General features: G+C 44.5%; 2 protein-coding genes and 1 long non-coding RNA gene across 5 annotated transcripts; 1 reads left to right on the forward strand and 2 right to left on the reverse strand.

The window, feature by feature from the left end:
• Positions 1 to 51,858: 51,858 nt before the first annotated feature.
• Positions 51,859 to 150,650, reverse strand: ECT2 (epithelial cell transforming 2). 3 transcript variants are annotated; one of them, XM_044291403.1, is made up of 26 exons: positions 150,543 to 150,650; positions 141,839 to 141,922; positions 141,310 to 141,453; positions 139,500 to 139,579; positions 139,318 to 139,410; positions 128,727 to 128,909; positions 128,404 to 128,493; positions 127,369 to 127,476; positions 117,333 to 117,406; positions 115,180 to 115,310; positions 113,667 to 113,782; positions 113,521 to 113,583; positions 112,994 to 113,219; positions 109,804 to 109,940; positions 109,561 to 109,680; positions 109,354 to 109,422; positions 102,177 to 102,287; positions 87,123 to 87,219; positions 81,685 to 81,766; positions 78,092 to 78,170; positions 76,689 to 76,808; positions 74,145 to 74,283; positions 71,030 to 71,184; positions 57,646 to 57,753; positions 57,245 to 57,391; positions 51,859 to 53,121 (listed from the first exon to the last, which is right to left on the reverse strand). In XM_044291403.1, the coding sequence occupies exons 3-26, from the start codon at positions 141,434 to 141,436 to the stop codon at positions 53,041 to 53,043; spliced, it is 2,736 nt and encodes a 911-aa protein (XP_044147338.1). In that variant the 5' UTR covers positions 141,437 to 141,453; positions 141,839 to 141,922; positions 150,543 to 150,650; the 3' UTR covers positions 51,859 to 53,040. The 3 variants fall into 3 exon arrangements, with proteins under 3 accessions (XP_044147338.1, XP_044147340.1, XP_044147339.1); XM_044291405.1 differs by lacking the exon at positions 139,318 to 139,410; XM_044291404.1 differs by lacking the exon at positions 141,839 to 141,922 and having other exon boundaries at positions 150,543 to 150,646.
• A 10,940-nt stretch (positions 150,651 to 161,590) lies between these two features.
• Positions 161,591 to 196,699, forward strand: NCEH1 (neutral cholesterol ester hydrolase 1). Its single transcript, XM_044290580.1, has 5 exons — positions 161,591 to 161,805; positions 173,531 to 173,759; positions 175,061 to 175,130; positions 184,329 to 184,500; positions 195,153 to 196,699. Exons 1-5 carry the CDS (start codon positions 161,668 to 161,670, stop codon positions 195,768 to 195,770), a joined length of 1,227 nt encoding a protein of 408 aa, XP_044146515.1. The 5' UTR covers positions 161,591 to 161,667; the 3' UTR covers positions 195,771 to 196,699.
• Positions 196,700 to 244,765: 48,066 nt separating this feature from the next.
• LOC122934064 lies at positions 244,766 to 250,228 on the reverse strand. Its single transcript, XR_006388630.1, has 3 exons — positions 249,975 to 250,228; positions 244,995 to 245,166; positions 244,766 to 244,896 (listed from the first exon to the last, which is right to left on the reverse strand). It is a non-coding gene; the product is annotated as an uncharacterized LOC122934064 (long non-coding RNA).
• Positions 250,229 to 273,500: the final 23,272 nt, after the last annotated feature.

Below are 273,500 nucleotides of genomic sequence, written 5' to 3' on the forward strand. Positions count from 1 at the left end.
GCAGTGCCTTAATACTTGCAATTTTGTGTCTCCTACTTACTGTCCCACGACTGTGGAACAGACAGACATACTTGAAAACGGAATTCAGAGGGGAAGACAATCTGTGGAAGACAAAGGAGAACTGGCCAAAACTCTGAACTTAACAGATTTTTGTCTCCGAACAACTTTATCTGCATCTAACATTTTGGAGACATGTCTGGTAGCAGTCCCCACCCCAGTAGATGTATGGACGGGGCTCCTACGTTCCCAATGGAATGACACAGACTTGGAGGATCACAATGTTAAATATGGATATGTAAATCCTTATCATGCTTGCTATAACTGTCATACATATGAGACTCTGCAATGTAATATGATAGAAATAATTACAGGTCTTGTTACAGCGGCAGAAATATGTTATAATTTCACCTGTGATGAGACACTATTGCCCCCCTGCATACAAGCAAAAAATGCAGAATAAGAGTAAGCCAAGTATTCGTGATAGAGATCTAGGTAGTTGTAAAAATATAGTATCAAAAAAATATATGCAATGTAACCATCTCTAGATAAACATGTACCTCTACCAACAGGATGGGTATTGGCCTGTGGAAATTCTAGTTACACGTACATACCGGCCAATATTACAGAGGGACCCTGTACAATAGCTAGGTTGACATTAGCAATGGTACCACTATTCCCAGCAATGCAAACACGACACACGAGAGACATTTCCCTACAGCTACCAGAAAATTGTGATTATAATGTGAATCTCCTCTCTAGATCAGAATGCATGAGTTTAGGGATGTCTTTGATAGGGGTACCAGGGTTGGCCATATATAACCACAGGACAATATCAAAACTTGCCTGTTTTATGGTAAAACAAATAAATGTCACTAGTGCAATTCTGCAAGATATGCTGTTAGATATACAATCATATAAAAAAAGCTATCTTGCAGAATAGGGCAACAAGTGACTATTTATTGCTTCAACATGGTATAGGTTGCTCAGCATTCACAGGGATGTGTTGTTTCAATTTATCAGATCACTCCCGTGGAATAAAAGATAAAATAGGTCAATTAGAAGAAATGATAAAACATATAAAACAAGATGTTGACCAAGGTTGGTGGGTGTGACTGGCTTTTTTGCTGGATACCTGACTTTGGACAAATAAGGTATGTTTTAGGAGTGGTACTCGCTGTGATCGCTGCAATAGTGTTTCTCTGCTGTTGTCTACAGTGTGTGCCCTCCCTTTTTGCCGTATGTAAAAATGTGGCCGAAAGAGGGGTACACTCAACATTCCTTTATACTCCGGTAGAGGTAGAAGAGGTAAACACAACCCCAACAAAGCCTGAAGATTATACTCCTGAAGGGTATATGGAATACCTAAAGGCTTACAAGCAAACCAAGGGAGAACCGAGAAAGAACCATATAGTATAAGATATATATATATAAGGTTCTAAAGAGGGGATTGATGGGAGTAACTCCATTTTGTCTTCTTTAAGAAAACGTGTATTATGATTACATCTGACCAGTACACTGTTTCAAGATCTCCCTTCCCCCTTACCCCCTTTGGAATGTGAGAAAATTCCTGTGCGGTTTCAAGATACCCATACATTCCTTTGTTCTTACCTTATAGGGTCATCATGGCTCAAATGCATAGTAGCCTATGTGTCTATACCTGATTGGTCAAATGCTGTTACTATGAGTCATCTATTATGTTAATGCAGAGCTCATGTGTATTCATGCTATAGGTTAAATAAATAAATAAATAAATAAATAAATAAAAACTGTTCCAAAACAGCCAATTTTTTGGTCACCTTGCCCCATAAAGTGTAATAATGAATGATCAAAAAATCATATGTACCCAAAAATGGTACCAATAAAAACCTCAACTCTTTCTGCAAAAAACGAGCCCCTGCACAAGACGATCGGCAGAAAAATAAAAAAAATATGCTTTATTATGTACAAACCGGATTCCAAAAAAGTTGGGACACTAAACAAATTGTGAATAAAAACTGAATGCAATGATGTGGAGATGGCAAATGTCAATATTTTATTTGTAATAGAACGTAGATGACAGATCAAACGTTTAATTCGAGTAAATGTATAATTTTAAAGGAAAAATATGTTGATTCAAATTTTCACTGTGTCAACAAATCCCCAAAAAGTTGGGACAAGTAGCAATAAGAGTCTGGAAAAAGTACATTTGAGCATAACGGAGAACTGGAAGACCAATTAACACTAATTTGGTCAATTGGCAACATGATTGGGTATAAAAAGAGCTTCTCAGAGTGGCAGTGTCTCTCAGAAGCCAAGATGGGTAGAGGATCACCAATTCCCACAATGTTGCGCAGAAAGATAGTGGAGCAATATCAGAAAGGTGTTACCCAGCGAAAAATTGCAAAGACTTTGCATCTATCATCATCAACTGTGCATAACATCATCCGAAGATTCAGAGAATCTGGAACAATCTCTGTGCGTAAGGGTCAAGGCCGTAAAAAACCATACTGGATGCCCGTGATCTCCGGGCCCTTAAACGACACTGCATCACAAACAGGAATGCTACTGTAAAGGAAATCACAGAATGGGCTCAGGAATACTTCCAGAAACCATTGTCAGTGAACACAATCCACCGTGCCATCCGCCGTTGCCAGCTGAAACTCTACAGTGCAAAGAGAAAGCCATTTCTAAGCAAGATCCACAAGCTCAAGCGTTTTCACTGGGCCAGGGATCATTTAAAATGGAGTGTGGCAAAATGGAAGACTGTTCTGTGGTCAGACGAGTCACGATTCAAAGTTCTTTTTGGAAATGTGGGAAGCCATGTCATCCGGACCAAAGAGGACAAGGACAACCCAAGTTGTTATCAGCGCTCAGTTCAGAAGCCTGCATCTCTGATGGTATGGGGTTGCATGAGTGCGTGTGGCATGGGCAGCTTGCATGTCTGGAAAGGCACCATCAATGCAGAAAAATATATTCAGGTTCTAGAACAATATATGCTCCTATCCAGACGTCATCTCTTTCAGGGAAGACCCTGCATTTTTCAACAAGATAATGCCAGACCACATTCTGCATCAATCACAACATCATGGCTGCGTAGGAGAAGGATCCGGGTACTGAAATGGTCAGTCTGCAGTCCAGATCTTTCACCTATAGAGAACATTTGGCGCATCATAAAGAGGAAGGTGCAACAAAGAAGTCCCAAGACGATTGAACAGTTAGAGGCCTGTATTAGACAACAATGGGAGAGCATTCCAATTTCTAAACTTGAGAAACTGGTCTCCTCGGTCCCCAGACGTCTGTTGAGTGTTGTAAGAAGAAGGGGAGATGCCACACAGTGGTGAAAATGGCCTTGTCCCCACTTTTTGGGGATTAGTTGACACCATGAAATTCTGATTCAACATATTTTACACTTAAAATGGTACATTTTCTCAGTTTAAACTTTTGTTCCGTGTTTTTTGTTCTATTCTGAATAAAATATTAGAAGTTGGCACCTCCACATCATTGCATTCAGTTTTTATTCACGATTTGTATAGTGTCCCAACTTTTTTGGAATCCGGTTTGTAAAACTGAAACAAACAAACAAAGTAGACATATTTGATATCACTGCGTCCGTAACAACCTGCTCTATAAAAATAGCACATGATCTTCCATGTCAGATGAATGTTGTAAAATATTAAAAATAACAAAACGGTGCCAAAACAGCCTTTTTTTGTTACCTTGCCTCACAAAAAACGTAATATAGAGCAATTAAAAATCATATGCACCCCAAAATAGTACCAAAATGGTAGTCACTTTTTGGGAGTTTCTACTGTAAGGGTGCATCAGGGGGGCTTTAAATGGGACATGGCATCTAAAAACCAGTCCAGCAAAATCTGCCTTCCAAAAACCATGCTGCAGTCCTTTTCTTCTGCGCCCGGCCGTGTGCCATTACATCAGTTTACGAGCACATGTGGGGTGTTTCTGTAAACCGCAGAATCAAGGTAATAAATATTGATTTTTGTTTGGCTGTTAACCCTCAATGTGTTAAAGAAAAAAAAATTATAAAATAGAAAATCTGCCCAAAAAGTGAAATTTTGAAATTTCATCTTCATTTTCCTTTAATTCTTGTGGAACACCTAAAGGGTTAACAAAGTTTGTAAAATCAGTTTTGAGTAACTTGAGGGGTGTAGTTTCTACAATGGGGTCATTTATGGGGGGTATCCACTATGTAAGCCACACAAAGTGATTTCAGACCTGAACTGGTCCTTAACCCCATAGGGACACAGCCTTATTTCACCTTAAGGACCAGGCCATTTTTTGCAAATCTGACCAGTGTCACTTTAAGTGCTGATAACTTTAAAACGCTTTGACTTTTCCAGGCCATTCTGAGATTCTACTTCATGCTTGAATTATTTTGGGAATGATATTTTATTTTTTGGGGATGTTACAAGGCTTAGAAGTTTAGAAGCAAATCTTGAATTTTTTCTGAAATTTTCAAAAACCCAATTTTTAGGGACCAGTTCAGGTCTGAAGTCACTTTGCGAGGCTTACATAATAGAAACCACCCAAAAATGACCCCATCTAAGAAACTACACCCCTCAAGGTATTCAAAACTGATTTTACATACGTTGTTAATCCTTTAGGTGTTGCACAAGAGTTATTGGCAAATGGGGATGAAATTTGAGAATTTAATTTTTTTGTCTAATTTTCCATTTTAGCCCATTTTTTCCACTAACAAAGCAAGGGTTAACAGCCAAACAAGACTGTATCTTTATTGCCCTGACTCTTCCGTTTACATTAACACCCAATATGTGGCCGTAAACTACTGTAAGGCCACACAGCAGAGCGTAGAGTGAAAAGTGCGCCGTTTGGTTTTTGGAAGGCAGATTTTGCTGGACTGGTTTATTTACACCATGTCCCATTTGAAGCCCCCTGATGTACCCCTAGAGCAGAAACTCACTAAAAGTGACCCCATCTAAGAAAGTACACCCCTCAAGGTATTCAAAGCTGATTTTACATATGTTGTTAATGCTTTAGGTGTTGCACAAGAGTTATTGGCAAATGGGGATGAAATTAGAAAATTTCATTTTTTTGCCTAATTTTCCATTTTAACCCATTTTTTCCACTAACAAAGCAAGGGTTAACAGCCAAACAAGACTGTATCTTTATTGCCCTGACTCTGCTGTTTACAGAAACACCCAAAATATGGCCGTACACTACTGTACGGCCACACAGCGGTGCGTAGAGTGAAAGGTGCGCCGTTTGGTTTTTGGAGGGCTGATTTTTATGGACCAGTTTATTTACACGGTGTCCTGTTTCAACCCCCCTGATGCACCCCTGGAGTAGAAACTCCCTAAAAGTGACCCCATTTTGGAAACTACGGGATAAGGTGGCATTTTTTGGGGACTATTTTTAGGGTACATATGATTTTTGGTTGCTCTATATTACATTTTTGTGAGGCAAGGTTACCAAAAATTGAAATTCTGAAATTTCATCTCCATTTGCCATAAACTATTGAGGAACACCTAAAGAGTTAATAAAGTTTGTATAATCAGTTTTGAATACCTTGAGGGGTGTAGTTTCTTAGATGGGGTCCCTTTTAGGGAGTTTTTTTTACTGTAGGGGGGCATCAGGGGGGCTTCAAAAGGGACATGGTGTCAATAAAAAAGGCTGTGTTAATCTGGGGGGTTAGGTCATAGGGTATTTTTATAGAGTAGATTATTACCGACGCGGCGATACCTAATATGTCTACTTTTAATAAATTATTTAAAAAATTTTGGGTGTCTCAAGTCTGAGAACCTGTTTTTTTTATCCGATGTCAGTGCTAAATTGGGATATAAATTTAGTACTCCATGGAAGTGTGATACTCCCTGAAGCAACCAATAATGCAGAGGCCCAGATGATCGGGGCACGTGTCACATTGAGTTGTGGTGTCCTTCCGTATCCCCCTCCTGTGACACACTCTGCACCTTTTTTGGGTTCGTCCCTTCTTTCCAGTATGGGGGACCACACCTGGAAAGTGTTGGCCAGGGACGATCCGGGCGCCTACAGTTCCCGAGGTACTCCGGCCTGCTCTTACCCGGTCCAAAAAGATCAGGGCCTTGAGGACTGCCTCATAGAACTGGAGGAATGTGTCTGTGCTGCCAGTGCTTTGGGATAGTACAAAAGAGTTGTACATGGCAACCTGTACCAAATAGACCGGAACTTTTTTGTACCATGCCCGGGTTTTGCGCATGGCGTTATATGGCTTGAGGACTTGATCAGAGAGATCAACTCCTCCCATATACCGATTCTGGTCGACGATACAATCGGGCTTGAGGACCGTTGCCGCGGTACCTCGCACAGGGACAGGGGTGATGCCGTTACCATGAATTGTGGACAGCATAAGGACATCCCTCTTGTCCTTATACCTGACCAGCAACAGGTTTCCAGTGGTAAGGGCACGGGTCTCACCCCTGGGGATAGGTACCTGGAGGGGGAGGGCAGGGAGGTTGCGTTGATTTTTCCGCACGGTCCCACAAGCGGACGTGGATCTGGCGGCAAGGGACTGAAACAAGGGGATACTGGTATAAAAGTTATTCACGTACAGGTGGTAACCCTTATCCAGCAGTGGGTGCATAAGGTCCCACACAAGTCTCCTGGTAACACCCAGAGTGGGGGGACATTCTGGGGGTTGAATCCGGGAATCTCGCTCCTCGTATATATGAAATTTGTAAGTGTACCCTGAGATACTCTCACAAATTTTGTACAGCTTCACGCCATACATCGCCCGCTTGGAGAGCACATACTGGTGGAAAATGAGTCTCCCCTTGAACACAATGAGAGACTCATCAACCGCGACCTCCCTTCCAGGTACATAGGCCTCCATGAATTTGGCCCCAAAGTGATCAATGACCGGCCGTATCTTATACAGACTGTCATGGGCAGGATCACCTCGGGGGGGGGGGGGGGGGGGACATGCTGCATTATCGGAATAATGCAGACATTTCCAGGTGGCCTCAAACCGGGATTGTGTCATGGCCGTACTGTAAAGTGGGGTCTGGTATAGGACGTCCCCACTCCAGTACAGACTGACACTGGGTTTCTTGACCATGTATCCAGCCACTGGGCCTGGCCAAAAAGGAGCCCGGGTGTTGAGCAACGGACTGTTGGGCGTACAGGTTCGTCTGCTCCACCATCAGAATTACCAGTGGGTCACTGAAAAAATGACAAAAAAGTCATATTCAGTGTAGCCCACTGTGGAAATCTGGATTCCTGATTGGCCTACAAAATCAGGAATCACAGGCTCGTATCGCTCTGGGCTACACTAGACTAGTTCACCAGCAGGGTACTCCGGTGGGTTTAACTGGTGGGCCGGGAAACCAGTACGAGCCCCAGAGCTGCTCGTACCAGGCTGGGCCACAGGGTCCCTAACATGGCGATCCCCTTGCTCCGCCGCCTTGGGGGCTCATTATCATCGCTGGATGATGAGGAGGACGCGGATGACAACAGGAATGTGGGGTCATACTCGTCCTCACTGGAACTCTCGGAATCAGAGGCAAGCTGGGCGTATGCCTGCTCGGCCGAGAACGTCCGGCGGGCCATAGGGGAGTGTTTTTCTGCGTGTGTATGTGCGTGTGTGTACATCTTTATTTTGTGTGGGGGCACTAACATAAAAAAGAAAAAAAAGAAAAAGAAAAAAAGGCCCAAAAATGTTTTAAAAAAAAATCAAAACCACTCCGAAGTTGATCAGCGGTGGGGTGTGCGATTCGCTAACAGTGGCCGGACGCTAAGAGTGCCGGCCACAGTCAGCGTACACACAAAAAAAAAAAAAAATTAAAAAAAAGGGGGGGGGGCAGGGGGAGGGGTAAGCGTCAGCACCCCTGGGGGGTCTAGGGTCACACAGCTGTGCTGTGGCCCCGACACCCTAACTTAGGGTGATGCAATCAAAGTTGAACAAACTAACTTTCCCTTTTTTTTCCCTGCCTAACCCAAACTTTCCCTATGCTTTCCCTATGTACCTGAAGTTCAGATGGGGGGTGCTGGGGCACAGATCGGGTCCTAGGGGGCACAGATGGGGTGATGCTGGCACCGATGGACGACACGTGCAGACAGCTCCTCTCTCCTCCGGCTCCGGAACACAAAATGAGGAGGAGAGGAGCGCCTGCATCTTTTGAATCTGCCGCCGTCCCGCCCACAGACCAATCAGAGGCGATCCTGAGAGGTGATGTCACCATCAACACTCAGGATCGCTGGATGGTGATTGGTGGGGTTAAATCACACCACCATCACCATCCTGTTCCGGTTTATCGGGTCTTCAGAGACCCGAATAACCTGGAAATGCAGAAAACCGCAGGTCTGAATTGACCTGCGGTTTTCTGCGATCGCCGACATGGGGGGGTCACAGGACCCCCCGGCGCATTTAGCCTAGGTGCCTGCTCAATGATTTGAGCAGGCACCGGGTTCCGATCACCGCCCGCCGGGCGGCAGTGATCGGAACCATACATGACGTACCAGTACGTTATGTGTCATGACGTACCGGTACGTCATGTGTTCTTAAGTACCGGTACGTCATGTGTCCTTAAGAGGTTAAAAAGTGGGTTTTGGAAATTTTCTTAAAAATTTTAAGAATTGCTTCTAAACTTCTAAGCCTTGTAACGTCCTAAAAAAATAAAATGACATTTCCAAAATGATGCAAACATAAAGTAGACATATAGGGAATGTAAAGTAATAAATATTTTATGAGGTATCACTTTCAGCTTTTTTCAAAAATAAAGGTGAAATATATTGACTCAAATTTATGACTGTCATGAAGTACAATGTGTCACAAGAAAACAATCTCAGAATGGCTTAAATAAATAAAAGTGTTCCAAAGCTATCCATGTCAGATTTGTAAATTTTGACCTGGACACTGGGGCATCAATGACCTTTGGTCATGAAAGGGTTAACTTACCACAATACCACTTGGTTTAGAACCATTAGCTCAAATTGTACTCAGAGGCAAACATTATTGAGCAATAATAGATATAGGACGTGCTTGGAACGTACCAGACCCACTCAGAGGCAGTGAGCAATGAAGTAAGGTGCTGACCACATGGCTAATGATAGTAAGATGCATAAAGTTGTGTAATAAGTGCATAATAAAACATATTGCGGCACCTGTAAAGAATACATACAATAGGCACATTTCTTAAACATTGCTGAAAAGGTAAAACAGTTAGTGCAAATTATAAAAGACACATTTTTAATAATGCAATAAGGCAATAAAGGAATAGTGCAAATAAATCACTTTAGAGTCTCTTAGTTCTGTTCTTGAAGACAAAGTGCATTACACTGTCATTTTAAGTGCAATAAAAAGTCTTTGTCATCCAAGGGAAATAATTGCAATCTATAGGAACAATGTCATTAGTTGTAATCCACAAGGTTTATACTCATTTGTAATCCACATGTGTAGTAGAGTCACTTGTAATCCACATGGGTAGTAACGTCACTTGTAATCCACATGAGTAGTAATGTAGCAGCACAGGTCATGAGAACCACTAGCAACAGGCTCCCAAATAACCTGAAAAGGGGGGAAAAAAGGAAATAAAGGTAGGTGGCGCTGTTGAGCGCAACTTGGAGGTATTTGTAGTTAGGAGGAGTCCTTACTGCATGTGGTCAGAGGATGAGGGCGAAACAGGGCAACCTGAGAGATAAAAACACATAAAACATGCCAACTGGCCCTTACCTCTCAAACGCAGTTCACACCGTGGCTCCCAAAGTCAGTTTTCTATTGAATTGATGAGATGGTCCAGCTCTTTAATTATAGGGATCGGGCGATAATGGTACGTCCGTATCCAGGGGGCTTCCTGACTCCCACTCGTCGGAAGACACCGACAAGCCAGCTGGTCTTCCTATCACCGTGACCGGTTTCTGAGTGCTGGGTTCCTCTTTACCCGTGGAGATCTTTAATTTCTCCAGCTGTCGTTGGACAGCCTTGCAGCCCTACGCCTCCATTTTTGCCTCCCAGGCCTTGAATCCTGGCGTTGGGGTCAGTCACTTCATCTACGGGCACGACCCGTCCTGAGGCAATACCCGGCTAGAGACCATAGTGGGCTGCCAGACAACCACAGGTTCCTGGAAATGGGTGGTGGACTGGTGTCCTACCTGCAACACGGGGGCCGACGGTCTGCGGTCACTTCTCCCAGCCGGAGGTCTGGTAGGAGTAGCTCTTCCAGCCTTGAGCTTCGGGACCTTCTCTCAGCTCTCTGAGGGCAGTGCCACACAGTTGGTAAAGTGGTGTGCAACAACAGTGCCAATTTGCTGAGCGCGCTGAAACAGGGCAAAATTACACAGGTGCTGAACTTAGTCGTGCAGCGATTCGTTGCCAAATACCCCGGGGTCCAGGACGTCTTGCGGTAGGCCAGGAAAATCTCTGGCCATTTTAGATCTTACACGGCCATGGCTTGCCTTGCTGACGTTCAGCGGCGACACCACTTGCCCATGAGACTTCTGATTTGTGACTGCCCGACGTGCTGAACCTCCACCTTGTATATGCTTGATAGGCTGCTCCAGCAGAAACGTGCCATTAACAACTACCTGTACGAACTCTGTGGCAGGACAGATTCTGGGGAGCTTGGTTTATTTTCACCACACCAGTGGCTGCTCATGTGCGACGCATGCAAAATTCTGTGGCCATTTGATGAGATCACCAAACTGGTCAGTCACAGCCAGGGTGCCATCAGTGACATCGTACCTTATGCCTTCTTTCTAGGGGCGTGCATTGCATTGTGTCATTGATCATGGCGTCGAGGAGCAGGAGCTAGAAGATGAGGAAGTCGCAATGCTAAATGAATTCCCAGGGGGGCTTCTCCATCTGAGACAAGTTAGCAGGAGTCTGAAGAGGAGTCAGAGGAGGATGGTGGCTGGGGGGAGGAGGAGGAGGTGCAAGAAGAGCAGGCTTTAAACTTTTCGGGGATACCTGGTGTTATTCGTGGCTGGGGGGAGGAGGCCGAGGACGACATTCTCCTGGGCGATGAGCAGGAGCCAAGGCGCTCCAGCGCTTCCAATTTAGTGAAAATGGGGGCCTTCATGCTCCAGTGTTTGAAGAGGGACCTCGTATAAAAAGCATAAAGGTCAAGGAGCTGTACTGGGTGGCAACGTACTTAGACCCCCGGTATAAACACAAAATGGCGGACATGCTACCAGCATCACAGAGGGATGTCAGAATGCAGAATTTCCTGGCCTTGTTGCGAGAGATGCTGCATTCTGCTGTTGCGGGCACTGGCAGAGAAATTTCCACCCACCGCAAAACAGGTGCAGGTACCAATCCTAACGTGCCTGCAAAAGGAGGGCGGTTTGAAGATGTGTTGGTCACTTTGGATATGAGATCATTCTTGCAACCAACCCATCGACAGCCACCCTCAAGATCCAGCCTCAGGGAACACCTAGACCGACAGGTGTCCGACTACATCGGGTTAACAGTCGATGTGGACGCTCTGAGAAGCGAGGAAACCCTTGACTACTGGGTGTGCAGGCTTGACCTGTGGCCAGAGCTAGCACAATTTTCCATGGAACTCTTGGCTTGCCCCTCATCGAGTGTCCTGTCCGAAAGGACGTTCAGTGCAGCAGAGGGGATCGTGACCGATAAGCGCACTCGCCTAGCTCACGACAGTGTGGACTACCTCACATTTTTAAAAATGAATGAGGCATGGATCTTTGAGGAATTAAACACCTGTGATGACCACGTGTAATTGAATTTTCTCATGCCAGCCCACACATATCCGCCACCACACAAAATAAAGAATGGTCCTTGCCTTATGTATATACAGGGAGTGCAGAATTATTAGGCAAGTTGTATTTTTGAGGATTAACCTTCTGCCGTCACACTAACGCCGAAAGGCATCAATGCTGCGGCGCTGCCAGGTCACACTAACGCCGATTGGCGTCATCTCGCGTGAGCCGAGATTTCCTGTGAACGCGCGCACACAGGCGCGCGCGCTCACAGGAACGGAAGGTAAGCGAGTGGATCTCCAGCCTGCCAGCGGCGATCGCTCGCTGGCAGGCTGGAGATCCGAATTTTTTAACCCCTAACAGGTATATTAGACGCTGTTTTCATAACAGCGTCTAATATACCTCCTACCTGGTCCTCTGGTGGTCCCTTTTGTTAGGATCGACCACCAGAGGACTCAGGTAGGTCAGTACAGTCGCACCAAACACTACACTACACCCCCCCCCCCCGTCACTTATTAACCCCTTATAAACCCCTGATCACCCCATATAAACTCCCTGATCACCCCCCTGTCATTGATCACCGCCCTGTCATTGATCACCCCCCCTGTCAGGCTCCGTTCAGACGTCCGTATGATTTTTACGGATCCACGGATACATGGATCGGATCCGCAAAAAGCATACGGACGTCTGAATGGAGCCTTACAGGGGGGTGATCAATGACAGGCGGGTGATCACCCATATACACTCCCTGATCACCCCCTGTCATTGATCACTTCCCTGTAAGGCTCCATTCAGACGTCCGCATGATTTTTACGGATCCATGGATACATGGATCGGATCCGCAAAACACATGCGGACGTCTGAATGGAGCCTTACAGGGGGTGATCAATGACAGGCGGGTGATCACCCATATACACTCCCTGATCACCCCCCTGTCATTGATAACCCCCCTGTAAGGCTCCATTCAGACGTCCGCATGCGTTTTGTGGATCCGATCCATGGATCCGTAAAAAATCATGCGGACGTCTGAATGGAGCCTTACAGGGGGTGATCAATGACAGGCGGGTGATCACCCATATACACTCCCTGATCACCCCCCTGTCATTGATAACCCCCCTGTAAGGCTCCATTCAGACGTCAGCATGCGTTTTGTGGATCCGATCCATGTATCCATGGATCCGTAAAAAATCATGCGGATGTCTGAATGGAGCCTTACAGGGGGGGTGATCAGTGACAGGGGGGTGATCACCCTGATCACCCCCTGTCATTGATAACCCCCCTGTAAGGCTCCATTCAGACGTCAGCATGCGTTTTGTGCATCCGATCCACGGATCCGTAAAAAATCATGCGGATGTCTGAATGGAGCCTTACAGGGGGGTGATCAATGACAGGCGGGTGATCAATGACAGGCGGGTGATCAATGACAGGCGGGTGATCACCCATATACACTCCCTGATCACCCCCTGTCATTGATCACCCCCCCTGTAAGGCTCCATTCAGACATCCGCATGATTTTTTACGGATCCATGGATACATGGATCGGATCCACAAAACACATGCGGATGTCTGAATGGAGCCTTACAGGGGGGGTGATCAGTGACAGGGGGGTGATTACCCTGATCACCCCCTGTCATTGATAACCCCCCTGTAAGGCTCCATTCAGACGTCCGCATGCGTTCTGTGGATCCGATCCATGTATCCATGGATCCGTAAAAAATCATGCGGATGTCTGAATGGAGCCTTACAGGGGGGGTGATCAGTGACAGGGGGGTGATCACCCTGATTACCCTGATCACCCCCTGTCATTGAAAACCCCCTGTAAGGCTCCATTCAGACGTCCGCATGCGTTCTGTGGATCCGATCCATGGATCCATGGATCCGTAAAAAATCATGCGGATGTCTGAATGGAGCTTTACAGGGGGGGTGATCAGTGACAGGGGGGTGATCACCCTGATTACCCTGATCACCCCCTGTCATTGATAACCCCCCTGTAAGGCTCCATTCAGACGTCTGCATGCGTTCTGTGGATCCGATACATGTATCCATGGATCCGTAAAAAATCATGCGGATGTCTGAATGGAGCCTTACAGGGGGGGTGATCAATGACAGGGGGGTGATCAGGGAGTCTATATGGGTGATCACCCCCCTGTCATTGATCACCCCCCTGTCATTGATCACCCCCCCCCCTGGTAAGGCTCCATTCAGACATTTTTTTTGGCACAAGTTAGCGGAAATTTTTTGTTTGTTTTTGTTTTTTCTTACAAAGTCTCATATTCCACTAACTTGTGTCAAAAAATAAAATCTCACATGGACGCACCATACCCCTCACGGAATCCAAATGCGTAAACATTTTTAGACATTTATATTCCAGACTTCTTCTCACGCTTTAGGGCCCCTAAAAAGCCAGGGCAGTATAAATACCCCACATGTGACCCCATTTCGGAAAGAAGACACCCCAAGGTATTCCGTGAGGGGCATATTGAGTCCATGAAAGATTGAAATTTTTGTCCTAAGTTAGCGGAAAGTGAGACTTTGTGAGGAAAAAAACAAAAAAAAATCAATATCCGCTAACTTATGCAAAAAAAAAAAAAATTCTAGGAACTCGCCAGGCCCCTCATTGAATACCTTGGGGTGTCTTCTTTCCAAAGTGGGGTCACATGTGGGGTATTTATACTGCCCTGGCTTTTTAGGGGCCCGAAAGTGTGAGAAGAAGTCTGGGATCCAAATGTCTAAAAATGCCCTCCTAAAAGGAATTTGGGCCCCTTTGCGCATCTAGGCTGCAAAAAAGTGTCACACATGTGGTATCGCCGTACTCAGGAGAAGTTGGGGAATGTGTTTTGGGGTGTCATTTTACATATACCCATGCTGGGTGAGAGAAATATCTTGGTCAAATGCCAACTTTGTATAAAAAAATGGGAAAAGTTGTCTTTTGCCAAGATATTTCTCTCACCCAGCATGGGTATATGTAAAATGACACCCCAAAACACATTCCCCAACTTCTCCTGAGTACGGCGATACCACATGTGTGACACTTTTTTGCTGCCAAGGTGGGCAAAGGGGCACATATTGCAAAGTGCACCTTTCGGATTTCACCGGCCATTTTTTACAGATTTTGATTGCAAGGTACTTCTTACACATTTGGGCCCCTAAATTGCCAGGGCAGTATAACTACGCCACAAGTGACCCCATTTTGGAAAGAAGACACCCCAAGGTATTCCGTGAGGGGCACGGCGAGTTCCTAGAATTTTTTATTTTTTGTCACAAGTTAGCGGAAAATGATGATTTTTCTTTTTTTTTCTTTTTTCCTTACAAAGTCTCATATTCCACTAACTTGCGACAAAAAATAAAAAATTCTAGGAACTCGCCATGCCCCTCACGGAATAGCTTGGGGTGTCTTCTTTCCAAAATGGGGTCACTTGTGGCGTAGTTATACTGCCCTGGCAATTTAGGGGCCCAAATGTGTGAGAAGAACTTTGCAATCAAAATGTGTAAAAAATGCCCTGCAAAATCCGAAAGGTGCACTTTGGAATATGTGCCCCTTTGCCCACCTTGGCAGCAAAAAAGTGTGACACATCTGGTATCGCCGTACTCAGGAGAAGTTGGGGAATGTGTTTTGGGGTGTCATTTTACATATACCCATGCTGGGTGACAAAAATATCTTGGTCAAATGCCAACTTTGTATAAAAAAATGGGAAAAGTTGTCTTTTGCCAAGATATTTCTCTCACCCAGCATGGGTATATGTAAAATGATACCCCAAAACACATTCCCCAACTTCTCCTGAGTACGGCGATACCAGATGTGTGACACTTTTTTGATGCCAAGGTGGGCAAAGGGGCACATATTCCAAAGTGCACCTTTCGGATTTCACCGGCCATTTTTTACACATTTTGATTGCAAAGTACTTCTCACACATTTGGGCCCCTAAATTGCCAGGGCAGTATAACTACGCCACAGGTGACCCCATTTTGGAAAGAAGACACCCCAAGGTATTCCGTGAGGGGCATGGCGAGTTCCTAGAATTTTTTATTTTTTGTCGCAAGTTAGTGGAATATGAGACTTTGTAAGAAAAAAAAAAAAAAAAAAAATCATCATCATTTTCTGCTAACTTGTGACAAAAAATAAAAAGTTCTATGAACTCACTATGCCCATCAGCGAATACCTTAGGGTGTCTACTTTCCGAAATGGGGTCATTTGTGGGGGTTTTCTACTGTTTGGGCATTGTAGAACCTCAGGAAACATGACAGGTGCTCAGAAAGTCAGAGCTGTTTCAAAAAGCGGAAATTCACATTTTTGTACCATAGTTTGCAAATGCTATAACTTTTACCCAAACCATTTTTTTTTTGCCCAAACATTTTTTTTTTTATCAAAGACATGTAGAACAATAAATTTGGCGAAAAATGTATATATGGATGTCGTTTTTTTTTGCAAAATTTTACAGCTGAAAGTGAAAAATGTCATTTTTTTGCAAAAAAATCGTTAAATTTCGATTAATAACAAAAAAAGTAAAAATGTCAGCGGCAATAAAATACCACCAAATGAAAGCTCCATTAGTGAGAAGAAAAGGAGGTAAAATTCATTTGGGTGGTAAGTTGCATGACCGAGCAATAAACCGCTAAAGTTGTGGAGTGCCGATTTGTAAAAAAGGGCCTGGTCACTAGGGGGGTATAAACCTGTGGTCCTTAAGTGGTTAATTTTATTATTGAACAACAACCATGTTCTCAATGAACCCAAAAAACTCATTAATATCAAAGCTGAATATTTTTGGAAGTAGTTTTTAGTTTTAGCTATTTGAGGGGGATATCTGTGTGTGCAGGTGACTATTACTGTGCACAATTATTAGGCAACTTAACAAAAAACAAATATATACCCATTTCAATTATTTATTTTTACCAGTGAAACCAATATAACATCTCAACATTCACAAATATACATTTCTGACATTCAAAAACAAAACAAAAACAAATCAGTGACCAATATAGCCACCTTTCTTTGCAAGGACACTCAAAAGCCTGCCATCCATGGATTCTGTCAGTGTTTTGATCTGTTCACCATCAACATTGCGTGCAGCAGCAACCACAGCCTCCCAGACACTGTTCAGAGAGGTGTACTGTTTCCCCTCCTTGTAAATCTCACATTTGATGATGGACCACAGGTTCTCAATGGGGTTCAGATCAGGTGAACAAGGAGGCCATGTCATTAGATTTTCTTCTTTTATACCCTTTCTTGCCAGCCACGCTGTGGAGTACTTGGACGCGTGTGATGGAGCATTGTCCTGCATGAAAATCATGTTTTTCTTGAAGGATGCAGACTTCTTCCTGTACCACTGCTTGAAGAAGGTGTCTTCCAGAAACTGGCAGTAGGACTGGGAGTTGAGCTTGACTCCATCCTCAACCCGAAAAGGCCCCACAAGCTCATTTTGATGATACCAGCCCAAACCAGTACTCCACCTCCACCTTGCTGGCGTCTGAGTCGGACTGGAGCTCTCTGCCCTTTACCAATCCAGCCACGGGTCCATCCATCTGGCCCATCAAGACTCACTCTCATTTCATCAGTCCATAAAACCTTAGAAAAATCAGTCTTGAGATATTTCTTGGCCCAGTCTTGACGTTTCAGCTTGTGTGTCTTGTTCAGTGGTGGTCGTCTTTCAGCCTTTCTTACCTTGGCCATGTCTCTGAGTATTGCACACCTTGTGCTTGTGGGCACTCCAGTGATGTTGCAGCTCTGAAATATGGCCAAACTGGTGGCAAGTGGCATCTTGGCAGCTGCACGCTTGACTTTTCTCAGTTCATGGGCAGTTATTTTGCGCCTTGGTTTTTCCACACGCTTCTTGCGACCCTGTTGACTATTTTGAATGAAACGCTTGATTGTTCGATGATCAGGCTTCAGAATCTTTGCAATTTTAAGAGTGCTGCATCCCTCTGCAAGATATCTCACTATTTTTGACTTTTCTGAGCCTGCCAAGTCCTTCTTTTGACCCATTTTGCCAAAGGAAGTTGCCTGATAATTATGCACACCTGATATAGGGTGTTGATGTCATTAGACCACACCCCTTCTCATTACAGAGATGCACATCACCTAATATGCTTAATTGGTAGTAGGCTTTTGAGCCTATACAGCTTGGAGTAAGACAACACGCATAAAGAGGATGATGTGGTCAAAATACTCATTTGCCTAATAATTCTGCACTCCTTGTACAGCGGAATAAAAGGCCTTTTATGTCAGGGGAATTTTTGGGGCCTGTATTGGTTGACAGGTACATTTTTATCCTGTGACCGCCTAATGTACCTCCAGCCACAGAATCCAAAGTTCTTTGCTGTCAGGTGTATATATTTTTAAAAGACTCTCAATAGAGTTGTTTCTTGTTTGTTTTGTACTAAATGTTGGGAAAATTATTCTAATAAATAATAATAAAAGTTATATTTTAAAATTGACCTTAAACAGGAATTATTGGTCTTTCTGACCATTGGATTATAAAAATTGCTGTCAGGTGAATGCCTATTGGCTAATTTTTGGGGCCTGTACTGGTCGACAGTTACATATTTATCCTGTGACCGACTAATGTACCTCCAGCCACAGAATCCAAAGTTCTTTGCTGTCAGGTGAATGTCGGCCAGTACAGGCCCCAGAAATTAGGCAATAGGCAGTTACATATTTATCCTGTGACCGCTTAATGTACCTCCAGCCACAGAATCCAAAGTTTTCTTTGCTGTCAGGTGAATGCCTATTGCCTAATTTTTGGGGCCTTTAATGGCCGACAGTTAAATTTTTAACATAATCACCGCCTGTCTCACTCCTCTGCCTCTCATTATGGTGGCGTATGAACCGCATTCACCATAAGGACCTTCTAATGTCACAGAGTCATGTGACTGTGTCCCCCATCCCTTACTGTGCCCCCTTATACCCTGCATTGTGCTCTCTTACCACACCCTGTACAGTTCCCCTAGTCATTCCCTGTACTGTGCCCTCTTATACCCTTTTATCCGGTCACGGTATGGCGGTGTTATCCGGTCAATGTATGGCGGTGGTATCCAATATCTAGATGACCATAACTTTATCCCTTTCCCTGCCTACGCCATCCTTTTTTAGACCTGGCATGAGCGGGAAAATTATGCAGATTGCAGTACCTTTGCGCCACAATCTGTGCCAGAAATACGCCTAACAGATGTATATATAATAAATGACAACCTAATTGTATTATTATTCGGGGTAGGGCTTATATCTTTATATTATATAGATTCTAGTGTATTATACTGTGACCTGTATTTCCCAGTAGAAAATTATCCTTGGAAAACACAGTCCTCATCCCTGACCACTAGGACCAGGTAGCGCTCTGTCATTACATGTCGGCCTCCCTTCTCCACCACGCTGCTCTGCTGTGTACTGGTGCCTATTCTGACACTAGGGCTGGGTCACAGCCTATTTTTGGCATCCATTTAATGCATACCAAAGGTGTATGAGTTAACAGATGCCTCAGACTGATGCCGTACTGTGGCGTTAACGTATGCATTCTTTTTATGGACTCTGCAGGATACAAAACGTGAAGTGCTGCACATTTGTATACATCAGGCATGTCCAAACTGCGGCCCTCCAGCTGTTGCAAAACTACAACTCCCAGCATGCCCTAATAGCTGTAAGCTATCCAGGCATGCTGGGAGTTGTAGTTTTGCAATAGCTGGAGGGCCACAGTTTGGACATGCCTGGTATACATCAAACCGATAGGAAATAAAAAATTTCTAGGCTCCAGCAGGGCACATTTTTGAGAGTATCCCTTTAAGACACATAAAAATGGCCCCTGATTAAAATACATATTTTTAGTGGGAATTTTTGCCAATGATCCCCCTCTGGTATGTCACTGTCCATGTTGTGGGACTATTTGTGTACTTTTAGTAAGTGTTTGCTGGCTGCAAATATGACCTGAAGGTTTTTCAGGTTCACCTGCCATTAAAGTGAATGGGGTCTGCCACGAACGAGAGGTTCGCGAACATTTGCGACTACATGCACACGACCGTATCTGTTTTGCGGTCGGCAAATTGCGGATCCTGATAAAAAAAACGGATGACGTCCATATGGCATCCTTTTTTTCTGCGGATCCATTGTATATGCCTATGCTTGTCCGCAAAACAGGCAAGAATAGGACATGCTCAATTTTTTTTGCTGAATGGAACCACGGACAATGGATGCGGAAAACAAACTGTTGACTATCTGCATTTTTTAACAGCTCCCTAGAAATTAATTGGTCTGCATCCTATCCGCAAAAAAAACAAAAAAAAAACGGAACGGACGCAGAAACAAAATACATTTGTGTGCGCATGTAGCCTTAAAGGGCCACAGTGCTAGGAAGAGTGCTGAGACATTTGCATCATTTAGATTAAGCCATACTGCACAACTCCATTTTAGTAGCGGTTGGGCTTGATATTGCAATTTTGTCCCATTTGAAGTTCTGCTGAATGCAGTGGTGTCCCTGACTTAAGCCTCATGCACACGGCCGTTGTTTTGGTCCGCGTCCGAATCGCAGTTTTGGCGGCTCGGATGCGGACCCATTCACCTCCATTGGGCCGCAAAAGATGCGGCCAGCACTCCGTGTGCTGTCAGCATCCGTTGCTCCGTTCCGTGGTCCGCAAAAAAAATATAAAATGTCCTATTCTTGTCCGTGCTTTGCGGACAAGAATAGGCAGTTATATTAAAGGCTGTCCGTGCCGTTCCGCAAATTGCGGAACGCACACGGTCGCCATCCGTGTTTTGTGGATCCGCAGTTTGCGGACTGCAAAACACACAATGGTCGTGTGCATAAGGCCTTAGAGACAAACATGGTGTTTGACCTTATAGTAAGAATCAAGAATACTTCAAATTGCACTTGGAGCAATTTAATTCTCAGACCGACTGGAATTAATCTTCTCAGAGCAAGGCTATATTCACACAACTATTTTCAGTCCTTTTACGATCCACATTTTTTGTGGATTACACCTGGACCCATTCGTTTCTAAGGGGCATAAAAAATGTCGACATTACACAGATGTCATCCATGTACAGTCTGCATCCGTGCGGCTATTTTACGGACAAGAATAGGCATTTCTTTAATAGGGTCCGAGGAAAGTGCGGCTTGCAGACAGCCCACAAAACAGATACGGTCGTGTGAGTATAAGGCTGCATTGACACGACCGTATGCGTTTTGTGGTGCGCAAATTGCAGATCCACAAAAAAAAAAATGACATCCGTATGGCATCAATTTTTTTGCGGATCCATTGAAACAATGCCTATCCTTTTCCACAAAACAGACTAGAATAGGACATGTTCTATTTTTTTGTGGGGCTACTGAACGGACATAAGGGTGCAGATAGCACATGGTGTGCTTGATTAGAAGAAAGAACCGGCACTCCTTACGATGTAGTTATTAATCTTTTATTCGCCACTCATGGGTAGAAGTGACGCGCGTTTTGGCACATGCAAGTGCCTTTGTCAAACTCAAGCAAACAGCATGCTTGATTTCTTCTAATCAAGTACTTGGGGGACACCCGCGGACCGTGCACCCACAACAGCAGTGCCGCCCGATATCTATTATCAAGCACATGGTGTGCTGTCCGCATTTTTTGCAGACCAATTGTAATGAATGGGTTCTCATCCAATCCGCAAAAAAAAAATGAATGGACATGGAAACTAAATACGTTTGTGTGAATGTAGGCTAAATGCTATAACTCCACCACTTTAACCATTACAGTTATAAAAGGTAACAGCAACATTTTGACCTTAATGGAGGGAGTGTGTGTGCAGCGAAATCTGGCCATGGGTCAGGTGGTCATCTTCACAAGTTCATGTCAGCTCCTCAGACAAAGATACTTTGGAAACGTCTGATCATTGAGGATGCGCAAAAAAAGCCCATCAAAGAACAAAGTAGATATCCTGCTAGGTATGGAAAATAAAAAAGGAGTAGAGAATTTTGGACAAATTCAGCATAAAACAAAGTTTACAAATGCAGTACCCCAGACCTGGGGTTTCCGTCAGGTTTGGTTTGTTATGTAATGTTTGCAATGCTAATTTAATTTAATGCACCCATTGTTACAGCATAAGCCAGGTATGTCAAGAGATAACCATCCTGGGCCATCCCTCTCTAGAACTTAGGGCGTAGGCTGGCACCACCCCTACTTCAGAAGATTATAGTTTGTTTTTTTGTATTCTAGTTGGACTTTAGTTCCGCATTTAATACAGTTATTCCATCTAAACTTTCTGATAAACTTGGTGAGCTGGAGTTTGGGGCATCACTCTGTAATTGGATTCAGGATTTCTTAAGGGGTTATTAGGATAGGTAACTCTGTTTCAGCACCTATCACTATAAATGTTGGGTTCTGCAGGGTTTTCGTATTGAGTCCACTCCTGTACTCCCTGTATACCCATGATTGTGATGAGATGTGTGATCAGAATACTGTCATTAAGGGCTCATACACACGACCAAATATATATTTTGCGGTCTGCAAAACACAGACCTGCAAAAAATATGGATGATGTCCGCATGCATTCCGTATTTTGCGGAACGGAACAGCTGGCCCCTAATAGAACAGTCCTATCCTTGTCCATTATGCAGACAAAAATAGGACATGTTCTATTTTTTTGCGGACAGACATGCGGACATACAGAAACGGAATACCGGAATAACAGAGTAACGTCTGTTTTTTGCAGACCCATTGAAATGAATGGTTCCGCATACGGTCCACAAAAAAAAAAACGGAGTGGAGATGGAAAGAAAATATGTTCGTGTGCGAGTCCTAAGTTTGCAAATGACACCACAGTAGTAGTATTGATTAAAAGAAATGAAGAGAGGGCATATAGAGGAGGTGCAACAACTGGCAGACTGATGTCTTGTTAATAATCTGACTCTAAATGTTGAGAAAACATAAGAGTTGATTGTGGATTTTAGGAAAGGAAAGGATAGATCTTATTCTCCACTTTATATTGCTGGGGTTGAGGTTAAAAATGTAAGCCGTGTCCCGGGGTGGGGCTCCCCAGGATACAGTGAAGTCACGAACAAGGGATATCAAACACACTCCCAAATGCAGTAAACATAAAATCAGATTACATACACTCAGCCCAGAGGCTGAGACCCCTGTGTCGCACAGCACGGTGCCCTACGATGGTAGCCGGAAAACACTTGCGCTATTTACCTACTGCGAGCAGAGCTAACACTGCCTCTCCATACCTGGTATTACCCTGAAGAACAGGAACAATCGTGTGTGTGTGTGTGAGATACAAGCTAGCCCGCGGTGCGACATAGCAGCTTGCAATCTTACCAGACTATAGAGTAGTATCCCCCTCCCTTTTCCCAAACAGCAATGTGGCACGTGCCTAATATATCTCACTCCGGATAAACACGCTGGGGTAACTGGAGATTATGGTGAAGTGCTCTCTGTTCTCAGGAGCGAACCAGAACTTTAACTGATAAGTCCTTGTGATAAACAAGCAGCAATTCTTGATAGCCTAACACTCAGAAACACTAACTAACTAACTAATTACTGGCAGGTTTGATCTAGTATTTAGGCGCCAATCTTATATTGAGGTGTGTGCACGCTCTGTCTTACCAACCCGGGTCTGCTCTGTCTCCACTGATGTCTGCGAACTGAACAAAGGCTGATCCAACACACATGCGGTACTACAGGGTCCGTTGCTTTGCTCTTCAGCTTTCATCAGCGATACTGGCAGCTGTACTCCCTGGACAGGATCCGGGTCCTTGACACGATCAGCTGCACTTGACTGCAGTCCTGGTCGCAAAAGGGTGATTCCAAGCTTGGATGCTAATGGATTTCTTCTCTCACACACTTTTCCAGTCTGCAACTAAGATGGACGCCAGCTTCCTTCCTCTAGACACACAACTCCACCTCCTATGAATATTTAAATCTGAGCAGAATGTTTAGCTGTGTGGGAAAACAGCGGCCTCTTGTGGCCAAACAGCAAAATAACAGCGATCATGCAATAAGAGCTGTTTCACAATCTCACAAAAGGGTGTCCAGTTTTAAGTTTCTAGACATGCATATAGCAGAACATCTTAAGTGGTCGATTAATTGTTCGTCCATATTTAGGAAGGCACAGCAGAGGTTTTATTTTTTGAGATCTTTGAAGAATATTCTATTATGTAGTGAAATACTGATTGGTTGTATTTGTAATTGGTTCTGAGATCCCATAGCTTTCTACTGGGCGTGCGCGGGATCTCGGAACGTCGGGGACAGCAAAAGCCGGCCAGCGAAGTGAATATTGATGAGCTGGGCGGCGCTTCAAAACGGCAGTTGGGGAGGCTGGCTGGGCGCAAGTGAAGCTGAAACACCGCCCCTTGGGCAGAAAGAAGTTGATTCTATCAGGTTATAAAACATGATTTTACTGTATTTATGAGGTGGACAGGGGTATACTTATATGATTTTAATACACATTAGAAGACCTGTGCAGTCATATATATAGCTAAATATGCTAATTGGGCCTGATAGTGTCCCTTTAAGGCTGCTAAATCTGCACAGCAGATTATTGGCGTGCAATTGCCTTCATATGAAAGCATCTATTTCTCATGTTGTTTGAGTAGGGTGAGAAGAATCTTGGAAGATGATTCTCACCTGGGTCACGTGTTACTTTCTACTTCCATTGTGAAGACAATATAGGAATATGTGTTGCCGTACGACAAGGTTGAGGAAAAGTTTTTTCCAGAATCAGTGGTGATGAATTTTTTTTATGTAATTAAAATTTGTATTTATTTATATATTTATTTGAATACATAATATATTGTATGTTGGTGTAATTGACGCTGTGTTTCATTAGCATTGTACTATAATGTGCGTCTCTCCTTTAATCAGAGTTTCCATCCCTCTCTGCCCAATTATATCTGGAACTGGATCATTAAATGAATGATTATGTGAATGCTTGAGAATCTAGCAGCAATTGATTACTTGTATACCTGGACACCGTAAAGACAATAAACATGTATTCAATAGTATTAAAGGATGGCTTATTTGCTGATAACCAGATTCCACCTTTAATTTTCTAAAGGAACTCTGAAAAACATAAGGTGGAATCTGATCAAGGAGCACTTATGGTGCTAAATTCTTACCATGATTTGCTAGATGGTGCAATTGAGAAAAGCGTTATATTTTTTTAACTTCTAATCCATTTCACTGTAGCATACACTGGTACGAGTGCTACATGGACGACACTCGTCATCTAGATTGGTGATGTAGTGTACATGGCAATGTTTTTGTTGCACATTAATAGCAATGACAATAATCCTGTCCAATGAATGCCACACGTGAACTCTTGTAACCACCATGGTATAATAAAAAAAAAAGACAGATACTCCTGAAGGACAGAAGCCATAAAATAATAAAGTATATATTATGTACCTGATAAATCCCCCACCAGTGCAGCATCACAATGGTCCTCTCGGCTCTATGTTTACTGTGCCAAAAGTCTACCGATGGGACTGCTGTGGCCAATCATTGGCATCAGCTGTTACATAGGTAGACACAAGCATATTATCACAGAGTGGTATGGTCCTCCAAAGTGGTGGCAATGAAATGGTGAGTGATAAGGTGAGTAATGGGTATTTTATGGCTCTCGAGTGGACGGTGAACACCAACTGGAGGACTTTATACAGTAACCGATATCCCAACACCGCTTTTTGTGGTAAACAATATCTTTATTTGCTGATTTCTCCAGAGGTAGACACTTGAAACATTACAGTTTCCAATAAGGAGGTACAAACTTGAAATGTCACAGACTTCACAAGGGAAGTGCATACGTCAAACATCGCTTGAAATGCATAGACAGCCTTTAATGTACTGTGGTGGGTTTCCCTCATCTGTCTCAGTCCTACTCATCTCTACACAATGCAACCTCATCATTTTGACTCTCCATCCGGTTTAGCAGACCAACCAACATCAGGAGCACCTGTCTTAGCTGCCTCTCAGCTCTCACTGGACTCCAGGCTTAGCTGGGCTTTCCACTACCAGCGTTTCTTAAAGGGAACCTGTCACCAGTTTTATGGTGTCCTAACTAAGGGCAACATAAATTAGTGACTGATTCTTTTAGCAAAATGCTGGGTCACTTTCTTTAATTGACCCAGTCAATCTGCCAACATCTTGTATTGAAAAGCTCCAGCTGATAATGATGAGTCCTGAATATTCATGAGCTCCTGACTCTCCCCGCCCACCTGCTGCTGAATGACAGTTTGTTTCCATATGAATCAGCAGCAGGTGGGCAGGGGAGTGGCTATAGCTCTGAATTAAATATACGCTGGACTCAATGACCTCACGCCGGACTCGAATCATCTCATTAGCATGCAGCATCTTTGTGTGTATATTATGAGGTAACCATCTGTCACACCAGTAAGTGAATACATCTAAGGCACTTTTTAGTAGTTAATGATTGTATATAATTAGTTAGATTATAATCAAATATCCACATGACAGGTTCCCTTTAAGGTCCTCAGTTTCTCAGTTCACCATCTCTGTGATTCCCTAGAGTCTCTATTTCAGCTGTGTCACGCATCTACAACCCAGTCAGCAACAGGGAAAAACTCTCAAGTTCCACATCCAACAACTTCTGGCGCCCAAAACTGTCCCCTATTAAAGGGTACTAATCCTGCCCATAGTATGCAAAATCATGGTGTTCCATGAGTGTGTACTAAAATGCCACCAGAATCACAAGACAGACAAGGTTCTAGAAGGCCCTGGCCTATGATGACATGGCATTCAGAGTCAAATCTCCCCACTCCACAACATGGAGGAGTAACATGAGATTCAATAAACCAAATTGACCACTATGAGGAACAGCTACCATATTTTGTCCACGTCTGTATTGTTCACAGTGTACCAAATGCCATAAACTAAAAATAAGGCTCAGTACACAATTTTGGCAATTTAACTTGCTGTAAATTTCCCAGCCACCACATAAGTTAACATGTTTATAATATTTCTATTAAAACAGCCCTGGCAAAATAATGACAGATGCAATACAAATGATAAAAAGGAAGATAATCCTAGTATAATGCATTGCTCTATTTGACTTACATTTATATTGTTCTCACTCTAGTTAGAAATTCCTTAATACAAAACTAAAATGAAAGAGATGCCTCAGAGTTCCTGGTTAAAAATATTTCCCTTCTCCACTCACTGACACTGGTATTGCTAAATTATCTTTATTTGTATTTGGCGAGGCTTTCTATATCTGTAATATTCTCTAGTAGTAGTGCATTATAATAAAAACTAGCTCCGTAATGTGCTATCACATTGCAGTGTATTAGACAGCCTGGAAAGCTTTAGGAAATCACTGGCTACAGAAATGTCAAATCTATTACTTTACAGACTAGAAGAAGGGAGATGAGCACCGTCTGTACACAGCCAAGCAGTGAAGTATTCCTAGATGACGAATAAAAGAACAATACGCTTTAATAGAAGATGCATACAGATGCTGCAATCAAACAGTTTGACCAGCATTATATTAGTGACATCTATAATCTTCAGCTATGTTCTTACGGTATCTTATTTAAAAAAAATATATTTTATTTACCATTTTTTACTTACTTTACATTGAGAAGTAACACGCCTATCCATTCAATATATTAAATATATCATAATATTCTTATATCTCAGAAGACATTACCCTATTATTACCTTTTCTGGTTTGAAGTATGGGTCATTATATCAAAATTCACTTATTTTATTTTAATAACAATGGCTAAGGCTGGCCATACACACTAGAGATAGTTGTCTCTCCCTAACATCCCATATATATTGCATGCTTGGCATGCATAGCTAGCGAATAGGGAGAGGGAATAAGGCCATTGTCAGATTCCTCTAAGCTTTGCAATGCATGGATAGTATCCCAAGTGGTGCAAGGTCATAAACAGGAAGAGCTCAGAGCATCTTGTGGTCAGTTAGTTAGTACCGAGTGTATCACACAGTGCAGCTGAGAGAAATAGAGTCCCTGAGGTCTAACAGAATGGTTACAGACCACCGCCTACACTGTGGACCTGCTCAGAACTGATGTCAGTGACGCTAAAGTGGGCATTTGCTATTAGAGAGGAGACAGCTCTGGATAACACAAGTGGTTCCAGCCTGGAGTCAGTAACATGGGTAGACCTGAGTTTAAAGGTGTTGTGCAGTGCTAAATATAGATAAAATTAAAAGGATTAACTATCTGTATGGCACTGGGAGGGTCTTTAAACATGGCGCATGCAGCAGGCGCCATAGCCGGCGGGTCTCTGCTGTTTGAAAAATCAGAGCCGTGCGACTCATGTCTGCGACCAGCAATAATGATGATCGCAGGCATTTAAGCCTTTAGATGCTGTGGTCAAGCACAACCACGGCATCTAAATGGTAAAAAAAAGAAAAGTGGCGATCAGTCATTAATTCTAATACACTGAGCCTAACTTATTAGAGCTGCAGTGGCAGGCCAACATAGGATAACAGCAATTGGATCTTATACTATAGTTCTATGGAAATAAAGTACGGTATAAGGCTACTTTCACACTAGCGTTCGGGCGGATCCGTTCTGAACGGATCCGCTCATATTAATGCAGACGGAGGCTCCGTTCAGTACGGATCCGTCTGCATTAATAACTTTAAAAAAATTCGCAAGTGCGCAAGTGCGAAAGTAGCCTGCGCGGATCCGTTCAGACTTTCAATGTAAAGTCAATGGGGGACGGATCCGCTTGAAGATTGAGCCACATTGTGGCATCTTCAAACGGATCCGTCCCCATTGACTTACATTGAAAGTCTGGACGGATCCGCACGGATCCGCACGCCTCCGAACGGCCAGGCGGACACCCGAACGCTGCAAGCAGCGTTCAGCTGTCCGCCTGTCCGGGCGGAGGCGAGCGGAGCGGAGGCTGAACGCCGCCAGACTGATGCAGTCTGAGCGGATCCGCCTCCATTCAGACTGCATCAGGGCTGGACGGCTGCGTTCGGGTCCGCTCGTGAGCTCCTTCAAACGGAGCTCACGAACGGAAACCCGAACGCTAGTGTGAAAGTAGCCTAAGCTGTAAGAAATCTGAATACTACATATTGTAGTCTCCTAGAGGGGCTAAAAAAAAAGTAAAAAAAAAGAAAAAGGTTAAATATAAAACTAAATAAAAATTTTAATCATAACCATGTTCAAATATACAAGTATTTATCCCATACGGCGAATGGCATAACGGAAAAAAAATATCGAAATGGTTGATTTTTTTTCTTTGCTTTTCTTACCCCCCCCCCCCCCAAAAAAAAATAGCCCCCACACAGCTCAGTAGAGATAACTATAAACAAAAAGTTATAAGGGGCTCAGAATATGGAAAAACATTTTTTTTCCAGTATTAACCCCTTAAGGACCAGGCTCATTTTCACCTTAAAGAGATTCTCTCACCTGGATTTTGCCTATAGAGCTGCGGACATGCTCTGCTAGATCACCGCTAGCACGTCCGCAATATAAATTCCCCATAGATTTTGCCTATAGAGCTGCGGACATGCTCTGCTAGATCGCCGCTAGCACGTCCGCAATATACATTCCCCATAGCTCTCAGTGTTTTTATTGTGTAAAATATTTTATATATACGTAAATGAGGCAAATAAGGTGCCTAAGGGGCTGTTACTAACGTTTCTGGTGCCCAGCCACGCCCACTGTGAAGGAGCCCAGAAATGCCCACATCCTCCGAATCTCCACAACGTTACAAAGTTAGAGCGCCGTAATCTCTCATATAGCGCATGCGCAGTTCGTTCCCTGAGGCCGATACCAGCACAGGGAAGGAACACTATGTCGGCACTGACATGCGGAGTACTCGCGCATGTGCGAGATTACGGAGCTCTAACTTTGTGATGTCGGGGAGCAAGGAGGAGATTCTGAAGATGGGGGCGGTGCTGGGCTCCTTCACAGAAATGTTAGTAACAGCCCCTTGGGCTCCTTATTTGCCTCATTTACATATATATAAAATAGGTTTTTTTTTACACAATAAAAGCACTGAAAACTATGGGGAATGAATATTGCGGACGTGCTAGCGGCAATCTAGCAGCGCATGTCCGCAGCTCTATAGGCAAAATCCAATTTTTCAGAACCCACTTATTAAGGATCAGTTCAGGTCTGAAGTCACTTTGTGAGGCCTAAATAATAGAAACCACCCAAAAATGACCCCTCAAGGTATTCAAAACAGATTTTACAAACTTTGTTAATCCCTTTAGGTATACCACAAGAATTAATGGCAAATGGAGATAAAATTTCAGAATTTAAATTTTTGGGCAAATTTTCCATTTTAATCCATTTTTTCCAGTAACAAAGCAAGTGCTAACAGCCAAACAAAACTTAAAATTTATTGCTCCGATTCTGTAATTTGCAGAAACACCCCATATGTGGTCGTAAACTGCTGCACGGGCACACGGCAGGGCACAGAAGGAAGGGAAAGCCATATGGTTTTTGGAAGGCAGATTTACACCATGTCCCATTTGAAGCCCCCCTGATGCACCCCTACAGTAGAAACTCCAAAAAAGTGACCCCATTTTGTGGGATGAGATGTCTGTTTGATTGGCACTATCTTGGGGTGCATATGACATTTTGGTCGCTTGCTATTACACTTTTTGTGATGTAAGGTGACAAAAATGGCTTTTGACACCGTATTTATATATACTTTTTTGCTGTGTTCACATGAGGGTTTAGGGCATATTTTATTTTTATAGAGAAGGTTTTTACGGACGCGGCGATACCTAATATGTATACTTTTTTTTATTTAAGTTAAACAATAATATTTTTGAAACAAAAAAAATCATGTTTTAATGTCTCCATAGTCTGAGTCATATTTTTTATTTATTTTTGGGGGTGATTGTCCTATATAGGGGCTCATTTTTTGCGAGATGAGATAATGAAATGATTCGTACTATTTTGGGAGGCATATAATTTTTTTATCGCTTGCTATTACACTTTTTGTGATGTGAGGTGACAAAAAAGGCTTTTTTGACACTTTTTATTAAAAATGTTTACGGTATTTACCTGAGGGGCTAGGTTATGTGATATTTTTATAGAGCAGGTTCTTACGGACGTGTCGATACCTAATATGTATAGTTTTTTTTTTTTTTACTTTAACACAATAACAGCATTTTAGAAAAAAAAATCATGTTTTAGTGTCTCCATAGTCTGAGAGCCATATTTTTTTTTTTTTACTTTTTAGGCGATTGTCTTATGTAGGGGCTCATTTTTTGCAGGATGAGGTGCTGATTTGATTGGTAAAATTTTGGCATTTATATGACTTTTTTGATCACTTTTATTAACTTTTTTGGGAAGTAAGGTGGGCAAAATTTAAATTTAATCATAGTTTTTATTTTTTATGGTGTTCACCTTGCGGGGAAAGTAACATGACCGTTTTCATAGATCAGGTCATTACGGACGTGGTGATATCAAACATGTGTAGTGCGATATTTAAAACATATTAATCAGTGATGTGTTTTTTTTTATTTTCTTGAAGATCCAGTGGGTCTGATGTCTGTATAATACAATACAGTACACTATATAGTGTACTGTATTTTCACTTTACACTTAGTCTGATCAGGCTTCTGCCTTTAGCAGAAGTCTGATCAGACTTAGCCTTACCATGGAAAGCCGGAAGCCTGTGAAGGCGTCCTGTTGCCATGGTAACCATCACCCGCTGCCACAACAGAGCAGCGGGTGATGGGGAGGGAGGGGGGCCCCCCTCCCTCTGTGATACAGTCAAGAATCAGGGGCTGAAACGGCACAGCCCCCGATGGGAGAGGGAGGAAGCTCCCTCCCTGTTAACCCCTTCCAGCACAGATGTCAGCTGTTTCAAGCAGAGTGTCAGCAATGTGCTGACACACTGCTAAAACTGCTCGGCCATCCTGGAAATGAGAGGGGGCGGGCAGTATTATTGCGCGTCTGCTCGCACTGCCAGCAATCTCCTCCCCCCCGCAAAGCCCGCCGGCACATAACATTGAGGGCTTTGGGGGGGGGGGGGGTGTTAAAAATTAAATTCAAATAGCTGTCATTTTGAAGTTTCTGATCCCCGCAGTCACAGACCGCGGGGATCAGAAACTTCAGAAAGTGCTGCAAACCGCATGTCTGAGTTTGACCTGCTGTTTACAGCGATCGGCATTGTAAAAGAGTGCCTGGTGAATGATTTCAGCGGGCACTCTGTTCCGATCACCGCGCGGCAGTGATCGGAGGTACACCCTGTGTCCTTAAGTACCGAGAGGTTAAAACACAAGAAATACTATACATATGTGGTATCACCGGATTCGTACTAATCTTGAGAATGAAGAACACAAGTCAGTGTTACTGCATAAGGAATACCATAAAAAAACTGGCGGAATTGTGTTTTTTTTCCAATTGAATCCCATTTGGATTTTTTTTCCAGCTTCCCACTACACCCTATGCAATATTAAATGGTGGCATTAAGTACAACAGCTATGTGAATGGAAAAGTAAAAAGGTTATGAGTCCAAGACGACAGGGAAGAAAAATGAAAACGCAAAAACCTCCGGTATCCAAGGGGTTAAAATAATAAAATGTATTTAATCTTGAGAAGGGGGAACATGATTAGCTTATATAATGTAGGGATCTGTGTACTTGTGGTGAGGGTCAGCAGTGACAGACTTTCAGACTTAAAAGGGGTTAAAAGTCCAAATGGTGCTTTATTTTTCATCCAGCAGAACACATGGCATCCAAGTTGACTGTCACTTGAGTAAAGCCACAGCACATAAAGCATAACACAAAAAAAAAAAACATGGAATAAACACCTACCCATCTGGCTGCTGACTATACAGAGATCTTTTCTCTCTCACCTATGCCTGCAGCATGTCCCACATGATCAAACAGCCCCCATGATCTAAACCTGACTGAGGCTATGTATTCCCCAGTAATGATCCCAGTAGCCACATCTGGGATCTTCTCAGGCAAGGGGGGATAGCTGTGCTGGAGTAAGGGTGTGGTCTGGTAGATCCTACCAGATCAAAAAAGTCGGAAAAAAGCAGCTCCAGCAAAGCACACTTTGCTGAAGCAAATATAGTCTTCTGGATTCTTTTTATCTCACCCAGCTGAGGACTCTGGGTGAAATATACATCCCTTTGAGCACTTTTCCACACTTTGTTACAATAAATATATAAATACAAAAAATATGGTGAAAAGCTGTTCCATGTAAAACACATCAAAAGAAAGGGGCGCTGCCTCCATTCGTAAAAGAAAAAGTTTAGTCTCCAGAGCCATCAATTCATTTTTACCGTAAAAACTGTAAATCTGTGGAATAGACTACCTAAGGACATGGTCACCCCAGGAACACTGGACAGGGAAAAAAATAAAATAAAAATAACCTGGTTCTCACTCCCCTTTCTTAAAACTCACATCCCCACCTATCTCTTGGTTAAACTTGATAGACTTATGTATTTTTTTAAACCGTACTACATAACAAACTGTAAGATGAAGCTCACCAAGACTGCTCAACGGATGGTCTGACCAAAAGTCCAATCTACCCTTACACCACCTGTGTCAAAATATTGTAATAAAATAGGACACACTCTTTAGGTCCTACCATAAATGGTACCAAAAATTATATTATACCGCCACTTACAGTACAGGTGTGGTGGTATCTATTTACACCCAAAATATACGGATACATTTTGTAAACTGGATTCTTTAAAACATAACCTTTACTTTGTCATTTAAAATATGTTTCACACTGGGTGAGAGACAAAAATAACAAAAAACAACATCCACTATATCACATAAAACCAATGAATACGTGAATAAATGGGTGGATCTCACCTCATCCGAGCAGGATCCACAGTCGCAGAGGGTGGTCCTGGCAGTTGGTGGTGCCTGTGACCGGTGTGACCAGGGTGCTGAGTTTGTGATGGCAGTATTAAGCCTCCTACTTACCCCTATTCTGGCTTTCCTGCCTACCTAGGGGTAGGGGGCTGTTCTTATCACCTGCCTACCACACATGGAGCACCCGCCCCGACAGGGGCGACCCCACACCGAACCTTACCCTCGGTATGGGTCTAGTGTTCTATATAACCCTATTACAATGCCCTACATGCCATGTTTCCATCTTTTATCATAGACATCATCAGGGGACTTCACATGTAATTCAAGGGTGATCAGAGATCAGGGTGGTTTTAGCCTCCAATCAACTACAAATAAAATTACAGACATACACTCAGTATGGGTCACATATACTATTGAGCAATGCATAAGCAATCAATTCTAAGTCAACTCAGTGCACTTACTCAGAGATCAGGGTGGTTTTCGCCTCCAATCAGTAGGATAGTTGGTGACTCTTATCCTCTCTGGAACATGGGAAGTGTCCCATGTCAGAACATGTCTCACCCAAACGAACAATGATCTGGGTGAGCAATGGGTGGTGTTACTTGCCTCCTCTTATCCCTCTCCTCCCGGTCAGTGTCCGCCCCCCTTGATCAGTTATCTCATCTGTCCGATTCTGTTAGGAAGCATGTTGCTCCACGTGGAACGCACGCCGCTCGCGTGCGTTCCACCGGACCGGAAGTTCAAGTCACATGGTACGGGCTGGCCGGAAGCGAGGTCAGGACCTGCGCCTGAGCGTTGCTCGTTGCATAGCAACCTCTAAGCTCAGAGCGCCCGGCCCAGATTTGCTAGAACTCCGGTTCGAGTAAATTCACATTAAGTAAAAAACACACTAATGCCTTGACCTAACTGACGTCAGATAGTGGAGGTTGTTTTTTGTTATTTTTGTCTCTCACCCAGTGTGAAAAATATTTTAAATGACCACGTAAAGGTTATGTTTTAAAGAATCCAGTTTACAAAATGTATCCGTATATATTGGGTGTAAATAGATACCACCACACCTGTACTGTAAGTGGCGGTATAATATAATTTTTGGTACAAATTGATATACATACCGGATATGGCAGGATTTCTTAGCACAGGCTTCGACTCTGATAGCTGGTTGACTGAGGCCAAGGAAGTTTTTTCTGATAGAGCCTTCTGTCAGAAAAAATACATTCCATCATATGGGGTTGCCTTTAAGGAACTAGAAAAAGTGTACAAGGAACAGATAGTTTCTTGGTGGTCCTTTGCACAGGAAACGGATTTTGGGACAAAGGAGAAACAACTTCAGACCTCGCTAGACAAGTTCCAATACCATCTTAAGGAGCGAAAACACAAACAGTTTACACGGGATCTAGCGGACTTTAAAGAAAATAAAGTATATGGCCAAATAACTGAAAGAAGGAGAGTAACTGAAAGGGATACTGACATCTCATCAACTGAGACAGACCTGTCAGGATCAGAAAAATAACAATATATAGGAAATCGTAAAAATCTAACGAAAGGTAGAGGTCGTGGTAGGAAAAACAATCGGGGGGGATATTATAACAAGGCCGGACAAGGTTTTTTAGACCAGGGTTCGACATACCCCCTACGAAACCGAGTACCACAACAACAACCTCAGGGAGCAACAACAGTGCTGGCCCCAAAGTAATAAATTTGTCAGACCATATTCTATCTACGAAATTAAGGTCCTCGAGAAGGGTCTCTCCTTTGTCCCAACACCCAAATATAATCCATTTAAAACTGCTGTAGATTTAAATCTCTTCACACGTAAACTGCGCTGGTACAAACATTTTTGTAATATTGAGAAAAAACAAAGCGTAGAAATGGGAATCCCGAGAGATATGATATCTGACGTAAAATTGCTGGAAAGCTTGACAGCGGCCAATGAACCATCCTTAGGTGAAGGACCATTTACATCTTGTAAAAACAAGAGTAAGAGGGCACCGCCTATAGGAGAAATAAATTGCGTGGACGTATTCCTTAAACTAGTGGGTAAAGACTTGGAGACCACCCACCTGTACTCTGCACCCCAAAATTGTACTAGGGATGAACTGTCTGCACTTGATGACTTGTCTAAAAACAAAAATATCGTCATCAAGCCATCGGACAAAGGTGGAAACACAGTCATCCTTAGTACAAATAACTACGAAGCAATGTGTGAGAGCTTATTAGCTCCACGGGATTGTTACGAAATTCTACAGAGTGACCCGACAGCCGTCTATAAAAAAGAATTAAAAGGCATACTAGATAGGGCAAAACTTGCAAAACTAATTAGTCAAGAAGAATTCGATTTTTTGTACCCAGAACATCCTCAAATTGCTACTTTTTATAGCCTCCCAAAAGTAAACAAAGGCTACGAGCCCCTGAAAGGGCGTCCGATCGTATCCGGCATTGACAGCCTTAGTCAAAATCTAGGTGTATACATAGATAAGATCTTGGCACCTTTTGTTCTTTCCCTGTCATCCCACGTAAAAGACACCGGGGACCTACTCAGACAGATAGATGGCATACAATTAGATGGTGATTGTATACTGGGGAGTGTAGACGTCGAAGCACTATACTCATCCATACCACACAAATGGGGCCTACATGCAGTATCACACTTCCTGTCATCAAGGGGGAGACATTTCCAGGGACATAGTGCCTTTGTACTGGAACTGTTAGAATTCTCATTGACTAGGAACTATTTCTTATTCAATGGGTGCTTTTTCCACCAGCTATGGGGCACTGCATTGGGGAGCCCCATCGTATGCTAACCTGTTCCTGGGCTGGTGGTAAAACACCATAGTATTTAGGGACGAATCCATAGTCGAGCTACAGTGCGTCGAAAAGTGGGCGCGCTTCATTGATGATGTCTTTGTCATCTGGAAGGGAAGTATGGAGACCTTCTCGTCCTGGGTCCGACAGTTGAACCAGAACGAGATAGGCCTCCATTTCACATCTGAATGTGACGCCTCAAAACTTCCCTTTCTCGACATCGAAGTGAATATTAACAATCGGGGTTGCCTAGAGACCTCCATATTTCGTAAGCCTACCTCAACAAATTCCCTCCTGCGATGGGAAAGTAGTCATCCGTATCCCCTCAGGAAGGGAATACCGAGAGGTCAATACTTACGATTAAGGAGGAACTGCTCCAGGCACTCAGAATTCATCAAACAAGCGGGCGACCTAAAAAATCGTTTCCTGGATCGTGGATACCCAGCAGGTGTATTGACACCGGCATATCAGATGGCCCTGAATAAGGATAGAGCGTCTCTATTATCTCCACCAATAGACACCCCCACTTATGGTAGCTCTAGTGAAAGCAGGGAGATCCGCTTCATTAGTACCTACAATGGGTGCTCCTCGGCAATTAGAGACATCATATCCAAACACTGGCATGTGCTCTTAATGGACTCTGACATCTGCAAAGCGGTAAAGGGGCGCCCCAGTATTACGTATAGACGCGGTAGAAGCATCCGAGATATGATTGTGCACAGCCACTATACACCAGTACCCCAGAAAAAAACATGGCTGAAGAGGGGTATTAGTGGCAATTTTGAAATGCGGAAGATGCGTAGCGTGCCCTTTCATGACCAAAGCAAGGTCATTTAGAAGCAATAATACCGGCAAAATATATACAATCAAGGATATCATCAACTTTAGAAGTACAGGACTAGTCTATAAAATCACATGCGAATGTGGAAAATAATATGTGGGGAAGACAGGTAGAGAACTAAGGAGAAGAATTGGAGAGCATCTGAGTGATGTAAGAAATGGCAGAGATACATCGGTGGCACGCCACGTGAACACCGAACACGACGGCAGACTCGACTGCCTTTCTTTTATGGGAATCGAACTAATTAAACCAGGAATGAGAAGGGGGGACTTTGATAAGAGAATCCTACAATGCGAAGCGAAATGGATCTTTTATCTTAAAACAGTTCACCCGTCTGGTTTAAATGAACAACAGAACTTCTGCTGCTTTTTATGATTTAAGTTGCTAGCGAAGGCTATAACATGTCTGTGTCTCCCTCTGGCTTCATGTGCTCCCCTATATATATGCGAGCATGTGTGGTCCGATGGAGGACACAGACAAGGCCCAAATAGTGACTTTGCAGTCCGGCGGGCCTTTCTCCCCTTGAACCTAGTGTGCTCGTAGACAGGGACGGGCAGGATCTGACGGCGAACCCTGTAAGAATAACCAATGGGGCTAATTATATGGAAGTGGGAGATGGTATCTCAGACGATACAGGACGTTTATAAGGTGCCGGTGCCGCCTGATCCGAAAGTGTGTGTGTTGGGATACGTATCTGAACTGGCCACTAGTCGGGTGCATAAAATACCTATAGGTAGAGTGTTATATGTTGCTAGGAAGTTGATCGCTCTGCACTGGATACAGACAGCGCCGCCAACCCTAGGTGAATTCCTAAGTGCTGTTGACACAATGTTAAGCTATGAACGGATGGTATACCAGAAGCGTGGATGCCCAGCAAAATTTGAAAAATTATGGGAACCGTGGCTGTCGTCTCGACGTCTGCATAGGAATATATGTTAGTGCGCCTATGTATTGTGTAGATTAAGAGGGGGCGGGATGGGTGGGATGGGGGGGGTTGGGGAGTTGGGCGGAAATTTGATTTTTACTCATGGATTGGTATCCTGTGTGTTACCAGATTTGCTGAAAAATGTGTCTGTATGTCATATTGGTTGTGACACGCTATAGTGTGCATTTACTTTGTACATTTTTCAATAAAAAAGATCTGATTTAAAAAAAAAAAAATTATATGGAAGTATCTGGCGGGTTCCCCCCCCCCCCCCTGGATCCTGCGTGCCCTTAAAAACGAGCGCACGGGACCCGATGGTGAACCTCGCTAGAAGAACCAATGGGGCTAGCTATATCCAATTTGCTAGAACTCCGGTTCGAGTAAATTCACATTAAGTAAAAAACACACTAATGTCCTTGACCTAACTGACGTCAGATATTCAGAGTAATGCGGCATGTGTTGGGCGGTCCTGCTAATTTGAAATCCGTAAAATGCGATTGAGCATATGTAAAAAGAAGGCAAGCTATTAATTGCTTTGAATCTGGACCGGGCGCTCTGAGCTTAGAGGTTGCTATGCAACGAGCAACGCTCAGGCGCAGGTCCTGACCTCACTTCCGGCCAGCCCGTACCATGTGACTTGAACTTCCGGTCCGGTGGAACGCACGCGAGCGGCGTGCGTTCCACGTGGAGCAACATGCTTCCTAACAGACTCGGACAGGTGAGATAACTGATCAAGGGGGGCGGACACTGACCGGGAGGAGAGGGATAAGAGGAGGCAAGTAACACCACCCATTGCTCACCCAGATCATTGTTAGTTTGGGTGAGACATGTTCTGACATGGGACACTTCCCATGTTCCAGAGAGGATAAGAGTCACCAACTATCCTACTGATTGGAGGCGAAAACCACCCTGATCTCTGAGTAAGTGCACTGAGTTGACTTAGAATTGATTGCTTATGCATTGCTCAATAGTATATGTGACCCATACTGAGTGTATGTCTGTAATTTTATTTGTAGTTGATTGGAGGCTAAAACCACCCTGATCTCTGATCACCCTTGAATACATGTGAAGTCCCCTGATGATGTCTATGATAAAAGATGGAAACATGGCATGTAGGGCATTGTAATAGGGTTATATAGAACACTAGACCCATACCGAGGGTAAGGTTCGGTGTGGGGTCGCCCCTGTCGGGGCGGGTGCTCCATGTGTGGTAGGCAGGTGATAAGAACAGCCCCCTACCCCTAGGTAGGCAGGAAAGCCAGAATAGGGGTAAGTAGGAGGCTTAATACTGCCATCACAAACTCAGCACCCTGGTCACACCGGTCACAGGCACCACCAACTGCCAGGACCACCCTCTGCGACTGTGGATCCTGCTCGGATGAGGTGAGATCCACCCATTTATTCACGTATTCATTGGTTTTATGTGATATAGTGGAGGTTGTTTTTTGTTATTTTTGTCTCTCACCCAGTGTGAAACATATTTTAAATGACCAAGTAAAGGTTATGTTTTAAAGAATCCAGTTTACAAAATTTATCCCTACCATAAATGGGGATACTTATATAATAAAACTATATATCACCATATAACTACTGTATATATCCAAATTTATCCCAATTTAATTACAAGTTCATATAACAAATACAATAAATAGTTAGAAAAATCAATACACAAGACTGGTAGCGCTATAATAGACAAGTGGCCAATTCTACAATAAACCAACCCACCAAAATAAAAAATTATGATAATAATTCAAAGCCGATTTAAATGTCATTTTCTTATTACAAAATGCCTTTAAGAAAACATGCATTTCTTGAATAGTTCCTAAAAATACTGCCTTTGCTGACTATAGCTTGCTTTTAATGACGGTTGCTAACTGTGGAGCTTTAGCCATAAATAACACAAACAAATGCACATTATAACCCATCGCAGCATTGTAAACGGGTAGAGAATATTTTGCTATTCTATCATAAATAATAGATGGTACATTTCCAAAGCATCTGTTCACCATGTAGTAGCAGAGATTAATTTCTTCATCACACATTCCCTTTAAAGTGGCTGTTATTCAATGCCATTCAGGAACAGTGGTGTAATTCCCAATTTCAAGACCTCAAATAAACTATTTTTTTCTGCTCCACAAATGCAAAGTAATTGAATCCCCTGGGGAAACCGTTAGGAATATCAACTTTTTTCATCTAAAGAAGTGTTTTGCTGAGAAGTTTTCATGCTTTCTGTAGCTTCTGTCCTTTCAGTTCTCATTCCTTTTCCCCTTCAGAATAAACAGTTTTGTTTCATACGACAGAGCGCAACTTTCCGTTTATGATCTAGTCTGGTGCTTGCTGTTCTAGTGTAGACTGACCAAATTGAAGCCAGTTAGAAGACAGGTTTATAAAAACATAAAAACAGCTACTAGCTTGAAGGAGTAGGATGAAAATGAAGAGACTTTCAAAGGGCACGCTTCATCAGTCTATTGGGACAGTACCAACGTCCGCAAGACCCTCAGAAGAAAGCGGCAAGGACATTAGCACCACGGATGGATGGCAGCATGGAAAACAAAGGCTTAGCTTCAAATTAATGAGGTGCCCCTTTGCTGCGACTATCTTGTAGCAAGGAGATCGTGCACATCATTTGTCTTAGTTGGCAGAAGCAAATGCTTTTTAGAAGTGCGGCATGACTGGAGGCGGTTTATAGGAATATACCTACAAGGGGCTGACCCTTACTTGGACTGAGTCTTTGTCCGATATTAGAATGAACAGGACTGCTGAGAATAACACACAATACTACAACGTGTAGCTGTTAATCGCTGCCTAATTTGTATAACTCAGCACTGATCATTGATTGACATTGACTTGTTTCCTGACTCTACATCAACACTCTATGCCATATTGCAAGTGTCCCAGTAAGTGGGAAACGGTATGTAGGCAGCATTAGCCAGCAGATACTTGCGCTCTGTATTACGGATTTAATTAGAGATCACACAGAGTGCAACAAATACAATACATATGGTAGCTGTAACGGAGCAAAGGAACAGTGACATGTAACTGTAAATGATGAGATATACAACCCAGTGTGCTGGTGGTGTGCACAGAATATTGCTATCGACTTAGGTTTGGCCTCCCACCATGCTGGTGAATATTTGCCAATATGAACAATATTAGAACCCACAGTTCTCAGCTGGACCTCTGCGCTACACTACATTATAATATTTGACAGACTTTGTAAATCAAAGAATTACTGAATACAAGCAAATTCAAACCATTTGTACTAAAGCAAAATGCAAAGCTAGGAATATGAATGGAATAAACTGAAACGGCTAAAATATAGAGAACAAAGAAAATTGAAAATCATCAATAAAAAAAATTATAATAGCGACTACAACTCAATTATATAACTTCACTAACTACTGTTGAGTGAGCTTTGCCTGCTGCATGCATTCAGATTAGGTACTGTACCATGAAAGCATATTCTTTGAGACAGCCATCCTGCAAGGGAAATGCAGTATGACAAAACGAACTTCCCATGAAATGCCACCTGGCCTGAAGGCATTCACCCCTGTATCCTAAGGGAAATACCGTAAGTAATAAGATGGACCCTAATTTCTAATATTTAAGAACTCTAAAATGACAGGGTCTGTTCTATGGAACTTCGGCAAATGCATGCCAATATTTAAAAAATATGTTAAAACCCGGTTAAAAATTGAGCCTGGCAACTATAGGCCGGTTTGAAGGCTTTCTAAGAAAGGCTATCTTGAAGTTTCTCAATTGAAAAAAGGGTATAACTATCAGCATGAGTTTATGAGGGTTTGGTCCTTTCAAACCTACCTACAGTTGTGTTCGAAATAATAGCAGTGTGCTTAAAAAAGTGAATAAAGCTCAAAATCCTTCTAATAGCTTTTGGTTCCATACACACAAATGCATTGGGAACACTACACATTCTATTCCAAATCAAAACATGAAGATAAATATATCAAATTTGTGTTGTTACTCTAAAATAATTAAAGAAAAGTGAATATTAGACTGTATTCTTCTTTACAAACGCAAACATTCACTATATAAACTGAAAAATGTTTGAAGATTTAGCTTTCCTTTGAATCACTTAATATTTAGTTGTATAACCGCTGTTTCTGAGAACGCTGTACATCTGTGTTGCATGGAGTCAACCAACTTCTGGCCCCTGTGAACAGGTATTCCAACCCAGGATGATTGGACTACATTCCACAGTTCTTCTCTATTTCTTGGTTTTGCCTCAGAAACTGCATTTTTGATGTCACCCCACAAATTAAGATCCAGGGATTGGGCTGACCACTCTATTACGTCAATCTTGTTGGTCTGGAACCAAGATGTTGCACATTTACTGGTGTGTTTAGGGTCGTTGTCTTGTTGAAACACTCATTTCAAGGGCATTTCCTCTTAAGCATAAGGCAGCATGACATTTTCAAGTTTTCTGATGTATTCAAACTGATCCATGATCCCTGGTCTGCGATAAATAGACCCAACACCGTAGTATGAGAGACATCCCCATATCGTGATGCTTGTCCACCCTGTTTCACTGGCTTCACAGTGTACTGTGGCTTGAATTCAGAGTTTGGGGGTCGTCTGACAAACTGTCTCCGGCCACTAGACCCAAAAAGAACAATCTTACTTTCATCAGTCCACAAAATGTCTCTTTAGGCCAGTCAATGTGCTCTTTGGCAAATTGTAACCTCTTCAGCACATGTCTTATTTTTTCAACAGTTGGACTTTGCGGGGGCTTCTTGCAGATAGCTTGGCTTCACATAGGTGTCTTCTAACTGTAACAGTACTCACAGGTAACTTTATGTTTCAAATGCTTTATTGAAGTTTTATAGAATCAGAAGTGTATCATGAGATACCAGTGATAAAGGTATTTGGCACATACATATAGTAGAACAAAGGAACAAAGTAGAATTACTTAAACAAATATCCAAAGGAGATCTGACAGTGGTCAATTACAAGGAAGTGGTATAAAGTGTTACATCCACACATCTTCAAATGACTTATAGACCTTGCGTACTTGAGGTCTCTACAGGGCGTAGTAGACATCATAACGAAACACTTTGTTGTACATTTACAGAGTAGGAGGAGGAGACCCAAGGTTCCCACAATTTTTTAAAAGGTTCATATGTATCCATGCGAATGGCTGACAGTTTTTCATATAGTAGAATCTTATTATTGACTATCTATAACTGCACAAAAACTTAATGCATCAGATTTCCATTTGGACGCAATATGAATTCTAGCAGCTAGCAAAAAAAGTATTCCTCTTGTATATCCCTCTCCCACTCCACCATATACGAGAGTTTGACTCCCTCGGGTGAAGCATCAAGCATTCCATATAATCTAGACAATAATCCCTGCTTACATAGCGAGAAAGTAACAAAACGCTCAAAGGGAGAAAATCTAAGCACATACAGTCAATCTTTAAGGAAGTGAAGGAATGAAAAGACTTGATTGGCTGAGAATAACTCACTAGTAGGGAGCTCAAACCTATCCTTGAAATCAGACAGTGTGATTAATTTCCCCCTAACCAGAAACTTATGTAATGCTACACATTTATTGTTGATCCACCAACTAAAATCGGTTGCCCCTAAGCCCTGGTGGGAAGGCCGGGTTGCCTATTATGTGAAGCAGTGGTATATGTTTAGACTGCAGGCCCAACTTGAACCTGACAGACCTCCACATCAGTATGGCCTGATAGGATAGCGGTGAATTAGAACGAATAACCACCAGGATAGGCAGGGTAGTCCAGAGCAGGGCCCTCCACGACCAAGGTGCAAGGAGTGATTGTTCTATTGATACCCATAAGGGGTAAGTTTCTGGCTTCAGATGTGTCAGGAAAAGTTGAGCTAGTCTAGCTGCTTTATAATATTTTATGAAATCGGGTACTGAAAGACCCCCTTGCGTTTTATGTCGACACATGGTGGCCCGAGCAATACGAGCTCGCTTATTGCCCCAGATAAATTTCATTACATCCTTTTGTAGGTCATGGAGATCCCGACTCGGTACTGGCAATGGTATAGTGCGGAAGATGTATAGTAGTTTAGGTAGAACTACCATTCTTATTATGTGTATCCTGCCTATCCAAGATACTGGCAGCGCGCTCCATGTTTTGAGATCATCTCTAATTGTTCGATATAGGGGAGTATAGTTCAATTTATACATCAAGTGGGGCTGAGTAGGCACAATAGTACCCAGGTATGGGATATGATTGGGCAAATACTGGAACTGGAAGTCTTGCAATAGTGTTGACTTTAGTGATGGGGAAACATTGCATAACATAAGCTCAGATTTTTGGTGATTGATGTGCAGCCCAGAGACTTCTGAAAAGGATTTCAGGGTTTGTAAAAGATTCGGTAGGGAAATGAGAGTGTTTGTCAGGGATAAGAGGAGGTCATCCGGAAACAGACTCAGCTTGTGTTCAGTGTTCCCCACCTGGAGTCCTGTGACGTTCTGGTCATTTCTGATAGAAATGGCGAGGGGTTCCATTGCTAAGGCAAAGAGAGCCGGGGAAAGAGGGCACCCCTGACGCGTACCCCTGAGTATTTGGATGGGAGCAGGGTTCCTGGACGGAAGCTTAAGGTAGGCAACTGAATTGGAGCAAAGGGCCTTGACTGCCTGCACAAATGGTCCCCTAATACCCATGGACAGAAGGACTTGATGTAAGTAGTCCCATGTGACAGAATCAAAAGCTTTTTCTATGTTGAGGGCCAAAACAGCTAACGGAGTGGTCCGTTTATTCGCTACCTGGATCAGATTGAGGATTTTTCAGATATTATCAGGGGCTTCCCTACCAGGTATGAATCCCACCTGATCTTTACCAATGAGACTTGGAAGGAGACTATTTAGTCGCCTGGCCAAGATGGATGTGAGGATTTTCGTATCTAGGTTCAATAATGAAATGGGTCTATAATTGGATGGGGAAAGGTGGTCCTTTTTAGGCTTGGGAATGACCGTGATGTTAGCGGCAAGGAAATCTGGATGAGGGGTATTACCTAGCATTATATGGTTAAAAAATTTGGTGATATGAGGGGTCAGTATGGGAGCTCTTTTTTTATAATAGAGGGCCGACAGCCTATCTGGCCCAGGTGCATTGCCAAACTTCAGGGCCTTAATCGTAAATTCTACTTCTTCATTCACTATCGTTTTGCTAAGGTCTCTTAAAGCCTCAGTGGAAACCTGTGGGAGCCTGATGGACCGCAGAAAATTGCTATCCGATTGTCCCTGCTTAGCACCTGGCTTAGCATATAGTTGCTGGTAGAATTTATGGAAGGTTTGGTATATGGTCTCCGGGTTGGAGGACACCTGTCCTGACCCTGAGTGAATCCGAAACACCTGGTTGATTTTTTTTTGTCTAGCTTTAAGTTGACGGGCCAGCATCTTATCAGGTTTGTTAGCATATGTATAGTGGTAGGATGCGGTCCAACGTAAGGCTTTCTCTGTATGGTTCGTGAGAATCATGTTTATTTGCAGTTTGGTGTTTTTAATTTCTCTAAGTAAATATAGAGAGGGAGCACTTTGATGGGCCCTAACCAATTTACTAATCTTGGTCTCAAGGCTTGACAGAAGGGCATGTCTTTCTTTTTTTTTTAACAGTGATGCTTCCTTAATAATTTGGCCCCTCATAAAAGCTTTGTGGGATAGCCAGATCACAACAGGGTCAATATCTGGATTGGTGTTCTCCATGAAATACTGCTTTAAGTGATCCTGAAGCCGGTCTCGAACGGCCGGCCTGGACAACAGTGACTTATTAAGTCTCCATGCAAAGAGACGACTCGTGGGAGCAGCTGGGGAAATGTCAATGATGACCATATCATGATCCGACCAGGCTGCCACTTGGTGTCGGCAATAGGCCAAAAGGGGTAGCAAAGACGTGGAGATCAGGACCAGGTCGATGCGGGTATAGAGGTGATGGGCTGGTAAATAGTAAGTGTAACTTCTTTGGGTGCTGTTGTGTTCCCTCCAGGAGTCAGCAATAGAAAGGGACTCCATAACAGTTCTGATTTGGGTTCCCTGGGCTGCAGGGCGCGGTGCATTAGGAGGTGAGGAGTGATCCAGTGATGGATTAATCACAAAGTTGAAGTCCCCAGCCCATAATATCTCGTCATATCTTAGTGCTTCAAGTTTGTAAAACATTCGGGTGAAAAAGGCAATCGGATCCTCAGTTGGGGCATATACATTCACTATACACAATATTCTCCCCTCCAATTCCCCCAGCAGGATAACATAACGCCCCTCCTGATCAGTAATGTGGTTAGCCACCTGGAATGGGAAAAAATTCTGCAAAAGGGTGACTACTCCCCTGCTTTTGGAGCGAAATGTAGAGGAAAAAAATCTGGAGTAGCAGGGGTTGAAGAATTTGGGATGGGAGGTAGGCGTAAAGAGTGTCTCCTGTATACATATTATATCTGGGTTATGTCCAAGATAGGATGTAAAGGCAGTTTTGCGTTTCTTCTGGGAATTCAAACCCCATACATTGTGTGACAGCAACTTACACATTATCCCAACAGTAAATAGTGTAGCTTAGCAAATCAAATTGAGTAGACCACATAGCGTAGTGGACAGCATAAGTATGGATCTCCAAAAAGATAAATAAACCTACAAAAAGGACAATAACTCAAACAACGCTGTTAGACACCTTGAATGGCTGAGCCTAATACGGCCAGCATAGATAAGTGGGCCGAATATGAGCATCAGGGGAGCAATATCAATCCCTGCACTCACAAATATGAGCCTAACAATGGAGGACAGCATAGGAATCCGATTCGCTGAGTCCCTATCGGATAACCTGATTGAAACTCATGCAAGAGGTTATAATCAAAATACAACATTACCGGGCTGCAAAGAGAGCCCATTCCTAAAGTAAGTGAACATTAGTAAAAACCGAACATGTTGGATTAGTGTCCCGTTTTTCCCTGGGCAGGAGAGTGTAGGACATAATGGCTCACTCAGTGTCCCGGGGACTTATTTGTTGGCGATGCGGCTGTGGGGACTTAGGTCCAGACTCTGGCCGGGCACTGGGGCCTCGGAGGCGCAGCTGGTCTCTCCAAACGATCCACCTTCAGTCTAGCCTGGTGCAACTTTTCAATCCCCTCTTCAGGGGTATAGACTGTATAGGAGCGAGAGTTCAGTTGGAAAGATAAAGCAAAGGGGAACCCCCATCTATAGCACACTTGCGCTTGTTGGAGCGCCTGTGTAACAGGCCTCATTGCCCTGCGCTTACGAAGCGGGGCCAAATCTGCATAAAGGTGCACCGTAGGTGGAAGATCCGGCAAGGCCGCCATATTTAGTGCGGCATTTAATATCATGTCCCTCACCTCCGGGTGATGAAACTTCAAGATAACATCTCTGGGGGTGTCCGGGATTCGTGATTTCCCTAGGGCCCGATGTACTCTGTCCAACCGCAGCAGATTCGGCTGGGCCTGGGGTAATAAATTGGCGAACAGTGCGCCCATGGTGGTTGGGAGGTCCTGGTAGGACAGGTAAGCCCAGGATCCGCAAGTTACCTCTCCTGGACCTGTTCTCCAAGTCCTCTAGTTTCGCTTCAAGCGCTTGTAAGTGGAGAGAATGCGCATCAATGTCCTTCCTGTCGGCGCCTATGGAGTCAGAAATTTCGTCCGCTTTGGACTCCAGGTCCGAGACTCTGTTCCCCAGATCGTTTATCTGGCAGGAGAACTCTGCAACCGCCTGGGAAAATTCAGTTTTAAAAAGGCTTGCTATGTTAGCATACAGATCAGCCTGACCTGCTTGCGAAGTTGCCGCGTCCGTGTGGGGTTCACTCTCGATAGAGGAGGCTGGGCTTGCTGGGGACGCAGCTTTATCCGCCATGAAGCTGTCGGCGTACCCAGGATTTTAGCTCCACTCTTGCCTCGGGCAGTCTTCTGCGACCCCTGCATGAGTTTTCAGAGCTTGTGGAGCCGTGTAAACTGCGCTGATATAGGGAATTCGTCAGCGGTTGGTGCAGAGCTCACAGAGCCATGTCTTCCCTGCAAGCCGTGTGCATGCACCCCCCCCCCCCCCCCCCCCTTCCCCTCACAGGTAACTTTAGACCTTCTTTGATCTTCCTGGAGCTGATTGTTAGCAGAGAGTCCTTGCCATTTTGGCTATTCTTCTATCCAGTCGAATGGTAGTTTTTCGCTTTCTTCCACGTCTTTCAGGTTTTGGTTGCCATCTTAAAGCATTTGCAATCATTTTAGCTAAGCAGCCTATAATTTTCTGCACTTCTTTATATGTTTTCCCCTCTCCAATCAACTTTTTAATCAAGGTACGCTGTTCTTCTGAACAATGTCTGGAACGACCCAATTTCCTCAGAATTTCAGAGAGAAATTCACTGTAACCAGCATGTACAACATTTGCTGCCTCCCTTCCTTAAATAAGGGCAATAATTGCCACCTGTTTTTCAAAGAATGAATGATTTCACTCATTGAACTCCACACTGCTATTATTTTGAACATGCCCCTTTCAATTAGTGATTGAATTACACAGAATCTGCAGCATGCATGTCATGACTGTTGAGTCTGTTTAATTTCTATTACTCTAATACATCCGCTAGTAAATTATTTGCCTTGTAGAAATATCATTTCTACCAAAACCAGTGATTGATCAGGTTAGTGATGTCTAACTGCTATTATTTTGAACACAACTGTAATCCGCTTCTATCAGGAGGTAGGGTCTAGCAGTGATGGACTGGCCATAGACCCAAACAAGAAACTTCCGGTGAGCCAATGTTCAGGCCACCAAACACCCTCCTCATGGCCAGACACATAATGACTTGACGCTCCCAGAGTTAATTGACACTGAATTGCAAGGAGTTCTGGCTCTGCTGGAAACAGGTCACAGACTCGGATGGGAGCTGGACCACGCGATTCCGATGTTTGTTCCCCACTAGTGTCAGGGAACAAGAGGTGACCTGGGCAGTCTATACCTTGAATCACCAGGGAATAGGGCAAGGACCATGAGAGCCGTCGGCCATAGTGACACATGCATGCTGGCAACAGACTGTGGGTGTGCAAAGAAACTAAGCACCATAGTTTAATAGCTCAGAAGCAGCCACTAGGACAATTGGCCACTGCACCTTTTTTTGACTGGCACTACCTATTGTAATACTTACCCTACTTTCTCCTAGACTCTTCAAACACTGGTATTCACCATACTTGGTTATGATGCCGTGTACCTGGCAGCATTAGGCCCAGCAATCTGCTATTAACAAATAAAGTATCAGAGTTCCATGCATAATCCATTACAAAACATTAAAGAAATGAAACATGCTGTCTACATAATCTATCAAGCGGCAGGACCTCCAGCAATGCAGTTATCACTATCAATCCAAATGTGCACAGATTTTTTTGTTTTGATCATATGCAAATATTACAGGGCCAGGAACGAGCGTTTGTATGAAGCAGTGTTATCAGTGAAGCATACAGCTCGCTGTTCACGATGTGTCGATGGAAAGAGATGGCATGTAATTATACAATTTCTTGTTACACTTTGCTAAAATGTCTGTTTCTAAAGTTTGTATTAAGTGGAAGATGGTAAGACGTGTGAAATCCTCTAACATTCCATTTTCTAATTAGCAATGACTGCCGATTTTACTGACACACCAACTGCAAGACACAAGTTCAGAAAACAGACATTTTGAGAATCAATTATCCTTGTTTTTACATTCACTCCCAGATAAACTGTAACGCACAGTGACAAACCTTGACAGAGCACACAGTAATAGCGAGGCGACGTAGCTTCATACAACTCGTCTAGTGCTCTCCTAAATTACAAAAGACTTTTCACACTTTTTTTTGCTTTAATTAACATGGATTTTTCTCTCAGAATCTATAACCTACAGTCGAAAAACATAGAAACATAATATTTGACTTGGGCCTCATGCACACTGCAAAATCGGTTGCGAGTTCCGCAAACAGCGGATCCACAAAATACAGATACCGACTGAGTGCCATCCATATTATTTTGCAGAGCCATGGACTTCAATGGGTCCTCAGACTGCATTTTGCAGACCACAACATGTTCCATAACCAGGTTGCAGGTTCAGTACAACCCTTCACTTCAAACAGTGAACCTGCAACCTGGATCTGACGAAGTGGAGCGAAACCATGGTCTGGCTACTTTGAAGTGAAGTTTTATATGGTGATGTGAAAGCTGGTATCGGGCTGCTTTAAAGTGGAGTTTTTATACGTGGTTTAAAAGCTGCTATTTTGAGAGTAAATAAATGGCTATTTGGGGCAATCCATATTAGTGGACCTTCACTATTAGTGCTCCAATTTTATATTAGGACCTCGACAGGGAGGATAAGCATCTCCATTGGCTTGTGTTCCGGAGGAGAAAGTGATGGATGGTGTGAAATATGGCGCTAACTAGAACTAAAGCGACATTCCGAAATGAGAATACTTTCCTCGTGTTAGACATTTCGGTTGTTCCAGCAGTGCGGATCCGGCATTATCCTCAAATTTTGAAAGCGGGAATACAGACCTATTCCCTTTTTGTGGATCCAGCAGCAAGAAGATAAGGATGGAACCTTTATAATTTTATTTTCTATCCTCAATCTAGTTAATCAATATCAGAGCCAACTGCCAGCACCCCGCCGATCAGCTGTATGAAGAGAATGCAGTGCTTATAAAAGCGCTGAGTTCTCTACACTTTTTACCTACCAGTTGACATTGCAGGGGTGAGCAGGTATAATTGCATCTGCTCTATCCCACTGAAGTAAAGCTGTTATTACACCTGCTCGCTGCTACAATGTCGACATCAAGTAGGTAAACGGTGAAGAGAACACATTCTCTTCATCTTACCATTTCATACAAGGAAAAAAAAAAAAAAAAAAAAAAAAGCTCCACAACATGTAGTTTTGAACAGCTGGAGAGCAACAACTCCCATAATGTACTGACAGTCTACTGCCATCAGAGCACAAGCGTTGTAGTTTTGAACAGCTGGGGACCACAGTTTAAAGATCAAAAACTTTTTAAACCATATTAAAAATATTTCACTCTGAGAAGATATTGGATCATTGCTTACAAACAGAACTGGGGCAAAATCAGAAGTTATATAGGACTAAATAGCAAGATGTGAGGGTGGTGGTGGACGGGATAGGGGCTGAGTGCTGTTAAATGTAGTACTTTGTTTTTAGCCAATGTCTACTGTTATTTTATTAAAGAGGTATTGCAGCTATATTAGATTATCCCCTAGCCACAGGATAGGTGATAAGTCTTAGATTGGTGGGGTATTACTGCTGGGACAGTGTACCGCATGGAGACCCTCGAAATGAACAGAGCAGCCAGTTGGACATGCGCGTGGCCACTCCACTAATTGCAGAGTACAGAGTTTGGCTCTCTGGAACGCCCATAGAAATGAATCGAGTGGCCATGTGCATGCCCAGCTGCCTTCCCGGTTCATTTCAGGGGGTTCCATGGAGTACAGGGCCGCTGTTCTCTTGATCACCAACAATCATCTCCTTTCCTGTGGATACGGAATAACTTCATATAACTGGAATAACCCTTTAATATATTATTATAGGGGTCAGAGCTCTAGGTGTTAACACAACTCCAAACCTCCAGCTTCTCTTCACAAGCTTATAAAATTAGATGACAAAACTGGCTGCCTAAAGCCACCCCTAGAGGGAGCTCACGGCACCTGGATTTATACAGCTACATTGAACTCCGTGAAAAATCTCTAGGCAGTGATGAGCTCTTCCCAAGTCAGGAAGCGGCAGTTTAGAGCCTTGCCTCTCACCATGGGGTCCCACAGCAACTGCATGGTCAGCCTCAAGGGAAAGTACACCCCTCAAACCCATTGCAGCATTGTGCAATTCACATTCTGCTCAAAACCCCTTTAAAAAGGAAAACATACGACAAGTCAGTCAGTTGAGCAATTTATTTATATACAAGTTACTGTTGCTGTGAACACAAACCGTTTTAAAAGAAAGCGACTTGCTTTTTTTTTTTTTATACATTAAATTGTTATAGGAATTGATGAGCAGCTGATATCTGATATACCAAATTGTCCTGTCCTAAAACAAAATTATAGTAGTGTTAGCACACAACCAGAGACCACAATTTCCCTGCATGAAAAAATTGACTACAAATAAATACATGTGGCTGGTTAAAACAAAATCAACAGGCCTTCCATATTGTCTTAACCCTTCATCTTTAAATATTAAAGTAACACAAATGAATCCATCGCGCTTTCTAGGTACTGCAGGTGTCTCTGGTTACACTAGGAACTGTGATTTGCAAATGATTGACACACATTTTCTAAAGAAAAAACACTTAAAAAGACTATAGCCAACAAAAAAGTGGGGGAAAATATTCTATTTGCTGCAGATATTTGGAAGAATTCCTACATAAAAACAGCTCCTCAGTACATTCATTGGAGAACATATCCTGAGAAAAAAAAACAATTGTATGTAGTGTCTTAAACCTGACATTTCTTTGGTACAGGGACAGAGTTTAAAAATGTCATCTCTTCCATTTCAAGACCCCAGCATGTCCACATTGTACACAGACCGGTATGAAAGTTGAGAGGTCATATGGCTACCCTACATCATGTGAACAGTCCCCCAGTTGCAGCATTCCTGCTTAGGACACCTGAGAAGACCTGCTTATAGCATTTACAGAGGACCGGACCAGGAGGAGCTTACATATATCTTCCAGTAGGTAATCATCCTGTAGAAACTGTGGAATGTTATATACAAAATGGAATAATCGACCATCACAATATCCTCATGATATATAAACTCATCTAAACAGAGATGAAGATGAGCCATGGCAATGTAGATACATGACTAACTAGTAATTCTACATGCATAGACTCTGGCCACACAAACATTTATAATGCACAGACACAACGACAAGCACTGTCCAGCTTTGCCATTTATACAAATCAAGCCTTTGCCTTAAACTTGGGTAGAGCACATTATTTGAAATATTTCAAAATCACGTCTGTCTTCATTTGAAGTGCTACTGTGAAGTACCATATGGGAAGGAACAGTCTTTAAGAACAGCCAGCTGCTTTAGTCTGTTATACCAATACAGATAGTTTTCATTCCTCAGATGAGATGAGTTGTCGAACGACTGAAGGTATGGTACTTCCTTTCAAACAGGTTCACCATGGAAGGAGAATGGACATGCTGCAAGGGCAAAGAAAATACTTAAGATCAGCACAAAACAAGCAGCACAATATGCCAAGAAGTGCACCGATGGGGATAATGAAGCCGTTCTAAAGAAAGACCAGTGAAACCAGACAGAGATCCAATCTGTGCAGATGTGACCGTGGTGGGGATTTAGCTTTCTTTCCAAGTTTTTATTCAAATGATTTATTTTGCTCCAAAACTAATTTTAATCCGGTACCTGTCCTGACTCCGGATCTAAATCTTAGAACAAGATGTCTTATGTCATGAAGGGGTTAGAAAAGTAATAAAAATGTTAAAGTTTTGAGGGCATATGAAGGTCACCACTTTGCTGCGAGACCCCTAAATAAGGTCTGGTCCAATCAAAGTCACATAATTAGGCCGAATGCACACGGCCATTGTTCACGGCCGTGTGCGGTCCGTGGAACCGCGGCCTGGATTCCTGCTGAGTGCAGGAGCGCAGGGTGTCATTGGTTGCTATGAAGCCGTGCGCTCCCTGCTGCCGCCACAGTACAGTAATACACTGGTACAGATCTATACCAGTGTATTACTGTACTGTGGCGGCAGCAGGGAGTGCATGGAGTCATAGCAACCCATGACGCCGTGCGCTCCTGCACTCAGCAGGAATCCAGGCCGCGGTTCCACGGACCGCTCACGGCCGTGAACAACGGCCGTGTGCATTCGGCCTTAGTTGAATAAGGTCCCCGTGTGCAAAGTGTCACATGATCTGAGTAGAAATGCACTGAAAGGCCGCCCCCCCCCCCCCCATCCCCTCCAAGAACACTACTGAGCAAGTAACAAAGTCCAAGGAGCTCTCCAAAGGGGTAAGAAACAAAGTTGTGTAGAAGTATAGATCACGGGTGGGTAAAAAAAAAAAAAAACTTTGAACATCCCACAGAGCATAATTAAACCCATGATCACATGCAAGGGCAAATTTTTTTGTGGGGCAGTCTGTAGTTTTTATCGATACCATTTTGGTGTGTATATGACTTTTTGACCACCGTTGATAAAAAATGTTGGGGAAGTGAACAAAAAGGGACGAAAAACAAATTTTTTATTTTATTTTCCATTACGGGTTCAGTATATATATTAATTCTGCTGATATTATAATAGTTTGAGGATTCTGGGGTGCATAGGATTTATTTTTATTGTTTAATTTTACTATGGTGAAATGGTGGTGATTTGGAGTTAAATGTTTTTTTTTGTTCAATATTTCGAAACTTTATTATTTTTTTTACGTTACAATTCTTTATAGCCCCACAGGAGGACTGGATGTGTGATCAATAGAACTGCTACCTCGTTCTTGGCGAGGGGAGCCGTTCAAGCCCAGGGAGCGCAGTGCTTCCAGGAAAAGAACTCTCGGACACCATGGGATTGGAAGTAGTTAGCACGTACAAGTACCTGGGAGTAGACTTGGATGACAAATTGTACTGGAGTACTAATACCTTTGCTGTGTTCAAGAAAGGTCAGAAGCGGTTGTACTACTTGAGAAAACTAAGATGGTTTGTAAGGTCTACAAAACTCCTCTGGACATGCTATTGGTCTGTCTAGTGTTATTTTTCACACTGCGGTATGCTGGGGCAATAGCATCAACATGAGTGCACTCAACAAACTGATCAAGAAGGCTGTCTCAGTGGTTGGAGTCAAACTGGAGGTCATGTCAGAAAACGGACACTTAATAAGCTGCTGGCCATTACAGATAATACCTCACACCCTGTGTACACTACTGTAGACAAACAAGCACATTCATTGGAAGAGTGTTACAACTTCCATGTACTAAAGAGCGTCATGCAAGGTTGCTTCTTTGAAGAAAAAAAAAAAAAAAAGGAGATTCAGACTCCTTACTGGTAACTGTAAGAAATCCCTTAGCTGTGTTATCAGAGCAGGAAAAAAAATCTCATTATGGAGTTTAAGACAAAAAGATGTGTGTTATTGTGTTTCGCTCTAACAATTTCCCAATTGTGTGAAAATATGACTAGGTTGGGACAGGTTTTCCGTTTAGGAACGTAACAAGGTTCTCATTCACTAACAAACGAAGAAAATACTTTTAGAAAGTGAAACACAAAACATGCCAGTCTAGAATTGTAAGGCCACAAGTAGACTATAATGACTGATGTACACAACTGTGCTTGGTCCAGGAAACACAGTCCATGTGTCGGCCGCATCTCTTGAACCAACCAAGGCTCCCCTGACCCAAACTGAATGCATCATAGTGTTATATGATACAGTTAGTCCCCAACAAATTGCGGGTCCATTGTAATGTACATGACACGAGTACAATACAAAAGAACTGCAATCAGATAGGAACTGATCACATCAAACACTATGATGCAGTCAGTTTAGGTCAGTCGACAGGGGAGTCGCAGTCGGTCCCAGAAATGCAGCAGACAAGGGCCACGTTTTCGACAGAGCATGGTCGTATGAATCAGCCCTAAGCAAGGTGCAGCAAAGTAGCAGTAGAACATATTCAACTAAAAGTTTTTAAAATCCTTGGAAAGAAAGACTAAAAACAAAATTGTGTCTTAAAGTGTCTTCAATCCCCAATGATGGACAGGTTATCCCCAGTTCTCAGATGAAGTGACAATAGTGATAGTTGTGACACGTACAATCTATGGAGCTCACATGGGTGGTTCACAGCGTGGGCCCCAAATGAATTATCCTAGACTTCTTGCTGCACAAAGACTCTGTGCCCTGGTTATTCTGTTCGTTATATTCTGTAGTAACAATTTTGGGAACATTTCTTTCACTCAGCTGACTAGTAGCATATAAGTGAGGGGTAGACTGGCTTTCTTCTCCTTTCAAAGAGCGAGATATAGAACTCAATATACCACAAGACCTGGGACTCCCATCAAGGGAATTAGATCGATGAACAGTAGTGTGTTTATCTGGTCCATTTAAGTTGAATGTGGAGGAGGAACGTGTAATCTATAAACAGGAATGAATCAAGCATTAAGACAGGAGCCCAGTGGAGAGGGAAAAACACCCTAAAAAAAAAAAAAATCTACAAGGGATGGATGAAACATAATAGGATTTGGAAGTCTCTCAGACCATTCCAGTGACCTAACTTTTTAAATGGCAATAGAAAACTACCCAAAACATTAGGCACCGATAGACTTCCAAGTACAATGGCTAATCAGCCTCTGGGATTTCACCTTCCTCTGGATCAACAAGAATTACTATTTATTTTTTATGTGAAAATCTATTGCTAGAACATGCCTTTACTTGATGGGTGGTGACTGCCAGAACCACAAATGACACTTTTTTTTTTCATTCCAAGCAGCGTTCCTGGCCACAAGCAGTGCAGGGATACAGTAGTTGTTGGCTTTGCAAGGGGTTGCAGCCTTCAGATCCCCACCGATCTTGATGTTATGACATATCCTGGCATACAATGAGGATAGAACACCCCTTTACTTAAAGGGGCTTTCCAAGTTCTTAATGCCGATTACCCATCTTCAGGATAGGTCATCAGCATCTGATCAGTGGAAGTTCCGATGATCTGCTGTTTGAGAAGGCATCGGCACTCAGTAGCGCCAGAGGATAGGTCATCAGTATAACAATACTGGAAAAACCCTTTTAACTGTACATATATAATGTAATACAGATTAGATATGTACAGTTAAAGGGTTTTTCCAGTATTGTTATACTGATGACCTATCCTCTGGCGCTATGGAGTGCCGATGCCTTCTCAAACAGCTGATCATTGGGGGTTCCGCTTGTCGGAACTTCCACTGATCAGATGCTGATGACCTATCCTGAAGATGGGTAACCGGCATTAAGAACTTGGAAAGCCCCTTTAAGTAATTATATATAATTAAATTAGGGAGGAGCACACTACATTTCTAGGGCATTACCAACACCTTCATATAATGTCAGCAAGAAGGTATTTGTACATTTATAAGCAATAGATATATTTTGTCATATTGGTGCTAGCTCCTAAGGGCTTACGAAGCAAGACACTGCAGGATACACACAATTACCTGCAATGCCGTTCATACTGAAAACAATGTCGAATTATAGAGCTGCTGAACCAGTGGAGGAGCTTATGAAGTGATCACTACTAAAAAGGACTGGTATAATGACAGCTGTAAGGAGGAAGCACAGAAGGGGAATATGCTTTACGTACTGCTAGAGAGGTGGTACTTGGCATGCGACTGCTTGCAAATCCCTCCGTGCTTGGACCAGGGCTCCTTGCATCAGGAGTATTATGTGCCATCAGCGCCCTCTGCAGGGCTCTCCTGGGCGTTTTCGAGAAAGAAAATGCTCTTGTAACCTAGAAAAAAAAAAAAAAAAAAAAAAAAAAAAAGATCACTAGAAACATTAAAGACCTGAAAATAAATAAATTTGTAAAATGGACACTACAAGAAAATGCTTATACAAGTACATAGTTTCCACAATGAAGGGTTTAAAAGGTGCTTCGTTAAATCAAATTCAAGATTTTAAGCTGGACAAAAAAAAATAAAAAATTATCTGAACACACACAATGAAATTACTATTCGTGAGGAGCAAGGAAATAAATTTACTTACTTTCTTGGAAGTTTTCTTTATAGCTCGGGATGCTCTGCTCAATGTACTATCCACATCTTTTGTGTTCACTTCTAATGAATCGGGATCAGTAGTATAAATCAAATTTTCCTGTAAAAAAATAAAAATAAAAAATCATGCAAATACAGAAATTGAGATTAGAAAAAGAAATGTCAGAAACAAGTCAATTTTGCAAGAGCCACTGATAAAATAAGATGGTGAATAACATTAAACGTTATTCTCAAATCTATACTGCCATCATGTGGAAGTCTAGAAAACTGCATTAGAAAACCACAGGCAGGATCAACAAACAGATTCATTTCTTTCACAGTAAGGAGGTCTTCAGTATGCTTTCTGCCTGAGATGAACATGTCCTATTCTTGACGCAAAGGCGGACCACAGAGCCACTGAAGTCAACTGGGCCGCAAAATATGGACAGTATCCGTATTTTTAGGAAGGCAAAATACATATGGTATGAATGCAACCTTAGACTTGGTGCACACAAGGAGTTTACATTTCGGCCCATTTTTATTTTTCCCAAAGTAGATTTCACATCAGTTTTCAAAGCTTTCAAAGAGCTGGCAAAGATTTCACTAAAATTTATGCCAGTTTTCTGGAGTAAAAACACAAAAAGTTGCGCGTTTTGGTGGAAAGTGCTGTTTGAGCAAACATTTGTGACTTGTATGCCAGAAAACTGATGTATACAAAAAGTAAAAAATACTCCATTAGAATGCCTCTATTTTATTTCAGTCTGTAAACAAAAATGAGGACTTGTCCCTCTGGGGGACATTCACTTTTTTTAAACTGCAGAATACCAAAAAGGATTATAAACTGCAATTGGGGCATCCATAGAAGGTCCAGTTATGACAGACCCACAATAGCTCTGCAGGTGACTAAAACCTGGCAGATCCGCCATGCCAGGGTTGACTTGGCAACAATGGAGGCAGCAGCATTCACTGCTCAGCAATTAAAGCTCTGTTCTGTGAGCTACAACAGAGGAGACATAAGTGGTTAAAAACAGCAGTCACTCCTCAGGGTCTGAGCTGTAAGATTGAGCCCTGCACTTTACATATATTACAATACACTTCATATTTGTATCAGGATTAAAGAGGGTATCCCATCTCAAGATGGCTTCTTTAACCCATGGCGATCAGCACAATGCGGCTGCTCGTTTACCCCGCATCTGCTGGGTTCATGTAGTATTACATGGTGTCTATACAGGTCTGAAGATGCTCTTTGCAACAGCTTTTCGTTATGGCTCAGAGCGAGGCCTTGAACATGGGACCCCTTGAAATGTAATAGGTCATATTAACCAGATAGGACAACCCCTTTATTTAATTTTGTCCCCGCACAGTAACTTATGTTCACATTCTGTATATCCCATAGCAAGTCTGTGCCCACATCAATGCATGTGGAAGAAGTTAGTTATATTTACATATTTTTACCTATATTACCACCTAAGCAATGCAATACCACAGATCAGGGCTCTCCAACCTGAAGATTTACAGCTGTAGTAAAACTACTCAATACAACAAACCATGAAAGGAATGCTGGTATTTCTAGTCTTACATCGACTGGAGAACCAAAGCTGGGATCTAAACCAGGTATTCCACAAAACTGCGCTTCAGAAAGCAGACGATAGCGGCTTTTACTGTAAAGATCTGCAACACAACAACGCATCAAAAGGGGTTTTCAGAGAGTTTTATACTGATTGGCGGAGGGTGGCAGACTCCCCACCAATCAGCTGTTTGAGAAAGCACTCGCAGCCTTCTCTCTGCTTTTCCTAGGCCAAGTGACGACACATGCATGCATCACGTGGCCTAGGAGCAGCTCAGTCTCATTCAAGTAAATGGGGCTGGGCACAATACCAAACACAGCTGCTATACAGTGTAAAGCCCCAATGCCTTTTCAAAACAGATCATTGGTGGAGCCTGGATGTTGGACCCCCATCGAGCAGTATAAAAAAAAAAACCTTTTAAAAAGGGGATATAGATAGATAAAAAAAAAAAAAAAAAAAATAATATATATATATATATATATATATATATATATATATATATATACAACACACACACACACATATACATATATATATACATATACACATACACACACACTGCAGCAGTGAGCAGGTGTAATAACATCCCGTTCACTTGTAGTATTCACTTGAAGTGAATGGGACAGCTCAGGCGTAATGACACTGCTCACCACTGTGGTTGCGACAGCGGGCAGGCAAACCATGAAGAGAAGGCTCGTACAGCCGCTGCTTTCTCTTCAAACAGCTGATTGGTGGGGCTACTGGGAGTCCACCCCACAGAGACCTGATATTCCTGACCGAGTATAGGTCATCAATATAAATAAAGAGCACCCTTTTAAGTTCATCCTTAAAGGGGTTGTCCCACTTCATAAAATAGGTTTTATCTAATCTATTTACCCCCACACAACATATCTTCCTATCCATGTTATTATCCAAAAGCTACCTTTCATTCAAAAAATCATGTAAAGCGATTCCTTTGTTGTTTTCTGTATCCCATGGATACGGCCTCTTTCGTCCGGCCGCATCGCTGTGCCGCGCCTGCGCACAACGGCTGAACAAGTACTCGGGCCGCCTCTCCATTCCTACAAGTACGCGCACGCCCGCGCATGCGCAAATACAGCAGGCGGGTGCCGGAATCAAATAGCCGGCACCCGACCTCTATGACAGGGAGCGGGACCTTAGGGGTTAACTGCCGCTGATCGCAGCCCCCTATCATAGAGGTCGGGTGCCGGCTATTTCACTCCGGCACCCACCTCCTGCATTTGTATTAACATTGGTGGCGCAGTGCGCCCCCCCCCCCCCCAGTATAATATACATTCAGTGCGGCCACCCCCCCCCCCCCCCAGTATAATATACATTCAGTGCGGCCACCCCCCCCCCCCCAGTATAATATACATTCAGTGCGGCCACCCCCCCCAGTATAATATACATTCAGTGCGGCCACCCCCCCCCCAGTATAATATACATTCAGTGCGGACCCCCCCAGTATAATATACATTGGTGGCGCAGTGGGAAGTGCCAATGAGGGTTAAAAAAATAAATAAAAAATTAACTCACCTCCTCCAATTGTTCGCGCAGCTGCCGGTCTCCTGTTCTATCTTTAGGACCTGTGAAAGGACCTTTGGTGACGTCACTGAGCTAATCACATGGTCCATTACCATGGTGATGGATCATATGATGTACCATGTGATGACCACAGTGATGTCACCAAAGGTCCTTTCACAGGTCCTAAAGATAGAACAGGAGACCGGCAGCTGCGCGAACAATTGGAGGAGGTGAGTTAATTTTTTATTTATTTTTTTAACCCTCATTGGCACTTCCCACTGCGCCACCAATGTATATTATACTGGGGGGGTCCGCACTGAATGTATATTATACTGGGGGGGGGGTGGCCGCACTGAATGTATATTATACTGGGGGGGGTGGCCGCACTGAATGTATATTATACTGGGGGGGGGGGTGGCCGCACTGAATGTATATTATACTGGGGGGGGGGTGGCCGCACTGAATGTATATTATACTGGGGGGGGGGGTGGCCGCACTGAATGTATATTATACTGGGGGGGGGGGTGGCCGCACTGAATGTATATTATACTGGGGGGGGGGGCGGCCGCACTGAATGTATATTATACTGGGGGGGGGGGGGCGCACTAAATGTATATTATACTGGGGGGGGGGGGGCCGCACTCAATGTTTATTATACTGGGGGGGGGGCGGGACCTCACATACGGCTCCATGTGGATGACCTCATACACATGAACGAGCACGCAGGGTGAGTCATGAGGAGGCGTGGCCTTCACTCAACTGCCTGAGAACCAGGAAGTTATCAGGACATCTACTGCTGATAAGATTAAAAAAGCAAAGTGGGACAACCCCTTTAAGCTATGGTCAGTTAGAGCGACATCTTTCTGTTCACTATGCACTGTACACAGAATCTGTCTTATGCGAGTAGGTCCTTTTATTCTCTGCTCTCACTAGACTTTATCCATGTTTCCTTTTTTTAATCTTTACCATTTTCAACCTGATGTTAAACATAAAAAAAAGCACATCACAAACAGCAGTATCAGAGTCATTACATTTCATAAACCGCACAGACACTTATGGGTCTGCTGCCCCTCTGGCATAGATTGTTCCTTCCCTAGGTGGGTCAGCTGTGTACATTCAAAATGACTTACTACCCATCCACACCTCGGGGCACTGTGGGCAATACTGCAGAATAAAAAAAAAAAAATAGATCTGTTTTTCTGCCAGCTTCCACTAGTACGTGCAAGATTTAGAAGTTAAAAGGCCAACCTACTGTTACAGGAAACTCTTACAAATCAAGGCTAAAAGTCTGAAAGCACAATTTCTAGTCACAGCGGGTGCACAATATGTATAACTCTAAGGACCGAATACAATGTATGCAGAGCGGATTTCTATTACAGAACATACCAAGGGATTGAAATCTTGACGTTCTAGCACACTCACACTGATGTACTTGAGTTTGGCGTTTATGTCAATGAGCCCATAAAGTTCATGTTCATGTACTTGTGCCTATTAAAGCTCTGTACAACCACAGCAATAATACTGTGCCTACAGGCGTGTACGGTGCCCCAAAGCAATTGCTTATGACTCCAACCTCCTACAAAGGCTTTTTAGGGCTGTTTCACACGAACGAGTCCATTGCGGGAATCGCGCTCCATGTGGGTGTGATCCTCCGCTCTGGACTTGCAGGAGCGCACGGCATTATCGTGATTTATAATGCTATGTGCCTCTGCATGGCCTTTTTTCCACAGAATCGGTGACATAAAGCTGTCAGTATGATTCTGTAGAAATGAGGTCAAGCAGAGGCACATAGCATTATAAATCATGATAATGCCGTGCACTCCAAGTCCAGAGCGGAGGATCACACTCACATGGAGCGTAATTCCCAAAATGGACTCGCTAGTGTGAAACAGCCCTTACTGTATTCGGAATTATTGCAACAGTGAAACCTACTGTCAGCAAGAAGGGAAGTGCTCCCTCATTATGAGTCAGTTAGGGAAGTGGAATTTTCTGTTTTTGCTTTTCCATTTTTCACTCCAAGCATTCCTAGAGCCATAACTTATTTTTCTATTCACATAGCTGTATGATGGCTTTTTTTTTTCCCCCGTAGGGACAAGTACTTTCCAATGGCTCCATTTAATGCTTGTTCAACAGGCAATTGGCAGCAGTATTACACTGTCAGATCGTTGACTAGCAAAAGCTAGCGAATGCTCGTTAGCAATGGTCTGCCAAAAAATAAATAAAAATTGAGCAGTGTAATACAGGCTTAAAGGGGTTCTGCAGTTTGTTTAAACTGACGATCTATCCTCTGGATAGATCAGCTTCTGATCGGCAGGGATCCGACACCCGGACCCCCGTCGATCAGATGTTTGAGAAGGCAGAGCCGCAGCCTTCTTGTCGTTTACCGCTGGCTCAGTGACGTCACGACTAGTATCAACTTGCCAGGGCGGGATAAGCTCCATTCAAGTGAACGGAGCTTAGCCACGCCCAGGCAAGTTGATACTAGTGGTGACGTCACTGGGCCACTGGTAAACAAACAGTGAGAAGGCCACGGTGCCTTCTCGAACAGCTGATCGGCGGGGGTTCCGGGTGTCGGACCCCTGACGAACAGATGCTGATGATCTATCCAGAGGATAGATCATCTCAGTTTAAACACACTGCAGAACCCTGTTAAGAAGCTCATTAAAATTGCTTCTCTATAGATTGCAATGAATTGGTAAAGCAATTTAGTGCTCTATTGCCATGTTCTTATGGAGCCCTGCCACTTGCAGGGCATCATAGGAACTACAACTCCAAATGCACTGTGTGAGGGGTTAAGGTCAGCAATCAGCGCCATCGCCGGTGACATTAAGTGGACCCAAACAGAAAAAAAGTGAGACAGCTATACAAGATTTATTACAAGTTTTAATACTCTATGGAGACAATTACAGCCAATTCTCAAAAAGCATTGGCAAGTTCTGCAAACGGATAGAGATTTGAGAGGGCCGATTTCTAAAGAGCCTCTAATCACTTGGAAGAGATCTAGAAATCTGAGGGATATTGTGACAAGGAGCAACTATGTGGCTCCCGGAAATGGTGGTCTTTTGTGTGACAAGGGCACGAAATGGGGCTCCTTTCCATGTGGCGGTTGTTCTGCTTGCTGCTATATGATTAGATCTGAGACCTTTTTGAAGTCACACAGAGGGATAGAGAATTTCATATAGTGCATTACATCTCCTGTAGCACAGAGGCAGTTGTTTACTACGTAGAATGCCCATGTGGCCTCATTTATATAGGGATGACAACTAGAGCCCTAAAGATTAGAGTCTTGGAACATATATGGGATATCAAAGCAGAAGGGGGAATTAGCAATCTTGACAAATTGAAAAAACTGAAGCCTATTTCCAAACACTTCAGGGGGGCCCACAATAGCAACCTAAAGGGGATCTTTAGAGGGATTGACCGGGTGAGACTGGGGATAAGAGGAGGAGACACTAAGTGCCTCCTCCAAAAAGAAACAAACAAGGTGGATGGTATTGCTCAATACAGTGGCACCTCAAGGGCTAAATGAGGCTCTCAGCTTCAATCTTTTTTTTTTTTTAAGCGTTTTTTTTCATGTGTTTGTTTATATTTTATATTATATTGTATTTTTATTTTAGTTTTATCCTTTTGGAATTTTGCCTAGTGAAACTTTCTTTTTGAGGCCGAAATATCTGGACAGCTGGAACTCCAGTATACTAATATGTACATCTATTGAGTATCCACTTAAAGGGGGTTGTCCGAGTTATGAAAAAAAAAAAATATAGCACTGAAAATCTGATATATAAAACTGAGCTAAGCAAGTTTTATGCAAAAAATAATTTTATATATATATATATATATATATATATATATATATATATATATATATATATATATATATATATATAATTTATTTTTTATTTTTCCTCAGTCCCCTGGTTCTTTTCTGGCCCTTTGTTTACATGCAATAAAAACAATCTCTGCCCCTCCCCCTGCTCTGCTAAGGGAGTGAATACAAGAGCTTCCCTGAGCGACATGTATGCCTGCTGGGAGACTCAGCAGCATGTTGTATGTGTAGGACTACAAGTCCCAGCTGTATAATGACACTGCTAAGGGAGTGGATACAAGAGCTGCCCTGAGTGCTGGGAGAATCAACAGCAACTTGTACGTGTAGAACTACAAATCCCAGCTGTATGACGACACTGCAAATACACATAGGATCTTCCCCCTACCTTCTTGTGCAATGCTCTCTCTAGTATATCAGCTCCAGTGCCCAGCATTGTCTCCTCACTGCCTGCAGAGCTGTGCAGCTGAAGGGGTTAAGAATCCTAGCAGAGAGTAGACGGCAGTGAAGGAAAGGGGGGGGGGGGGGCATGGCCAGCACAGTGACAGCTTGTTTACAGAATTGTAAACAACCTTAATCAGAGCAGGGAGAGAAGCTGACATCACAGGTCATGTGACCCTCAGTGAAATCTGAGAAACCAGCCACTGGGGATAAAGTGAGTTAATTGGAAAGCTGTTCTATTTGCTTAGGCCTCTTTCACACTTGCGTTGTCCGGATCCGGCGTGTACTCCACTTGCCAGAATTACACGCCGGATCCGGAAAAACGTAAGTGTACAAAAAGCATTTGAAGACGGATCAATCTTCAAAATGCTTTCAGTGTTACTATGGCAGCCAGGACGCTATTAAAGTCCTGGTTGCCATAGTAGTAGTGGGGAGAGGGGGAGCAGTATACTTACAGTCCGTGCGGCTCCCGGGGCGCTCCAGAATGACGTCAGAGCGCCCCATGCGCATGGATGACGTGCCATGCGATCACGTGATCCATGCGCATGGGGCGCTCTGACGTCATTCTGGAGCGCCCCGGGAGCCGCACGGACGGTAAGTATACTGCTCCCCCGCTCCCCACTACACTTTACCATGGCTGCCAGGACTTTAGCGTCCCGTTACGGAACTGAAGACATCCTGATGCATCCTGAACGGATTTCACTCCATTCAGAATTCATTAGGATAAAACTGATCAGGATTCTTCCGGCATAGAGCCCCGACGACTGAACTCTATGCCGGAAGAAAAGAACGCAAGTGTGAAAGAGCCCTTAGTTAGGAACATAGAAAGAACAAAAAAAAATAAATAAAATAATTCTGATAACCAATTAAAACCAAGGCTGCAACCATTAATCAACGTTATCGATAATGGGATTCGTTGTCAACGAATCCAGTTATCGAATAATCGGCCAATTCGTTGCTATGCGGGCGGGAGCGGGTGGTCAGGCGCTATATGCCTGCGGGTCCTTGAACTTTAGATCACCGCATCTTTATTACCTTACAATGAAGCTCCAGTAACCGGCAGAGCGGGCGGCGGTGTAACGTCACTTACTCACGTGACGCGCATGCTCTGCCTGCTTTATTCATAAAGTAGGTGGAGCAGGCGCGTCACGTGAGTAAGTGACGTTATGTCGCCGCCAGCTCTGCCTGTTACTGGAGCTTCATTGTAAGGTAAAAGAAGATGCGCTGATTTAAAGTAAAGTTACCGCCGGTTAAGGGATACTGCTGTGAGCGGACGGGCCAGGGCTGTTATGGGGAGGGGGATCTGTGGATGACAATGCTATGGGGGAGATCTGTGGATGACACATATAGCATAAGATGTGCCATCCACAGGTCGCCCCCCCCCCCCCCCCCCCCGCCCATAACAGTGCCATCCACAGGTCCCCCCCCGGCCATAACAGTGCCATCCACAGGTCCCCCCCCGGCCATAACAGTGCCATCCACAGGTCCCCCCCCCCCCTATAACAGTGCCATCCACAGGTCCCCCCCCCCCCCCCTATAACAGTGCCATCCACAATTTTTCAAGAAAATGATATAAACCCTTTGTCATTTTGGTGTTTTTTCCTCCCGATTAAATCGATGAAATTATCGACAACTAATGATTTGGATCAACAAAAATAGTGGAGGTCTTTTAGATCATCTGTATTGTAATGCATTGCCTGTTAGTGTATTACACAGAGTAAGGCCTCTTTCACACGACCGCATGGCTTTTTCTGTGTTTTGCTGGCCGTTTTTCATGGATCCGTGGTTCCGTTTTTGTTTCCATGGTGTTTCAATTTCTGTTCCGTTTTTTCATATGGCATATACAGTATACATCAATTATATAGAAAAAATTGGGCTGGACATAATTTTCAAAAGATGCTTCCGCAAAAACAACGGATACAGAAGACATATGGATGCATTTCCGCATGTGTTCCGTTTTTTTGTGGACCCATTGACTTTAATGGAGCCATGGAACGTGATTTGAGGGCAATAATAGGACATGTTCTATCTTTCAACTAAACGGAAAAACGGAAATACGGAAACTGAATGCATACGGAGTACATTCAGTTTTTTCGCGGAACCATTGAAATGAATGGTTCCGTATATGGACTGCAAAAAACGGACCGTAAACGAAACGAAAAAAAAAAAAAAAAAAAGGTTGTGTGAAAGAGGCCTCTGCACAGCATCGGGCTGCCTTCTCACCCATCGGGTCCCCACCACAGCAGCACGGGGACCCGATGAGCTCCCTCATCCGCAGCAAACCCCTTTATGTCCCGGTCAGCGCTGACCGCAGCATAGAAGGGGTTAATGCGCCGGCAGTGTTTTCACCGATGCAGGCGCATACAGCGGGGGTCTGGCTAACAGGAACAGCCGGTCCCCTGTAGCTGATCGGGCAGGCACCGATTCAATCTTTAGCGGCATTGCTATTTTTCTGGACAAAGTCCTGCGAGGCTTTTCAACAGGTGGGTCTTCCTACATACAAGACACATCAGATTTTCTTGTCAAGCTTCAGGGTATTGATCTATCATAGGTGCCTTCAGTGTGACTTGCATCATTCGATGTCACGTCACTATATACTTCGATAGTGCACGAGAGGGGGATCCAGGCAGTGGAGAAAATGTTAATGATGTCCTCATATACTCCACAGGCTTCCGAATTCATCATTGATTTGCTCAAAATTGTGCTACAATACAACTATTTTTTGTTTAGAGATACATTTTTATCTGCAACAGCGTGGTGTGGCAATGGGGTCACACGTGGCCCCCACCTACGCAAATATTTTTATGCGTTGTTATGAGGAAGATGTCGTCTATTTATCCCACCACTTCAAACATGTACTGAGGTGGTGGAGATACATCGATGACATCTTCCTCATATGGACAGGTTCTGAGGCTGAATTGGTAGATTTCCATAGCTTTCTTAACAGCCATTATCCGGATCTGCAGTTTACCCTCATTCACTCCACGACTGAGATCCAGTTTTTAGACACTAAAGTGGTGTTTAAAGAAGGAGTACTATATACCGAATTATATACAAAACCCACTGATACCAACACTTTGCTTCGCTTCAACAGCTCTCACCCAAGGAAAATGATTCAATCATTGCCCTTCTCCCAGTTCCTTAGGGTATAGTGTCGGATGAGACTAAATTAGACGAGACCCTGGACTCTATGGAGTGCATAACCTGGAAAGGGCGGATTTATTGACAAAACGGAAAGCTGTCCGCAAGGCGGACAGAATTCTGTTTGTTTCTGTATACAGTGAGCACAGCTCCTCAGTCAATAGGATCTTGAAGAAGCATTGGGGCCTATTAGGCTCATGCTTCAGGGAAATCCCAGAATTTCAACGTCCACCTCTTCTCTCCTACCGTCGATCCAGAAATTTAGAGGATCAGTTAGTCAAAGCTGACATTGGCTCAAAAGGGCCTCTGAGACAGATCACGTTAAAACAATCGGGCTTGGGTTGTTATCCCTGCCTCAATTGCGTTAACTGCAAATATATCCGTAAGGGGAGGAATTTTATACATCCTGGCACTGGTGAATCTTTTCAAATTTCATTTCACCTAACCTGTGACTCCAGTTATGTCGTCTATGTACCATCCTGCCCATGTAATCTATTGTATGTAGGCGAGACGACTACTGAATTCAAGATTCGCCTCAATAATCATCGCTTGAGTATCCGGAAAAAACGGTTGGATTTACCGGTATCCAAGCATTTTACGGAAGTTAAACATAGAGAATGCGACCTGAGATGTTGGATAGTGGACCATATTCCTCAATTCGTACTAAAACGTAGAGAGCTTAACTGGATTCACAGGTTGGGCAGCTTGAAACCTTATGGTTTAAATGTAGAATACAATTTCGGGGATGTTCTGTAGGGATGGCTTGCCTCCTGTGTTAGGATGGATGCTACTAGGTGTTACGTGTATACACTTAGAGAGTTATATAACTAAATTTTTCTCGCAATAATATAACATTGTTTTTTCTGCTTTTTACACAGATCACCTACACTTCACTGCAGGAGGAATGGCAAGTCTGGTTGGGGTGATCGCAGCATACCGGACAGGAGAGGGTTATTTTTAATGCTCTGTCCTCCATCTTTGATTCTTCACTCTATTTTGATGTTTTTACTATATTTCTGTATACACTGCATATTGCTTAGTCTGGCAAGCACCGTGGGATTGGTAGCCTGAGTGATACGGTTTTCACACGTTACCTACACTCTGTGGCATCTGTGTGCCCACAAGAGGAGATCCCTCTCGGGTAAGATGGCGGCTCAGTAATCCTAGTGAGGTCTCTGCATGGACCGTGGTTTCCGTGGTCATGACATGGCTTCACCTGGACAGTACACATGGACACCCTGTTCTCTAGGGAGCCCTTGTCTTTCTGAGCTGTCCATACCTGTTATAGTGTGGGTTGGATGCGCTACACTGAGTGTTATGATACATGAGCATCTCTCCATGAAGCAAGATGGCGCCGACAGTAGGATTTTGTTTACTGAGCATGCGCCTGGAGATAGACGTCCAGACTCAGGAAGATGACGCTGAAGCTTAGCCTGACTACACCGGACGCCTCCTGCACACATATCCCCGATTGGTGCTGCGCGACATCTGCGCAATGAATAGTAAACAAACGCTGAGTAGCGGCATGACAGGTATCACCTCGCCTTTTAGGTATGTCTGCTTGATCACCCCTCCTCTCTGCTTCTTCCCCCTGTAAAGGTATATCAGATCAAAACGCACTGATCGATTAGTTTGGTGGTTCTGACTGACACTTTCGTTATTTATTCATAGTCACATTGTATAGGACATGTATGACACATGTATCTTCTCATTTGATTTGCACTTTGATTACATTGTTTAACACATGACTGTCACGATCTGTAACACACCCACTGGGTGGAGTGTGATCACATGTTGGATATGCTAATTGATTCACTTGTATATAATGCTGTGATTTGAGTTGTACCTTTGCTTGAAAAAGGCTCAAGTGTAGAGCAGATACGTTGCACCACCTGGGTGAATAAAGGTTCGCTTACTTTTATCCATTGGAGTGCCGCCCGTTTTTCTGGATTTATACATTGGGGTAAGAAGCCTATTCCCCCTGGGACGTGCACCCCGATGACAGGAAACACATTATAGAGCAGGAGGAGCTGACCATATTACCGGGATTCTTATCAAAGGGATTCTGTATAAATGATGAATTTTTTGGTTATTCTATGCTTAGAGTCCTGTAGGTTGTCCTCCTCACTACCCAACATCTCGGTGTACAGCGTTACTTTTGTAAGTGTACAAACACTGATAAGACAGCCCAATGACGTAAATTTACTGCATTTTTGCCTTATAAGACGCACTGGGCCATAAGACGCACCTAGGTTTTAGAGGAGGACAGTAAGAAAAAAGAAAAAATAAAATTTAAATTTCACCCCAGCTCCCCAATATTAATAAGACCACAGCTCAGACCCCAATGTGAATGACCCCCAATCAGACCTCAGATCAGCCCCCAGCCAAATGTATAATCAGCCCCCCCCAGCTATTATTCAGCAGCCCCTCCAGCCTTAGATCACAAAATAAATAAACCACTTACCACTCCTGCTCCTGGACACCACTGCTCCTTCTCTTCCAGCGAGATCCTCTTCATCCTGCCGTCGGCTGTGCTGTGAACTGGCGCGCAGCTTGAGGTCACAGAGCGCCCTCACGCTGTGTGTAGCCACTGCACAGCTGACGACCAGGAAGCGGTGAGTACAGAGCCTTAACCGCTTCCTGGTCCTCCAGTACTAATGAGCACCCCCATAGGACGTGGGGTGAAAAATATGGTATCTTTTTCCATAAAACTATATCAATCTGCTCAGCTCCTCCTGCTGCATAATATTGTACCCAAGGATCAGACTGTGTTTAATGTGACACACTCACTTTAAAAATGGCAGAGAAAGCTCCATATTCTTAACTACCAGCAGTTCTTGAATGCACTTGTATTGCAACAGAAAGAAAGGGAAAAAAAAAAAAAAAAACACGCTACTTACAGCATCTGCCTTACAAATAGTGTTGGCTATGTGCCGGCATAACATCCTCAGCCAATCCACCTTCAGAGGCTCCTCCGTTGTCAGCTGGAAGCTAAATAACTGGTTTGTCTGTTCTGTTGGGGGTCGCACTACCAATGCAAACGCGTTATGGCATTCTGCAAATCCAAACAAACACAGTCAGTTTTATGATGCTGATGCTGTACATTGTTACTCAAACACACAAACCATGGGGGAGATTTATCAAAACTAGATACCAAAAGGAGCTCTGAAAAATAAAGGTGACTGGTTGTTAGGGGCAACCAAGCAGATTTCCATTTACACGAATTTTGATAAATCTCCCCCCATGTTTTTGACATGTATGGACTTCTGTGTTTTATCTCCTCCTTCTGAAATAAAACACAGAGAAACAATTTACAGCTTATTAAGGCACAGTAGCACGCCGCGGCGGACAGTACAGAGACAGCACTCAAGCGTGAACAATTCTGCACAGTCTGGAAACTCAGATATAGAATGTACTCTTAGCTGGGTAACCATGCAGCAGTATATAACTACTCTGGGTCTTGCTGTTAATTCACCGCAGTTCTCATAACGGCAGATGGGCACACTACGCCGACATGCTGTGCCCAGAGAAACTGTTATCGCTAGATATTTGCTTCAATAGTAAAACCTAAGAGCTTCATATAGCTTATTACTAGACGTCCATAGTCACAGAATTTCTGTAGTCTAGAGAATTTCACAACTTATCTTTTACTATTTCCAATAATATATTGAGCGGGCATAAGACAAGGGCTTATCTAGAAATTTGAAGAAGAGTCACACTTTATAGGTTTCTGTAAGTTTTACTAGGAACATTTGTGGGGTCTCAAAGAAACCCGTTGAAACGATAAACACTTTAAGAAGTGTCCAAGGGTGCTTCTCCTCCAGCTTATTCCTGCCCCATCGACTAGTCTCTCCCTATATGTAAAGTAGGTAAGTAATGTCGAGCTGAACCCGACCAGGACAAAGCGCTACACCTTCCCTCAAATACAGGTCTTTAAAAATATCTCCCTCTCTCAATTGCTGCCATGTTTAAGTAAAACCCAATTCTTTTTAATGTGAGACCCTGACAGTATTTCATACTGCTCCTTGGTTATAGCACTATGAAAAGCTACCTACAGTCTGATTTAAAGGGACACTTCCATCCAAAAAATGTTTTATCACATATTAAGTCCTCATGCACATGACAGTGAAAAATGGCCATGTGAGAGCTGTTTAAAAGGGAACCTGTCACCAGTTTTATGGTGTCCTCACTAAGAGCAACATAAATAAGTGACTGATTCTCTGGGTCACTTTCTTTAATTGACCCAGTCAATCTGCCAACATCTTGTATTGAAAAGCTCCAGCTCGTAATGATGAGTCCTGAATATTCATGAGCTCCTGACTCTCCCCGCCCACCTGCTGCTGAATAACAGTTATTTTCCATATGAATCAGCAGCAGGTGGGCAGGGGAGTAGCTATAGCTGTTAATTAAATAAACGCTGGACTAAATGACATCACGCTGGACTCAAATCAGCTCATTAGCATGTGGCATCTTTGTGTGTATATTATGAGGTAACCATCTGTCACACCAGTAAGTGAATACATCTAAGGCACTTATTAGTTAATGATTGTATATAATTAGTTAGATTATAATAAAATATCCACATGACAGGTTCCCTTTAAGTAACTGCCATCACACAGGCATTTTTAGCACCAGTGAACGTCTATGAAGCTAGTCACATTGCCATTCTTTTAACGGTCAGTGAATAGTGTACGTCCAAAAATAGGAGATGTCCTATTTTAGGCGGTTTCTACGTTCAGACAGACCCCATTGAAATCCATGGGACTTTTTTTAATAATAGCAGATTAGACAGGAGTACACCCGTCTAACGGGCATTAATAACGGGTACACTTCAACTAAATGGCCATTTAGGGGTTAAAAAACAAAACCAACCAACTTCATTGAGCACGACCTGCTGAAAAACCTGCAATATGTGTGATAACGTAGCCATGTGGGAGGGCGCACATTGTAGGTCCTGTTCTATGAAGAGAGAAAAGAGACTGCAGCAGCGCCATCAAGTGGATGAGGTAAAGTTTTTTTTTTTTGTCAAATCAACAGCTGGGGACCACTATGGGGGCAATATTTACACAATGGGGGAAAAATTTTAAGCTGGCGGCCTACATTGGCGACATTATTAGAGATGGGGGCAGTAAAATAAAATGGCTACACTATAGGGGACATTATTTTACCCAGTGGCCTACATGGAAAACATTATTAAAGCTGGGGCAGTAAAAAAAATCCTACACTATGGGGGACATTATTTTAGCTGGGGACCTACCATCCTGTGGGTTCTCGCAGAAGGGGGGGGAATCTAGAAATAACGGCAAAATTTATCAGTTTTTTAACGGACATGAAAAATGGATGCAAAACGGACACAACCAGAAAGCGGATGCACACACTGATACAAAATGGCCGTGAAAAACAGACAGCAAGTCAGTTTTTAACTGACATTTTTATTCACAGTTGTGTGCATGTAGCCTATATGTGAATATCCCATGTATTTTTTTTTTTTTTCGTTTTAAAAAGAGGTTTTCTGGGTAATTTATTTTTTTATTATTCCATATATTCCTTATACTTCAATATTTTTTTTTTTATTTTTTTTTGCACTTTATACTTAATGTTCACCGGGAGGCATAGATAGCCATTTCAGTACAATTACAGCAGTAGCAAATATGTATACTTTAATTAGTTTTTTTGTTACTACTTTTGCATAATAGCACATCTGCTGCAAAAAAATAAAAAAAAATAAAGAGTGTGTGTGCGCATCATTGGGTGTGGACCAAAAATATGGTCATGTGATTGGGACTGCATGCTAGACTGCCAATATTTAAATTCCACCTATCCTTGAGGCTTACAAGGGATCAGGCACTCATTTTGGCAATCAGTTGGGGTACCACTAGTCAGACCGCCAAGTGATCTAGCATTTATCACCTATCCAATAGATAGGCAATAAATGTTTCAGTCTGCAATGCCCATTTTCACATACAAAATTCTGGCAAGTGATATTACTTATTAAACACTAAAAGTATCACAGACCTTCAGTTTCCCGGATGTCAAGAACTTTCTTTATCTGTGACAACGGCATCAAGCTAATATGCTTAAGAGATGCGGGGGGTCTTGTTTGTCCATGAGGACTCTTGAAAGTCCCAATGACTTTATGCCGCTTTCTTGCAATCTGAAAATACAAATTAACTGTTAATGCACATGGGAGAATCTACAAAATATTGGTTTGGTTGCTGAAATATTGTACATTCAGATGATTGCTAGAAAAAAAAAAATACATCTTAAAACATGTTTAAAGTGGTTATTCAACAAAAAGTATTACAAGTCAATGGATAGGGTATTTCAAAATAAGTATTACTGCTATATACACACACTACAAAAATATTCCTTGGTTTCATGTACATTATATTTCTCTCTGGTAGAGATCCCTACAGTAACTCCAGTGGCTAGAATTCTGGTCCACCTTCTCCCACATTCGGTGGTGGACTGACATGCTCAGAAGCTACAGGAGGAAGAATTCACAATGCACTCCTGGGGTGCTTGACCGTTTCATGTTACAAGAGTTTAACTGCAAAGCCATTGAGAAAGTATGAAAACTGCTGTAGCTGCCATATTATTCTACACCCAGATGGAAAACTGGAACCACCCCCAACAAAGGAGTCCTCAGGGGGGTGGTAATGTCTGGAGTTTAATGTTTAAAAAGAAAGATCACGATTCTAGATATAAGGAAAAAAATTAAATAAACATTCAACCATTAAATGATCAGTAATGGACAGCTTTCATTGGTCGACCTCATACATCAAAAGGGGTCCGTTTATGAACCTGTGGGGGACACTGGAGATGGAAGACCTATCACCACAAACTGCAATGCAATCTGCAGGCAGCATGTTATAGGGAAGGAGAGCTGAGCAGAAAACATTCAGCAAAACTTGCAATTTATGCATTTCAATCTGCTATTTCTGACTTCAGTTGTACACAGGGGAGGTGTTATCACTGATTGATGGCCTTCCCCCTACGTGTAAACAGAGATAGCTGTCAGTCACTGATAGTTGTGAACAGAGGTGGTCTTAAAATTTTTGAAAGATCAGATTTAAATGAATAAACTACACATTTTGATATATCGTTTTGTTGGTAAACAATCAGTAAAACATGTAATGTATTCATTATAAATCTCTGATCTTTCTAAACTTAAGACCACTCCTGTACACAACTATCTCTATATACATGCAGGGGAAGGCTAATCTGTGATAACACCTCCCCTGTGTACAACTGAAGTCAGAAATAGCAGATTTGGGCTACATGCACACAAACGTTGTTTGTTTCAGTGTCCGTTCCGTTGTTTTTTGTTTTTTTCCTGGATAGGATGCAGACCCATTCATTTCAATTAGGTCTGCAAAAAATGCAGACAGCACACAGTGTGCTATCCGCATCCGTATGTACGTTCCGTAGATCCGCAAAAAAAAAAAAAAAAAAAATTTCCTATTCTTGTCCGTTTTAGGCATTGTTACAATGGATCCGCACAAAAACAAAAACGGATGGCATACGGATGTCTTTCAGTTTTTTTTTTTTGTGAATCCGCAATTTGCGGACCGGAAAACACATACGGTCGTGTGCATGTAGCCTTAAATGCATAAATTACAAGTTTTACTGAATGTTTTCACAAAAAACTATAGAAATCTGCTCAGATCCTCCTGCACTACATTTAGTAGTGACAGGCTTTAATACAACAATTACAAGCAAAAAAATTAATTGCTGTATAATGCTGTAATGTTATTTAGCAATTGTCTCTATAAAACAAAGACAGGACAGCATGTCCTAGACAAAGGGGGGTCATTTATCATTTTCTACGCTGTTTTAAGCGTAGAAAATGGTCTAAAATTAATGTATGCCTTCCATATAGACCTTCACTTGAAGTTATATATAGGCTGGCATCTCTTCATAACTTTAGCGGATCCACCGCCAGATAAAGGGGTTATTAAGACTGGCATTTTAGACACGCGCCCCTCCCCCCATAGTGATTACAGTCCTAAAAGAAACACACACTTTCACAATACTATTAATAATCAATAATTTGACTAAATGCTGCATAAGAAATCAGATACTCCTTCATGAAATAAATCGGCTTATCTGTCCTCTTCTATTATTCATAAACTACTTGGAAAAACCTCTAACACAGACAATGATTTAATGTGGTATGGTGCTTCTGAAAGGTGAATGCGCCCTGGTTTATAATACAAGCTGTAAGTCAGGATCAGCATGACGAGCAAAGGTAAGTAAAAGATAGGTAAATGTAATGTATGTAGTCATTCAACATTTTATGCGCATCTGTATACAACCTGAAATGATGTTCAAATGTGAACCAGAAATGAAAGATTCAGAGTCAGAAAAAAGATTAAAGTGTAATAATTCAGTCATAACAGTAAAAACTTTTACCGAAGCACAACATGAAGAATTTCCACACATTTTCTATTTATTTTAGCCTGACACTTAAAATTTTCTAACAACTTTCTTCCAGTGAACATCTCCTGCCAGACCTCCCTACATTACTCTGGGTCTTAACATCCAATATGGCCTCACCTCAAGGCAATCATTAAATAGAAAGAGTGTGACTTGTTCTCCTCGGTCACAGAGATCTTCCCCCAGAGCTATAGTTTCCACTCTTTGCACCAGCATCCTATGGGACGATAACAGATTTGCCTACGACAAAGAACAGCAACAGACAAAGTTTCTTTAGTTGGGGGACAGTACAGGAATAATGAAGGAGTAAAAAATAAAAAGGATGCCCCTAAAAGCACCATCAAATTGATTAAATGTGTCATAACTATACAGTACGTGTCCCTGATGATCTGCATTAGGGATCGACCGATTATCGGATTTACCGATATTATCGGCCGATATTCAGGATTTTGAACACTATCGGTATCGGCATCTATTTTGCCGATATTCCGATAGTGTATGGGGAACACAGATCGCGCTGCTGACAGCGCTCTCCGTGTTCCCCTTAGCAGCACAGGGGAGAAGGAGCAGTGTCTCCTCCCCCTGTGCTGCTGCTGCCGCCAATGAGAGGACAGGGGACAGGAGGAGCGGAGGAGCTATGGCCACTGCTCCACCAATGAAGATTAATCTATCATTCATTCATATACAGGAGGCGGGAGCTGCAGGATCACATAGCCGGCTCCCGACCTCTATGAGCTGTAGCTGCGATCTGCGGTAGTTAACTCCTCAGGTGCCGCGGATCGCAGCTACTGCTCATAGAGGTCGGGAGCCGGCTATGTGATCCTGCAGCCAGCTCCCGCCTCCTGTATATGAAATTAAGCTTCATTGGTGGCGCAGTGCGCCCCCCCCCCCCAGTATTAAGCATTGGTTGCGCAGTGCGCCCCCCCTCCCCCCCAGTATTAAGCAATGGTGGCGCATAGGGCCCCCCACCCCAGTCGCAGTGCGCCCCTCCACAGGATCCCCTCTCCCTTGCTCCTCCGATCGGAGCCCCAGCAGTGTAATGCTGGGGCTCCGATCGGTTACCATGGCAGCCAGGACGCTATTGAAGCCCTGGCTGCCATGATAAGCTCCATGCTGCTGTGTGCACAGAGCACAGAGCAGCAGGGACAGTGTGAGCTCCTATTCACCCTGATAGATCTCTATCAGGGTGAATAGGACAAGGGTTCTAGTCCCTAAGGGGGCTAAAAGTTAGTTAAAAAAAAAAAAAAAAAGTTACAAAAAAAAATAATAAAAACACCAAAATATAAATGAAAAAGAAAGATTTTAAAAAAACAAATACACATTAACAATAAACATTAATTTTCAGCAGATTTGTGGGAATTTTTATTTTTTTTTCAAAAATGAAAATTCCCAGAATATCGGTATAAATTATCGGCTATCGGCCTGAAAGTTCACAAATTATCGGTATCGGCCCTAAAAAAATCAATATCGGTCGATCCCTAATCTGCATCCCTTGTAATCTGTCGCTGGACCTTAATACTTACAGGGCATCCATCCACTTCATAGACCACGTCAAAGATTTGTCGTTGGGCTTCAGTTTTTCTTTTATCTTCATTGATGTGACTGCCAAATTGAAGAAAAGGGGTAGAGGTTTATGCCCCGTAAAACGCCACATATTCCTCTCTAATAATGCAATACAGATTTTTGCCGGAAATAAAAAAAAAAAAAAAAAAAAAAAAAAAAAAGGGTTGGTTTTTCTGAGGGACGTAAAAGCTTTGTCTGGCTGAAAGGAAGAGAAGTAATTACATATCAATGTGAAGTTGCTTGTTTATCTGGTTGCTCCTCGGAATACACAATGCGGAGAACGTCACGAAGGGAAAATATTTAGTCAAGTGGAAGATGAAGCACTATAAATATTTTCCAGAGAAATTTATTTTGAAGAGCCTGTCAAAACCCCAGAAGGGCCCGCTATTAGTGGACTGAAGGTTGATTGAAGGTTACAGACTCATTTACAAGAACGCTGGGACATCTTAAAATGCCACCACTGATAAGCAGACGTTACACTGATGCTCAGAGATAAAACCTTGCATGATCAAAAAGTAATTGTCACGGCATATTACACTGTTCTTTATATGTCAGAGAAATTGATGCTATAGTTGTAGCTAGCGGTGATGGCATTATTTTTTCCTTTTCTTCATTTTGACACATTATTAGCAAAAGCATTTGGTCATTAGTTTGTCCAGAAGAAACTCTAAGTGATGGGCTTAAAGGGGTTGTGTCACTTTAGCAAGCGGCATTCATTATGCAGAGATCGTTAATACAAGGCACTTACTAATGTATTGAGATTGTCCATATTGCCTCCTTTGCTGGCTGGATTCATTTTTCCCATCATATTATACACTGCTCGTTTCCAGGGGTTACGACCACCCTGCAGTCCATCAATGGTGGTCATGCTTGCAAACTATAGGAAAAAGCCCTAGACTCTCTGGTGGCCAAGGCTGTGAGAGTGCACATAGGGTGGTACTTTTTCCTATAGTGTGCAAGCACGACCACCCCTGCTGGATTGCAGGGTGGACATAACCATGGAAACAGTGTATGATGTGATGGAAAAATGAATCCAGCTAGCAAAGGAGGAAGTATGGATAATCACAATACATTAGTGTCTTGTATTAGCATTTATTATGTAGAGAAGGTTATTTGCTGAAGTGACAAAACCCCTTTAAAGCAAACCAGCCACTATGACAAATGTATAAAAATTACATAGATATGTAAAAATAGATATCCGATTATACTAGTGGGTACAAGATGACCTGAAAATAAAAGCACTGCCTGTTCATGAGGGATCTGAATACCATCTAACTGCTTCCTGTAATGGACCCCGTCACCAAATGAGCATCTAGCTTCCACTGAGTATTCATGTGACCTAAAAAGGTAGTGGATAATCTTCCAGAGAATAAATGGATGACTGATTAAGTAATTGACAGGTTCTCACTAAACACATGGCTCGATAGAGATAACTACATTAGATGAGTCTCAGGCTTCCAGTTAACATCTGGAGTTGGCAGTTTTTGTTTTTTTTGAGGGAGGTGATTGTGTGTGAACCTAGCCTAAAAAGACAACAATTTTTCAGGAAGACTCATGATAAAAAGCTAAAAGTCATGGACTACTGGAAAGAGAATAGAATGTATCTACACTTTTTCACTAATTTATATTAAATACTGATAAAATATTTATTTCTGATTGTTAATTTTAAATTTATTCTATTTTCTTCATATGGTTTTTGGGCAGCCATCATGCCTCATCAGTTGAGAAATTTGTTTTAGGGCCCATTCACATGCCCATAGTGCCGCCATGCCCGTGTTGCAGACTGCAAACCTTCGGGTCTGCCATCAGCAAGATACGGCAATCTTTTGCAGAGCAGAGGCATCGACCCAGAAGCACACGGAAGGGCCTATGTCCTACCTTTCACCGGATCGCTAACCCATTGAAGAGATGTAAACACAGGCACAGAGTCAGTATAGTCGTGTGAATGGGCCCTTACAATGGTCAAATGGACATAAGAACCCGCTTTACTTGTAAAATCTTTCTTGCCAAGTTCAATGGTATATTCTGGTAACTTTTTCTGGCTATTAGCATTGTTCTTAAAATGACAGTCAGAGAAACCATGAGATTTCAAGATAGTGGTTGCAATAGCCACGCCATCAAATGTAACAATCCACAATGCTGGTGGGTTACTTTTTCCCTGAGAAAAGGCTGTCGCTAAGCATTAGATGCCAGGGTACCAGATACACCTGTTCCTAGGAAGACAAGGAAGGAAGTTGTACATGCTGAATAAGTTCCAGGGGTCATCCACTACAAGTGCCAGAGAGTTCCAGGTCCAAGTCACAAACTGAGGAAGCACGAGGTTGACTCTAGAAGCGTTCAAGCCTTTATCTGGGGATCCTCATTATGTGGGAGGACAATCTGGTGAAGAAATCACTTTCCTGGGTATAAACATCCTCTGCTGAGAATGACCACTATCAAATTGTTCATCCCTGGCATGTGATCTGCAGAAAGAGCGAAGGACGTGGCAGTCCAGTCACAGCAAGATGCTGGCCATCTCCACCATCACTGCTGAGCGGTGGGACCTGCCTTAAGGGTACAGGTAGATGACTGCCGCAGCCTTGTCTGATTGAATAACCTTTCAGGAGAGGAATCCAAAGAAAGAGGGACAGGTAGATTGCCAGACTATCTAGAAGGATTAGGAGGATGGAAGCAGACACTGTATTGAATTCCATGACCAGGAAGGTAATCTATATGCATGGAGAGAGGCAGGACTTCTAAAAAATGTATAATCCATTCGAGCTAGGGGTTCAGGTTTTTGGATTCAGCAGCGGTCTTCACTGGGATGTCATCCAGGATGGGCATACCAGATATTGCTCAGCACAGAAGAGCTGCCTTTGACCATGGCGACTACCTTCGTGAAAACACATGGAGCAGTTGCTTGGGCCACAGGAAGAGCTGCAAACTGGTAAGTTAATGGAACATAAACCTGGGAAAGTGCTGATGAACCACGCAGGCTGGGATGTGGAGGTTGGCATCTTTGACCAAAGAAAAACTTAACTAGGGTTTGCATGTTAACATTATTATTCAGCACTGATGGTTGAATAATGCTTATTACCAGCTGCATGCATATATTGTTCACGTGCAGCTGGTAGTAGATACTAGCCAACTCCTTTGTACTTTATTTTACTTTATTTTTATTTTACATTTTCAATGTCTGTATCTATATTTAATAATAAGCCTAAAATCATGCATTTCTCACACTGGCGACTTGGGACCTTATTGTCTAGGGGGAGAGTTTTCTAGGCAAGCTCTGTCACCTGTATCGAGATCAGGAGGGACTAGACAAGCTGTGATATCACCTACTTCGAATGGAGGATCATGTGTCATCTTTACAGAGGTAATTGTATTTCTGCCTGTGATTAGAATGCAATACCTGAAAAGGTTACCTGTACAGAATACAAGGACTGAACATATCTGTGCACTAAGTAAAAATCAGATTTTAAAATGGCCAATGTTTCAATGATGTTTCCACGATCAATCACAAGTTACAAGGTGGCTTGCCAATCCATTCTGCACATATAGAACTACTTACGTCATTACTTCTTTTAGTGATTCAATAGCTTTCTCAAGCATCATCTTATCTGGATTGTCCTCAGAGGTATGTTTCTTAAGATCTTAAAAAAAATAAAAATATTCAAAACAATGGGTTTCTCCAAAATATACCAGGTTTTGCATGAACCAGAAGACTAGTGTGCAACACTGAAGGGAACCTGTCGGGTTTAACATAGTGTCTCACCTTGTATTTCATTTATTTAAAGGGGGTGTCTGGGATAATTAAAAATGGTAGCAATTCCATAAAATGCTGTAAAGATAAAGAATACATACTCTACTCTCCGTGTCTGGTCATACTCCTGCTATCTATATGCAACGTGCTATGAAACGTCACCATTGCAGTCTGCAAACAGACAGAGGGAGAAAACCTAGATAGGCAGAGAACATCACAGAAGAAAAGTCCACGTATTTTTTTTGTTTCAGAGCCTTCAGGGGCTACCATTAGTACCATTTTTATTATCTTGATCAACCCCTTTAAACCTCTGGTCCCTCCATACCTAGGAATACATTGGGCGTTTCTACTTGGTGACCGAGAACCTTCCCTATATAAATGTACATGGTCCACTGGACCATGAAGCATAGAATGAGCAGGAATTTAAATGAATAAAACAGAAGTTAAGCCTCATGCACACCGCAGCATCCATTTTGACAACTGCAAATCCGGATACCGGCCATGTGTCTTCTGCCATTTTCTCACCCTCATCAGTAGAAAAATGCCTATTCCTGTATGCAAAATGGACGACAATGGGGCATGTTCTATAAATTGTTAAATAGAAAAATTATTATAATTTGCCTCACTGACTCCCTGTCGCTGCTATTATGATGGTGCCCGGGCCTACTGCAATACACTTCCTGCTCTTTGTCGACACGGCAGGAAATGGATGAGAATACTGCTACTGCCATTGACTAGATGGCCATTATGCCAAACCTTCTCCTGCCATGCTAAGAACATGTGGCTGAAACACAGCAGGAAGCCAGTGTAACGTTTGAACTGCAATGGCAGGAAATCGGTATGGTGAGAATAAGATCCCGCCCTCTTAACCTTTGGCAGGTCACGGCCAAGCTTTTTTATGGTCTTAGAATACAAATTTTAGGGTATCCATGGCAATTGATTGCTGAATTTATACTCGTTTCACTACCCAATAAAAACTTTAACCCCTTCCCGACATATGACGACATGATAGTACGTCACATGTCTGTCTTTAAAGATGGAGCCCGCTCCCGAGGCCCCATAGCAACCGGGTGACTACTGTTACTTCAATCAGACACCGGCGGCTAATGCATTACCACTGGTTGAAGACATTTAACCCCTCAGATGTCGGGTGTAATCTGAGCGCGCTAAAAACCTAAAGCGTGCGCTCCCGTTTATGGTCCGGCTCCTCGTGCGGCAGCCCCCGTCATAATCTATGACAGGAGGCTGCTGTATTGTCTTGCCTCTAGCAGAGCTCCATAGGAAAGCAGTAAAATCATCAGACTAATGCTAGTGCATTGGAGTCTATGATAATAGCAATCAAAAGGATTGATTGTTATACAGTGTTTCTCCAAAAATAAGAAAGGGTCTTCTATTTTTTTTCTCCGAAAAAAAGGGTTACGGCTTGTTATCGGGGGAGGGCTTATTTTGGGTCCATGAACAACAATCACACATTAATACTTGGACAAAAAAAAAATCTATTTATTCAAATACACAGTGTAATCACAGTGGGTGGCACAGTACTACAGTATGATTCCGGTACAGTACTCTAGCAGGCAATGCCACACTTCTGGTACCATACGTACACTGCTCCTAGGCAGCAATGTGTACAGTACGTTACCAGGGAGATCCGGCACGAGAGATGACAGGGTGCCGATTAGTGGAGGTGGGGAAGAGAGCAGGACGCGCTCACCACCAATCAGCACCTCCAGGCAGCAGAGAGGAGGAGGACATCCTCCTGCTGCCTTATTCAGCTACGGTAGGGGCAAGTTAGAACGTGTGGGCGGGCGGCAGTACAGAGTAGAGAAGCCGTCCAGCGATGTTCCCGTTCAGTATAGTAGATGGAAGTGCGGCTGCCGGCATAATTTTGCAATGAGTGAAGCCGCCAGCAAGAGCAGAAGCTCCTGGGTCAAGGATGAATATTGGAGAGAGTAGAGCTGTCACCCATAACCAAACATATAAAAGTAACAGCACACTTAAAAGGCGGCCTTGCAGACCTGGGAAGCAGAGGCTAAATGCCAGACCGCCCACGATTCCCGACTGCCCTGGTGGAGTGAGCAGTCAACCGGAAAGGTTGGGAAGAAAGGAGGGAACTGGGCACAGGACAACCTTGTCCTGGTGAAAAACTAAAAAGGGGGACCAACACGAGAAGCCAAGGACATTTGGAAAAGGACAGACAAGGCCGAGACCTGACTTTTGAGGGAGGCCAGGCTGAGACCCTTCTCAAGGTCGGCCTGAAGGAAAGAATCCTAGGGATGGAAAAAAGGAGAGGTTGAACCTCGCCAGATTCACACCAGGCAAAGTAAGCCTTCCAGGTACGATGGTAAATCCTGGCTAACTGGGGCTTACGTGCATGAAGCATACTGTGGATGACTGACTTGGAGAGACCGCAGAACCTTAGGACTGCGGCTTCAACAGCCATGCCGTTAAATGAAGCAGAGGTAAACTTGGGTGGAACAGCGGACCTTGCAAAAGGAGGTCAGGACGCAGAGGTAACCACCACGGGGCGTCGGCAAGCAGGAAGACGAGATCTGCATACTACGCCCTGTGGGGCCAGTCCGGAACCACCAATATCGCCGGTTCCCGATCCATTTTGAGACGTTTAAGTACCCGAGGAAGTAGTGGAAGGGAAGAGATATAGGAGACTGAATTGGGATCACGGGAGAACCAAGGCGTCAACCGCCAGAGCCTGAGGATCCCGAGACCTGGTGACGTAAAGTGGAAGTTTGTGGTTCAGACGGGAGGCGAAAAGATCCAAGTCTGGGATTCCCCAGCGCTGACAGTTGTTGAAACACCTCTGGATAGAGAGACCACTAGCCCAGATCGAGACGCTGGCGACTGAGGAAGTCGGCCGCCTAATTATAGACTCCGGGGATGTAAACCGCGGAGAGAGCGGGAACGTGTCCCTCCGCAGAATGCAAGGGACTTCCTTCAGGACAGCCACGCTTCTCGTGCCCCCCTGGACACCCGGATGACACCACTCCTTGGCCAGGAGTGGAATTGCAGGTTAGTGAAAACCAAAAATGGGATGCCTGGAATGGCGTTATGAAACGGATTCCTAAGCCGAGGAGGAGAGGGTCTTCCTGCACATGGAGAGCGTCCCTAACTGCCCTGTTGAGATCCTGCATGGCTGCAGACAGGGCAGAGCTCTGTTCTGATCCAGAATCAGAGTTAGAGGAGTCCCCTGAGGCGGCGGATGGTGCGGCATGGGAGGATTTGACGCTAGCCTCAGACCTGTCCTGGGAATGCCAAGGAGGAGTGGGACATGGTTGTGACCACCTGAGGTATCTTGCGGGACCTGGTGTCAGAACGTAAGCGTGCCCTGTCCACGGAGGAGTCCCTGGGAGGGGCAGAGGCAGCTGCAATTTTGGAAGGCAAGCAGTCCAGTGACTCAACCATGGATTGAGAGAGTCAGGCCAGGTTCCCTATGGCTTGGGACAGCGAAGAAGCCCATTCAGGAGGAACCGACACATAAGGTATGATCAGGGTGTCCTGAGAGGGTCTGGCGGCAAGGCACTGCGCACAAACGGGCTCAGGCTGACCGCAAGGCAACTTTACATTACAGCGGACGCATGTATAATACGTGACGACCCCGCAGGGGGGCTGGGAGTCTTCTCTGGAAGAAGACATGAGGGCTGAGTGAGAGCCTGAAAAAAAGAAAAATCAGCCAGCCAGAGGCTGTCCTACCGGACCCCAGGTGCTGTGTCCCCGAAGAAGTGCTGCAGCAGTCGCAGGAGATTGGAGAGCGTCCATCAGGAGTGCTGGCAAGATGGATGTCCCACAGGAAGAACTAGCCAAAAGGCAAACTTCGCCCTAAACTGGGATAGGAGGGGTAGGAGACCCCTCCCAGGAGCCAAGAGAAGCGGGGAGGGGCCAAGAAAAAAGCCAGGACTAGAAGGATCCGGCCTAGGCTAGGTAAAAGCTGGGGCCTCGATTAATTGAGAGGCAGGGGAAGGAGCGCCGTCAGTGGAACGGAACCACGGGAGACCGGGGGCACTCCAGAAGGAAAAGAACAGGTGAGGGGGACTCCTGAGGAAAACCAAGGTAAACGCAGCACCAGGTGCCCGAGCACAGGGCAGGGAAGTTGCAGCCCAGTCCCAGGCAGGAGCCGGGGACTAAAGTAAAGGCAGGCCAGGGAGAAACATAGGTGGTTGGAGGCCCAGCTAACCAAGAGGGCTGGTGTGGGGGACTCCGTAGAGGTGAAAAATTGACCCCCCCTCTCAGGTTAAGATATGTGCTGGGTGAGGATTCAGGAACTTCTGGATTGCAGGCAAACACTTTAATCTGGGGAGCAACAGGCCTGCTAAAAGCAGGGGGAAAACAAGGGGAAAGGGAAACCTCTCTGGCCCCCAGATATGAGGTGCTCCTACCCCCTGGGAAAGAAGGGAACTAATCCTAGACGCATGGGACAGGGACACAGGGAGAATACTCAACGCCCGGTGTCTTTAGCCGCCGCAAGAGTCACCCCTTCGGCAAACTCGCACATATGTGGTATTACTGACAGCCACTGCGGATGCAGTAATAGGGGACCGAGTCACCGGCGAGGTAATGAGAGTATGCGCCCGCAGAGGGGCAACTAAAGTGGATATCCAAGATAAAGCCCCATCCTGCAGCAGCAGGTCAAGACAGGCAGGAGAAGGAAAAATAAAAAAGCAGCAAGACCTGCAAAAAAACAGAGCAGGTCATGTCTGCCTCCTACGGACACTAGACTAAAACTGGTTGGTTTAGTGTCTGAGCAGAGGCTATAGCCCATCTGGGTGGAGCCAACACCTTTCTTTTCTAGTATCAGCCTCCTAGTGGCAGCTGGGCATATACCCATGGTGCAGTGTCCCAATGCCATTCACGAGAAAGTAATGGAGAATATTCTTCTAAAATCACTTTTGAGAAACTTTCATATGGGATAATAAAAATAAATATGAATGTGCTCTGCAATTGGTGTCCATTCACACGTCCGTAATTTGGGTCCGCATTCGTTCTGCAATTTGTGGACCCATTCACTTTCAAATGCAAATCCGCATTTTCGGGATCTGCAATTCCATTCCTGAAAAAAATAGTCCTATTTTTGTCTGCCATTGCGGACCAGAAAAGGCATTTTCTATTATAGTGTCTGATGTGCGATCTGCAAATTGCGGATTGCACATTGCAGGTGTCCGTGTTTTGCAGGTCCGCAAAAGAATTACGGACGTGTGAATGGACCCTTAGGTGGAAATCTTTCTGCAGTAACCTACCATTTAAAAGAAGAGCAACACTAGGTAGTCTTTGAACCGGACGGATCATCAATTCAGCTAATGTCTGTCTCCCGCATTCTGGCTTTGCTTGATTAATCTGAAACAGAAAATTACAGTACAGACTAACATGTTTCTCCAAAGCAAATGAATAAATCAGATCCCAAAAGATAAAGCTAGAACCCCATCCATGAGAAGCCACCATTGCTCAGGGAAAGCCTGGTCTTGCAGAATAATCATGAATAATTCTGGCCGATCAGAGGGAGCACTATGCAGCCAACAGCTGCTAACTCCTCATGATCATCCTCCCAAAAATCAACGCAGGAAGCAAACAGGACCCTGGAGGTATGAGTAGCCACTGGGGTCCTGGTGCACTAACCATTTCACTGCCCACAGGAATCTTAGAGAACCTGTCACCTGGATTTGTGGTATACAGCTGAGGACACTGGTTGCTAGATGGCCGCTACCACATCCGCAATACCCAGTCCCCATAGCTCTGTGTGCTTTATTGTGTATAAAGACCGATTTGATATACAGTCCTGACCAAAAGTTTAAGACCACTTGAAAAATGGCAAAAAAAAATAAAAAATCATATTTAGCATGGCTGGATCTTAACAAGATTCCAAGTAGAGCTTCAACATGCAACAAGAAGAAATGGGGGTGAGACAAAACATTTTTTGAGCATTCAATTTAATGAAAACTAATAAACTGACACAGGCTGTTTTTCAGCTGATCAAAAGTTTAGGACCACACCTCCCAAAAAAAAACAAAAAACTGTGTTTTGTTTTTGAAGCCCTTCAGTCTCAGATGCCGTCTGATGGTTATTGGGCTGCAGTCAGCACCAGTAAGGGCCTTAATTTGGGTCGAGGATCGTCCAGTATCTTGACGGACAGCCAATTGGATCCTCCGGCTCAGTGCTGATGACATTTTTTTGGGTCTTCCACTTTACTTTTTTGTTCCATAACCCTCAGGATCATTTAAGAAATTCCAAATGACTGTCCTACTGCGTCCCACCTCAGCAGCGATGGCGCGCTGTGAGAGACTCTGCTTATGCAGTTCAACAACCCGACCATGTTCAAAAAAGGGAGAGTTTGTTTGCCTTTGCCATCACAACGTGTGACTACATGACAGAAAATAACAATAAATCCACATCTTTGCACAGATTTGGCCTTTTAAAAAGGCATGTGGTCCTAAACTTTGGATCAGCTGAAAAACAGCCTGTTTCAGTTTATTCATTGTTTTCATTAAATTGAATGGGCAAAAAGGAGATTTTTGTGAAACTCACCTGTAAAATCTTTTTCTCGTCTTTTCCATTGGGGGACACAGACCATGGGTATAGCTTAGAGGTATTAGTAGGAGGGACACTATGCAAATGAAAGAGCTCCTCCTCCTCGGGCTATACCCCCCGACTCCACCAGGAGGAACTCAGGCGTTGCACAAGCAGTAGGAGAAGGAGCAAGAAAAAACCATGGAAACCATCGGACCAAGCCATAAGGTCCAACCAGAAACAGAAAACTGAACTAAAGACCCCTCCTGCAACAGGAATAATGGGTGGGAGCTGTGTCCCCCAATGGAAAAGACGAGAAAAAGATTTTACAGGTGAGTTTCACAAAAATCTCCTTTTCTCGTACTTTTTTCCATTGGGGGACACAGACCATGGGACGTCCAAAAGCAGTCCATGGGGTGGGAAAAAATATCAGCACCGCCAGGAGGAACGCCCAACGGTCAAACAGGAACCACAGCCTGCAAAACCCTGCGGCCAAAGCCGCATCAGCCGAAGCCAGTGAATGCAACTGACAAAAATTTGCAAAGGTATGCAAGGACGACCAGGTGGCCGCCGTACACAGCTGAGACGCAGAGGCACGATTGCGTCTTGCCCAGGAAGCCCCCACCGCCCTAGTGGAGTGAGCGGCAATCCTAGCCGGGGGAACTCCACCACAAGCGCGACAAGCCGCGGAAATAGCCAAGGAGATCCAGAGCGCCATGAACGGCGGACGGAAGCAGTAGCCGCGAGATACACCTTCAGGACCCGTACAACATCCAGGGAATGCAGAGTGCGTTCCTTGGGGTTAGCCGGAGAAGGACAAAAGGAAGGCAGGACAAGATCCTCATCAAGGTGGAAGGGAGAGACCACCCTGGGCAAAAAGAAGGGGACTGGACGGAGCACAACTTAAACCTGGTGGAAAACCAGAAAGGCTCCTGACAGGAAAGAGCGGCCAGCTTCGACACCAGTCTGACTTAAAAGCTCGTGATGGGATGTGAACTCACAGCCACTGCATAATAGCCCAGAACCTTAATCACTACGCCATGTAGCTGTATCAGAAGCTATGGTCACAAGGAAGACCACTTTCCAGATGAGAACAGTCAGAGACCCTCCTCAAAGGCTCGAAGGGGGCCGACTGCAGAGTGCGCAGAACCAAATTGAGATCCCAAGGAGACAAAGGGGGAACATACGGGGAACCGAATGCGCCACCCCCTGAAGAAAGGTCACCACCGGACCCTTAAGAGCAAGGGACCCCTGACGGCCCGCGCCGAAACCTGACCTTACAGGGAACTAAGCGACAGTCCCTGCACAAGCCCAGACTGAAGAAAAGACAGTACCATCAAGATGGAAAAACGAAGGGGAGGGAACCCCGAACCCTCACAAAAGGACAGGAAGGCCATCCAGGTACGATAGTAAATCCGGGAGGAAGAAGACTTTCCCGGACTGATCATGGTCCTAACCACTGAATCCGAGAACCCCATCTTCATCAGGATGGCGGTTTCAACAGTCACGCCGGTAAACGAAGAGACTGTAAATTCTGGTGGAAGAACGGGCCCTGAGACAGTAGGTCCTGTCTGTCGGGAAGAGGCCATGGGGCGTCCGCCAGCAACCGAGCCACGTCCGAAAAACCACGCGCGGCGAGGCCACTCTGGGGCGATGAGAACGGTCGGATTCCCTTCCGCCTCGAACTGGCGTAGACCCTTTGGTAGGAGAGGAAAACAGAGGAGGCTGAAGTCCTGCCACGGAGACACCTGCGCATCCATCCGTACGCCTTCGGATCTCGGGCACGAGCCAGGACCACTGGGATCTTGTTGTTGAACCCGGACGCCATTAAGTCCACATCCGGACGGTCCCATCTGTGGCAGATTTCTTCGAACACTTCTGGATGCAGAGACCACTCGCTTGGATCCACCTTGTTGTGGCTTAGAAAGTCCGCTGTCCAGTTGTTCACTCCTGGAATGTAAACTGCTGACAACACCGGAACGTGCGTCTCCGCCCACGTCAGAATTCTCTTCACCTCCTGCATCACCATCCGGCTGCGGGTCCCGCCCTGATGGTCGATATAGGCCACGGCATTGCCCGTTTGAACCCGCACTGGGAGGCCCGCAAGGAGAGAGGTCCAATAGGAGAGAGAGAGAGCGGAAAAAATCGCCCTCAGTTCCAGAAAGTTGATTGGAAGGCGAGACTCTGCCGCCGACCAAATCCCTTGAACCGTGCGAGACTGGAAAACGCCCCCCCAACCCAGGATGCTGGCATCGGTGGTGGCGATCGTCCAGGAGAATGCGAGAAAGGAACTCCCCGACCTCAGGTTCATCGGGAACAGCCACCAAGGGAGAGCTGCCCGAACCCGCTGAAAGGTAAAGGATCTCCTGTTGCGCCAGGCGAGTGTGAAACTGGGCATATGGAAGGCCTCGAAAGAGGCTACCATAAGACCCAGGACCTGCAAGTATTCCCGAATGGAGAGGCACGGGGAGCGCAGCAGATGCGACACTGCCCCCTGGATCTGGGAGGACTTGAAGGCTGGCAGAATACTTTGGCAGCCGAGGTGTCCAAAATCATCCTCCGGAAGGAGAGCCTCTGGGACGGGAAGAGGCAGGAGTTTGGGAAAGTTACCAGCCAGCCGAACCGTTCCAGAGTCTGAACAGTGATCCGGACGCTGTCCTTGGTCTGCGGTAGAGAGGGGGGCCTCTATCCGGATATCGTCCCGATAGGGCAGCAAAGGAATGCCCCTGGTACGAAGAAGCGCCATGAGCGGTCCAGGACCGTGGCAAGGACCCGCGGGGTGGTCGCCAACCCGAAGGAAGGGCGACAAACTGACAGTGTCGACCCGTAATGGCGAAGCGCAGGAATCGATGGTGGGATTCCGCAATCGGGACATGTGATAGGCCGAGGAGCAGCAGGGCGGGCTGACTGGGCCCTCTAGTGCCGGGAAGGCTGGTGTAAAGGAAGGCCTCTTTGCGGGCGAACTGAGACCCCCGGCGGAGGAAGCAGGCGACGGCCTACCAGATGAGAAACGGCAAAAGGCATGCAGAGATGAACTCGTCCAGCTGATCCCCATAAGGTCTGGAAACCCCAAAGGGGAGATTAGCAAGGGAACGCTTGGTGGAGGCGTCAGCGTCCCACACCTTCAATCAGATCTCTTCGCGCTGAGTGACAGAGATGGCCAACCTGCGGGCAAAGAGGGAAACAATGTCCCTAGAAGCTTCGCAAAGAATCTTAGAAGCCTGAGACATCTGGAGAACCAACTCCAGTGTGTCAGTAGCCGCATCTCGTACCGCCAGTTCCTGGTGGTGGTGCTGTAACCACACCGAGAGAGCACTGGCTACCCCTGCTGAGTGAAAGGTAGGTCACAGGGACGCGCTGCCAGCGAAAAAAGGACCTGGAAGAGAGTCTATGCGTCTGTCTACAGCATCCTGGAAAGAGGAACTGACCAAGACAGGAAGGGCCATATAATTGGCTAATCCGGCCACCGGAGAATCCACCTTAGGGGGAGGAGACACCTCTCCTCGCCGTCAGCAGGGAAAGGAAAGTATATTCATGCGCTGGGTGGTCGAGAACCTTATTAAGACTATCCCAGGCCCTGGACATGACCGCGGAAAAATCCCTCATGGACCGGGAACATGGTAGTCTCCGACTGCCTGGACGGAAAAAGGGGGAACTCCTGACAAGTGGAAGGAGGAGAATCCCCTTGGAGAATAAAGGTGTCTCGGACAGTCGCCACTAAGTCAGCCACCCTGACGGAGGGATGCTGCTGCTCACGCTTCCTGTTAGTAGTCGGGCGTCTTCTGTGGAAAACCACTTAGAGAGGTGGTTGGCGTCACAGGATTTGAAAATGCCCTATAGTCCAAAAAGGACCTGGCTCGTCCGAGCCGGATAATTCCCCTTCGGATTACTCTCCCTAGGGAGGGGGAGAGCAGTCCGAAAGCGCCACAGGCGAGGTGAGGGGGGTGGAGAGACGGAGACATCCGAGGTGGGATGCTGCCGCTCACGCTGCCTCTTCGTAGTCAGGCACCCACTGTGGGGACCACAGAGAGATGGAGTCTTTAGCGCCACAGGATTAAAGGACATGGTTGCCTTGGCGACTAAGACCAATTTAGCGGCCGCGCTGGACATGGCAGATGCCCAAGCGGGGACCGCAGGCTCCCAGGGACGTGGAGGAGGGGGGTAAGGCAGGGATGCAGGTAATACTTATCTGCTCCTGCAGATCTTCTCCCTCGACTCCAGGACCAGCAGGGATGCACCTCTTCAGGCTTCTGACTCCTTGTCCAGGAGTGCAGTGTTCTGGTGGAGGGTGGCAGCAGGAGACCCAGTAGCTGGTGGGATACCGGAGCTGCAGGTCGAGCCCGGATCCACTTGTCTTCTTTGGGGGGCAATGGAGGCAGCCAGGCAGCGTCCAAGGACGGCGGCGGGCACTCCACGGGGGACCAGGAAGGCGCCATGCCGACCTGTGTCCCCATCTAGAAAGAAAATAACAAAACGGAGTAGAGTGATGAGGAGCTGCACGGCCGTGAGCAAACAGAGTCTCCGGTGTAAGGAGAGTCAGAGCGGCATGCCGAGGCTCCGCCCCCCCCGAACGCGTCACTATGGCGCGAAAAAAGCGCGCAAAACAAGCGCGCGCGAAAATATGCGCGAAAATAAGCACGAAAATAAGCGCGCGATTTAAACAAACACCACGACTCCCCTCACGTGGTGCAGCAGGGGTTAACGAGGCCATGGAGGAGCGGCCTGCCGGCGGGCGCTGAGAGAGCGCAGCAGCCAAGGACCGACGAGAGAAGCGCTGAAGCCCACAGTTTAAGGGGGAAGAGATGCCAGTACTCCAGTGCCAAAATGAAGAAAGTGCCCCAAAGTGCCCCATCAGGATCCTTCTTCAAGCTCACCCAGGTAGCCACAGACAAACAGACACAGAGGGAGGGGGAGGGACTGGGCAATACTTATCTGCTCAGCATGCTCCCTCGATGTCCAGACCAGCAGGGATGCGCCTCTTCAGACTTCTGACTCCAATCCAGGAGAACAGTGCTCTGGAGGAGGGTAGGCAGCAGGCGTCCCAGCAGCTGGTGGGATGCCAGAGCTGACATGTTGAGCCTGGATCCACTTTTCTTCTGTGGGGGGATGGGAGGTAGCCAGGACACGTCGAAAGACGGTGGCAGACACTCCACGGGGGCCAGGAAAGCGCAATGCTGACCTGCGTCCCCATCTGAAAACAGAAAAAAATAACAAACAGGAGAAGAGTAAGCGTCACCTCCTTGGACAGACACTAAGCAAAGACTGAGTTCCTCCTGGTGGAGTCGGGGGGTATAGCCCGAGGAGGAGGAGCTCTTTCATTTGCATAGTGTCCCTCCTACTAATACCTCTAAGCTATACCCATGGTCTGTGTCCCCCAATGGAAAAAAGTACGAGAAAAATGTTTTGTCTCACTCCCATTTCTTCTTGTTGAATGTTGAAGCTCTACTTGGAACCTCGTTAAGATCCAAGAATGTAAAAACGAGATTTTTGTATAACTTACCAGTAAAATCTCTTTCTCGCTCTTTCCTTGGGGGACACAGAAGACCTTGGGTATAGCTCATCTCCCTAGGAGGCGTGACACTAAGTGAAAACTGTTAAGCCCCTCCTCCACAGCTATACCCTCAGCCTGGAGAGAGAGGCTGCCAGTTGCGTGTCCAAGTAGTGAAAAAAAGGCAAAGTCCAAAAGTGGAACCAACAAGCCAACTACCCAACGGGTAAAACAACTCGGAAACCGTGTAGAGAAAAAACAAAGAATGGGTGGGTGCTGTGTCCCCCAAGGAAAGAGCGAGAAAGAGATTTTACTGGTAAGTTATACAAAAATCTCGTTTTCTCGCCCAGTTTCCTTGGGGGACACAGAAGACCTTGGGACGTTCAAAAGCAGTCCAAAAGGGGGAGGGACCACAGCACCAAGGCGAATCACCCGAAGGCATCAAGAAACCGCCGCCCGCAGACCAGGCGGCCCAAGGCAGCATCTGCCGAAGCCAGAGTATGCACCCTGTAGAACGCTGTAAGGCAGACCAGTGACCGCCGCGCACAGACGCATGGCCGAAACCAAATGCCACCGGCCCAGGAGGCACCGACCGCTCCGGTGAAACGAACGGTGACACCAAAAGCAGAACCCTGCCCTTGGTGCGGTAACCACAGCAACAACCACTGTGAGAAAGCGGAGGAAAGCCACCCCGGAGGCCACCAACCCGTTGCGCGGACCTCCTGGAAAACCAAGAGACCGAACGTCGACAAGAGTCGGAGATCTCCAAGTAAAAACCGCAAGGCCCAAACAACTCCCAAATCGGTGAAGTGTCCGTTCCCGGGGGTGGGAAGGGGAGGACGAAAGCCCCGTTAAAATGAAAGACAAACACCACCTTCAGAAGGAAGGAAGAGACGGGATGGAGAACAGCCCTGTCCCGAGGAAAGAGAAGGCTCGGAACAAGAAGGGCCGCCACCCAGGCACCCGCCAGAGACACGACGGCTACGGAAACATAACCGTACAGGACAGAAGGAGTAGAGAGAACTCCTGTAACGGCTCCAAGGGAAAGATTGGAGCGCCAAGAGCCCAGTATGCAATGCCCAGGGCGGTACCCAGGGGCAGTACGAGGGAACCCCAAAGCCGCTCCACGGAAAAGGGCCCTGACAGGCCCAGAGGGCCGGGGAACGCCGAAAGGGGAAGGACAGCGCTGACACTTGACACTTCAAGCAACAGAGTCCCAGTCCCAGATCCAGGTCGGACTGGAGAAAGACAGAACCATGGAGAGAGAAAGGCAGAGTGGGGGAACGCCCAGCTTCCCACAGAACCCCCGGTAAAACCCCTAAGTCCTACAACAGATCCTGGACAAAACACGGCCAGGAGCGAACACTAGCGAGCCCGCTAGAGTCGCCTGGGCAAGCGGGTGAAACCCAATGCGAACAGGCGCAGACCAGTAACACGGGCAGAACGGTCGGCAAAACTGGTCCCGTCGGCCCCCGAGCAACGTAGTCCTGTAACCACCCGGAGTGGGGGAGCAGAAGGACAGACGGAAAGGAACCGAAGGGTCCGCCCAGCAACCGCCAGGACAAGACAGGCTAAAGTCCATGCCGATGTAGCCACCACAGGAAGACGTCCTACAGTCCCGGTGTGGGAGATCTAATGACAATCTCGACCGAATGGGGGTCCTCCCAAGTTACAGCCAGAGTGAACAAGGGAGACAGCACGAGGCCAAGAGGAACATCAGAACCATCCACATGAACAACCAAGCTCTCCCCAGAGGGGAGGGCAGCGAAGGAACAGCCACTGAAGCGCGGCCGGGGCAAAAGCCACATCGGAGGGAGCCGAGCCAAACCGAGTGGGAGCCAAGCAGAGCCGGCGAAAAAAGGCAGTCGAGACAGAGGCCGGCATAACACCCTACAACTGAAAGGAGGAGTGGGCAACAGGGAAGCCATAGGACAGCTCAAAGGCAGAACCCCGCTCACCGAGACGCCCGGTTCACTGCCACGCAGAAGGCGAGTACCCTGAAGAACCCAAGGTGGAGGTCCTACGGACCTGGGTAAGTGAGCACCCAAGAGCAGCTGGGTGACCATCCCGAGAAAAGCGGCCCGAACCCGGTAGCGGACCAGCCTAAAGCGCAGAGGGGGCGCCAAAAGAAAAAACTCATACCGCACGACACCCGTAGAGGAGGAAAAACAGTAGCAGGCGAGGGAACAGCAGTCCCGCCAGAGCTAACGCAGAAATCGAGTGGCACTGCAAACGGCACTCTCGACCCAGTGACCACTTGCGCCGGGAAGCGAGTGCACGGGAGAACGAAAGGGTACGTATCAAAGAACCACGAACACTCCCCAGGTGGAAAGGCCAACGGACATGGTGGATGCCGAAACAACGGGACCACAATATACAGGCCAAACCAGAAAAACGAGCACCACCCAGCTCGGCGAAGTAGAGAGCAAGTAGAGCCCATCTACTCATATCTAAAGAATACACCTTTGAATACAGCGGCATACTTGTAATGCTTGTATGACAGCACCCAAGGGTTATACAGGTGGACAGAATGATCTCTTTAGAGAAGAGTGCAAGGCCCGTGACAGCACCACATCCCAAGAGAAAAAAGGGTAAGTCGCAGAAGGAAGTGAGGCATACGTACGAACAGCCCCGCAAGCAGTGAGAAGGCCAACCCACCTATGGGAGGAGAAGGCATACACGGCCCAAACAACGGACAGAGCACACCAGAAAAATTCCGCTCACTGCAAAAAAATAGTCACCCAGTGAAGGGGATCAGCCACAGAGCCCAACAGTATCAACGGAAGTGCAAAGTGCAACCTGAAAGGGAGTGATGCACAAGACATCAGTATGGCATGCGATGGGAACGCAGGCAGGCCCCCCAGAAAAGGGGGAAATGCACCTGGCAACACTGCAGCTGGTAAGAATGCAAAGGCCCGTCCCAAAGGGGGGTTGCCCAAGGCCAGTAACAACTTCAGAGAAGTAGAAAATACCATAGTTCGCCCAGAAGGTGACTAATCACATGGCCGCACAGTACCCAGCGGGAACGCAGGAGGTCCGCCCAGAGAAAGGGGGACATGCACGGGGTTATCTTACCATAAAGCGAGTGCGCAATAACCCACCTAACACCGAATACTGCGAGAGTGCAACTACTCCACAACGAAGGAGAACAAGCAAGAATCCCGCACAGCATTTCAAGGACAGCCATGGGTCACGTGAGGGTGCAAATTCTTGCCCATGGATGAGGTGGGCCGTGTATGGCCCGCAACATATCCGGCGAAAGAGCAGTATTCCACCCAGAAGGGGGCGGGTAATGCACACGGCCGTCATCGCATCCAGCAAAAATGCAAGCACCCCGCCAAGGATGCGGGACATGCACATGGCCAGCAACACACTGGCGAGAAAACAACCACAGTCAGTGGCGTTGTGCATATGCCGCCTGAGGAAAGGATACATGCTCATTGCTGGCAGCGATTCCAGCGAGTGCAGCACACCACCCAAGGAAGGTGTCGTGCACATGGCCGGCAGCGAATCCAGTGATAGTGCAGCAAACCACCTATGGAAGGAGTTCATGCACATGGCCGGCAGCAAATCCAGAGAGAGTGCAGCATTCCGCCTATGGACGGAGGTCATGCGTATGGCCGGCAGCGAATCCAGAAAGTGCAGCATTCCGCCTATGGAAGGAGGCAATGCACATGGCCGGCTCATGCATATGGCCGGCAGCGAATCCAGCGAGAGTGCAGCGTTCTGCCCATGGACGGAGGCCATGCATATGGCCGGCAGCGAATCCAGAGAGAGGGAGCGCAGCAGCCCTCCTTTGGACGGAGGTCATGCGTATGACCAGCAGCGAAGTCAGAGAGAGTGCAACATTCCACCTATGGAAGGAGGTCATGCATAAGGCCGTAGCGAACCCAGCGAGAGTACAGCATTCCGCCTATGGAAGGAGGTCATGCATATGGCCGTAGCGAACCCAGCGAGAGTGCAGCGTTCCGCCTATGGAAGGAGGTCATGCATATGGCCGTAGCGAATCCAGCGAGAGTGCAGCGTCCCGTCTATGGAAGGGGGTCACGCATATGGCCGTAGCAAACCCAGCGAGAGTGCAGCGTTCCGCCTATGGAAGGGGGTCGTGCACAAGGTCAGCATCGTATGCGGTAAAAGGGCAGTATTCCGCCTACAGAAGGGGGTCATGCACAAGGCCAGCCCGCAGCCAGAGAGAGTGCAGTATGCCGCCTATAATGGGGGGTCATGCACATGGCCAGTACCGTGACTGGAGAAGGCGACTAATTCTGCCTATAGAAAAGGGCGGCCTGCACCTGGCCAGCGCCGTATCCCAGGAGAGGGCAAGGGTCCGCCTAGAAGGGGAACATGTATACCTGGCCAGTGCCACGGAGCGCAACATGCCGCCTATGGAATAGGGGCAGGCATACGGCCAGCGCTCTAAGGTCAGGCTGCAGCATCCTGCGCAGCCAACAAAAAAATACAGATACCTCTTATATATATATATACACACATACTGTTAATTCTTATATTATTTCTGTAGTTATGTTTTTTATTTATTATTCTAAAACACAGCCTCTTTGAGGCAGGAAGGGGCCACCATATAAGGGCACAGCCGTCGGCATCCAAGAGGTTAACAGGGATCCGACCTGAGAGCGGTGCAGCGATGCCCTGGGGGCGGGGGGACCTCCGGCGGGAAGAATTCGCGCCTGGAGAGTGCCCGCCCCCTCCAATCGAGGCCGGAAATTTGCGGCCTACTAGGCCGCGAAGCCGGGGCCTAAATTTTCGCGGCCGCGAAGCCGGGGCCTAAATTTTCGCGGCCGCGAAGCCGGGGCCTAAATTTTCGCGGCCGCGAAGCCGGGGCCTAAATTTTCGCGGTGCCCGGAGGTACCGGCCGGGACCTGGAGGGAGCGGAGCGGCGCGTGCATAATACCGGCCGCGGGAGCCCACCCCGCGGGCCGGAACAGTCAGGGGGCCCGGGAAGGAGCTGGAAAGAATCTTTCTGCGGCGCCCGGCCGACCGGAAAGACAGCCTCTGAGAGCAGCAGTGGTCGCCAGGGTCTGCTGGGACACCGCACCAGTCATTCCGGCCGCGGGTGCCCACCCCGCGGACCGGAAACAAGGGCCCTACGCTGCAGCCGTCAGGAGAGGGCCTCTGGCCCTGAGCAGCGCACCGGTAAGGCGATAGGGGGGGGGGGGGGGGGGGCGGGGGAACCCTGTGACCGGGTGCCCGTATAGAGGCAGCTCCCTGGGCGGCATGATAGGGACGCCAGCATAACCCCTCAGTGGGCACCTATTATGGAGGGGAGGAGAGGGAGCTAATAAAACAAGCTAGGATCCAGCAGGGACCAATATGGGGGTCAGTCACGCAGGAGACCTGGGTGGGGGGAGGGGGTCGTAGGGCTGGAGAAGCCACTCTCTCACCACAGCCGTCTTCACCCTCGGTCCGTTCCAGCAGGGTCGCCCCTTCAGCTACTGGCACCGTAGTGGCAGGACGCTGGAAGAGGGACTTGGCGTGCGGGCGACCCTTGCGCTGGCGGGATGCAGGGGAGCTGGGCTGCCCTGGTCCACCTTGCCTTCTGTGGGGGAGGCAGCAGTGCGGATGACCGGCACTGGCGCAGCTCAACCCCGGGAGAAACAGAGAAGTCTAGTGCGACTCTGTTGTCCCGTAATGTCTGGAACAAAAAGAAAAGAAAAAGTAAAAATCAAAATTAAAAACAAGGAGAAAACAGCCCTGCAGTAGCAGGGAGTGTCTTGCCTCCTTGGACACTAAGCTAAAACTGGCAGCCTCTCTCTCCAGGCTGAGGGTATAGCTGTGGAGGAGGGGCTTAACAGTTTTCACTTAGTGTCACGCCTCCTAGGGAGATGAGCTATACCCAAGGTCTTCTGTGTCCCCCAAGGAAACTGGGCGAGAAATGTGATTTTTTTTGCCATTTTTTCAAGTGGTCTTAAACTTTTGTTTAGGACTGTATATGCAAATTAACCTGAGATGAGAGAGCTTGAAAATATGACTCTCCTCTGGTCACACAAGTAAGATATGACTCTTGTTATTTTGCATAAAAGGCGCGAAGTACAAAAATGCATAATACTTATAGAATTCGTCTGCAAATGAAATAAAAATAAAAAAAAGTGTAATTTATACGTTTAGGGTAACACAATGAACATTTAGAAAAGCTCAATGAGGGTAGCATAGTAGAGGTGACAGATTCCCTTTAAGGAAACAAGTCACCAAAAATTTTATCCGCTTGTTAAAAGGGGATGTTTTACTACAACAAATGGCATTTATCATGTAGAGAAAGTTAATATAAGGCACTTACTAATGTATTGTTATCGTCCATATTGCTTCCTTTTCTGGCTGGATTCATTTTTCCATCACATACACTGCTCGTTTCTATGGTTACAACCACCTTGCAAATCTAGCATCGGCGGCCTTGCTTGCACACTATAAGAAAAAAAAAGCACCAGCCTATATTAGCTCCCACGGTCCCGGCCAGAGAGGCCAGTGCTTTTTCCTGTAATGTGCAAGCACGAGCACCACTGAAGGATTGCAGGGTGGTCGTAACCATGGAAACAAGCAGGGTATAATGTGATGGAAAAATTTATCCAGCCAGCAAATGAGGCAATATGGACAATCACAATACATTAGCATGTGCCTTGTGTTAACTTTCTCTACATGATAAATGCCAGTTGCTGAAGTGACAACTCGTTAAAAACCAGATCGCAACACATCCACTTTACGGCAGTCCAATGCACCATAGACAATGGTCAGGAAGGAATCTCATTGACTTCTATGGGAGAGTTTTCTAGACATGCTCTGTGATCTGTGCAAAGGTCATTGTACAAGAAAAGAATAGATAAGCTCTGACAATCACCTATTGTGAATGGAGTATCCTATTTTATCTATACACAGAGGTGGAATCTCCTGGTATCTCCTTATTACAGGCAGGATTAGGGCTCATGCACGCAAATTTATTTTCTGTGTCAGTTCCGGGTTTTTTTGTGGACCGTATGCGGAACCACTCATTACTCAGTGTGCATTCCGTTCCGCCAAAAAAAAGAATAATAGAACATGTCCTATTATTGTCCGCATTACGGACAAGGATGCTATTGTTCTATTAGGGGCCAGCTGTTCCGTTCCGCAAAATAAGGAATGCATACGGACGGACGTCATTCATATTTTTTGCCTAGTGAAAAAGCTGCAGTATTTTATGGTTTTTGTTTAAATATAGATATTGGGAAATTAAAAATATCAAAAATTCTTTAAAATATGGTAAAACATGACTTTACCAGGTAGGTTTCTAATGACACATTCTCGGTAAATGTAACTGCCCTAGACCAACAAGGATTCTTAAAATTACCCTTTTGTTACACTACACTACAAGGGATTCTGATAGTTGCCCCTTTAGGCCTCTTGCACATAAACGTTGTGTGCCCGTGGCTGTACTGCGGCAACGTTAGTGTGCAAGAAGCCTTATTGCCTTAGACTACCAAGGATACAGACAGACAATAACCCATTTGCTGCACAAGTCCACTAGAGATAATGGAATTTACCCCCCCCCCCCCACTGTCCTAGACAACCAGGCCCTCACACTACAACATACCAAAAGTAATATTGGCATTAACCCTTCCAGTGCCCTGGATCAGGAGGGATTTGCTGCCATACACCACCAAAAACACTAACCCCTTTATTGCCTTTGACCACCAGGGATGCAGACAATAACCTCTGCTTAACACCATTTGCCTGGTGGCTTTGTGGTCCTGTATATCTGGCTGCTTTATAGCTAATCACTGGGGTTCTGAATGTTAATTGTTTGATACAGACCTGTAACGCCCTGCTTGGAGGGAGTAGTATCCAGGACCCAAAATTAATACCCCGTTTACTAGTTAGAAAGTCTTCGAGGGAACAATGGTCCCATAAACATTTATCTAACTTCTAAGCTGCACCAAAGACAGCACCATGCCACTTCATCTACCGGCTGCTTTTTTGGCTTTCTTCAAAAGGCCACATGGTTGGGGAATACTTTTATATTTCCATTATATGTAGATATATAAACTGTAAAATCTGTACAAGATCTGGTCCTACAGAAGGCATGTGGAGGGATTCCCCAGTGAGACCTCATCTATGGGCAGGTGCCTTGTGTAACATGGAAGGACATTCTTTTAAATGGCTTGCCATGCATGACTATATTTAACTTGCTTATTGTCTGTAACTCTAAGAGGCCTTCTGAGATCATTGGGCTTCTGTCACCTATACTATAATTTCAGATTTTTGTACACCTTTTCACATACTGTAATATATTCATCTTATTTTTTACTTTGCAGCATACCTTTAGAAATGCATGGAACCTTGGTTTCTGCTTCTCACACTTTATAATAGTTTCCTTACTCATTTCAAAGAAATTTACAAATGGCGGATATATTTTCACCAAATCCTTTGACTGAAAAAAAAAAGATGTTTAAAGTTAATTAAATGTTTCATATAACAGAACAAAAATACTATTAAAAGGGGTATGCCCGTTGTATGAAGTTGTCCACTATACACATGATAGGGGTTAACTATTAGATCGGTGGGGGTACTACTGCTGGGACCCCCACTGAAATGAGCAGAGCAGCTGGTCACACATGTGCGTGGCCGCACCATTCATTTCTACGGCAGTTCCAGAGATAGGCGAGTACAGTGCTCGCCTATCTCTGGAACTCCAAAAGAAATGAATAGCGAGTTTGCACGCAAGCCCTACTGGCCACTCTGTTCATTTCAGGGGGGCTTGAAGGGGGTATAGGGACCCAGTGGTAGGACCCCCACAGATCTAATAGTTATCCCCTAGCCATAGGATAGGGGATAATTTCCAACAACTGGAACACCCCTTTAATACTTTAAGGTTTTTTTCCCACAAATGAGTTATGACCTATGCATTGCATTGGTTAATGATCCCACTGATCACTACAACAGTGGCCCTTATCCTCAGAAAGGAGTGGCCGTCACATACGTTGAAATGCTATGGGACTGATGGACAGTTCTGAGTCCCATATACTTTGAATGAATCTGTAAACCCGGACATACCCTTATTTTCACCCAGGCAGCCCCCCTGAGGCTAGCGTCTGAGCATTACTCATGCAAGGGAGCCCTGCGCTAGATCGCGCAGGGTAAGGGCTCTTTTGTTCACAACAACACATTGCCGTCGTATAGCTCAGCATCCTAGGAGGCGTGACACTAAGTGAAAACTGTTAAGCCCCTCCTCTAGCAGCTATACCCTCAGCTTGGAGAGAGAGAGACTACCAGTTGCGTGTCCAAGTAAAAGGCAATGACCAACAATGTGGAACCAAACAAGTCAACTACCCGACAGGGGCAACCAAACCGTAACCTGTAGAACAATAATGATGGGTGGGTGCTGTGTCCCCCAAGGAAAAGCGAGAAAGATTTTACTGGTAAGTTATACAAAAATCTTGTTTTCTCGCCCAATTCCTTGGGGGACACAGGAGACCTTGGGACGTCCTAGAGCAGTTCAAGAGGGGAGGGACCACAGCCCAAGGTGAAGCAACTGTAGGTATCAAGAAACCGCCGCCTGCAAGACCAGGCGGCTCAAAGCAGCATCTGCCGATGCACGAGTGTGCACCTTGTAGAACTTGGTAAAGGTGTGCAAGGAAGACCAAGTGGCAACCTTGCACAATTGTTCAGCCGAAGCCCGATGTCTCTGCGCCCAAGAGGCAGCGACCGCTTTGGTGGAATGAGCTGCGACACCGAAAGGAGGAACCCTGTCCTTGGCGCGGTAAGCCTCAGCAATAGCCAATTTGATGAACCGGGCGATAGCCACCTTTGAGGCCGCCAACCCCTTGCCTGGACCCTCAGGAACTACAAAAAGAGTCTCCAAGTAAATCTTCAAGGCCCTAACAATGTTCAGTCGGTGTAGTTCCCATTCCCGAGTGTGGGAAGGGGATGGGCACAGAGGGGAGGACGATATCCTCATTGAGATGAAAGGCGGAGACCACCTTCGGAAGGAAGGAACGGACGGAGAACAGCCTGATCTTGGTGAAAGGCCAGAAAAAAGGCTCGGAACAAGAAAAGGCCGCCAATTCGGACACCCGTCTGAGAGACGTGATGGCCACAAGGAACACGACCTTACAGGATAACAGTCGTAGAGAGATTTTTCTTAACGGCTCGAAGGGGGAACCTTGTAGTGCCGAGAGCACAACATTCAGCTCCCAGGGCGGAAGGTACGGAGGAAACAAGTAAGCCACTCCTTGGATGAAAGTCTCAACAGGTCCGAGAGGAGCCAAGGGACGCTGGAAGATGATGGACAGTGCCGATACCTGACCCTTCAAGGAACTGAGACCAAACCACAGGTCCAGGCCAGACTGGAGGAAGGACAGAACCGTGGGGATAGAGAAAGAGGGGGAACACCCAGAGTCTCCCAGAATCCCAAATAATACCGCCAAGTTCGATAATAGATCTTGGACGAGGTAGGCTTCCGTGTGCAGATCATGGTGTTAACCACGTCCACGGAAAACCCCCGTTGAGTCAAGACTGTGGTCTCAACGGCCACACCATCAAAACGTAGCTACCTGAAATGCTGGTGGAAGATCGGCTCTTGGAAAAGGCGATCTTCCGAGAGCTAACTGCCACGGTGCGTCTCCCAGAAGCAGCATCAGATCGGCGTACCAAGACCGGCAAGGCCAATCCAGAGCGACCAGGATCATGGGAATGCCCTCTGCCGCGATCTTCCGGAGAACCTGAGGCAGTAGGGGAAATGGGAGGAAACACATACAGGAGAGAAAATTCTTGCCAAGGAAGAACGAGGGCGTCGGCACCCTCGCCCTGGCCAGGAAGGTGGGAAGCTTGTGATTGAACCTGGAGGCCATGAGGTCCACATCCATAAGGCCCCAACGAAGGAAAAAGGACTCGAACACGTCCGGGAGTAGTGACCACTCGCCCGGGTCTATGGTGGTCCGACTGAAGAAGTCCGCCGACCAGTTCAACCCAGGAATAAATAAAAAAAAAATAAAAAAAATTAAAAAAAATTGCTGACGGGGCCGGAACGTGAGCTTCCGCCCAGAGGAGAATGCGGGTAGCCTCTCGCATTGCCGCAGCACTGCAAGTGCCCCCCCCCTCCTGGTGGTTTATGTATGCCACGTCCGTGGCATTGTCCGATTGGCCGCGGACGGGACAGCCTTTTAGCAGGGAAGTCCAGTGTCGGAGTGACAAGAAGATCGCCCTCAATTACAGGACACTGATCTGAAGCTTGGACTCCGATGTAGACCAAGTGCCCTGGACGGACCGGGGAGGAAACACCTCCCCCCCCCCCCCCAACCCTGTAGACTGGCGTTGGTGGTAACCACCTGCCATGTCATTGGAAAGGTCTGCAGCCACAAGTGAAGGGAGGCCCGAACTTGGAGTTAGAAGGAAGGGCCGGTCCAGACTCTCCGGAGACTTGTCCCAGGCAGAGGGGATCACCCTCTGAAAGGTGCAGGAATGAAACTGTGCGAACGGAAATCGCCTTGAAGCAGGCAACCATTTGTCCCAGCACCTGCATGCTGGATCAGAAGGAGGGGCGGCGGTGGAGAAGAAGATTGCGAACCGACCGGTGGAGGGCAAGACGCTTGTCCGTTTGAAGACGGACCTCCGCCGCATCCGTATCCAGCAGCATCCCTAGGAAGATCAATCATCCTGGAGGGGTTCAGGGAAGATTTGGGAAGGTTGAGAAGCCAACCGAACTGCCTCAGGGTCTCCAGAGTGAGGTCCACGCTGTTGGACATTTGAGAAAACGACAGCGCCTTGATAAGGACGTCGTCCAACTAAGGCAGCTGAAAAACACCCCTGGAGCGGAGCAAGGCCAGGACAGGAGACTTTGGTGAACACCCGAGGAGCTGTCGCCAGGCCGAAGGGAAGGGCGGCAAATTCATAGTGATCGTTCCCCACTGCAAAACGAAGGAAACGATGGTGACACAGAGCGACCGGAATGGAGAGGTAGGCATCCTGAATGTCGATTGATGACAAAGTCCCCCTTCTCCAGGGAAATCCAGGGATCGGAGGGACTCCATCCGAAACCGCCGAAGAACACGGTTCAGCCATTTTAAGTCTAGGATCAGCCGCACCGAGCCTTCTTTTTTGGGGACCACGAAAAGGTTAGAGTAGAACCCCTTGAATTGGTCCAGCAGAGGTATGGGAACGATGACTCCCTTGTCTAGTAAGGTGCGAACAGCTGCAGAAAAGGCGGCCGCACACTCTGGGTCCCGCGGAGAACGGGACCGAAAGAAACGATCCGGAGGGAGAGAAAAAGAGAACTCTATTTTATATACGGAGGATACAATTTCGAGCACCCAGGCATCGGAGATATGAGCCCGCCAGACGTCCCTGAAGAGGAGAAGACGGCCCCCCACCCGGGTAGGTGGAGGCGCACATTCAGGCAGAGGGTTGCTTGGCCATGGAGGGACAGGCAGCATGAGACTTGCGCCAGGTAGGCTGCATCCGAAAAAAATGGCTTCTTACGCCTATCCTGGGAGGGGTCAGAGGAAGGACAAGCTGCAGATCGAGGTCTGGAGGACCTGCGGAAGGAGTGAAAGCGAGATTAACTAGAGCTGCCCCGAGAGGCACCCTTGGGTCTGGACTGGGGAAGATGGGGGCTCTTGCCACCCGTGGCTTCAGAGATAAGCTCGTCTAGACGGGTCCCGAATAAACGGGAGCCTGTGAATGGCAGCCCAGTAAAAGAGCGCTTGGAGGCGGCATCCGCCACCCAAACTTTCAACCAAAGTTCCCTCCTGATGGAAATGGCTAAGGCAGACGAGTGGGCTATGAGAGCACCCGCATCAAGAGAAGCCTCAGATAAAACTTTCCTGCCTGAACGATCATTTGAGCCAAAGATTGGAGGTCTTGAATGGGGACGTTGGACCCCAATTCCTGTTCAAGCTGTGAGCGTGGAGAGTCTGGGAGAGTGTGTACAGGGTGCATGTAGCAGAGCAGGAAGTCTGGCAGGGACTCGTGACACGATTCTTTTAACTAATAAACTCTCAGACGATTCTCCGAGTCCCTGCAATAACTATACATTGTAAGTCCCCCCTGACCTTCGGTTCACTGGAGACTGAGCCGACTCAGTCCTGTACTGCGCTGCTCAACTCAGCCTGGGGGCGTCACCTGATTCCGACGTGAGACGTCAGTCGGTGGGGGAGGCAGCACATTCGGAGCAGGAAGGAGGAGCGGCTGCTAGAAGAAACTGATGGGGGAGGGCAGCCGCGGACGCAGTTTTAAAAGTGATGACGTCACGAAATATACCGCGGTATTAAGGAAACAGCGATATCGCCATTTTTTTAATACCGCGGTATATCGTGATACCGGTATATCGCCCAACCCTAGTCTGAGGGCTGAAATGCCTTTGGAGAGGGACTCCTAATGAAGGTCCTCAGTGGAATAAAGTGAGGAGCAGTCTGCTACAGGAATGGCCGTGCTCTTAGACAGGCGGGCCACAAGAGGGTCAACCTTAGGTGGGGACGCCCACGTGGCAACAATCAGCTGGAAATGGGTAACATATGTTCAGCTTTTTGGGGGAAGTAAAGCAGGCGCCAGGGCGAGCCCAAGCTTTAGAGACCACCGAACAGAAATCGGCATGGAGAGGAAAAACCTTGTTTGTGGCGGAGAAAAGACACACCGGCCTGGTCAGTCCTGGGAGGATCATCGTGTATCTTAAAGGTATCACGAATATTAGCGATTAGGGGACCCACTGCCGAGGCTAGTTTGGACGGTAGTCAATGTCCCAATCCGAATCCACTAGTTCTACCTCAGAGGGCGTGTCCTGTGGGGGGGAGAGGCCCGATTGAGTCTGCACGTGTGGCGGAGAGAGACACACATCTGAGGAGGATACGTGCTCTGCCCTGGAGCGCTTCTGAGAGTGCCGGGAAGATTCACTGGGAACGAGGGAACCAGTGGGGGCAGCAGAAGCGGTAGACCCAGAGGGTGCGACAAAAGGTGTGGCAGCCTGCGGGGTTGTCAACGAGGCGGCCTACTATGCGAGTGAGGTTTTCCACGGCCTGGGACAGGGACATAGCCCAGTCAGGTGGACCAGAGCGAACGGGGGACAGCAGGCGGGTGGCGGATCCTGCATTGGGACCTGACATTGGAGCAGCCACCTCTCACCATCCTTCTGTCCTCAACCTCTGTCAATTACAGCAGGGTCGCCCCTTCAGCGACTGGCACCACAGTGGCAGGACGCTGGAAGTGGGAGTTGGAGTGTGGGCGACCCTTGAGCTGACGGGATGCAGGGGAGCTACGGTAGGCTGCCCCGGTTCACCTTGTCTTCTGTGGGGGAGGCAGCAGTGGGGATGACCGGCACTGGCGCAACTCTACCCCGGGAGAAAACAGAGGTCCAGGCGTCTGTTGCTTCTGAAAAAAAATAAAAATAATCCAGTGTAAAAATAAAAATAAAATAAAAATTATAAGGAGAGAAAAAACAGCCCTGCAGAGCAGGGAGTGTCTTGCATCCTTGGACACTAAACAAAAACTGGTAGTCTCTCTCTCTCCAGGCTAAGGGTATAGCTGCTGGAGGAGGGGCTTAACAGTTTTCACTTAGTGTCACACCTCCTAGGGAGCTGAGCTATACCCAAGGTCTCCTGTGTCCCCCAAGGAATTGGGCGAGAAATAAATGATCATACTCTCACCAATTAATTCACTGCCAGCACATGCACATTTACTGTATATGACTACGGGCTCATTCACATGAATGCAAGGGTTCCGTGCCTGTATTGCGGACTGCAAACAGCGGGTCTGCAAAATATGGACACTGGCCCTGTACACTCTGTGCTGCGGAAGCGGATCCACTGACTTGAATGGGCATGCGAACAGCATGATACGGCGAAAGATGGGACACGTCCGATCTTTTGTGGAGTGGAGGGACTGCCATCTCCTGCGGATCACGGGCCCATTTAAGTCATTTAAGGAATAAAATAAAATCACAAGCCTGTGCAATGTACAAAAAAAGGCAGCATTTTTCAGAAGATCAATATTGATGCCCTATCCTAAGGATAGGTCCTCAAATTTGAATCAGTGATGCTCCAATACCTGATATCCCTACCAACCAGCCTTTTGAAGAGGCTGTGGCGTTCACCTGCAACTTCCTCACAGCCTACTAAGCATAGCCCTGTACATTGTATAGTGGTTGTGTTTGGTATTGCAGACCAAGCCCATTCACTTGGACGGGACTGCTGTAAATAGGCCACGTGGGCAATGAACATGATGTCAAGAGTCTGCAGTGCTTACTGGAGTGCCAGAGACTCTTCAAATAGTGGATTGACGGGGGTGCTGGGATTCAGTCCCCAACTGAAGATAGATCATTAATACTGAACTCCCGGAAAACTCCTTTTAGACATTGCATCCAACCATTTTTAGCCTTCATGACCATATTATTTCAGGTGACCTGCCCCTCTGCATTCAGGCACACACAACTTTTATTTTGTATTAAATTCTTACCCTTCTAAAACCTCAACAGCTTTAAGTTAAACCAATCAGGAAAAAATACTTACATAACAAAGAATTACTTCTCCAATACTTTTTGTTTCTGCCCAGTCCATCATCATTTTTTCTAGGTCATCCTAAAAGGTAGAAATAAAAAAAGTATGATACGGTCAAATTGAAGGCAGTCTGCAGAAATTGACAGCAATGTACTTTTTGTTAATATAATTTTGTCAATAACATAATGTGGCTGCAATTCCACCAACACCATGCTGTACCTTTATATTTGTGTGAACATCCAAAATATCTTGAATACTTCCAAAAATGGTCTTTATTTCTTCTGGAGCAAGAATCGGACCTCCTAGCTGTCCCTCTTTTTCTAGGGGAACTTGAAAAAGCTATTTAGAAGATTAAAAGGAAAAAAATAAATAAATATATATACACTGCACTAAACATGCGCTACTTGGCTGTAGAACACAATGTACATTACCCGCAACATGAAGTAGGTAGTATGAAGTTACCTGTACTACGGTAGTAAGAATGTCAACATAGTTGCTCTCTGTTTGATACAGCTCCATTGCAACCTGCCATCTTGCTGACTGCTTATGGGGTACAGGTGTGGAAATCTTGGATGGTTTACAAGAAATTTTGGGGGTGTCTGGTAAAATCAAAATAGAAAGGGTGTTCTGTGTTAACATATAAATGACATGAATTACAGTTCTAGGATTTACATGTACCCCAGTCTCCATATGGCACGATAAAAAAAAAAAAAAAAAAAAAAGACTGCTTAGGAGCCATCTAAAATGTTTCAATGCTTGAATGGTCAGTACAGAAATCTTTGCCATGGTCTTTTTAAACCAAGACCTGAACCTATGACAAGAAAATATCCCCTACATCTAGAGGAAAGAAGGTTTCTACACCAACATAGAAGGGGATTCTGTACTGTAAGAGCAGTCAGGTGATGGAACTCTGTCAGAGGCGTTTGTGATGGTTAAAGTATTCCCGTGAACTGTAAGGGCCCTTTCACACAAGCGCGGGTGCAATGCATAACGTGAACGCATAGCACTCACACTGAATCCAGACTCATTAGTTTCAATGGGTCTGTGTACATGAGCGTTGTTTTTCACGCATCACTTGTGCGTTGCGTGAAAAATCGCAGCATGTTCTATATTTGGGAGAGTTTCCCTGAACACACCCGGACCTAATCAATCAGTCACGCTCGTGTTAAAGGGGCCCAAGTTTTAATTTTTGGTGGTTCTTTCCCTTTAATTATTACTTGTATAGGATGCTATACCAGGACTGGTAACTGGTACTAACCCGCATTCTTGAGCACTGAGGTCACTGTATATGCATACTGGACACCTTTTAGAAGGGTCCACTGGGCTAGAAGGTATAAGCTTCTATGCAGGTAACAGAGAATTAAGCTCCAATAAAGATGTCTGTGAGAACACTACCTATCTCTTTGTATTCCACTATCTTGGGCGCCAGCCGACAAGGAGCTTCCTGGGAATTTATTGCAGGTTAAGTGATTATTTCTGTATATTACACTGTATGCGATTCTCTATATGTCTATCACTGCTTTATAAGATTGTAATTCAGCTGTTTATTCTATTTATTCCCGTACATAAGAATCTACCATAAAAACATCAAGTTGTTAAAATGTTACCCCCTATCTAAACTGGGCTCTATTCATCTCTATTGGAGTTCCGGAGGAGACTGTCAAGTACAGTGCCCTACTATTTCCTGAATGGAGCAGCATGCTCAAACGGGTGCTGTTCATTTCAGGGGTCTCCAAGGGGTACAGGTTACCTGTTCTTGTGATCGGTGCCGGTACCAGCGGTAGGACACACACACTGATCTGTTATCCCCCGGTATGAGGTTACTGACAAGTGTGTCACAGGGGTATTTATTTCTTGAAGTGAGTGAACATTGATTATAGGTAGAAAATAAATGGACTCAGAACGACACTTTCACATTATACAGTCAGGTCCATAAATATTGGGGCAGAAAATGCTAACATTTTTGGCTCTATACACCACCAAATGTAAATGAAACGAACAAGATGTGCTTTAACTGCAGACTGTCAGCTTTAATTTGAGGGTATTTACATCCAAATCAGGTGAACGGTGTAGGAATTACAACAGTTTGCATATGTGCCTCCCACTTGTTAAGGAACCAAAAGTAATGGGACAATTGGCTTCTCAGCTGTTCCATGGCCAGGTGTGTGCTATTCCCTCATTATCCCAATTACAATGAGCAGATAAAAGGTAAGGCAAGTCTTCAGTTTTTTGGGCCGGAGATAAAACCGCAGCATTCTACGATTTTATCTCTGTTCTGATCAGTCAAAAGGACTGAACTGAAGACATCCTGATGCATCCTGAATGGATTGCTCTCCATTCAGAATGCATGGGGATAAAACTGATCAGTTCTTTTCCGGTATAGAGCCCCTAGGACAGAACTATGCCGGAAAAGAAAAACGCTAGTTTGAAAGTACCCCAACTCTGGCTTCAAAAAGTCAGAAAATAGGGTTTTAAACAAATTTGAGACTCTGTACTTTTACACATCTCACTCCAGTTTTGAGAAGTGTGCATGGATTTGGAAGTTAATTACAGCAGGTTCACTCCAGATTCATCATTAAAAAAAGTCAAACTCACTCCTGTAAAGCAGTGGCATAAGAAACTGTTGTAGCATTTCTAGACAAAAGTCTTAGGCTGGTTTCACACGGGCGTTGCGGAAAAATGTGCGGGTGCGTTGCGGAAACACCCGCGATTATTCCGCGCGAGTGCAAAACATTGTAATGCGTTTTGCACTCGCGTGAGAAAAATCGCGCATGTTTGGTACCCAAACTCGAACTTCTTCACAGAAGTTCGGCCTTGGGATTGATGTTCTGAAGATTGTATTATTTTCCCTTATAACATGGTTATAAGGGAAAATAATAGCATTCTGAATACAGAATGCTTAGTATAATAGCGCTGGAAGGGTTAAAAAAAATAAAAAAGTTAACTCACCTTATCCCCATGATCGTGTAGATCCCGGTCTGTTCTTTAGCTGTGGGCTGAATGACCTTTGGTGATGTCAGATCACATGCTCCAATCACATGGTCCATCACCATGGTGATGGAGCATGTGATCTGACATCACCACAGGTCCTTTAGCCACAGCTAAAGAACAGACCGACCAGGAACTAGGCGATCACGGGATAAGGTGAGTTAACTTTTTTTATTTTTTTTAACCCTCCCAGCACTATTATACTAAGCATTCTGTAGTCAGAATGCTATTATTTTCCCTTATAACCATGTTATAAGGGAAAATAATACAGTGAATAGACTGTCACCTAGAACCCATGCGTGGAAATCGCACCGCATCCGCACTTGCTTGCGGATGCTTGCGATTTTCACGCAACCCCATTCATTTCTATGGGGCCTGCGTTACGTGAAAAACGCTGAATATAGAACATGCTGCGATTTTCACGCAACGCCTAAGTGATGCGTGAAAATCACCGCTCATGTGAACAGCCCCATAGAAATGAATGGGTCAGGATTCAGTGCGGGTGCAATGCGTTCAACCCGCGCGGAAATCTCGCCCGTGTGAAAGGGGCCTTAGGATTTAAGAATGTGCCAAATTTACCCTCATGATAAATCTCCCCCAAAATTGTTGCTCATTTCTTTGCAGCCCAGCCCTAAAAAAAAAAAAAAAGAAGGAACACCTTTACCTCCTAAAAGAGATTTTCCAGACTCTGGAGTGTTTGAGATGTCAAGCAATGATCCCATAGACAAGGAATGTTCTGCTGAAGGACGTTTTCGAGGTGGAAATGGTGAAATGTCAGTTTCTCTGGTTATCTGTGCCAATGTATCTTTCAATCTGCGTTTCTTGCGGTTACTACTTGGTGTATTCAATGAAAGCATCGATACAGACTTTTTGAGAGCTGGGCTTTCATGCTACAAAACACAAAAGATATGTTCTGAGGCAGTCCTATATCATTGCAATTATAAATCAGTCAAATTAATCAATCATCCCTTAGACCACTTTCACACATCAGAAAACAATTGGTCATCAGAAAAAAATAAAAATCTGGGAAAAGCCCTTTAAAATTGTTAATTAGGCTATATCATCAGGTATTTAAAAAGGAAAGATGATCTGATCACACTTAAAACACAACTTATATAATACATGTGGCAAGATGGTCACAGAGGGAGAGAAAAGGAGAGAGACACAGAAAGAGAGAACACTGTAAATTACCTTTTCGAAGAGATACATGGTTTCTCCAGCTCTGGCATCCATCTGTATACTTCCCCAAAACCACTGATGAGAAAACACATTTTTATAAAAACAGCAGACTACAGTCCTGCAGCTGTTATTACGAGGCCACAACGTATCCTACTCACCTCTTGCTTCACAACATATAGTTTTTTTGGAGGCTCAAAAGGCAACTCTTTGACAGAATTTTCTTCAACAACTAGATGAGTGCATGTTTCATCCCCAACTGGTAAAAACTGTCCCCCTAAAGTAAAAGGGGAAAATATTACACAATTGAATATAAACATTGGGTTTATTTAACAATCCACTTCTAACTTTAGGACTGCAAAAAATAAATCCCCAAAAATGGACTGCTTCCGTGTGCACTGCGTTTTATTCCCAGTCCCATCAATAGAAAGGGCCACTCTCATACACAGAAAAAGGACATGGTGTAAATAGCCCTATTGGGTAGACTGAAAAAAAATACGGTTGACTGTATGAAAACCTTGGAAGTGCTATTTCATACAGCAGCCACAGCATGAAGGAGCAGCGGCCAAAAGCAGCTAGGCCATGCAGGTAAGTAGGGACTTAAGTGTCCTTACAGTATGTTAACGGTCGTGCATTCTTCCAGCAAACTGCTAGGAGTTACCACTTTTTTTATTCAAATATTTCAGTTGAATATATCCAAAAGCATATTGATAATATTGATAAGCTCATTACTCAACAATACACATGTGTTGAAATAATATCCATTTGTTAAATACAAAGATAGTAATCCCTTATCATTCCCTCCCCCCTCCCATAACACCCTTCCCATCTGGATACGACCCACACCTCTATAATTTATATTTCTAGGTGGATGTTGCAGCCACTTTATGCATCTACTCCACTTTCAGTTTCCCCAGTGTCCCTTTTAGATCTTTTAACAAGTACCACTCAGTATGTTGAAAGTTTGTCATAAGAGAATTAATATCCTCTGTAGATAGACGTCTAGATAAAAAAAGCTTTCAATTTGTCTAAAAATCAAGTCGACTTCTGACTTATGTGCCTCTGCTTCCAGCTGATCCATCAGCAGACAGTGCCTCATTTGACATTGGAAATCTCCCTCAGAAGGTGTGTGTGGGACTAGCCAGTTACGCAACAAACATCTCAAAGCCACAAGTAACGCTCCATCTACCAGCCCTGGAATCTTAAAATGAAATAACATCACCCAAGGTTCACATGGCAGAGCCATTTGCCAAGTGTCTTTGATCCAGGATAGGATCCACTCCCAGTACAGCCAAACCTTTAAGCATAACCAGATATAATGATCCAGAGTAGCTTTTGGTGTACCACACTTAGGACATTCGGTCAGCCTGATCTTGTTAGTATCTGATGATGGGATATTAAAGGCAAATATTGCTCTATGTATCAATTTTAATTGCGACTCCCTCCATCCCTCACAAGCAAAGGAGTTACCACTTGTCATCTGTGTAGCCCTGCTTCTCAGGGGCTAGCACTTTGCTGTGTGTGAAGACAGTCTCACTAACTTCTATAAATCTAAAGAACACCGGCTCTATCTAAATAAACTGCAAACAAGTGCTGCTTATATCAGTCTATTATAAAGCAAGATCTTGTTCCGAATGGATACTCATCACATACATAAATTCAATTTCTACGTACCTTGCATTACTGTCATTTCTTCCATGCTGACCCGGTCCTCATCTGAAAAGCCGAGAAAACTTAATACGCAGTCCTGAAATGGCGAGACCTTGAACTCACTTTTGAACTCTTCTTCTGTTGCACTGAACTCTCTGAAGAAATTCAAGTCACAATCATTAGTAATTTGTAAAGGGACAAAACAATATCCTAATTTTTCTAAATGGTCTACAGACCATCTAAAGCTTCTGTCATTGTTCTCCATGCCAGAAATCACAGGAAAGGCTCAGCCAATCACTGGCCTTAGAGGGGTTTATAGCATTTGGCAGAGCGGGCTTTTCTGGTAACTTCTAGCATGTCCAACAGAGACATGAATTGGAGAGCAGCAGAAGAGGATCGGCAACCGCGAGGATCCTTTTTAGGTTTTCAAGATCCTCTGAAACCAATGCCAAACCTAGTAATGCTTTATACAACAGCACTTGGAACTAAAAAGAATTGCTCTCCTTGGAGCGCATAGCTGAACCCTTCCGCTCCCTCATTTTAGCAAATCTTGGGACCCACTGAAAAACTTCACATGTCCCTATGGTATATCAGAAGTTTGTGAAAATGATTGCCCTTTTAATGTCAGTGGAGAATAAACAATGCTTGGGTTTTTAAGCCTGCTAGTGATAGTAAGCAGTCAAATCCAGTGACAAAACACTGGACAGTACACACACCTTTATACATTAAAAATAAAAAGTTTAATTAGATAAAATCTGGAATGTGGATTGTTCTAAGACTTTAGATGTAAAAATACCCTCATGATCTGCAGAACATAAACCGGATAAATTAAGGCTTATCCAGGATTTGTACACTGGTGGACCATCTACTGTTCTGAAGCTCCAGAGCCAGGACTACAAAGCTTCCTCCACTCTGTAGAGGACAGAATAATTATTGCAGAGCGGTTTCTATTGAATTCAATGCACGCAGTGCAGCAGTTTATTCCAGTGCTGGAACTACTACCAGGAATCCAAACAAATACTCAGGGCTCCAGATGGCGACCAAAATGGTCGCCAATGCGACTTAGAATTGCTAAATGGCGACAAGGCTTTGTAGTCTTGTCGCCATTTGCGCCTAGACCCTCCGCTGCTCTGCCTATTACACACGAGGAACTGACATGGCACCTGAGGGGTTAATAGGAGCAGATCGCAGCGCGCAGTCAGAGGCTAGGTGCCGGGTATGGGATATGGCAGGCACCCGCAGCGCAGCCTGCGTTCGTATTCAGGCATAAACTATATTCATAGTAGAACCGCAAGCCCCCCCCTTCCGTATTATAAAGTAGAATCATTGGTGGCGCCCCCCTGCCCCCCAGTATTATAACTATTATAATTATTGGCGGCAGTGGCCACAGGGTCCCCTCCCACCCTTCTCAAGTTCAGGTTATCCAAGAATGCTGTTATGGATTCAGCTACCACAGACCATAAGTTATGGTCCGTGGTAGCGGAACCCATAATGGAATTCTTAGATAACCTGAACCTTCTACGCCGAACATGAAACACAAGTTCTCTCATCCCTACTGATGACCTATCCTAAGGATAAGATATCAGTATCCTAGAGAACCCCTATAAAAAAAAAAAAAAGGATTGTCACATGATCTGTACCATCTATGCGGATGTCTACTGCAAGTCCTAAAATAGCTTTGAGAAACCACATAGGTAAGGATGCAAACAGCCAAAGCGGCTAGTTCACATTCAATCCGCCCAAGTAGGCAAAGTAACAGGTTCCCACATTGTGTAGTCAGATTGCACATTTAAAAGGGGTTGTCGCATTCCACAGTGAGATGGGACTAAGCGGTGGTCAGGATGGCCGGAGTTACACAAATGGCTGATGCTCCACTGTTTCTAAGACTCCCGTAGCAGCAAATGGGAGCTACGTAAAACAGCAAAGTCTGCTGTGCTACGCGGTTTGCATAGTTCCCATGCATTGCTATGGGAGTCACAGCAAAACTGTTTCCGTAACACAATCTCCTCTGGCCAGCACCTAGTCCGATCTTGGCCATGGAAACTGCGTGATGAGCCCTTTAATAATGCATTCATGAACATCTATTCTGGCACTACATATAGTTCTGAGGTTCATGTCAAATGCACTAAAAATTAATAGAAAATAATAAAGATTATTTGCACTACGCCAATACTCACAAATCATTCCTTTTTTCCCATGCTTTTAATATCCAGTCGGCCTTCATGATGGGAGTCCCCAGGCTGACTGCAACCTGTGGGAAAATGTATACATATCCATGATCTGCTAATACAAATTACATTAAAATCAAACTGATATATACAATATCACAAGCAACTTGTGGATGGATGTTTATATACTTGACCAGTTCGTATTAAAATATAATATATGTCTTGAAACTCCAAATTATCTTATCACAGTCACTTCAATGTATTAAGTCCACTGACAATATATTTATATTGAATTGGATGTCTTTAGTCTCTTTTTTTAAAAGTTTATTTTTTTAATTTTTAATAAATTGTTAGATGACTGTCATTTGATGAAGACATTGATAATTATTTGTAGTTAATATAACATATAACAAGCTTTCTATTCCATTATCAATTCATTTATAGTTAATATAACAAATATAACAGAATGTCCAAAATTTCAGCTAATTTAATTGAAAATGAAAAACTAAAATTCTAAAACTAAAAAGACCCTTTACTCAGGACTTAGTTGAAGCACTTTTAGCAGCCTGCAGTCTTGTTGGGTATGATGCCACAATGTTTGCATTCCTGCATTTGGGAATTTTCTTCCATTCTTCTCTGCAGATCCTCTCAAGAGCTGTCAGGTTGGATCAGGACCGTTTGTGGACAGCCATTTTCAGGTCTCTCCAGAGATATTCGATTGGGCTCAAGTAACAGTTCTGGCTGGGAAACTAAAGGACATTCACATAGTTGTCCTTATGCCACTCCTATATTGTCTTGGCTGTGTGCTTAGGGTCTTTGTCTTATTGGAAGGTGAACCTTTGGCCCAGTCTAAGGTCCTGAGCAATCTGGATCAGGTTTTCATAAAGAGCACCTCTGTACTTTGCTCCTTTCAGCTTCCAATCAACCCTAACTGGTTCCCGTATCCAGCCACTGAAAAACAACCCCACAGGACGATGCTGCCACCACCACCATGTTTCTCTGTAGGGATTGTATTGGGGAGGTTCCCCCCAGACACGATGCTTAGAACTGAGGCCAAAAAGTTCAATCTTGGGTTCTTGAGACAGTTGTCGCAAAGTCACTCCTGTGTGGTCTTTGTGTGCTTGGAATCCTTGCCTTGTTGCCGCCTAGGCTTTAATTAAAGGGGTTATCAGCTTTTTACTATTGGTTAACTATACTTGCCACAGAAATAGCAGTATTACTACAACTATGGCGTCCCCATTCACCTCTATGGGATTGCTCCATCTGTTCAAGTGAGTATAGAAGACAATGGGACCACCATAATTGCAATTACACTGTTCACCACTGCAATTGCTGAGGCAAGGAGATAAACAGAGCAGAGAAGGCAGCGCTCGTACGATCGCTGCCTTCTCTTCAAACAGATGATCGTTGGGAGCGCTGGTAGTTCATCACTATCAGATCGTGGGGGTCTGACTATCCTGAATATAGGTTATCAATAGTAGAAAACGGACAACCCCCTTAAAGGGGTATTCCCATCTTAGACAATGTGGGCATATTGCTAGGATATGCCCCCATTGTCTGATAGGTGGCTGGAGGACCCAGATTTACCAGGATCCATCCACCACCAAGAGCTAAACCCCGCCTCTCCCATAGAAGTGAATGGGAGCGTGCCGCGCAGGGACAACTTGAATACTGCTGTCAAAAACCTCTTAACCTAAGGATGTTCGGCTAACCTAAACTTAAAGCGCTTAAAGCTAAAATCAGGACCTTTGAAGTGCTAGGCCCAAGCTTTTTTTTCATTCCTCTCGTAAAAAATCTAATGCAAGCGAAATGTCAGGAAAAGCTAAGACTTCCACAGGTGTATTGGCAAATCTGTAAATGGCCTTCCAAACTCCAAGATAGATATCAGAAGTGACCTTTTTTCCGACTGGCCAACAGAGTGTTAACCGCATCCTCAGAGAGACCTCTTTTCTTTAAAATCTCCCTTTCAACAACCAGGTAGTTAGGTGCAGAATCTTCACCTCTGGGTAGGAGATAGGACCCTGAGACTGAAGCTTCTAACACTCCGGAAGCACCCAGGGGTTCACTATCGACATCTTGCAGAGCCAGGAAAACCAAATTCTTCTCAGCCAAAAGGGAGCTATAACCATCACTGTGGCTCCCTCTTATCTGATTTGAGAACCCTTGGTATCAAGTTTAGGACGGGAAAGGCATAAAGAAGGCCCTGTCGCCAGGATTGGGCCAAAGCATCCACTGCTCTCAGATGCTCCCCTAGAGATAGAGAAAAGAAAGTCTCTACCTTTCTGTTTGACCTGGTGGCAAATAGATCTATTTTCGGAATCCCCCATAATACTGTAATCTGATTGAATACCCCCTGATCTAGGGACCACTCTCCCTAGTTTAGATGATGACGGCTGAGAAAGTCTGCTTTCACATTGTCTGAACCTCTTCTTAGATGTACCACAGAAAGATAATAGAAAAGCTTCTGCTAGACTTAAAATTTGATGAGCGAGACCCATGAGGCCCAGATCCCTTGTACCTCCCTGCCGGTTGATATAGGCCACTGCTGTTGTATTGCCTGAGTAAACTCACATTTCTGCCTTTGATCATCGGGAGACTCCGTGCTAAGGCTATCCTGATCGCATTCAATTCCATGAAATTGTGTGACTGGGATAGAGAATTGCTGCCCAAGCACCCCTGCAACAGAAGGGACCCCACATGGGCTCCCCCAACCAGAAAGGCTTGCATCCGTGGTCAAAGGGAGAACCGTCTTCCTGAGCCAAGGAACCCCTTTGACAGACGACCTCCTACTGAGGGCCTGGCGTTATTGGGACTGCTTTTTTGAGGCATCAGACCCGGAAAAAAGAAACCTTAGTTTTCCTAGTAGCTCCTGTAAACTGCGTTGCTCTCTCCTTCCCCTTAAAGCTCTCTTTATTAAATCTGGGACGGAAAGACCTCCTAGGGGGCCGACTAACAGAGGGAAAGCCTTTTTTCTTGTCAGTGGCCTTTTCTACTAAATCGTCAAGGACCGTCTAAAATTAAAAATTCCCCCTGACAAGGCATAGCACAAAGCTTAGCCTTGGAACTAGCATCCCTATTCCGGCCCTTTAACCATATAGCCTTACGGGCAGAGTTCGATAAGGCGAAAGCCCTACCGGAAAATATTAGAGTCTGCAGAAGAGTCAGCTAAAATAATCTAGCGCATTATTTATAGTAGGGAAGGAAGTAACTGCTCCCTAGGGGTACCCCCCTTAATGTGAGCTTCTAACTCCCCCACCCACACTTTTAGGGACCTAGCGACAGAAGTAGCAGCAATAGCAGGTTTAAAAACCGCTGCAAAGACCTCCCAGTTCTTTTTAAAATAAACCTCTTTTTTGTTTATCGGGTCCTTAAGCGAACCCATGTCCTCAAAAGGGAGTGCAGCTTTCCTGGAAATTTTCAACACCTGAGCGTCAAGCTTTGGGGCCCTATCCCAAGGAGCGGAGATCTCCTCAAATGGATATTTCTGCTTCACAGAAGAACGAGCAAAAAACGTCCTATCAGGTTTCTTCCATTCTCTGGCAATAACCACTAGAATGTTTTTACGCAAGTCAAACACCTTTCTTCTGGGACCTAAACCTTCAGAGTCCTGGAATGACTGCTGTAACTTCTGATCATCCAACCCCATGGTAGCTCTGACCGCCTTGACTAGCGAGTTAGTGTTCTCAACATAAAACAGTAGTTTCCCTGTGGGCTCGTCCTCGGAGGACTCATTTGATGACACCCACTCCTTCTTCCAAACCAGAAAGTATATCACTATCACTGGAGGGAGAATCTTTAGCTGCAGAAGTACTAGGGCGGCTTTCAATCAAACCGCTAACTGACTGACCTCTTAACGGATCATCTGCTTAATGCTGCCCATCAGAGACTGAGCCTCCTCCTCCATTAACTTGCTGATACACACTTGGCATAGGGGTTTTGACCAGGCAGAAGGTAGCTTTTTTTTTTTTTTTTTTTTACAAACAGCACACCCCCTTTCTTTTGCTCTGGAGGTCTTCCTGGAAGACTCCTTTGACACCCAAGCACAAAACATGATCCCATGAGCACATACCATGAAAAAAAACATGCAGGGGTATAACCCCCTCTCAACCCACAGTGGTACCGGTGTATCATTGGTGGTTTCAGCGTTCTGAGCCTGCTCCACGCTTCTACAGCAAACACAAGCCAGAATGGAGGAACTGCCACGTTTACCCACTCTGCATGGCAGTGAGCTGGCTGGGCTTTTCTTGGATTGCGTGCAATCCGACTCTCTCCCCTCCCGGTCCGCAGCGGCAACTTCCTCCCACCGCCGCAACTTGAAAGTAAAAGGAATCCAGAATGCGGGCTGTCGGCCGAACATGCGAACACAGCCGCAGAGGTTTGCAGGAGCCCAGGAAGGCTGAAACCCCCCCCAGGACCTGGGAAGGAGAACAGAGCCCAGACTTCTGCAGCGGCTCCCAAAGGAGTCTTATGCCGCACAGGGTAACCCTCCTCACGCTAAGACATAGCCAAGGCCCCCGCAGCTCCAAATTAAACTATCCAGCAGATCCGATTGCCACCTGCCCCTTAGGAGAGGAAACAGAACTGGAAGTAGAGGGGATGATCCCTCTTTTAAAAGGCAGTTCTAGTTTCTGTTTCCTGTCCTGAGGAGGTGTAGGCCGTCTCTCCAGGGGTGCTGTCATAGGCGAAAGAGAAAAAGTTCCGGTCTCTGTGCAGTTCCGCAGCCCATGCTGCTCTGCCGTCTTTTCACTTTACTCCCAGTCTCTGCCTTTGCCCACCCTTCAAGTCTCTTGCCTCATCGATAGGTCTGGCAGAGGGCATGCGCACTAGGTGCGCATGCCCCAGCCCGGCGAAGAAGTGCTCAGGCGTGGGATCTTGGACTGACCTAGCGATGACGTAAAGGACTTGGAGGGCAGGCAAAGGAAGAGGCTGGGGATGAGTAAAGTGAAAAGAAGGCAGAGCAGCCTGGGCACCTACACACTAAACGCCACCCATGGGCACTTGCGGGTGCTTATTTGCATATGAATTAAACTTCATTTTCCTGCTTGTGCAAGCCTAAATAAAAGAACAAAAGGTACCGTTAAAATCCTGTGTAGGTGTGCTACAGAGCCATGTAAGCACTGCATATGGCCATATGGAGGTGACAGACTCCCTTTAAAAATTGGAAAATTATGGTCCACATATTACGTGTGCCATAAATTGTGACTTTTACGCCATGTCGTAGTGCGTTTGATAAATGTCCCTTACTGTGTCAGTTGGAGATTCAGCGACAGTCACATGACACAGCTAAGGATCAGGAATGATAACTCACAAATTGCTGTTACTATTTACAACAGCAGTTTTAATCCGGCGATCCTCTGAATATTTGCTGGGTTGCGGCTAGATCTCTGCTGGTCCCCATAACAGTTAACGATGGAGATAGGCATTCAGGCAGCATCCGGCAATACCAGATCTAGAGAGCTCCAGCAGGCTGTTCCCAGTAGCCTTTGAATACTAGTGTGAAACTAGCCTAATAGGTTAGATAAAAAGGGGAGCTTTATTCATTGGAATAAAAACAGAAACTCACTTCCTGTCCACCGTGGCAGTCACAGAGTCAAAGTGTCAGTCACCTGACATAGCTGAGGACAAGGAACGTTGTGGGTAACTCAGAAATGCAGTCACCGGGAAGACGATCACTTTCAATAATCAATACAATTGGGCCACATAATAGTTTTTTTTCCTGGAAATGCATCTTAAAAGTGAATGCCAATAAAATAACCTAAATATGCATGTTTGTAATGGTTTAATGATTACTTGTCTACCAGATAGACAACAGAAACAAGACATACCCCAAAAAAAAAAAAAAAAAAAAAACACAAAGAGGGTCATTAATTATGCACATTTTTCATCTTTGGGCTAATTAAAAATCCTTATAGTGGAATTATTCAATATATAGTGCCCTTACATTTTTCTGTGGTTTAGTTTCTTTAAAAACTGCACTTTTATAATAATATGTTAATTACCTGGCTACCAGAAAGTAGGGCGGTTACTTGCTGGTAGCCACTGCATCCTCCTTTAACCACTTCAGCCCCGCTAGCTAAAACCCTCTTAATGACCAGGCCACTTTTTACACTTCTGCACTACACTACTTTCACCGTTTATCGCTCGGTCATGCAACTTACCACCCAAATGAATTTTACCTCCTTTTCTTCTCACTAATAGAGCTTTCATTTGGTGGTATTTCATTGCTGCTGACATTTTTACTTTTTTTGTTATTAATCGAAATTTAACGATTTTTTTGCAAAAAAATGACATTTTTCACTTTCAGCTGTAAAATTTTGCAAAAAAAAACGACATCCATATATAAATTTTTCGCAAAATTTATTGTTCTACAGGTCTTTGATAAAAATAAAAAAAAATGCTTGGGCAAAAAAAAAAAAATGGTTTGGGTAAAAGTTATAGCGTTTACAAACTATGGTACAAAAATGTGAATTTCCGCTTTTTGAAGCAGCTCTGACTTTCTGAGCACCTGTCACGTTTCCTGAGGTTCTACAATGCCCAAACAGTAGAAACACCCCACAAATGACCCCATTTCGGAAAGTAGACACCCTAAGGTATTCGCTGATGGGCATAGTGAGTTCATAGAACTTTTTATTTTTTGTCACAAGTTAGCGGAAAATGATGATTTTTATAAAAAAAAAAATTTTTTTTCTTACAAAGTCTCATATTCCACTAACTTGCGACAAAAAATAAAAAATTCTAGGAACTCACTATGCCCCTCACGGAATACCTTGGGGTGTCTTCTTTCCAAAATGGGGTCACTTGTGGCGTAGTTATACTGCCCTGGCAATTTAGGGGCCCAAATGTGTGAGAAGTACCTTGCAATCAAAATCTGTAAAAAAAATGGCCTGTGAAATCCGAAAGGTGCACTTTGGAATATGTGCCCCTTTGCCCACCTTGGCTGCAAAAAAAAATCATACGGACGTCTGAACGGAGCCTGACGGGGGTGATCAGGGGTTAATAAGTGACGGGGGGGGGGGGGGTGTAGTGTAGTGTTTGGTGCGACTTTACTGAGCTACCTGTGTCCTCTGGTGGTCGATCCAAACAAAAGGGACCACCAGAGGACCAGGTAGCAGGTATATTAGACGCTAGGGCTGCAGCTAACGATTATTTGAATAATCGATTAGTTGCCGATTAATTTCTACGATTAATCGATTAATCGGGAAAAACGACAAAATTACAAAACAGAGGTTTATATGATCTTACTTGAAAAATTATGTTCAAAGGCCATATTAAAACAAATTGTGGACGACACTTATGGGGGATCTGTGGACGACACTTATGGGGGATCTGTGGACGACACTTATGGGGGGGATCTGTGGACGACACTTATGGGGGGGATCTGTGGACGACACTTATGGGGGATCTGTGGACGACACTTATGGGGGATCTGTGGACGACACTTATGGGGGATCTGTGGACGACACTTATGGGGGATCTGTGGACGACACTTATGGGGGGATCTGTGGACGACACTTATGGGGGATCTGTGGACGACACTTATGGGGGATCTGTGGACGACACTTATGGGGGATCTGTGGACGACACTTATGGGGGGATCTGTGGACGACACTATTATGGGGGATCTGTGGACGACACTTATGGGGGATCTGTGGACGACACTTATGGGGGATCTGTGGACGACATTTATGGGGGGATCTGTGGACGACATTTATGGGGGGATCTGTGGACGACACTTATGGGGGGATCTGTGGACGACACTTATGGGGGATCTGTGGACGACACTTATGGGGGATCTGTGGACGACACTTATGGGGGATCTGTGGACGACACTTATGGGGGATCTGTGGACGACACTTATGGGGGATCTGTGGACGACACTTATGGGGGGATCTGTGGACGACACTTATGGGGGATCTGTGGACGGCGTTTATGGGGGATCTGTGGACGACACTATTATGGGGGATCTGTGGACGGCGTTTATGGGGGATCTGTGGACGGCGTTTATGGGGGATCTGTGGACGGCGTTTATGGGGGATCTGTGGACGGCGTTTATGGGGGATCTGTGGACGGCGTTTATGGGGGATCTGTGGACGGCGTTTATGGGGGATCTGTGGACGGCGTTTATGGGGGATCTGTGGACGGCGTTTATGGGGGATCTGTGGACGGCGTTTATGGGGGATCTGTGGACGGCGTTTATGGGGGATCTGTGGACGGCGTTTATGGGGGATCTGTGGACGACACTTATGGGGGATCTGTGGACGACACTATTATGGGGGATCTGTGGACGGCGTAGTTATGGAGAGGGGGATATGTGCACTGTTATGGGCATAACAGTGCACAGATCCCTTTCCTCATAACAGTGCACAGACCCCCCTTCCCATAGCAGTGCCATACACAGACCCCCCCTCCTCCCCATAGCAGTGCTATACACAGATCCTCCCCCCTCCCCATAGCAGTGCTATACACAGACCCCCCTTCCCCCTAACAGCCCCGGCGCTTGCATCTTTATTTTACCTTTTTACAATGACGCTCCCGCTCCTGTAACAGCCAGGCAGAGCGGACGGCGGCGTAACGTCACTCAATCACGTGACGCGCCTGCTCCGCCCACTTCATGAATGAAGGAGGCGGAGCAGGCGCGTCACGTGATTGAGTGACGTTACGCCGCCGTCCGCTCTGCCTGGCTGTTACAGGAGCGGGAGCGTCATTGTAAAAAGGTAAAATAAAGATGCAGCGCCCGCCCGCCCGCCCGCCCGAATAGCAACGAATCGGCGATTATTCGATAACTGGATTCGTCGACAACGAATCCAGTTATCGAATATAATCGATTACATCGATTAATCGTTGCAGCCCTATTAGACGCTGTTATCAAAACACATCTCCAGCCTGCCAGCGAGCGATCCTGTGAGCGCGCGCGCCTGCGTTCACAGGAAATCTCGGGTATCGCGAGATGACGTGCCGATGCGTCCAGGAGGAGTAAATCAACCACCTCCCGGACGCATCGGTGCGTTAGGCGGTCGGGAGGTGGTTTAAAACAAAAAAAAAAAAAAAAAAAAAAAAAAACACGCCCCCTCTTGTTTATCGATACCAAATCTAGTGCCTGTGCCGTACCGGTTTTCAGTCGGCACAGGCGCACTGAGAGGAGGACGCTCGCTCGGCCGCTCCTTCCTCAGTGCACCTGCGCCGATGACGTCACATCTACACCCGGCGCAGGTGCACTGAGGAAGGAGCGGCCGAGCGAGCGTCCTCCTCAGTGCGCCTGCGCTGACTGAAAACTGGAACGGCACAGGCGCGAGATTTGGAACGCAGAAAGGGCCAGCCGAAGGAGCAGAGCGCTCGCTGGCCCTGTCAATAAACAGGAGGAGGGGGCGTTTTTATGAAAGGAGGATGCGGCAGCTACCAGCAAGCAACCGCCCTACTTTCTGGTAGCCAGGTAATTAACATATTATAAAAGTGCAGTTTTTAAAGAAACTAAAACCACAGAAAAATGTAAGAGCACTATATATTGAATAATCGCACTATAAAGATTTTAATTAGTCGAAAAATTAAAAATGACTTTTGGGGGGTGACAGAAGCTCTTTAAGTGCCAGCGGACATGGACTAAAAGTCGTTGAAATCACCGGTCTTAGTAAGTGTCCCCCTAAGGGTACTTTCACACTTGCGTTTTTCTTTTCCAGCATAGCGTTCAGTCTTAGCATGCTACGGTTTTATCTCCGGCCAAAAAAAACTGAAGACTTGCCTGAATACCGGATCCGCATGCGCAGACCGGAAAAAAAAAGTGAAAAAATAAATAAATAAAAAATGCCGGATCAGTTTTGCCGGATGACACCGAAAAGACGGACCCAGCATTTCAATACATTTTTCTGACTGATCAAGATCCTGATCAGTCTTACAAATGCCATCAGTTAGCATACGCTTTGCCGGAACCAGCAGGCAGTTCAGGCAGCGGAACTGCTTGCCGGATCACTCTGCTGCAAGTGTGAAAGTAGCCCAAGTGATCTTACATCAAAATACAACCATTCAACAGGATAGGTAAAAATATACATACCCTAAATTTATCTCCATGAGTAGAACTGGCAATAAGATGTGTCACTTTAGAGCTGAAGTCTTTTCGTATGGTTCCTCCCATGTGGTGGACTAACGTCACTAGTTTCACCTAAACCCGAAAACAATGCCGATTACATGATTTTTATTTATTTTTTCCCCTTCAGCTCACACCACATAGACAGTCCCCCAATGAAGACAAAACTAAATTAGCGTCATGAAACCAACAACTTTAAAAAGGGGCATTCCCATCACAGACAATGAGGGCATATCGCTAAGATATTGTCCGATTGTAGGTGCGGGTCCCAGAGGTGGCACCTGCACCTACAAAGAGAACGGAGCGGTGAAATGAACGGATGGCGCACTGCCGCCCTCCATTCATTTCTATGGGGCTGCCGAAAATAGCTGAGGGCTGGCACAGCCATTTCCATCTGCCACATAGAAATGAATAGGAGCAGGGGCATTCACTTCTATGGGAGCAGCGCTTGGTGGTGCCACAGCTCTCCCCGCTCCGTTCTGATTGTAGGTGTGGGTCCCAGAGGTGGGATCTGCACCTATCAGGCAATGGGGGTATATCCTAGCGATTTGCCCCCATTGTCTGTGATGGGAATACCCCTTTAACTTTCTAATGTACTTTATTTACCTGCAATTTCTGTATTGCAAAACCAAAACTCTGATCGCATGTCCACTGTGCCACATAGGTCTTCTGCCAACGTCACATCCATCGCCAAGCTCATCTCTCTTCCTAGTGCGGGAGAGAATCTGAGCGCATTACCACCTAACTTATTTAGATGGACCACCTAACTGAATCCTGCACACAGCCCTGGCGCATACACCCAAAGGATCTGTGGCACTGTATGCACCACTACTGGGGGGCTTAAGTCCGAAATGGAAGAGAGCTCAGAGACTGACGTGATGTTGGAGGAAGTGCTATGTGGAAAACTCCTTTAAAAGGAAAATAACCTTAAGACAGTTTCTTACCCCATGCAAAAATGACATTTCTAGTTCATCTAAGCACACAATTTTAGACAATTCTTACCAGTTCTTCCTTTTTTCTGAACCCAGTAAAGCACAGGACTAGATTCAACATGCTGGCACAGTACAGAGGCCGGGAAGTGAATGGCAATGGCTAAATGAAGAAAAGAAATTCTAAGATAACAGTTCATACCACAAGATTATAACCAGCAGATACGGCTTATGTTGGTAGTAAGTTATGGTTCAGCATTCTAAAATATCTGATCTTCGTAACAGCTGTACTCTGCAGAAAATACATTGCTATGTAAATCCTACAGCTCAACAGGAAAAGACACTACATACAAAAGATTCATGGGGCTTAGTATATGGCACTGTATTAAACTGTACCTCTCCTTTTTGTGCACAGTACAAGATGATCGGCGGGCCCAGAACTCTGCAGTCAGCTTTATACAGGTATCGAAAGGAGGGGTGCTGGAAATCGGATATAACAAATACATTCTCGAACTCCGGTGTATCTGCTTCTGCATATTCTTCCACAGACTCCGTTGTGACGTAAGGATGCTTGATTTCCTGTTTTATGTCCATGAGAGACGGGAGTTAAAACTGTTACACAAATATTTAAAATACAATGGGGATCAAAGAAAAAGTAGAACAGTTGCCCAATAATCACTAATTCTGATTCCATCAGATTTACATCTTATACCCCAGTCTTGATCTTGTGTGCACTGGAGTGAGGTGTGCCCATTTCATTTAGTGCAGGCCTCTTGAAAAATGTGATGCATCTATGGCCCTCCATGTGTCAGAAAGTTAAATCTATGCCTGCTATGCGCTAGGCATAACTGAGCTAAAATTTGCACCAGATCGTAGTGCAAGTTAGTGAATCTGCCGGTCTGCGAGAGGCCATGGCCCCCTACTGCCAAGCCCAGCTCATTTACGAGAAGAGAGGCACGTCCCTGACATGCATACCGGGAACATGGCCGCTGTTCCCCAACACGGGAGACAGAAAAGGAAGCTAGCGCATGCACAGTCCGTCCCCAGAGTAAGTGAATGGAAGCCGCTGATGGACTGAATCTTCCAACCGCGTCCGGCACGCTAGGGCTGCGCATCTTCACTCGTCTCACGATTCGATGCGATTACGATTATCAAGTCCACGATTCGATTCGATTCGGCGATGCATCACGATGCATCAAGATTATTACCCAAGTCCCCTTGTTTTTCAATTTTACATCAAAAAATTAATTCAATCAGTCAGAAATTGCACAAAAATATTTATTTGTATCTATTGTCAGGCGGATCCGTCTGACAAATGCATTGAAATACCGGATCTGTCTCTCCGGAGTCATCTGGAAAAACGGATCCGGTGTTTATTTTTTTCACAGATTTAAAGGTCTGCGCAGATCGGAAGAACGGATCCGTCAATGCAGCAATTTTAATGCCGGATCTGGCACTAATACATTTCAATATAAGTTTAAAGCTGGATCCGGCAAGTGTTCAGGATTTTTGGCCGGAGAGAAAACTGCTGCATGCTGCGGTATTCTCTCCGGTCAAAAAACGTAAGAGGGACTGAACTGATGCCTCCTGAACGGATTGCTCTCCATTCAGAATGCATTAGGATAAAACTGGTCAGTTCTTTTCCGGTATTGAGCTCCTAGGACGGAACTCAGCGCCGGAAAAGAAAAACGCAAGTGTGAAAGAACCTGAGAGACCATCAGTATTAGGCTAGTTTCACACTAGCGTTCGTCGGTCCGTTCGTGAGCTCCGTTTGAAGGGGCTCACGAGCGGACCCGAACGCCTCCGTCCAGCCCTGATGCAGTCTGAATGGAGCGGATCCGCTCAGACTGCATCAGTCTGGCGGCGTTCAGCCTCCGCTCCGCTCGCCTCCGCACGGACAGGCGGACAGCTGAACGCTGCTTGCAGCGTTCGGGTGTCCGCCTGGCCGTGCGGAGGCGAGCGGATCCGTCCAGACTTACAATGTAAGTCAATGGGAACGGATCCGCTTGAAGATGTCACCATATGGCTCAATCTTCAAGCGGATCCGTCCCCCATTGACTTTACATTGAAAGTCTGGACGGATCCGCTCAGGCATCTTGCGCACTTAGAAAATTTTCTAAGTTATTAATGCAGACGGAACCGTACTGAACGGAGCCTCCGTCTGCATTAATATGATCGGATCCGTTCAGAACGGATCCGATCAAGCGCTAGTGTGAAAGTAGCCTTAGTCCTGGAGGTTTCAGGTTGATAGATCCTGTGTATCCACAATCACCATCCTCTCAGTAGGGACTGATACACGTGTGAAGGGGCTCTGATGGTGCAGGATCAGTAACTGTCAGTAAATCTGACACCCCAGCAGTTTCAGATCCCTGCCCTTAGCTGAGAGTTGTCAGTGTGGATCACCTCCTGCTGGGAGCAATCTCCTGAATAGTGTGAGATAAATGTAGACATTCCCAGACTGGCCACTAGAGGCCGCTGTTTGACCGCCTTTCATAGACCCGGAACCTAAAGTTCCGTCCACTGTAGACGGAGGGGAAGAATAAGAAGATACACAACCGGAAAAATAAAGAAGAAACATGGCGCGGGCGGCAAAGGTATGAGAAGCGGCAATATGAGCTGTGTAGGTGGCAGGCGGTAGGTGTATATGCTGTGTAGGTGGCAGGCGCTTTGGAGGTAGATAACTCACCTCGCCGCCAGCCACCGCACGTCCGCACTGCCGCCTGCTTCTGAGTGTCTGACTGGGAGCCGGAGATGCGCGGAAACCACGCCTCCGGCTCCTCCTCACTCAGTCAGACCCGGCTCACTCAATGTTGTGGCCACCCCCTCTGACACGTCAGCGGGAGGCGGGAAAGAAGGCGCCCAAAAACTTTTTTCCGACTCGGCTGCACGGCGGACGCGTCGCTAACGTCATTAACATGCATCGATTATTTAAAGCAACCGCATCGATGCAGAATCGCCGGGGGTCGAATCGCGATGCATCGCTGCATCGATTATATTCGACAGCCCTACGGCACGCAGGTCAGGGGATCGGTGTGTACACATTTTTTTATTCGTATCACACCATCGGACATTAGTACTGAGAGTTTAATAAAGCTTATTACTAGCTGCAGCCATATAAACCGGCCAACCTTTTAATGAAAATTCCTCATCTTGGCAATCTTGACTCCCCGAGATTTACCATAGGGCTTTCTTCATGTTGGGCTAGGTTCACAACACGTTTTTGACATCTGTTTAACGTATACGTTAACGGATGCCTCAGACATAGTGGCCTCCGTTCCCCATACATGTTCTTTTTACCTGGCTCAGCAGGACAGAAAAGTGTGGTGTGCCAAGCTTCTGTGCCCCCCCCACCCAGAACCTACCTATCTGGTCAATGCAGCTAAACTCCTGAAGGTTGAACAGACCTCTGATTAAAGCATTTGCTACTCAATGATTTCTTCCATTTTTGCCAATTTGTCACATTTAAAAGGTTTCCTAACATCCAAATTAGTATAACTTAAGATAAACAAAACAGCTCTTAAAGGGTACATGTCATGAGCAATCTCACGATGCAGGACTGGCTCAACCTAATGTAACCATACTTGCTATTCAGTGATCCAATGCTGCATTACTGGCAAGTTTAAGTGCACTGAGGGCAGGTTAGTGCACCTTAGCTTTGCCGCTTTCCTTAGACAGCCCCTCCCTCTTTTTGACAGGACCAGACTCCTGTATCAACATTGAGCCCGGCTCTGTCAAACAAGGAGAGGGAGGGGCTGCCAGAACAAAGCTGCAGGGCTCGTGTTCACCAAAAGGCTCGGGCCTGCCTTTGGTGCATTACAATTCTGCTATATTGATGACAAATCCTGAGGATGGGTCAATATCAGATCAATGGCGGCCCCCTGGTCAGCTGTTTGAAGAGAACGCACCGCTCGTATGAGCACTGCGTTTCCTTTTCTGTTTACCCGCTAGCCATCGACATCTCATTCAGTTTGACAGGAGGAGTGGAGTAGTAATTGCATCTCACCGCTGCAATGATAACAGCAGAGAAGAGAACACCGCATTGATACATGTGCTGCGTTCTCTGCAAACAACAGATTGGTGCAGGAGGTCATCAGTATGGCAAAAGAAGAGAACCCCTTTAACAGCTCATTTACAGGATCGCTGAATAAAAAAGGATGGCTACATTAGGCTGAGCCAGCCAGATTGCTGATGATAGATGCCCTTTAAATGATCATTCCATTTATTGAAGATAAAGATTTTTTCAAAACATATTAGCCGCATTAAAAAGTAATTTCCCCACTAAACATAATAACTGGCAGTGTTACCCTTGGCAGCAACAACCGCAATCAAACATCTGTGATAACTTGTGATGAGTCTGACATCTCTGTGGAGGAATTTGGCAGAGTCTTCATTGCAGAACTGTATTCATTCTGCTACTTTGGGGGTTGAAGCAAGAACTAACCACAGCATCCAAATTTATTTTGAGCTATTCAGATCTGGACTTGCTGGTGTGCTTTGGATCATTGTTCTGCTGCTTAACCCAACTACACTTGAGTATTAGGTCACAAACTGACAGCCGGACATTTCCCTTCATGGTTTTCTGATAAGAGAGCACAATTCATGGTTCCGTTAGTTATATCAAGTCGTCCAGGTCCTCCAGAAGCAGAGCAGCCCATCACACTACCATCATGTTTGATTATCTGTATGATGTTCGAGTTATGCTTTCTTCCAGAAATCTCCGCCTTTGACTCATCAGTCCATACCCCAAATGTCCTGGGAGTCATCTAGATGGGTGTTCTTTTTAGGCTACTTTCACATTTGCGTTCGGGGCTCCGCTTGCGAGTTCCGTTTAAAGGCTCTCACAAGCTGCCCCGAACGCATCCGTCCAGCTCTAATGCATTCTGAGTGGATGCGGATCCGCTCAAAATGCATCAGTCTGGCAGCGTTTGGGCTCCGCTCCGCTCAGCAGGCGGACACCTGAACGCTGCTTGCAGCGTTCGGGTGTCCGCCTGGTCGTGCAAAGGCAAACGGATCCGTCCAGACTTACAATGTAAGTCAATGGGGGCGGATCTGTTTGAATTTGACACAATATGGCTAAATTTTCAAACGGATCCGTCCCCCATTGACTTTCAATGTAAAGTCTGGACGGATCCGTCTGAAGCTACTTTCACACTTAGAATTTTTTTTTACAATATAATGCAGACGGATCCGCTCTGAACGCAAATGTGAAAGTAGCCTTAGTCAGCCGTGGGTCGTGCCTTGCAAGTCATGGTTGCTATTTTTCCTAGTGTCTTTCTTCGGCCTCTTTCACACGGGTGTTGCGGGAAAATGTGCGGGTGCGTTGCGGGAAAAAATCGCGCGAGTGCAAAACATTGTAATACGTTTTGCACTCACGTGAGAAAAATTGCGCATGTTTGGTACCCAAACCTGAACTTCTTCACAGAAGTTCGGGCTTGGGATTGGTGTTCTGTAGATTGTATTATTTTCCCTTATAACCATGTTATAAGGGAAAAAAAAAATAAAAAAAAATACATCCTGAATACAGAATGCATATTAAAATAGCGCTGGAGGGGTTAAAAAAATATATATTATAATTTAACTCACCTTAGTCCACTTTATCACGAAGCCGGCATCTCGTGTCTTCATCTTAGCTGTGTGGAGGAACAGGACCTGTGGTCATGTCACTGGTCATTACATGGTCCGTCACATGATCTTTTACAACGGTGATGGATCATGTGATGACTGCAGTGATGTCACCACAGGTCCTGTTCCTCCACACAGCACAGAAGAGATGCTGGGCTTCGCGATCAAGTGGACTAAGGCGAGAATAATAATAATAATAATAATAATAATAATAATCCTCAAGCGCTATTTTGCCATGCATTCTGTATTCAGAATGCTATTATTTTCCCTTATAACCATGTTATAAGGGAAAATAATAATGATGATCGGGTCTCCATCCCGATCATCTCCTAGCAACTGTGAGTGAAAAAAAAAAAATATATATCTATATAAAAAAAAATAATTATCGCACCGCATCCGCACTTGCTTGCGATTTTCACGCAACCCCATTCATTTCTATGGGGCCTGCGTTACGTGAAAAGTGCACAAAATAGAGCATGCTGCGATTTTCACGCAACGCATAAGTGATGCGTGAAAATCACCGCTCATGTGAACAGCCCCATAGAAATGAATGGGTCGGGATTCAGTGTGGGTGCAATCTATTCAACTCACGCACTGCACCCGCGTGGAATACTCGCCCGTGTGAAAGAGGACTTAATGTGAAATAGTGTCCAGTGACTGAAACAAGCAAGGCCTGCAGTTCTTGTAGCCTGCTTCACATTGCTAGACGGGTTCTATTTAAGGTGATGCTTAGGCTACTTTCACACTAGCGGTCGGGGCTCCGCTTGTGAGTTCCGTTTGAAGGCTCTCACAAGCGGCCCCGAACGGATCCGTACTGCCCTAATGCATTCTGAGTGGATGCGGATCCGCTCAGAATGCATCAGTCTGGCACTGTTTGTCCTCCGCTCAGCAGACGGACACCTGAACGCTGCTTGCAGCGTTCGGGTGTCCGCCTGTCCATGCGGAGGCAAACGGATCCGTCCAGACTTACAATGTAAGTCAACGGGGACGGATCCGTTTGAAGTTGACACAATATGGCTCAATTTTCAAATGGATCCGTCCCCCATGGTATTTTTTTTTTTTTGTTCACGGTAATGCAAACGCATCAGTTCTGAACGGATCTAAGCGTTTGCATCATAGGTGCGGATCCGTCCGTGCAGATACCAGACGGATCCGCACCTAAACGCAGGTGTGAAAGTAACCTTAGACTCAACAGGTCTGGCTGTAATAACTGCTAAGTGTGGCTTGGAACTGAATCATATTGCCAATAGAGTTTAATGGTGTTTTCAAGAGTTAATCCACTTGTGACCTGCAGTCAGGACCAATATGAAATATTGGTCCTGACTGCACCCGGCACCATTGATCAGCTGTTCCCAGTAGCTACTGGCACTTTGAATGCAGTCGGAAGCACAGCTCCATTCAAAGTGTAGTGGCCATGCTGGGTAACTGCAGATCAGCTCCCGCTACCCACTGAGCCGATATTTATGACCTATCCCCGAGTCTAGGTTATCAAGACGATTAACCTGGAAAACCACTTTAAAAGAGGTTGTCTTGGCTTTTTACTATTGATGACCTGTCCCCCGGATAGGTCATCAATATAAGATTGGCGGAGTCTGACACCCAGCACCCCCGCCGATCACCGGTTTGAGGAGATGGCTTGTTCAGGGCGCACGTGCCGTCTCCTTTCTCCCTTCCTGCTCACCGCTGTATGTCTATGGCAAAGCTGCAGCAGAGCAGAAAGAGAGAAGGGAGACGGCACATGTGCCTTGCACGAACCGTCTCCTCAAACAGCTGATCGGAGGGGGTGCTGGGTGGCGGACTCCGCCAATCTTATATTGATGACCTATCCTGAGGACAGGTCATCAATAGTAAAAAGCAGATAACCCCTTTAAATGGCAAATACTTTTCACAGGACTGTATAGTTGGTGCTTTTGCCACTAGATTATCTTTCAATGGGGGCATCTGAAGGGTTAATCTACTAAATAAAATAAATAAAAAATAAGACAAAAAGTCTTAATAGGACCATGGGAAATTATACACATAAATCCAGATAGTGACGACAACATGCCTTCCTCTGACTTAAAGGGGTACTCTGGTCAGATTAAGTTATCCACTATCCACAGGATAGTACAGCTGAAGTGAGATCTAATAACCATGTATAAATATATCAGGGGTCAGTACAGAGATCTCTCCCATCATCTATTTATCCCCAGGACTGTGACGAGGGGACATCCTCTGCGTCTGGAGGGAAGAAAGTTTGTACATATACATAGAAGAGGATTCTTTACAGTAAGAGCAGGGATACTATGGAACTCTCTCTTGGGAATAATTTATCAGTAATACTGAAGTAGTGGAAAGTGTGCCCCCCATTTCCCCTCAAGATCTGAGGCTTCAGTTAGTGCAAGCAATATGTTACATGTACGTAGAGTTCAGATTACTGTGGTTAATATGGGAAAGGAAATATAGTATAGTAAAAAATATAAGGCACAGGATTTTGAGAAATATTTAAAAACAATTTGTGCTAAAGGGGTTGCCCAGAATTTGAGATTGACAGTCTCTCCTCAAGATGGGCCATCTGTATCAAAGTTGGAAGGGGTCCAAAACCATGCACCGCCAGCAGTCCACTGTTCAGGAGTAGCTACGATCAAGGGGCGATTTGCGTCGGACAGTGTGATCACATATTGATGGGCTATACTACAGATAGGCCATCCAAATAAAAATACTGGACAACCCCTTTATATATTTAAAAAAAAAAAAGTCCACAGAAATGCTGCAAAATTTATAAAAATTAGCATACCTCAGGAGGCATGTAACATTTCTCATATATTCTGGAAAAATGAACTGTGCAACATATACATGTGGTGGGTATATATAGGTAAAACAGCACACATAATCATCATGTGACCCAATCAAATCAGTGGGTGTTGACAAAATTGGCATACATAACAATGAGAAAAAAAAATACATCAAATATACATTGCAAACTAAAAATTACATAGTGAAGCCATGGTCGTACAATCATTGTGATATAAGTTATAATCTGATGTCCATATATCTAAACCTGTGATCCATAATAATAAACACCATCTCCAGTGTTGACCATGACAAATGTAAAACCAAAATAAAGTGTAAGGGGAGGAGCCAAAAGACCGAAGATGCTAATATACCCAAGAGATGAGGCACGCGATCCACACACCAACCCGGCGTTGTATACAATCTACTGCGCCTGCTTCGGGGAGTGCCAATCAGGTAGGCAGCTGAGAGCGCCCTGCGTCCGAGACAAGTATTTGCGCATGCGCATTCCCCTTCTGCCGTTCCGCTCATCTGCCCATTCTGCAGAATACTGTGCGCATGCCCAGTGTGTTCCAAGCGCACACGCGTCATCTTGGTTGCTGGTCAGCTGCCCTACCTTCGCATATTAATGCTGTTCATATCGGATTACAGCCTTATAATAGAGTATGGAGCCACAAAGTAGTAAGGGCAGTGCCCTTCACAGGGCTGCAACCCTACCCTTCCAGGTAACACACCGAAGACAAGTCTTCAACGCCGAGTTGGCGTGTGGATCGTGTGCCTCATCCCTTGGGTATGTTAGCATCTTTGGTCTTTTGGCTCCTCCCCTTACACTTTATTTTGGTTTTGCAATGTATATTTGATGTATTTTTTTCTCATTGTTATGTATGCCAATTTTGTCAACACCCACCACATGTATATGTTCCTGCTTGAAAAAGGCTCTAGCATTGAGCCGAAACGTTGCACCGCACGGGTGATCTAGGCCAGTGTTTCCCAACCAGTGTGCCTCCAGCTGTTTCAAAACTACAACTCCCAGCATGCCTTGACAGCCTTTGGCTGTGTGGGCATGCTGGAAGTTGCAGTTTTGCAACAGCTGGAGGCACACTGGTTGGGAAACACTGATCTAGGCTACGTCTACACAGCAACAATAAGTCACACAACTGCACTACAACATTTGTAGCGCAACATTTTGTCGCACCAATGTCGCGTGACAATTTTTATAATGGCAGTCTATGGTGTCGCACTGCAACATGCTGCGACTGCGACGCAACAGTCGCAGAAAAATCCACCTCAAATGGATTTTCAGCGACTGTTGCGTCGCAGCATGTTGCAGTGCGACACCATAGACTGCCATTATAAAAATAGTCGCGTGACATTAGTGCAACAAAATTTCGCGTGTCAAATGACGTTTTGTAGACGTAGCCTAAAGGAGTTATTTTCTTAGGACCTATTGGAGTGCCATTCATTTTTCTGGACTATAGTCAGGGTAAGAAGCCTATTCCCTCAAGGACGCTTGGATGTCAGAAGCATATAAAACACAAAACTAGCACAAGCCACGCACTAAATTTCATATATATATATATATATATATATATATATATATATATATATATATATATATATATATATATATATATATATATATATATATATATATATATATATATATATATATATATACAGGATTCTGGTACGTTTTCCTGAATAAATATCCCCCATTGAGTCTCATTTATTAAAACTCTAACATACAAAACCACTTGTTGCAAGTAGTAATTAAATCTCAGCTTTTCTGCTCTTAAAAAATAAAAGCTGTGATTGGAGGTTATTGGCCATAATTGAAGGCAAAATCTGTACCAGATCCTTCACTTACCACACACAGATTAGAATACCATCACCTTTGGGCCATCTTTCAGGGTACGTTCAAGCAACGGATTTTGTCAGTGCCAAAGTTCACTGCATATCCCAGAACAGAAACTGCTGCAGTTTCTGCCATGGTTTTTCATTTTGGATGGTGCGGTCCCACTGATGGAGCTAAACCAGTCAGGATCCCACTGCGGCTACTGCTCCAAAAATGTAAAAACCACATCTGAAAAATCCTCTGCCGCATGATCTGCAATGTGGCTTCCGATTGAAAACAACGGGAGATGGTTTCAGAGCAGATTTGGCACAGTTTTCAGCATGAATACACACTGAAACTAGTGCCAAAAATCTGTTGTGTGAACTCACCCTTAGGCCCCAAATACAACTACCTCTGCACCCCCAGCTTTGATAAATGAAGCACAATGGATTTGGTCTAATTCCTAATAACTGAGCAATAGAAATACATATCTGTACCAAACAAGATAAAAGAAATAAAACCAATCTAAGGAAACAAGGAAAAACTTAGGAAAAAAAAAAAGCTTTCACCACGTGTAAGAACCTGGATTAAATTAACCCAATTATTGGAGAAGCCCAGAAGCAAAATCTCGGCCACGTGTTAAAGATTGAAGTGATAAAGCAAACAGACGTCTTCAAAGTGACATGTTAGTGGTGCACTTTAAGAGCCAGTGGTGAGGGGCTGCATGCAAGACCAGCTGGTATGAATAGATAACCATACCATATTCACAATACTTTTTATAAATGATTCTCTGGATTTCTCACGACAGTATTCCCTTATCTTTATAACAGGAACTTCCATTAGTTTAACTGTCTGTGGAAAGGAAGGTTCAGAGAATATTACAAATGCAACATATATGAATTTCCAAACAAGAATGGGAGTGAATGGATTACCCGACATACCTCAAGAGCTTTCACTAAAGCGTCATTTTTTCCCGCATCCTGAACTAGAACCACTCTGGTCTCTACTTGCGGCATGTCTTCTGCAAGCAGGAAGAAATAATGTGTGAGTAAAATACAAGTATACCCAGCCAAGTTCTTGTCTCGGCAATACCGCCGCCATTATTAATGGTAATGCATTGTTTTAAAGGGGGTTTTCAAGGACACGTGTCCGCAGAATAAGGCCTCCTGCACACAACCTTATCAGTTTTGTAGCCTGCAAATCACGGATCCTGGCCATGTGCCATCTGCATTTTTCTGGGGGGACCCGTTGACTTGAGGGTCTGCAGTTCACATTTTGTGGACATATTCTATCTTTTAAGCAAAGGACATATGGATGCAGAAAGCACACAGATGATCCATGTGCTTTCCACATCTGTATATCCGTTCCAGAAAAAGATAGAATATGCCTTATACTTGGCCGCACAATGCGGACCATGCACTCATTAAGTACATGTAAAGTGCAGTGTAACCGTGCGTCTCTCTAAGTAACGGAGCTAGCTGCTAGACCTGGTAGCCGCCCAGCGAAGCGAATATTGATGAGCTGGGCGGCGCTTACTGTCCCGGACTTCACAAGATCCGGCGCATGCGCAGGGCACTGTTAAGCGCAGCGCTTCAGAGCGGGGACCGCAGAAGCCGCCCAGCAAACTGAATATTCATGAGCTGGGCGGCGCTTCAAAGCGGCAGTTGGGGGAGGCTGGCTGGGCGCAAGAGAGGTGAAACACCGCCCCTTGGGCAGATTGAAGACCGTTGGAGCAGGTTATAAAACGTAAGTTTACTGTATGTATAATGTGGACAGGGGGGATACTTAGATGATTGTAATACCCATTATAAGACCTGTACTGCCATATATATACCTCAATATGCTTATTGGCCCTGTCAGTGTCCCTTTAAGAAAATAAAAGAAGATCCTTTCCTATGCCGGTTGTTTATGGTTTCTTGCACCAGAAAAGGTAAAATCTGAAACTAATGAAGGGGAGGCTGCTGTGGAGGTCACTGTTAAGGGGGTGGGATGCTGTGGAGGTCAGTGTTAATGGGTAGATTGATGTAGAGGCCACTGTTAAGGGATTACTAATAAAGTGGCGGGATGCTGTGGAGTTCACTGTTAACCAGGCGGGGAACGGTGGAGGTCACAGATAAGGGGGACAGTCCACTATGGAGGTCAGTGTTAAGGTGCGTGGTGTTGTGGAGGTCACATTTTAAGGGAACGGAGCCCTGTGGAGGTCACTGTTAAGGGGGCGAGTTATTGTGGAAATCACTGTTAACGAGACAGAGTACTGTGGAGGTCACTAATAAAAGTGACAGACACTGTGGAGGTGACTAAAAAGTGAGGGGACTGTGGAGGCAACTATTAAAGGGGCAGCGAGATACAGTGGAGGTCACTGTTAAGAGAGCGGAGTACTGTAGCAGTCACTGTTAAAAGGGGTGGGAATGGTGACTTATGGTCACTGATAGGGGGGTGGGCCCCTGTGGAGGTCACTGTCAAGGGGGCGGGGTGCTGTGGAACTCACTGTTAAAGGGGCAGGCTGCTGTGCCATTTTTAGGAGGTGGGGCTATTGGGGGGGCAGTTTTAAGGGGTGGGGGCTGTGGAGATTTCTGTTAAGGGGGCGCGGTACTGTAGATGTCACTGTTACACGGGATACTGTCAATATATCATTTAACACCACACACAAACCATAAATGAAATATACCCATGTGAAGCCATGTCCTTCTGCTAATTTTAAGTAAAAAAGAAAAAAAAAGAAGGATAAGCATATTTCTTGTGGTAATTTACCATCAACGTCTGCCGAGCCTGTAAAGAGATTTTCTTTTGAAGTCTCTGCAATTCTAGATTCGAAAACAGAAGAGTCGGCGAGTAGACTCCTGCCACCGGCAGGTACCAGGACACTGCTGTCAGTCATGATGGTAAATCAGCAACCTATGAAGTAAGAGACAAGTAACCTGAGTGCACTCAATTCACAGGGAATGATTCAAAACATACACCGTGCAGTGCAATTACAAGCCGTCCTAGTCACTTCAATGGGGCGGCTCCTTCCTATACCCTAGTATACTACAGAGTCATCCCACTGAAGTGAATGTGACGGCTTGTAATTACACTTCTGACCGCTGCAAGGTCGATGGCGAGCAGGTAAACAATGAAGGGAAGGCATCGTGAGGGTGTCGGACCCCCTCCTATGTGATATTGATGACCTATCCTGAGGACAGGTGATCAATATTAAAATCCCAGAAAACCCTCTTCAAGACATAAGATACTCATGATCATATATAAAGAAACGAGAAAAAAACGACATCTGAACACTTACACTAAATATTGGAGTCCGTTCCAGTCAGTAACTCAGTACTTTAAACCAGCTAGTTCTCTTGAAGGCGCATTTTATGGGTTATTCCTAATAGAAAAGTGTCACATTGTGAATATTTGTATAGAATGTGCAGTGACCATTACAATCAAAATTTAAAAAGGGTTTTCCAAGACTTTAGAACCGACGACCTATCCTCTGTATAGGTCCATGATACACACAAGATGCACACTTTACTCCACAGAAATGAATAGAGTATGCCCGAGAGTCGAAGTTTCACCACAGCTGGAGTGCCGGAGCTTAGTCATCACTGGTATAGGTTATTAATATCTGATCGTGGGGGTCCGACACTAATCGGATGCCCACCACAGCACTGTACATAGAATAGCGGCTGTGCTTGGCGTCGCGCTTAGGCCCAATCACTTGAATGAGGCTGAGCTGCGCCTAGGCCATCCGACACACAAATACGTCACTACTCAGCCTAGAAAAAGCAGAGAGAAGGCAGCGGTGCTCACAGGTCTTCTCAAACAGCTGATTGGTGGGGGGACTCAGGAGATACTATTGACCTATCTTGAGGATTATTCATCAGTTCTAAAGTCTCCAAAAACTCCTTTAAAGAGGAGAAATTGTGCTCTGGTTCGCAGAGTAGCAGTGATCGCATTCATTTCTATGGGACTGTCGCTACTTTGTGATCCTGGCCTGACCAGTGTCGCCGCGTACCCGTACTCTAACGCTGGGTCCACACCTGAGCGTTTTACAGCGCGTTCCTACGCGCTGTAAAACGCACAACAGGCAAGAACCAATGATTCCCTATGGGAATGGTTCTCACCTGGGCGTTTTACAGCGCGTACGATCACGCTGTAAAACGCCCGACGCTCAAACAAGTACAGGAGCTTTTTTTGGCGCGTTTGACGCGCGTTTGGGCCATAGACTCTTTGGACAACACTGCTGTCAATCACCCAAACGCGCGTCAAACGCGCGTTCACTATTAAAAAAAACGCGCATAAAAACGCGCGACAAAAACGCGCGTTTGAGAAACGCCTAGGTGTGAAACCAGGGTTAAGGCAAGTTCACAAGAGACTTTAGGCTGTATTTCTGCAGCATGAAACAAATCGGCAAGCATTGCATGCGGTTGTTATTCCGGGAAAGCCAGATTTCACCCTCTCCATTGGAAAGGGTGAAATCTGCCAGAGAGATCAGCTGTATAAAGGGACATGCTGCAAATATCAAATCCGCAATACCGGCGCTTTTCTGCATTTTTTTTTTTTTTACGCAGGATGCGGACAAGAATTCTGAAATTCTAATCCACTTTGCTGGTACTGTACAACGCGTAAATCCACTGCTATTCAGTCACATATGACCCTGGCTTCTGTGCTCTAGTGGTCATGAATTATGATCCTACACACAACGGCTGTGGTAGTGGGCCAGAAATGCTCATTAGCGACATCCCCCAGACGGCCGCCTTCTCTGCACTTTGACTTCACCTTCTTCCTACAGCCGTTATAGAGAAATCGTTGTTTTCATTCATATGTAAATTAGGGCTTAAAGGGGTTGTCTGAACTTTTACTATTGATGACCCATCCTCCAATCGCAGTGCGCACATGCAGTCTCCCGTATCTATTCCTGTTAACCGCTGCTGTCTATGGCAGAGACCAGGAAGAGAGACGGCATGTACGCACTATGCGTGCAGTCTCCTCGTACAGCCGATTGGCGGAGGTGCCGGACTCCCGCCAATCTGATGGGATAGGTCATCAATAGTAAAAAGCGCTGGACAACCTCTTTAAAGACGTCCTCCGCTTTTTCTATAGTGATGACCTATCCTCAGACAGGGGCCTGAAGGCTGCCACCCCCACTGATGAGATGTGTTCTCTTCTGCTTAGCAGCTCACCATTGACATTGCCGCAGGGAGCAGGTGTAATTCCAGCTCCTCCATCCCATTCGCTCCATTAGGAAGGCTCCCTCCCACTCAAAGTGAATGGCATACTGGAGATGAAATTACACCTGGATGCAATGTTGATGGCGAGCTGCTAAACAGAAGAGCACACTCTGTGGGGGTGGCAGCAGTCGAGTCCCCGCCAATCTTCCTGGTCAGTTCATCTATATAGCAAAAGCGTAGAACCCCTTTAAAGAGGGCCTTTCATGGGTTAGTAGTAAGTGAGATAAATATCTGTACCTGCGGGGTACCCCCCGCTGATGCTACCAGTTTTTTTAAAATAGCGCTCCTGTGCCCAGTTATGGCCCCCCGCAAATTTCGCGCTCAGTATACCGAGTATTCTCCCCTGGATGTAGCGCGGTCCAATCGCAGCGCAGAGCGTCACAGCCAGGGAGCTGGAGGTTTTTTTCTCCCTGTGATTAGACAGCGTTACATCCATGGGAGAAGGAGACGCCCACAGAGAAAGACTGCGTCTCCTCCCCAGTGCTCCCATGCTCAGTATCAGTATACTGAGCGTGAAATTTGCAGGGGGCTATAACGGGGCACAGGAGCGCTATTTTAAAAAAAACAGGCAGGGTGGCAGCATCAGCGGGTACAGATATTTATCTCACTTGCGACAAACGCAAGAAAGGTCCTCTTTAAGTGCACCAAAGACAGGCCCAAGGCACTAGGGGCACTCTGGTCATCTTGTCTGATCCTTCCCATCCCCCAACCTTTTGTTCTCTCAGGAGATAAGCGGCCGCCAGTGGCTTTCCACCTTCTTCCCACTAAATACACATACACGTTCAGTCGAGCGGAATATATATCTGTACGGGGATGCCGGGAGAGATAGCCGAACGGCAGCCACTGAATGTCTCTGGCCACCCCTAGGGCATATCTTTTCTAGATGGGCTTCTTCAGCACTTGTGTTGAGGTTTTTGATGCAATTTACCACATAAAGAGTAATAGTATCCCAGTATTATCTCCGACCCAGCCTGTTGGACAAGTGTATATGGATTATGGAAAACTGCAGAAACCACCGCAGAGAAACTGCATCTCAGGATTATGGAGGAGGGAGCAATGGCTGATCTCCTCGGACACAGAAGAATTCTTTACATATTTCTCACAGTTTGGACAGTAACATGAGACCGGACAGGAGCGGAGCTGTTAAGGGCTTGCTGATCTCTGCTGTATTCTTCATCACTGTGGAGGAAGGTCCGGGTAATGGGTGTTAGGTTTCTAAGCTCCTGATGCTGGATGTGACATGGTCAGCGCCCGCCGGGCACCGACTACACTGCTATTATCCGACGTCTTCTCATGCAGCTACTCCGCACTTTACTCATGAAATCCAGAAGCAGGGATTCACACCTTTTGGGTTTTGCAAAGTTGCGGCAAAAACACTGGTTTTGCGACGACTGCAGAAAAAATTAAATAAAAAAAAATCACCGCAAAAATGTTCATTATCCCAGCCCACCAGCCCAACAGATATGTTTTATCTAACTCTCATTCTCACCAAGATGACAGACGTTGTCACACCTGCATTCCAAGACAATGGCACATTGTACTGTAATTACATGCCAATGGTGTTAGAGCAGCGCTGTCTCTAAGGTTACACAGAAAACACGTACAACATTTAACGCCCCCGACTCCCACATAGCCGGGGGCTAAGCAGCCAACAAACCACTGCATGCTTTCCAGCGTAAAGGGAGGGTGTTAAAGGGGTTGTCCAGCCATTTAAAGGCATTGGGGGTCATTTACTAAGACCAGCTTTTGTACACCTTCTTAGATTTCCCCCTGCGCTGCCATAAGAGTCAGCCAATTTATGACGAGATGTTCATCAACTGCAGTCGTGCATCTGGAGAGGAAGACCACCAGTCCAATACGAGTGGAGTCGTTTTTCACCAACATTTACTTAAAAGGGGTTGTCTCACTTCGGCAAATGGCATTTATCACGTAGATCAGGCATGCTCAACCTGCAGCCCTCCAGCTGTTGCAAAACTACAACTCCCAGCATGCCTGAACAGCCTACAGCTATCAGCCTACAGCAGGGCATTGTGGGAGTTGTAGTTTTACAACAGCTGGAGGGCCGCAGGTTGAGCATGCCTGCTGTAGATAAAGCTAATACAGGCCACTTACTAATGTATAGTGATTGTCTATATTTGTTCCTTTGCTGTCCAGATTCATTTTTCCTATCACATTACACAGTTTCCATGGTTATGACCACCCTGCAATCCAGCATCCTTGTACAATAGAGGAAAAAACGCCAGCCTATGTGCACTCCCTCGGTCCCGGGCACCAGAGCCTAGGCTTTTTCCTACTGTGTGTAAGCACGACCACCGCTGATGGATTGCAGGATGGTCGAAACAATGGAGACAAGCAGTGTATAATGTGATGAAAAAATGAATTAAACCATCAAAGGAGACAATAACAATACATTAGTAAGTGCCTTGTATTAAAGGGGTTCTGCACTTTCATTTAACTGATGATCTATCCTCTCGATAGATCATCAGCTTCTGATCGGCGGGGGTCCGACACATGGGACCCCCACCAATCAGCTGTTTGAGAAGGCAGCGGAGCTCCAGCAGCGCCACGGCCTTCTCACTGTTTACCACCGGCCCACTGACATCACTGACTGATCGGCGGAGGGTCCCGGGTGTCGGACCCCCCCTGATCAGAAGCTGATGATCTATCCAGAGGATAGATCATCAGTTAAATGAAAGTGCAGAACCCCTTTAACTTCCTCTACATGATAAATGCTATTTTCTGAAGTGAGACAATCCCTTTTAAAGGTGTTGTCTCATCATGGACAATGGGTGCATATGTCTTATGCGCTGGGACCCGCACCTATATTGAGAATGGAGCCCCGCAAGGTGGTGGATGAAGGACTCCGCTCTGGCCACCACCAAGCCAGTTCCCCATAAAAGTGAATGGGAGCATACCGCGCATGCACAGCCCCCGGTGACATTCTTCTATGGGGCCAACGGAAATAGCAGAGCCAGCACTTGGCTATTTTTGTCTGCCCATGGAAAATTAATGGAGGGCGGCTGTGCATGTGCCCTACTTCACTAGCGGGGCTCCGTTCTCGATTTAGGTGCGGGTCCCAGCGGTGGGAGCCGCACCTATTGGACAATGGGGGTATATCCTAGCGATATGCCCCCATTGTCCATGATGAGACAACCCCTTTAAGCATAGATATTAGTACATTTGCCCCTGCCACTACCAGGTGGTAAACAGTGCAAAAACTCCTGTGTGACAAAATATTGTTGCATAGGCGCTCAAACACCCCAAAAAAAGGGGTTTTGCGTTTTTTTTATGCCTAAAACAGGTGTAGGGCACTTTGTAAATGACCCCCCGCTGTCTGATAGTGACAACCAATCTCCAGGTGACCAAGCACAGCACATGACTTGTGGTCAACATGCATGTCACCGCTGTGGGCCAACCAATGGCCTTAGAGATCACTTGCCATTTCTGACATATTACCCATTATCATGGTCTTGCCTTCCGCGGTGACGGGGGTGCTGATGGGATGTCACAACTGCAGTCCAGCGCCCATCATAAAACAAGAAAATCTCATTTTATTTTTTTCCTGTTGCTTAATGTGTATGGCACAAAATATTCCACAGCGCCTGCCAGGTTTGAGTTCTTTGGTCAATGAATGGAAACATTCTTGTTTGCTAGAGTTGTATCCAATCCTCTGAGCGCAAACTACATCCACAGCGCAGCCCATCTCCTATTATTAATTTGCTATGAAACAATCTAAGTAAATGTATCAGCATTGTATGGGCTGCATACCACACGGCAAACGCTCACCTGGGAAGTAGATTTATTAAAGGAGTTGTCCGTTATTTTTGTTGATGACCTCTCCTTAGGATAGGTCATCAATATCAGATGGGTGGGGGTCCAAATACCTGCACCCCCACCGATCAGCTGGTGGAAGAGGAGATCGTGCTCCATGCGAGCGCTGCCTTCCCTTCATTGTTTACCTGCTCGCTGTCGACATCGCAGCTATCGACTATTTTTGTATTCGAGTATTCTATAGATTAATCCAACGATTAAAGGGAACCCGCCATCACTTTATTCTGCCATTAGTATGGACAACATAAAGTAGAGACAGGTGAGTTGATTTCGGCGGTCTGTCATTTATAAGTAAAAAGTAAGTGGTTGCCGAGAACCAACATCACAATCCTTGCAGACTGGGCCTGGGAAAGAGTCCCGGCCACCTGAGAAGAGTCCTGGTTATTCATGGATTCCTGCCTCTCCTGCCCACCTGCTGATGACTGACAGTCTTCTACCTAGTTTTCTCCCTTTCTCTCTAGGAGAGAACTGCCAGTCATCAGCAGATGGGTGGGGAGAGCAGGAGATTATGGATAACCAGGACTCTTCTCAGGTAGATGTGACTCTTTCCAAGGCCTGGGCTGTAATGATTATGATGCTGGTTCTCAGCAACCACTTACTATTAGCTCATGAGTGACACATCGCTGAAATCAGCATGTCTGTCACTATTGTATGCTGCCCTCAGTGAGATCAGAATAAGGGTCCATTCACACATCCGCAATTTCGTTCCGCATTTTGCGGAACTGAATTGCGGACCCATTCATTCCTATGGGGCAGCACGATGTGCTGCCCGGACACGGAATTGCGGACAAGAATAGGCATATTCTATAGTGCCGGCAATGTGCGGCCCGCAAAAGGCGGAACACACTTTGCCGCTTTCCATGTTTTGCGGATCCGAACAACACGTTGCGGACATGTGAATGGAAACATGTGAATGGAACCTAAAGCTGATGACAGGTTCCCTTTAATCGAGTACTCTAATAACAAAAAAAAAAAAAAAAAAAATTATTAAAAGAACATTTTTCTTTATAAAAACTCATCAGGCCCCCCCCCGTGCCATCAACTTGCCCCCTCCTAGCCATGTCCCCAGCACCCGTACTTACCTTTCCTGTAGTGGCGCCGCTCCACAGCTCTTCCATCTTCTCCGCAGGCTCCACTTTCGTCCTGACGTCACACAGCGTCGGGTCACAGTGCACGTAAGCACGCACTATGACCTGCCGATGTGTCAGGATAGAGTGCAGCGCGGTGCGGGCTGGCGGGTGACTATGGAGTGGTGAGTAATAGCAAGCGCTTCACTCCCGCTGCGCGGTCACGTGACACAAACGAATCCTCAATGCAAAAAAAATAAATAAAACTGCATCGAGAATTTTTTTTCCCGAATTACTCGATTCAATCGAGTACTCGTTTCAGTCCTAACCACTGCGTTGCAATTACAGGAAGCCGTCTCTTTCACTTCTATGAGACGGCAGTGCCCAAATGCAGCGCGTCCTTCTCTTCAACCAGCTGAGCGGCGGGGGTGCCAGGTGTCAGACCCCCACCCATCTACTGTACATGACCTATCCTCAGGACAGGTCATCAACCAAAACAGCTTGGACAACCCCTTTAATGTCCTTCATATATCGCCGATTGCCATCATTCTCGGTCCCTGGCCTCCACACAGCACACTGTGATTCCCCCGTCTCGGGCCAATGTGCTATCAGGCAATTCATCGGTCTGCATATTATTAGGGTTCGGTCACTCCGTCAGGTTTCCTGATGCAGTTTTGAAAGCCAAAACCAGAAGTGAATTTCTCTCCGTTTATGACCCACTCCTGATTTTGGCTTTGAAGACTTCATGCAGAAACCTGACCATGTAGCCGCCCCCTTAGGCGACCGATTAGCTGCGGGGCTGCGTGCAATAAATTAGTAGCGTTGTACAATACCAGCAAAGAGGATGAGAATTTCAGAATCAATTTTTGCGGGGGAAACGCCGCAAAAAATACACAGCAGATTTTTCTATGTTTGAACCCAGCCTCAGAGTGCGGGAATAAAAGAACGCACTTCAAAGGAAACCCACACAAACCCAGCGCAAGATGTCAAACCCAGGACCCCAGAGCTGCACAAACAGCGCTAACCAATGGGCCGCCAAAGTCACGTCACTAGGACGCTGCTGCAGATCACGAGAAGGAAGAGAATGGGGTCCTTTCACCATCTTTCCCCGCAGAGGAGCGCTCCATTTAAAGGAGTTTTTATACTGCTGACTTATATACTGATAAGTATGTGATCAGTGGGGGTCCAACATTCCCAGCCGATCAGCTGCTTACAAGATGGCGCCATCCACTGGACAGTGGCTGTACTTGGCATCACAGCTCAGCCCTATTCACATGACATCACTGGGCTAGGAAGAGGCGGAGATGCTCACCGATGCGCCACTTCATCTTCAAACAGCCAATCAGCAGGGGTGCCGGCGGTCAGACCACCACCGATCTTATATAATCATGAGCATAAAACACTGTGAATGAGGTTGCTGTGATTCACTGCACAGTGATGCCTCTGTGACCACCAGATCTGGGGGCTCTGACTACTGGGGGCCCCTGCTGAGGAAGCCATGACTTAGAGATATGCCATCATTTTCTATAGTATAAAAAAAAAATGATATTACATATAACATATATATATTTTTCATTGAGCTTAGATTTTCAGCCTCCTACCTGAAGAAAAAAAATCGCCACGCATTTAAAGCAAGCAGAGGTCTTGGAAAAAATAAAAAAGTGTGACCTAGTGACAGCAGAGTTCCCATGCCTCCAGTGTGAATGGTCTGGGCATAGACTGACAGGTGTGTGACAAGTGTGCACAGCCCGAGGACACAGTGCCGCGCACACGGCTGTACCCTGCAGGGACCAGTACTCACCCACCTCTGCCCCACTGCTCCCAGTACAAGCGCGTCAGAAAGCCACCCCCAGTATGCTGACACGTAAATAGTTACCCGTCAGAGGTGCGCGGTACAGGCGGCGGCGGCACCGGGAGCACACTGCGGCCGACAGGTGCCACTTATCCACCAGCGGCCATCAACCGTATTCAAAACTCGAGCCAAACCATAAGCCCTCCTCTGATTGGCGGCAGGAATGCAAGTTGTTAGCTTGTCTCTCATTGGGTAAAACAGGACGTGACAGAGGCATACGCGTTGTATGATTGGCTGCAACGTTGCCTCCTGGCGTCAAGGGGTTAACGTCATTCAGATTCTGATTGGTCAGTCATAGGTTTGAACGATTGGATGATAACGGACTCGGTGAAAGAATACATTCTCTGGAGGGCGGGGCCTGTCTGGTGACGTAATGAATAAAGCACCCAATGATTGGCGGACACTGTTTACTTTCTCTTACAGTCTGGCGTGATTTCTGTCTGTCCGGAAGGGAGCATGCCCTGATAGGCTGGGGGTTGTAGTTCCACGGCAGCTGTAGGGTAGACAGCTCTTTTCCGGCACTGAGTTCCGTCACAGGGGCTCTATACCGGAAAATAACTGATCAGTTATATCCCCATGCATTCTGAATGGGGAGCAATCCGTTCAGGAGTCGTGAACTGATCAGGATGGAGATAATACCGCAGCATGCTACAGTTTTATCTCCGGCGAAAAAAACTGAAGGAATGCCGGATCCAGCATTTTTCCCGATAGGAATGTATTAGTGCCGGATCTGGCATTCAAAATACCGGAATGCCGGATCCGTCCTTCCGGCCTGTGCATGCGTAGACCGGTAAAAATGTATAAAAAGATACAAGACGGATCCGTCTGTCTGCATGACAAGCGGAGAGACGGATCCGTTCTTGCAATGCATTTGTGAGACGAATCCAGATCCGTCTCACAAATGCTTTCAGTCAGTGGCGGATCCGGTGGGCAGTTCTGACGACGGAACTGCCCGCCGGATCACACTGCCGCAAGTATGAAAGTAGCCTAAGGGTACTTTCACACTTGCCTTTTTCTTTTCAGGCACTGAGTTTCGTCCTAAGAGCTCAATACCGGAAAAGAACTGATCAGTTTTATCCCCATGCATTCTGAATGGAGAGTAATCTGTTCAGGATGTCTTCAGTTCAGTCGTTTTGACTGATCAGGATGGAGATAATACCGCAGCATGCTACGGTTTTATCTACGGCCCAAAAAACTGAACACTTTCCATAGGAATGTATTAGTGCCGGATCCGTCCTTCCGTATGACAGATCCATTCTTGCAATGCATTTGTGAGACGGATCCGTCTACAAATGCTGTCCGGTTGCATGCAGATTGCTGGATCTGGCAGGCAGTTCCGGCGATGGAACAAGTGTGAAAGTAGCCTTACTTTCCTTCTGTATCACTGGGTCTGTTTCTATAGTGAGTCTGGATCTCCTCTAAACCAGGGATTTGAGACAATTCGGGCGAAATTTAGTTTTAGTATCCATAAGTATAATAATAATTTAGTATAATAAAACCAATAATTTAGTATAATAAAACCTTTGCTGTAAATGAAAACATTGAGGTTTCTGTATCCTAAAAATGCAGCAGTAATGTAAGGAAAAGTGACAGTGCAGGCCCACCGGATGTTCTGTCCGGGAAGGCGAGGCTCATAAGGCCGGCGGTGCTTGACTGACCCGAACCCAAGGCGTTATGTGCGTAGAGTAAATCACTACAATGTGGTCGGTTCTGCTCAGCAGATGTAGACGACCGCCGCCGGTATTGAATGGAGCTAAGGCGCGAACAGGTCCGTGGCATCCAAAGTCAACAACCACAGCAGACACCGCTGCTTCATAATCCGCCATATGAACCAGCCCTTATGGGTTTGATTTCTTTCTCCTGTCCGATCCTGTGTTCCCCAGAGGTGTATGATGGGCAGTAACTTATCTCAATCTCTCGACTGAGACAGTCTTAGGCTACTTTCACACTTGCGTTCAGAGCGGATCCGTCTCAGACGGATCCGCTCATATAATGCAGACGGTGGCTCCGTTCAGTACGGATCCGTCTGCATTATATTGTTAAAATATTTCTAAGTGTGAAAGTAGCCTCAGACGGATCCGTCCAGACTTTCAATGTAAAGTCAATGGGGGACGGATCCGCTTGAAGATTAAGCCATAGTGTGTCATCTTCAAACGGATCCGTCCCCATTGACTTACATTGTAAGTCTGGACGGATTCGCACGCTTCCGCACGGCCAGGCGGACACCCGAACGCTGCAAGCAGCGTTCAGGTGTCCGCCTGCTGAGCGGAGCGGAGGCTGAACGCTGCCAGACTGATGCATTCTGAGCGGATCCGCATCCACTCAGAATGCATTAGTGCTGGACGGAAGCGTTCGGGTCTGCTTGTGAGCCCCTTGAAACGGAGCTCACAAGCGGACACCCGAACGCTAGTGTAAAAGTAGCCTTACGGGTTTCAGCTACAGATCGCCCCATGCCAGTCCTACATATTAGATGTTGGCCAAAAGCCCAGGTACCCTCCTCCCTGCACCATCAAAGTCCCAGAAAACCCTTCTAATGCCTCATTCACACGTCAGTGTTTGGTCAGTGATTTTGAGCCAAAACCAGGTGCAGATCTAAATACAGAACAGTAGCAGATCTTTCCCTTATACCTTATGTCTGTGGAGGCTCCAGTCCTGGTTTGGGGGTCACATTTACTGATGGAAATCACTGACGTGTGACTGAGGCTTAAAGCACCGGAAGAAAGACTTTTACTATGAATCATAGTGATCTGAGCGGATGGAATACAAATAGGTTACACTGAAGTTTGAGAATGTCAGATTTCTACATCAATTTTCTGCAGATTATGTTGATGTACTTTACGTTTGTGTTTATCAATAATCCCACCCTCATGTATGCCCCAAATATGCCTGGAATGCCATTTATGGGTGGGGTTTACATAAGCCCCACCCATTTTGGGACAGGGCTAACGTTTTGCCTGGAGTGTCTCTGAAAATTTGCACCAATCCTGGCAAATACAGGACTGCTGGCAACTATGGGGGTCATTTACAAACAGATATACCCCACGTTTTGGCATATATCTGTTGCAAATTACGGTGCAAAGGTTATTTGTCCCCTTTTCCACAGCTCACACCAGGTCTTAAAAAGGGCATGTGGCGTGGGCGAGGGAAAGATCGGCCCGCAGGCCTCATTTATAATTTTCTACACCTGTTTTAGGCGTAGAAAATGGTCTAAATCTACACCAGCGAGGGAGCTGCCGTAGATTTAGACAAGTGTCTACATAACATAGGCGGATGAACCACCAGCGCAGGAGGGACGTACACTGGTATCGAAATAGCCAGTCTTCATAAATGTCCCCCTATGTCTTTACAGGACCACAAGCTTTTCTATCCCCATGGGCATACTGGCCATAGACCCTACAGGGAAACTTCCCCCCGGTGGGCCGATGCCCAGAGGGCCATCCTGGTACATAAAGATCTGATGCTCTCACTATTAAAGGGGTCTGAACCCGGACATATCCCCTTCTTCTCCCAAACAGCCCCTCTGAGATGAGCAGCTCCGATGTACTCCCTTGCCCCGAGCTGGATCGCGCAGGGAAAGGCTTTTTTGTTTACAATGGCACACTGCCAGGCGGAGGCTTCTGCCCAGCAGCGTTCCTGAGGACGTCACCGGCTCTGATGGGCGGGCTTTAGCCAATTTCCTCTCTTTGTGCAGTTTATGTCACAATTTGCATCGGTCTGGCCATAGACCATACAGGGAAATTTACCTGGGGGACATCCGAGCCCTCCTCACAGTACATAATGATCTATGTGGCTGACAACTTAATGGGACGTTCTGTGTGGATGTTATAACTGTGCTGTCTCTTCTTTTTGGTCTTCACTACAATGGTCATTGTAACCAGGGGCGGACTGGGAATTTAAAGTGGCTCTGGCCCCAATGTTGTAGGCAGATCCAAACTGACAGAAGGTGGGGCGACACAAATAGAATCTGCATTAGTAGGCAGGGCCAGCAATGCCATAGGACAGTACAGAATAACGTCTCAGCAGAACCATATACCACAGTGCAGCCCAAAATACGGTTGCCCTTGCCACGGTATTAACCCCTTAGGAACTTAGGACGTACCTCTACGCCATGTTTGCAGAGTCCTTAAGGACTCAGTACGTACCGGTATGTCCTAAGCTTCAAAGTAGATTGCGGCGCGCCGGGGGTTAATAGGAACAGGATGCCCACTGAAATCAATTAGCGGGCATCCTGTCACAACGCCAGGGGGGGTTGACCTGCGGTTTGCGGCTTTTACCTGCAGTTGCGGCGGGCGGTGCCATCGGGTCCCCATGCGGCTGTGGGGGGGACCCGATGGCATGGAAAGCAGCGCGATGTCTAAGGAAGGCATCACGCTGCCTTCCGGTGACGAGCCTGTGAGATCCAGCCCCATGGATCTCACAGTCCCCGGAAGCTGTATGAGTAATACACACAGTATTACTCATACAGCCAATGCATTCCAATATAGAAGTATTGGAATGCATTGTAAAGGATTAGACCCCCAAAAGTTCAAGTCCCAAAGTGGGACAAAAATTAAGTGAAAAAAAAAGTTTAAAAAATAAAGTTTTCCCACCAAAAATTTAAAGTTTCAAGTAAAAATAAACAAAAACGTCATTTTCCCCAAATAAAGTGAAAAATAATAGGGAAATAGGGGGGGAAGTATACATATTAGGTATCGCCGCGTCCGTATCGACCGGCTCTATAAAAATATCACATGACCTAACCCCTCAGATGAACACCGTAAAAAATAAAAACTGTGCTAAATAAACCATGTTTTGTCACCTTACATCACAAAAAGTGTAATAGCAGGCGATCAAAAAGTCACACACACCCCAAAATAGTGCCAATCAAACCGTCATCTCATCCCACAAAAATCATACCCTACCCAAGGTAATCGCCCAAAAACTGATAAAATTATGGCTCTCAGACTATGGAAACACTAAAACATGATTTTTTGCTTCAAAAAAGAAATCAATGTGTAAAACTTACATAAATAAAAAAAAGTATACATATTAGGTATCGCCGCATCTGTGACAACCTGGTCTATAAAAATATCACATGATCTAACCTTTCAGATGAATATTGGAAATAACAAAAAAATAAAAACGGTGCCAAAACAGCTATTTCTTGTTATCTTGCCTCACAAAAAGTGTAATATAGAGCAACCAAAAATCATATGTGCCCTAAACTAGTACCAACAATACTGCCACCCTATTCCGTAGTTTCTAAAATGGGTCCACTTTTTTGGAGTTTCTACTCTAAGGTTGCATCAGGGGGGCTTCAAATGGGACAAGGTGTCAAAAAAAACAGTCCAGCAAAATCTGCCTTCCAAAAACCGTATGGCATTCCATTCCTTCTGCGCCCTGCCGTGTGCCTGTACAGTAGTTTACGACCACATATGGGGTGTTTCTGTAAACTACAGAATCAGGGCCATAAATATTGAGTTTGGTTTGGTCTTATAACCCTTGCTTTGTAACTGGAAGAAAATGATTAAAATGGAAAATCTGCCCAAAAAGTGAAATTTTGAAATTGTATCTCTATTTTCCATTAATTCTCCTGGAACACCTAAAGGGTTAACGACGTTTGTAAAATCAGTTTTGAATACCTTGAGGGGGGTAGTTTATAGAATGGGGTCATTTTTGGGTGGTTTCTATTATGTAAGCCTCGCAAAGTGACTTCAGACCTGAACTGGTCCCTAAAAATTGTTTTTTTTGAAAATTTCAGAAAAATTTTTCAGAAATTTTTTCAGAAAGATTTACTTCTAAACTTCTAAGCCTTGTAACGTCCCCAAAAATAAAATATCATTCCCAAAATGATCCAAACATGAAGTAGACATATGGGGAATGTAAAGTAATAACTATTTTTGGAGGTATTACTATGTATTATAGAAGTAGAGAAATAGATTTTTAACAAATTTGGTATTTTTTTATAAATAAAAATGATTATTTTTTTTTACTTCATTTTACCAGTGTCATGAAGTACAATATGTGATCTCAGAATGGCCTGGATAAGTCAAAGCGTTTTAAAGTTATCACCACTTGTCAGATTTGCAAAAAAATGGCCGAGTCCGTAAGGTGAAATAAGGCTGAGTCCTTAAAGGGATTCTGTCACCAGGTTTCACCCCCTCCAGATAAAAATATGGTTATGTTCAGGGAGCTTTAACCATTCCTAATGTGGTCTTATAAATGTAATCTGTAGGCTCATTTTGCTAAAAATACCCTATTACTAACCTGTCATTCATAAAAATAAGTTGCCCAAGGGGATGTAAATGGATCCAAGCTGCCTTTCCCGACCTCAGCGCCGCCTCATAATCTTCTGTGACGCCTCCCGCTCTCCCTCCCTCCCCCCTCCTCCTGCTGTAAGATCGTTGTGACGCCTCCCCTCTCCTCCTGCTGTAAGATCGCTTACAGCAGGAGGAGGGGGGAGGCGTCACAGCGATCTTACAGCAGGAGGAGGGGGGAGGCGTCACAGCAATGTTACAGCAGGAGGAGGGGGGAGGGAGGGAGAGCGGGAGGCGTCACAGCGATGTTACAGCAGGAGGAGGGGGAGGCGTCACAGCGATCTTACCAGGGCCGGCCTTAGGTGTTCAGGCGCCCTGTGCGAGCTAACCTTGTGGCGCCCCCCCCCCCAAAAAAAAAAAAAAAAACACAGCTTGTTGCTGGCATCATGGCATAGGCTGGCTGACTATCCAACCAAGTAGTTACCAGCCCTCACACCCCAAAGGCCGGTGTAATGTTATACTTCCCTAGTTCGTGAGATTTCCCTACCCTCGTCACTTCCGGTCGCACCGGACATGACGTGAGGAGGTGTGCAGCGCCGCGCAGGCGCACAACGACAGGTTAGGGAAATTTCACAGCAGAGTGCGCATGCACCAGGAGCCTCGCCGGCGGTTAGGGTAGGGAAAAACTATGGGCCAATGCGCAGGCGCAGTGATCGGATGGATGTTCTCAGCTGAACACTGGCCGACACTGCGCATGCACCGGGAGCCTCACCAGCGGTTAGGGAAGGGAAAAATTACGTACGGGCCAGTGCTTTTTCCCTACCCTAACCGCTGGTGAGGCCCCCAGCGCATGTCGGCCGGTGTCCAGCTGAGAAAATTCGTTTCCAATGTAGTATTAATAACTAAACAATTAAATAATAAACATATTGCATTGTCTACTTACCACCAGGACAATAAGATGATCTGGACTCTGGCTGCAGTCTGGCTCTGGGGACTCCATTGTCACTCTCTTCCCCCCCCCCCTTCCCTTGTCACTCTTCCCCCCCCCCCCCTTCCCTTGTCACTCTCATTATCCCCCCTCTCCCTTGTCACTCTCATTATTCCACCCGCCCTCCCTTGTCACGCTCATTATTCCCCCCCCATCACTCTCATTATTTCCCCCCCCATCACTCTCATTATTCCCCCCCCATCACTCTCATTATTCCCCCCCCATCACTCTCATTATTTCCCTCCCCCCATCACTCTCATTATTCCCCCCCCCCACATCACTCTCATTATTTCCCCCCCCCACATCACTCTCATTATTTCCCCCCCATCACTCTCATTATTTCCCCCCCCATCACTCTCATTATTTCCCCCCCATCACTCTCATTATTTCCCCCCCATCACTCATTATTTCCCCCCCATCACTCTCATTATTTCCCCCCCATCACTCTCATTATTTCCCCCCCATCACTCTCATTATTTCCCCCCCATCACTCTCATTATTTCCCCCCCCTATCACTCTCATTATTCCCCCCCCCCCATCACTCTCATTATTTCCCCCCCATCACTCTCATTATTTCCCCCCCCCATCACTCTCATTATTTCCCCCCCCATCACTCTCATTATTTCCCCCCCCCCATCACTCTCATTATTTCCCCCCCCCATCACTCTCATTATTCCCCCCCCATCACTCTCATTATTTCCCCCCCCCATCACTCTCATTATTTCCCCCCCCATCACTCTCATTATTTCCCCCCCCATCACTCTCATTATTTCCCCCCCATCACTCTCATTATTTCCTCCCCCTCCCCCCTTGTCACTCTCTTTCTACTCCCACCTCCACCTCTAGTGTAGCGTGGCCGAGCTCTGTTCGATCCGCGGTACAGGAGCATTTGTTTCCTGTACCCGGCCGGACTGACAGGAAGTGCACACTAAGTGAGCACTTCCTGTCAGTCCGGCCGGGTACAGGAAACAAAAGCTCCTGTACCGCGGACCTAACAGAGCTCGGCCACGCTACATTAACAGGCGCAGGCAGGATTCTTTAGAGCGGCAAGCGCTCAGCCTCAGCCACTCAGGCGGCGCAGAACTTATATAAGCAACTTTTTTTTTTTAAACCGCAACGGGCGCCGGGCGCCCCCTGCTGAATACAGGGGGGGGGCCCGCCCCGTGGGAAAACATAAGTGCCGCCTCGCCTGCCCATATTACATTGCGGGCTGTCGGCCGCCCGGCGCCCCTGTTGCTATGGCGCCCTGTGCGGCCGCACAGCCCGCACACCCCAAAGGCCGGCCCTGGATCTTACAGCAGGAGGAGGGGGGAGGCGTCACAGCAATGTTACAGCAGGAGGAGGGGAGAGGCGTCACAGCGATCTTACAACAGGAGGAGGGGGGAGGCGTCACAGCGATCTTACAGCAGGAGGAGGGGGGAGGCGTCACAGCGATGTTACAGCAGGAGGAGGGGAGAGGCGTCACAGCGATCTTACAACAGGAGGAGGGGGGAGGCGTCACAGCGATCTTACAACAGGAGGAGGGGGGAGGCGTCACAGCGATCTTACAGCAGGAGGAGGGGGAGGCGTCATAGCGATCTAACAGCAGGGGGAGGGAGGGAGAGCGGGAGGTGTCACAGAAGATTATGAGGCGGCGCTGAGGTCGGGAAAGGCGGAGCTGGGCACGAACGGCGGCGGGTGCGGGCGGCAGCTTGGATCCATTTACATCCCCTTGGGCACCTTATTTTTATGAATGACAGGTTAGTAATAGGGTATTTTTTAGCAAAATGAGCCTACAGATTACATTTATAAGACATTAGGAATGGTTAAAGCTCTCTGAACATAACCATATTTTTATCTGGAGGGGGTGAAACCTGGTGACAGAATCCCTTTAAGGGGTTAAGCTGCATTACCATCCTGACAATGGCAATACCGTTGAATTCAGGAGGGCACCTGTACATAAGTACCCGATGCTCCTACATTAAAGAGGCTCTGTCGCCTGTTTCCAGTATACCGTGCTAGATCTATAGTGAGGTGGGGCTCCAAACGCTGATCACAAACAGACCTTTATTTCCCTTATTTCAGGTCCGATCACACTGTAAAATCCACCTGTAAAAATATGCTAATGAGCACCCTTAGCACTGGGAGACGTACTTCTGGCTTCAGAGCACCGCATCGCCGACGCCCTCCTGTATGTGATAAGAACGCCCCCCATTAATTTGATTGACAGCACTAGACTCACTGATCTAGCGCTGAGATCCTGCGCGTGCGCACTCCAACGCTGTCAATCAAATGAATGGGGCGTCGGTCGATGTGGTGCTCTGAAGCCAGAAGTACGCCTCCCAGTGCTAAGGGTGCTCATTAGCATATTTTTACAAGTGGGTTTTACAGTGTGATCGGACCTGAAATAAGGGAAATAAAGGTCTGTTTGTGATCAGCGTTTGGAGCCCCACCTCACTATATGCAGTTGCAAGAAAAAGTATGTGAACCCTCTGAAATGATATGGATTTCTGCACAAATTGGTCATAAAATGTGATCTGATCTTCATCTAAGTCACAACAATAGACAATCACAGTCTGCTTGAACTAATAACACACAAAGAATTAAAGGGAACCTGTCACCATGATTTTGCGCATAGAGCTGGGGACATGGGCTGCTAGATGGCCACTAGCACATCCGCAATACCCAGTCCCCATAGCTCTCTGTTTGCTTATATTGTGGAAAAAAACCGTTTTGATCGATATGCAAATTAACCTGATATGTGTCCTGTATCCGGAGATGAGTCCAGCGGAAAGGAGCCCAGCACCGCCCCGTGTCCTCCGAATCACCTCCTTGCTGGCTGACGTCACAGAGCTGGAGCGCCGAAATCTCGCGATGCGCGAGCTAGCGCAACTTGCAGTGTCGGCATCATGTTCATTCCCTGTACTGGCATCAGCACAGGGAACGAACTACGCATGCGCTAGCTCGCGCATCGCGAGATTTCGGCGCTCCAGCTCTGTGATGTTGTTCTTTAAACAAAATCTAATATTTTTCTTCTGCAACTTGTATATTAGGCTACTTTCACACTGGCGTTTTGGCTTTCCGTTTGTGAGATCCGTTCAAGGCTCTCACAAGCGGTCCAAAACGGATCAGTTTTGCCCTAATGCGTTCTGAATGGAAAAGAAACCGCTCAGAATGCATCAGTTTGCCTCCGATCCGTCTCGATTCCGCTCTGGAGGCGGACACCAAACCGCCTGACGATGCGAAGGCCATTGGCACACAATGTAAGTCAATGGGGGACGGATCCGTTTTCTTTGACACAATCTGTCACAATAGAAAACGGATCCGTCTCCCATTGACTTTCAATGGTGTTCAAGACGGATCCGTTTTGGCTATGTTACAAATGATACAAACGGATAATGCAGGCGGTTGTATTATCTGAACGGATCCGTCTGTGCAGATCCATGACGGATCCGCACCAAACGCGAGTGTGAAAGTAGCCTAACTGTACCTGAAGCTGCTCAATTAATAATCTTCTGTCACACAAGAGGGCCACAAATGAGCATTTCCTAGAGACTGCATACCCAAATCAGGAATAAACGCGTGTGGACGCAGTATACAGTGCAAAGTGAAGAATATTCCCTGGAGAACCCTTACAGAGAATTGTAGCTATCTGTACGGCTATGCTGAGGCTATGGTTGTAGGTTGCTAGGCTGCGTCTTCCCTGCAGTGTACACAGCGTCCTGTCCTGTCACGGTTTATTCATGAGGGGCGTGCTTCTCCCAGACTTCATGGGCGGAGCCCCGTCCTCCGGGCCACGCCACAGTACTAAGCGGATCAGCCACGGGGTGGCGCTGCGGAGCACTTCTGTCACAAGGACGTGACACGGGGCTGTGTGACGATTGGTTCCTGGTGTCCTCAATGAAACCAACACAAAGTTGTGCAGTGAGAGCTGACCGCCGGCAGGATGAGGACCGTGCCCGCCCTGCTCGCCGCACTGACCGCGCTCACTGCCTACTACGTGTACTCCCCGCTGCCCAGCACCCTGGCCGAGCCCTGGAAGCTCATGCTGCTCGATGCCACCTTCAGATTGGCGCAGGACCTGGTGAGAACGTCGCATTGTCTGCACCCTATAGGGAGCAGCTGTAACCGGCAGGGTCCTCCATTGGCTGCAGGAATTAGGTCACATTGCAGGCTGTGATGAGTGCCCAGCACTAGACAAAGGCACAGCGCTGTCACCGGTGGTGCATGTGTGCCCATCCCATGTGCCAGGCAGGAAGTGCTTGTCCAGGGCCCCTCAGCTTTTCTGGTGCAGTTTTGGAAGCCAAAATCTGGATCATAAAAGGAGAGACAGTGAACGGACAGATAGGGCTGCTTTTTAAATTCACTCCTGAGTTTAGCGTTAAAGTTTTCCGGTATTGAGATCCGTCATAGGGTCTCAATACCGGGAAAAAAAACCGCTTCCGTTTTGTCCCCATTCATCGTCAATGGGGACAAAACTGAACTGAACAGAACAGAATGCTCCAAAATGCATTCCATTCCGTTTAGGTGCGTTCCCATCCCGGAGAGCAAACCGCAGCATGTTGTATTTTGCTTTCCGTCCTGGGATGCAAGTCAATGGGGACGGATCCGTTTTCTCTGCAACGATAGAAAACTGATCCGTCCCCCATTGACTTTCAGTGGAGTTCACGACGGATCCGTCTTGGCTATGTTAAAGATAATACAACCGGATCCGTTCATAACGGATGCAGACGGTTATATTATCAGCAACAGAAGCGTTTTTGCCGGACCCAGCAAAAACGCTGGTGTGAAAGTCGCCTTATTAATGCCTGTGAAGAACCAGTGGCAGGGCTTTGTGCAGTTTTTTTTTAACCCATTTCTGTTGGAATTTAGTTCTATTTATCATGTTTTTGCAGTCCTGTCCTAGCGGTGCTGACTGTGCGCCCATTAGCCTGGCTGCCAGTAAACTCTGCACACAGCAGTTTCTACATTGTGTAGGGTTATGCAACCCCCCAGAACGGACCCGTGCTAATTCCGACACCTATGTCCCACTTGCAGCAGTACTTGTAATCCACCCTGAAACATAAGCTGATCTTCTTTATCTCTTGATGTGATAGACCAGATGTTACTTCTGACCCTTGTGTCCTCACGCCGCACAAGAATGCCAGACTTGGTGTACATGTGACCTTTCCCCTACTTCTTGCACACTCACCAAATATCTTACACTCGGAGTTCTCCAGCTGCTGAAAGTGGTCACAGGACATTAGGACATGCAGTCGGAGGTCACATGCAGCGTGCCCTGAGCTAAAATAGCCTGGCACTCTTATTGTATGCCAAGATACCTGTATGAGTACCAACCAGAATGCCCTCATTGACATCTGGGAGCGCAGCAATAATGGAATTCACTGCTGTCTGCACAGTAAGGCCTCATGCACACAAACGTATTTTCTTTCCGTGTCCATTCCGTTTTTTTTGGAGGACCGTATATGGAACCATTAATTTCAATGGGTCCGCAAAAAAAATGGAAGTTACTCCGTGTGCATTCCGTTTCCGTATGTCCTATTATTGTCCGCATTACGGACAAGGATAGTACTGTTCTATTAGGGGCCAGCTGTTCCGTTCCGCTCAATACAGAATGCACATGGACGTAATCTGTATTTTTTGCGGACCACAAAATACATACAGTCGTGTGCATGAGGCCTAAGAGTCCTGTAATCTGGCATCTGGTAATCCAGTACAACAAACAGCCTGGGAGACAACTCCTCTGGTAATAAGACAGGGTACTAGTACCATATGTTATGTGACTGACTGCTCTGCCACCTTCCATGTTCCTACAGCTTTACCAACCAAACAGGTAAGGCTACTTTCACACTGGCGTTTCTGGGTCCGCTTGTAAGATCCGTTTCAAGGCTCTCACAAGCGGCCCAAAACGGATCAGTTCAGCCCCAATGCATTCTGAATGGATAAGGATCCGCTCAGAATGTATCAGTTTGCCTCTGATCAGTCGCCATTAGACTCTGGAGGCGGACACCAAAACACTGCCTGCAGCATTTTGATGTCCGCCTGGCGATGCGGAGCCAAACGGATCTGTCCTGACTTACAATGTAAGTCAATGGGGACGGATCCATTTTCACTGACACAATATGGTGCAATTGAAAACGGATCTGCCTCCCATTGACTTTCAATGTTAGTCAAAACGAATCCGTTTGCATTATCATGAACAAAATAATGTTTTTTGTTTTTTTTTGTTCATGGTAATGCAAACGGATCCGTTCTGAACGGAATCGGATACAAGCGTTTGCATTATAGGTGCAGATCCGTCTGTGCAGATACCAGACGGATCCGCACCTAATGCAGGTGTGAAAGTAGCCTTAGCTTTATATACTTTGACCATACGATAAATCAAATTTGAAAAATGCAACACCCAGGTCCCATGAATGAGTTTTTCAGGGTGAAATACTATATTCTATCATTTGTTTAAGTGGTTATAGTATAAAATGAGCCATTCTCACCCTCACCAATCCCACACCTCTGCCGTTCTGACAATGCTCTAGTCCCTGCTGTTCGCCACTTCCTGAACCCACTGTTACGGTCCCTCCAGTGACAGAGGTTAGAAGATCTGAGAGACTGGCTGCACGTTAGGTCATCTGACAGCCTATCTGTTTTCACTTGTTGCGGTGTTGTTGGTAATGACCACACCTCTTGTCTCAGGTGTAGCTTGCGGTCATTACTGCTCCTCTATTTAGTCTGGACTCACACTTCATACCATGCAATTGATATTCTCTGCCTGGAGTTGGAAGAGCTGGTGTGTGGTCTTCATCTGAGTTACTGCTCATCCATTTTCGATTGAAGATAAGTTTACTTCTCTTGGTATTTTGTTGCTCCCATTTGCTCGTTGTTTACTAGACCTCAAGGAGACGCTGGTTCGTTCATCTGGGAAGGAACCAGTAGTCTCAGACCCTGTCACTAATCCTAGGGCTTTTCAAGGTTACTAGGAATAGGTTTCCGGTGTATGAAAATTCCCACCTTCAGGGTCTATTCGAACTGACAGGAGTCAGGGCTAGGTTTAGGGTTTCCTTAGGTGGTCACCATTTCCCTTTCCCTAGCCTTGAGGCCTAGTTTGTGGTCATTTTCCTTCTGTTGTCCTTCTGGTGTTCCTCCCCCTACACTGTGACTTTATCAACCGCCTAAAAACCGCCATTTTGTTTGGGTCAGTGCAGCGATGGATACAATTTCTGCACTGGTCGGACAACTGCAGGGGCTGTCTTTAGAGGTAGCTGACCTCCACACGACTGTCTCACAGACCACAGGCGGCTGGTTCCGGCAGAGGGAACCAGGCCTGCCTTGAACCTAAAGTCTCTCTCCTGGACAGATTTTCCAGGGGAAGGGACAACTTCATTCGGTTCAGGGAGTCGTGCAAATTATATTTTAGACTACGTCCTAACTCTTCTGGGGACGAGAGTAGGGATCGACCGATTATCGGATTTTAACTGTTATCGGTATCGGCATTTATTTTGCCGATATTCCGATAACAAATCGGGAACACAGATCGCGCTGCTGACAGCGCTCTCCGTGTTCCCTCTGCAGCACAGGGGAGAAGGAAGCAGTGTCTCCCTCCCCCTGTGCTGCTGCTGCCGCTGCAGCCAATGGGAGGACAGGGAACAAGAGGAGGGGAGGAGCTATGGCCACTGCGCCACCAATGATGTTAACTTACTCATTTATTCAAATTGAACAGGAGGCGGGAGCTGCAGAATCACATAGCCGGCTCCCGACCTCTGAGCTGTAGCTGCGATCTACGGTAGTTAACCCCTCAGGTGCCGCGGATCGCAGCTACAGCTCATAGAGGTCGGGAGCCGGCTATGTGATTCTGCAGCCAGCTCCCACCTCCTGTATATGAATGAATGAGATTTATTTTCATTGGTGGCGCAGTGCGCCCGCGGCCCCCACCCCCACCCCAGTATTAACAACATTGGTGGCGCAGTGCGCCCGCGGCCCCCACCCCAGTATTAACAACATTGGTGGCGCAGTGCACCCCTGCGGCCCCCCAACCCCAGTATTAACTAACATTGGTGGTGCAGTGCGCCCGCGGCCCCCACCCCCACCCCAGTATTACCCACATTGGTGGCGCAGTGAATAGGACAAGGGTTCTAGTCCCTAAGGGGGCTAAAAGTTTGTAAAAAAAAAACAAACAAAAAAAACACCAAAATATTAAGTATAAATGAAAAAGAAAGATTTACAAAAAATATATAAAATACACATTAACAATAATCATTCATTTTCAGCAGGAATAATTTATTTTATTTTTTCTAAAAAATAAAAATTCACATAATATCGGTATAAATTATCGGCTATCGGCCTACAAGTTTACAAATTATCGGTATCGGTCCTAAAAAATCAATATCGGTCGATCCCTAGACGAGAGTCAAAAAGGAGGTATAATCATTTAGTTACTTAAAGGTGACGCTCAATCTTGGGCTTTTTCATTGCTGGCTGGATTACAGTCCCTCCAGTCGGTAGATGAATTTTTCAGAGCTCTAGGTCTTATATATAACGGGGTAGACGGGGGTGTTATTTGTACGTCTGTCTCCTCCGCCCGGACCGCAACAAATCAAAACTTCCTAGCCGTGGACATTCTAGTGAATTTGTTGGTATCCAATATATGTTAGCTTGTATTTATGGATATGTTACGGTGAATTCAGCCAATTTTAAATTATATTTTATATATATTTTATCTTGAAGATGAATGTACAAACGCTTTTGGACAATATATATAGATAATTTTATTGGTTTTTGAGGTCATATATATGGGGGATCTATTTTTTTTTAAATCAAATCATTTTTATTGAAATTGAAATTTCTGTTTTCTTTTTTCCAAAAAAGACATTTTCAGGGTTCACAATCACAATATGACAAAATGAATAACAGAATAAAATTCCATCATGGCTCACAGCAACAAGCATAATAATTATTACCATAGCACAGCATACTCACACTTGAGTACATGAAATCGCAGAGAGTAAACATCCCCCAAAGTCTACCATATCCCTAAACAGGTCAACTTTCCCTTGACCAACAGGACATCTCCCCCCCCCCCCCTCCCCTCTCGTCCCCCCCCCCCCCAACAAAGAAAAAGGAGTATTAAACCTTCAAACCCATTTTATAACATGAGATGAGTATGAGACAACCATTCATTCCACAGTTTTTCAAACTTCTGAGGGCAGCCACGCTTTACAAACACACTCTTTTCCAAGATCAACATGTCATTCACCTTCCTTTCAAACTCTTCTATAGTTGGCGGACTCCCCTGGATCCACCTCTGCGCCACCAGTTTCCTAGCCACATAAAGCAGTCTTCCCACCGCCACCTTAACCAACTCACTCTCTCCAATCTCAGCTACATATCCCAGCACACACATCTTAGGATCTCTTTGCAATCTCAGCCCCATGTTCCGGTTAATCCTATTCATCACCCTTTCCCAATATCCACTTATAACCGAGCACGACCACAACATATGCACCAGATCCGCTCCTTCCACCATACATTTCGGACACCTATCATCAGTCCTGACCCCAATTTTCCGTAAAAACACTGGTGTCTTATACACTCTGTGAATGATAAAAAGTTGTGATAATTTTGCCTGCTCGCTGAGAGACACTCTGGGAACCGCCTCCAATATATCATCCCACTGATCCTTCGAAACTGCACCTAAGTCCCCTTCCCACTTCATCATCCTTGACCGGGGGAATCCTTCCAGAAAGCTATCCAATAACACCGTATATACCTGAGAAATCAGTCCTCTCTTCCCGCCCTTCGGAAGGATAAGTTTCTGCACCACATCCATTGTAGCTATACGACACCCTTTTCTCACCGTGACCTCATATGCATGCCGCAATTGCAGATACTGATAGAACCAATTCTTGGGGACATCAAACTCTTGTTGCAGACCCTGAAAAGATTTGAATACCGTGCCATCAAGTAATTGACCTATCCTCATGACTTCCCTAGACTCCCAGTTCCTAAGTCCCGACAGTGACATGAATTCTGGCAACAGACAGTTGTCCCATATTGGGGAAAGCTCCCCCACTCCTCCCACACCCCTAATTTGCTTCACCGTCGCCCACACTTTCTTCATAAGATCAATAACTAGGACCCTATCTTTCCCCCCATGCATGCCCGCCCCCTCCAAAATGCACATAAGGTCCCTACTACCCACCCAATGCTGTAATATCTTTCCCGTCACATCCACGGCCTGAAAGTCAATCCAGCCCTTAAAATGCTGACACTGAGCCGCCAGGAAATACAACCAAGCATTAGGTACAGCCAAACCGCCCTCCGTCTTAGGGTACTGCAGCGTCTCCAATTTAATCCTTGCTTGGCCATACTTCCAAATAAGATCTCTAAAAATGGAGTGTATTTTCCTAAACCTATCTCGCGGAATCCAGACAGGGGCATTATTAAGCACATAGAGTAACTGCGGCATCATTACCATTTTTAAAAGGTTCACTCTACCCACTACCGACAAAAATGGGGGATCTATTTAATTAACTTTTTATACATTGTCCCAAAAAAACGCAATGATGTCGCATTAGAAACGCATATGCATTTTTTATAAATTGAAGCATATCAACACCATCTAAATGTCTGGATGCAATTTTTATGGTTTTTATTGTAAAGATTATATTTGATGTATAAGATCTATCATAAGTCATCTATTGGAGGATTGAGATCCGATCCAGGTTTTTTTTCGGACATAGTTAGAATTCATTCAATCGGGGTAGACACCCTATTAAAGGATCTCCATGTTAGGCATTTGCTGTTACCCACTGAAGAAGGAACAGAGTTGTTCCGAAATGCGTTTGGTATACAGCAAGGACCAACAAGCAGTTATTTTATCAAAGATATACAGCAAAGACTTATCATCCATTAGTTACTTCTTGGTTTTCTTTCCTCCCGCATCAGTGGTTTGGAGACTACTAGTACTAGTACAACATACTGCTGACGGACTGAGTCACGTGATTCACCTTAGCACACGTGGGACGCCACCTAGTATACACCGTGACTCCACGCCAAAAGATCCAAAGCTGACTCCTCAGCTTCACAGCGAAATTCAAAGCGTGTAGCCGCAACACCCACCGGACTGGTAATGTACACGAAAAATATCTGTGTGTATGTGTCCGTATTGAAACTTACCTGGGTGTGAGAAGTGGACCACGGAGTGCTGCTAAAATTGTGAGGAGAATAGGTGGCTATATTTGGGATCTTGCATGAGCTGTGGATCCGTTGAGCAGGACATTTTCTTCCTTTCTGCATACGCTGCTTTACATGAACAATTCTTTTATGAATAGAAGCGCAGTAGCACGAGGTTTTATTACTCTCACAATTAATTGCATTTAAGAGGTTCCATGCGACATCGCCAGAACTAATGAAGTATTGTTAATATTCATAGGATGTACAGCTCAATTTATTTCCACATATGATATGTGATTCTCACCACTATTGGATCAGAGAGCGTCCCTCTATTTATAGAATGTGCATTAGGTTTTATCTACTTTAAGGTTTTACATTTAATGAATATTTATCTGATCCACAAGTCCACATTGTGCCAGATATTTTGTGTGCCCTCCACTTATATATTTTTAACATTAATTCTCTTTGGCAACTTGGCGTGGGTTGCAGAGTGAGCACCATATCTGTATCCACTCACCAGCTGTAGCCACTGCTACCTTTATTCTTATAGGAGTCCACTGATAAGTCGCCGTTTTTTGGGGCATATGGGTTCCATCCGCAGTTTGGCTCATTTTCTGGTACTGAGACTTCTGGTATACCGGAAGAGGAAAGATTTCCTCTTCTTTGTCATCTAGTTGGTGAAAAATTCTAAATAATTTTTAGAAAATGGGCAACAACTATAAACGGATGGCTGACAAGAGACGTATGATCCTGTGTGGCTGTCCACAAGATACATTAAGTTGAAGGTACCTTCTTGGAAGTTGGGTTCAAGGTTTATTGGTCCATATAAGATCTCTGCCATTATTAACCTGGTAGCATTTTGTCTTGAACTTCTTTAAAAATGTACAGACGTGGACAAAATTGTTGGTACCCTTTGGTCAATGAAAGAAAAAGTCACAATGGTCACAGAAATAACTTTAATCTGACAAAAGTAATAATAAATTAAAATTCTATAAATGTTAACCAATGAAAGTCAGACATTGTTTTTCAACCATGCTTCAACAGAATTATGTAAAAAAATAAACTCATGAAACAGGCATGGACAAAAATGATGGTACCCCTAGAAAACACAGAACATAATGTGACCAAAGGGACATGTTAATTCAAGGTGTGTCCACTAATTAGCATCACAGGTGTCTACAACCTTGTAATCAGCCATTGGGCCTATATATATGGCTCCAGGTAATCACTGTGTTGTTTGGTGATATGGTGTGTACCACACTCGACATGGACCAGAGGAAGCAAAGGAAAGAGCTGTCTCAAGAGATCAGAAAGAAAATTATAGACAAGCATGTTAAAGGTAAAGGCTATAAGACCATCTCCAAGCAACTAGATGTTCCTGTGAGTACAGTTGCACATATTATTCATAAGTTTAAGATCCATGGGACTGTAGCCAACCTCCCTGGACGTGGCCGCAGGAGGAAAATTGATGACAAATCTAAGAGACGGATAATCCGAATGGTAACAAAAGAGCCTAGAAAGACTTCTAAAGAGATTCAAGGTGAACTTCATGCTCAAGGAACATCAGTGTCAGATCGCACCATCCGTCGTTGTTTGAGCCAAAGTGGACTACATGGGAGACGACCAAGGAGGACACCATTGTTGAAAACGAATCATAAAAAAGCAAGACTGGAATATGCCAAACTACATGTTGACAAGCCACAAAGCTTCTGGGAGAATGTCCTGTGGACAGATGAGACAAAAATCGAAGTTTTTGCCAAGGCACATCAGCTGTATGTTCACAGACGAAAAAATGAAGCATATCAAGAAAAGAACACTGTCCCTACTGTGAAACATGGAGGAGGCTCTGTTATGTTCTGGGGCTGCTTTGCTGCGTCTGGCACAGGGTGTCTTGAATCTGTGCAGGGTACAATGAAATCTCAAGACTATCAAGGAATTCTAGAGAGAAATGTACTAGCCAGTGTCAGAAAGCTTGGTCTCAGTCGCAGGTCATGGGTCTTGCAACAGGACAATGACCCAAAACACACCGCTAAAAACACCCAAGAATGGCTAAGAGGAAAAAATTGGACTATTCTAAAGTGGCCTTCTATGAGCCCTGACCTCAATCCTATTGAGCATCTTTGGAAGGAGCTGAAACATGCAGTCTGGAAAAGGCACCCTTCAAACCGGACACAACTGGAGCAGTTTGCTCATGAGGAGTGGGCCAAAATACCTGCTGAGAGGTGCAGATGTCTCATTGACAGTTACAGGAAGCGTTTGATTGCAGTGATTGCCTCAAAAGGTTGCGCAACAAAATATTAAGTTAGGGGTACCATCATTTTTGTCCATGCCTGTTTCATGAGTTTATTTTTTTACATAATTCTGTTGAAGCATGGTTGAAAAACAATGTCTGACTTTCATTGGTTAACATTTATAGAATTTTAATTTATTATTACTTTTGTCAGATTAAAGTTATTTCTGTGACCATTGTGACTTTTTCTTTCATTGACCAAAGGGTACCAACAATTTTGTCCACGTCTGTATAATGTTTTCCACAAATCATTGCTGAAGAGATATGTCAAACCTGCTGAACTGTCCTCCTTGCCTCCCTCTCCAGTCATGGTGGACGGTAATCATAAATTTTAGATCGCCAGGATAGTGGACTCACAAATTCTCCGTAGATCCCTTCAGTACCTTGTTCACTGGAACGATTACGGTCCAGAGGAGAGAATGTGGGTTCCAGTGGCCAACTTTAATGGTAGTCACCTTGTGAAAGCCTTTTACAGGGCACATCCGGATAAGGTCGGTCCTGGGTGTCCGGAGGTCACCCGTAGAAGGGGGGGCTACTGTCACGGTCACTCCAGTGACAGAGGTTAGCAGATCTGAGAGACTGGCTGCAAGTTAGGTTATCTGTCAGCCTATATGTTTTCACTTGTTGCAGTGTTGTTGTTGGTAATGACCACACCTCTTGTCTCAGGTGTAGCTTGTGGTCATTACTGCTCCTCTATTTAGTCTGGACTCACACTTCATACCTTGCGATTGATATTCTCTGCCTGGAGTTGGAACAGCTGGTGTGTGGTCCTCATCTGAGTTCCTGCTCATTCATTTTCTATTGACCATAAGTGTACTTCTCTTGGTTTTTTCTTGCTCCCATTTGCTCGTTATTTACTAGGCCTCAGGGAGAAGCTGGCTTGTTTATTTGGGAAGGAACCAGTAGTCTCAGACCCTGTCACTAATCCTAGGGCTTTTCAGGGTTACTATGGCCTAGGTTTATGGTGTATGAATATTCCCACCTTCAGGGTCTATTTATACTGACAGGAGTCAGGGCTAGGTTTAGGGTTTCCCTAGGTGGTCACCATTTCCCTTTCCCTAGTCTTGAGGCCAAGTTCCTGGTCATTTTCCTTCTGTTGTCATTCTGGTATTCCTCCCCTCCCTCTACACTGTGACACCCAGCTCAACATGTCAAAAAATGGTAGTAAAGGCCCGCTCCGCCAGTCACTGGCCGCAGTGGTGAGCAGCCTGAGCCAGTGATTGGCCTAGCAGATGTTTCCTGACATGAGCCAGGAGGTGAAAGTGGAGAGCAGCGGGGATCGCTACAGCATTAAGGTGGTGTATGGCTTATTTAGGTTTCAAGTTTTGTGTTCTTTTTTATGCATATTGCATATCCACAAAATATGGATGAGGTCACATTGAAAAAATGTCTAATTTGCTGTAATTTGCTGCTCAGTGGCACAGATGTCATCTCTGCTGTCTGCATTTTTGTGACCGCGTAGAAATGAATGAGTCCAAAAATACAGTCATGTGAATGCACCGTTGAAAGAATTGTGCAATCTGTTCTGTTACTTCAACCAATGAGACATTTCGTAAGCTTTTTTTTTTTTGTTTAGCTCATTTGAGTCATTTTGACATTTTACATTTCCATTTACTTTTTATAGTACATGTGGGTTGAGTCACGGTATTAGCGGTTCATTGTCGATCTTCTAATTTTGTGGTATTCTTTATTTACTGAACTTTATGTCTAAAGGTCCCTTTAGATGGGACAATTCATTAGTCAGTTATCAGGAAGGAAGTGTTCCTTCCCAGCAATCACCTGCTCCTCAGTGGAGGAGACTGCTGCAGTTACTTGAAGTGATCACCTCCACAGTATGGGGAGGAGCGATCGCTAATGCCATCACTCGTCCCCTTACATACTCGTTGTTTGTGGTGTTTAGATGGCAGGATCTTCTGCAGACAAACAATGATTTAGGTGTCGTCACAAATGATTCCAATAACCGAACAACAAGTGTTTTGCTCGTTTATCGGGTAATTGAAAGCACTTTTACACCGGCAGATAATCGCTAGCAAGTGTTCTTATGAAGGCTCATTAGCGATTATCTGGTGGAATCTCAGCCCGTGTAAAGGGCCCTTAACAATAATGAATACAATTACATATCACCAAACCTGCAATAATCAGGGCTGTGAAGTCAAAGTCATGGAGTCCGTTCTGGGTGAAGTTGGTGTCGGACTGTCGGTAGATATGTGTGGACTCCATCTCTGGCTTCAAAATAAATTAAATTAAATGGCGCAGTCGTGCTTATAACCATCATAGAACTATACAAATGTGTCCATATACAATAAACTATTGTTGTAAACCTTTGTATCATTTATTGTCTTTATTTTTGCAGAGCAACTTTGCCCATTATGTGGGTCTCGGTCACCACTTGCGAGTCCTAAATTTTGTGTCCGGCTACTTTGACAAGTTGGATCCAGCATCCTCTCCCCATTTACAAGTCACAGACACTGTTTTTGATGGCGTGGAGGTCAGAATATTTGAACCCAAGAAGGAGCTGCATGGTTCATTACAGCGGAGCGTCATCTATGTTCATGGTGGAGGATGGGCTCTTGGAAGTGCAAGTATGTTTTCATCCTGAAGATAGAGGACTTGGTCAGGGCCTGTTCGTAAGATAGGCCATCATTAGCGCTGGGACCACACAACTCCATGGCCCTGATTTATCATGCATTTATTCCAGAATTCTGGCATCAAAAAGTAGCAAAATATGGCTTTTGCGACTTTTTTGCACTCGCTTGTGCAAAATTTAAGTGATTGCTTAAAAATGTGCAACTTTTTGCACCACTCACTACAGTTTTGTAATATGGATGGAAAAGTGGTTGTGGTGAGCTATGTTAAAGAGTGTCACTCCAGATTTATCATTGTGGCTTTTTTTTTAAAGTCGCAATCTCACTCCTGGAGGAGGGCGAGTAGGAAAACTGGAGGAGCTTCTCTAGACAGAAGTGTTAGGTTTAAGGAGAAGCCAAATGTATCGAACAACATCCAGGATTATAACAAATTACAGAAGGTGCATCAAGGGTAACATGCAGATAGGGGAAGTTTGCATATTGGAAAACATTAGGGTTAATTCATATGACCTTAGTTTTTGTCCGCATCCGATCTGTATTTTTTGCGGATAGGATGTGGACCCATTCATTTTAACGGGTCCGCAAAAAAAAAAACGCGGACAGCACAACGTGTGCTGTCCACATCCGTATGTCTGTTGCATAGCCCCACAAAAAGGATAGATATTAGATCATGTCCTATTCTTGTCCGTATTAAGGTCAAGTTCAGGCATTGTTACAATGGATCCGCCAAAAAAAACAGGCCACATGGATGTCAGCGACCTCTTTGCTTTAAGTCATGGTAACAGCGCACCCTTCGCTGTGACTGACGGCGCTTATGCCGAGTTTGGCAAAGCCAGACAAACAGCCGGCTGTCAGTCACAATGAAGGGGTGCGGTTACCATGACTTGAAGCAAGGAGGCCGCTGCTCCATGTGTGGAGAAGCGCGCTGGCAGGGGATAAAACAACGTTTTCAGTACTTTTGCTGCATCTGCCTTCAGGAAGAAAGGCATCATCAGAAACACGCTGCTGGCTACACGCAGGTACTGCTGGTGGCTCGGGATGGATGTGGGAGGTGACGGGTTCCCTTTAAGATCCGACTAAGTATTTCGGAATGGGTGATGCACAGATTACAGCTGATTGCTGGGGTCCCAGCGGTTATGTTATCAGCCATTCACATAGGTGCTCATGAAATGAGAATCCCTTTATCTGTACAACTACCGGCTGTCCCAGGGTATTGTAGTGCCTCAGCAGGGCTCAGCATTACCTAGTAGATTTCCTTATTTCCATATTGATTATATTACTTATTATATATGTTTTAGAAGCAAGATCCTACGACAGCCTGTGCCGAAGAATTGCCGAAGATGTGAATGCAGTTGTTGTTTCTATTGAGTAAGTTTAACCCACGACCTTCTGGTTTCATTCTTCAGGATAGAGCACCTTTAGGGCTGTTTCCCATGGACAAGTCCATTGCAGAATCTGTGTGTGAGCATGATCCTCCGTTCTGGACCTGTAGGAGCACATGGCATTATCATGATTTATAATGCTGTGTGCCACTGCTTGAACTTACTTCTACGGGATCATACTGGCAGCTTTAGGTCACTATGATTCTGTGGAAGTAAGGTCAAGCAGAGGTACAAAGCATTATAAACCATGATAATGCCGTACGCTTCTGCAAGTCCAGAACGGAGGATCACGCTCACACACAGATCCTGCAATGGACTCCATGGGAAATCAGTGGCCTAATGGATGCATTTCTGCTCCCACACCTACTGCTGAAATGTGGTCCGCCCTGTTAGATTTCATGTTTAAAGGGTTTCTGTCATCAGAAATAACGTTATGTAGCTGACTGACATTAGCGATGTGCTAATGTCCGCAGAACATAACAGTGTGCTTTATAACTACCTGCCTGCCGCTGTTCCCTCAAAATAAAGACTTTTATAATATGCTAATGAGCCTCTAGGTGTTACTGGGGCGTGGCGCAGCACCTAGGGGCTCCGTCTTCTCACCCTTTGGCACGCCTATGTACAGTTGATTGACGTCCTAATTCTCCTGTGCCCGTAAAATCCCACGCAGTGAGTGAAGAATGCTCTCCTGCTGCCAGCTTCACTCACTGCGCCTGCGCCGAATACTAAACAGGACAGCGCAGGATTTTACGGGCACAGAGGAGAACTAGGACGTCAATCAACTGTACATGGGTGTGCCAAAGGTTGAGAAGACGGAGCCTCTAGGTGCTGCAGCCACGCCCCAGTAGCACCTAGAGGCTCATTAACAGTCTTTATTTTAAGGGAACGGCGGCAGGCAGGTAGTTATAAAGCACACTGTTATGTACTGCTGACATTAGCACATCGCTAATGTCAGCCAGCTACATAACGTTATTTCTGATGACAGAAACCCTTTAAATCTCCAGCACTGACAGAGGATGCGACTATAGCGCTGCTGTATGTTTCTCTGCCTACATTTGCGCCTAAAAACAGGTGCAAATGAAGATAAATGCGGCTGACCAGCTACCCCCACCCACTCACTAGCCTTGACACCCCCCATTTTCAGAAAGTCATGACTGCAGCGCAGAAACCCAAAACTTGTCACTAGTGTCGTTCAAAAAGTTACAAACACACATTTTGTGACTTTTTCCATCACTTATCTGCCGCAGGCAGATTATAACTCCCCCATAGTCCTTAATCTGTGGTGCTCAAGTACTTAAAGGGGTTATAAACTGCCCCCCATATGCCAGGCCCCCCACACTGAATATACCGTATTTTTCACCGTATAAGACGCGGTTTTTGAGGAGGAAAATTTTGAGGACAAGGTTTTTGAGGAGGAAAATAAGAAGAAAAAAAATTTGAACCAAAAGGTGTGCTTTTGGTGGGTTTTGAACTAATTGTGGTCTGTGGATGCCACTGTTATGGGGGATCTGTGGGTGACGCACTGTTATGGGGGATCTGTGGGTGACACTTATGGGGGATCTGTGGGTGACACTTATGGGGGATCTGTGGGTGACACTTATGGGGGATCTGTGGGTGACACTTATGGGGGATCTGTGGGTGACACTTATGGGGGATCTGTGGGTGACACTTATGGGGGATCTGTGGGTGGCTCTTATTGGGCTCTCTGGATGGCACTGTTATGAGGATCTGTGTATGACAGTTATGGGGTGATCTGTGGATGACACAAATATAGCATCTTATGCTATGTGTCATCCACAGATCCCCTCCATAAGTGTCCCTGTAGTGAATGACCCTCAATACAGGGCTGGGGGCCGGCATCTGGTTTTATAATGACAGCGGGGCCCGTGCAGTGACTGTATTCTACTACACGGGCCCCGCTCACTGTATAATTGTATCTCTAATAGTTATTTGTTATGTACATAATCGCATAATGAGCGCTGTGTATTACTTACAACTACAAGCGCTCGCCGCTCGGTAGGTAGCAGAGAGGAGGGAGGAGGCAAGCCGGGAGGACAGGCGCTGGCAGCATGAGTCATACGTCATGCGCTCATGCCGCCTGCTTCATTCATAAAGTGGGCGGCGCAGGCGCGTGACGTATGACTCACACTGCCTGCGCCCGTCCTCCCAGCCTGCCTCCTCCCTCCTCTCGGCGAGTGCTTGTAGTTGTAAGTAATACACAGCGCTCATTATGCGATTATGTACATAACAATTTACTATTAGAGATACGATTATACAGTGAGCGGGGCCCGTGTAGTAGAATACAGTCACTGCACGGGCCCCGCTGTCATTATAAATGCAGATGCCGGCCCCCAGCCCCTCCTCCCTTACAGCTGATACACCCGCCGCGCGGCATCGCGGCGGGTGTATCATTGAAAACTCGCAAAATCAGCAGCATTCGCCGTATAAGACGCGCTGCTATTTTCCCCCCACTTTTGGGGGGGGGGAAAGTGCGTCTTATACGGCGAAAAATACGCTCCTGGTCCCTGCACTACTGCTGCTTCTTCCGGTGGACGGATGAAAACTTCGGGGGGGGGGGGGGAGCAGCCAATGGTAGACGGGGACAAGCCTCTCTAGCAGCTCCTCTGACTAGTAATACAACTCGATTTTATTTCAATCCTTTAAAACCAATACATTTCTTGGGAACATGTTTAAAAACTTCAGGAGTACACAGAATCAGGGTCAAGTGCCAGGTATCCATGTACACTTCTTATACGCTAAACCTTCATACTATTTGAATAGACTGGTTGTGTATTATCTCTTGATTCAGATAATGCTTGTAGGCAACCTGACAAACTCCTGCCTAAAAAAAGTTTCGATTTTTTTAGGCAGGAGTTTGTCAGGGTGCCTACAAGCATTATCTGAATCAAGAGATAATACACACACAGTCTATTCAAATAGTATGAAGGTTTAGCGTATAAGAAGTGTACATGGATACCTGGCACTTGACCCTGATTCTGTGTACTCCTGAAGTTTTTAAACATGTTCCCAAGAAATGGATTGGTTTTAAAGGATTGAAATAAAATCGAGTTTTATTACTAGTCAGAGGAGCTGCGAAAATACGCCTGGTCCTCGTGACCACTAAATTCTAATTTCATGTTAAATATTGGCGTAGCAACCCCCTGAGGGATTTCTTTGTTTGTCATTTTCATAAGCCTCTCTAGCGTCACCCGCGATGCTAGGAAGGCTCATCCCCACCCGCCATTGGCTGAAAACCCCTTCCCCGAAGTTTTAATTTAAGGGACCAGGAGCGGGGAGTCAGGTAAGTATATTCAGTTTGGGGGACCTGGCATATGGGGGGGGGCAGTTTATACTCTCGGATAACCCCTTTAAAACACATTGGGGGAGATTTATCAAACTGGTACAAAGGAAAACTGGTTTAGCCCATAGCTATTAGTGTTGAGCGAACTTCTGTTTTCTAGTTCAATGTACAAGGTTCAGGTTACACCGCATCTAAGAATTCTGTCATGGATTCCGTTACCACGGACTATAAGTTATATAGATTACCCGAACGTTGTACGTCGAGCTTGAAAACACAAGTTCACTCAACATTAATAGCTACTAGGGATGAGCGAATCAACTTCAGATGAAACATCTGAAGTCAATTCGCATAATACTTTGTGTGAATACAGCACCGCCTATGTCTCCTCCTTTCATCAACGATAGATAGCCGTAATCTCGCGATGCTCGCGCATGTGCAGTTATTTCCCTGAGGCTGATGCCAGCACAGGGAAGGAACACTATACCGGCACTGCGCATGCGCGAGCTCGCACATCGCGAGATTACGGCTATCTATCGTTGATGAAAGGAGGAGACATAGGTGGTGCTGGGCTCCTTCACAGGCGGGCGTGGCTGGGCACAAGTAAGATTCGTACAGCCCCTTGGACACATTCAACACTCATTTACATATCTATAAAAATCCTTTTTTAAAGATATTAAAACCACACAGCCCTATAGGACACATATATTGCAGACATGCTAGCGGCGATCTAGCCGTTCATGTCCGCAGCTCTATAGCCCCAAACCTAGTGACAGAATCCCTTTAAGGAGTGGAACATCTAAAATCCCATGGATTGAAAGATGAAAAACAGCATGGGTTTACTTCAGGGAGATCATGTCAAACTAATCTGATAGATTTTTTGTATTAGGTGACTAAAATAATAGATGGAGGAGGTGCAGTAGACATCGCATATCTAGACTTTAGTAAGGCTTTTGATACTGTCCCACATAGAAGGCTTATCAATACATTTTAGTCTTTGTGCGTGGACTCCCATATTGTTGAATGGATTAGGCAGTGGCTGAGGAACAGACAACCGAGGGTTGTAGTCAAGGGAGTATATTCAGACCAAGGTCTTGTTACTAATGGGGTACCTCAGGGATCTGTTCTGGGACCCATATTGTTCAATATCTTTATCAGCGAAATTGCAGAAGGCCTCGATGGTAAGGTGTGTCTTTTTGCTGATGACACAAAGATTTGTAACAGGGTTGATGTTCCCTGGAGGGATACACCAAATGGAAAAGGATTTAGGAAAACTAGAGAAATGGTCAAAAATCTGGCAACTAAAATTTAATGTTGATAAGTGCAAGATAATGCACCTGAGGCATAAAAACCCAAGAGCAGAATATAAAATATGTGATACAGTCCTAACCTCAGTATCTGAGGAAAGAGATTAAGGGGTCATTATTTCAGAAGACTTAAAGGTAGGCAGACAATGCCATAGAGCAGCAGGAAATTCTAGCAGAATGCTTGGGTGTATAGGGAGAGGCATTACCAGTAGAAAGAGGGAGGTCTTCATGCTGCTCTACAGAGCACTAGTGAGACCTCATTTGGAGTATTGTGCGCAGTACTGGAGACCATATCTCCAGAAGGATATTGATACTTTGGAGAGAGTTCAGAGAAGAGCTACTAAACTGGTACATGGATTGCAGGATAAAACTTACCAGGAAAGATTAAAGGACCTTAATATGTATAGCTTGGAAGAAAGACGATACTGAGGGGATATGATAGAAACTTTTAAATACATAAAGGGAATCAATAAGGTAAAAGAGGAGAGAATATTTAAAAGAAGAAAAACTGCTACAAGACGACATAGTTTTAAATTAGAGGGGCAAAGGTTTAAAAGTAGTATCAGGAAGTATTACTTTACTGAGAGAGTAGTGGATGCATGGAATAGCCTTCCTGCAGAAGTAGTAGCTGCAAATACAGTGAAGGAGTTTAGGCATGCATGGGATAGGCATAAGGCCATCCTTCATATAAGATAGGGCCAGGGGCTATCCATAGTATTCAGTATATTGGGCAGACTAGATGGGCCAAATGGTTCTTATCTGCTGACACATTCTATGTTTCTATATGTGTAATTGTTTGGGTAAATACATTCCATTAATCCATTCACAATGTCATGCTCTTCCAGAGTTTTTTGTAAGATTATTGGGCAGTTTCTCTGCCTACAAGATATTATCACAGATGCTTGGTTTACTTTTGCAGGTTTAAAAAATGAATTTGACTCAGCAGAGATCACATGCCTCTTCACAGCAAAAATGTTATAACATGAACAGAGTTGAGAAAAATACCTTAACCCTAACTACTACAAACCTATGAATGCAGAATCAACCGAATCAAACTAATATGAAAAGTTGTTATTCTAAAAATCTTCATTTACTTGCATATTATAAGTTATACCAGCAAGAATTAGTTTTTATGTAGAAAACTATGATTTAAATCAAGCCTTACTGACTAGTGATTTAAATCGTGATTTAAATCATTTTGATTTAAATTAAATCCACCCTGAAACTGGACCAGCAGGTAAGGGACCAGTGACAGGTAATACCACTGGACCAAGTGCAACGATTTGATTTGGGGCCAAACTCAGAGGGCAGAGACTCAGCGAGCCCGATTCTTCACTGAGCCCCTGATGCTGGGGATGAACTTAGCTGAGGGCTCACTGGTCACACCTCCAGGATGGTCCTAGTACACTTGGCCACTTACCTGCAGACACTGATGGAGCAAGCACCAGCGGTCCACACAAACACGAGAAGGACTGGAACCCAGGCACACAAACTGGAACTCAAACAACCACACAGGACACATAACTGGAACCAGAACACAAGTAGATGCCTTGACCCCATGTAGAACAGATGTATGGCGGTCACAAGCAGACAAGCAAATGCCTGGCCACCATGAGGAAGGGATGCATGGAAGTCACAGGAAAAGCTGAACACATAGACTAGATGTCCTCCTTCCAGAGAACCCAGGAGCCCTCTCACCGAAGGCATAGACACGGACTAGCAGATGCCTGTTCCCCATGTAGTGTTAGTCCATGAGCGAACAGACAGAGCTGCACACAAGACGTAGAACCGGACTAGTAGATGCCTGTTTCCCATGCAGAGTTAGTCCATGGGCGAACGGACAATTGCACCACAAAACCAGACAAAGTGACCTCAATGCCTCACTAGGTGACCGCATAACACAAACACGGGTGAACAGCACTCCTTAGTAATAATGCTGCGGGTGCTCGTCTCCAGGGGTGGTGGTAAAATAAAAAAAATAAAAAAATGGAGACCGCATGTCCAAAAGGCGGAATTCTATTCCAGATGCAACGTTTCGGCTTAGTGATAGCCTTTGCTTGACAAAGGCTATCACTAAGCCAAAACGTTGCATCTGGAATAAAATTCCGCCTTTTGGACGTGCTGTCTCCATTTTTTTATTTTAATTTTTTGACATCCATTAGGTGACCACATAGACCGGGCACATGGAATATCCCAAGGTCAGGTGCATAGCTCTTGCACCCAGTAAGCTGGAGACAGGCTGACCCCCAAACCCACAGCTCACAGGTATATAAAGAGCAGGATAACGAGGTCATCTGACACCTAGCAGACACACGCAGACCATTAACCTCACCAGACTGCCGCAACTACGCGTAGGTCAATGGCAACTAGCCTACACGGAATCCACCGTAGTCAGTACGCCAGGCACTACAAATGTGAGCAACACGGCAGCCCGTGCCAGTGATCCACACTGACATTCACATTAAGTCATTTTAACATCATGTGTTAAGGATTAAAACTCCTGTAATTGTTTTGGTGATTGCACGTGGCAAATTAAGATATAATTTGCTTGGCTTATCCTCTTATTAAAACAATTGATGTTCACAGAAATGTGTCCGGAAGGCACTGACATAGGATTATACATAATTTTGGGTTCTGAAACGTCATCAACATTGAAGGTAGAAAACTGTTTTCACATTATATTGAATGAGTTTTCAATATCTGACCAGATAGGCTATTCTTAAAAAGGTTGTCTAGTGAATAAAAATGACTTTTAAACTTGCTCATAATGGGGTACAAAAATAATAAAATAATAAAACTTTCCTCAGCTGCCCCTGTTTCGGACATTCCCAGGGTCCCTGCTGCTGAAAAATACCTACTCAGCTAATCGGTGGCAGAGGCTAAGGTCAGAGGTGACTGGGTGGCATTTTCTGTGTCAGCAAGGGGCTGCAAGCAGTGTCGGCGCGGGGGAAGACAGGGGATCGGTGAGGGGACTATACTTTTCCATTATTATTATTTTTGTATCTCATTGTGAGCTGGTTTAAAGGTACATTGTATTTGCAGGACAACTCTATTAATTAATAAACTTTTAATTCTTTGTAGAAATATGCACTAATCACTGCGAAAGCTGCACCACAATGATATGTAACTGACAACACCGGCTAATCCCTCAGGCTGATGTTACCAACTGAGACTTTAGCCAATGCATTCCAGTCAGGAACACATCGGAGCCCTTTTGCACCACCGTCAAGGTATCTCAGCATGGCATGGGTTCCTACCACTAAACTACCCACGGAGTGTGAACACGGTCTGAGAGGTGCTAAGATACAACTTACCGCCAAGCTCCCACATACCTCCATAGTGAGATCACTCAGGCAGTGGGAGAGATGATAAGGCTGTAAGCCCCACCTATAACAGGCCATGTGACACAGGCTACCAGGTGGAACAGAATGCTACCAGCAGTATGCAATGGCACATTCTAAACATCAAGAAAAATAACTGAAATAAAGTGGCCTAAATGGGAGGAAATGGTCAAAAACCCCAAACACGTTGGCGTGTTTATAACCGGGGGAGCAATTCCTCCGCATGTGATCCGTCGCTAACGGCAATCCCCAGCAAAAATGCATACAATGGAGGATGTCGTCAGCGGACCACATGCACCACAATGGCATCCTGCACAAGATGGGATAATGTGTGGATGCAAATATAAAAATACATAAATGACAGTGTTGTCAGTTGCATATCATTGTGGTGCACCTTTCGCAGTGATTTATGTATTTTTATATTTGCATTCCTGTGACAGGACTAATGGCGGCGCTTCTGTTTTATTTACAGTAATGGCGGTGTTCAAACTGACACAGCACACCATAATAACGGCGCGCTGCTGTGGGTGGTCCGAGCGGCGTGTGGTGCGCCCTGTATTTATTGGCCGCCGCAATTGTGGGCAGTACCGGCGGAGTGTAGGACAGTGCTGTAGCTGTGGGCGGTTCAGGAGGCCTGAGGTGCGCCGTGTTTCTATTGGCCGGCGGCACGCTGATGTGGGGGGTCCGGACGGCTGTGTGGTGAGCTGCGATTCTATTGACCGGCGCAACGCGCATGCGCAATTAACTCATTTAACTTGGCGCATTTGCATTTAACTCAACACATCGCGCATGGACACAGCGCAGGCACAGAGGGATTTTATTATGTAGGATTCCTTTCTAATACCATATTTAAACAGTGTGAACTCAGGCCAGACTGTCTAAAGGTCCGCCAGATTTATCACAGTGGCTGATGCTGGAGCACCTTTAGACTGCCGAGTCTCTTTTTTTACCACCTATACCTTACATTACAATTTTATGCCCAAATTTTGGCACGATTTTAGCGCACATTGTTGCCTCCTAAGACACACTCCTTTAATCAAGCCTTCTGCCAATTTCTTTCCTTTGTCTGGACAAGGCATGTACGCCAGTTTTTGCTACAAATTGCTTCAGAATTCTAGCGTATTTTGGTAAATGTGCCCCCCCCCATTGAGAGTTAAAGGGTTTTTCCTATTACAGGAATACAATGATACGTGTTCTGCTTTACTTATGGCCTATACTTCTGTCTGTTTTATTTGTAGGTACAGGCTGGTACCAAATGTTCATTTTCCAGAGCAAATAAATGATGTGTATGCAGCCACCAAATACTTTACGCAACCAGAGGTTCTCGCCAAGTATTCCGTTGATCCAGAAAGGATTGCAATTTCTGGAGACAGTGCTGGAGGAAACCTAGCAGCTGCGGTGTGTCAACAGGTAACACATGCATACTGACCCATCCTCGAGAGTAAAATTGTCTTTTAAGGGCTCATGCACACGACTGTATGCCCTCCGAGACATACGGTCCGTGAGCGGGCCATATGTCCCAGAGCGGCATACATTGTGGGCGGGCACATCATAGTAACCTATGATGCTGTGCGCACGATGTATGCCGCTCCGGGACATATGGACCGCTCACGGATATACGGTCTTGTGCATGAGCCCTTATTCTGAAAACACCATATAGCATACTTGCAATATCTGGGCTCTCGTGTACGGCCGTTGTCAAGCAACGAAGCATAAGTAACTCATGTAATATGCACATACAATAGGGGAACACATGATGTCATAATAAGTAAAGCTTTCAGAATGCAAACATCTATGATGGATCCACTCTCATCATCCTCCTTGACTTTCCAAAGCTGAATTTACGCTGCAAGCAGCGTTTTGGTGTCCGCCTCCAAAGCGGACTAGAGACTGAACTGATGGATTCTGAGCGGATCCTTTTCCACTCAGAACGCATTAGAATGCAAACAGATCCATTTTGGACCGCCTGTGAGAGCCCTGAACGGATCTCACAAACGAAGAGCCAAAACGCCAGTGTTAAAGTAGACTGAGACATGGATTGACTGCCATGAAATCATTTTTCTAAGCCCCCAAAAGCAGGCATAGATTAGTGGGTTAAAGCATCTCCAGCATGTCCGCCATGAGGAGGCGCAGGTGGTCAAGCGTAATGCAGCTCCATGCCACTCAGTAGGAAGTATGGAAATAGCTAAAGTATATATGTACTTTTGCCATATTTCTGTCATGGATAATTTTGGTGGACCTTCACAAATATTTGCACTTTTTTGCTGTTACACCAGAGTAACAGATTTTTGACTGATGTTCATGCCACCTCTGGCCACTAAGTGGCGCTGTTGGCTTAGCACACGGTGCTCATGGTAATGTGCCCAGAAGGATTCTATAAACAGGGACAAACAAAATCCTTGATATGGACCAAGTCTCTGCAGATCTTAAAGGGGCTCTCCTATTTGGACATGTATGGCACATTGATTCCTCTGGGAGCAAGGGGCCCTGCTGTGAATGGAGAGGACACTGTGCATGTGAGTCTTTGTCCATTCACTGCTGTGGGACTTCTGAAAATAGCTGGCTGTGCTCATTCCTCCATTTTTACAAGCTCCATAGCAGTGAATGGAGAAAGCCGCACACTTGCAGAGTCCTCTCCATTTGTGGTAGGGCCCCTTTCTTGAGATAGGAGTGGGACCCACACCAATTGGACATATGTGGCATATCTAAATGTCCAGATGTGAAACCCCTTTTAATACAAATATTTTTTGTCATTTTTGAATAATTGTAGTTGAGGTTGCTTCTCATTAATTTCATATGCACATAAACCACTTTCACCTGATTTAGACCTGAATGTGCTTATGTTATTTTTAATGAATATCTTATTATGCAGTATATGTATTAAAGTTTCTGGGGAAACTTGCTTTTCTGCCTCAGAGTACAATGTAGGAGATTGATCAAACTGGTGTAAACTGAACTGGCTTAGTTGCCCATAGCAACCAATCAGATTCCACCTTTCATTTTCCAAAGGAACTGTGAAAAATGAAAGGTGGAATCTGATTGGTTGCTACGGACAACTAAGCCAGTTTTACTTTACACCAGTTTGATACATTTTCCCTAATGTCTAAAATATCTTTCACACAGGACCTGAAATCTTTCTTGACATGTCTGATTTTGTAAAAACTGTTCTGGGGCATCTTTTGGTACTCTGCATTGTGATATTCCTCTCTTATTCCTCTTGTGAATGAATGAATTGGCAATGGGCATCACTATTGCCCTTGACAACAGGGTCTGATGCTGATTGGACCATGTCAGACTGTGTAGGGCAGGGGTACATGCAGCCTACAGTGCCATTCGGTACGGTGCCCCAACCATAAGGCTTGTTATGGGAGTGTACTATACGTAAAGGGAATATGTCATCAGAAAATAACCTACAATATCTCACAAAACTGAGTACATCCCTCACATTTTTGTAAATATGTTATGTCTTTTCATCTGACAACACTGAAGATCTGATCCTTTGACACAATGTAAAGTAGTCAGTGTACAGCTTGTATAACAGTGTACATATGGTGTGCCCTCAAAGTAACTCAACACACAGCCATTAATGATGTCTAAACCGATGGCAACAAAAGTGAGTACACCCCTAAGGGAAAATGGCCAAATTTTGCCCAATTTGCCATTTTCCCCTCTCTGCTGTCATGTGACTCGTTAGTGTTACAGGGTCTCAGTTGTGAATGGGGAGCAGGTGGGTTAGATTTGGTGGTATTGCTCTCGCACTCTCTCATACTGGTCATTGGAAGTTCAATATGGCACCTCATGGCAAAGAACTCTCTGAGGATCTGAAAAAAAATTGATGCTATACATAAAGATGGCCTAGGCTATAAGAAGATTGTCAACACCCTGAACCTGAGCTGCAGCACGGTGGCCAAGACCATACAGCTGTTTAACAAGAAAGGTTCCACTCAGAACAGGCCTCGCCATGGTTGAGCAAAGAAGTTGAGTGCACGTGCTCAGTGTCATATACAGAGGTTGTCTTTTCAAAATAGACATATGAGTGATGCCAGCATGGCTGCAGAGGTTAAAGGGGTCGGGGTCAGACTGTCAGAGCTCAGATCATACGCCGCACACTGCATCAAATTGGTCTGCATGGCTGTCGTCCCGGAAGGAAGCCTCCTCTAAAGATGATGCACACACAAGAAAGCCCACAAACTGTTTGCTGAAGACAAGCAGACTAAGAACATGGATTACTAGAACCATGTCTTGTGGTCTGATGAGACCAAGATAAACTTATTTGGTTCAGATGGTATCAAGCATATGTGGCGGCAACCAGGTGAGGAGTACAAAGACAAGTGTGCCTTGCCTACAGTCAAGCATGGTGGTGGGAGTGTCATGGTTTGGGGCTGCATGAGTGCTGCTGGGGGCTACAGTTTATCGAGGGAACCATGAATACCAACATGTACTGTGACATACTGAAGCAGAGCATGATCCCCTCCCTTCGGAAACTGGGCCGCAGGGCAGTATTCTAACATGATACCAACCCCTAACACACCTCCAAAACGTCCACTGCCTTGCTAAAGAAACTGAGGGTAAAGGTGCTGGACTGGCAAAGCATGTCTCCAGACCTAAACCCTATTGAGCATCTGTGGGGCGTCCTCAAACGAAAGTGGAGGAGCACAAGGTCTCTAACATCCACCAGCTCCGTGTTGTCATTATGGAGGAGTGGAAGAGGATTCCAGGCAACCTGTGAAGCTCTAGTGAACTCCATGCCCAAGAGAGTTAAATGGACACTGACAGGCCCTATAAACATATTTAGTTATTCCTATGCAGTCATAGGTCTATTAAAGTGTATTCCAATCACATAAGAGTACCCCCTGTCCGCATTTTAAACCATGTAAAAACAACTTTATATTCATTATGTTGGCAGAATGGGGTGGTTCTACTAATCAATGGGGATGAAGTGGTGCTCAATATCTCAGTGTGAACTCTACACTGGGGTTATTATAAAGAGATAGTTGTGGAAGATATGGCACTCATACAGACGTGGACAAAATTGTTGGTACCCTTTGGTCAATGAAAGAAAAAGTCACAATGGTCACAGAAATAACTTTAATCTGACAAAAGTAATAATAAATTAAAATTCTATAAATGTTAACCAATGAAAGTCAGACATTGTTTTTCAACCATGCTTCAACAGAATTATGTAAAAAAATAAACTCATGAAACAGGCATGGACAAAAATGATGGTACCCCTAACTTAATATTTTGTTGCGCAACCTTTTGAGGCAATCACTGCAATCAAACGCTTCCTGTAACTGTCAATGAGACATCTGCACCTCTCAGCAGGTATTTTGGCCCACTCCTCATGAGCAAACTGCTCCAGTTGTGTCCGGTTTGAAGGGTGCCTTTTCCAGACTGCATGTTTCAGCTCCTTCCAAAGATGCTCAATAGGATTGAGGTCAGGGCTCATAGAAGGCCACTTTAGAATAGTCCAATTTTTTCCTCTTAGCCATTCTTGGGTGTTTTTAGCGGTGTGTTTTGGGTCATTGTCCTGTTGCAAGACCCATGACCTGCGACTGAGACCAAGCTTTCTGACACTGGCTAGTACATTTCTCTCTAGAATTCCTTGATAGTCTTGAGATTTCATTGTACCCTGCACAGATTCAAGACACCCTGTGCCAGACGCAGCAAAGCAGCCCCAGAACATAACAGAGCCTCCTCCATGTTTCACAGTAGGGACAGTGTTCTTTTCTTGATATGCTTCATTTTTTCGTCTGTGAACATACAGCTGATGTGCCTTGGCAAAAACTTCGATTTTTGTCTCATCTGTCCACAGGACATTCTCCCAGAAGCTTTGTGGCTTGTCAACATGTAGTTTGGCATATTCCAGTCTTGCTTTTTTATGATTCGTTTTCAACAATGGTGTCCTCCTTGGTCGTCTCCCATGTAGTCCACTTTGGCTCAAACAACGACGGATGGTGCGATCTGACACTGATGTTCCTTGAGCATGAAGTTCACCTTGAATCTCTTTAGAAGTCTTTCTAGGCTCTTTTGTTACCATTCGGATTATCCGTCTCTTAGATTTGTCATCAATTTTCCTCCTGCGGCCACGTCCAGGGAGGTTGGCTACAGTCCCATGGATCTTAAACTTATGAATAATATGTGCAACTGTACTCACAGGAACATCTAGTTGCTTGGAGATGGTCTTATAGCCTTTACCTTTAACATGCTTGTCTATAATTTTCTTTCTGATCTCTTGAGACAGCTCTTTCCTTTGCTTCCTCTGGTCCATGTCGAGTGTGGTACACACCATATCACCAAACAACACAGTGATTACCTGGAGCCATATATATAGGCCCAATGGCTGATTACAAGGTTGTAGACACCTGTGATGCTAATTAGTGGACACACCTTGAATTAACATGTCCCTTTGGTCACATTATGTTCTGTGTTTTCTAGGGGTACCATCATTTTTGTCCATGCCTGTTTCATGAGTTTATTTTTTTACATAATTCTGTTGAAGCATGGTTGAAAAACAATGTCTGACTTTCATTGGTTAACATTTATAGAATTTTAATTTATTATTACTTTTGTCAGATTAAAGTTATTTCTGTGACCATTGTGACTTTTTCTTTCATTGACCAAAGGGTACCAACAATTTTGTCCACGTCTGTATATCCGGAGGACTGCTCAAACAATTAATTTAATTATTTTAAAATGTTGTAATGTACTCCAGGTCACAAATATTAAAAAGTCATAAATCTAAAATGGTCATACAAGATACGTATATTGTACAGAAAATAAAACACACAATAATTAAAACATCACTAAAATGACGATTGGATATGTAAATGACTGGGGTATAAGGTAACTAATTGAACCTATATGCCTAGCAGTGAGTAATAAGTCCACCACAATATAATCTAGGTCATCGAATATTGTGATCGTTATAGCAATATTTCGATCAAATCATCACCATATATTTAATAGCCGCAATATATTCGATAACCGCATTTCGTATGTCCACCACAATATCTTCTGGTTAACAAATGTGATAATCGTTCAGGCCGGATTTTCAATCAGGTGATCACCGGATATTCGGCGTTAGCGATCGCCGTTTAACAAGTTGAAATATATTTGTGTAATTTCAAGTTATCACATCTTGAATAATTCGGGGTTCCAGCTCTCTGGTGGCGTCCCACCTCTTTATGAGCTGTACTACTCCCTTACCTCCAAAGCGAAGTATGGCTTTTTTTCCTCTGGTCTCAGTTGTTTCAGCGTCTCTCGTGCTCAAATCCTGGGTTGCTCCAATCAAGGTGGAGTGGAACAATATGACTCCAGGCAGTTCTTTAGCAGGCACAGGACAAATCTGTTCTCAACCAGCAGATGGAAAAGAGGTACAAATCCTGGTAGTCTGTAGCGTACGCAGAAATGGTGGTATCGGGGGTTCCAGATTACACCCAGATGCGTTTCGAAGTCTTGTGGGTTCTGACTTCTTCCCCACTGAGGAGACGCTGAAACAACTGAGACCAGAGGAAAAAAAAGCCATACTTCGCTTTGGAGGTAAGGGAGTAGTACAGCTCATAAAGAGGTGGGACGCCACCTCTTGAGAGCTGGAACCCCAAATTATTCAAGCTGTGATAACTTGAAATTACACAAATATATTTCAACCTGTTAAACGGCGATCGCTAACGCCGATTATCTGGTGATCACCTGATTGAAAATCCGGCCTGAACGATTATCACATTTGTTAACCAGAAGATATTGTGGTGGACATACAAATTGCGGTTATCGAATATATTGCGGCTATCGAATATAGTGATGATTTGATCGAAATATTGCTATAACGATCACAATATTCGATGACCTAGATTATTAGTTACCTTATACCCCAGTCATTCACGTATCCAATCGTCATTTTAGTGATGTTTTAATTATTGTGTGTTTTATTTTCTGTACAATATACGTATCTTGTATGACCATTTTAGGATTATGACTTTTTAATATTTGTGACCTGGAGTACATTACAACATTTTAAAATAATAAAATTGTTTGAGCAGTCCTCCAGATATATGAGTGCCATATCTTCCACAACTATAACTTTATATTCATCTGTCAATCACCTTCCTTTATGCCCAAGGGGCGGTTTTTCTCCTACCTTTGTGCCCAGCCGCGCCCCAACTGTCGTTTCCTACCGCCGCCCAGCTCATTATTATTCACTGCGCTGGGCGGCTTTTACTCTTCTCTCCACCCTCACCGAGTTTCTTGTCCACCGCATGCACAGCAGGAGACACAGAGAGCAGCAGCATAAAAGAATAAGGGACACAGGCGCATTCAATTTCCGGCTTGTGAGGGTGCCAGATGCAGGTATCCGGCGCATGCACAGAAGGTCCGATTAAGGCCGATGCCCATAAGTTTCTATCAGGCATGCGTGGGATCTAACAGGATCGGGGACTGTAAAAGCCGCCCAGCGCAGTGAATAATAATGAGCTGGGCGGCGGTAGAAAACGACAGTTGGGGCGCGGCTGGGCACAAAGGTAGGAGAAAAACCGCCCCTTGAGCATAAAGGAAGGTGATTGACAGATGAATATAAAGTTGCTTTTACATGGTTTAAAATGCAGACAGGGGGTACTCTTATATCATTGGAATACGCTTACCCTAAGTTCACACCTGAGCGTTTTACAGCGCGTTCAAACGCGCTGTAAAACGCTCAACACATGAAAAGCAATGCTTCCCTATGGGAATGGTTCTCACCTGGGCGTTTTACAGCGCGTACGATCGCGCTGTAAAACGCCCGACGCTCAAACAAGTACTTGAGCTTCTTTGGGGCGTTTTGACGCGCGTTTGTGGCCATAGGACACTGCAGTCAATGACACAAACGCGCGTCAAACGCGCGTTTACTATTACAAAAAACGCGCGTCAGAAACGCGCGTTTGACGCGCGTTTGGGAAACACTCACCCTGCTTTCACACCTGAGCGTTTCTCAAACGCGCATCAAACGCGCGTTCTTGACGCACGTTTTTTGTAATAGTAAACGCGCGTTTGACGCGCGTTTGTGTCATTGACTGCAGTGTCCTATGGCCACAAACGCGCGTCAAAACGCCCCAAAGAAGCTCAAGTACTTGTTTGAGCGTCGGGCGTTTTACAGCGCGATCGTACGCGCTGTAAAACGCCCAGGTGAGAACCATTCCCATAGGGAAGCATTGCTTTTCATGTGTTGAGCGTTTTACAGCGCGTTTGAACGCGCTGTAAAACGCTCAGGTGTGAACTTAGGGTCAGGTGTGAAAGCAGGGTTATAATAGACAGATGACTGCATAGGAATAACTAGATATGTTTATAGGGCCTGTCAGTGTCCCTTTAAGGCAGTGCTGGAAAATAATGGTGGCCACACAAAATACTAACATTTTGGGCACAATTTGGTCACTTTTGTTGCCAGCGGTTTAGACATTAATGGCTGTGTGCTGAGTTACTTTGAGGGCACACCATATTTACACTGTTATACAAGCTGTACACCGACTACTGAAAAGATGGAATTAAATATTTACAAAAAATGTGAGGGTGTACTCACTTTTGTGAGATACTGTGTATTGTTTAAATCATGTTTTATATTAAATATATTTTTAAATAATTTTTGATGATATTGTTAATTTTCCATGTCAATATCTGTATAACCATAAAATCCTGCAGTAATCGCACTGGCCGCTAAGCCTCATAATAGGCACCGCTTCTTGGTCTGTACATGCAGTTATCTGCTTATCATTACAGGCAGGATAAGGGCTTATGCACACAAACGTATTTTTTTCTTTGTCCGTTCAGTTTTTTTTTGCGGCCCATATGCAGAACCATTCACTTCAATGGTTGATGTCCATATGTCTACATGGCCATGCACACTTAGGGGTATAGAGATTTTGCAGCGCAAAATGTTTCATCAGATCTCCCTACCCCTGGGTGCGCACTCGCCCACAAATCATCAATTGCAGTTCATCCTTACCGCAGAGCTGAGTGCTGGGTACCAGGCTCACCACATAGTAGAGCTGAACTGCAACTGATGATTTGTGGGCCCGTGCGCACTCAGGGGTAGGGAGATCTGATGAAACATTTTGCGCTGCAAAATCTCTATACCCCTAAGTGTGCACGCGCGGTGTACGAAATACTTCTATCGCGGCGCTGCAATAATTCTTTGCTAAGCCGGTGGATATGCGCTTGCACAGCGCCGCAAACACCCTCCTCTAGCTGATTCCTGTGCGGCCGCGTCACTTCCGGTGCGGCCCCGTCAGTTCCGGTGCGGCCCCGTCAGTTCCGGTGCGGCCGCGTCACTTCCGGTATAGACTTTTCGCAAGGTATAGAGATTTAGCAGAACACCGGCACTTGCTGCATTTGGAGCAGTCTCACAGCAGCAGCCCGCTCCACACAGTTCCTCAGCAACTGTAATGTACCAGTACGTCACGGTGGTTGAGGGGGTTAAAGGAAATGTGTCACCAAATTTTTTTTCTGCCAGTTAAAGCCAAATAGCAACACCTATCCTTGTTTTCTAATCTATTTTATATTTATAATATTCTTTTTTTTTAATTCCATTTCTTGAACATGATTATGCCTCAGCTGTTCTAAACATCATTTAGAAAGTATTACAAAAATTGCTTTACGGCAGCCCCATGGTCTATAGACATAATGGTCTGGAAGGGACCTCATTAACTTATATGGGAGAGTTTTCTAGGAATGTCTGTGACCTGTTCAGAGGTCAATATAGAAGGAAAGAACAGATAAGCTTTGACAATCATCTACTGTGAATCCTGTCTTATCTATACACAGAGGTAATATGATTACAGGCAGGATTACAATGACAGATAAGCAGGTAACTGCAGCAAAGTGATCTGTACAGACCAAGAAGTGGTGCCTATTATTAAGCTTAGTGGCCTGTGCAAAAACTGCAAGATTTCATGGTGTTTTTCTAAATGCATATATTGCCATGAAAAATAGCATCATCAAAAATTCTTTAACTATATGTAATAAGCATAAAAAACTGGTTTAAACAATCAGTCATTTTCTGATGACATGTTCCCTTTAGGCCTCATGCACACGACCGTTGTGTGCACCCGTGGCCGTTGTGCCGTTAGACGTGTTTTTCTGCGGCTCCATTGACTTTCAATGGGGCCGTTGAAAACTCGGCTTGTGCACCGTTTTTACACCGTGCCCGTGACCCGTGTTTCGAGGCCGTGAAAAAAATATAACCTGTCCTATTTTTTTCACGGCCAACGGTTCACGGGCCCATTCAAGTCAATGGGTCCGTGAAAATCACGGATGCACACAAGATTGTCATCCGTGTCCGTGATCCGTGTCCGTGATCCGTGTCCGTTTTTTCCTATCATTTCAATAGCAAACTTGACTTAGATTTTTTTTTCATCTTTCATGTCCGTGGATCCTCCAAAAATCACGGCAGACCCACGGAAGAAAAAACGGGCACGGATCACGGTACAACGGAACCACGTTTTGCGGGACGTTAAAAAATACGGTCGTGTGCATGAGGCCTTAAAGAGGACCTTTCATGGGTTTGTAGTAAGTGAGATAAATATCTGTACCTGCGGGGTACCCCCCGCTGATGCTGCCACCCTGCCTGTTTTTTTTAATTTTTATAGCGCTCCTGCGCCCTGTTATAGCCCCCCGAAAATTTTGCGCTCAGTATATTAATACTGAGCATCGGAGCACTGGGGAGGAGACGCAGTCTTTCTCTGTGGGCGTCTCCTTCTCACCTGGATGTAGCGCTGTCTACTCACAGCGCAGAGCGTCACAGCCAGGAAGGTTTTTTCTCCCTGTGATTGGACAGCGCTACATCCAGGGGAGAAGGAGACGCCCACAGAGAAAGACTGGTGCTCCCATGCTCAGTATTAATATACTGAGTGCGAAATTTGCAGGGGGTCATAATAGGGCGCAGAAGCGCTATTTTAACAAAACAGGCAGGGTGGCAGCATCAGCGGGGGTACCCCGCAGGTACAAATATTTATCTCGCTTACTACAAAGTGAGGTCCAGGATATCAATCCCACATGATACTCATGTTATTCTTCCTTTCTGTTTGCTTTTTATATAGTTTACAGAAGACAAGACGCTAGCAACCAAATTGAAACTACAAGCTCTGATTTATCCCGTACTCCAGATGTTAGATTTCAACACACCCTCCTACCAGCAAAATATGAACATGCCAATAGTTTCTCGTTATGTCATGATAAAGTTCTGGCTAGACTACTTAAATGGGAGCCATTCCTTTGCCCATGCCATAATGGTTAATAATCACACGTCTTTAGACGTAAGTGAAGCAGTTGCGCTTCGACAGCTTTTGAAGTGGGATGCATTGTTGCCTTCGTCCTTCAAAAAGAACTACAAGCCTCTAATCCAAAATACAGGTAACCCCCATATTGTTCAGGAGGTACCTGCTTTATTTGACACCCGGGCATCTCCATTGATTGCACAGAAGGAGACCCTTCAGAAGCTTCCAAAGACCTATATCTTAACCTGTGAACATGATGTCTTGAGGGATGATGGAACCCTGTACGCAAAGCGACTGGAGGAGGCAGGTGTTGACGTCACTCATGACCATTATGAAGATGGCTTTCACGGCTGCATGATCTTTGCTACCTGGCCAACTTATTTTACAGCCGGTGCCAGGACAAGAGATGGCTTTGTCAAATGGCTTAAAGAGAACCTTTAATTAAACTTTTTATCAGAATTACTAAGACTACTAAGCCAGGTCAGAAAAAAATCTAAGATTTTATAACGCTTTCCTTACAGTTCTGAAGTACTTTCCTCCTACAACTAAAAGGTAGAATGCTTCTCTGTATTTAAAGTACCATATTTACTTCAATTTATTACAGCAGAACTGGAATTTTACTATAAGCTTTAGTCATCACTGTTTTACTAGTTTAGAGGTCATTCACATGTCCGCCGTGTTTTGCGGTTCCACAAAACACCGGGCCGGCACCCCAATAGAAATGCCTATTCTTGTCCATAGCTGCGGACAAGAATAGGACATGCAGATGAAACGAAAAATGCAGATGCGAACAGCACACGGTGTCCTGTCCGCATCTTTTCTGTCCCCATTGAAAATGAATGGGTCCGCACCAATTATGCAGAACGGATCCGGATCCAAAGTGCGGACATCTGAATGGAGCCTAATCTTGATAATATCTTGAAATCTTTTATGTTGGCCTTAGGCCTCATTCACAATGGCATGTGTTGATTATGCACTGCCCGTATTGAGTAGTTGCGTGCTATGGAGCCCCTGCTGTTCTATGGAGGTGGTTACTGGTCTGGTCTTCCCACACATACAATGTAATACACTGTGTGTTGTATGGCATGCCGTAGAAGCTCTGTTTCCTCAGCATCTTGGAGGGAACATTGTGCATTATACAGCATGCCTATAAAACTGAAATATGCACAGGTCCATATCCCAGATTTGGTTTTGAAAACCAAAATTCACACAAAAGTGTTAATAAGTCCTTAAGGTGGTCATGTCTGTAAGGCCTAGTTCACACATTTCAATGGTTCCGCAAAAAAAAACCTGAATGTGTTCCGTATGCATTCCGTTTCCGTATTTCCGTTCCGTTGAAAGATAGAGCTTGTCCTATATTTGGCCGTAAATCACGGGTCGTGGCTCCATTCAAGTCAATGGGTCCGCAAATAAAACGGAATACATACAGAAATGCATCCGTATGTCTTTCGTTTCCGTTCCGTTTTTTCTGAACCATCTATTGAAAATGTTATGCCCAGCCCAATTTTTTCTATGTAATTACTGTATACTGTACATGGCATACGGAAAAACGGAACGGAAAAACGGAAAGGAAACGGAACTCAAAAATTGAACAACGGATCTGTGAAAAACGGACCGCAAAAAAGAATAAAAGCCATACGGTCATGTGAACTAGGCCTAAGAGTAAGGTCAGTTGAAACCACCGATTTTGGTGGACCCAGACCATCTTCAACATCCGCCTGTTTAGTTCTCAAGGGAGATAAGCCGCCACCACCAGAGTTGTCAGGCAGTGACTTAAAGGTGTTTTCTGAGATTTTTATACTGATGACCTATCCTCTGGATAGGTCACCAGTACCTGATCCGTGAGGGTCCAACACCAGATACCCCTGCCGATCAGCTGTTTGAGAAGGCAGTGGTGCTCACAGTAGTGACATGTTCATGTGTGATGGGACCTAAGTGCAGTTCAGCTCATTTGAAGTGAATGGGGCTGAGCTGTGATACCAAGCACAGCCGCTATATAATGTACGGCGCTGTACTTGGTGAACATGGAGAACGGCGCACCAATGCCTTATCAAACAGCTGATCGGCGGGGGTTATGGGTGTCAGTCCTTTGTACGGATTTCACTTTTTCAATGCAAGGGTGAAATGTGCCGGAAATCTGCACCAAACATTTCTGCGGAATTCCTGCAGGTAGCCTCAGGGGGCTTTCAAGATTGAATTGGTTTGTCTGCAAGCACATGGATTTCTGTGAGTACCGTCAGATGAATGGAACTGATTTTGAGTTGCAGAAATTTCCCTTTATGTGGAGACTAGACTTGAGCAAATTTAAATTTAAAATAGGAATCCGAAGTGGTCTTTGGTACTGGCTGGTATCTCGGTACCAAAGCCCACGTTGGATTCCGTTTTTTTTAAATGTTTTTAAAGACGCACATAGGAATACCATAGTAATTTGCCGAAGTCTTGTGCAATTTCGGGCAATATAAAGTTTGGCTCCACGGAGCCAATACATTTTAATGCTGTGTGAAAACATCTTTAAAATAAAGCGCTGCGGAATATGGTGACGCTATATAAATACATTTTATTATTGTTATTATTAAAAACAAAAGTTTTTCAACAAATCGACTTCAGATCTATAATCCGAAGCTCAATTTGCTCAAGCCTAGTGGAGCCACCCTTAGGCCTCTTTCACACGACCGTTTTTTTTTTTCCGTTTTGCGGGCCGTTTTTTGCGGTCCGTATACGGAACCATTCATTTCAATGGTTCCGCAAAAAAAACGGAATGTACTCCGTGTGCATTCCGTTTCCGTATTTCCGTTTTTCCGTTCCGTTTAAAGATAGAACATGTCCTATATTTGGCCGCAAATCACGTTCCGTGGCTCCATTAAAGTCTATGGGTCCGCAAAAAAACGGAATGCATACGGAAATGCATCCGTATGTCTTCCGTATCCGTTCCGTTTTTTGCGGAACCATCTATTGAAAATGTTATGCCCAGCCCAATTTTTAATATGAAATTACTGTATACTGTATTTGCCATACGGAAAAACGGAACGGAACGGAAACGGAACCACAACGGAAGCAAAAAACGGAACAATGGATCCGTGAAAAACGGACCGCAAAACACTGAAATGGACATACTGTCGTGTGAAAGAGGCCTTAGGCTGAGTTCACACGGGCGAGATCTCCGGCACCATTCATTTCAATGGGGCTGTGCACATGAGCGTTTTTTTTCATGCATCACTTCTGCAATGCTTGAAAATCGCAGCATGTTCTATATTCTGCGTTTTTCACGCAGCCCTGGCCTCATAGAAGTGAATGGGGCTGCGTGAATAACGCATTGCATCCGCAAGCAAGTGCGGGTGCGATGCGTTTTTCACTGATGGTTGCTAAGAGATGTTGTTTGTAAACCTTCAGTTTTTTATCACGTGCTTGAAAAACGCATCAAAACGCACTGCACCCGCGCGGAAAAAACTGAACAACTAAACGCAATCGCAGACAAAACTGACTGAACTTGCTTGCAAAATAGTGCGAGTTTCACTGAACGCATCCTGAGCCAATCCGTCACGCCCGTGTGAACCCAGCCTTAGGCTAACTGCACACATTAGAGATTTGTATTCAGAAAATCCAGACTAAAACCACATAAAACTGCCCAGAAATCCACACTATTTATCACGGTTTTGTTGCAGATTTTCTGTTGACAACCCCATTCAGGGGAAACCACTATATCTAAGGGGCAGAATCACACAAACAATTGACGTAGCTGTGGATTTTAAAATCTGCATAGAAAGTATATAATGTACGTGAAATGTGTCTAATCTCATTCAATTTGCTGGTACTGTATCACACAGGGTTTTTTCCTTGTATGATCTGCAAAGTGTGCTGGAAGCCTTTAGGCCCCTTCCATACGAGCGAGCTTTTCGCGCAGGTGCGATGCGTGAAGTGAACGCATAGCACCCGCACTGAATCCTGACCCATTCTTTTCAACAGGTATGTGTACATGAGCGTTTTTTTTCACGCATTATTTCTGCATTGAGTGAAAATCGCAGCATTTTTCACACAGCCCTGGCCCCATAGAAGTGAATAGGGCTTCAGTGAAAACGGATTGCACCCGCGCGGAAAAAAACTGAACAACTGGACGCAATCGCAGACAAAACTGACTGAATTTTCTTGCAAAATGGTGCAAGAACGCATCCTGAGCCAATCCGTATGGTTCATGTGAAAGAGGCCAAAGGGCAGTGAAGGGATAATACATGATTGATCATTCTATACTTTTTCACTGTCTAAGAGCTGCGGCCCGTGCCCTTATGGCAGCCCTTTCGTTTGAATGGGTCTGCAAGATATGGAGCGGAAGCAGTACGGATTGCTTCCGTGAGGTTTCTTTCCGTGCCTCCGCACTGCAAAAAAGTAGAACATGTTCTATATTTTTGTGGTTCAGGCCTCATGCACACGACTGTTGTTGTATCTGTTTTCCGTGATTTTCTGCGGACCCATTGACTTTCAATGGGTCCATGGAAAATTCGGAAGATGCACCGTTTGTCATCCGCGTCCGTGATCCGTGTTTCCAGTCCATGAAAAAAATAGGACCTGTCCTATTTTTTTCACAGACAACGGTTCGCGGACCCATTCAAGTCAATGGGTCTGTGAAAAAACACGGAGGCACACAAGATTGTCATCCGCGTCCATGATCCGTGTCTGGTTTTTTTCTATCATTTGTAAGGCAAACTTGACTTAGATTTTTTTTCTATTTCCTTCATGTCTGGTGATCCTCCAAAAATCAAGGAAGACCCACGGAAACAAAAACGGACACGGATCACGGAACAACGGAACCCCGTTTTGCGGACCATGAAAAAATAATGTCGTGTACATGAGGCCTCAGACTGAATCTTGCAGATTGCAGACCCATGCCAGTGAATGGGTCCGCATCTGCACGCGGCTGGTTTCCGTGCATTGCGGACTGCAGTATGGGATGCACACATTCATGCATGAACCCGAAGGGAGTTTTAGTCCATCCCATGGCAGTCGGACTGTACTTTCTGCCGTTTTTTTGCTCTTAATCTGCAACTATAGAAATAATAGCCGCTGTACTGATTTAGTGGATTCTAACCTCTACTGACCCTTATTGTTTTCAAAGTGAAAGGAAACTGTGTCTCTGGCCCTTGTCCAGGAGCTTGTGTACTCTCGCTTCATAGGGTTTACATCCGGAGGCTTTATATCTTTGTAGGCTACAGTATATGCAAATGTTGTTACCTCTTGCAAACGAAATCAATGCAATTCTCTGCTATGTTTCACAATAGCACAGTGTTGGTAGAAACACCACGTAGTATTTAGGGGTAGATACGTATGTGTGCTGTGTGTGGGGTTATCGAATATTTATTTATGTTATGCTGCATTATAGTAACATCAGAGCCAAAGGGATCTGTCGAAATCTGGGTTTAGTAGTGGGCATGCTTTTTGTTATTTTCATCATTGATTGTGACCTGTACGATTTATGTGCTATTATTTACTTGCCGTATCAATTGAAGAAATAACAATATAATGCACAGTTGCTTTTTTGAGTAAAAGTGAAGCTCTATGGGGTCACGCACTGACAAAGATTAGACGCATCTTCCGACAGCAATGTCGACTATAAAAATAAACTAAAAAGACTGTCAAAAAATGACCCCTTAGTTTGGTGCCTGCTAGGGTACATGGATGGCATAGAGGCCGAGAGCCGAGAAAAGCAGCGGCTCCCGCTCTGACCTATATATTTATTATGTACGCGGCCATTTACCTAATTACTCACAATTCAGGGGTACCTGCAGTATATATTGTGGTTTTGATGCGGCTTTTAGTGCGTTTTTATGCAGTTTTTTGATGTTTAACCCCATTGAAGTCTATGGCAAAAACCACTGTACAGAAGGTGAGAAATCGCACAAACGATTGACGTGCAATTACTGCACCTAAGAAGAAATGCAAGGTGTACATGAGATTTGTCAGATCTCATTCACTTTACTAGTACTGTGCTAGGGCGCATTCACGCGACCGTAGTGTATTGCGAATCCGCAAAATACGGATACCGGTCTGTGTGTATTTCGCAATTTGCGGACCGCACATGGCTGCCGCTGTTATAGAAAATGCCAATTCTTGTCTGCAATTGCAGACAAGAATAGGATGTGCTCTATATTTACTGGGCTGCAGAACGGAACTACAGATGCGGACATGAAGGGTCCACACCCGTTCCACAAAATTGCGGAACGGATGTGGGCTCATTCATACGGTCGTGTGAATGAGCCCTTACACTGCCGTTTTTCCTGCATGAAATACACTCAGATAAAAACCCACATGATCCGCATCATGTGCAGCCACCCTAAGGCCACCTGCCCACATTGTGGAATATGCGCGGTTTCCTGTGTGCAAGAACAGCAGCATAGTACAGTACCAACAAAGTGTATGATATTATATTAAACAAATCTCATGTACACTTTGCGGATTGTTTCCATTTGGAAATCCTCAGCTCGTCAATTATGTTTGTCGTTTTAGCTGCAGATTTCATCTTTTCAATTAGAAATTGCGGATTTTGGTGCGGATATGCTGCAGAAACGCACATAAATCTGCACTACTAATCATATGTGCGTTCACAGGCGGCCTAACACTGCATTCCCTTGCAGTGCACGCTGACTGACCAACTCCCATATTATTAGGTCATCAGTATCTGATCGTGGGGTTCCGACCCCCAGGACCCCTTCCAATCAGCCTTTTGCATTAGTGCCGCGGCCTTCTCCTTGCTCACCAAGCACAGCACCGTACCCTGTACAGCGGCTGTGCTCCTTATCACAGCTCAGTTCCATTCACTTCAATGGGGCTTAGCTGCGCCTAGGCCATGTGACCAATGAATGTGACATCACGTGTCCTAGGAAAAGCTGTGAGAAGGCCGCAGTGCTACAGCAAGCACTCAAACAGCTTATCGGTGGGGATCCCGGATTTCGGACCCTCACCGATCAGATAATAATGACCTATCCAGAGGGTAGGTCCTCTGTGAAAAGATCTCGAAAAACCTCTTTAACCACACTCCCCGCAGTCACCCACACAAACTTTTCAGAAGTGGCAAGCACGGCCGGTGGCGTGCGCCATTACTTTTAACTTGCTTTTCGCCAAAATTCAAATAGCCTTCTTCCTGTTGTTTTGAAGCTTCTCACTTGGTTCATGATCTCTGCTGATTGTCAGAAAAACATTCTTGTTTGCATTCGGAGTGAAAAGCTGTACAGACCTGATACCGCGGCTGGGCGTTTGCCACTGTTGTATCCGATCCAGGCAATCTTCCATGAGCTGTACAGCAGGCATTCCAGCTGATATATCTGACCCACTTTCATACACAGCAGACACAGGACAGGAGAGAAAGTATATAACTTACATCAGATTACTCAGATTGATATACTGAACCATCTGCTGTGAGATAGTAGGTGTATGCGTAATTTTCTGTCACGTTTTTTCTTCATGTCTACCATTTTGTATTTGGGCCCAAAATTCTGTTAAAATCACGATCAGCGTCAGCGTTAGTAATTCTGTTATACTGTTCCATCATAACAGGATTATGACGGAATATAACGGAATGCAAAACGGAACGCTTTAAGAGGAATTCAGTTTTTTCCATCATGCATAACGAAATAAAACGGAACCGTTATTTGTGCCCATAGAAATGTATTAGGACGTAGCAAAACGGAATTCCTCTTAAAGCGTTCCGTTTTGCATTCCGTTATAACCCTGTTATAACGAAACACTTTTATCATTCTGACTCTATACAACCACTAGAGGGCACTGGATTTTGTGAAAGAACTATATGGGTGCTGTCACAAGGTTTTTGTTGGTGTTTTTTGGCTTCTGAAAATGAAATTAGTGTTTTTGTTTTATTTACAGGTTTTTTGGGTGAGTTTTAAAGCTACACAACATTTATTTCAGGCTTTTTTTGTTTCCTAATAGTCTTTGGGAAAAATGCCACACCCAGAACCAGCTGCAATAAAAAAATAATAGCTAGGAAATACACAAAAAAACAGTTTGTAGCGCATTTTTATAATTTTTGTTTGCTCCAAAGAAAAATGCCACAAAAAAATGCGAGGTTTTTCCAAAAATAGTGTGAAATCACCCTCAATGTGAATATTCTTAAATTAACCCCAAAAGATAACTTCAGTCTTTAAGGGTTGTCCATGACTTTTTTTATTGTTTTTAATTACAAGGCCACTCAGCGGGACCTGTGAAGGGAGTTATACTTACCTGCTACCTGCCGCTCTGTTCTGGCTCTGCGGATCTCACAGTCTTTCCTACACATCTAGTCCACATGTGTAAACTTCCTTCTCAGATCGAGTCACGTGTTCCCCTTGCATCCAATGACTGGCCTCAGCAGTGACGTGTCTCTAAGTGGCACGCCATTGCTGGGTCACAAACTGCTTCGGGACACATCACTGCTGAGGCCAGTCATCGGCTGCTGTGGCTAATGTTGCACCATCCGTGCAAGAAGTTTGCAAACGTGTATTGGAAATGAAGTATAGACACACCAATACCCACAGAGCCGGAACCAAACAGTAGGTAGCCGGTTCCCTTCACAGGTCCACTGGAAGAGTGGGGAATAAAAAATAAAAATATTGCTATGGTCAGCCCATTTAAAGACTGTGCAATTTTGGAGTAGCTCTTGTTTGATTTATGTAAAAAATAAAATTATTAAATTAAGGGACACGTAGAGGTAGATTCACATGCTGCACATTTGGGGATGAAATCTGCACCAAATCTAGAATAAATTTAAAGGGGTTGTCCCGTTCAGAGCTAAACCTGGACATATCCCCATTTTTACCCAGGCAAGCCTCCCTGATATGAGCATCGGAGTATTTCATGCTTCGATGCTCTCCCTTGCCCTGCACTGGATCGTGCAGGGCAAAGGCCGTTTGTTTATATTTTTACACTGTTAGGCGAAGGCTTACACCTGGTTGTGTTCCTGGTTACGTCACCGTCTCTGATCGGCGGGCTTTAGCGCTGTCCTAGCTGTTTTACAGGGCAAAGGAGAGCATCGAATGCTCCAATGCTCATGTCAGAGGGGCTGCCTGGATGAAAACAGTGCTTTCTGGGGTTCCGTTCCATGCTTCCGCACTGCAAAAAGATGGAACTTGCTCTATCTTTTTGCGCAACGGAAGGATCGTGGACCCATTCAGGTGAATGGGTGTGCAATCCCCATGCGCCTGCCCCACTGACGGTGCCCGTGCATTGCGGGCCGCAATTTGCAGTCCACAGCACGGGCACGGGCTTCACATGTTCGTGTGAACGAGCCCTAAGGATGTGGTTTTCTCTGTATTTGATAGCATGCGACAAAAAAATAAATAAAAAAAATCTGCATTATGTTGTACTCCATTTGGATTTCACCCATTATAGTAAAGGGCTACTCTAGGACTAATATATTGATGACCTATGGTCATCAGAATGAGATTGGCAAGTTCCCAACTCCCCGCCGATTAGCTGTTTTCAGTAGCGCTCCTGAACGACATGGCTCCATATACCGTGTAGAGCCAGTACTACTCCCAATCTGTGGCATGTGAACCTAACTTACCTCTCTTTTTTTTTTTTTTTTTTAAACCATCTAATCTTCCTTTCATACCCTTGTCCTGTAGCTTCATTATTTTATTACACAGAAGACTATTTGTGCGCCTTGACAAACTAATGGATGGTATTTTATGTCCTATACAGTGTATAAAAGCCTTCTCTCAATTTGCTATCAACTTGTAAGACCACTGAATCCGATGATGCCACTAGTTCATAGTGATAACCTGGCTTATTCTCACAATGCTGTTCTCTCATCATAAACCACTCCTTCCAGTAGGAAACTAGGAACATGACTTCCACCATATAGTACTGTGTATGGCAGTTAAAGTGTGACTGCAGCTAAAATGAGGTGGCAAATGCGCTGTTTCTCCTAGTTTCGCTAGTCGGGTTCATAGACAATCTCTGGGCCCCATGTAGCAAAACTATCTGATTTGAAAGACTCTCTCAATTCCCCTTAGCAACTAGTCCGTCCACTTTCATTTTTCTAGAGCAATTTAAGAAATGAAAGCTGAGCTCTGGTTGCTATGGCAACAAAGGCAGCCATACTATCAGATTGTCCTGATAACTGAGGCCTTATGAGCCTGTGTCTTTAGCTAGAGAAGAGAGACCATGTTTGGCCAAGCACTTCTGCCACCCTGCGTCAGCCATCGTTGGGGGTCTCATCACTCAGACCCCACCGATCAAAACGTCTATAAGATCAAAATGTCACTATAAGATGTTAAAATGTTTTTTTTAATGACCATTACATTTTTATTCTGTATGTTAAATGTGTGTTATAGTCTTGTTTGTGTCATGATTAACGCCTAATGTTCTACTGGTCATGAATATCACACTTCATAAAAATTGCCTTTTTGTACTTTCCACCAACCTATCAATGTCGGCATATAATTAATGAATATTTCAGATTGTAAACCAAAAATAAACAATACATTGAATGTGAGACAATTTCATGGACTCTTTCTATCATTTGCATGCCATTTTATGATCTATGTATTAAAATTGACTTTTGGGACTGACCCAGGGGCAGATGTGGGGAGAGGAGGCAATTGATGCTCTTTGATATGACCAGTGTTATCCACATTCAGATTTCCAGTAGTCCAGCAGGTTTCAGCCAGTGAGGTTGTCTACACAAATATGGCCGATACCCATTCTGGTTGGTAGCTTGAAAATGCACAATATATCAGCTATCAAGTTTTCTTATGTCACAAGGGTTCAGAGCTGCAAGAAATTCAGATTTTCTGCTGCTGTCCTTCAAATATTCCAAAGTGAAAACTGCTATGTCTGCTCATGGGCCGCTACTTTGTCAGATTACTCAGTTGTAAAGTGGGAGAGACGACATTGGGTATAAACAGTATGAGGCCTCATACCAATGGCAAATGGCAGATCCATATAAACAGGGAGATTTACTCGAAAGAGCCCCCGAAGATTCAGTTGCAACTCCATTATGATACAGCAAGGTGAACCAAAAAAATGCTACATACCTTGACGTATGTGTAATTTATTGCACTATATGCTATACCAGACGCATTTTGAAGCGGTACTCCATGTTCCTGAATGTATTGGCACGCATATCAAGAAGTGTGGGGGGGGGGGCGGGGGGCTTAGCAGCAATTTCACTTCAAATCTTTCACAGTGCTGGGCTTGTTCCCACAGACTTTTCCTTTGAGCATATCCCAAAGAATGAAGTCTGGTGGTGTCAGATCCGGTCACTGTAGTAGCCAAAGCCCCTTTGAAATTACCCTTTTGCTGAATAGGACTCCATTTCTGCCATGCTCCTTGCCGATGTGTGACATGTTGCTCCATCTTAGCCTTCCGCTAATTCACAATCATGATTCTAGAACTGTTCAATGTTCAAGTACATATCTGTGTTCACGGTGGAGTCAAAGAATACTGTACACCACCACCCTGATGAGAAGTCTAGTGACTGAGGGAATAGGTAAGGGGGTATAAAAACAGAAGTTGCAATCTTACGACGTCTATCTGGCGCCTACCTCATCATTCCAGCTTGTTAGATGCTCCATATACTGAGGAGTTTTGTCCAGGTTGCTTCGTCCTAGCTAGGGTTATTACAGAATATTTGGGGCCTCTTTTGAGTGAATCTGCCTGGACGTAGCTTGTGCTGCAGCACATGAAACACTGTCATATGGTGCTATTCCCTAGAACAGAGTTCTTCAACTCCAGTCCTCAGGGCCCACCTACCGGTCATGTTTTCAAGATTTCTTTAGGCCTCTTTCAGACGGGCGTTGCGGTAAAAGGTGCGAGTGCGTTGCGGGAACATGCACGATTTTTCAGCGCAAGTGCAAAACACTGTAATGCGTTTTGCACTCGCGTGAGAAAAATCGCCATGTTTGGTACCCAAACCCGAACTTCTTCACAGAAGTTCGGGCTTGGGATCAGTGTTCTGTAGATTGTATTATTTTCCCTTATAACATGGTTATAAGGGAAAATAATAGCATGATGAATACAGAATGCATAGTAAAATAGCGCTGGAGGGGTTAAAAAAAATAAAAAATTATTTAACTCACCTTAATCCACTTGATCGCGCATCCGGCATCTCTTCTGTCTTCTTTCTTTGCTGTGTACAGGAACAGGACCTGTAGTGACGTCACTCCAGTCATCACATGGTCCATCACATGATCCATCACCATGGTAAAAGATCATGTGATGACCGGAGTGACGTCACCACAGGTCCTGTTCCTGCACACAGCAAAGAAAGAAGACAGAAGAGATGCCGGCTGCGCGATCAAGTGGATTAAGGTGAGTTAAATTATTATTTATTTATTTTTAACCCCTCCAGCACTATTGTACTATGCATTCTGTATTCAGAATGCTATTATTTCCCCTTATAACCATGTTATATAACCATGTTCTCCATCCCGATCGTCTCCTAGCAACTGTGCAGTGAAAATCGCACCGCATCCGCACTTGCTTGCGGATGCTTGCGATTTTCACGCAACCCCATTCATTTCTATGGGGCCTGCGTTACGTGAAAAACGCACAAAATAGAGCATGCTGCGATTTTCACGCAACGCACAAGTGATGTGTGAAAATCACCGCTCATGTGAACAGCCCCATAGAAATAAATGGGTCGGGATTCAGTGCGGGTGCAATGCGTTCAACTCACGCATCGCATCTGCGCGGAATACTCGCCCCTGTGAAAGGGGCCTTAGTATTGAGCAAGTGATATAATTATTGTCCGTGCATCAGGACTTACCACAGGTATTCATTCTGTGGGATATTCTCAAATCATGACCGGTAGATGGGCCCTGAGGACTGGAGTTGAGGAACACTGCCCTAGAAGCTGCTTCTACAGTGCATACCCAGTGTGGCATCTGACGTAAGATGGCACAATTCTCTGAAAACAGAGGAATACAGCAATACAGTATGGTCCCAGAGACTTTTCGGGACAGCGTATTACAGCTGTGTCCAAGAGAGTTGTTCGTCCTAAAGCATTGGGTTCTTTTCCCCAATTCAAGAAAAACTTTAAAAAGCTTCAGCATGCTCTTTAACATTCACCGAAAGGCCACATCTGGGAAAATGTCCTGCATGAAAAAAACTTGTATCTTACAATATGGAGAATCATTTTTATGATATATTTACTGTACTTCTAACTTCAAAACCATTAAAGGGGCTGTCCATCTTGCTTCTGTAACTTCGGGAGTCATGGAAGCAGTGTAGCTTGTTCTGCTATATTTGTGTAGCTCACATTCACTACAATGGGAGTTATGGAAACAGCAGCCCGCTCAGCCTGGCCACCTATGGCCGACGCATAGTTCCCTCCCGCCTTGTAAACTTCAAGTTGGGCAACTGCTTTAATGCATTCAAAAATTTCACAGTACTGTACACACTATCTTTGTGCGAGTTTCACGCTTGCCTATACTTTCACCGCAGAAACAGGGAGAGGTGCTTTTTATATGTTTTTTTTTTCTAGGTGTAATACTGTTCTCTGCCAGAAGATGGCAGCTGTTCAGCTGGTGGACAGTTTACACTTGTCAGTATTTTAAACAATATGTCATGTCGTTGTTTTTTTTCTTTCTTTTTTTAGTTCCTGTTTTGTCTGACACTGAAATAACGAGATATTATTGGATATCACTAACATTACATGACCTATAGTTAGTATGTTATTTTCATGTCTTCTTATATGCTACAATAAAATGAGTCATGGAACCTCATGAGGACACGTGGAACAATACCTAAAGTAAGTCACATTGTCCTTATAATTCCTTGTAGTTAGCAAGTGTTAAAAAATAATTCCAAGTCTGGGCTATCACATAAGACAGTTGTGGCACAAGGATGCCATCACTAATAGAAAAGACTGGGAATATGGGGGAAATTTACCAAGACTGGCGTTTTCTTCACTAGTTTATATATCCCATGTACCGCCAGACGAGGCACCTAAAATGCTGGCATAGAGTTCAGTCATCTCCAGTCAAAAGTGGTGTAAATGATAAATCTGTTGGGTCCACTACCCCTTTTAAGAAAATGCAAAAGCATAGGAGTATAGAAGTGGCACTTGCACAATTTCACCTGTCTTCCTAGGCATAGAAGTGGCACTTGCACAAAAAGGATTTTGTTTTTTTGCGTGATTTTTTTTAGGCATATGGTGAAGATCCGGTAAATCTTTTATTTTTATGCTATAAATGGAGACGTTTTAAAAGCGTTAAAGCCTTACTTTATACCCCTCATTCTGTTAGTTAAAACGCATTCTTCCAGGAATTCTACCAGTATGTTGAATGCCAATAAATCGATCAGGGGAAAGAACCAGTTTGAAAATGGGATATGACTAGATAGTATGACACAAAGTCTGCCCATCATAGCCTTGTGTGAACCCAGCCTAGTTCCTCCTGGTTCAGTGTCGAAATCTCCACCTCATATGTAGAGCTGTAGTGCATTGTCAGCAATTCCTTAATATGTTATTATTGTGTATATTGGTACCTTCACAAGCAGGAGCAAAACTGACAGCAAGCCAGGGGTGGTGGAGGAAGTGTGTTCCAAGATGTATTAGTCACAAATGATAAAAATGCATCAACAGTGAGATCAAAGATCTTCCCAACTACCCCCTTAAAGGGGTTGTCCACTTTTTTATAATGATGACCTATCCTCAGGATAGGTCATCAGTATCAGATCAGCGTGGGCCCGACTGCTGACACCCCCATGATCAGCTGTTTGAAGAGAATGCAGCGCTCGTATAAGCGCCATGTTATTTTCCCTGCTGACATTTCAGCGGCGAGAAGGGTTTAATTACAACTCAGCTGTCCCCATTCACTTCAATGGAACAACTCCTTCCTATACAAGTATGAGTGCTGCGTTCTCTTCTATCAGATGATCAGCAGGGGTGTCCGCAGTCGGCCCCCCGCTGATCCGATATTGATGGATATATTGAGGATAGGTCATCAATATAAAAAAAGCAGACAACCCCTTTAAGGCTTGTTTCACAAACCTTTTCTATGTAAAATACCATGTTTTTCATGGTGTTTTGAACAGCATTTTAGTTTTTCATTATTTAGGTCCAGTGAGGTGTTACTGTGAAATCTATACTGCAATGTAAAAGGTACTACATACAATGGGGGAAATGTAATAACCAAAATGCACCAGTATTTTGGCGTAATTTGTGCATAAATCTGGCACACATACCGTACACCACATTTATTAAAGGGATTGTCCCATCATGCCGTTCCCATGGTAAGATGGGACTAGGCTCCTGCCCTAGATGGACTTGCTTACAGAAACGGAGCAGGTCGGCGTTCCGCTGTTTCCGTAACTCCCTTTGTAGTGGATGGGACTTGTTCTGCTACACTGTTTTCATACCTCCCATTCACTACAATGGGAATTACGGAAACCGCTTTTTCTATAAGCCTCGTCAGACAAGGGCGTTTTGCTTAGAAAGAAAGCCACACAGACAGGGGCCATAGCTCAAGATGTGACTGTGTGCCAAAAAAAAAAAAAAAATAATTCAAGCACAATGTAAGCCAACTCGTAGGTGGTATAAATTTACTCTAGACAGCTTTGTCATCAGCTTTATCATCCAGCATCCGTCGCTGTGATAAATCTGGCATATCTTTCAACTGTCTAGTCTAGGTTACAGTCTAGATTTAAAGGAAGTGTGTCGCCAAAATTCTTTATCTGCCAGTTAAAACCATATAAAGCATACCTTTTTTTTCTAATCTTGCCTGAGCTGTTCTTAGCATTTAGAAAGTATTAAAGGGGTTGTGCAGCCTGTTTGTATTGATGACCTATCCTCAGACACAATAGTAACGAGGGGGCCTCATTGACTTCTATTGGAGAGTTTTCTAGGCTCTGTGACCTGTGCAAAGGTCATTGTATAAGGAAAGAATAGATAAGGTTTGACAATCACCTATTGTGAATGGTGGATCCTGTCTTATCTATACACAGAGGTGATATCATTACAGGCAGGATTAGAATGACAGATAAGTAGGTAACATCTGTAAAGTGATCTCTACAGAGCAAGAAAAGGAGACAATTATTAGACTTGGGCCTCTTTTACAAAAAAGTTTTTTCTTTGTTTATGTTCAGTTTTTTTGCGTTCCGTTTACGGAACCAATAATTTGAATGGGTCTGCAAAAAAAACTGAATGTACTCCGTATGCATTCCGTTTCCATATTTCCTTTTTTTCTTTCCGTTCAAAGATAGAACATGTCCTATTATTGCCCACAAATCACGTTCCATGGCTCCATTCAAGTCAATGGGGCTGTAAAAAAAATGGAACGGATACGGAATGCATCCGTATGTCTTCCGTATCCGTTCCGTTTTTGAGGAACCATCTATTGAAAATGTTATGCCCAGCCCAATTTTTCTATGTAATTACTGTATACTGTATATGCCATTTTCCGTTTGCAATCCGCAAACAACGGATCACAAACGGAAAAACGGAACGGAAACACTACTGAAACAAAAAAATTGAAAAACGGATCAGTTTAAAACAGACCGCAAAATACAGAAAAAGCCATACGGTTGTGTGCAAGAGGCCTTAGTGCAAAAATTGCAGGATTTTATGATTTTTGTGTATATATACAGAAGATATTGACATGGAAAGAATAAAAATAATATGAACAATTCTTTTAAAAATATGTTACACATAAAAAACTGGATTTAAACAATAGGTTATTTTCTAATTGCACATTCCCTTTAGGACAGAGTTCGTAAATCTGCAGCATTTTTTTTTAAAGCAACATGCTATGGGTATGGTTTTTGCTACCTTTACTTTAGAACTTGAAAAATGCTGTACAAAAGTGGTACAAAATGATGCACAATAAACCATGCCACTAAAATGCACTGTTAAACTAGACTGCGTGTGTAGCGGGCACGTAAAAAAAAATGGCGATACTTGTCTGTCTTGTTCTTAGACTGATGACCATCTTCAGGCTCATGCACACGAATGTGTGCGTTCCATGCACGGGCACTTGCCATGTGCCCACCGTTTGCAGATGTATACCCATTCCGCGATCCATAAGATTCAGTCCGCATCACAAAAAAATAGAACATATTCTATTTTTCGGCGGTGCGGAGACACGGACCAAAATCCCACAGAAGCTCTTCGTAGAGTTTACGTGGGCTTCCGCTCCGTATCCTGTGGAATGCGGACCTATTCAAGTGATACGGAGCACACACTGCCGGTGGCCGTATATTGCGGACTCGCTGTTTGCGGGCCGCAATACGGGCACGAGCCGCACACATTCGTGTGCATGAGCCCTTCTCAAGAGAAATCCTGGGATGGAAGTGCTGATCATGCATTGCTTTGCACAAAAATCCACATCTACTGGATGTCCTCAAATCCACATGGGTTTTTCCCCGGATGTGCATGCAGTTTGAAATCCTGTTCTAATGCACCAAATTGCAACTAATCCGCCGGAAATCCGCAGGCTTTAGATTAAAAATTAAGTGAACACATATTTTAAGTGAAAACATATTCTCAGCTGCTGTCCAGACACCATCAGCCTAGTACAGTGGTGGCCCTCTCTGTGGGCACCGCTACCCTGGAAAAAGTCTATGGTGTACCAATAGGCCCTAGACTTTTCCTACCATTCATCAGCGCAGGGCGCACCATGAACAGCACAGACAGCGCATTGACTGTAGGCAGGTATAGCTAAATGATAAAGTACTTAGAAGATGTACTGTATTGGACTGTAGGATTCATGTTAAATTGCCGTGTTGGCACTTTGCGATAAATAAGTGGGTTTTGAGTTGCAGTTTGGGCACTCGGTCTGTAAAAGCTTCGCCATCACTGGCCTAGCACATGCAGCAGGTTATTGAATGGAGTAAGTATAGCCAAAGTGGCTGTTAGCATATTCCATCAGTCTCTTTGTTCACTCTGGTCACATAATTGTTTCCTATAGGTAAAAGAGATGTATGTAATATATATATGTATACAGTATGTATGTATACAGAATGTATGGAGTTGGGCAATGTAATTTCGTCATGTTTTTTTTTTTTTTCCGATAACTTGTCTATCTGGATTCTTGTCAAATGGTATTGTGCTTAGAGGAAGATTGCGCTGAGATTATTTCTTCAAGCAATAGCCATGCACTCCTATTTGGCAGCACAGCCAGGGTACTTATTGATTTGGCTTGTTCTGGGCTACAGTGTGCCATGACTTTGCAGGTATAAACCTGCAATGCTGTTCTTTTCTTCTTTTTAAGAGCTGTAAATGAAAACGCATACACTGTTGTATTCACAATCCCTGCCTATAAAGCCCAATGTGGCAGCTTTGATGCTGCAGAGTCAGTGTCAGTGAATAGGGTATGCCACAGATAAAATCCACAGCAAAATTTGCGGCAAGTTTTATGGTATGCTCCAAAACTAAAATATTCACAAAGTGTAGACACGAGGGCTTGGGTGATTAATTGGAAAAAAAAAAAACGAAACTGAAATGCAGCCTGATCGGCATAGTTTTGCGCCCTTGTCAATTATTCTGCTCTGCTGAGTCTGCCCTCCCCTGATCTTTAGATGTTTGTGTCAGGCTCCTCCAAAGGGGTGCACCCAGCCTTTATTCTGCCTGAGTTGAAAATTTAAACGGCACCTCCCTCCCCACACCAAATTCTCAACCTAACCCCTTCCCTCCAGGCCTACAGTTAGAAACATACTGTACTTGCAAAACATGACATACAGCACTACAAAACATACGGTGTAACACAGCACCATATACCTCTTACATTCAATGATGTCTCCTCTGATGTAGACATTCTCTTTCCTCATGTCCTCCATTCAGACCAGACCACCATGATGATTTCTTTCAGACATCTCTTCTTTCTGCAGACTTTTAACACACATCTTTCCATCATCCTCTCAACTTCTGAACACTCCATCCTGCCACCCCCAATTTTGTGCCCACTGTGCTCCCCAATACTATAAAGCAGGAACAGATAATTCCCCTGGAAATACTAATACCACACACACATAGTGCCTCCTTCAATAAATATTTCCACACAGTGACCTCAAAAATAACCGCCCAGCAAATAGTGCCCCTGACACTAATAGTGTTGTTAACATAGTGCCAGGGTGCCCCCCACAGTAATAGCGCTCCCCAATAGTTATTATTCTCTGCCATATGCACATAGTGTTAACAGTGCTCCTACAGTGCCCCCAGAAGTAATAATGTCCCCAGAAATAAAAATGCCCTCAGTAACCATGTTCCCCATAGTCTTCCAGTCAAATCTGCATAACTAATCATATGCTAAATAGTTGCAAGTCTAATTTATGTATGAGATAGCCAAGATGATTGTCTTTAAAATGACGGTAGTCTCATGTTCAAAGCTCTAGAGGATGGTGAAATATGGAGCCTGAAAGTAAAAAATTCAAAACATACAGTCAGGTCCATAAATATTGGGACATGGACACAATTCTAACATTTCTGGCTCTATACACCACCATAATGGATTTGAAATGAAACGAACAAGATGTGCTTTAACTGCAGACTGTCAGCTTTAATTTGATGGTATTTACATCCAAATCAGGTGAACGGTGCAGGAATTACAACAGTTTGCATATGTGCCTCCCACTTGTTAAGGGACCAAAAGTAATGGGGCACTTGACTTCTCAGCTGTTTCATGGCCAGGTGTGTGTTATTCCCTCATTATCCCAATTACAATGAGCAGATAAAAGGTCCAGAGTTCATTTCAAGTGTGCTATTTGCTTTTGGAATCTTTTGCTGTCAACTCTCAAGATGAGATCCAAAGAGCTGTCACTATCAGTTAAGCAAGCCATTATTAGGCTGAAAAAAACAAAACAAACCCATCAGAGAGAAAGCAAAAACATTAGGCGTGGCCAAAACAACTGTTTGGAACATTCTTAAAAAGAAGGAACGCACCGGTGAGCTCAGCAACACCAAAAGACCCGGAAGACCATGGAAAACAACTATGGTGGATGACCGAATAATTATTTCCCTGGTGAAGAAAACGCCCTTCACAACAGTTGGCCAGATCAAGAACACTCTCCAGGAGGTAGGTGTATGTGTGTCAAAGTCAACAATCAAGAGAAGACTTCACCAGAGTGAATACAGAGGGTTCACCACAAAATGTAAACTATTGGTGAGCCTCAAATACAGGAAGGCCAGATTAGAGTTTGCCAAACAACATCTAAAAAAGCCCTCACAGTTCTGGAACAACATCCTATGGACAGATGAGACCAAGATCAACTTGTACCAGAGTGATGGGAAGAGAAGAGTATGGAGAAGAAAAGGATCTGCTCATGATCCTAAGCATACCACCTCATCAGTGAAGCATGGTGGTGGTAGTGTCATGGCGTGGGCATGTATGTCTGCCAATGGAACTTGTTCTCTTGTATTTATTGATGATGTGACTGCTGAAAAAAGCAGCAGGATGAATTATGAAGTATTTCGGGCAATATTATCTGCTCATATTCAGCCAAATTCTTCAGAACTCATTGGACGGCGCTTCACAGTGCAGATGGACAATGACCCAAAGCATACTGCAAAAGCAACCAAAGAGTTTAAGGAAAAGAAGTGGAATGTTATGCAATGGCCAAGTCAATCACCTGACCTGAATCCGATTGAGCATGCATTTCACTTGCTAAAGACAAAACTGAAGGGAAAATGCCCCAAGAAAAAGCAGGAACTGAAGACAGTTGCAGTAGAGGCCTGGCAGAGCATTACCAGGGATCAAACCCAGCGTCTGGTGATGTCTATGCGTTCCAGACTTCAGGCTGTAATAGACTGCAAAGGATTTGCAACCAAGTATTAAAAAGTGAAAGTTTGATTTATGATTATTATTCTGTCCCATTACTTTTGGTCTCTTAACAAGTGGGAGGCACATATGCAAACTGTTGTAATTCCTACACCGTTCACCTGATTTGGATGTAAATACCCTAAAATTAAAGCTGACAGTCTGCAATTAAAGCACATCTTGTTCATTTCATTTCAAATCTATTGTGGTAGTGTATAGAGCCAAAAGTGTTAGTATTGTGTCGATGTCCCAATATTTATGGACCTGACTGTAGTTACATAGTTGATACGGTTGAAAAAGACATACAGTTGCAAGAAAAAGTATGTGAACCCTTTGGAATGATATGGATTTCTGCACAAATTTGTCATAAAATGTGATCTGATTTTCATCTAAGTCACAGCAATAGACCAACAATTACAGTCTGCTTAAACTAATAACACACAAATAATTAAATGTTACCATGTTTTTATTGAACACACCATGTAAACATTCACAGTGCATGTGGAAAAAGTATGTGAACCCCTAGACTAATGAAATCTCCAAGAGCTAATTGGAGTGAGGTGTCAGCCAACTGGAGTCCAATCAATGAAATAAGATTGGAGGTGTTGGTTACAGCTGCCCTGCCCTATAAAAAACACACACCAGTTCTGGGTTTGCTTTTCACAAGAAGCATTGCCTGATGTGAATGATGCCTCGCACAAAAGAGCTCTCAGAAGAGCTACGATTAAGAATTGTTGACTTGCATAAAGCTGTAAAGGGTTATAAAAGTATCTCAAAAAGCCTTGCTGTTCGCCAGTCCACGGTAAGACAAATTGTCTATAAGTGGAGAAAGTTCATCACTGCTGCTACTCTCCCTAGGAGTGTCTGTCCTGTAAAGATGACTGCAAAAGCACAGCACGGATTGCTCAATGAGGTGAAGAAGAATCCTAGAGTGTCAGCTAAAGACTTACAAAAGTCTCTGGCATATGCTAACATCCCTGTTAGCGAATCTACAATACGTAAAACACTAAACAAGAATGGATTTCATGGAAGGATACCACAGAGGAAGCCACTGCTGTCCAAAAAAAAACATTGCTGCACGTTTACAGTTTGCACAAGGGCACCTGGATGTTCCACAGCAGTACTGGCAAAATATTCTGTGGACAGATGAAACCAAAGTTGAGTTGTTAGCAAGAAGCACACAACACTATGAGTGGAGAAAAAGAGGCACAGCACACCAACATCAAAACCTCATCCCAACTGTGAAGTATGGTGGTGGGGGCATCATGGTTTGGGGCTACTTTGCTGTGTGAGGGCCTGGACGGATTGCTATCATTGAAGGAAAAATGAATTCCCAAGTTTATCAAGACATTTTGCAGAAGAACTTAAGGCCATCTGTCCATCAGCTGAAGCTCAACAGAAGATGGGTGTTGCAACAGAACAACGACCCAAAGTAAATCAACAACAGAATGGCTTAAACAGAAGAAAATGCGCCTTCTGGATTGGCCCAGAGTCCTGACCTCAACCCGATTGAGATGCTGTGGCATGACCTCAAGAAAGCGATTCACACCAGACATTCCAAGAATATTGCTGAATTGAAAATAGTTCTGTAAAGAGGAATGGTCAAGAATTACTCCTGACCGTTGTGCACGTCTGATCTGCAACTACAGGAAACGTTTGGTTAAAGTTATTGCTGCCAAAGGAGGTTCAACCAGTTATTAAATCCAAGGGTTCACATACTTTTTCCACCTGCACTGTGAATGTTTACATGGTGTGTTCAATAAAAACATGGTAACATTTAATTCTTTGTGTGTTATTAGTTTAAGCAGACTGTGATTCTTAGATGGAGATCAGATCACATTTTATGACCAATTTGTGCAGAAATCCATATCATTCCAAAGGGTTCACATACTTTTTCTTGCAACTGTAAGTCCATCAAGTTCAACCAAGGGATACAGTGCCTTGCAAAAGGATTCCCCCCTTTTGTATTTTGGTGCCTCACAACCTGAAATTAACACGCATTGTTTGAGGATTTGCATCATTTAATTTACAGAACATGCCCACAACTTTGAAGATTTGTTTGTTTGTTTGTTTTTATTATGAAGCAAACAACAAATAGGACAAAATAACAGAAAAAGTAAATGTGCAGAACTATTCACCCCCCTAGTGAATACTTTGTAGAGCCACCTTTTGCGGCAATCACAGCTCCAAGTCGCTTTGGATAAGTCTCTATAAGCTTGCCACATCTTACCACTGGGATTTTTGCCCATTCCTCCTTGCAAAACTGCTCCAGCTCCTTCAAGTTGGATGGTTTGCGCTTGTAAACAGCAATCTTTAAGTCTGACCACAGATTTTCTATTGGATTGAGATCTGCGCTTTGACTAGGCCATTCCAACACATTTACATGTTTCCCCTTAAACCACTCAAGTGTTGCTTTAGCAGTGTGTTTGGGGTCATTGTCCTGCTGGAAGGTGAACCTCCATCCTAGCCTCAAATCATGCACAGAGTGGTACAGGTTTTGCTGAAGAATATCCCTGTATTTAGCACCATTCATCTTTCCCTCAATTCTGACCAGTTTCCCTGCCCCGGCTGCTGAAAAACATGGGATGGTGTTCTTTGGGTGATGTGATGTGTTGGGTTTGCTCCAGACATAGCGTTTTCTTTGATTGCTGAAAAGTTAAATTTTAGTCTCATGAGACCAGAGCACCTTCCTCCATACATTTTGGGAGTCTTCCACATGCCTTTTCGCAACCTGCCTTTTTGTTTTTAGCTGAAAGTAATGGTTTTCTTCTGGCCACTCTGCCATAAAGCCCAACTCTATGGAGCAGAGTACATGCCTATATACAAATACTCCAGTCTCTTCTGTGGAACTCTGCAGCTCCTCCAGGGTTACCTTAGGTCTTTTTGCTGCATCTCTGATTAATGCCCTTCTTGCCCGGTCCATGAGTTTTGGTGGGCGGCCGTCTCGTGGCAGGTTTGCTGTTGTGCCGTGTTCTTTCCAATTGGTTATGATAGATTTGATGGTGCTCCTGGGCATCATCAAAGATTTGGATATTTTTTTATAACCTAACCCTGACTTATTCTTTTCAACAACATTGTCCCTTACTTGTTTGGAGAGTTCCTTAGGTCTTCATGGCAGTGTGTTTTGTTAGTGATGCCTCTTAATTAGGTGTTGCAGCCTCTGGGGCCTTTCAAAAAAAAAGGTGTGTATATGTAATGACAGATCATGTGACACTTAGATTGCACATAGGTGGACATAATTTCACTAATTATGTGACTTCTGATGGTAATTGGTTGCACCAAAGCTTTTTATGGTCTTCCTAACAAAGGGGGTGGATACATACGCACATGCCAGTTTTCTGTTTTCTATTTCTAAACAATAGTTTTATTTATATATTTTTCTTATTTCACTTCACCAACTTAGACTATTGTGTTCTGATCCATCACATACAATTCAGATAAAAAAAAACATTGAACTTAAAGGGTTTCTGTCATCAAAAATAACGTTATGTAGCTGACTGACATTAGCGATGTGCTAATGTTTATAACAGTATGCTTTATAACTCCCTGCCTGCCGCCGTTCTCTTAAAATAAAGACTTTTAAAATATGCTAATGATATCACATCACATACCCGGCACCCGGTCTCAATAACAGGAACCAGCGATCCCGCTAACCGCCCCCCCCCCCCTCCATTATTATAAATTATAATCATTGGTGGTGCATGCACCCTCCCACCTTCCCTCATTGGTATACTCATTGGTGGCTCAGTGGTCACAGGGTCCCCTCCCCTCCTCATTGGTGGTGCAATGGTAGCTTCTGATCAGAGCCCCAGCAGTGAAATTGCTGGGCTCCGATCAGTTACCATGGCAGCCAGGACGCTGCTGAAGCCTTCCATAGCTGCCATGGTAAGATCCCTGCTGCTGTGTGCAAGAGTAATGTCCTATTCACACTAATAGAGCTCTATTAGGGTGACTAGGACAAGGGTTCTAGCTTATAAGGGGGCTAATAGTTATTAAATAAAAAGTAAAAAAAAAAATTTGCATATAAAAATATATAAACAATAAAAATAAAAAAATATTACGTGTCGCCACGTCTGAAAAAGGTACAAACTATTGAAGTATTAAAAAATATCTCCTATGCGGGGAACACCGTAACAGATTTATTTTATTTTTTAAAACACACACACCCATATGGAAAGCACTGGTCTTTAGTAAATGACCCCCAATGTTTTATTTGGCTGAAAAACACGTTTATGATGCCAGTGTGCCCTTTCTGACAATGTGCACCTATGATGGGCAATCACTTATCAGGGTTTTCCGCTAGCATGTCCCATTGTCTATGGAAGTGTCAGAGATAGCTGATCGCTGTTATCTCCAGCACTCCCATAGAGAATGAATAGAGCAGCAGGCCGCACGCCCAACCAGCTGCTCCATCAGATTGGGGGGAACAGTGACACTGTTCTTGGTGGGGCAACTAACACATATTACTGAATGGGGGCATCAAGGAGACATTATACTGTATGAGGGCAACAAGGAAACACCAGTACACGTTTGAGTGTTTTTATTCTAAATGGGCATTTATCGCGATATATATATCGTTATCGCAATAAATTTCTTAATATCGTTATTGTGGGAATATTTTTGATATCGCCCAACCCTACCTCCATTATTGATTTCTGCATTATTTGATAAAATTTGTGGTGCTAAGATTTTTAATAAACTGGATCTCCGAGGGGTATACAAATATGTCCAGACTCCTAAAGGACATAAGTGAAAAACCATATTTAACTTCTAGGACAGACATTATGAATATCTCGTGATGCCCTTCAGGCTCTGTAACACTCCAGCATTTTTTCATTAACTGGTTTATTGCATCCTATGAGAACTTCTTTATGTTTATGTTGCAGTCTACCTGAATAACATTCTGGTCTTCTCTCCTGATCTGGCCACACATTACAGGCATGTCTGCACTGTTCTTCAGTGTCTGTGTGAGACAGGGGCGCAGCATGGGGGGGCCGGGGGGCCGTTGCCCCACGCGCAAAATTGCTGGGGGCGCCAGGCACCAAACACTTCAATGAGGGTCATGGGAGCCTATGGCTCCTGTCCCCTCCGTTCTTCCTCATTGGTTTAAGGCTAGTGGCCTGAAGCCTATGAGGCAGTAGAGCGAGCGTAGTGTCAAGAATGTAGTTGATCCTAGGAGGTATGATGTCAGGGGAAGAGGCGAAGTCTAGTCATCCAGGGGGCATGGCCTAACGATGTGCGGGAGATTCTACAGAGCAGGAGCAGAGTCTGCAGGTAAGTATGCGGAGGAGAATAGTGACTGTTATTTTTACTTGGGGGGGGGCTTTTTGCAGGGGCTGCAGGGAGAAGGAATCATCTTTGTAATGGAGACTGTATGTTAGAGGGGTCTGAAGAGAAGGTGGGATATTATTTACATGGGAATGTATGCTGGAAAGGCTAAAGGCAGGGGGGTGATATTATTTTACATGGGACTGTATGCTGGAGGGGCTAAGGCAGGGAAGTGATGTGTCTTACATGGGACTGTATGCTGGAGGGGCTGAAGGCAGAGGGATTTGTATCTTACATGGGACTGTATGCTGGAGTTGCTGAAGGCAGGGGGAGTGATGTATTTGACATGGGACTGTATGCTGGAGGGGCTGAAGGCAGGGGGAGTGATGTATTTTACATAGGACTGTATGCTGGAGGGGCTGAAGGCAGGACGAGTGATACTTTTTACATGAGACTGTGCAAAAAGGTCTGGAAGGCAGGGGTGTGATGTATCTTACATGGGACTGTATGCTGGAGGGGCTGAAGGCAGACGGCAAAGAGAGGGAGTGTGACATTATTTACATAGGACTGTATGTTGGAGGGGCCGAAGGCAGGGAAGTGATGTGTCTTACGTGGGACTGTATGCTGGAGGGGCTGAAGGGGGGGCATAATTATTACTATAATACTACAGAGGGGGCCATTATAATATTAATAATATTAATACAGAGGAGGAAATAATAATAATACAGGGGCCAGTATATATTCTAATTATACAGAGGGCATTATAATTATGGGCACTACGGGGGAGGGGAGGTCTGTTATCTGAGGATGATAGTAAAGTGAGAAATCCAAAAAATGTTCTGTGAAACTCTACAGAGACGAGACGCGGCTGAAAGCAGTTATCATTACGGTCCTATCTCTGAATGAAGATGCTGAGGAAAGTCTACACCCCAGGAGAGGTCACTGGATGTAACAGGTTTGGTGCGGTATTCTCCTGTATATTTCATAGCAATGTAAGTTATGTCCATCCAAATGTCTGTTTTGGGGGGGTGGATATAGAATTTGGGCCACACTGCCAAAGCCCTGTGCGTGTTCTGAATTCTGGGGTCTCACACCCATCTACTACATTATCTGTACTCAGAGTTATCCCTGTGTTATCTGTGGTGTTACATAGGACTGCAGATGACATCTACTGCATTATTTGTAAAAAGGGGCGTGGTCACAGGTTGGGGGCCCAATACTTGGCTTGCCCCGGCAACCTACGCTACGCCACTGGTGTGAAAACTTGTTATACACTAAATTTGAAGAAAATTTCATTTGAGAAGTCCCCCTTACCGTTCCTAGTCTATATTATTTCTACCAAAGATTTATCTATGGACCCTGATAAGTGGTTCTAGTATATCCGCGTCTACTGGTCTACAAGCCATTCAGTGCTTTTTGGGATTTGCTAAATACTAAAGACAATTTATTCCTCACTTCTCAACTCTGTGTCACGACCATGTTATGGCCGTGACTCCTTGGGAGCCGCATACAGTTGCCCGCGGTTTTGGGTTGTTGTGTCAACCGCAGCTGGAGGCATAATGTGGTTGGCCTCAAGTGCGGTTGCCGCGGACAACAGCTATGTGTGCGGTTCCCTTGGAGTTGTGTGCGTGTTTGTATGCACTGTTGTTTGTCTGTGTGCACTCTGTGTTTTGTGTGGTGTGCACTGACACCTTTCCTGCACTGTGGTTGCCTGTGGCAACGTTTAGTTGTGTGTACATGTGGTGGCAGTGTCCCGGCCTTCGGGCTGACTCCCAGGACACGGTTGCCACCCATGTCGTTGCCAGCGGCAACAGCCACAGTGTGTTCTAGTGTTGGACACTTTCCCTTTAAGTTGGTGTTTCCCTTCCCTGGTGCTGGAAGGGTTAACTCCCTTCCCAGTGTGTGTGTGAGTCACTGGGTGTGTCTGACTGTGGGGTGTGGTTACATGGGCTATAAAGTCTCAGTCCAGATCAGTTCTCTGGTGGGGTACTCCAGGCATGTTGCTGGAGTCGTCCTCCTGTTACAATGTAACCGTCCTTCTAGTAAGGGCCACCCTTCCGGTCATAAATCCTTAACCTTGATGTTTTGTTGATGTCCTATGTCTTTGGTTTTTAGTGCAGCTATGGATGTCCTGGTTCCTGAGTGTTCTTATGTGTGTGCTGTTTGTCTTATGTTTCTGTGGACAGCGTTTTCTGAGCACGGGTTCCAGTCAGCAAGGCTGTGGCAGGTTAGTGTGGAACTGTTGGGTTCACCTGTCATGTCCATAGATCTGTTTATGTTCCCCATCTTCATGCTGCTTGGCCAGTGAGACTCCTGTTCCTCCGTGCCGAGGAGGAACATGTCGTCTTACCCTGCTCCTTAGTTCAGGGCCATCCTGAGGGCTTGTAGGGACTATTAGGTTCCAGAGTATGAGCCCTCCTACCACCAGGGTCGGCTCATATGGACAGGAGACAGGGTCAGTGTTAGGGACGCAATAGGAGGTGACCTGCTCCCTAATTCTGTTGCCCTGGCCGAGTAGCGACCGGACATCTTCTGGCATCGCACGGCTGAGGATTCTCCCCATCCTCAGCCGTGACACTCTTGACAGCACCAATTTCTGTGCCAATCCAAAAGTATGGACTCTAGAGGCAGAGACAGACTTCAAGTCCCTTCTGCAGGCTTTCTCTTCTGCACCAGTGTCTCTGACCTCTGTGGGTCAGCTGTCAACTACACCGAGACTATTCCAAGAGGTAGCGGCCTGGTGGGTTCCCAGCAGCGAAGGCCAGATTCCTGTATAGTGGTTAAAATGTGAAAACCAGGGGATTGCCAGGATAACACCCTTATGACTAGTGTAAATTCAACCTGGTGAGTTGGTACAGTGGATCCACACCCACTGCTTATTACAGCCAATTTGAAGATTTTTTTCCCCCTTAGTTGAATAAAGGTTAAAGGTGTTAGTATTATCTGTAGTAATGCACAACATTTATTTAATTGTAATAATTTTAAAAGCCTGCTCTCCAGTGTAATTGTCACCCTTTTTCAGCTTTTCTGCTCACCTCTCTGCAGATCTAGTCTTTTCACTGTTTGTAAGTGCTCATAAAAATGTAACAATCAAGCACGTGTACTTATATCCCAGGAGTGCATTGCAATCAGCTTGCTATTCCCTTCCTTCCCTGCTTAGGAAATAGTCCTTCACACACAGCCCCAGCAATTGGACATTATAGGCACCTACAGTATATACACAGAATATCTGATGCAACCTCATTTGCTGATTCAAATCACCCTTGAGTGGTTTTCCGGGGAACAGTGGCAGAGCAATCGGTTGAGGTGAGTAATGATTCCAATATTCATTAAAAAAAAAAAGTCCAGGAAAAAGCTTGTAAAATAACATGGATTTCTAGCATAAAACGTGTGTGAAACATGATTTTATTTTTACTCCACTATACAACTTGCCAAAACAGTAGCTATTTTCACACTGGAAATCTGTGTTATTCAAACTAAAGGGCCATTTAAAAGGGCCGATTGCCGTCCGAGAGTAACTTATGTTCCTGATCATTAGCCCATGTAAGGCCAACCAATCAGTCGACAAACCAGCAAACATGGGGGGTGATCAGCTCATGAAAAATGTTTGCTGGCAGCACATCTCACCATGTAAAGGGGTGTGCTCCCAAGAATAATGCAAACGAACAGTCATATATGAGCAATTGTTCATGCAGCCATTCATTCGGATAATTACCTGCCCGTGTAATGGTCGTTAAACAAGGGCTAGTCTACTTGATATATGGTTCAGCACTCGTCACCATTTTTAGAGACTAGTATTCACTTGCATTCGTCTGTGTCGGTTGCTGCTGGATTTGCCTGGCCAATAAAGGGAAAAAAGTCTAAATAATTTTTAATTGTTGTAAGTTGTAATTACATATAGAAGCAGATAGATTATTACTTATGAGGCCCTGCTCTCAATGAGTTTTTCTGCTGATGAAATGTAGAGTCAAAAACCTGCTATCAGTCATGCAGAATCTGCATCCCATTGTTTGTAATGCGAGGCCATGGTTTATAGCCACAATCACGCCAGTGGCGCAGTGTCTGGACGACAACGCTGGGAACTGCAGAAGGTGTCCAAATGTGGTTTACATTTATATTGAAAAAACGCAGCCCAAAATCCTTCATGTGAATGGGAGCTTAAGCAACTGCAGAACCACTTTTTGAAGAGAAATGGAGAGCTTTCTGTCCTATATTAATGAAAATGAAGTTTTGCAGCAGCCTCCCGCCATGTATATTTTACGAAATATTTGTATTCCACAGGAAATAACAATTCTATGGCACGGCAGGTTCTGACATCAGATGTGAAAAGTCTATAAATATTCTTTATATAGCTTTTAATGACAATGTTTTTTTGTTTTGTTTTTGTTACTGGCATTTCCGCTACAATCATTTGTATCATGACCGCATATCTTTATTTCTTTCCTTTGATATTTATCGTCTGAGCACCTTGAATGTACAGCCAGGTCCATTAATATTGGGACATCGACACAATTCTATAATTTTTGGCTCTGTACACCACCACAATGGATTTGAAATTAAACGAACAAGATGTGCTTTAACTGCAGACTGTCAGCTTTAATTTGATGGTATTTACATCCAAATCAAGTGTAGGAATTACAACAGTTTGCATATGTGCCTTCCACTTGTTAAGGGACCAAAGGTAATGGGACAATTGGCTTCTCAGCTGTTCTATGGCCAGGTATGTGTTATTTCTCCATTATCCCAATTACAATGAGCAGATAAAAGGTCCAGAGTTCATTTCAAGTGTGCTATTTGCATTTGGAATCTGTTGCTGTCACCTCTCAAGATGAGATTCAAAGAGCTGTCATTATCAGTGAAGCAAGCCATCATTAGGCTGAAAAAAACAAAACAAACCCATCAGAGAGATAGCAAAAACATTAGCCGTGGCCAAAACAACTGTTTGGAACAGTCTTAAAAAGAAGGAACGCACCGGTGAGCTCAGCAACACCAAAAGACCCGGAAGACCACGGAAAGCAACTGTGGTGGATGACAAAGAATTCTTTCCCTGGTGAAGAAAACACCATTCACAATAGTTGGCCAGATCAAGAACATTCTCCAAGAGGTAGGTGTATGTGTGTCAAAATCAACAATCAAGAGAAGACTTCACCAGAGTGAATACAGAGGGTTCACCACAAGATGTAAACCATTGGTGAGCCTCAAAAAAAGGAAGGCCAGATTAGAGTTTGCCAAACGACATCTAAAAAAGCCTTCATAGTTCTGGAACAACATCCTATGGACAGATGAGACCTACAGTCGTGGCCAAAAGTTTTGAGAATTACATAAATATTGAAATTTGGAAAAGTTGCTTCTTAAGTTTTTATAATAGCAATTTGCATATACTCCAGTGATCAGATAAATTGCATAGTCCTACTTTGCCATGAAAATTAACTTAATCCCCAAAAACCTTCCCACTGCACTTCATTGCTGTCATTAAAGGACCTGCTGAGATCATTTCAGTAATCGTCTTGTTAACTCAGGTGAGAATGTTGACGAGCACAAGGCTGGAGATCATTATGTCAAGCTGATTGCGTAAAATGGCAGACTTGACCTGTTAAAAGGAGGGTGATGCTTGAAATCATTGTTCTTCCATTGTTAACCATGGTGACCTGCAAAGAAACACGTGCAGCCATCATTGCTGTCAGTATGGGATCTGCGTCTCCACTGCAGGGTGGCAGATCGCTGTCTGCACATTGCAGCACTATGGGTCCCAGTACTGGCTTACCTTGTAGGAGACGCAGGTGCCCGCCAGCATACCGCCGGATCCGTCCTCACTGCCAGGTGTCATCTGATGCGCTATAGCACGCGCGCACGCACCTCTCCCTTTCTTATAGGAGTAGGCAGCGGGTTCCTGATTACCATCCCCACCCGGAGGCGGGACTATTTGTATTTAAGGCAGCTTCACTCATCATGAAGTGCCCAAGCGTGGTTGTTGTACCTCTTGACTCCCGCTGAAGCGCCCCACTGTGTCTGTATTGGATTTCCTGTATTCTGACCTCCGCTTCATTTGACTACGCATCTGCCTGCCGTCTGTTTATTGGATCACCTGGATTATAGACCTCTGCAATGCCCCGTTATTGGAATGATTAATAAAAAATTATAGGGAATGTCACTGGGGTATTTTGGATTTGGAAATGTTAGTCAGGAGAGGCCCTGCTGCAGCTTTGTTGACTCTAGATAACTTCTGCCTGATCGCACATCCCCGTGAGGTCCACGATCCATTTGGATATCTTCTCTATCAACTTTCGATGTTCTTTTCTGAGCCTACCATGTTGTTCACGGTTATCGGCGAATCAGGGTTCCACGCCGGAGAGGGAGCGTGAGAAAGGGAGACCACATCCAAGGGAGGTCAATGGCTGCAATGTGATCGAGCTGAAATGTGGGACAAGTTATTAAAGCAGAAGGATAGAATTAAAGGGCCAATTAAAGACAAATTTTACAAATTTAATTCCCTGTCACCTATGCAGAGCAGGGGTTTTTCATCGCCAGAAATGGGTTAATGTCACCCACCAATGGAACAGATGATTTTTAAAAATTTCTGTCCCTGTCACCTATGCAGAGCAGGGTTTTTTTCACGGCAAAAATGGTAAAATGCCACCCAAGAATGTAACAGAAAAATGTGTGAAATTTATTAACCTGTCTACTAGGTAGAGCAGGGGTATATCACAGCCAAAAATTGGTGAATTTCACCCAAATATGTAACAGACAAATTAATTAAATTTTGTTACCTGTCTACTAGGTATAGCAATGGTACATCACACCCAAAAATTGGTGAATTTCACCCGAAAATGTAACAGAAAAATTTGTGAAATGTTTTTACCTGTCTACCAGGTACAGCCGTGGTATATCACACCCAAAAATTGGTGAATTTCACCCGAATATGTAACAGACAAATTCATGATTTTACCTGTCTACTAGGTACATCCGGGGTATATCACACCCAGAAATTGGTGAATTTCACCAGAAAATGTAACAGACAAATTAGTGAAATGTTACCTGTCTACTAGGTAGAGTAGGGGTATATCACACCCAAAAATTGGTGAATTTCACCTGAAAATGTAAGAGACAAATTAGTGAAATGACATAAAATAAAATACATACAAATTAAAAAAAATAAACTTGATTTATGAGGTGGGGGTCCATATGGAGTAGGAGGTTGAGGAGGCGGTGGACGTAGCGGTGTAGGTGGAAGCGGCGGTGGAGGAGGACGAGGTAGCCAACACTGTTTTTTGGCTTAAACATTTTTTTATATCCAAAATACAACAATGAGCAATTGCGCTGTAGTGTAACAATTGCTGGTTAAGGCCGGTATACATGTCTATTCTGCACAAGGTACGGACAAGTCCTGTGGGATCCATACCTGGTTCACTTTAATGAACGTGAGCTTGTCCACATTGGCTGTGGACAGGCGGCCACGCTTATCTGTGATAACGCCCCCTCCAAGGCGTAAAGGGCAAGCTCAGGCCATGTGATTAATTTGGAGACCCAAAAGTTGAAGGGGGCAGACCCATCATTCAGTACGTGTAGGCGTGTGCACACATACTGCTCCACCATGTTGGTGAAATGCTGCCTCCTGCTAAGACCTTCCATATGAGCTGATGGTGCTGGTTGTTGTGGCGTGCTGACAAAGCTTTTCTACATTTTGGCCATGCTAACCCTGCCTTCTGAGGTGCTGGTGGTGCCCCAGCTGCGTTGGCGACCTCTTCCTCCACCTCTGCCTTCACCTTGTGCTTCCACTGTGCCCCCGCTGTCAGGTGGGAATGCCGTCAGCAGCGCGTCTACCAGTGTGTGCTTGTACTCGCACATTTTACGATCACGCTCTAGTGACGGAATTAAGGACGGTGCGTTGTCCTTGTAACGGGGATCCAGCAGCGCGGCCAGCCAGTAATCAGCACAAGTTAGAATGTGGGCAACTCGGCGGTCGTTGCGGAGGCACTGCAGCATGTAATCGCTCATGTGTGCCAGGCTGCCCAGAGACAACGAAAAGCTGTCCTCTGTGGGAGGTGTATTGTCTGTGTCCTCTGTATCCCCCAAGCCACGCACCAGTGATGGCCATGAGCTGGTTTGGGTGCCACCCTGCTGTGAACACGGTTACCACAAAACTAAATCTAGGTAGATCGCTGAGTTAACAAGCACTTCAGATTAAAGATTCTTTCCTATTCTCTCCCTCACAGCAGCAGCATCCTCTCCCTACACTAATAACAGCAGAGTGACGTGCAGCGAAACATGACTCCAGCTTATATAGAGGCTTGGTTACATGCTGCTCTGGCCAATCACAGCTATGCCATTAGTAGGCATGGCTGTGATGGCTTCTAAGGGCACAGAGTTAAACGCTTGTTGATTGGCTGCTCTTCAGCCTTTCATAAAGCGCCATAAAATAGCCGAACACCATACCCGAACCCGAACTTTTACTGAAATGTTCGGGTTCGGGGTCCAAAAATCCTAAAGTTCGGTACGAACCCAAACTTTACAGTTCGGGTGCGCTTAACCCTAATGAGACCAAGATCAACTTGTACCAGAGTGATGGGAAGAGAAGAGTATGGAGAAGGAAAGGAACTGCTCATGATCCTAAGCATACCACCTCATCAGTGAAGCATGGTGGTGGTAGTGTCATGGCGTGGGCATGTATGGCTGCCAATGGTACTGGTTCTCTTGTATTTATTGATGATGTGACTGCTGACAAAAGCAGCAGGATGAATTCTGAAGTGTTTCGGGCAATATTATCTGCTCATATTCAGCCAAATTCTTCAGAACTCATTGGACGGCCTTCACATTGCAGATAGACAATGACCCAAAGCATACTGCAAAAGCAACCAAAGAGTTTTTTAAGGGAAAGAAGTGGAATGTTATGCAATGGCCAAGTCAATCACCTGACCTGAATCCGATTGAGCATGCATTTCACTTGCTGAGGACAAAACTGAAGGGAAAATGCCCCAAGAACAAGCAGGAACTGAAGACAGTTGCAGTAGAGGCTTGGCAGAGCATTACCAGGGATGAAACCCAACGTCTGGTGATGCCTATGCGTTCCAGACTTCAGGCTGTAATTGACTGCAAAGGATTTGCAACCAAGTATAAAAAATGAAAGTTTGATTCATGATTATTATTCTGCCCATTACTTTTGGTCCCTTAACAAGTGGGAGGCACATATGCAAACTGTTGTAATTCCTACACCGTTCACCTGATTTGGATGTAAATACCCTCACATTAAAGCTGACAGTCTGCAGTTAAAGCACATCTTGTTTGTTTCATTTCAAATCATTGTGGTGGTGCATAGAGCCAAAAATGTCAGAATTGTGTCAATGTCCCAATATCTATGGACCTGACTGTATGTGTGGTGTTTTTATTATTTCCAGTATTTTTAACACTAAATACAGTTTAAAAATCTGTAAAAAAAAAAAAAAAGTGCTTACATTGTAAAGTTTATAAAGTATGAAAAAAATACATTTACACGAAACTGACACAGTTATAAAACTTTGCATAATTTAAAGGGAGTCTCTCACCAAATTTTCACCAGTAATGGCCAGCAGAACATTGCCCAATTGCATGCTCGATATACCTTTATATTGTTTCAGTCTGTAGTGAATGTCCTGGAAAAGCATTTTTAGGGTCCATTCACACATCCGTGTGTGTTTTGCAGATCCACAGATCCGCAAAACACAGACAGCGGCAATGTGCGTTCTGCATTTTGCGGACCGCACATTGCCGACACTAAGAGAATATGCCTATTCCTGTCCGCTACTACGGACAAGAATAGGACATGTTCTATTTTTTTCAGGATTGGAATTGCGGACCCAGAAGTGCGGGTCCGCAATTCCAGATCAGGGCCGCATGTCGTGCGGCCCCATAGAAATGTATGGGTCCGCAATTCCGTTCTGCAAAATGCAGAATGGAATTGCGGATGTGTGAATGGACCCTAAATCATATGGAAATCAGTTCTAAAGTGCCCAGGGGGACGGTTCAGAAGTTCAGAACACAGCACCTGCACAAGATTTGTGGAGGCATCTCATAGACGTTAGGGAAGAGGAGGAGGATGCCAGTCACAGCTTATGGGAGGAACAAGCAGCTGGGAGCGCTGTATGAGCATGACTTTGATGGAGAGGGGAGGAAACCTTTGCAGCTTAGGAGAGGTACACAGCGTGGGGATGGGCGATGGGCTTGGTAATCTTGAAAACTAAAGCCTGCTTCCTGGGCACTGTAGAGCCATTTTCTGTATGGTTAAAACTAATTTTCCAGGACATTCACTACAGACTGAATCTATATAAAGGTATGCCTAGCATGCTTGGGCAACGTTCTGCTGGCCATTGCTGATAGTTTAAAGAGGTTTTCCCAGATTTTTTTTTACTGATGACCTAGGCTGTGGATAGGTTATCAGTATCTGGTGGAATTCCAACACCTGGGATTCCCACTGATCAGCTGTTGGAGAAGGCCGCAGCCTTCTCTGCTTGTTCATCAGTAACATGTCCTAAGCGCAATCAATAAGCTGCGATACCAAGCACAGCCGCTATACAATGTACGGCGCTGTGCTTGGTGAGCTGCGAGAAGGCAGCGGCACTCACGGGAGCGCTGCTGCCTTCTCAAAAAGCTAATTGGCGGGGTCCCGGATGTCGGACCTCCACTTATCAGATACCGATTACCTATCCAGAGATCATCAGAAAAAAAACTTGGAAAGCCCTTTTAATGGGTGAAACTTTGGTGACAGCAACCCTTTAACTGAAAATTGTTCTGGATAACACACTGCCTCATCTCGGAGAGTAGGAATGACGATGGACAGGAAGTCATTGAATATTTCATCATTTCCAGTTAAACCTGAAAGAGAAGTTTGACCTTACCGTAAGAGGTATGTGTTGGAATGGTTATACAAGCCGTACACTGACTACTTTACATTGTATCAAAGTGCCAAATCTTCAGTGTTGTCCCACAAAAGATATAATAAAATATTTACAAAAATGTGAGGGGTGTACTCACTTTTGTGAGATAATGTAAGAAGCCAGTAACTATAGGACAGTTTGTTTCACATCTGAAGCAGTAAAAATAATGCAACTCCTGAAAGAAAATAATTGTCCACCTAAAAACCAACAACTTGTTAGACGCTAAACAGTTTGGCGTAACTAAGGACAGATTATGTCAAACTAATCTTATTGACTTCTTTGACGCTGTCACTAAAGTGTTGAATAAAGGTGGATATCACCTACCTGGATTTCAGCAAATTCTTTGATTCAGTGTCATATAGATAAGTTATTGAATGGGCAGCACGGTGGCTCAGTGGTTAGCACTGGTGCCTTGCAGCGCTGGGGTCCTAGGTTTGAATCCGACCAAGGAGAACATCTGCATGGAGTTTGTATGTTCCCCCTGTGTTTGCGTGGGTTTACTCCACTTTCCTCCCACACTCCAAAGACATACTGATGGGGAACTTAGATTGTGAGCCTCATTGGGGACTGTTGGATGCTAATGTCTGTAAAGCGCTGTGGAATCTAGTGGGGCTATATAAGTGCATAAAATAAATAAAAGCATATGTATTAATCAATGTTTCCAGAACCTGCCAATTACAAATTATTAATGTGGAAGAGGGTATACTGGCTCTGGTTAGCTCATGGATTCTCAGTAGTTTAAAAGTTAGTACCATTGTGTTGTTGATGGTATGTATTCCGAGTAGACACCAGTTACATGCTGTGGACCATAAGATTCTGTTCTGGGTCCATGTACTTTCAAATATGGTTGAAAGTGACATAGGAAAAGTTTTACAAAAAAAGCAGCAGTAATCTCAGAGGGTACCCAGGTGTACCCTCTTCCTGTGGGCAAATTCTCAAAGTGCTCATTGCTGTGACTCCATTTTGCATGCAGAAGAAGGTACTCATGAGTCTCACATTCTGTATTGTACGGTATGGTGTATTGTCCTGAATAAAAAGCTGGTATGGTCCTGTAACATATTGATGTTTTAACACTAAATAAGAACCTTTTAGCAATAGCCTGGTATCCACTGCAGTTTTTCAGCAAAAAGTGCAGTAAAGAAAGCCTTCATTTTTCCCCATGTCCTTCTTCTGCAAAGGTTTGATTGATGCACCTGGGAAGAAGGATCCTTTGAGTATTGTATTTTTGTGGTAGCCAAGACTTCAGAAAAGAAGGATTTATGGTTCTAATTTATGGCAGCTTCAAAGTGAGTCCTCACTGCGGCCACACAGTATGGGAAGTAAGACAGATGCTCAGTTGTATAGCTAGCGGTATTACCAATAAAAAGAGGGAGATTGTGATCCCGCTGTATGGAGCTCTAGTGAGACCACATAAGGAGTACTCTTTGGCTCTGGACACCTCACCTACAAAAAGACCTTGATAAAATAGAACGAAAGACTGGCCTCAAAAATGGTGGAAGGTCTTATCAAAAACCTAGTAAAAGAGGCCTCCAAAAAACACTTTTTGAAGATCCCTTTATTTGAGCACTCAAGCCCATGTGTCTCTGTTTCCGGTCCCCAGCGTCCTTTTTCAAATAACTACTAAGCACACTAGAAGTTCAACATGAGAACAAGGGGCCACAATCTGAAATTAAGGAGGGAAAAGACCAGAAACAAGACTAGATAAACCATGTGATTTTTTTCTGCCGTCATTCTCCTGTGTTTCAGTGTATGAGGATTTATGACAATGTTATTTTCCCAAAAAAGTATAATGTATTATAACACTGTGTATGGTAGATGTGACTGTGTATGGTAGAGTATTGAGGTGTGTGTATAATTCACTGAGAAAGCTCAGATGAGTGAGGTAGAAAGAATCAAGAAAAGCTGTGTTGTTTCAGCAAAGTGTAGTGTTGCCTGCAGACTGGAGAATTGAGGGGTTGGAGTACTGCCATGAACCTTACACAGAGGACAAACACTTTGACTCATGCTGACTGTAGTAGATCTAGACATAAATTAATGTCTAGCACCACATTTATTATGTAGCCATTAACATATAAAAAATTCGTTTTTTTCTGATCTTGTAGAATATTCATGTCTACAAGTGTCCATGCACAGAATAATTAATGATAAAGGAGTTTTCCAGGATCAGCATATCAATGGCTTATCTTAGGATAGACTATCAATATCAGATAGGTGGGAGTCCAACTGTATATACTCGCTTGATCAGATGTTAGAAGGGACCACGTCCTTTATTGCTTACCTTTTCCCATTTACCTGCCAATTGACCTGCTGCAGTGCCAATAAGTAGATGGTATACCGGTAGATGGACAGAGGAAAACATTAAAGAGATGCCTGCATGAGAGCGATGGCTCCTTCACACAGCTTTTCCTAAGGATTAATATGTTGTACCTGGAAAATTAAACAACTTTAAAGCCTACATTAATTTCATGAATATTGGTGTAACTTTAATATATTTGGCATGTGGGTAATGTTGACCAGTTAAAAAAAATATCTACTTCTTTTCAGAGGCTGATAGAAAACTGGGTTATGGAATTCCCATCTAACTGTCAAATTCCCATCTAGACCATGACTCCAACACTACTAACCAGTGCTGCTAATTTCAATATGCCTACCTAGAACGTGTGCAATGTAACGAGGGGTTGTCAGAATGGCTAATATCTTAGATGTTCCATATTGTACTTCAGCAGCACAACATAAGGTTTAATCTGCTTCTTTCCCCACTAATACAGAAGAGCAAAACAATTTGTCAATTATGCATACAATTACAGAACTCCAATAATGTCCCACAGACACCGAAAACGGATGTGTTTTTGCCCTTCTTTCTCTAGGAGGAAGGTGGGTTTGATCTCCTTGTGACATACCAGAGGCTTCCCTGGCTCAGCCTGCCTCCTGTTGCTTCTCTGTAGGCAGGTAGGACAGGGCTATCCTGTTTCATTACCAGAATTTTTTTCTAGCCTGCTGCCAGCTCTGTTTTATTGGTGGAATACTTTGGCCTAGCTGCCACAGATCCTGTCTGTCGGAAGCAGCATCCTGTTTCTGGCGCATATCTGCTTCAGCTCTCTGGCTTCCGGGTCAAGCACCATCTTAGTGCTCCCAAGTGCTGCTACCACTAGTTCCAGTCTGTCAGGAGTGTGACATAGTTTTGGTTGTCCTGCCTTACTTCTGCTATGTTACACGGGGTGTTGGGTTCGAATTGCAGCTGAATTGTGTGTCCTTCATCAACTTCATCTGAATTGCAAATCCTATCCTAATGTGAACTAAACTTGGACTCTTCATATTCTGATGCTGGTCTACCGGATGATTATTATTTGCTTTATAAATACAAATCTGTGCATCTGATTAATTATTGGCCCCTTTGCAATGTTTATTTTTTACTTACCGGTTACCTGTCCCTGCCCCTGTCATCATCAGTAAATTTCTGGTTTATTACAGGGACGCTGCTCCTGAAAATGGTACCTGTGCACTGTTTTGGCAGCCCTGGCTCCTCTAGCTAGATGATATCATAAAAATGTCTCTATTCACAAACCCCATCTTGCCAGCAATTTTTGTTTTCTACTGCAGAGACACACATTCAGTGTTTGGTATCTGCGTAGTAGAAACCAGTTGTGCCTCCAGTGTGCTCTTCCCGCAGCTGCCTTGATAATCAAGTGTGCATACTAGCATTGTCTGTTCAGGTGGCTGACATTCTCTCAAATTTTTTTTTTTTTTTTTTTTTTTTTAAGGCCACATCATGTTTGCCCTTTCAGCTGCTGCTACATGATTTCATGAAAATGTATTGGGTTAAGTCTGAAAGGCTGATTTTGGTTCCAGGTTCAAGTCAATCTACAAACCGGATTCCCAAAAAGTTGGGACACTAAAGAAATTGTGAATAAAAACTGAATGCAATGATGTGGAGATGGCAAATGTCAATATTTTATTTGTAATAGAACGTAGATGACAGATCAAACGTTTAATCCGAGTAAATGTATCATTTTAAAGGAAAAATACGTTGATTCAAATTTTCACGGTGTCAACAAATCCCCAAAAAGTTGGGACAAGTAGCAATAAGAGGCTGGAAAAAGTAAATTTGAGCATAACGAAGAGCTGGAAGACCAATTACCACTAATTTGGTCAATTGGCAACATGATTGGGTATAAAAAGAGCTTCTCAGAGTGGCAGTGTCTCTCAGAAGCCAAGATGGGTAGAGGATCACCAATTCCCACAATGTTGCGCAGAAAGATAGTGGAGCAATATCAGAAAGGTGTTACCCAGCGAAAAATTGCAAAGACTTTGCCTCTATCATCATCAACTGTGCATAACATCATCCGAAGATTCTGAGAATCTGGAACAATCTCTGTGCGTAAGGGTCAAGGCCGTAAAACCATACTGGATGCCCGTGATCTCCGGGCCCTTAAACGACACTGCACCACAAACAGGAATGCTACTGTAAAGGAAATCACAGAATGGGCTCAGGAATACTTCCAGAAACCATTGTCAGTGAACACAATCCACCGTTCCATCCGCCGTTGCCAGCTGAAACTCTACAGTGCAAAGAAGAAGCCATTTCTAAGCAAGATCCACAAGCTCAGGTGTTTTCACTTGGCCAGGGATCATTTAAAATAGAGTTTGGCAAAATGGAAGACTGTTCTGTGGTCAGACGAGTCACGATTCGAAGTTCTTTTTGGAAATCTGGGACGCCATGTCATCCGGACCAAAGAGGACAAGGACAACCCAAGTTGTTATCAACGCTCAGTCCAGAAGCCTGCATCTCTGATGGTATGGGGTTGCATGAGTGCGTGGGGCATGGGCAGCTTGCATGTCTGGAAAGGCACCATCAATGCAGAAAAATATATTCAGGTTCTAGAACAACATATGCTCCCATCCAGACTCAGGGAATACCCTGCATTTTTCAACAAGATAATGCCAGACCACATTCTGCATCAATCACAACATCATGGCTGCGTAGGAGAAGGATCCGGGTACTGAAATGGCCAGTCTGCAGTCCAGATCTTTCACCTATAGAGAACATTTGGCGCATCATAAAGAGGAAGGTGCAACAAAGCAGCCCCAAGACGATTGAACAGTTAGAGGCATGTATTAGACAAGAATGGGAGAGCATTCCTATTTCTAAACTTGAGAAACTGGTCTCCTCGGTCCCCAGACGTCTGTTGAGTGTTGTAAGAAGAAGGGGAGATGCCACACAGTGGTGACAATGGTCTTGTCCCAACTTTTTGGGGATTTGTTGACACCATGAAATTCTGATTCAACATATTTTTCCCTTAAGATGGTACATTTTCTCAGTTTAAACTTTTGTTCCGTGATTTATGTTCTATTCTGAATAAAATATTAGAAGTTGGCACCTCCACATCATTGCATTCAATTTTTATTCACGATTTGTATAGTGTCCCAACTTTTTTGGAATCTGGTTTGTATAACCTGAATCCCAAAGCTTTTTATGAGAGGTTATTCTACAACTTCTTCAATCTGCAGGGCTTCCCTGACTACTGTTCCTGTTGCCAGCCTTGAGAATCTGGCTTTTGCACTTGTCTACAGAACTTCAGGATTGAGTTTCCAAAGAGGGGAATCTCAAATGCATTCTTGACATCAGGTTGGCTGCTGACATTTTGTCTGATGCTCCACTAGATTCTCTCAGGCTCAGCTCTAAAATCTGGGCCTTGCAGATGGGCCTTGTGGTTGGAGGAGTGGTCAGGGGACGTGTCTTCCTGGTCAATTTTCAAAAGTCTCAGCTATGTCTGGCTATGAAGTGCAAGTTTCTGGGGTTCTCAGTAGATTGTGTTTCAATGTTTCTCATTCTGTCCAGCCAGAGAGCTCACAAAGTCATGCCAGAATTCAATGGCCTCTGCTGTAGCCATTGTGTCTGTATTCAAGCAATGATGAGAGTTATAGGCCTAAAGAACTTCGTCTCTGTATGAAGTCCCCTGGGCCAGGGTCTACATCAGAAGTCTTCAGATGGAGATTCTCCAGCAGTGGGACAGATTGACAGCCAGTCTTGATCATCATTTCTCTCTTTTATGCAGAACAATACAGTATCTAAGTTGGTGGCTGCAAATAGACAGAATCTGCAGAGGGATATTCCTATGTCTGCCCCCCCAAATTATCTCGATGGCATATACACCCAGTATAGGCTGGAGGGCTCACCTAGCAGATCGTTGGAATCAGCAACAGTGGTCTCCGACAGAGTCCTTCCTGTTGTCCAATCTCTGGGAACTGTGGGCCATTCACTTGGCGCTCCTCTATTTCAAGGACCATTTGCGAGGTCTTGAGTTTTAGTACAGTCAAACAATTTGGTTTTCTACATCAACAAATAGGGCAGGACCAGGTCAACTTTTCTATCTGTGGAGTGCCGTCTGATCATGGGATGGGTGGAAACTTACCTTCAAGATCTGAAAATCATTCAGGGGTTATGCTAATTGGACTGGCTCAATAGGGATTTCCTTATCCAGCTAGAGAGGAGTCTTCGTTAGGAAGTTAAGTTTTCCTTCAGGTCTGCAACCGCTTTGGCTTTCTGGAAATAGATGTCATGGTGACGAGAGAAGATGACTAGGTTTGTCCCCTGTACAGGAACAATCATCCAGACTTCCTGGATGGGCTATCCATCTCCTGGAAAGTTTCCATTGATCATGAGAGTACTCAAGAAGATCATAGAAAATCAAGCGGCAATGATGGCCATCCTGACGTTTTCACCACACCAGCCTTGGTTTCCTCTCGCATTGAATCTTTCAAAAGGAGTCTTCTAGAAGAATCCTCCTCTGGGAAAATCCTCCTTCCCCAGATTTTGTGATCCAGAATTTTTCAGTTTGTTGGCCTGGAAAATGATCGGAGCTCCTTACAGAACATAGGTTTAGATAAATGATGTGGTTCAGAAGACTTCCCCCTAACAAAGTCTTTGGTTGTATTATTAGTTATTTTCTGCCTAGTGTAAGCAGTGCTTGACCCACTGTTCCAGAGGTTCTGACATTCCTTAAAGAAGGTTTTTCCAAAGGCATCAACTTTAATACTTTGAAGGTCTATTTTTCAGCCATCAACTCATTTTGTAATGGGAGATTCTGTAATCATTTAATTAAAGGGGTTGTTTCACGTCAGCAAATAGCATTTACTATGTTGAGAAAGTTAATACAAGCCACTTACCAATGTGTTGTGATTGTCCATATTGCTTCCTTTGCTGGCTTGATTAAGTGTTCATTGCATTATACACTGCTTGTTTCCATGGTTATGACCACCCTGCCAAATCCAGCAGTGGTGGTCGTGCTTGCACACTATAGCAAAAAGCCTGAGCTTAAGCGTGCTCCCACAGTCCTGGTCACCAGAGAGGCCAGAGCTTTTTCCTATAGTGTGCAAGCATGGCCACCACTGCTGGAGTGCAGTGTAGTCATAACTATGGAAATAAGCAGTGTATAATGCGATGGAAAAATTAATCAAGCCAGCAAAGGAGCCAATAAGGACAATCACAATACATTAATATTTGCCTTGTGTTAACTTTCTCTACATGATAAATGTCACTTGCTAAAGTGAGACAACCCTTTAAGATTTTTTTAGAGCTGTCAAGATCCTGCATCTTCCCATCAAGTCATGTGTTCCATCCTGGAACTTGCCTACTATTTTAGAGGGACTTTTGCAACCACTGTTCAAGCCACTGGTGGACGTGGTGTTCCTTACTTTAAAGACGCTGTTCCAGATGGCTACCTTCAAATTTCTCATCTCTGCCTTATCAGACATCCCCCTGGTTTCCCTCCTAAAGTTCCATCTTCTGTGTCTTTAGAGGAAGAGGTTTACCTTCAAAACTTCTATCTAGATCTGTGGAGGAAGCTTAATTTCAGTCAACCAGTTTGGAGCCAAGCTAAATCCTGCAGAAAACCCCCCAGCAGGAGGTATCAGCCCTTGCCCAGGATCAATGATACCTCCCAGACATGTTGGCACCTACCTTTCATAAGGAATTATGAATCGCCTGGCCATCGCAGGCGCAAACCGGATACATATTTGTGTCCTGGTGGCCACGAGGTACGTGCCAATGGTCTTTCTTTAATGGGGCGAGGTCAGGGAAGGGAGATATCCGAATCTCCCCATAGAAACCACATAACGGTACCAAATTTGGACTCTACTTGCAGCCAGAACCCAGGCAGATCCGTTGGTCCCAGAACTACCTCCCTGTGACCCTCTGGTCTGGAGCTATGAACCCTAAAGAGTTTTGTGGGTCATTTTCTGCCAGTCCAGAAGATGGGGAGTGGACCCCTCCCTGAGGCCAGGAGGGGAGGGGTCATCTACAGGTTAAAAGGCTTGTTCCAGCAAGCGGGCAGGTCTTTCTCTGAAGAAGGGTCACATCATGTTATGTGTTTAGAGGGACCCCGGAACTAGCTCAGATCACGGCCCTTCATGTGGACTGCAGCAAAAAACACCTCACCACCAAAAGGAACTTTCATTTTCCCGGTAACTGACTTTTACACTGCTTAACCCTGTTGTACCCATATAATCTGTAACCTCAGACCACTGTAAATATTCTCTGTGTATATTGTGTTAAATCTAGTGTGCCCTTACGGCGATGAAATATATATAATTTAATCTTGTGCTGTCTTGTATCTCGATCACGAATCCCCACGTCCGTGTTTTGGCCTAGTTAGAAGCTACCGCAGGTTGGTTTGTCACCCTACATAATCCCGTTAGCTGACTTGGCTTATATCAAACGAGAAGCTGGTGGCAGATTTCCCAGGCTGAGACAGCGCTGTTTTCACTGCGGCAGTGAAAAGGCTCTCTCAGCTTGTTGCCTTTCTGGGCCCGCGTGGACAGAAGGTGTGTGTGTGAACTGTACCAAGCGGATCTTACCTGCTACCCTGGAAGGCGTAACGTCATATTTTTGGTAACCAGGGACAATACCGCATCTCGTGAGCTCGATGTAGTTGATGTCAAGCGGGCATGAGGTGTGGTATTCGTCACAAGGGGAAAATCTGAAGTCAGTTTTGCTTGAGTCTGCATTGGAGTACTTTATGCCACATTTATCAAATGTCTCATGTTACTTGATAAATTTGTCTTATACTTAAACCTAACACTTTTGTCTAGAGACACTACTCCAGTTTTCATACTCCACCCTCCTCCTGGAGTGAGATTGCAACTTTTTTGTGACGTGAAAAGTCTCAATAATAAATCTGGAGTCAAACTCATTAACATAGCTAACCAAATCCCCCCATTTTCCACTCACAAAACTGGAGTGGTGTAAAAATGCTAAAAAAATTTTGCTCAATCGCTTACATTTCGCCCAAGCGATTGCAAAAATTACAAAAGCCCTATTTTTTGATGCCAGAATTTTGGAGTAAAGGTATGATAAAGTGGGTACTCTGTTCCTCCAGTTCTAATAAGGGTAAGTGTTATCTCCAAGTCCTACACAGTTATGAAATTACCATAATCCACCAGACCTGCTTCAACTTCCTGGGCAGAATTGTCTCATGTTTACTTTGACCAGATTTGCCAAGCGGCCATGTGGTCTTCTTCCTGCATGTTTGCTAGACACTATAGACTTCAGGCTGCAGACAAGTGTTGGAAGTGGCATCTACTTAATTTTGTGCTGCTGAAGGACAAAATAGAAAATTTACTCACCAAAATTTCTTCTTTCCAAGAGTCCTGAAGTAGCACATTTTTTCCCACCCATTAAACTTTATTGCTGCATACTTACACATCTGTTTTCTTCATCTGGGTGACTTTGTGGGAGTTCCTTATTTGTCTAATTATGTATCCATCATTTAATTAATTGTTTTGTTTGTCTATCCTAATAGGGGAAGAAGTGGGTTAACCCTTATGTTGTGTTGCTTCAAGACTTTTTCCGATCAATACTTTGGTTTAAAATACATATTTTGCAGTAGCAGGGTACTTAACATCTTCAGACAAAACATGTTTTGCTGTACAAATCTTTTTTTTTTCTGTTTATGGCAGATCTTTTATTGATGCTATCAGAGGGGTCTGGCAGCAGCTTATTTTCTGATCCCCATGAAAGAAAAACATGTACTGGGTGTGCATGTTTATAGTGGGGAGGAATTATTGTCTATCTAGCCATCTTAAGTGTTTGACTAGCTTAAAGAGCCTCTGTCAGCATGATCAGCACTATTAAATCAGACATACTGCCTGATAGGGTTGATCATGCTAATTAAATGATACCTTACTTTTGTCAGTATGTTAAACATCTGAAGAGATATTTGTGTTTGTATTCATATGCAAATAAAGGGTGGGGATGAATTCCAGGAGCACTGCTTTTTTTAACACTTCTGTGCTCTGCAAACTCCCTCTTTCCCCTTGACTGACAGGGCTAGACATCAGCATGCTGAGGGCAGAGCTGTGTCCTAGTGTGTACATATGATATACACTGCTTACTATAGCCTTACCATGTTGTGAATAGAGGTTGTCTGTGCTTAGAAAGCTAATGTGTATTACTGGATTATTAACAGGTACAATATATGATTATAAAATATAGATGCCAGTAGTATGTGTTAGCTTTCTAAGCATAGAAAATCTCTATTATAAAATCTCTATTATCAATATAGCAATTCTATAGCTTTTTATTATGGGTTAAATAAGGGAGAAAAAAAAATAACCGAAGAAACAAATCTAGAATTCTTTCCTGGGATTTGCAAAGCTGACCACTTACTTCCAGGTTACTGCCTTATCTTGATGAGGATACCTGTTTTCTATACTTAGAAAGTTAATACATATTATTAGTGTCTCTATTATCATATATTATTTATGTTAAAGGGAGTCTGTCACCACATTTTAGCATGTTAGACCGTTAAAATAGGGTTATGTGATCCAGCCAGAACATAAAAACGGTACCTTTGTGGTAGAAAACGGACTTTTCAATTTGCAGAAAACGAACTTATAAGATTATCTTCTGAGCCCACTCAAGTGCCCAGGGCGGTCTCTCAATCCTCGGAGCCCCAGGCAGGAACCTCCTAAACGGCTGATAACTCCGCCCTCCGTGCGCCTCTGCCCGCCCGTTTACTCCCCTGTCCCTTTCCACTGCGGCTGTGCGGTACAAATCGTAGCGGGCACATGCGCAATAGGTATTGCGATGCCCTGCCAGGAGCGGGCATCGCATTGCGCATGCGCCCGCTACGATTTGTACCGCACTGCCGCAGTGGAAAGGGACAGGGGAGGGGAGTAAACGGGCGGGCAGAGGCGCACGGAGGGCGGAGTTATCAGCCGTTTAGGAGGTGCCTGCCTGGGGCTCCGAGGATTGAGAGACCGCCCTGGGCACTTGAGAGGGTTCAGAAGATAATCTTCTAAGTTCGTTTTCTGCAAATTGAAAAGTCCGTTTTCTACCACAAAGGTACCGTTTTTATGTTCTGGCTGGATCACATAACCCTATTTTAACGGTCTAACATGCTAAAATGTGGTGACAGACTCCCTTTAATGAATCAGTAATATATATTAGCGTTCTAAGTATAGAAAACCTCTATTCTCAACATGGCAAGGCTATAGTAAGTAGTGTATATGATATGTACATTCTAAAACACAGCTCTAGGACACAACTCTTTCCTCAGCATGCTGATGTCTAGCTCTGTCAATCAAGGGGAGAAGACATGTGTGTTACATAAGTAGTTCTCCAAGGATTCAGCACCACCCCCTGGTGCTCCAACTTACTAATTTGCATATAAATAAAAATGCAGATATTTCTGCAGTTGTTTAATATACAGACAAAAGAAAGGCATAATTTTAATCAGCATGAGCAACCCTACCAGGAAGTATACTGGGTTTAATAGGGTTGATCTTCACAACAGAGCCTCTGTAAGAGCTTATATTTTTTGTTAGAAGTCTTCCTTTCCTTGCCGCCATCCCTTATTAGATTAAAGGTTCTCCTCCAGCAAGCTGTATCTGAATGGGGAACTCCTATTATTAACTGTGATTTGTGGGGGAAACACAAGAATAGTTATTTGTCCTCCATGTTCCTGCTTCTTGACTTGAGTTTATAGACAGATATCTCAAATATGGGACCCAACTGTAAGCAGGTCTGACACCCTATACTCCCACTGATTATTTGTTCTTGGCAGATGCTGAACCTGGAAGCAGAATGCTCTGGCCACTGTGTAGTGGGCGTGCCAGTGTATTGCAGTTCATTTCCAATTAAAACAAAAGGCAGCTGAGCTGCAGTATGCTGGCACGGCCACAATATAGTGGTCAAAGTCTTCTGCAAACAATTAGTTTTTTCGGTGCTGGTGGCTGCTGAGATCAGTTGATTGGTGGGGGTGCCGGATCATAGACCTCCACTAATCCTGAGGATGTCATCAATATCTACAGGATGGAAACCCCCTTTCAAGGAGTTGTATTAAATTTAAAACTCTTAGTTGTATACGTCAGAAAACAGCTCCACTGTTTTCTATTGTTTGTTTCTGTATCGCTGCTTGGTCACATAATTAATTACAATGCAAGACACATCCCATGGACAAATGTGGCACTGTTGAAGAAAGAAGCCATGCTTTTTAATCTCATACAATTCCTTTAAAGGGGTTCTCTGGTCATTTCAGCTAATCTGTATTTGTTAGTAACTTGCCTATGTCCCGAATGGAAGTGGCCACATCCGGCCAGAACCCGGCAGAAGTGTCTGTTAGGCACGGTTGTCTAAAACAGACATTTACCATACATCTGCATGATAAAAAACAATTGTTGACATATTTCACTGTGATATACACTACATTTGAATATGTTGAATCTACCGAAAACAACAGGTTTTAATTACTTACTCTACATTAGGTTGCAAATATTCAAACTTCCTTGATCCAAATTCTTGATTAATCCTTTAGTTATAAGATACCTCATATATGTTGACTCATGTCTCAATCCTTTAATTTGGAATTAGGTTAATGGGTCATCATCATTAAAAGATTCCTTCCCAAATTATTTATATGCAGTGTCCTGCAAATGACAGAAGAAAATATTTCCCTTTCAGTTTCTCGGGCAACTCCCTATAGCTATTGTTAGAATCTGCACAAACAACTCGAGCACCTAAGTTTCAATCTCTTTATTCTTGGCATCGCAGGCAGAGAATATGAATACTGTGGGCACAATACTGATACTGTAGTAAAATATCTTATTAAGTGGGAACGCCATTGTGTAAGGTTGCATGGTTATATGGTTATCTGGAAATGATCTCATCATAGCCTGAAGTATAACAAGAGTGATAAAGAATATGGTATGTGGATGGCCAATTATCTTGATTTCACACAACCAGTTTTATGTGTGGTGAAAGGGCCTATAGCGGATGTTTATACTGTAAATGATCACTTTTAATCACCCATTAAGATGGATGGACAGCATGGTAGCTCAGTGGTTAACACTAGTGTTGAGCGAAGCAGAATTCAGTCTGCATCAAAAACAAATCTCTTTGCGCTTTGAGGTAATGAATCAGTTTTTCCTAAAATGGCGGCTGCACATGTTACAAAGTGAAAGGAAGAAGCCACGCAAGATCACCCATAATGCCATGCAGCCAGCTTATCTGCAGGTAGCCATCCCCTGTGATCCTACAGCCTTGTGAGGACTGTGAGCAGTTACAGGCCAGCCCAGAATGGGAGGAGAGGTCCACTGTGGACTCCTTTCAGCGTGCAAATACTGATGATAAGAGTCAGTTGGGAGCACATGTTGCGAGATATCAGGGATGTGATGGAGAGTCCCAATCCAACATTACTTTTCATATAAAGCTGTACCAGCCCTGCACACATTGAGCAGAAGGTGGGCCTATCCTTGGTCCTCTCTGTGACTGGTAGAATTCACGCCAGCGCTCATGTATGGAGTTGTAACTGTGGTCAAGGACAATATCTGTAGTTTACAGCCCACTGGGTAAATCTGGTTCCGACCCAGGCACACCAGCAACTTGGCCAGGTGATGGCAATGCCGCCTCCGAGTTGTAATGCTGGAATTATGTGCCGATGTCCTCTTCTGCCGCCTCATCCTCTACCTTGTCCTCACCCTCCAATGTAGGAACAGTTCACAGTGGTCCTCCAGCTTATCACCTATGCAAAGCTAGGTGTTGTCATGCGGTTCTGCACTTGGTCAGCCTTGGCGAACTGAGCCACACCAGGTAGGAATTGCTCGCCGTCATCAATAAAGAAATTGAACACTGTCTCCTCATCAACTGGAGGTAGGAACCATAGTTACTGATAATTGGAAGAGCATTTTGTCTGCACTGCATCAGGGAGGGCTGACTGTTGCATGGTGTACGTCTTCAGTCTGGTTCTCACCCAGTTCCTGAAGTCTTCCACCCAACTGCAAGACATCTTGAAAATGTCAAGGATTTAGCCACTCTTACCGTGCAAAACACACCCTCCTTCAGCTGTAGAGGCAAAATGCTCTTGCCCAACATTGCCTGATATGTGACATTTCCACCTGTTGGAACGCCATGCTTTGTATGTTAGACTGCCTGTACAAGCAGAGGTAGGCGGTCAATGATTTCTTAATTCTGCAAAAGTACAGGTCTACTCCCCAGTGTAACTTCCATGTTAGACAGTGGCAGCTCATGTGTGACACGTGCCATTTGCTCAGGCTATTTGAGGAGGCCACTTTATTTGTCAGTCCGCAGAACTATGGGATGAATGATGTAATTCCACTCCTTCACATTCTGGAGGGAATGCTGACAAATCTCATTGGGGAGAGGACAGAAGACGTAGTGCCTACATATTATGGCCACCTGACCCTTAATGAGGACGAACTGGCAGAGGAGGAGGACACAAACGCACTGGAATTTTATACACAACTAGGTGGTTTATCTGCCCAAGCAACAGGAGAGGAGCATGATGAGCTGGAGGGTGATGATGCAGCTGAGGCAGTTGACCCTGACAGATCGTGGCAGTATGCAGTGGAGATGGAGGAAAGGAGGCCCTCTGAGTCCCTTGAGCAAATGGCCAGATGCATGCTTTCTCATTTGTGTAGTGACAGACACATTGTCAGGAATCAGCATAGGGATTACTACTAGATATTCACATTGTTAGACCCTCTCAGAAGATCTAAAAAATTGGGACATTTTTTAGTCCTTCTGAGAGGGATGCAAAAATTGACTACTATAGAGACCACGATGGTCTGACCAGGGGGACTCTTTGCACTCTCACTCCACTGCCATTACTGTAAGGGGGTGGGTGAAGTAGCAGCACCAGCTACATAAGCAGTAGCTTAAGTCTGGAGTCTCTGATGAGAATTATTCTTCAGCTGCCTTCTAAAGAAACCACTCAGCAGCAGCAGTGGGACATGCAGCAGAACCTCAACCAGCAGGTGGCGGCATACTTGGATCATGGGTGACAGGGTGCAGTCCACGATTCCCTGGACTACTGGGCATGCAAACTTGAAGTATGGCTGCAAGTGGCCGAGTTTGCCCTAGGCATGCTTTATTGCCTGGTCAGCAGTGTGGTATAAAAGTGGGTGTTCAATATAGCAGGAGGGCCTTTCCACCCAAAATGTTTAGAGACTAACCTTGATAAAGATGAATCAAGCATTGCTGCTGTTGTTAGGTTATGCACTACTGCGATCTGCCACCATCTTGTGCTGTATACAACTGCTGCCACAATCCCCACTTTCAATGTTACTTCCACTGCTGCTCGACCCACTCCATACTCTGTTATGGGGCCACTATTGTCCCTGTTTGGCCGTGTTAACATCACTGCTAATTTTCCGTTAATATGATCAGATAGAAGAACAGAAAAGATTGTTTCACACAGTCAGTATTTGATCAGTATTTGTAAATCAAAAGCAGAACTGGGTCCAAAACACTGAAGAGATGCAAATATTGCCATTACATTTTATCTCGGTTACATTTATCTCTGTATCTTTGCTGGCTTTACTTCTTCCAAATCATCATTCAAAGTCTCCATGTCCTAGAAAAGTCAGCAAGATGCAGAGAGAGGAGGAGCTGGATGTTCCTGATGACATATTCCCTTTGATATAAGAGGATGTGGAAAAGGAGGAAAAGCAGATGGCAGAAGAAGGGCTCCCACCTGTAGGGCAGGAGAGCGCTGGGGTTGGAGAAGTAATGCCATATGCATTACTTTTCTGTCCGCACCGGCACGCTATAGCATTATAGCTGTGTAGGACAACACCTTTTCAGGTACAGCCGATTACCAGCGCTACATCTGTGTTATCAGTCCCCTGATGATTTTGATTACCTCCAAGGAAACGCGTCGGGACAATTTATTTTCACCTACTAGTGTCCCCCTGCTGTACACCCTGACGAAGCTGGGCAGTCGCAAGATTAAAAGGGACAAACAGGGAATCCTAGTAAGGTGTGAGGGACGGCTCAGAGGGGTCTCCGTTGTCAGGGTGAGCACTCTGCTCCCTGGGCGTAAAGATTAGCTCAGGCCAAGTAGGGGCAATTAGGGTCAGAGTCCCAGCACCCTGACACCGGGACCACCCCCCCTCCCTCCCCAGGGACCACGAACCTACTTCAGACTCTTTCATTTTTTGCACGGATAATCATTGCACAAGCGTGCGTTCACTTATTATTTATTTGGCTATTTTAATGGATGTATTAAAAGTTAAGTATTAACAAGGAGGCCAACTACCATATCTGTTCCTTTGTCCTATGCACCCTAATAGAGATCTATTAGGGTGAATGAGATTTTGACACACTCCTTACTAAGCTGTGTCTCACGCACAGCGCAGCAAAGAGGTTACCATGGCAGCCATGGGAAGCTTCTGAAGCGTCCTGAACCCCAGCGATTTCACAGCTTGGTCTCTGATCAGAAGGCAGCGGGATCCCCATCCCTCTGCCTTAACTCACAGATGCCGCAATTAGGATTGATCGCGTCATCTGATGGGTTAAATGGCAGGATTGCCATTCCCCGTGATTGTGGCCAGGTGTCTTCTATTCGATACAGCAGGCACCCACCGCGTATGGAGCGGACTCACTGAAGCAGTCGGCTCCATACAGTCGATCAGCCACCATGATGTACAGGTATATCGGATTCATAGCGATTCATGGCAAATTAATTTGTAATGAATCAAATTTCTTGGCAAACTTCGGCGAATCGGCCAAATCAAATATTTTAAAAACTTTTCTCATCTCTAGTTAACACTGATGCCTTGCAGAGGTGTGGTCTTGGCTTTAAATCTGACTAAATCTGTCTCACCATCTCCTGGGAGAATGGCATCTGCTTTCCCCCTGCCACTCTGTTCCAGCATTGAGGTGATCACTGGCATGACTCATGCCAATACCCCAGTGCTTCAATCTTCCTAAAGACACTTCCCTGATGTCTGTATGCCGACACAATAAGGACTTTTTTTTTTTTTTCCTGCAAAGTTGTGTTTGTTATGTTTGATATCAACCTTGGTTTCTTGACAAAGTTTCTATGTTTGCTGCCCATTCTGACCTGTCTACTGATAAGTACCAAATTCCACCTTCCACAACCCATGCACCAACTGATTACAATTCCTGTCGATCACCTTGAGACCACACCTCAATAACTTCAGCCTATCTGTAATGCTAGCTGTTGCTAACAGAAACTACAATGGGGGACGCAACATGGGATTGCGTATGGGAAAGTCCATAACCCTTTGAGGAATGCACAAACCTTTAGACTATCTCCTAGTTTAGCATAGAATCACATGTATCTAATGGGTATGATGGCTTTAGACTCCACAATTATGAGTTTCATATTAAAAGTGCTGCTTACCCTCTGTGAACAGCAACCAATACAAAACCATGAACAATGTGCATGCTACAGTTCTAGACTACGGCTTACCTGATAATAGTGTGGTTCATCTGCGCTGTATGAACAGGACTTCTGTTAAAGAAACATTCCCGGCAAAACCAATGCCGTACGGTATATTATGTCTATTGTAGGACCGGAGGGGCAGTGCATGACTCACAGATCCACACACCCGCTTTAGGGCCAGCAGTAAGTATTACACAGAGTATCATTTCTTTGGCGTGTTCCTTTAAGGTCAGAAATCTAATGTCTGTGTTTACACGCCATGCTGAGTGTGCAGGAAATGTTTACAGGCAGCACATTGTTTTTCCACATGCTCCCACAGGAAACATTGACTCTTCTAAACTCCATCCACTGATCCTTTCATGACCGATTCCGTAAAAAATGTCAGATAGGGCTTTTTTCTTAAAAGAGGATTTCCAATAGTTCATGTAGACAAAGAAATGTAGACCATTCTAGCTCCTAAATCAAGACCAGTCCAGCAGGTTTCTACCAGAAAGTGCATACTGTGGAAAAGGCAACTTTATTTACTAAGTTTTTCTGTGCCAGACTGCTACTACTTCCTTATTTGCATTGTTCAGTGCGCCACAAGAATAACCTATTCACTTATAACTTGGAAAACAAATAATACAAACACTGTGGATTCCTTGTATTTCCTCCATCACAGGCTTCAGAGCTGAAATCTCTCAATGGTAACCAGCCGAATTTTGAATGCTGCTTTGGGCTATCATACAGGCTGTAACTTAGGTGCAAATGATGCAAGGTAGCTTTCACTTTTTATGAAGATACTATGCTGCACATAATCTGTGAATTTGCTTTCAGAAGTGAACAAATGCTCTGAGTTCCCTGGAAGGTCTAGCAAATCTGAACTGTATTTGACCTAAAAAAAATTATGCAGATTTTTTTCAACAATCTTCCCAAAATGATTTGGATATTGTGTTTATGCTGCTTTTTCTACAGCATTTCAAGATTATACATACCATCTGTTAATCACAATGACCTCTCCTTTGACCAGTTCCCGACCACTTGTTGACTAGACTAAATAGGTCTGGAAAGTTGTCCTTCATCCTTGCAGGGACATTTTAAAATTACCTTGCAGACATCACAAACTAATGATGCAGCTGAAGGAGCAGGAGTCTGCTGGCTCCCCATAGAGAAGACAGGGATGGTTTTTTACCATCTCTGCTTTCTCAATCGCTCAGTGATCAATGTGCTGGAGGCAGCTATGCAGTGCGTTTGTACAACCCTGTACCACCTCTGTGAGGACTGTAGTCCCTGTGTAACCAGGACTAAAGTGTCAGCTCCAGCAACAGGAGAAATCAACAGTAAATGAAAAACATGTCACATTAAATGCCCCCCAAAGGTTTTGTATGACCATGAAGTGCACAAAGTAAAATGTAAAAAAATAAAAATAAATAAAGTCTAAATGAAAATTGAAAAAAAAAAAAAAATTATATAAAAAAAACACTACGCCATAGCTTCTAGATTCGCCCCAGGAGACAATAACCCATACATCCCATATATCACAAAGGCCATTATGGAAAGGGGACATAATTAGAGAAAAATATTTTAGTTGCATGTTGTGCTATCAACAAACAAGTATTTAAAAAAAAAAAGATGCCGTAATCAGCATTGATTGCGGCATCTGATGGGTTAAATAGCAGGATTGCCATTCCCCGTCATTGTGGCCGGGTGCCTGCTGTATGATACAGCAGGCACCCACCGTGTATTGAGCGGACTCACTGCAGCAGTCCGCTCCATACAGTCCATCAGCCACCATGATGTACAGGTATATCAGATTCATGGCAAATTGATTTGTAATGAATCAAATTTCTTGGCAAACTTTGGTGAATCGGCCAAATAAAATTTTCTAAACTTCACTTGTCTCTAGTTAACACTGATGCCTTGCAGAGGTGTGGTCTTGGCTTTGAATCTGACTAAATCTGTCTCAATCCACCATCTCCTGGGTGAATGGCATCTACTTCCCCCCTGCTGTTCCAGCATTGAGGTGATCACTGGCCTGACTCATGCCAATATCCAAGTGCTTCAATCTTCCTAAAGACCCTTTCCTGATGTCTGTATGCCAACACAATACGGTCTTTTTAGTTTTTTTTCTGCAAAGTTGAGTTTGTTCAGTTTGATATCAATCTTGCTTTCTTGACCAATGTTCTATTTTTTTTGCAGTTCAGATGCACAGACCAGAATCCCACAGAAGCATTTTGTAGCGCTTCCATGGGCATCCGATGAGTGCGTCTGCTCCGTCCTTGTGGACTCATTCAAGTCAATAGGTCTGCATCCCATCCGTGATTCGGACTGCACTATATTATGGACCCGCTATATGTGGGCCACAATAAAGGCATAGGACACACACGTTAGTATGCATGAGCACTTAAAAAATCCTGCCGGTCTGCATAAGACTCTTCAAATCGTGCAGCTGCAGGAGCTGGGAGCCAGTTGTTAGAGACGGCAGACGTCCCCATACAGTAGGCGGAGGTAGTTTACCACCGTCCCTACCTTCTTCTGCATCACATAAATGCCTTCTCAGCCAATCAGTGTTAAAAGAGGACCAGGCAGAGGACCACAGCAGATGACATCTGCCCCCCCCCCCCAGCACCACCACTGCAGCAGTAAACTAACATCTATATAACAGTTTTCTCTCTATGCGCCGACTAATACAGAAGGACAATATTTTTCAATGATGTAGTACTGCCAAAATGAAATAGAAAAATACAGTTTAGCAATACACACATTCTCCTTGTGTGAAGTCAGGTTGCCTGAGTTTGGAAAAATGGGGATTCAATTGAATGTGGCTGGGCTGCATTGCAGATACATTGCAAGACTGGAGCTTTTTCTGGGAAGAAAAAGTAGATCCGTTTTTTTTTGTAATATCTGATGACCCTTTTAGGACATCCATTCTTTTGACTACTTCATTTCTAATCCCCTCTCCCTCTCATAAGATAGAAAGGTTCAGTGACATCTCTAGACTTATATCTTTGTTAAATTACCAAATTGCCAAATGACTTGCTCTCAGATTACGTCCCTTGCTTCTCATACTTATAGATACTGATCAAGTAAGATTTGTTCTCCAAAGAGAAGGAAAATATATCACGTATAAATTCCTATACCTAATCTACTTAGTTGAGTGTAATGGAATAAAGGCCATTTTCCTATGCACTGATGCTAAAAAAGTATTCAGCGTGTATCATGGGTCTTTATGCGATTTGCCCTCCTAAAATTCCATATACCCATTCAGTTGGCAGACTCAATGTTCTCTACGTATTCCAAACCGTCAGCTAGAGTAGCAGTAAACACCTCCTCTACCATTTTCAAAATGTCGAATAGATCCTGGCTTTCTCCTCTTCGTTTGCGCTTACTATTGAGACTCTTTTGCAAACCATCAATCTCCTTATAAGCCCCAGTTGCAGTGGCAGGATGCAGAAACTCACTGCTTTTGCAGATGATATCATGTTGAGTAAAACAAATCCTCACACAGCTCTGCCTCATCTGCAGCTTCTTTTTGATAAAATAAACTCAAGAAAATTATAAGTTTTAAATATCTCTCTTCCCCATGCTGAGCATAATAAACTGGCTGAACACTCTCCTTTTGATTTGACACCCATCATCTATCCAATATCTTGGTATTCAAATAGTGGCTAATATGGACTTCCTATAGAATTTAAATTACTTACCATTACTAGACGATGTTACCTGAATAATGGATAGTTGGTATGTTCCGATTACTTTGTGGATAGACAGAAACCAATTTAGTAAAATGCATTATCCTTCCTAAAATAATTTTGGGGTCATTTATCAAAGTGATTTAAAGTAGTTGCTTTGAGAAACTAAGCCAATTCTACTTTACACCCGTTTGATAAAAGACCCCATATATCTTTTTCAAGCTTTATCAATAAAACTGCCAGCAACTTTTTTTTAATCCTTAAGGACACAAATTTCTAAATTTATATGACAATCCAGGCACCCCTGAATTGCTTTCCAATATCTAACCAGACCAGAAGACAAAGGCAGTATTGGTCTACCCAATTTTCGACATTTACCAAAATACTATACTTCTTAAAGGGTTTGTTCATGGGATAGGATATGTCATCAATATCTGATTGGTGTGGGTCAGACTGCCGGCACCCCTGCCTATCAGCTGTTTGAAGAGGAGACGGCGCTCTATTAGAGCGCTACTTCCTCTTCATTACACTGCCCGTAGTATCGGAAAAAAAGTAATTACAAGTACTCACTCCATTCACTTGAGTACTTGTAATCACACTACACTGCCGCTCCAGAGGAGACAACGTCCATGCAGCGCTGCCTCGTGTTCAAAGAGCTGATTGGCAGGGGTGCCGGTTGTCAGACCCCCAACGATCAGATATTGATGACCTATCCTGAGGATAGGTCATTATTATAAAACCCCTGCACAACCCCTTTAATAGAGGAGTGGATTGAAAACTATCTCCCCATAAACTGTGAACATTGAGGACACTTAAGTGACAGGATCACTTTTTTTGCTAAAAGCTTATAATACCTTAAACCCTAAAATTCCCACTCCATGTAATACACTAACTCGAGCTATGTATTCTTTATGGGTATTGACCCATAAACAGAAAGCAACAGGACAAGAACTCCCCTCACTTTTACAGACATAATTTATCCCTTTCTTGATATGTAATAAAGTACTAATATCCCTAAAGGAAATTTATTAAAAGTCCTGCTTATGATAGGCCACCATCATGGTTTGAAAAACTCTGCTTTTGCAAGAACAAATACCCTCTTAAAGTAACTTCTTTAGTGTATAACCATTTGACAAGCCCTCCAATACAAACATCTGATGGTTTGAATTGTCTCAAAGCTTGGGAAAAAGATTTACATCTAATGTTTACACCTTCTCAAATGTCTTCCCTTCTTGCAGCACTAAAAACTATATCTAGATGTATTAGAATAAGAGAGAATGGCACCTTACCCCAGAAAAAATATCCCATATAGACCTATCCTAACCTTTTGGAAATGTGGAGAGCCTGGAGCAACCTATCTTCATATATGGTGGTCCTGACCTGTTGTGCAGCCTTTTTGGAAAGGCTTTCTCGATAAAACAAAAGGCGTTTTTGACATTGGTCTCACTTGTAGCGAACCAACTGGTCCTCCTACTTTTTTCAAAATTCTATTTTTACAGGAAACGTGACTTTGGCCAGACATTTGTTGGCAGCAGCTCGCCTTCTCATTTCTAATTCATGGCGGCTGGATAACACAATATCCCTGACAAAATGGACCCAAAAGGTAGATTGGAAGAACTAGCCCATTGGGAACACTAAAAGCTTGAAAATGTTCTATAAAATGTGACACCCTTGGGCCACATATAAAGGCTTCTAATGCTGCTTTTGGACTTCTCTTTCCTCCGTAACTGCTTAAAAGGTTTCTTTTTCTCTAATTTAGAAACCTGCTGTAGTGACACCTTCGATTTACCAATGCTATGAGCTATTTTCTTGCTGTTCCGTCTTTCCCTTACCCCCTGTTGAGATGGTGAGAAGTTTTTAGACCACTTTTCATCTTATGGCCAAGTTTGAAAATACAGGCAGTCCTCTATATACATATATTGATAGAACTATATATACATAATAGGCTACCACCTAACAATTGGAATCTATTAATTGTGATGTGAAAATCGAAACATCTATAGTTGTCTCCTATACCTACAAATCAGGGTTGCCAACCAGACAACCTCTCCCAAAATCACAGACAGCCAACATTTTTTATGGGCATATGGGAAAACCATAATGACTGAAGATTATAAGTAATACATGTCCACAGCTTAATATACTGATGAGAACTTATTATCAGCATTTACTGTGAGCTGTAAAATGATGATAATTACCACCAAAATAATCTAGTCAAGAACCACTAGCCTCAAAAAAATCTGACACATCAGTTTTTTTTCACAGATTCAGGAAAGTCGCCTATTTTTACGGACTGTCCAGAAATTTCTGGACGGTTGGCAACCCCGCTACAAATAGATATACATGTGATCAAACCTGCTGTACTTGTTTATGTACCTCTGACTGATGGTTGACATTTCTGCCTTGTTTTCGAAGAAAACCACAGAAATAAGATAATAATGCACTTAGTAAAGTAGATGCAAGCACTATATATGGACAAAGTCCTCACTCTGATATGATAATATCTGAGACACTTAGTCAATATATTTTGATCAAAACACATCTAAGCCCGCCTACCAAACGCCAAGGTGGTCTCAGGTCAGGCAGGTCCTACGCTAAACCTACCTAAGCCGTTGGGCTTCTATGTTCAGGAGCGCAGACGCCGCACATATGGTGTGCTGCTCCTAGTCACCTCCATGTGCATCAAGCAACCAATGGGAGGAGGAGAAAGCACACCCATATGCACCACCTAATCAAGGTGCTCTATTGGATAGGAAGGGCAAAAGTGCAGAGGAATGCTACTACCAAGATAAAATAGGTGCGCATTCACACTTGAAGGTGCCACTCCCTCAAGCAAATACTACATAGACAAAAAAATCTGCAGTAAAAACTAAGATAAAAACATCCTGCACGATATGATATACAAATGTGCGGATGTCCCTGGCCATATTATTGAAGAAAACCACAGAAATAAGATAATAATGCACTTAGTAAAGTAGATGCAAGCACTATACACTCACCTAAAGAATTATTAGGAACACCTGTTCTATTTCTCATTAATGCGATTATCTAGTCAACCAATCACATGGCAGTTGCTTCAATGCATGTAGGGTTGTGGTCCTGGTCAAGACAATCTCCTGAACTCCAAACTGAATGTAAGAATGGGAAAGAAAGGTGATTTAAGCAATTTTGAGCGTGGCATGGTTGTTGGTGCCAGACGGGCCGGTCTGAGTATTTCACAATCTGCTCAGTTACTGGGATTTTCATGCACAACCATTTCTAGTCTTTACAAAGAATGGTGTGAAAAGGGAAAAACATCCAGTATGAGCAGTCCTATGGGCGAAAATGCCTTGTTGATGCTAGAGGTCAGAGGAGAATGGGCAGACTGATTCAAGCTGATAGAAGAGCAACGTTGACTGAAATAACCACTCATTACAACCGAGGTATGCAGCAAAGCATTTGTGAAGCCACAACACGCACAACCTTGAGGCGGATGGGCTAGAACAGCAGAAGACCCCACCGGGTACCACTCATCTCCACTACAAATAGGAAAAAGAGGCTACAATTTGCACAAGCTCACCAAAATTGGACTGTTGAAGACTGGAAAAATGGTTTCTTGAACATGACAACGAGTTCACTGTACTAAAATGGCCCCCACAGTCACCAGATCTCAACCCAATGGAGCATCTTTGGGATGTGGTAGAACGGGAGCTTCGTGCCCTGGATGTGCATCCCTCAAATCTCCATCAACTGCAAGATGCTATCCTATCAATATGGGCCAACATTTCTAAAGAATGCTATCAGCACCTTGTTAAATCAATGCCACGTAGAATTAAGGCAGTTCTGAAGGCAAAAGGGGGTCCAACACCGTATTAGTATGGTGTTCCTAATAATTCTTTAGGTGAGTGTATATGGACAAAGTCCTCACTCTGATATGATAATATCTGAGACACTTAGTCAATATATTTTGATCAAAACACATCTAAGCCCGCCTACCGAACGCCAAGGTGGTCTCAGGTCAGGCGGGTCCTACGCTAAACCTACCTAAGCCGTTGGGCTTCTATGTTCAGGAGTGCAGACGCCGCACATATGGTGTGCTGCTCCTAGTCACCTCCATGTGCATCAAGCAACCAATGGGAGGAGGAGCAAGCATACCCATATGTACCACCTAATCAAGGCGCTCTATTGGATAGGGGAGGGGGGCAAAAGTGCAGAGGAATGCTACTCCCAAGATAATAGGTGTGCATTCACACTTGAAGGTGCCACTCCCTCAAGCAAATACTACATAGACAAAAAAATCACTGAAAAAACTAAAAAAAAACATCCTGCACGATATGATACAAATGTGCGGATGTCCCTGGCCATATTATTGAAGAAAACCACAGAAATAAGATAATAATGCACTTAGTAAAGTAGATGCAAGCACTATATATGGACAAAGTCCTCACTCTGATATGATAATATCTGAGACACTTAGTCAATATATTTTGATCAAAACACATCTAAGCCCGCCTACCGAACGCCAAGGTGGTCTCAGGTCAGGCGGGTCCTACGCTAAACCTACCTAAGCCGTTGGGCTTCTATGTTCAGGAGTGCAGACGCCGCACATATGGTGTGCTGCTCCTAGTCACCTCCATGTGCATCAAGCAACCAATGGGAGGAGGAGCAAGCACACCCATATGTACCACCTAATCAAGGCGCTCTATTGGATAGGGGAGGGGGGGCAAAAGTGCAGAGGAATGCTACTCCCAAGATAATAGGTGTGCATTCACACTTGAAGGTGCCACTCCCTCAAGCAAATACTACATAGACAAAAAAATCAAAAGGTGGAATCTGGTTGCTATGGGCAACTAATAGAGTTACTTTACACCAGTTTGATAAATCTTCTCCATAGTTTTCATATTTTGGTGGCGATATGGAAATTCCATCTGGGATGAAGCTTATTACTTTGGGCCTATTAAACCTTTCTTTTATTTTTATTGAGAATTTAAAAAGCGAAAACAAGGCAGAAAAATCCACAGAAAAAACTAAGATAAAAACGTCCTGCATGATATGATATACAAATGTGCGGATGTCCCTGGCCATATTATTGAAGAAAACCACAGAAATAAGATAAATATGAACGGTGGAATCTGATTGGTTGGTACACCAGTTTGATAAATCTTCCCCTATGTTCCTGTGTATTGATCTAAGTAATATCTAGTAAGACAAAGATATTCTATACAAGTAGTGGGAAAATATTAGATGTCATAGCTCTTAACACTGTTCAAGGCAAGTTTTTGCAGCCATAGCTTTGCTTGCATTTGGCTGATAAAATTCTAAGTGTGTCTAGTCAGGTCACCAAAGAGATTTTTGCAATCTCTATTTTAGTTCAACAATCGTGGCCCTGTCGCTGTAGCCAAATATGACTGAATTCCTGCATTTCCTGCATTATGAGAGCTACAATAAGGAATTAAACCAATAAAAATGGTTGAAATCCAAATGTAGAACGGATCAATGTTATGTTCCAAGGTGTGTACTTGGCTCCTAGCGATATCTCTGGTCAGTTAACCTTTGTTAACAGTCATTATCTTTCCTTTTACAGTAACACGAATGCTTTCATTTCTTACGTTTGACTCCTGGAGTCTGGATTAGTTTTCTGAGTTTCATTTTCTTGTAAACCTGCAACCAAACACTGGTGGCAATGCCAGGGAACCATACCAGGCTTCATTACTGCTTGTTATTTATGTATATGGTAGGTAAAACTGAACTGGTATATGATATAATAGTTAAATGGGGAATGTTGAAAAATTGCTTATTAGAAGGTATTATAATGTGATACAAACTTCAGCCCTCCATCGATTTGATGAATTCAGTGCATTTTGTTATCTGTTAGAAGGTATTGAGGTAATCAATTAGCTATGAACGACCCTCTACTCTGGAGCCCATCGGTGAATGCATAGGTACAGTGTAATGTTTTATTGTAAATAAACGTTATCACCCTATCATAAATAACCACACTGTCACCAATTATTAAAGGGGGACCTGTCACCTTGAAAATGCAGACAACATGTTATAGAGCAGGAGGAGCTGAGCAGAATGATATATGTTAATGGGAACTGACGCAGCAAATTTTATATTTTACCCATTTAAATCTCTGCTCATTCTGAGCTTAGGAGTCTTGTGGGGGTCCTACTCAGTAAATGATAGCCCGCACTGTACGTGTGTGTATAAAGGGATACCTGTTAATCAGTGATAAAACCACTCACATAACTTCTAAGCTCAGAATGAGCGGAGATTTAAATGATTAAAGTTTTTCTGAATCTTTTCCATAATAAACTATACATCAATCTGCTCGACCCCTCCTGCTCTATAACATGTCTGCACATTGTACTGCATTTTCACGGTGACAGGTTCCCTTTACCTCAAACTGCACAGCTGAGAGACCCAGCACCAACTATGCTGGGACAGGATCTTTGGTGCCCACCATATTTCCTCTTGCACCCTTCAGCTCTTGGTCAATGCAAGTCTTCCTTTGGCTGCCCAGGTCTGTCTGATGGGTAACTGCTCCTCAGTATGTGTGCCCCACTGAAGAAAACCCCTGCCATAAACCTCTGGTTTACTTGGCTTGGCTCATAAGCACAATCTCACCATACATGAAAACACATATGATAACCTGACAAGGGTTTAGAGGGTGGGCCTTAAAGGGGTTGTCTCATCTCAGACAATGGGGGCATATCGCTAGGATATGCCCTCATTTTCTGATAGGTGACGTTGGGTCCCGCTCCTACATTGAGAACGGAGTCCTGAAAGTGGTGGAGTGTGCATGTGCAGCCGCCTTCCATTCATTTCTATGGAGCCGCTGAAAATAGCTGACACTGGCTCGGCCATTTCCTTCGGGCCCATAGAAGTGAATTGGAGCAGTGGCCGGTCATGCACAGTGCTCTCCCATTCACTTCTACAGGGAGAGCGCTTTGTCATGGCCAGACCAGAGACCTCCAGCCACCACTTTACGGGGCTCCGTTTAAGGGTATATTGCTAGGATATGCCCCCCATTGTCTGGTAGGTGCGGGTCCCACCACTGGGAACCACACCTATCCCCTAAATGTAGCACCGCAAGTGGTGGCTGGAGGACTCCGGTCTGACCACCACCAAGCACTCTCCCTATAAAAGTGAATGGGAGTGCACTGCGCATGACCGCCCACCGCTCCCATTCACTTCTTTGGGCCCGACGGAAATAGCGCCAGCATTCGGCTATTTTCAATGACCCATAGAAATGAACGGAGGGCGGCTGCGCACTCATCCATTTTCGGGGCTCCATTCTTGACCTACACCTATCAGACAATGGGGGAATATCTTAACAATATGCCCCCATTGTCTCAGATGAGACAACCCCTTTAAAGAGACACCAAACCCTGAAAAACAAGAAAAAAAAGCATAACATCACCAGGAAAGTTTCAAATTGATGCAGGAAGCAGTTTAACAGATATCCTTCAGTCAGAGAAGTACCTCCTTCCTTTCCATCTTCAGCTGGAGACGCGCCCTGGGAACAAGCATGAGCATATAGGCAAACAGGATGGGACAGGGCTTAAAAGTGCATTCACTTCAATAGAAACTCAGAACACTGTTAAAGAGCTGGAAATAGCAAAATATATGTATATGTGCAGGGATATTAGACAGTGCCAGGGCAATACAGGAAGTGCTACCCAGCTTTCCCAGCTGCCTGAATGTCATTTGCCTATTTAGGCAAGAGGGATTTCTCGCTGTCTGTCTAGGCAAATTTGACATTCATCAGTGTTGGAGACCTGGATTTCAAGTCTTGTGGAGTTGTACACACTGTCCATATAATTTTACCCTTATATTATGCAAGTAACCCAACTTTCTCAGGACCTTGAAAAGCAAATCTGCCTACCTATGGCACTAATTAGGAGTGGGGAAGGGGGGATTTATTTTAGTAGATTTAGTATTCTGCAGACTCTACTACAGCTTCACGTGGTGGTAACCCAGCTTTCCCAGTATCCTGAAAAGCTGTGGCACTATTTAGCAGTGGGAAAGGGGATTTATATTGGTACATTCAGTATTTTACAGTCTGTATTACATCTCCACATGGGTTGTAACCTAGCTTTACTATGACTCTATAAGACAAAGCTGCCTAGCTGTGGCACTGTTTAGGAATGGGGAGGGGCTATATCTTGGTAGATTAAGCATTCTATAGTCTATTACAGTTCCAAATGGTGGTAACCCAGCTCTCAAAGGACCTTGAAAAACAAATCTGCCTGGCTATGGCACTATTTAGGAGTAAGGATAATGATTTATTTAGTTAGACTATTTATCATTCCCTACTAAAGGTCCATATAGTTTATTTTACTCACTTATATAGCACTACCATGTCCTGCAGTACTTTACAGGCATTATCATAATTAATTTGTTACCCAGGTTTTCTAGGACCCTCAGTGACAAATCTGTCGAGCTGTGCTACAGTATGGAAAATTTGTCACCGAGATTCTTACTCAACTTCTTCATAATTTTAGCTAGCAAATCAAATGCTGTGTACCTCTATCATATGGTACCTGGGCCACATAATCTGATGTCACCAATGCATTATCAATACATAACATAAAAACATAGTTTAGTAACATAGTTTATAAGGCAAAAAAAGACATCTGTCCATCTAGTTCAGCTTGTTATCCTGCAACTTGATCCAGAGGTAAAAAAAAAAACTGTGAGAAGCCAATTTTGCTTGCTTTAGGGGATAAAAATTCCTTCCCGACTCCAATCAGGCAATCAGAATAACTCCCTGGATCAACGACCCATCTCTAGTAGTTATAGCCTATTATATTATTACAGTCCAGAACTAAGGCCTCTTTCACACTTGCGTTGTTAGGATCCGGCGTGCACTTCCGTTGCCGGAAATGCCCGCCGGATCCGTAACACCGCAAGTGAACTGAAAGCATTTGAAGACTGATCAGTCTTCAAAATGCGTTCAGTGTTACTATGGCAGCCAGGATACTATTAAAGTCCTGGTTGCCATAGTAGTAGTGGGGAGCGGGGGAGCAGTATACTTACCGCCCGTGCGGCTCCCGGGGCACTCCAGAATGACGTCAGAGCGCCCCATGTGCATGGATGACATGATCCATGCGATCACGTCATCCATGCGCGTGGGGCGCCCTGACGTCACTCTGAAGCGCCCCGGGAGCCGCACGAACGGTAAGTATACTGCTCCCCTGCTCCCCACTACACTTTACCATGGCAAACAGGACTTTAGCGTCCTGGCAGCCATGGTAACCATTCAGAAAAAGCTAAACGTCGGATCCAGTAATGCGCCGAAACGACGTTTAGCTTAAGGCCGGATCCGGATTAATGCCTTTCAATGGGCATTAATTCCGGATCCGGCCTTGTGGCAAGTGTTCAGGATTTTTGGCCGGAGCAAAAAGCGCAGCATGCTGCGGTATTTTCTCCGGCCAAAAAACGTTCCGGTCCTGAACTGAAGACATCCTGATGCATCCTGAACGGATTTCTCTCCATTCAGAATGCATTGGGATAATCCTGATCAGGATTTTCCGGCATAGAGCCCCGACGACGAAACTCTATGCCGGAAGAGAAATACGCAAATGTAAAAGAGCCCTAAGGCAGATTTGAAATTCAGCATCCAGGAAAGCTGGTGTCACGGAAAGTACAGGAAGGAAAGACAACCAAAGGGAACCACAACTAAACAACAACAGACTAGGCACCAAACCTAGGGAATAAAGAGGTCACCTCCTAGCATTCCCTGATACTCTCCCGAAGCTGCTAACAACATGTGCAAATCTCAATGGTAGAAATGCACATGCACAGGAACCTGAGACTGCTGAAACACTGCACCAAACCCTCAGCTTAGGGAACATGGAAAGAGGCTACTTGATCCTTCCAAACTGAAGGAGCCAGTGCCTCCCTGAGGCCTAGTCAGGACAGACACACCAAGAAAAGGGAAAGGACTTAGCTGCAGATGTAACCGGAACAGGAGAACCACCACACAAGCAGAGCACTCCACAGAAGAGCTATCAGCCGCAGGGAAACAAGTGAGAGGTGGAACATATAAAGAGCTACCTGACTGATAATGAGCAACATCTGTGAAAGGGTGGGTTGGAAACCTGTCAGCAACAATTAAAACAAGAGAGATCTGTCAGATAGACTCCTGAGTCTTGCATCTATTTGAACTTCTAAGATCTCTCCCAGGGCCGGCAGTGACAGCTGGGTAATAACTTGTACAGAGATGAAATGGATGCTACACTTCTGTATATACTATATCCATAACTATAATATCAGGACAACTACTATATATGTATACCTCCACATGCTGAAAGGCAAATCTGCACAATTATTTAGTGAAGGGCGGACTAGGCAGATTAGCTATTCAGCTGTGTGTTCTATGGCTGCCACTGTTACCAAATCTATTATGTACTATTGCTAACTAAAATAGCATGTAGACAAAAATTATGCAGTCTAAAGCAACCCCCCTCCTCCTAAACCTCTGGGCTCACATGCACTAGCATCCAAGGAAGGGTAGGGTTGAGGGAGGGGGAGAAGACATGGCTGCAGTCATGACAATAATGCACTGATTTTCTAGTTTATTTGTCAGGGTGTGCAATTGTGATATACTGTATGTCGAAACAAGAGCAAATAACAATGACACATAAGGAGATTATGTTATGTTTTGTTAGTTGTTCTTTTTTTCCTTGTTTGGATTCTGGGTTTAGTGGTCCTTTAAATCCCACTTTACCTCCCACTTTCAATTCTCTCTTTAATAACTGCTCATAATTTTCCCACGTATTTCATCTCCTCTTATATTACCAACAATGCTCCATGCATCCTCGCAATGCCCATATAACCAGCACCATTTTCCTCCATGGCATTTACCAAGGGGGCACTCAGCACTAGAGGACTACAATTTTGTCTACAGTATATAGCAAGCAATTGCTTTCTCTACAACATGATGATGTTCTAATGTATGCTGCTTGGCAAGCAAGAGTTTGATTACTATTTGACAACTACAATATTGTTTTATCTTCATTGTCCCAATATTTGTCAGTTTACTTAAACCATAAGGATCTGTTACTACAGATGCTATACATCTTTGTGAAGAGGTGACATACCATTGCAGGGTTCTCTGATGGTGAGTAAAGTGCACATGCATTTCAGGGTTGAATTGACAGTAGACTATGTAGCTGTGTTTCACAATGTTGCATGCATTTCCTAGAAACAAGGTCAAAACATGATTTGTTCCAATCTCATTCCAGCAACAATCCCTGCAGATAAATACAGATACAGCAAAATCCTTGTGTTTACTCAAAGTTAAATAAATTTGTACTCAGTCATTTTGGGTCAATTTATGTCTGAAGGTTTGAAGCAGCAAGAAAGAAGTGGGCTGGAGTCATGAAAGACCTGTGCTTTTATGTCATGATATGCCGATGGGAAATATATAGGTAAAAAAAAGTACATTCACAGTAGTATTGTTCATTATCAATTTCCAAGTGTTAAAGGTCCCTTTACACAGGCCAACTCAGCAGGCAATTGTCAGGAATATTGGGTAGGTGTTTTTCTGGGTGCAAGGCAGGAAAGCAACTATTAATGGTCAGCAGATGATAGAGTCAGTAACCAGGTGATTAAGTACCAATAGATGAGCTTCCCTTTACTGAATTGCTGAATGGGAGTAGTAGTACATCCGACAGTAACAAGGCACAGTTCAAAAGCAAATAACACGGTTCAATCCTTCCCCAATAGCAATGTATGAACAATGAAAAGAATGGATGTTGTAGTTCTCCTCTCTATCTCTCTCTAAAGTCCCTCTGCAGAACCATAGACATGCAATAAGGTCCTTGTTGAATGTTTCTGCATTTCCTGGACTTAAGTATGCAGATATAGAATATGGCTGGCCAAACTGTCTCAAAGTGTGAAAGGGTGTATTATCAATGTTTCCTCTCATAGCAGCAAAGTCTCTTGTCCCATAAACCTGCACAATACCTTGCTGTCTGACTCCAATGCATGGCTTTGAGGGTCCTAAACCTTCAAATTTTCTTCTCTCTGGAGCATGTTGATGGTAACGTTGCTTCCTTAACTGTAGATGTCTCAGAGATGGAAATTCTCTGAACTTGGACCAAGGTCTGATGATCTTTCACATGTAAGTCTTCACTGTAGCACAGCTAGAACTCAACTGCATTGCCTCTAACCAGGTGTAGACCTAGATCCATCTAAGTTGGCAACCTAACAAAATGAGCAAAAGTGTTAACTATTTATTGTCCATATACTGCTATTAGGTACACAAACTCAACAAATCACAACATTTAACTCATAATCTGATATTACAGAAACTTTTTCTGTAAGCCTACTGGAATTGCATATGCTGTTATTCAGTCTCTAATATAGAAACACACCCAAATCCTTCTCAACAAGTGACTCTTCTGCTTTTACTTCCTTTGGACATTTTGCATGTTGGTTATGCATTTTCAGATACATAACTTTACATTTATCTACTTTGAATTCTATTTGCCATTGAAATGCCAACACTTTAAAGTCAGCTTGTATTTAATGAGCATTTTCCATAGATTTCACATTACTACTTGGTATCATCTTCAAAAACATGGCTATTGATCCCATCCTCTATATCATTAACCCTTTCAGGACCAAGCCATTTTTTACCTTAAGGACCAGGCTATTTTTTGCAAATCTGACCAGTGTCAGTTTATGTGTGAATAACTTTAAAACACTTTTACTTATCCAGGCCGTTCTGAGATTGTTTTTTCGTCCCATATTGTACTTCATGACACTGGTAAAATGAAGTCAAAAAAATTTTTTTTTTTGCACAAAAAAATACCAAATTTACCCAAAATTTGGAAAAATTAGCAAATTTCAAAGTTTCAGTTTCTCTACTTCTGTAATACATAGTAATACCCCTAAAAATTGTGATGACTTTACATTCCCCATATGTCTACTTCATGTTTGGATCATTTTGGGAATTACATTTTATTTTTTGGGGACGTTACAAGGCTTAGAAGTTTAGAACATTTTTCGGAAAATTTCCAAAACCCAATTTTTAGGGACCACTACAGCTCTGAAGTCACTTTGTGAGGCTTACATAATTGAAACCTCCCAAAAATGACCCCATTCTATAAACTACACCCCTCAAGGTATTCAAAACTGATTTGACAAACTTGGTTAACCCTTTAGGTGTTGCACAAGAGTTATTGGCAAATAGAGATAAAATTTGAGAATTTCATTTTTTTGCCTAATTTTCCATTTTAACCCATTTTTTCCACTAACAAAGCAAGGGTTAACAGCCAAACAAGACTGTATCTTTATTGCCCTGACTCTGCCGTTTACAGAAACACCCCATATGTGGCCGTAAACTACTGTACGGCCACACAGCGGGGCGTAGAGTGAAAGGTGCGCCGTATGGTTTTTGGAAGCCAGATTTTGCTGGACAGTTTTTTTGACACCATGTCCCATTTGAAGCCCCCTGATGCACCCCTAGAGTAGAAACTACATAAAAGTGACCCTATCTAAGAAACTACACCCCTCAAGGTATTCAAAACTGATTTTACAAACGTTGTTAACCCTTTAGGTGTTCCACAAGAGTTATTGGCAAATAGAGATGAAATTTCAGAATTTCAATTTTTGGGCAAATTTTCCATTTTACTTTTTTTTTCCAGTTACCCAAGCAAAGTTTAACAGCCAAACAAAACTCATTATTTATGGCCCTGATTCTGTAGTTTACAGAAACACCCCATATGTGGTCGCAAACCGCTGTATGGGCACACGGCAGGGCGCAGAAGGAAAGGGATGCCATATGGTTTTTGGAAGGCAGATTTTGCTAGACAGTTTTTTTGGGCACTATGTCCCATTTGAAGCCCCCCTGATGCACCCCTAGGTTAGAAACTCCAAAAGAGTGACCCCATTTTGGAAACTATGGGATAAGGTGGCAGTTTTGTTGGTACTATTTTAGGGTATATATGATTTTTGGTTGCTCTATATTACACTTTTTGTGAGGCAAAGTAACAAAAAATAGAAATTCTGAAATTTCATCTCCATTTGCCACTAACTCTTGTGGAACACTTAAAGGGTTAACACAGTTTGTAAAATCAGTTTTGAATATCTTGAGGGGTGTAGTTTCCAAAATGGGGTCACTTTTTGGAGTTTCTACTCTAGGGGTGCATCAGGGGGCTTCAAATGGGACATGGTGTCAAAAATACCAGTCCAGCAAAAACTGCCTTCCAAAAACCATATGGCATTCCTTTCCTTCTGTGCCCTGCCGTGTGGCCATACAGCAGTTTACGACCACATATGGGGCATTTATATAAACGACAGAATCAGGCCAATAAATATTGAGTTTTATTTGGCTGTTAACCCTTGCTTTGTTACGGGAAAAAATGGATTAAAATGGAAAATTTCCCAAAAAATAGGTGTTTTGGCACTGTTTTTATTTTTTATTATTTGCAACGTTCATCTGACAGGTACGATTATGTGCTATTGTTATAGAGCAAGTTCCTACGGACGTGGCAATACCTAATATGTCTACCTTTTTTAATTTATCTAGGTTTTACACAATAAAATCATTTTTGAAACAAAAAAAATCATGTTTTAGTGTCTCTATAGTCTGAGAGCCATAGTTTTTTCAGTTTTTAGTCGATTGTCTCAGGTTGGGTATCATTTTTGCGGGATGAGATGACGGTTAGATTGGTACTATTTTGGGGTGCATATGACTTTTTGATCGCTTGCTATTACACTTTTTGTGATGTAAGGTAACAAAAAAATGGCTTTTTTGACACAGTTTTTATTTAATTTTTTTTACAGTGTTCACCTGAGGGGTTAGGTCATGTGGTATTTTTATAGAGCAGGTTCTTACGGACGTGGCAATACCTAATATGTCTACCTTTTTTTAATTTATCTAGGTTTTACACAATAATATCATTTTTGAAACAAAAAAAAATCATGTTTTAGTGTCTCCATAGTCTGAGAGCCATAGTTTTTTCAGTTTTTAGGCGATTGTCTCATGTAGGGGCTAATTTTTTGCGGGATGAGGTGACGGTTGGATTGGCACTATTTTGGCGTACATGTGACTTTTTTGATCACTTTTATCATCTTTTTTGGGAAGTAAGGTGGGCAAAATTTCTATTTCCTCATAGTTTTTATTTTTTTATTTTTATGGCGTTCACCGTGCGGGGAAAGTAACATGATTGTTTTATAGATCAGGTCGTTACGGACGCGGCGATACCTAATATGTGTAGCGTTTTTTATTTATTTTATTTTTATTCAGTGATAAATGTTTTTTTTTTTTATCTTTTACTTTTTTCACTTTTTTTAACATTTTTTTTGACCCAGACCCACTTGGTTCTTGAAGATCCAGTGGGTCTGATGTCTGTATAATACAGTACAGTACAATATACTATACAGTACTGCACTGTATTTTACTTACAGTTTGCCTGAACAGACCTATGCTTTCAGCATAGATCTGTTCAGTACCATGGACAGCAGGACGCCTGAGAAGGCATCCTGTTGCCATGGGAACCTTCCCCGTCTGTCACAACTGCGCAGACGGGGAAGGGTGAGGACGGGGCTGGCGGGGGGCTGTCTGGGGGCTCTCTCCCTCTCCCATCGGGGGCTGCAAAGGCACAGCAGCCCCCCGATCGGAGAGGGAGGGAGCTCTCTCTTACTGTTAACCTTTTCCATACAGCGGTCCGTACGGACCGCTGTATGGAAAGGGTTAAACGGCTGACATCGCATCAACGATGTCAGCCGTTTATACCAGGGTGCCAGCAATGTGCTGGCACCCTGGTATACCCACTGTACACCAACGATTATTGAAGGGGAGGCGGGCGGGGGATCGCGATCCCGCCTGCCGCACCGCCCGCTTCCCGCACGGTCCGCACCGCCCGCAACCCTCCCCCTGCACCACCCGCCCACATAATACTATTCAGGGGTGCAGGGGGGGGTAAAAAAAACGTGATTTTGGGAATTTTAAAGTTTCTGATCCCTGCGGTCAGGGACCGCAGGGATCAGAAACGGCATAAAGCGCTAAAAAACCGCAGGTCTGAATTGACCTGCGGTTTGAAGCAATCGCCGATACGGGGGGGGTCACAGGACCCCCCTCGGCATTGACACTGGGTGCCTGGCTGTGTGTAACAGCCGGCACTCAGCGCTGTCACCATGTCTGCAGACATGGTGACAGTTTAATGCCATGACGAATATACTCGTCATGGACCACTAACTTGCAGTGCTTTATGACGAGTATACACGTCATAGGTCGGGAAGGGGTTAATAAATAAATAATAGAGGACCCAGCACAGAACCTTGGGGTACACCACTTATAACCTGGAACCTTTTAGAATAGGAATCATTGACCAATGTCCTTTCTATTCAATTACAAACTATATTTTCTAAGACGTATTGTACCTATTAAGCACCTGTGAAGGACAATATCAAATGCTTTGCAAAGTTCAAAAAACACTATGCACAGCCACCCTTTGTCCAGGCTTCAATTCACCTCTTCATATAAACCAATAAGGTTAGACGAATTCCATCCTTGGTAAACTTGTGCTGAATATCACTTATGATATTACTGTATTTACTTTACTCTTGTATGTTACATAGTTACATACTTGATACGGTTAAAAAAAAAAACATAAGTCCATCAAGTTCAACCAAGGGATAGGTGGGGACGTGAATCCCAGAAGGAAGTGAGACTCTGATTTCTACATGTTTTCTTAAGCATTAATGTTGTTTACTTTTAAGAATTCATCTAAATCCTTTTTAAAACTGTCCACTCTTCCTGCTGTGATCACATCCTGAGGAAGTCTATTCCACAGATTCACAGTTCTTACAGAAAAGAAGCTTTGACGCTTCTGGAGACTGAACTTTTTCTTCTCCAGTCGGAGGCAGTGCCCCTTTGTCTTTTGAGGGCATTTTACATGTAACAGCTTTTCACCCTATTTTTTATATGGCCTATTTATATATTTGTATAGGTTAATCATGTCCCCCCTTAGACATCTCTTCTCAAGACTAAATAAATTAAATTATTTTAATATTTCTTCATACCTAAGACCCTCCATGCCCCTTATGAGTTTAGTCGCTCTCCTCTGTACTTTTTTAAGCTGCAGTTTATACCTTTCTATGGACTGGGGCCCAGAACTGAACTGCATATTCCAGATGAGGCTGCTCCAACGCTTTGTAAACTGCATTATTAGAAATTACCAGATCCAACAGAGCATTGCCCCTAGTGGGAACTTCTACAAACTGGCCCATAAAGTAGTCCTGCAGCAAGTTGAGGAATTTTCTCCCCTTTGCGGTTGAGGCAGAATTATGTCTGGGAAGTTAAAGTCTCCTATTATGACCACTGTACCAGCCTGTGCCGCCTGCTCTATTTGGTTAAACAGTTGCGTTTCTATCTCCTCTGTGATGTTAGGGGGTCTATAGAATACACCAAGTATTATTTTCTTAGGGTTTATATCCCTTTGAACTTCCACCCATAAGGTTCCCACATCCTCACCATCCTCACCCACAATTGCCTCTTTCACACTTGTCTTCAGATCACTCCTTAGATACAGGAACATGCCACCTCCTTTTCTATTGACCCGGTCTTTCCTAAATAGTGTAAAACCCTCAATATTTACAGCCCAGTCATGCGAAGAGTCCAACCATGTCTCAGCCACACCAACTACATCTATGTGTTCTTCTAGTACCATAGCCTCCAGCAACCCCATTTTACTAGCTAGACTTCTGGCATTTGTGAAAATACATTTTAAATTACTATTACCTGTAAGTGAATATCTGGAATCTACACTATCTACCCCCTTATTAGTATAACCCTCCACCCTCCCCCCAGATCCTAGTTTTAAAGCTCCTCCAGCCATCTAACCATTTTTACCCCAGGGCAGTTGCACCCTCCCCATTGAGATGCAGCCCATTCCTACTGTAGAGCCTGTAACCGACAGAGAAGTCGGCCCAGTTCTCCATGAACCCAAACCCTTCCTTCCTGCACCAGCTTCTGACCCACTTATTTATCTCCCTAAGCTCCCGTTGTCGCTCTAGTGACGCTTGTGGCACTGGTAGTATTTCTGAAAACACTACCTTCGAGGTCCTGGACTTGAGCTTCTTTCCTAGTTCCCTAAAATCATTTTTAAGGACCTTCCATCTCCCCCTGACTTTGTCATTGGTGCCAATGTGTACCATGACCACCTGGTCTTCCCCAGCCCCACCCAGCAATCTGTCAATCCAATCCGCAATATGCCGAACCCTAGCACCTGGAAGACAACACACTGTTTGGCATTTATGGTCTCGGCGACAGATGACCCTGTCTGTCCTCCTAATAATAGCATTCCCTACCACCAGCATCTGTCTAACCTTTGTGCACTCCTTTTCCCATTCCTCCTTCAGTGGTCATCATCCTGGTTGCTAGGAGAAACGCCCTGCTGCAGTGTTGCTGGCCCTGGGCTTTCATCCCTAATATCAGCCAAACAGGCATATTTACTAGGGCGTTCCAGCTCAGGACTAGCCTCCCTGGTACTTTTCCCTCTACCTCTTCTTCCTACATTAAGCCAACTGCTGACCTGATAGTCCTGATCTTGCCCTTCTCCTTCCACCTACATTTCACTGACTGTAATTTTAAATTCATTGGTCTATAATTTCCATGGGGAAAACCTAGAGCACTTTTTGATACTAGACACATTTGCCTTCTGCCAGTTGCTTGGTACAAAGTCAGTCGCTAGAGAATCTCACATTATAGAAAGGGGCAAAGCAATAACTATTATTTAAGAACTCTATGGTGTTATCCATCTGGACCCAGATCTTTGTTGACCTTTAGCTTGGACCAGATGTATTATCTTTTATTCATTTGGAGCTTAGCTGCAGTAACCCAGCAAAGCCACTAAACTTTGAATAGAGCTGTGAAAGGAACAGCTAACTGGTGGTGTGTTGGGTGCTCACCAATCATGTATTAAAAGGGTTGTCCGCTTTAGTTATATTGATGACCTATCTTCAGGATAGCTAATCAATATCGGACTGGCAGGGGGGGGGCTAACTCCCGGCACCCCTGCCGATCAGCTGTTTACCTGCACGCCATCACTATTGCAGTGGTGAGCAGTGTAATTATATTATTCACGTTTTATGCCTCCACTTGACGTGTATGTTAGAAAAAAAAAGATACAAAAACTCAGCACACCCCGGACAGTTGGGTAAAAGAAAAGTATAATTTTTTATTTTTTTTTTACAATCGAACTCTATGCTGAACAGATGCCACTGTATGGCATTAGTGTAAGACATCCGTGTAATGCACATGTCTTTTTGTATACGTTAAACGAATGGGAAAAACGTGAGGTGAACCCACCTTATGTCGTCCCATTCACTACAATGGGATAGCTCCTTTCCATTCACTTTAATTCACTAATTAAACCTGCTCACCAACGCTGTTTCGATGGTGAGCAGGTAAACAATGAAGAGAAGGCAGCGCTTGTAGGAGCATGGCCTTCTCTCGATGACCTTTCCTGTGAATAAGTCATCAGTATAAATAAAGCGAACAACCCCTTTAATCACCTATCCGGGGAATATGTCAGCAATATTAGGATCCTGGAAACCCTTAAAGGGGTTGTCCGGGTTCAGAGCTGAACCCGGACATACCCTTATTTTCACCCCGGCAGCCCTCCTGAGCCTGGCATCGGAGCATCTCATGCTCCGATGCGCTCCCGTGCCCTGCACTAGATCGCGCAGGGCACAGGCTCTTGTGTTTTCAATAACACACTGCCGGGCGGTAACTTCCGCCCAGCAGTGTGTTCAGTGACGTCACCGGCTCTGAGGGGCGGGCTTTAGCTCTGCCCTAGCCATTTTACTGGCTAGGGCAGAGCCAAATCCCGCCCATCAGTGCCGGTGACATCACCAGGGTTCCTGTCAGCCCCATAGA

Source organism: Bufo gargarizans, chromosome 4, assembly GCF_014858855.1.
Source record: "Bufo gargarizans isolate SCDJY-AF-19 chromosome 4, ASM1485885v1, whole genome shotgun sequence".
NCBI classification, from domain to species: Eukaryota; Metazoa; Chordata; class Amphibia; order Anura; family Bufonidae; genus Bufo; species Bufo gargarizans.

What these genes read in the sequence shown, in the direction of transcription:
- ECT2 (XM_044291403.1), bottom strand. Translation starts at nt 141,436, where the DNA reads ATGACTGACAGCAGTGTCCTGGTACCTGCCGGTGGCAGGAGTCTACTC. An exon ending in TGGGAAAAAAGGAATGATTT is followed by an intron (nt 115,311 to 117,332) that starts GTGAGTATTGGC and finishes GAATTTCTTCAG; the next exon opens with AGAGTTCAGTGCAACAGAAG. An exon ending in TATTTAATGATTGCCTTGAG is followed by an intron (nt 74,284 to 76,688) that starts GTGAGGCCATAT and finishes TTGTATTTTCAG; the next exon opens with ATTGCAAGAAAGCGGCATAA.
- NCEH1 (XM_044290580.1), top strand. Translation starts at nt 161,668, where the DNA reads ATGAGGACCGTGCCCGCCCTGCTCGCCGCACTGACCGCGCTCACTGCC. An exon ending in TCAGATTGGCGCAGGACCTG is followed by an intron (nt 161,806 to 173,530) that starts GTGAGAACGTCG and finishes TTATTTTTGCAG; the next exon opens with AGCAACTTTGCCCATTATGT. An exon ending in GCAGTTGTTGTTTCTATTGA is followed by an intron (nt 175,131 to 184,328) that starts GTAAGTTTAACC and finishes TTTTATTTGTAG; the next exon opens with GTACAGGCTGGTACCAAATG.